Raw genomic sequence first — 285,063 nt, forward strand, 5'->3', positions numbered from 1 at the left:
ATGTGAGGGAGAAGAGGCTCCTGGCTGATTGCGGTCCATAGGGTGGTCGACTTATGGACCGCAGGTTCGATTTCTGCCTTGTGCCGAAGTGTCCTTGGGCAAGACACTGAACCCCACGTTGGAGCCGCCACCAGTGTGTGAATGGGTTTGTGACTGTAAAAGCGATTTGGGCCGTTGATGAAGGTAGAAAGCACTTGACAAGTACACGCCATTTACCATTATTATCAGAACACATTAATCCAGAAAGCATTGCTGTACATTGCAGATCCATTGATTGTCATCAGAAAAACACTTTCACCTCATTTCGGTAAACATTATTTCCCATCACTTGTTGATTATCAAAAATATGGTGCTCATTGGTTGTCATCAAAAAAAGCATTGATTATTTCACAACCTTCAAGTTCACACATCCACATGTTTGACATTTATTCAAGCTCTTTAATTCCTTTTCTCTTCATAAAGTTACTTTATACATGTTCTTGAATTAATGGATGTTCTTGAACCTGTTGCTTAACATGTTCCAGAGTTGATCATATTAGGGTTGGATGTGACATCCCTGAAGTCGTCACGAGGCTGAAGTTGGCTTCTTGTTCACAGCTTCGGCAGTCCACTAAAGGAACATTCCACTGCATTTTTACACCACCTAGGACCGAGTCCTGTTCAAAAACCACAGGATTTGGATTGCTCAAACCTGGATTGAATTATGGTTTGGATAGTAAATAATAAATTAAACACTGTGTCATTAAGTCTTCCCACTTTCTTATTGCTCCAGCAAACTGACAGGTGAGATCCTCTAGGGGGCGCTGTACCCACAATCTACCTCGATCACTTGAATGACTGCGTGCGTTCGTGGAGGTGTGGGGTCAGGGGCGTGCTCGGTGGTGCTGATGTCTTCTTTAGTTACATTTCACAGTCCCGGGATTTTGGAAGCATGTGAAGCGCTCTGCAGATCATGAATGATCCGGTCTCAGCCTGATGCCGTGGACGCTCAGAGAGGGGATCTGCTTCTTCATTTCCAGAGCTGGCAGTGGCATCTGCACGTCCCCCCCAGTGTCTGTGCTGTGTGTGCGCACGAGGGTCCTTGGACTGCTTGTGTGCGCGCGTGCGTGGGAGGCGGAGTGAGCGTCGGTCCCCTGGCTGTGATCGGGGATGGAAGCTGAGAAGGTGGATGCAGAGGAAACTCGCTCTCACCATCCACGGAGATAAGGACCCAGATATCCTGTGGGGAGTTCTTCCTGCCTGCACACAATCCCTGCTATGATCTGCGTCGTGTCCGTGGGCACCACCCCTTCAAGCGTGCCCATCTTTCCGTGAGCTGTCAGTCATTTCGCGCCGGGCTTTCTCCATGTGAGCGCATGGCGCGCCGAGCAGGGCGGATCTGCGCACGGGGTGAAAACGCGCCGGTTGATATGGATGAAAGGTCAAACATCATCACGGAATTTCAATCACTCTGATAAGGTAGGAATCAAAATTGGTCGGTGCAGTGTGGGGGTGTGGGGTGAAGAGCCCGTGGTTTGCGCCGCCGCGTTAAGAGGCCCTCCTTTATCTATACGCGTAAATCCGTTCACAGGGCTCTAACTCCCGCCTTGCGCTTCTCCTCCCCGACAGCGACCGTGTCCCCGTAGTTTTCTGACCACAGCTGGGCGGGAAAGATGATGTGCGAGGTGATGCCGACCATCAGCGAGGGGGACTCGGCTGGCCCCCCGAGAGGCGCCGCCGGCGTCCCGAACGGCGCAGACCAGGAGGCCAACTTTGAGCAGCTGATGGTCAACATGCTGGACGAGAGAGACAAGCTGCTGGAATCCCTCAGGGAGACTCAGGAGACCCTCATCCAGTCTCAAACCAAACTACAGGGGGCGCTGCACGAGAGGGACGCGCTCCAACGCCAGATCAATGCCGCGCTGCCTCAGGTGAGCAAGAAACACCTGGAAGGTGTGAATCTGTGGGTTTGAGGGGTATTTGGCTCATGCCTCATCCAGGATTCTTCTGGACATCTTTACTTATGCTCTTAAAACATTTGGGTTATTTTCTCAACCCAATTAATGGGTTATTCATATTGGGATATTTTGGGGTTACTTTTTACTATTTTGGGTGTTACAGGAGTTTCATTTTAACCTAGTTGATGTTTTTTTTCCTTCTTGAAATAAGTTAGTCTATTTTAATCCCCGAGTTTGGTTAAAAAAATCAACCAAACATGGGTTATTTTTAACTATGACGTTTTTAGTGTGTTCTATTTGGGTTATATTTCTCTGAGTGGTTTTAGTCTCAGAACATGTTCTTTACAATTTCAAAGTCAATGGAATATGTACAACTTTTATTTTAGACTTTCATCAAGAGGGTAAATTTGTTGATTAGATGATGACAGAGATTTTTTCAGTTGCCATGCTGGGCTGGGGACAAAAGGCAGCAAACAGGAAGGTTTTGTTCACTAAAAGGTTGTGGATGCTGAGCTGGTGAGATTCCTGCAGAGGTCAGTCAGCCTGTAACTGCTTCAAATCCCCTCCCTGACCTGTCATTTGTAAATGCACTGACGCTGATATAGATTATCATATCCTATTGTCCTCTTTGCATGTGCACATTGATCAAAGAAAGTTGAATAAGCATTCGTGGAGCTTCTGAGGTGCATGGTAGTGATTTCTGGGCACCTAAAGCCCTCTGAGCCTCTGCTTTGGGTGATGTCACAGAGAAGAAGATGGAGCAGAGGCAGAGAACCACACTGACGATGACAGACCGGCCACAGCCTCTTGTGAAGAAAACATGGCTGCTTGTTAGTGTGCATTGCCCTGGGCTGCATGCTTTCACACAGTCTTTATCTGTTTGTGTGTCACTGAGGGAGGGATGTGAGTGAGAAGCAGCCGTCATGCTTGTCTTTTAAATCCAGCATGCTGGCTTTCATTTGGGCAATAGTGCAAGTGTAACTTGTGCTCTCCAAGAACTCAGGAACACCGGAGCTCACCTGCCCCTATGTGAACCACACACACGCGCACACACACACACACACACACACACACACACACACACACACACACTGCATACCAGTATTCATATGTACAGACTGTGATGCAATTGTCAGTCGATGAAGCTGTGCAGAAAGTGAGGAAACTCAGCTGAGGAATGAAGATTGTCTTTCCTGAGTGCCTTAAGTGCAGGGATCATTTGGTCATAATCAGATGGAGTTGGAGAAAAACAACAAATCATAGCTGATGCTCTAGTTTGAGTGCTAGGAATTTATTTAAGTTGTGTGTGTGTGGTGGTTTTTGATTCTCGTGACCCTGCAATTCTGTATTTGTCAGTGGTAATTAGGCAGGCTGCTTTTAACATGGCTGGTGTACTGATTGCCTGAAGTCAGAACATTATCACAGCTTTTTTTCTGTTTACTCTACTCGCCTCTGCTGTGTAGCCCTCCAGTCAGCACTGTTTACACATGTGCAGTTCCCTTTGAACCGACTCGTGCATTTATTTCAGTGTGGCACTTTGGCTGAATGTAAGGATTTTCTCTTTCCTTTTTGCCAATCTGACCATTGTACTCTCATCTAATCTATGTGCAACGTTTGTGTGTGTTTTTGTCTTCTGTGGGTTGTGTTACTTCATCAGAGCAGTCTGACCCAGAACTGTCAGATCTACATGTCTCCTACAAAAATGCACACACACACGTACAAACAAACAGCAGAAGCTCTTTTTATTTCAACTCAGCTTCAATTCCAAGAGTATATCCTCATAAAAATCGCACTCGTGTCTGTAGACGCTCTGCTCAAGTTGATGTTTATCACAATGTAATGATAAAATCTGTCAAAAAATTATTTTATCTAACCATGTTGCAGACACACACACACAATCACTGGATATGTTCATTAGCTGCAGAGAAAAGAGCTTCAGATTAACATGTCAGCCCATTACAGTGCATAATGCCTTTAATTCCCCCCTCAGAGATGGGCTTGCCATAGACAAATTAGGTTTTACGCACACACGCCTCCATACACTTGGATGTCGGGATTGCGAATGCACATGCGCACACCATAGCATGCTGTTCCATATCTGTGTGAAGAAAGCTGTTCTGACACTGTCAAAGGAAATGTGTTGTGGAGCCGGCCTGTGCACATATGTGAGCGCCCTGAAAAGAAGTTGGAGGAACAGCGTTCAAACAAAGCAGGTCACTGCTCTTCACTTGTCCCTGTTTCTCCATGGAAAACAACCTCTTTTTGTGGGTTTACTGGAATAAACCTTGTTAAACTTTAGCCTTGTACGATTTGGAAGATCTCTTTTATTCATGATAATTAAGTTGTACCAATTGCTACAGATAGAGTTGGAAAAAGATCCACCATCCCTGAAAGTTGATATAGTTCCCAGGAGAGGGTATGGGTGGAAAATAATCTCAAAGACACGTGTGCTCTCCTAGAGGCACAAAGCTGCACGCGTTTATGGACCTGCAAAAGCGTCAGCAAAAAAATACCTGCTATAAGGAGTCAAGGGACAGACCGGAGGTATGTGTGAGGTCAGAAAATAACACAGCCACGCAGCCTGCTGCACATATGCATGCAGGTGTATGTCAGCAGGGTCAGACAGGGTGGAATATCTGAAACAGAGACATTTATTTTGGAAGGGCAGGAAGGTATGTGTGTGTTTTGTGTGTGTGACTTTATCTCTGCTTGTTTGTATGCTGGCAGAAAATAGCCAGTGTTGTGGCTGACTGGAACAGGTGTCCAAACACAACAGCATACAAAACATCCACCTCTCATCCAACCAGGAAAAAGCATGCATTTGTAATAACTGAGATGTATTCAGAGTGGGCATTTGTTTCGCTCAAAGTGAACCAAGAGTATGTTTCCTCCGATGATCCGGAACAAAATTTCAGTCTGAATACACCCAAGCACACAAGGTGGTCTCAGTTAGCTTCCCATTGGATTGAGCTTTGATCTAATTAAGTGGACTCAGTCCGGACCAAAGGACCTTTCTAGTCTAAATACACCCTTAAACAACACTTCAAAGTCTAAATTTCTGTTAGGAGAAACATTCCGTCAAAGTAATGCCACTTAAATGTAAGTAAAGCCTAGTCACCCAAAAAACTATAGTGAGAGTAAATATTAACAGTTTTCACAAATATTTGTTTTTATTGTTCTGAACTTTTGGAATCAGGCTAACATGAATCAGGAAAAAAATAGTCTGTTTTCTGGCAGCTTCAATAAAGTTTTTACAAACCAAATCAATTGAATATCCTCTTGTTTGTATATTTCAGAAAACAATAGTTACGGTTACATGTGCAAAATGTCTTTGATCGGATCAAAGATCGGATTAGAATTGAACTGTGTACATGGGCCCAGAAAAACTTTATCCGATTGTATCACACGTTTACATACGACACATTTTCGATGGGAAAAAAAAACATTTTGACATGCGCAGAACTATGTAGAATACCGGAAACGGGCGTAGAAGATGAAATAGCGAGTTCCGTTGTACACAAACATAGCTGCAGCATAGAGCATGATGATCTTCTAAACATGCTTTTATTATTGTTATGATTATTATTAAGTGACTGTTTGCTAATAATTTTCTAAATCCCTACGGCCAGTGCTTTATTCTTGACCACATGGACCCGGACGAAAGGTTAGGATTAGGCTAATATGTGCAAACAACAACATTTAGCTTTGGATCTACTTACCGTAAATTCCATGCGCACAATGCCGCAATGTGCATCATGGCTGCACGTAAATATGTGGGAATAACATCAGCTTTTATTTTGTCTGGACACGATTGGTAACATAAAGTCACATGATTGTTGGCACAGTTTCTCAGGACTGCACAGAGCGGCATTTCTGCATTCAAAAGCCGCTTCCACCAGCTCACTCACCGTCCCAAAAGACACAGTTCCCCTGGGAGGCACGGTTCCCCTGAGTCCAGCAGCTCACTCACGCAAACCAGCCTCCGGAGCACACACAAAGCCCCCTTCCCAAGCCCGCAAACACGAAGCTACGAGTCTGGCTTCACTGCTCAGAGACATGCTTCGTTCGCGGGAAGCAGCCTGTCGGACGTGTTTGCGCTCCAAAGTCTCCTCTGGAGCACCACACTCTTAACGGTTGACATAAAAGCCAGAGCATTAGTGACCCACAATCGAAATAAATTGTTTACATGCACCACAAGCGGATCAACAATCGATTTAACTCACCTATCTTTATCGGAATTCAATTTTGATCCAAATGAGTCTGATCGAGGCAGAGTATTCCCAACAGTGTATGTTTACATGATGCATTTTTATTCTGATCAGGTGTTTGTTACGAATGCCTTTGTCCATGTAACCTCCGCTAGTGACCTTTACAGTGAGATGTGGAGTTAAAAGTAGAATTGATGGAAACAATAAAAGGGAGTGGGCTGTTACTCCCATAAACCACCACGATTTTGTCTTGAATGACTGAAAGCACCAATGAACAATCTAGGAGCTGTAGTAAAGCCGGCCCTCCAGGATCCCTCATGTTCCCTTCCATTACACGTCTTTAGTTACACTTTAAGCATCATTGTAAACGCCTCATTCCAAGTACATTTTGTAGGGCTTCGCTTATTTCAGAGAACTTCAAAGAGAGCCATGACACCAGCGGGTGTGTGGTTTAAACTGACAGAACGTGGCTCATTTCTCCTGTTTCTGCAGACACAGAGAAGGAAGCCTCAGACTACTAATATTTACCCCCCTTTAGGGGGTTCTGCACTGCTTCACCTTTAGGGGATTTGACTATTTTTTAAACATTGTATGGAATTGTATGAAAACTAAAAGCTGTCTCTAACCATATTTTTTACAGTCTCCAAATAGATAAAATATTGAAGAAATAGATAGACAAGTGTTGGGTTATGCACAGAAATATGTAAATAGAAACATTATGCTTCAAGGCTGAATAATCATCGTAAAATCAGCGTAAACTTAATAAAACACACATTTTGGAATAAATAATTAACAGGTATTAATATTTGGGTCAGTTGATGTTGATTAAAGCATTTTATACAAGCAGAAAAGAGACTTTGATGGCTTTGAACTCTTTTATCAAAGTTTTACTTCAGTGAGTCGGTTTCCAATTTGAAGGTCTACTCAAAGTTTATTTTTTATGCTACAATTACTAAATGTTGTATATGGTGCACTGAAATGCATAGATGTTCTGCTGGACAATCAAATTTGATGATTTTTTTTTTCTAAACTTTAAAACTAAACTATGTATAGACTTAAACAAAACAAGTGTCAGGTTGGGAGGGCTGGGGATCATGAAGGACCCAAAATGCCAGACGGAAGGCACACAGTTCCAAAGCAAGGGGGTTTAATCTTAACAAAAAGCACTGCAGAGCAGGAACACAAAACTAAACTGACTGTGGGCATAGCATGAACACATGGGAAGAGAGTCAGGGAAGAGACGTTAATGGACCAGCACAAGAGGAAGGAAGAGAAGACTTAAATACAAACAGCGCTGACAAGACACAGGTGAACAAGATCAGGAGAGATTGGGACTAAGGAAGTAAAACTCAAAAGCATGACAAAACAGGAAACCTTTCAAAATAAAACAGGAAACAACTCAAACATGACAGAACAAGGTAGAAAGGAAAAACCAATACAAAGAAACCCAAACCATGACAACAAGGATAAGAACAGATTTTGAATGTAACATAGCTCAAACAAACCAAAGCTTAGAGTGATAAGAGGGGGACAAGACAAACAATCTGACATGGAACTTCTGAATCCACGAAGAAACCCTGACAGAGACTGACAGAAAAAATAAACTATTGGAAACTTAGCCTTAACCAGAAAGTCTATCAAAAGAAATAGAGTAAATTAATTTAAAGAAAGAAAGCTGAAAACTAACTAAAGTCAGTGAATGGAGGTCATTAAGGTTTGAATTTATGGGAAAGATGCCCCTCCGCAGCCTGCAGGAACCATTGGTTTTAGTGACAAGGCTTTCAGTTTCAGGCTCTCAAATCCAGTTTTTAATGAAAATAATTAAAATGTTGTCTCTTTGCAAAATCTATATACATGTCTTTGTGTAAAATAAAATGAAAATCTTTCATAGTTTCATATGTCCTGTTATATGTTGTGTAAAAATTATTAAGTTATTAAAAGACCTCTAGTATCTGTAACAAAGTTGAAAAATGTCTTCTAGACCTCAAGTAAGTATTTATAAAATTAAGACGCTTTAAGAAGTTTCTTAGCCATTGATTGGAAAAAACAACTAATAAGTCTTCTTGATGCTTATTGATGCTTATTTTCATGCTTTGCTGTTTAAAAACATAGGTTGAAAAAGTTGGACAACATTTTGTAAAAAGTGTGATGATAAATTTGGTTTTAATTATGTAACTGAAAGCCGTGTTTGTTTTTGGGGTTGTTTTTTTTTTATTGAAATATGGTAAAAAGTTGATAAAATATCTATTCTTTCCAGCCTACATTTGCAAACAGTATTACGCACACACTTTGTCTTTGTAAAAGTCATTAGATGAAGGAGACTTCTCGTCTTCAGTGCGTGCATTTTTAATGTCTGGGAACATGAATGCCCACAGCTAGGGGAGTTTATGCATGAACGGCTGAGACAGCTTGTGCTCCCTGATAGGACGATAATAAGGAATGGGGAGGGGGTCGGATGAAGGATGACTGAATCCTATTGGCCCGCTTCTGACGCCAAAATCTTATGCTGAGTGTTACGCAAGCACCAAATAGTGGAGTTTGAGTTGATGTGGAGGAAAATGGAGCATGAAGTGAGCAGCAGGATGTCACCAAAAGGCATTGTAAGAGAAAGGGAGTAATAGGAAGGACTGACGCTGAAACAGAGTGCAGAATTCTAACAGAGGCAGGCGAGGCAGATCATTCATGCTCTGATACTGCACCAACATCAACCCTGTCTCGCAGATGTGTGCAGGTTCTTAATTCATGGCACATTTTCCTTCATTTTGTTAATTTCTACTTAAAAATATTTTCTTTTCACAACGCTTTTTGCTCTTTTTTACCCTCGCAATAAGTTATTAAACGTAACATGTGGATCACCTAAATTCAAGGGTTGTACAGTTTTAGCAATGGTTTTCCATAACTTTTTCATAACCTTTCACAGAATTACCAAAACAAAATATAAACACATTCCACGCTTTTATAGTCGGTGCAGCTAAAGCAAACCAAGACACAAATTAATACACACAAGTTTGTCTGCCTCTGGTGCAAAATGTGCTTCGGGGTCTTTCACTAGCCACTGTTGATGTCCCTCTTTGAAAACCCATTCGTAGTTAAAGCTACATTTCGTAGCATTTCACGATAGCAAGCTGAAAGCGTCATGCGCTGAACTGACAACTACTCAAACTGCTTTAAGGCACCATAAACTCCCATCATCATTAGTGTGAGGTTGAACTTTGGCCACAATTAAAATTCAAACCTCATCTTAACCCTTGTGCTATCTTAGATGACCCCCCCCCCCCCCCCTTACATTGACGTGTTCTCCCTACCATGACAAAGGTGGATAAAGGTGGAAAGATTTCATGTAATCCATGGACACCAGTGAAGATCACAAATCATTGAAGAAAAAAGGTTCAGTTCACTGTCTAGTGGGTCTAGATGACCCAACTCCTTATGTAAAGTGCCTAGGATAGCACAAGGGTTGACCTATTATTTTTTTGTTTTTTGCAAAAAAATTGAAACTTCATAACTTTTCCAAAACTTCACAGAAGATTTTGTTTTTCACCAACATTTGGATTTTCAATTTCCAAAACATTTCCAGTTTTTTCATGACTGTACGAACCCTGTAAATTATTTTTTCCTCTCCGTAAATATTGAGAACTTAAGATGCCCTTGTGCAAAGTCGTTGGGAGCATGTGCCATAGATCACCAAGGTACAGCCTCAAGGCTTCAGTAGATGTTTCATGATCCCATCTGTGCCGTTGTCACCTCACTAAATTATATACTGAATTAAGTTTTCACATTCCCTCTGTTTATGCAACAAAAATTATTTCCAGAAAAGACAAATAATATGTACTTTTCAGTTCATTATTTAGGAAAACATTATTGAATTAATCTAATCTTAATTAAAGATGAATATAAAGGATTTATCCCTAAAAGGGACAGACTTTATTTCTTACTTTAATGGAGCTACTTTTGGTGCATGTCATTGTGGAAATGTTTGTTTTTTTAAGATCAAGTTAGAGTGTCTACTTGATCTTGTTCCAAGTGGAAACCATTAAAGACATTTGCCAAACTTCCCATGAATGACTATGCCAGCAGATGAGTAGATGAGTCACACCTACAAATATAAAAAGGAAGGGCGGATTAAAGAAATTGGATTAAAGAAATTGCATTCTGCATGAAGACAAAACAAATGCATGACACTTTTTCATTTGAATTATTTACGAGAAAGAATGAACAGCTTTATTGTTGTTGTACATCAATGCACAACCTTCTTGTGGGCTTCAATCTCTGTGGCAATTTAAAAACAAAGACAGAAATAAGTAAAATATATCCAGTGAGCGGCAGTTCTGTGGGCGGAAATGTAAAAATATTGCATCCAATAAAATGCATCCATTTTTGAACAACCTATAATTGATGGATGACACTAAAACTCTAACCGATCAAGTATGTCATCAGGAGCTCTTGATACTAACTCACATGAATGGTAGTGGAGGTGTCATGATTTGGCTTTTTTGCAACAACATTGACTGAAAACCTTCTCGTCAAAAGAACCCCCTCCATTTGTCATAAAAGTGTAATCTATCTAAAAAATTAACCAAAATTTTAGAATTAAAGCTATAATAATGTTGTTTCTTTTAATTTGGCTATGAACTAAATGTTTTCTTGGTGTTTATAACTAATTAGCCTAGCTCTATTTACTTTTGATTTCAAATGTTCTTCAGTCTGGAAGTTAACAGGGGTCAGAAGCTGCTGAGTGGCATTTTTCTACACATTTCAATTTATTTTACTTGTTTACTGTGCTGTAGATTGCCTTTTCTATTGGCATAACTAAAATCTGCTGCCTCTGCTCACACACAGTGTTTTTAAAGTTTTGCACATGACAATAAAGTTATCGTAATTTAAATAAATTGTGCTTTAAACTTTGGATTCCATTTTAAAGGTTTTTTAAAACATTTTTACAGTTTTTCAGCAAATATGTTTTTACATCCAAAAAAATAAATAAAAAAAGAGCAAAACTTATATTAAACATTTTTAGGGAGCAGCTGAGAAATGTCAGGGGGAGAAATAATAAAAAAAACTGTTTTTTAGGTTAAAACATCTGCATCTCGCTACCTTCCTGAAACCTTGTATTTTCTATACGATGAAATCATCTTTCAGTCTCTAGTGTGATGGCCTGTCTTGATTCATTTATTTATCTGAGTTGTGAGCAGGTCAGAGTGTCTCTTGCAGCACCCCTGAGCCATAATAGATTTTAAGTGTGCAAAGCTAGATCCCCCACGCTACTGCGCCACGTCACGACTTAAACTCTCCATCTCTCAGTAGTATCCATCCTTCGCTCTCTTCTTCCCATTGCTGCTGCCATCTGGCTCTCAGCACCAGGCACATTTAGCTCAGCTGGATGCCAATTTGTCCCCCTGGCTGCTTGGGAGAGAAAGGGAGAGTAAATGAAGGAAGAGTAAAGGTGAGAAAAGACATACACATATAGAGCAATAAAGGAAGATGTGGTAAAGGAAGACGGAATCCAGAAAACAAGCAAAATCAAGAATCCCTGACGATCTCTGGAAAGGATGTGCTTTAGGAATGGAAACATGAGAAGTGTGTGTGTTTTTTTGTTAGTTTTCACATAAGGGTGTGTGTGTGTGCACTTTCTCCCTGGTTTTATAACCGTATGACTCCAGTTACTGGACCACCAGAAGGAAAGTAAGAGTAATGATGGGGGGAGGCGGAAAAGCACAGAATGCGACAAAGGAGGTGGAGAAGTTTTTCACCCAGCAGCTGAGTCCACTATGGCCTTTTTCCTTGTCTTACCACCACAGCGTTGAAGCTCTTTCTACGTGTAACAAAAAAAAAGACATCAATACAATTGAATTTTTCTGGAGAATCTGTCCAGTTTTAAGGGACATATTTCTGCAGAAAACTCTAGGGAGCTGTTTTCAAGGTGAAGGCGGGGCCTAAACAGCTCACTATTCCCTCACTGGATCATTTAATCCCTTTGACAAAACAATCAAATAAACTCCAGCTGATATTTCCTCAAATAGGATAAAGATTCAGGAGCCATTACTTTTAACAAGCCTCTCATGCCTAATGTACATAAATAGGTACAGACACTCACTGGCCACTTTATTTGGTACACCTTGCTAGTATGGGGTTTGCCTTCAGAGCTGCCTTAATCCTTGGTAGCATAGATTCAACAAGGTACTGGAAACTTTATCTTGGAGAATTTGATCGATATCGACATGACAGCATCACACAGTTGCTGCCGATTTGTCCGCTGCACTTCCATGATGCCAATCTCTCGTTCCACCACATCCCAAAGGTGATCCATTGGGTCGAGGTCTGGTGATTATGCAGACCATTTGTGTCTAGTGAACTCATTATCATGTTCAAGAAACCAGTCTGAAAGAATTCCAGTTTTATGACATGGTGCCTTATCCTGCTGGAAGTCACCATCAGAAGATGGTACACTGTGGTCCTAAAGGGATAGACTAGTCAGCAACAATACACAGGTAGGCTGTGGCGTTGTAACCATGCTCAACTGATATTAAGGGGCCCAAAGTGTGCCAAGAAAGTATCCCCCACATCATTACACCATGAGCAGCAGCCTGAACCATTGATACAAGGCAGGATAGAGCCATGCTTTCATGTTGTTGACGCTAAATTCTGACCCTACCGTTGGAATGTTGCAGCAAAAGTGGAGAATCATCAGACCAGACAACGTTTTTCCAATCTTCTATTGTCCAGTTTGGTGATTCTGTATGAATTGTAGCCTTAGTTTCTTGTTCATAGCTGACAGGAGTGGTCCCAGGTGTAGTCTTCCACTTTTGTAGCCCATCTGCCGCAAGGTTGGACATGTTGTGTGTTCAGAGATGCTCTTCTGCAGACCTTGGTTGTAACCAGTGGGTATTTGAGTTACTGTTGACTTTCTGTCAACCCAAACTGTCTGGCCATTGTCCTCTGACCTCTGGCATCAACAAGGCATTTCTGCCCAAAGCACTGCTGCTCACTGGATGTTTTCTGTATTTCAAACCCTTTTCTGTAAACCCTACAGGTGATTGTGGTTGAAAAGTTCAGTAGATCAGCAGTTTTTGAAATCCTCAGACCAGCCCTTCTGGCACCAACAACCATGACACGTTCAAAGTCACTTCAATTACCTTTCTTTGCCATTCTGATGCTCCATTTGAACTGCAGCAGAACGTCTAGACCACATCTACATGACTGAATTGCTGCCATGTTGATTAGAAATTTATGTTAACAAGCCGTTAAGCAGTTGTGTATAATAAATTAGCCACTAAGTGAACATTGATCTGTAGGAATTATCTTGTCTAAAAGTGTATAGTAGATTATCAAGTTTAATCACTGAAAATGGTTGTAAGTTTAGAAAAAAATACACTCCACAAAAACAACACAACTTTTTAAGATCTGGATTACTCTGTAAGAACCTTAAGGGTAAAAAATTATATATTACAGGGAAAAAAAGCAAATTGTCACCTGTCTAAAATGACGACCCATTTTTGGATCTTAGCTAAATGGAAATTATTTATTTAACTGGTAAAAAATGGTCAAATATCAATTCACCCATTTTCGAACTGGCTGAATCATTTTTAGTGTCCATGCGGTTGCTAGACCAAACCCAGTTATTGTTGGGCAAAGGTGGGGTACACCCTGAACAGGTCCCTAGTTTATGGCAGGGCCACACACTCACATGAATAACGAGGGACAATTTTGAGATACTAGTTAACCTATAAAACATGTCTTTGAAATGTGGGAGGAAGCCGAACTGCCTGGAGAAAACCCACGCATGCACAGGCAGAACATGCAAACTCCACTAAGAAAGGTCCCAGCTGGGAGTTAAACCAGGGCCTTCTCGCTGTGAGGCGCTAACCATCAACACGCAGTGCAGCCCAAGATAGACAATAATGATGTAAAATTGTTTGAAATTAACGGCAACAACTGCCATATTTTTTTTATTAGAGCGTCTTTGCCTCTTTAAATTAAAAATATAATTACTGTATTTTTAAAAAAATTATAAAATTTGTCTTACGGCATTGAGGCGTAGTGGATGGAGGAAACCCACCATGTGGAAACCTTCAGGTGATGGCCTAATAATACGGAATAAGGCAACATAACTTAACAGTTCCTAGAAGAAGGAAAACTCTAATCTCAGGCAAATCCGTCAAGATAGTTGATAGCCGATAGTTGTGGTTTACATCAAGAAGAGCTTCCGGTCATAAAATTCTGCTTCAAATCATACATTATGGGTTATTAGTTTAATATGTCTTGCTTCGTTGTGAGACAAGCTCAGTTTTTAAGTCGTGCTTTCTGAATTGTGACTCAAACTGAAGGACTCACAGATGTCCAATGTCTCTTTCCAAAAAAAACACCTTTCCAAACACTTTCCATGTCTTATTTCCTTTGTCCTTAAAAGTAGGGTTGGCTTCCAAAGAATCTAAAGTATTGATTGTGTTGATAATGTCATTCCAAAATCATTTCTGACCTCCTTCTCCCAATAGTCTCACAGATAGCCCTAACAAACCAGCACACTAAGGCAGAGGAAGGATTAAAAAAAGTACATCTATTAAAACAATACATGATAAATCTCACTCATACCCTAAATTATATCACAACATTTTAAACATGAATAATGCGTGAATGTACACAAATTAAATACATTTAGTGAAACAGATGTTTTTTTGAAGTTATTTTTCACTAAATGAATGCAAACATAGAGCGGCCAAATGCATGATGATATCACAGACTAGCATTTATTGCAGTTTTATATTGTGGATTGTTAAAAGGAAATAAAAAGGGTAAACCCTTTGATCTATTGTGGAGCCTGCTGTAGAGCCCAGTTTTTCCCAGCAGCAGACTTAAGCGACTGCAAAGGCTTTAGTTTGGAGTTTGGAGTTCAGTCCCCAACTGGACCTGTAAAAAGGATTTAGAGAAATTCACAGTTCTTCTTTTTCTCCATGAAATGCCGCTTGTCAGAGTCTCGCAACAGATCACACACTTCCTGCTGCAAAGAACACACACAGCCATTAGCAGAGACATCCGAGAGAGCATGCTGCTGCAAGGGATATTTAGGATTTGGAAGAAGGACAGAAGGGTAGGTCAAATGTGTGCATGCAACTGAGGTTGTAGAACTCATTACATTGTTTTTTGGAAATGACCTATTGAATTACACACATTTAAATTACTCAATAGGGTTACAATATTGCATTTTTTTTTACATGATTATCATACTGAAATTAGAAAGTTGGAAGCAGTGTTTAATGGAGCTGTGTTTGAAGAAATACCAACAATGTGAAGTAATCTCACTAACAAAAAAACGACGCCCAAATCTGAATTCCTCCCCTACACTCACGACTTCTCCCTACCTCTTCATTTACTACCAATCATTTATGTCATCAATAGTCACCAGTCATCTACTTTAGCTCAAATAGGATTCTCTGCTGCGGCACAGCGCGATGCGGATCACCTGGGATAGCCAACTCAAAGTCCCTTCGGCTCCTCAAAAAACAGGTTCAGACACCACCACAGCTCCAAATGCCCCTACAATTGGAGCAATGGGGGGAGCCAGAGGGGCAGGGGTGAAATTCAGATTCAGCCAAACTCTTTGTTAGGAATTGGTTTATTTTTTTAAATTCATCCTTGAAAGACCCGATGATTTTTTTTAATCAATAGAGGATGTTCACATTTCCTTACTTAATATTTAACATTGTAATATTAAGCCACAATGTGAATTAAATGTTAAAGATCTGTCATTTTGTTGATTATATTAAAATCACAATAAAATCTGTTAGTATTTTCCATTAAGTTTCTCGTAATTGGGGCGAAACACCTGTAAAAGTTTCCTGCCTTAAGCTTCTTTGTTATAATTATCTCCATTAAAACATTTTATTCAGCTTCAGTGAAGGATGTTCTCAAAATGAATCCGTTAAAAAAAAATTTGGGGAGTTTTATATATGGAAATTTTGAGCAAAACATCTGATTTAAACTGAGAAATACAAGAAAAAGCTGTGACAAATTGGTTCAGCACATTTGTTCTTTATGGTAAAATAATGTGATTTTTTTTAAATGTGTTTGGTTTTGTTAAAAGTCATATGGGTAAATGTCTAGTAAAAAACAGTGTTTATATAATCTATTGTAATAAAAAAAAGTAATATTTCCTTATAATTTGATGCATAAGTAAAAAGAAAGTAATGCAGATACAAAATATTTACTACTGAAAAACATGTAATATTTACAGATTCCCACCAAAGAGAGCTAAATTAATAGCGTATACTAGTACTTATAGCTTTTCCACCTTCAATAACTCTCAAAGTGCCTCACATTTCCAATCACACAGGCACACATAATGACCACCAGGAGCAAAGTGAGGTTCCATGTGCAGAGACCAAACCTGTGACTTTACAGTCAGGAGTTGGCTGACAAAGAAACACCTCTTTGTTGCAGCAAAGAAACCTCTGACTGTTTTATTTTATGGCAGCCTTGAAACCTCCTGTTTTTTTGTCAAATGTGGAGGTTGCCGTTCTCCAGGTAATATGATTTTTTAATGCATTGTCTGACTTTTTTCCTGCTCAGCCAAACATGATCTGTGCTCCTGGATAACCTGCTTTCTCACATCAAGCTGCAATTCTTCATTTTATGTGCACAGTGCAGCAAAACGTGACTCTGAAATATTTATAGATTTATTTCTTAGTATGTGGCCACTCCTGGGATCCATAGGTTTGGAGCAGCAGTTGAAACTCAGTGCCTGTTTATTGACTTGCTTTAAAATCTCAAGTGAAAGGATTTTTTTTACAAAACAAAATGAACCTTCTGTTATGCTGTAATAAGTAAAATGTCCTAGAAAGCAAAAAGGATCATTGCAGACTTGTATAGTTCCTTGTACGTCTTGCGGCTTAGCTCTCAAAAGTCTCTTTCAGGAAAAGCTTTTGTGAGTTGTCCTCACCATCAGCACTTGCTGTACTTACCAGGGATGATGCATCAGACTCCAGCTCACCCACAGATGCACGAGTGCCTAAACTCATATGTGTGGCTGTGAATGACCTATTATGCATCCAGTTAATTATCGTATCTAAGCAGACACCAGTGTGCGCCCAATGCCAAGATGATGTCCACCCGCCTTATTCCACAGGATACATTCCAAGGCAGTGGGAGTTCCTCTGCTGATGGAACTCAAGAAATATCTTCCAGATCAAGCTCTGTCTGTGTAGAAATCAAGACCCATTTACTCAGCACCACCTACGGGATGCTTCTGTCCTCATCTAAAGTCTGTTACTTGTTGTTTACTTCCAGCTTCATTCACAGACATGTGGGTTGGAGCAGACACTCAAAAGGCGAGTAAAGACACACTAACGCACACTAACCTCAATTCTTCTAGTTTTGAAGTTTATCTTCAGCTTTTCTGAGAACGTGTGCCTTCACTTGAAGTTTGACTATACATTTGACCTAGAATGAAGCTTCCAACAGACTGATCCAGTCTCCCTCTTCAAAGGATCACACCTTCCCCCCCGTTTGCTTGTTCTCTGTCTCATTGTCTTCCTGTCTCTCACGCTCCTTTCTCCATGTTTTATCAGCTGTGATGGCTTTAAGAGTGGGTGCTGAGAGGTCTGTGAGATAATCCTTCATATCTATCACCTTCCTTGTTGCTCTTGCAGATTTGCTCAGCCTACATGTGACCTGAGTGTGGCTGTGAGGATGTGACTTTTGGCTCTCAGTTCTTCACATCTGCACAGCGTTTATCAATTTTTCCTATATGATTTTAGAGGTGGCACTCTGGATAAAAACATCCTTGTTGATGGTGCATAAACATAGCACATGGAGTGGATTAGGAATGCATATGTCTGTTGGATATTGCATGGAGCATGAAAGTGACCTAATTAGGTCTTTGCAGGATCACAGTAGCCAGAAAACATTAATTCATGAGGGCATGGCTGCGTATGTGTGTCTGTGAACACATGCTCAGCTGCACAAAGATTTGTGACATGAAATCAAAAAAGCAGAATGCAAATGCAGACTTTAGAGAGTCACAGATGCTGGATGATAATCTGGTTTTGAAAACTGAAGGTCAAAAAAATTATGCAAAAAGGTCAAATGTGACTCATTTCAGTAACATTCATTCTAAGGCAGAATACGAATTCTTCCCCTACCCCTACATTTAGCCCTTCAAATGGAGAGATATGGAAAAAAAGTGTCTTCGAATTTGGACGTTACTCCCACTCGATAACCTCATCAATAGTTGTCAGTCAGCTACATTAGAGCAGAGCTGCTGGCGCTCACAAATACATAAGAACATCAGTTTTATAACTTTAAAAAGTCATGCAAAAAAAATGTATTACTACTGTGCATCAGAGCACAGAGCCCTTAAAAATCTATTTCGCACAACCCTACCCCTCCAAATGCCCCTACAGTTGGAGGGGTAGGGAGTGAATTCGGTTTTGGCCTAAGTGTGTCAACTATTTGTGAAAGACTAGACACTAGAGTTAGTGATGAAACAGGTGAAGGCAGAAACAAGCAAGCCAAAGATCTACCGTACATTTTTGATAAATAAAACACGAAAGGATTAGAAATCCGTCGGGAAACGAGACAGTATGTGTTCTTCTTGTGTTTTTAGGTCTGTGCAGCACATTTAATTTCAATTCTAATAGCCTAAACAAGCCCATCCCCTCTTTTTAAATTATATGAATAGGGTATGTCCAAACACAAAAAAATGATCCTGGCATATCCATCAATAATGACGATCAGTATGCGTTCTGGTGCCGCATTAGAATAATGTGGGGGTGGGCTGCGGTCTGCCCTAGCCTAATATGAACATCATTCACACTTAGCTGCCTTCCACCACCTTATGCCTCACAACGTCTTTTATTGCCCTCAATTCCACACTTCAGTGGCCTTTTAATTTAGTCACGCTCGCTCGTTTTGTCTCCACTCTTCAACAATCCGGCAAGAATTAATGAAACGTTGGGAATGCCGAGGTTGGCGTTCAAGTTATCAAGGGTCGGCCGAAAAACTTGTTTGATGTCATTAGACTGCAATTGTGGCAGGAAATCATGGGAAATAGACTTGCAGCTGTGAGTTTAGTTAAAACTAGAACTGCATAACAATTTGCAAAACAGTTTTTAGTTTTTGTGATTTTTTTATTCCTTTTTGCATTTTTTAAGTAATTATTAGCACAAATTTAAAAAGTAAAGTAAGTAAATCTTATGCAACTCTGCATGATATTTTTGAGATCCATACACCAATTTGTGGATTTGTGGCTTTCCATCGCCGTTTCAGGAATGTCTAACAAACTTTTCACGCATGTACCACCGATGTATAACTTTTATATCGCGTATATCTTACTCCCCCTTAAGATCTAAAGACCAGTTGTTGCTTTCTGTTCCATTTGCCCGCACAGAGCTGGGGGAAAAAGCCTTTGTCCACTCTGCTCCTTTTGCTTGGAATATGCTGCAGAAAGACTGGAAAAAAACTGAACTGGTATCTTAAAATTAATTTTAAGAACAAGCTCAAAGCATCAGAGACTGAAACAATAATGTGCAACTGCTTTTTATGATGTATGTGGTTTTAATGATGTTTGTTTTTATGTATTTTTTGTATTGAAATGTGCTGCCTCTTGGCCAGGACTCCCTTGGAAAAGAGGTTTTTAATCTCAATGGGACTTTCCTGGTTAAATAAAGGTTAAATAAAAAAAAATCAAAAACACCGTGCGTGTCGCATTCAAATCACGTAATTGACACAAATTGCTAATGAATTACATATAAACTACGCAATAATAATGTACGGTTCATGTTCAACGTTGATTTACGTGTTCTTTGCGTGGTTTATTCGTACTCCTTCCGTGGTTTTAACGTGGTTCCTTCAGGATACATCTGTGAAAATTTCATGTAAAAAAAACATCTGTTCGCACTTTTTTCACATATATTCACGTATGATCAATTTTCAGCCGTCCAAAATGCGCAAAATGTATGTAGTGGCTGTGTGACATGGCCTTTAGGAGAGATTCAGTTTGATTGTCAATGTCTGAAGAAGCTAAATTTATGTGGAAATGTGCTCAACAGTAACAAAAATTTTAAGCTTTGCTTGAAGAAAGTGTCTGTTCATTTCCCCAAAGTCTCTGCAGATTGCAACAGACAGCTCCATCACTTTCACCTCTGCTGCCATCCTCTAACTTTTTCCTTTCCAACCTCTGCCTGTCCTCTTTTAGGCACATCCCTTTGCTACTCTGACCGTTTTTCTTCTTCCATCTGATGGTGTGCTTTTTCTCTTCAGGTCTCAATCTGTCAGGTCTCTCTTAGATCTCTCACCATCTCGTTCCAGTAAACAAACGATATTGTCCTCTCTCGTTTCCTTGTCCATCCTCTTAATCCGTCTTTCTTCTGCTGTCTTGCGTGAGCCGACTCAGGAAGGGAAAGGGGGGACCCCATAGGGAGCGCAAACGCAAGCAGACACGCACAGTTGCGCTTTCGCTTGCATTTACAGATCCATGCTTTAATTGGTCCAGATTGGCTGTGGTCTTGCTGCCAGGGCAATGGATGCAATGTAGCATGTGCCAGTTATACACGCAGCAGCACACACCACATGAAAAGACGTTTCTTTTTTACTGTAAAATTTCTTTAAAAATATTTTTAATTTATCTTTTAAATATCTATGCTCATCCATTTATTTAATTGATTATAATTCCATTTAAAAAACGTAAACATATTAAAAAACAAGGTTATCTGAGGACATAGTGTGACACTTTAATATTGATTGGGTGACAGACAACATTGATTTTTTTTTTTATCATTTGACATAACATGTATTGTATCAAACAGTTACCATGCAGCTTTAATGCACTTTCAATGCTCTTTTTTAACCCTTTCTTCTTTATCAAATTAATGTCACATTCTATTATCCTCCATAGCTGCTGCTATTCATCTGATGTCCATTAAATCAAATGGGCTGCATGTTTGGTTGAACACGCAGACAAAACAAATAGTAACAAAAAAAATAATTTATTTGTTGGAACCAAAAGAATATTTAAAATTGGCTCAGTATCTGTGCTGGAGGGAAAAGGTTTGAATCTCTTTATCAACTAGCAAAAAAGCTTTTTTGTCACCATCTTCATAGAAGTTTGGTATTCGAAGGTAATAGTTATTTACTCAAATCTTTAATTTTTCTAAAATCTAATCACAGGATTGCAGGCATTTTTTTGAAGCATTTAAAGCAGAGTGGAATGTAAAGTATTCTCCAGTCAAATTTTTATATCCTAAATTGTTAGAGTTGATCCAAAAAATGTATTTATTTAAATACATCTGTGGTCAGGATGGAAACTGCTTGATTTACTTTACCCCTTTTTTGTTTGGTTGCATATTTACTGACATTTAATTACAATGAATTGGCCCTAAATATATTGCATGTGTAAATTAAATAGACAGCTGATTAAATTTAGACTCACAGAAATTTTAACCAAATGGTAAATTTTATTATTGAAGAATCTTCTCTGCATGATAACTGGTTTCTGTTGTTTGCCAGGTCAGCACATTTGCACTATTGTCTTCAGCAACTTATTTTTATTCCTGCCTTTTTGGCAAAAATCACTTCTTCCTCCATTCCTTTTACAAATGACACTTGGTTCCTGCGGGACATTGCTGTTTGCACACGGACACATTTACACATACAGACATGCACTCGCATGGATTCCACACAACACAACTGCCTGGTGGGAATAGCCCACATATCTTGTTGGCTCCTGTTTAATGCTGACCCAACGGAATATGCTCATCCCTCTAGTGGTCTCCCCACCCTGACAACACACTGCCAACAGCTTCCACCTTGCATCTCTACGATCCAGTGATCCCCATTTTGCTGCCTGTTTGCTTCAGCCATCCCCTCTGGTGGTCTGCTGGTCCGCTGGTCCGCTGGCTGCATGTATACTTTGTTCGTGTTTGTGTTCACGTGCAGGCTCTGAGTTTTCTCTTTCCTCCTCACCTCTCAAAGCCCTGCAAATTCTGTCTCCATGGAAACCTGGGGGAGGGTTTGCCAGGGTGATGTTTGCTTCCTGACACCCTGTGTCCAAAGAGATACAAACTATTTGTGAGTCACTGTGTGCAATTGTATCATGCACATGCATGTCTGGTTTTGTTGGAAATTATGTTTAATATTGACCTGCTCTGCTGTCGAAATAAAGAAATGATGTTTTTTTTCTGCTGTCTTTGCTGAGTGGAAGAAAAAGAAACTTCCTGGTTGAATGTCAAAATGAAAGCAAACACACTACCCTTTTTTTTTTTTTAGACATAAGTATTTATTACATTAGTGAAAGGTTTTGCAGTTGAAACCGTGTGTGTTCTGTGTATTTTCTGTGACATGATTAATATATTTTATTTTATAGATGTTTAAAAAAATCCCTTTTTGTCCAAGTTTGTTGCAAAGTGTGTGTGTGTGGGGGGGGGGGGGGGGGGGGGGTTCTGTTTACTTGCAGGTAATAATTTACAAATGTTTCAGGGTTTGTAATTTGCAGAATATAGAAAACGTTGTTTACCTTTTGACATATTGCCTCAGGGGTCGCCACAGCCAATCAGCTGTCACTGGTTTGGGTATTACACCTTTCAGACACAACCCTGTATTTTTTATCCGGCTGGGGACAGGCCCAGGGAGACCCAGACCCAGGCCCCTTTGTGGCTACAGGTAGGCAGTAGGCCACAAGAACTTGTTAAAAAAGGCAATTTTCCATCTGCGTGGGCCTTTAAAGCAAAATTTCAGAAATTCAGTGTATACTTAAGAAACAATAATCATGTTTATTAGTCAAACCATTAAAAACAAAACATTGCTAAATCTCCAGTATGTAAGTTTTGATTAACATCCTTTTTCATATTCAAATGTGCAGTTTCGCCACTTTAAACTTTATTCTTTGTTGGGTTTCAAGTGTTTTTCAGGGTCAGGGTTACTCCTGAAGCAGCAAAGTAATTCACTCACGAATGATGTCTGAGAAGCTTCTGTTCAAAAAAAAATATTCAATTACAACCATTTCTTTTTTATTTATTTATTATATTGTAGAGGTGTGACTGGATTGCACCAGCCAGTTTCAACACGTTTGTTATACTCCTCTATTATAATGATGAGGAATTTTTAATTAATTTGCATCAAGACGTTTCGACAAAGAGAGCAATTTTTATAGCACATTTCATGTACAAAGATCATCCAAAGGCATTAAAAGACACAATCAAAAGACATATTAAGCGTGATCGGAGAGCAATGAACCAAAGAAAGAAAGGTTGTCCAAACGGGTTTGTTATTTGACGAACAGCTTCAGGTTTAGCATTTCTTCTATTCATAAAAAAACAAGGGTTTTTGCCAAGTACAACTGTGTCTGTCTGTGTGTCAGTTTGAGGTATTCTGGCAGCATGACATCATAGCTAAATAAAGTTTATTACAGCAGCATGGCATCTACAATATTTATAGGACCCCCCCCCCCCCCCCCCCCCCCCGGCCCTAGAACAGATGAGCTTGCTCACTCAGTTAGTCAGTGTGACTGCCCTAACTCACACAAACACACAAATCAGGAGAAAGGTGGCAGAGAAGTTACTCACACCGTCTGTGCCACACCCACTCACAGGAACATTTTCCCTGTTTGCCTCCAAGTGCCCTAAAACCATACATAGTGCATGTTTTTAGTTTTTACGTTGCGATAAAATGTCCTAAAAAAGGATGGCATTGAAATGGAGTGTAAGGAAAAGAAAGGATATGGGGGGGGATTGGGGGTGTGAGTAATAAGGGAAGGAAATGGAGAGTTTTGGGGGATTAAAAAGAGGGAAAAAAGCCAAAAACAGCAGACAGGGAAACTATTTCCTCACCACAGAAATGAAATCCGTCAGTCCAAATATAAATAAATCAACTTATAGGACAGTGTGACATAAAACAATGACGGAGAGGCTCTAGTGTGTGTTCATGTGGGGGAGAGCAAGGCTGGAAATCACCAGGAAGAAAAATCACATTTCATAAATAAATCATCCACGGTGTTGGGATAGATATGCACACACATATACACACACAATCTCTGTCCGAGCCATACTTTACACACATTTCTGTAATACTTCATACGACGGGCCAGATTAGAGGCGAATCACTTTTAAAAGAGTTGTGTGCTGTTGTCTGCTTCTTCTGTGTGTGTGTTTGTGTGTCAGGCAGTGTTGATGCTGCTATAAGCTGCTGGAAGCCTTATTTGCTGTCCAGAGCTCCGTGAAACCAGAACAAACAAACAACAGAAAAATGCAATTTAGCTGAGATGCAACTTTTTTTTTTAATTTATTATTATAATCCATAAGAGAAGTTGTCTCTAAAACAAACCGACAAATGAAAGGACAGGCTTATGATTTCATCAGTGCAGCATTGTGGTTTGTGTCGTTGTTGTAGACTGTGTGAACAGTGTGAGCTCCTTAACGTGAGGGCAGAAGGACAGAGAGATCTCCAGGCACATGTATGAAGTTTCATAACTACAAAAAAAACCCACTTTCAACAGAGTTTAGTCTGTAAGAGCATTTAAACACAACAAAGACAGGAGCTGATGGATTTTTTCCAATAACAATACCAAGTGCGTATATATGGATTAAAAAAACACACAACTGATATGAAACTTTAAACTCAGAGCATACTGACAGTGAGATTGGATCATCTCAGATTAAGTTATGGGTCGACAGATATTTTGGTGGGCTTTTAAAGCAGACAAACAAATAGTTCTGTAGATTTAACCGGGATGTTGTATTCAGAAACAAGAATAAATTCAGTCAAGATTAACAGTTGACATAGCTGCATCATATTAGTGATGATTAATTGATTAATTAATTAAAATAGCTATTTATTTAAAAAAATAATGTTTTGATTTTTTTTGGGTAACTGTGGGTATTATTGAAAAACAAAGGAATAATTATTCTGAATAAAAGCAGGAACTTTCAGTTCTTTCTGAAGGAAAACTGTAAATAAACAAACTAGGAATAGCGTCATAGATTAGAATATGCCAGTGGCATAAATCTGCGTACTGAAAAAAGCATATACCATCCAGATTTAGCTTAACCTCAATGTCTCACTCACTGCTTATAAGTACAGCAAAGATGTCTACATGCAAATAACATACCAGCATAATCTCGCATATAATAGAATGATTCCAAAGGAATAAATTCAGTTTTAACATACATTTGACTCGTTACCAAGTATAGTATAACAACATTTTTTTAAAGAATAAAAAACTATTTCTCCCTTTACTACAATAAACACAAATCTTGCAAAATGGCACACAAACGTGTGGAAAAGGCAAAAATAATTTAAACAAATAACAAATAGGAAGGGGGCTGCGTGGTCATCATGCTGTCAATTGCACTCTGTATTTATATTGACAATTTGCAAGTCCTAAAAGAAGTTCTATGGTTGTAAATCATCCAAAAAATGTTCTTTTGCACAATTATGTTCAAATCTTACATTATTTTTTACTTAATAATGTTTTTTTTTTTTTTATCTAGGGCGTCACAATAAATCGTACATTTATCGGTATCGCGATACCTGTGCAATAAGAAAATTGCAAAAGTCAGCAAAAATTGTAATAAATGGTAGCCTTGTCTTCTAAAACAATCTTATGGCAGCTTGAAGTATATAATGAATCAAATAAATCCCTTTGTGGATTTGACCAATCGGATGGACTCCTTTATATCATTGCCCAATAGGATGGAGCCCTTTTATGTTAGATGTTTGCGTCCTGTCTAGACTAGGTTCATTTGAAGCATAATTTAAGTTATGTTAACTCTTATTTAAATAAAACTGTTGCTGTGAAATGGAAATTATGTTTTTGGCTGTTTTGCTATTTGTTTACGTATCGCAAGTTATATCGTCGTGGCAACATTGATCATTAATATCGCAAATCGCAAGTTGTCCTCACATCGTGCAGCCCTAATTTTAACCTTTATTTTACGATAAAATCTCTTTTTCAAGAGAGACCTGGCCAAACAATAATAGAAACATTAAAAATAAAACAAATAATGACAAATAATTGTTGTTTTTTCATTGTTCTTCTTTGAAGAACTTCTTTATCATGTAACTTCAGGGCATCCGTTTCCATCAGGAGCAGGAACAGGGACAGAACAGCTGGGAGATGCCTGACTTTCAGTCACCTTGAAAGGTGCTTGTCATACTGCTGTCATGTTATCTGTTAGTTATTGTAAACTGTATGAAGATGCACACACACACATGCACACACAGTCCTTCTTGGTGGTGCAGAGTTACACCCTGCCTCTGCAGTTTGTGCTCTGTGAAGGGCAAGATCAGCTCTCCTGACCTCCATGGACAAGCTCACCAAGGCAGTTCATTACTCAAAATCATTTTTAGCTGCATGAAGGACTGGGAAGAGGTAGGATTATTGAAAAGGATGCTGGATGTGCTCTTGGAGCAGTTTATTTACTCCAAAAGTGAAGATTAATATTAATAGAGTTCTGTTTAATGCATCTACTGCTTTTCCCAATAACCCTGATACACTTTCATTGGGAAAAACAGAGCAGCTGGAACAGGCTAAGTGCGTTTGTGCACTCTCTGGAGTATTTGTGTTTTTGTCAGTGAATAAATCCATGTGTTTTCTTGCAGCACACACATATACAGCAAAAAAAGATTTAATCAGACTCAGATGGCTTTAAATAGAATGTAGTTTAGTTTGACTTAACTCAGTGAGATAAGATTTTGTTGATGTAAGTCTGAAACTTTGTCTCGTTTGCAGTGCAGATCTGACTTAGCGTTACACATAAGCATTTAAATGCAAATGCACTGTTGTGATTTTGTGCAGGGTTTGTGTACCCCCCCACCCTGATCTGGTCACGAGCTTAAAGCAGAAGGGAGGTGAAGCTGCGATGGAAAGAGCTAAGCCATGCATCCTGACTGAAGGATGAGGACAGCAGCAGAAACACAGAGCTGACACAGATGCTTTTCACAGACTCAGATGGGAAGTGGTGACAGGAAGAGCTGTAAAGAAAAAAAAACGAGTGTCAGAGCGATAAAATTAGGTGAAAAGGAATTTCTTCAGGAATCCACTTGAATCTTTGTATTTAATGCGATATTTTTATGTTTATTTTATTTGCAGTACAGCTTTACCACACTTTCCAATTGATGTTGATTTGTTGCAGTAATTACGATGGCTGTTTCCTCCCAAAATCCCAAACTACAAACTTCAACACTCCAAAAAAAAATTTAATAAAAAAAAAAAAATATGTATATATATAAAGCTCTTTTAGACCAGACCAGGTTTTACAACTCTAATTTTGTGGTTTCACATCAGCTTAAACAACATCTGGGTTCTGACTTCAGAATGGGACCATTCAAGAAAAAAGAAATCTACGCAGGCTGCCTTCACAAACTTCAAAATGAAACGTTTTGTTCTGTGTTTATTGGTTTTCACATTTCTTTTGTGGGACAAAAGATGTCAGAGGAGTTGATCCTGTAGTGAAAATATCTGAAAAACAAAGAGAACCAGCCATATGTTTGGTTACAGGGGGATTCTTTTCTCCAGCTTTTGTTTTGCCGTTTGAATTAATGTCTCATTCTTTGATTAAACTTTTTTTTTCATTTTGTGTTGACTTTCCATTAGACTTCACAGTTCCCATTTTTATATAAAAAACATTTAATTTAACCCTTGTCACCCAAAAAATAAAATAAAAAAAAGTAAAAGAGTTGGTTCATTTAAATGAATAATAACATGGAACAAAAGGAAATAATGAAATAAATGTATTAAAAAGAATAGACAGAAGTCTGAATGATGTTTTGCTGAAAGACCTGCAAAGTAAAATATCATTATTTCAGTGTACACAGAGCCTGTTTAAATAGAGTGGAAACAATTAAAGCTCTGTGAGAGCTGTTTGGTAACATGCATAAATAGTTACATTTTCTCAAATTAAAAAGGAAAACATTAGATTAGCCATATTTGATATAGCAAGCCTTGTATTTTTAAAAAATATGTTGCTTTATTATGTATATGTGTGTGCTGCAAGAAAACACATGGATTTATTCACTGACAAAAACACAAATACTCCAAAAATGTCATTTTTTGAACCATAGCTTGATTTTTTTTTTTTTGCCCCAAAACTTAAAAGTTGGAATAACTGAAGCATTCTTTATCCACTAAATATTTACAGTTACTTTCCCTGTACACAGAGCTATCAAGATTTAAATAAGCTAAGACCAGTTAAAGCTTTAAACTTCAGTCTTGGTAAATTCCAACTTCTTAAGGTTTTACAAGATTTTTTTTTAGGAAGTTTGAGAAAAACACACACGGGGCAGAACGGTTTGTTCAATCTTTGGATTTGGTGTTTGAAAATGATCTGGAAGAGTGTAACAGCTCAAGCTCTACTTGACTCTACCTAATGATCACTTCATTTTTTTAAGCAAATGTGACTTAAAGGTTTGTTTTTGTTTTTTATCAATGCATTTCATCATTTCTGTAATGAGTTTGATAAATCTGTGTGATTGTTTTGTGTTGTGTTGACTACAATTAATGCTTGAAATAATAAATAAATCAAATCAAATGTTCCAGACAGTATTGTAAGGGGTCTCTGAGGCAAGTTTCAGTCGAGATAGCAACACTTAAAAAGAATGAGGAAGAGCAAAAGACAGAAGAGGGTGAGATAAATAGGAAGGAGAGGTGAGGATGAGCAGGGAGGAGCTGGAGTGGATAGAGTGTGAAAGAGATGGAAGAAAAGAAATCAAGTGCAGCAGCAGGAAAGATGGTGTTGAAGAAGAAGAGAAATAAAGAAACGGTGGGGCTCCCAGATAAAAATACGACGAGGTTTTCCACTTCTTTGAATTCTGCAGATGCTCTTTTAAAAACGTCAAGTCTCCTGTGTTTTTGTCAGAAGTGCGAACGAGTGTGAATGCCCTCCGTTTGTGTCAAGCTGCCTGTTTCAGTGCTTCTGTCACTGGCTGTAAATCTCAGGTTCTGCTTTGTCAGGCTCCCACTGATGTCAAGGAGAAGTTTCACAGCAGATGAATTATTACCAGTGTTGTTGGCGCTGTTTTCCATCTTTGCTTTCATCTAGGTTATGAGACTAATTTTTAATTTTCATTCTGAAAAGCCCCCTGGTTTTCAGGTATCCACTTAAACCGCATGAGAGTTTATAAATGAGTTGGTTTGCTGCTACATATTATTACCAGTAGAGGACTCTGTCCCTCCATTCAGTCACTGGCGGTGACCAGAGTGAATGGTTAGCCAGTGAGTAGCTGCATGATGGAAGTCGCCACAACTGTGAAAGGGTTTCTTTCTATTTTTTCTTTTTCTTTTTTACGCCTGTAATGCTGTCCCACTCATTGAGGCTTCTGCTCCTACTTGCTCTCTGTGAATCGCTGTTTCCTTGGTAACCAGGTGCAGCCCACAAGTACTATAGCTGTGAAGACAGGAACCATTTTCTTGTCTTTTTCTAGACTGCTGCTCCACCACTCCCAGCGCTTAAATTATTGTTAGTTCGATCGTTTCCATAAGGGTAAGACGTAGCACCCAAGAAGAGGAGGGCAGTGAGCTGAGAGAAGGAATGAGGAATGACAGCATATATAGTCTGTCATCACCTTAAATTGAATTCATAAGAAAGAATATACATATATGAAACATAAAAGGAAAAATGAAACATCTTTGACAGATGAGTCACTGCATTCGTTGGCGGAAAAGCGTTTATAATCAGTTTTGGAGAAATACTTCAAGTGTTTGTTACCGAAGGTCTTTAGTTTCCTACCTTTTGTTTTGACCAATTTTAACAATTCCCAAATAGACATCATTCGATTTTAAAATAAATCTAAAAGCAACAAGAGCTGAACAAAAGAAAATAAAAGTATGCCATTTTTCACAAACTTAATACCATGATTTTGTTTTTCATAAAGTCAAAACGCACAATTTGTTTTGGATTTCAAGGTTATTTCAAATAATCAAAATAACAAACATGCTTTTGGACTTTGAGAAGGACTGTGGATTAGATGAGACATGTGACACCTGTTGTGTTTGATTACAGAAACCTCCTTACTGTGAAAATCAAACATGTCTGTCGTCTGTTTTTGTTTAAACATCTCTATAGTCAATCTAAAATATATATTCAGAATCCTGTAAAGGATAAAACAAAAACTTGTGGAACGATGAAACGATTGTAGGTGTGTAACATTTAATTGATTAATTGATTTATATTCCTACGATCCAACCAGATAGAATGGATGAATGAATGGATGAACTGTGGTCTACAAGACAAAAAAGTAACATAAGAAAAAAGGTGTTAAACCAAAGTCACTGTCAGGGGGACATTTCAAATGTACAACTATGAATATTAAACCTGTGGTTACAAAAAAAAGTCAAGTTTTATGTTTTTAGTGCACAAAAACACCAAAAGGTGTTTGAGACGGTAGTCATAGATTTGCACTTGGGTGTAATTCTAGCAAAAGAATAGGATGAAGGAGGCTAGGATGTATAAATAGAAAGAATAAGCGCACACAGTGTCAGGCTGGAGGAAAATGGGTCTCGAGTTTATGTTGAGTAAGCAGCGACCGGGGTTTTGGAGAACTCAATTTCATGCTAATTTTAAGCGCTGGAAACAAATGTGACTTTAGCACTCTCTGCCTTTTTGCTTGAAGTACTCTCTGTGCTTGTCTGTGCATTGGAATTATTACCTAAGGAGGATTTGTGAAGATGCAGAACATAATTTCCAAGATCCTGGTTTGGTAAAGAACTTAGTTTTGGCCAGTGTAAGTGCATGTGAACAGATAGTACCCTAAACCATAACCCCTTCACAGTTTTTTTTTCATAACTGTTGTCTTTATTTGGCCAATCTACATCCAAACCAGGACTTCTCCATCCCTGACATCCATCCTATCCTCCAGCTACATCCTCTGCTTAAAGGATGTGACACACTTTCATCATGAACCCTACATTCAAGATCCACCTGCAGAGTAAGACCCAATTTACCCGCTGCATGCATCAGGCAGAGAGTCCACACCCACTGAACATGTGGAGGTTTCCAGTGAAGGATTGTCCGCAGCTCAAACAGCTCACTCTGCGATCTCCACATGTCCTTGCCTGAGCATCGATTTTCAGTCAATGGCTCTTTTCTACGACTGACGCCTGGCCTTATCTCTACCTCATATTTCCTCCCCCTCTTCCCATTTCACACAATGCCTCAATCAGGCTGCTATGAATGATTCATGTTTTTCACTGGAGCACATTGCATCGTTCTTTAGAAATGTGTGCACCTACTCTCAATAAGGCGCCTTGCCAGTTGATGAGGTTAGGTGCATATATTTTTGACTCCCATTGTTTGCGAAAATAATGCAGATAGAGATCTGTTGTGTACTGAGAATGATCCTTTTCTGTCAGTGCTTTGCATGCTTGTTCCTTTTTTTAACACATGTTGTAGCAGACTTGACTGATGTGGAGAAAAAATCTATTTTGCGTTTTTTTTTTCCTATCAAATGAATCTCATCCCTCTCCGTCTTTTTTGTCTTGCTTTGGCAAAGAAAACTAGAAAATATGAATGGATGCTTTTCTGGCCCTCCAGCAGACACACAAGGAGGAAACCTGCTGAAATTTGACGTCGATATAGCGGCAAAACCAAAGGAAAGAGAACTCTGGGAGGCAGAGGGAGAAAGCTGATGTCTCAGCTGTGCTCTGTAATATTGCTGCATAATAATCAATGATAAGGTTATCAGAGTTTCAGAGCTCCAGACTGTGACTAAGCAGGGGCGTTTTGAAATGTGCAATCTCATTTTGTAGAGAGACTGAAACATCAAAGTTTTGCTTTTAAAGCTGAGTGGTGCAAACACATTAATGCATTCCTGAAAGAAACAGTCAGGAAAATACATGACTCATTTAAATCCTAAAAAACTTCTTATCCACATAACTCAATTATAGTATGTTTGTTGTTAATTTAAACTTTTAGTTTTGTATAATAATCTCCTATGAGCTTTTTTTAAAGGCATAAAACTGCTACACTTCGATCATGATAAAATATTCAAATTACTTATACTGTTATACCATGGAAGTTTTCCAAAGAGCATCATAAAGACTTTAGATCAGAAACCTGCTGCTTTCACCCACATGACTCCACAATCTTGGCAGCTGACATCGCATCATCTCCCTGGGGGAAGACCCTTTATACATGTTAGTTCTTCTGTGGGCTCACCCACATGTATGTCCACCTGAACACGTCTGAAGAAACACATGAAAAGTTTGTCACAGACCTTGCTAATGAACTGTTACCATGGTATTTTCAGCAGTGAGAGAGGTGGCGCCATGGCAACAGATTACTCTCAGCCTGCTTAGAGCTATCAGCCAGGAAAGGTGTTGAGGTGGCGTGTGCCACGGTTTCCTGTGGAGGATGGTTCATCAGAGGAAGATGGAGTTCACCTCTGTGGCCTTTGTGCTCTCTGTAGAGGTGAAGAGCTACAGGGACGTCATATTTGTAACTCTGCAGGGGTTCAGTCATGCTCCACTTCCTGACCTGCGTTCGTCTTTGCTTGGACTCCTTAATTATTCACTGTGATCTGAGTTAACTGTGTTTCCAGCTGTGTGAAGGAAAGCAAAATAACTCTTGTTTGTGTCATTTTTCTCTATTGGTTTGCGAGAATCCAAAAGCAAATGGCAGCAGGTTCTATTTCTGTTTGTTCCACCACAGACCACATTAGCTAAGAGTTCAGAGCTTCTCACAAGTTGCACGTCAAAACAACATTGTAAAAAGTAAAAACTTTAGATTTTTGTTCCTGTTTTATTTGTAATGGCTTGCACTCACAATGTGAAGGTTCAAATCTTAGATGTTTCCTCTCTGTATGGAGTTTGCATGTCCTTCTGGTGCATGTGTGGGTTTTCTCCTTTTCGAGTCTCCTCAGCTACTGTAGGGGAAAGGGTTGGGGTGACTCACCAGTCCATTCCATGGCAACACAGAAACACAGACGACCACACATACTTACATTCACATCGAAGAGACAATTTAAAGTAATCAATTCACCTATGAAGCCTGTTTTTGGAGTGAGGGGAGAAAACGGGGTGAATGGAAGGACCAGGTGGAGGAAATGTATGCATACAATCCCTCCAATTTAGACTAATTTAACAAATTTGGTTAGATGAACAAACTTACAAATGTATCTGTAGCTTTTATTTTAAGCAGTTATAATATTAAGTCTTCTCAATTAAGTGTGTCCCTGCATCACTCTTTCACATCAATTCATTAATTAATTAATCTCTCATTAATGAGAGATTTAACTAAAATCCCTGAAAGACAAGTGATTTATTTTTGCATGTTTCGCCTTTTTTTGCAAAGTCCCAATTTGTAAAAGCTCCTATTCCCAAACAAGTACCAAATGGTGCAGTTCCTTCAAATTCCACTAGAGGCAGGGTGCTACTGTCCACAGAGAGGTTTTCTTTATTTATTTATTTATCATGTCAATTCTAATCAAGAAATGTCTTTAATATGATATTTTTAATTCATAGAAGCATCATTTTCTTATTCAAGTATTCTGATAGGCAGGTAGTTGGGACGAGCAAACAATTATGGCGCCAGCGTGTGCGGCTCGCCTATGGTTCAGTCTGCTTAGTTTGTTTTTTGTGTTTATACTATTTTTTATTAGTTACCAGAATGTATCTGCTCTTCTGGTCTACGATCGCCAAGCACTCTTAAACATCGGACAATATTATGAGTTTATGTCAAAATGGACTTACAAGAACAACAAGACGTCAGAATCACCGCTATTGGACATACCGGCGTTCCTGCGCCGCACTCCGTTCAATCTTCAACGAAGGCAATGGTCAAGGAGACGAGGAAGGCGAAGTGGTGTTCTGGTGAAAATCAAGGCGCTCCGAAGAACGTCTAGAGGAAATATCCGACGGTGTGGACGTGACTGCAAAGTTTTGCGCTGGATCCTTCCCGTTTGGCCAGGGGCATCAGCTGACCAAGCGCACCTGCCGGTGGCGGCTCCACCTGTCCGCCGGTCTCGCCGTCAGGTCGTTGGCGTAGATTTCGGCATTCTTCGGCCGCTGAATCGGGCCTTGTCTTCAGCCACGGACGAGCTGATTGTCCGCTCAGCTCTCATAAACGCTAGATCCCTAGCCAACAAAACTTTTATCCTGAACGACTTTTTCACGTCCCGAGAGCTGGATTTTATGTTCTTGACAGAGACGTGGCTTCGGCCTGGTGAACTCACTCCTTTCTCTGAACTTTTGCCTCCGGATTGTGGATTCTTCAGCTCCCCGCGAACTAAAGGCAGAGGCGGAGGAGTCGCCGTCGTGTTCCAGTCCAGGTATTCTTGTCGGCAGCTCCCGTCTGACCGCTTCTCCGGGATCTCTAGCTTTGAGGTCCAGCTTGTGGAGATCAGATGTGGATCCCCGGTCCTTTGTGTGGTGGTCTACCGACCACCTAAATTTAACAGTGACTTCCTGCAGGACTTTGGAGATCTTTTGTCAGCTATTATTTTAGACTACGATCGTATTTTAATTCTTGGTGACTTTAACATTCATGTGTGTTGTGAGTCCAAGCCACTAACAAAAGATTTCATGGACTTGACCGGCTCTTTTAGTCTGAACCAGTTAGTGCAGTCTCCCACGCATGCAAAAGGACACACACTGGACTTGATTTTAACTCTTGGGTTATGTGCAGAGGTTAAAGAGGTTTGTGATGCCGGGATTTCTGATCATTTACCCGTTTTATTCGAGTTCGAACTTTTAAAGCCTGTACCCGGCTCGCGCCCTTCTGCGCGCCCACGTCGCCTGATCAATGCACAGACGGCGTCGCACTTTGTAGCTGGTCTTAATGAATGTACATTTCTTTTAGATACACAGCAGCATGGAAATGTTGATCAGCTCTTAAATGATTTTAACTCTGTGTGTGAGAATATTTTAGACACTATTGCCCCTTTTAAAACGAAGCGCTGTAATTCAGCATCAGAGCCGTGGCTCAATGAACACACCCGGACGCTCAGGCGCGCTCTCCGACAGGCTGAGAGGAGATGGAAGAAGGACAAGCTCCACATTTCTTTGGAGATTTTAAAAAACTGCTTATCTGAGTATCAGGCAGCTGTCAAAAGTGCCAAGGCACAGTTTATTTCTTCTTATGTGGCGGAGAATCTCAGTAAGCCCCAAATTCTTTTTAACTCTTTGAACTCTCTTTTAAATCCTCAAGATTCATCATCATCATCCTTGACTCCTTCTTCTGCACTCTGTGAACGATTCTTAAGATATTTTATTGATAAAGTAAGTGCTGCCAGGCTTTTATCTGTATCCTGTACCCCAGATCCTGTTATTGTATCTGCACTTTCTGCTGTTTTAGATCATTTTGAACCTGTGACTCTCTCAGAAACTTCTGAGATAGTTCAGCACCTGAGACCCTCTTATTGTCCAGGGGACAGTATTCCCCCCAGACTGCTGAAGGAAGTATTCAGTTCTATCGGTCCCTGGGTAGTCAGTTTTATTAATACTTCTCTTCTTTCAGGTTGCGTTCCAGCTGCCTTTAAACATGCTGTGGTGCAACCACTTCTTAAAAAGAGCAGCTTGGATCCTTCTGTTCTCTCAAACTTTAGGCCCATATCCAAGCTGCCTTTTCTGTCGAAAGTTTTAGAGAAAGCTGTTTACCTTCAGCTACAGGACCATCTAGAGCTCTATGGCATCTTAGACAAATTCCAGTCTGGTTTTAGAGCACGTCACAGTACGGAAACATCTCTACTCAGGGTATACAATGATTTGTTTTTAACTGTCGATTCTGGAGCTTCTGCTGTTTTAATCCTTCTTGACCTTACCGCTGCTTTTGATACGGTGAATCATGATATTTTACTCTCTCGATTAGAGCAATCTGTTGGTTTGAGAGGCACAGCGCTTCAGTGGTTTAAGTCCTATTTATCCAATAGGAGTTTTTCTGTCCAACTGGGACCATTCTCATCCACAATGGTCCCACTCGGACATGGGGTTCCTCAAGGCTCAATTTTAGGTCCTATTTTATTTTCTTTATACCTGCTTCCACTTGGCTCCATCTTTGAAAAACATAATGTCTCATATCACTGTTATGCAGATGACATCCAGATTTATCTACCCTTAAAATCTGGGGGAGTCCAGTGTGTAGAGAACTTACAAAGGTGTTTAGAGGAGGTTAAAGCCTGGATGAACCTAAACTTCCTCAACTTAAATGAAAGTAAAACCGAGGTCCTTCGGTTTGGGAAAACGGACCTCCTGACAGGATGCAGCAGTGCCATTGGGTCATTAGACTCTAACCAGTCTTTTATTAGGAATCTTGGGGTCATTTTAGATTGTCATTTTAAATTTGACAAACAAGTTAGTGCAGTGGTCCAGTCCAGCTTTTATCATCTGAGATTAATAAGTAAAGTGAAGCCATATCTCCCCCATGACACCCTGGAAAGGGTTGTTCATGCATTCATCTTTTCCAGACTGGACTATTGTAACTCCCTTTATTCCGGGATCGACCAGTCTCTCCTCCACCGTCTTCAGCTGGTCCAGAACTCCGCTGCCCGACTTCTAACGGGGACCAGACGGCGTGATCATATCACACCAATACTGCGCTCTCTGCACTGGCTGCCTGTTTCTTTTAGAATTGATTTTAAAATCTTACTCCTGGTTTTTAAATGTTTAAATGGTCTGGCACCTCCTTATCTTTCTGAGCTCCTGCAGAGCCATTGTCCTCGTAGAGCTCTGCGATCTGTAGACCAGATGCTCTTAGAGGTTCCAAGGACTCGACTGGTGACCAAGGGGGACAGAGCGTTTTCAGTGGTTGCTCCCAAACTCTGGAATCGTCTCCCCCTGTCTATGAGATCTGCCAGATCCTTAAACGATTTTAAATCTCTGCTAAAAACTCATCTTTTTACATTGGCTTTTAACACCAGAGAGAATGATAATTAGACAGTTTTTTTTTGTTTTGTTTTTTTGTGTGTTTTCTTTTATTGATGATTTTATTATCATTTTACTGTGTTTCTTTGAATTTTACCTATGGTTTTAGTGTAGTTATACGTGTGCAGCACTTTGGATGTCTGGAAGATGTGAAAGTGCTATACAAATAAAGATTTGATTGATTGATTGATTGATTGATAGGTTGTACGACAGGTAAACCCAGTACTGTAGACGTTCAAATCTTACTTTGCCTCGACCAACTTTTGAAGGTTGTTGAGCTGGATAGAGTAAACAATCACTTTGTTTTGGCCGTGCAGAATCCATTGGGTGACGTCAGAATATCTGATGAACTGATGTACGTGTTCTGCATGGCCGCATTACTTGGTAGCAATTTAGCAGAGAAAATTACCCCTTGTTCATTGTTGTATACTCGGTAAATGCAACATCTAGTTTTCAGTTCCAGCAGCGAGATTTCTTCAGTGGCTTTAATCTTTATTCATTTAAAGACAATACTGTAAACCCATGTCTACCCCTGGGAACATCGTGAATGACTGGAAGAAATGTATAATGCCATGTTTGCATTTTCAGCCTCTCCCCTCTCTGCTTGAGTCACATATTTTTCATCTCATTCCCTCCTCCCACCAGAGGACACCCGCAGAGACGCTGCTTGACCTCACTGTTCTCCTCCTCTGCCAGATATCTATTTATGCTTGTTCAGCCCTCAGATTTATCAATTTACTTACCTCTATTATGAAGGCTTTTTCTTTTAGATTATTGTGGAAAGGATATTGTAAGGCCTCAATCACAACTACTCTTATGGGTGGATATGGGCTGGTTGTAGGGGAAACCTGCACGGGGCACACTAGTGGTCTGCATAAAATATCAAGGACGTGGACTGCTCAGTGAGCCCGTAGAGCGAAAATATTCATAGACTCTTTTTATTAGGACATGCTGCAGGTGACAGGTCATAGTGAGGAAGTGGGTGAAATGCAGGCATTTCGAAAGAATTTTTTATTTTTGAAAAGAGTTTAGTAATTTAGGAAACCAGAGTGTAGTTTGTGATTTCTATCTCTCCCCCTGTGGTTACGTGTCTCTTCTCTTGAATGCATGAGAAGGGCACACATGCATTACCGGCACACCCCATGCGTTCGGGTTTTGCATGCGGTCAGTAAGGGGCCAGTACGCCCACCTTAAGCCTCAGTCACATGTACTGTGCTTTGGGTTTTTGGGTGATCCGGGCACTTTGAGGGTTGTAAGGAGGTGCGGTCTCATCTTAAAGGGAGAGCAGATGTGTCTTCCAGTTCTCTTAGGGTGGCTTGTGCAACCACCCTAAAGGATGTCATGAAAATGGAACGTACCATTGTCGTGCTTGTGGTAAGTGAAACGAAAAGTATTTGTAAGGATAATGTAAGTTACACGCACTTATTACATGGGGGTAATGCTGTCGTATGGTGTCTTTACACCATGCTTTAGCCATTTGTGAGGTGTGCAAACTGGTACAAATGCTCTACGCATGCAGGTAAGTGCCCGTAAGATGCTTGTAATGTGACCACACAAATTGCCCTCGATTGTCAAATTGTCGAATTTCTGACAGTCAGGCCGGGCACAAGGCAAGCCCAAGGAGTGCACACTTATAACAGCACTAATGGGTTTGGGGGAGGATTTAATTCAATTCAAGTCAATTTTATTTATATAGCCCAAATTCACAACAACAGTCATCTCGATGGGCTTCGTATCGGTAATTGAAAAAGTTACACATAAAATCAAAAGGATCATAAATACATAGAATTCAATAGGAAAATACTCAATTGAACTAACAAACTGACTATGCTAAACTGGACATCCCTGCCCTTAGACCCCCCTTTGCGGTAAGGAAGGTAACTCCTAAAAAAAAACGGATTCCGGAAAAAATTAAGAAACCTCAGGGGTGCCCACATGAAGGAGGGATCCTCCCCCAGGACGGACAGGCGATTTACCAGAACTCATAGAGAAGAATTATCTTATCTAACTCTACAACTACATATTTACAGTCAAGCAGACAAGCTTTATCCAGATGGAATTGGGGGGACAGTCGGGGTTAAGATATTTGTACGACACGCCTGCATTTCACAGACTTTATCCTTTCTTATCCTCATGTGTTGCTGAAGTGTTTACTACCTGACGCCTGCAACATGTCGTAGAAGAAGCTGTGCATGAACATGTTGAACATGATCCTTTTGAGTTCATGTTCATGTTTACTTCGAAGACAATCGAGACGACTGTTGTTGTGATTTTTTGGGCTATACAAATAAAAATAAATTGAATGTTTGCCTTACGGGCTCACCGGGTTGTCTGTGATGTTAACATTTCCTGTGGACCAGATTTGCCCATTTTTCACCTGCAGACAGCCCATATCCACCCATAAGGACAACTAACTTCTATAGTTTGGCAGAAGGGCACCGTAAGACAGCATCCAGCGTCCGCCATAAGTGCGTGTAACTTACATTATCCTTACAAACACTTTGCACCTGCGCTTTCCTTAAGATACAGCCGCATCTCTCTACAACCCTCCATGGGCTCCGGACAACCCAAAAACCAGAAAGCACTGTACGGGTGCATGTGACTAAGGCTTTACTTATGTCCTCCACTTGTGGAATTTTTTTAACTTAGATGAAATACATTTTTTTTACTGACGGGGAAGCAAATGAGAGCACGCTGGGGGATGCATTGTTTGCCCAGACAGGGAGAACAGTTTTCAAAAAGTTCTCTAAGAATTAAACAGAAAAACAGTTCGCTCACGGAGAACAAACTATAAGAGAATACAGGCAGCAGTACAAATAGATGTTTTCTCAGCAGTCTTGGTGTCACAGTCACACTGTGAGGTTGTAGATTATCCTAACTGCGCTGACAAAACAGCCATCAAGTGGGGACATGGAAAAGAAAAGTCTTATACATTCATCTCTCCAAAGTGTCCATAAATCCAGCTCAGAAATACATGATTACAGTGCAGAACTGTCACCTGCAGTGCCAGCTTGTTTTCTGAGCTGATAGTCACTTACAATTCTCAAATATCAGCTTTCAAGAACAGAAATAGGGAATTCTGAAACTCAATATATCACCTTTAAGTAGCGACCTGTCCACGGTGTACCCGGCTTCTCCTAACTCAGTGACAGTAATAGGCCCTGGCCACACTGCAACCCTCAACAAGATGAAGAGGAAATAGAAAATCAATAGATGAGCGTTCCCTTTAAGGTAGGGCAGGAATTGCTGGTCAATAGAACAGCCAGGAGGATATTCAATCTAGTCTTTCAGTTTTATTTTTAATATATATTCATTTACCGTGGCCATGTTTCACATCTAAACACTTACTAGCGATTAGAGTCAGGGAAGCCTTTGCAGATCAGTACAGAAACTCTGCTTTTAAAATCTAGTTGTTGTTTTTTTTCAAATAAAGTAAAATAAACATCAACACCCGTTTCTCTTTACCATCCACAAAAAAATCCAGAAACAAACAACTGCGACTTTTTACAACTGAGTTGCAGCATTTTAGTATTTATAAGAGATCGGAAATTTCAGAAATAACATCCCAGTTTTTTTTTCTCTGACTGTGGCAGCCCACAGAAATGAATATACGAACATTGACAGTCTGATAGGTTTCCTCAGTGATCACAACAATACCATAATCAGAGCAGTCATTCAAGCCTTCTTCAGTTAGTCTGCACCGACATTTAGATATGATCATGCATTTGAGAGAAGAGAAACGTAACCACAGGGGGAGAGTTAAAGCAGAAATAACAGATAACAAATCACAATAATGCATGTAACAGCATCTAAATAGCTCTCGAGCATATCAGCTGTCTGGATTTATCAAGGAAAACTCTTAATTCCAAGTCTTTAATCTTGTTAACCAAGCCAATTAACAAGGGAAAATTCCCAGATCTTTGGTTCTGGTCTTATGAACTATATATTTATAAAAATAGATTAAAAATGTGTGTCTGTTATCAGGAACAAATGGGCATTTTTGCCATGGATTTATAAACTTGCTTTTCCTCTGACACTTACTCTTCCACAGCTGCTAGATAACAAACAAGGAGTAGCTAAAAAGATTTTAAGATTATTTTATTAGTTTACAAATCGAGCGGCTAGGTGTCTCAGTTGGCTGAGTGCAGGAGTGGCACATGGAAGAACGGGGTTCGTTTCCCAGGGGGAACAATGAGCTGAATCCAGTGTGGGTCCTTAGGCAAGACCTTTCAAGCTACTGCCCACCTATGTAGCAACCATTGACACTATATGAGAACTGGACTGGGCGATCTCTCCCCCCTTGCATTCCAAACAGGAAGTGCCTGCTGCCTCCAAGAGGCCAAAATCCCAGACTTCTATAAATAAATAAACAGCTATTATTCAGTCATTGTATTTGTCAGTAAACCCATTCATTAACATGTTCTTGTTAAACATGTTTTTTTTCATCACAGTTTTTCTTTAGTGCAAGTTATTCAAGTTATATACTGACCAATCAAATGCCTCAGTAGTTTGGTCCTGGCCCCCACCTCAGTGTTTAACAGATTCCCAGAGGACGCTTTCAGTGGAAGGGATGTGGACTCCTGATTGGTGACAGTAGTTGCCATAGAAACGTGATTCAGAATCACTGTCATCTGACTTCAACAATGTCCGCATCAAAAAATGGCCACTGAATTAGGCAGCATTTTGCTGGAGCCGGAAGTTAAGCATTTTCTGTGGGTGACGTCATTCTCTTATAAAGTCAATAGTAACCACAAGGGGGCCCAGCCCTGTGCCGGCCCCCAGCCCGGACAAAATACAGGGTTGTGCCGGTGTGGGTACCGGATGTTCTCGGGTTGCCGGATGTTCTCGGGGTCCTTCGGGGTCCTTCAACCAATGGTGACGTCACACTATTTGATTGGCTGTAAGTTGCCACGACCAATGAGTTAACGTTGCTAAGTTTTTTTTAAAACTTTATTGACAATTGCGGTATCATACATTAACAATGACATTAACGTTAACAACGAACAATAACAATGTAATGAATATTGCTTCGAAGATCAGTCACCATTGCCAAACATAACATATTAACATAGAAAATAAAGAATAGAGGGGAAAAAAAGAAACAATGAACATAACACACAAATAAATAAAAACATAAGTAAAATAAAATAAAGGAACATAGAAAAAATCTAAATAGTCTAATACTAGTTAAGTTAGGCGTACTCGTGAAGTTTGAATTTCTGAACAAAACTAAGCAATTTCAAGCCATTCTTCTTTTCATATAATGAAGCGATTGAAAGTAAAAACAGAGCTCTTGAAATGTTATAAAAAGTGGTTTGGTCTTCAAAACTTGACCTCACCAAGATGGCGGTGCTCTTCTCCCATGAGGAACTACGTGATGTCTCCTCTAGTGATATAACTCATTGGAAGGACCCCGAAGGACCCCGAGAACATCCGGCAACCCGAGAACATCCGGTACCCACACCGGACAGGGGATCCTGTGGAAGCTGATTTGCTTTGGCTAAGGGGATGTGCAGAAAGGTAAACAACAACATTATTGGTTTACAAATGTCATATTGGAATTGGACCTTAATTTTTACCAGAAAGGCTTTTTGTTTATGACCCCTCAGGTCGTCAGGTTTTCCTCAGGATCAGGACAAATAACCCACAGCCAGGTCAGATTCTAGTGGAACAGCCTGCATGAAGATGTGAAGACTTCATCACATCTTTTTCACTTAGCTGTTAAGAAATTTTTACATTTCCTCAAGTTTTTATTTGAGTTTATGGACTGCTTTTCCCTGCTTGTAGAATGCTGTTGGGGGACTTTTCTTATGAATGCTATTTTTACCATTATTTTGATTGTGTATGCATTTATTTTGTGAAAAGCACAATGAGCTCGCGTTTGCTCGGATCTCAGCACACACAAAAGCCCAAACAGAAATGCTTTTATTTTAATCTTAACTGAGAAAAAAATTCAAAGCTGTGCAATATGCATATCGCAAAAGATGCCGAAAATCACAATAAATAGTTACTTTAAATGTGCTAAAATTATGGTAGCTTGAAGTATTTACAGAATCAAAAAAATCCCTTTATGCATTTGACCAATCTGATGGAGCCCTTTTATGTTAGATGTTGTTCTCCTATGAGGACGAGTGTCATTTAGGGTATAATTTAAGTTATTTTGACTCTTATTTAAATTAAACTACAGTGAACTAAAGATTATGTTTTGCTATTTGTTCATATATCGCAAGTTATATCGGCATCGCAAAATTGATCACTAATATCACATCTTGCGAGTTTTCCTTATATCATGCAACCCTATAATAAACTAACTCTTTAATGCCAAAAAGCTACAATGGAGTTGCTCCAGAGCCCCACGTTGAAGACCCCTGGCTCAGATCGTGGATATCCAAAAAGCTGCTCATCGTTTCTGAGGGTACTGATCATCGATATTCTCATCCTGTTTAAAGTCAAGATGGAAAACTTCTGATACAGCTCAAGTACCAACCTCTGTGCATAATGCAAAAACATGTGAATCCACACTCACAACAAGCCAGCCTCTTTTCAACTCTGCTTGTGTGAAAGAGAGGCACAATTTTTCTATTTCTTTTTGTTTTTATGTGACTGAATTCCAACCTTTTCTCCTCTCTCTCATAGACACTCATTCTCACACAGCATTTTTCCTTTTTTCATCCTTTAATCCCAAACTGCTTAAGGAGGGAAAGGAGAGAAAATCCCCTTACAATGTCGGGGCTCAGCAGTGTTTGGTAGCTGCTTCCTATCTCACTCTGGAGGCAGCAGCATTCCTGCAGATGCACCAGAACCTTCTCTGTGCTTTGTTTGGTTTACTCCCTGACAGATGTCAAGGTTATGTCAACGAGCCACGCTGAGTTTGACTCTTCAAAAGCCATCCTGAGATTTTTGCAGAGAGGCTGGCTTGCATAGTGCTCAGCGTGTCAAAAGAAAGGAAAAAGCAAAGGCTGGGGATGCTGTCAAAACCCTGGACAGTCTTCTTCTTCTTTCTCTTTCGGCTTTTCCCATCAGGGGTCGCCACAGCGAATCATCCTTTTCCACCTCATTCTATCATGAACATCTTCTATCCTAACATTAGCCAACTTCATGTCCTCTGTCAAGACATCCATGTATCTCCTCTTTGGCCGTCCTCTTGCCCTCCTGCCAGGCAGCTCCATCTCCAACATCCTTCTACCAATATATCCACTATCCCTCCTCTGAACATGTCCAAACCATCTTAGTCTGGCTTCTCTGACTTTGTCGCTAACACAGGCAACATGAGCCGTCCCTCTGATGTATTCGTTCCTTATCCTGTCTAACCTGGTCACTCCTAAGGACAACCTCAACATCTTCATCTCCGCTACCTCCATCTCAGCCTCTTGTCTCTGTCTCACTGCTACCGTCTCCAACCCATAGAGCAGAGCTGGTCTCACCACTGTCTTGTACACCTTTCCTTTGAGTCTTGCTGACACTCTTCTGTCACACAACACTCCTGACACTTTCCTCCAACCGCTCCAACCTGCCTGCACTCGCCTCTTCACCTCTTTTCCACACTCCCCATCACACTGAACTGTTGACCCCAAGTACTTAAACTCCTGCACCTTCTTCACCTCAGCCCCCTGTAACCTAACGCTTCTACCTTGATCCCTCTCATTCAGACACATGTATTCTGTCTTACTATGACTGACCTTCATGCCTCTTCTTTCCAGAGCAAACCTCCACCTCTCTAGCTGTTCCTCCACCTGCTCTCTACTCTCACTGCAGATTACAATGTCATCCGCAAACATCATTGTCCAGGGAGATTCCTGTCTTACCTCGTCTGTCAGCCTGTCCATCAGCATAGCAAACAAAAAAGGACTCAAAGCTGATCCTTGGTGTAGTCCCACCTCCACCTTGAACTCCTCTGTCTGACCTACAGCACATCTCACCACCGTCATACTTCTCTCATACATGTCCTGAACTACTCTGACATACTTCTCTGCCACTCCAGACGACCTCATACAGTACCACAGCTCCTCCCTCGGCACCCTGTCATACGCCTTCTCTAAATCTACGAACACACAATGCAGCTCCTTCTGACCTTCTCTGTACTTTTCCATCAACATTCTCAAAGCAAAAATGGCATCAGTGGTGCTCTTACGGGGCATGAAACCATACTGCTGCTCACAAATCTCCACCTCTTTCCTAAGCCTGGCTTCTACTACTCTTTCCCACAGCTTCATTGTGTGGCTCATCAACTTTATTCCTCTATAGTTGCTGCAGTTCTGCGTGTCACCCTTGTTCTTAAAGATCGGAACCAGAACGCTTCTCCTCCATTCCTCAGGCATCTTCTCACTCTCTAGAATCCTATTGAACAACCTCGTTAGAAATTCCACTGCTGTCTCTCCTAAGCACTTCCATACCTCCACAGGTACGTCATCAGGACCAACGGCCTTTCCGCTCTTCATCCTTTTCAGAGCCTTCCTAACCTCATCCTTTCCAATCTCTGCTACTTCCTGCTCCACATCAACCACATCTTCCTCCCTTCTTTCCCTGTCATTTTCCACGTTCATCAGCTCCTGAAAATACTCCTTCCATCTTTTTTGTATACTCTCCTGGGTTGTTAGCACCTTTCCGTCTCTGTCCTTAATCACCCTTATCTGTTGCACGTCCTTCCCATCTCTGTCTCTCTGTCTGGCTAGCCTGTACAAGTCCTTCTTTCCTTCCTTTGTGTCTAGCCTGTCATATAGCTCATCGTAAGCTTTCTGTTTGGCCTTTGCCACCTCTCTTTTCACTCTACGCTGCGCTTCCTTGTACTCCTGTCTACCTTCCTCAGTCCTTTCTACATCCCACTTCCTTTTAGCCAACCTCTTCCTCTGGACGCAGTCCTGTACTTCCTCATTCCACCACCAAGTGTCTTTACCGTCTTTCCTCTTTCCAGATGACACACCTAGCACCTTCCTACCTGTTTCCCTGATAATCTCTGCTGTAGTTTCCCAGTCATCTGGAAGCTCATCCTGACCACCCAGGACCTGTCTCAACTTCTGCCTAAATTCCTCACAAGTTTCTTCATTCTGTAGCTTCCACCACTTGGTCTTCTTTTCTGTTTTCCCTCTCTTCTTCTTCCTGGCCTCCAGAGTCATCTTACACACCACCATGCGGTGCTGTCTGGCTACACTCTCTCCTACCACCACTTTGCAGTCAATAACCTCTCTCAAATGACCTCGTCTACATAGGATGTAGTCCACCTGAGTACTCCTACCTCCACTTCTGTATGTCACTCTATGTTCCTCTCTCCCTGGACAGTCTTCTATGACACACTAAACAAAATCTTTTTTATTACTTTTCTGGACAGATGTTGATGCATTTTATTGAAGACATTACGTTTTTTGGTTTTAAGACAACTTGTTTCCTTACATCATGATTGTCTTTTATGTTGATGCAGAAAGAGATGAGGTGATAAAACAATGATGTAAATAAATGCAGGTTACATGTGTGCATTTCAGCCATTTCTGTAGGGGCGACAGTGGCTCAGGTGGTTGAGCGGGTCGTCCAATGATCGAAGGGTTGGCGGTTCGATCCCCGCTCCCACCAGCCAAAATGTCGTTGTGTCCTTGGGCAAGACACTTCACCCTCCTTGCCTCCAGTGTGGCCCCACTGGTGTGTGAATGCGCATGATTGATCCCGGTGATGGTCAGAGGGGCCGTAGGCGCGAAATGGCAGCCACGCCTCTGTCAGTCTGCCCCAGGGCAGCTGTGGCTACAACAGTAGCTTACCATCACCAAGTATGAATGAGGAGTGAATGAATAATGGACATAATGTAAGCGCTTTGGGTGTCTTGAAAAGCGCAGATAAATCCAATCCATTATTATTATTATTATAATCACCCTTCCCGTCATCTATCTATTACACTTGCTCTGGATTCACATGAATTGAATAAATAAGTACTCAAAAATGCAATTTTAAGCCTAATTTTCTTTATGTATCTCCCCCATCATCAAAAAAAGTACCACAAGAATAAAAACCAAATACATGATTTTGAGTGAGTCTTTAAATTTTTAACACCAAATCTTTTCAAGTGTTTTTGGGTGTAAGCCTTTTATACGCGTTTGAAGAAGAGCAGAATCCCAACTATTGGGTGTTATGTTGTCTTTGTGTGGCTCGTATGTTTGGGTGGATTCAAGATAATTACAGTTAGCATAAAATATTCAGTTCCTATATGAACTTATGATTAATAGAAGTTTAAAATGAATAAAAGCATCGAAGTATCTTATGGTAGCTTTTCAAAATAAAAAACCTTAAGCTCTTTTCCAACATAAAGTTGCAAAAATATAAGTTTACTTCTTAAAGAATGAAAATATATTGTTCCCCAGCACATGTATAATATTATTTGCTTGCTTTTTAAATGTTGGTGAGGAAGGCTGGTGTACAAGTCATTAGTTCTTGCCTGTAACATTTTTTCCACATTTTTAGAGGTAGGAGATATCATGTTTTAATATTGATGAGGTAATGTATATTTTTCCATTTCATCTTTTTCTTGATGGCCCTATGTCTAGAAGTTTTTAAATATTTAGAACAGGCAGGGGCATCACATCTGGCATGGCAAGACTTTTAAAATATTGGAAATGAGAATTTCTCACTGAAGACTCAAGTATTCTTTTCTTAGGATGATTGTTTCTTAGGCTCCAGTTTTGTTGCAGCTTAGAAAAGCTGACATTTTACTCTTTAGATTGGTCGGAAGGGGCTGAGTAAGACTTGCAGGGTGCTTCACAATTTTAAAATATTGCCTTGTGTCTAAGCAAATGTTTATCTTTAAGTGCTTCAAGATTTCTGCAAGACAAAAACAGAGCAAGCAGTTTTTAATGTTTTGGATTTTTTTTGTGACAAGAGTGCTGCAGGCAAAACCTCTGAGTACTAATCTCGAGCACTACTGAATATCAGTTTCAGAGTCTCACTTTGTGGACATTCAAGCTCTGCTAAGGAGGAGATTTTGTCTTTAAATGTCCAAAAAGCCTCCCTGCACACAAATAAATTCCCCAACAAAGTGATTCAGCTTTGCTTTGATGGACTAGTTTATTACAGAGTTGTCAGCTTCATAAACTGTAAGGAAACAAGCAAACAACTGATAAAAGCTTCCACTGCTCTATTCTTTCAACCTGTTAAAGTTAATGGGGCAACCTATTAACAATTCCCAAGGAGCATTAAATGTCTATCAATATGTGGTTTGTGAAGGTATGTAAAGGATACTGCCCTTCTAAGCAGCATACTAGAACTCTGTAGTTCTACAGTATTAAATGTTTTTATTTATTTATTTTGAACCGATAAAATTAAAAAATAAACTAAAAATAAAATAACAATCAATTATGGTCAAAAATGTTTTAAAAAAGAAAATGAAAAAAAAAAATCAATGAATCCATATGTCTAAAGGTCTGTTTAACACTCTGAAATGCACTGGTGAAATTAGCCTTTGTTTTTTGTTTTTTCTTACAGTATCTTACTAGATTGATTGATTTAAATGTTCTAAATTTCTCTCAGAGCTGTCAGACATTCATGCAGCTTCACTTCAAGGAATACTTACTCAACTTTTGTCTCCAAAAGTGACAGTAATGACTTGTAATAAGGTTTTCAACTTCCTTGCATAAGTCGCACATGGACATTTGTATGCTTAAAGAACAAAACGTTTCCCATATCAATTATTGAATCAACTTTAGGAAATCATCTTAAAGCAGTTCTCAGATTTGTTTCTATGACATAAAAATGTCACAAATGACACAGATAAGCAAAATACAAAAAAACAATAATCCACCATTCTGGGTGTGAACTGCATGCTACCTTTGGGTGAATCCAGGCCATCTTAAGCATTATTTTTTCCAGGAGCTGCAGTATTCATGCAATACCAGATCATTGTTATTTTAGCTGAAAATCAATGTCAATTTTTTTCTTACTAGTTGCAAAATGTTGCAGTTCAGGAAGAAACTGACTTATATTAAATGGTGTATACTTGTATAGTGCTTTTCTACTATATGTGCTTTTACAGTCACTGACCCATTCACCCAGTCACGCACACATTCACACACTAGTGGCCACTCTGCTGCCAAACACAGGTGCCTGCCTACCACCAGAGGCAAGGTGGGGTTCAGTGTCCAAGGCGGGAATTGAACCTGCAACCTTACGATCATGGGTTGACCGCCCTGCCGCTGCCCCACAGCCGCCCGTATTAACTCTTACATTTACCTTTTATTATTAAGTATCATTGCCTGATAAATTATGATAATTATTATTAAAATATACATTTTTGTTTTTAGAGATTTAAGAAATAATACCCTAAATCACGAAGTCTGTGCTTTTTTGTGGTTTTGTGTTGTAACGCTCAAAACCACTGCTTTTCATTTACAGACTAAAGAATTTTTCTAAAAAAATAAAAATAAGACAAGATATGATAGGAATCTCAATTCCTAAAATCAATTTATCCTGTGGCTGTGTTATGGTAGAATCCCTCCATGCCCAGGAGGAAAAGTTGGCATCGTTGGCATCGTCAGGTCCCCCCCCCAGTGGCACACATATAAATGCAGATCAAATTCTGCGGTGCAATTCTGGACCCCGCTAGGTTGTGGAGTGTGCTTCCTCCAAGATTGTCTTATCGCAGGTTCACAGGAAACACTTTATCTCTCACAGGTACAGACTCTCCAGACTTTGTCTTACTAGCCTAAACTGTCATTTATTTAAGTTTGGCCTGTTGTCAAAGGCAGATAAAACCCCTCAAACTCATCATGGAAGATGCTTTATTGCTCTCAGGCCACAAAATAAACTGACCACATCCTGGTGTAGCCAAAATGTTGATCCCTGAGCTTATTGACCTGTGTGTGGGTGTCTTTGTCTCTGTGTAGGAGTTTGCTACTCTGACAAAGGAACTAAACATATGCCGGGAGCAGCTGCTGGAAAAAGAGGAGGAGATATCTGAGCTGAAAGCTGAGAGGAATAACACCAGGGTATGTGTATGCATGCATCTATGCAAATGTGCAGCCACGCTGATGAAAAAATGCATCATGTTTGAATTGAATATCTGGTTTGGTGGTGCTTGTATGGCGCTGCAGCTGTTGCTGGAGCACCTGGAGTGTCTGGTGTCGCGTCACGAGCGCAGTTTGAGGATGACGGTGGTGAAACGACAGGCACCCCCACCATCTGGAGTCTCCAGCGAGGTGGAGGTCCTCAAAGCTCTGAAGTCACTGTTTGAACACCACAAGGCTCTGGATGAAAAGGTTAGCTTACGCTCCCCATGTCTCAAGTCGGCTCTCGCGAATAAATTGAGAGGAAACATCTGCCTCATTGGGGAGTTTCAATACGTTGCATTTCCATCATGTACACAATTCTGTGTCCATGTTTGTTCTCTAACGGCAAAGAACGGCTGTCCTCCTTCACTGTTTAATTGGGAACTAGTCAATTTTCTTGTTTGTTTTCTGGCTGATAGGTTGTTAATGAAGCTCATTACTCTCTTAGTGTCAGCGTAAAAGCTCTCCAAAGAGTTTTAAAAGTAAAGCGAATGGAGAAAGTGAGCAGAGGACTGTTTACAGAAAGACATTATTGTATTTATGCCTTTGAAAGGAAGCCAAATGAAGCGACAGATGCGTTGAAAACATGCAGAACATAGTTGTTATTCTCCCAGTGCTCTTGACAGCACATAGTGTCAAACGTCCCCCTTGTGTTTGTCAGGTTCGGGAAAGACTTCGGGTTGCTCTGGAGAGGGTGGCCACCCTAGAGGGACAGTTAGCAGCTGCCACACAAGAGGTGAGGTATTTGTCTGCATTTATATCTCTATATGGTAAATTCCACATCTGCTGGACTACCTGGAGTCTTTGGGTAATCTGCTGGATTCTTTAAAAGCAGATGTTCTCAACCTGTGTGTGCACCAATCATCATAAAAATGATGTCCAAATACACAATATTAAAAACAAAAATGCCAAGAAACAAATTAAAAAAAAACAAAATAAAACTTTGATGTGCTGCACACTCATTCATATCAATTTGTCATCTTTCATTCTCTTCCATTCGATCTAAATGTGTTTTTCACATTTAGCTTTATCTTGCAGGCTTGAAAGAGTCGTTGTTTTCATCTTCCTGACCTCTTTTCATAAATGATGAATGGCTACTTGGCTCTGAAACAATGATTGATGAATGCATGGTAGCCCTTTACTACTATTTTTATAAGATAACACTTTTTTATGAAAAAGACTAATAACAATTTACTGTACTATGTTTTGCCGCACAAAGTATCCTACATTTTCAAATTCCCGTGTAGTTTTGTCACCTCTGTAATTTAGCTTTAGTCATTTTCAAACCATAAAGTTAACCAAATTTAACTGGTTATAGTTTTTAGAAGACAAATCGCTCAATGAAGTGAGGTTTACAGTTTTTATCAGTGTGTTTTTTAGTTGTACTTTTGCAAAAATATAAAGTATTTAAAAATATACTGGTGAAAAAGGTTTTTTAAGCAAAAATAAAATAAAATGAATGTTTTTGTTGCCTAATATACATTTGCTTGAATTATACTTTGCAGTTGAGCATGGTGAGGCAAAGGAAGGAGGGTGACTCAGGGGATCGGACCGACGGATGTAAACCTACATGGAAGGTCTTTCCAGGGTTTTTTTTTTTTTTTGCCCTCTGTTTTATTTTATGTCACTAAATATCTTTTCTTGCCTTTTATTTCTTTATTGTCTTATGGATCCATCCCCTCACTGAAGGCAGTACAATGTAGTATGTAAAAAAAACGATAGAAAGGATAAATCTCTTTGTGACTTTAGGTTGAGCTAATTAAGGATGACTGACCATCAGTGATGATCTGAGATCATTATAAATAGAATTTGCATTTTCATATGTGCTTTTATGAGCACACCAAAGGAGAACATGGAGATTCAAATGAGGCGCTGCTAACTTTTACTGCCCACTCTGTCCCAGGTGGATTGTTTAATTAAAGCCCTTGAAATATGTGTACTTTGAACTGCAAGGAGCAAAGAAACATCAAAACAACAACAAGTCTAAAAGCACACACAGAGAGACACGTGTGTGCAGGAATCTTACCTCTATTCTTTAATCTAGGTCACTAAACAAGTCTAAATCAGCTTTCCAAAGGCTGATACCCTTTGCTTAAAGCAACCTTAACATGTCCAGATTCCCTCTTTGCAAAGAAGACCAGAGTGAAGTTCCTAATAATGTTTTTTAAATATTCTAAATTCAAGGTATGAGCATCAGTACAATTTGTACATGTGTGCATGGAGATGCATGGGAATGTTAAAGGTAAAATTGGCTGAACTGACTAAATGAAATCACACGTGGCTGGACATGAAGCAAGACAACAGATGTTTGCCTCAGCTCAGCTTTTAAACTCTGGAAGATTGGTCTGAGGAGCACAGGCTGAGCTTGTGACAAGAGTCCAAAACTGACCCTCTATTTTGGGATGTCAGCATCTCATGCAAGTGTTTTAAGACAGTCATTGTAGCTCAGGAAATGTTGGCAGTTTGAGTCGTGGCCACGACAGTCTAAATTTCATAGCTACCTCAGAGAAAACACTTAACCCAACCCAGTTTTTCCCTCTGTATAGCTACACATGTGTGAAAATGTATCTGTATGTGTAAGAAGACAGAAGAGTGTAAATGTGTCAGGCTAGATTCAGAAATAAAATCACTGTACCATCTTATCTCCATAGAGATTGCCCAATGGCTCCATAGATGCTCACGATGACGGAAGTCGGGTGTCTGAGCTTCAGGAACTGCTTGACCGGACCAATAAGGAGTTGGCGGAGAGTCGTAAGCAATCCGCCGCGCTCAACGCCCGCATGGCCGAGCTGGAGGTGGAGCTTGCCAATGCCCGTCGAGAGTTGAGTCGTAATGAGGAGCTGTCAATCAAGCAACAGAGGGAGCAACGAGAGGTGAGATCAGAACATGGGCAAATGAGAGTTCTGGTAACACTTTGGGAATGCAAAATACTTTCTAACTTGTGTCTCCAGAGGCTTGATTACAATTTTTCATTGTGTTGCCACATCTGTAGAGAGAAGATATGGAAGAAAGGATAACAACATTAGAAAAGCGCTACCTGGCTGCTCAGCGGGAAACCACACACATCCATGACCTCAACGACAAACTGGAGAATGAGCTGGCCACCAAGGACTCCCTGCACAGACAGGTAGCCCAGATCTGCACTCTCAAAGCTCTGGGTAGGAATGAGAAGCTCTTTTAGTGCCTCACCATATGAACATCAGTTATGATTTCAGCAATTTAAAGATATTCATATATTTTCTTCAGAAAAATAAACAAAAAGTCACCTTTATTATTCAAAAGAGGACAATTCCGAGATGGGAATATCTCTACTTTGTATAAGTTTTCTAAAATCGTATATTTTTTTATCATTAAATGGTGTGAATTTGAGGTTATGAACGTGGTAATCCCTTTCAAGATTTGACATCTGACAGTTTGCAAAAATACATTTAGAAGCAGACAAAGTGATAATCGTGTGAGCTGTAAAGACCTCCAGCTCAGCTTCATCTACAGTTCAGGTTCTGCATTTATCTCTGCAAGGAAAACGCCTGCACCATCCATCCTTTATGCTCCTTTTGACTTTACATCCTGCTACTCACAGACTCGACTTCAGTAAGAACACCTCTGTTGCGAAATAAACGGTGTCCTTCCTTTTCTGTGACTGTTTCCCATGTGTCAGAGTGAGGAAAAGGTGCGCCAGCTGCAGGAAATGCTGGAGTTGGCAGAGCAGAGGTTGGCTCAGACCATGAGGAAGGCTGAGACACTGCCAGAGGTGGAAGCTGAACTGGCACAGAGAGTTGCAGCCCTCTCCAAGGTAGCATGCAGAAGGGCTGCTGTTGACTTTTTGTTTATGTTTTTTAATAAGTACTAATCAGAATATGTCATAGTCCTAATTTTGTTGATTGAAGTTGGAATATGTTTCCCCCTGCAGGCTGAGGAGCGGCATGGCAACGTTGAGGAGAGGCTTAGACAGCTGGAGTCACAACTGGAAGAGAAGAACCAAGAGCTAGGAAGGGTGTGTGTGTTTTTGTGTGTGTGTGCACCAGCCCTGAAGGGTAAGACTGACCTCTCACAATGATGTGTCTGTGTGGTTGATGCTCCACATTAGCTGGACGTCTTGACTTTTTCCTCTGTAGTCCTTGATGCATACACATGTAGACAAAAAGAAAAGCCCACATTTAGGAGGAGTTTGTATTTTCCCAGTGCATTGTTGCATGAATTTGAACCATATCCTCAGATCGTGCAGGGTCACCCCCCAACCTCCCTCTGTATAAGACTGATTGGCTGCTATCTTTAGACTCTGAATAATTCACGCATGGCTAATTTCTCTCTCTGTTTCTCTCTCTGAGATCTTATGACTATATTTAGTCATGGAGAAGCTTTTGGAGGATGCACATGTGTTTGTGTGTCATTTGTTAATATGAGTTTACTCCTGCATAAATATTAAGTGCAGCATTTACAAAGGACGTGAAACCCCTTTTCCGTAATGACATAAATGATTTTAATTACTTTCATTCTCACTGTGAGAATCATTGTTGGCCAAAAAGACCTTCATATGGCAGCTGGTGATCCAGAGCCAAATGCAGGCTTTATCCTTTAATCCCTATTGAGATGCTTGATTAGTAGCATGAATACACCCACATGGAGTTAGTTACAAGTAGAAAATGTGATGAGGACATTGCCCTGATCTGTGTTTTTTTTTTTCTTTTTCTTTATGCACATCAGGCTCGACAGAGAGAGAAAATGAATGAAGAGCACAACAAGCGTTTATCCGACACCGTAGATCGGCTGCTAACCGAGTCCAACGAACGCCTGCAGCTTCATCTGAAAGAGCGCATGGCTGCCCTGGAAGACAAGGCAAGGCCTGTGCTCATTCTCACCTGAACTGTTCTTGCTCTTTGTTTTTGACTCACGAGCCAAAACGCACCTTAACCCACAAAAGTCCGTCATGACTCTTTCTTCTTTTCTGTTTAGAACGCCCTCATTCAGGATCTCGAAAACTGCCAAAAACAGCTTGAGGAGTTCCACCACACCAGGGTGTGTGAAGCTTTATTAAATTAATTCTACTTCTCATGTCACAAAATAATCAATGGAATAAAAGCACATTAATGTAAGCTACACCAGCGCTTCAGAGTCCACAAAACCTCTTAAATCTTTACTTTACTTTTCTATAAATCATTGGAGCTGATTTAAATAGTCTTGCAGATCTCCACTGAGCCTAAGATCAGAGCTTTCTGTTACGTGTGTCAGTGGGTGGACTCATGGATGGAGCAGAATTCCTGCCAAAGCTTTTCTTGATCCAAACGCTGAAAAGAAATCTTTCCAAAAGCTGCTAATTAGCTAGTAACTTGGAGTGGTAAAAATTACTTTAAGCCAGAAAGAGAAATACTTTTACTAATATATATATATTATGATGTAGCTGCTTGAATGTGTTTTGCAGTGTAAAAAACACTAAGTGATCAGAAAAGTAAAAAAGTTATAAATACAGTCTATTCAATTGTACCTCCACTGACCCTCTTTTCATTTGGAAACCAAGGAAACTGGTCTAAAAGATATTTTTACTTCTTTGGTGACAATTTTCATATTTATCTCAGCCAAGCAGATGCTATTAAACTCAAGTAGAAGTGTTTTTAAATATTTGTTTTTTGCACTGCTCTGTTTTCTCAAATGCCGAGAAAATTTGAAATATTCAAATATGTTTAAAAAAAAGATCAATTTTTATTTTACCTTTGGAGTTTTTTATTTAATAATTTAGCTGCTGGATATTTTTTGTGTCCATTTTCAAAACAAAAAGATAATGATCTAAAACAGTCCTTCACTCTTACATACAAAGCCTTTTTTTCCACATCCTGCAATGGAGATGCTGCGCAAAATATATGGTTGTACATTGTGAACTTGGAGTTTATAATAATTAATTAAACTTTATTAAAGGTAAAAAAATATATATACACACATATATATATATATATATATATATATATATATATATATATATATATATATATATATATATATATATATATATATATAGTTTAATTTTAGGTTTATCCCAATAACTAATATCATCTTCTTCCTCAGGAACGGCTGATTGGAGAGATTGACAAACTGAGAAATGAGATTGATCATTTGAAACGCCGCAGTGGGGCATTTGGAGATGGAAGTCATCCTCGGTACACACAAGCCTTTTTGAACTGCTGTTAGAATTCACACTGTACTGATGGGAAAATGCTTTATGCTCGCTTACGACAGATCTCATTTGGGGAGCTCCAGCGACCTCCGCTTCTCTGTAGTGGAGGGTCAGGATGGCCACTACAGCACAACTGTGATCAGGCGCGCACAAAAAGGCAGACTTTCAGCGCTAAGAGATGACCCAAACAAGGTAAGGACTTTATTTTAGACAAGCCCCAGAAATACTGCTATTTCTCCCAGGTACAGGTTGATCAAAAAGCTGCAATTTGACTTTAAAGATTAATACTTTTGGTCAATCGATTTAACAAATAAGACTCATATTTTCTTTGGAACCACTTTACATGGATTAAAATATTTCAAGCCTTTACTTCCTGTAATCTTAAAGATTAAGGTATATGTTTGGAAAACCCAAAGGTCTGTGTTTGTGAAAATTAGATTTCGGTTGTCTGATTTATTGTATCACATCCTACTCAGTTTATTAACTTAAAACATCTGCAATGGTTTCCTGAGTCTCTAAATTGCCCATCATGAAGACTACTGTTGGTTTGATATTTGTCTAGAAGACAGTCATCGACTCCCTTCACACAGAAGACACGCCTTAAAAGCAGGTTGTTCACAGAGTGCTGCATCCGAGCATATCACCAGAAAACTAAGAGGAAGGAAAGGTGAAAGTAAGGAAAGGTGTGGAAGGAGGAGGTGCACCAGCAACAAGGATGACCACAACCATGATAAGACTGTCAAGTTAAACCATACATATGGGGGTCTATAGATGTGCATATGAATGCAAATAATGTGTCAAACTCAGTTCTGAATGCTGTGAATATTTCTGAGTTGTGGTCTACTTATTGTGTTATTGTTATAATTACAAAAAACACAATAAAAATTCAAGTTTAAAGCTAAATCCATTCGGGAATTTAGAGGAAAATGTATAGAAGGGAGATGCTGCTGGAATCAGAGCATCAAGAGCCACACAGACAAATTCTAGACAATGTATATAAAAATGTTGCATTCTTATTCAGCCACTTCTGAACCAGGGATGTCAGAAGTTTCTTACCTGGACCAAGGCGATAAAGAATTGGACTTCTGCTCAAAGTCCTCTTTGAAGATGAAAGTAAAGTTTTCGTTTTATTTTGAAATTGAGATCCAAGAATCTGGAGAAAGAGTGGAGAGGCAGGGAATCCACACTGCTTGGAGGTCCGTCTAAAGAATTCTATAGTTGATGATGCTTTGGAATGCCATGTCATCAGCGAGTGTTGCTCACTGTGTTTTCTAAAGTCTATAGTTAATGCAACCATTTAGCAGGAAGAACTTATGTAGATGCTGATTTTATTTCCCAAATCAAAGCCCAAACAGCACTGAACGCTTGGAAAATAACATACAGGTAGTCATAGGACTACCTTACTTTTTTGTTTGGTCAGATATGATATTCTAATTTTCAAGATACATTTTTGGTGGTTTTCCTTATCTGTAGACTGCACTCATGAGGATTACATAAAAAAGGGTTGAATTATTAATATATTTTTTACCTATTTACCTATTTGTTTACCTATTTTATATAATAACTAACATGTTGTTGTAATGCTAAGCAATTGCAAAGGAAATCTTTTATTATAGCTTTGTTATGCTTGAATAATAAACATTAGTTTACTGCTCGCTAATTGTATTTAAAAATACACTTAGTAATGAACCAACTTTTTCCTAATATTATACATTTTTTAAATCCAGTTGTATTTATTCTCATCAGCACCTACAAAACAGCAAGAAATATCACATTCAAACTTTTGTAATCACATCCAGTTCTTCCCCTATCGGTGCCAAATCTAGGTCCATGTCTGCTTTTCCAGTAAGTGTCAGTGCTTGGCTGTGTGTGATGGTCTTCATTCTAACTTCCCATTCTCTACTAACCACTATGTCTTCCTGTCTTTTTCACCTGCTGCTGGACATGATGTGTGATGTAAGTTTCCTGTTCATCCATTTCTTCTTCTAACTGCCCAAACACAAGGGTCATTTTTTTTACATGTCCGCATTTATTGAGAATCAGTTCAAATGCATGTCCAGGTAGAGGATTAAAAAGTGTGTCTTTGTGCGTTTCTGTGTACACGTGTAGGTGTGTGCGATGTTTGAACAGGACTACCCATCTCTGCGTGGGAGCGTCAGCCACCTCCTCGGCAGTGATATGGAGGCGGAGTCCGACATGGACGACGATGTCAGCTCCGCCCTGCTCTCCCCCAGCGGTCAATCAGATGCTCAGACACTCGCCCTCATGCTGCAGGAGCAACTTGATGCTATCAATGAGGAGATAAGGTGCCACTAAACGTTACAAGCCTCCCATGAGGAAATTAGGTCAACAAGAAACAAGAAAGCATATAGGAGGAGAGCAATAATTCGACCAGGAGAAGTATGAGAACTGATATGCAGCAAGTAAAGGTGCAGTTGCTGTTTGTTGTTGAAGATATTCACCTACAAGTACCCTAACAGGATGTCACAAATCTGATAGATCACAGAGAGTTGATAAAAAATAGAGTTGCTAACCCAATGTAACACTTTCTGAAACACTAGTATTGTATTTATCTGAAAAATGCTTTTATAAAGAAGGGCACCAACTGTAAAGCATTTAGCTCATTAATGCCATTTTCAAAGAAGACCAAAGGGTGATTCTGTTCTGCAAAAGAGGAAGCCTAATAATAGGAACACCAATGTTTAGAAGAAAATCACTAGAAAGCAGTAAAATGATCTGTCCATTCAGCAAGAAGAAATCGTATACGCTACTAAGATATCAAAGTCTGGAAACAAGGAGTTCTGCACAAGCATTCAAAAAGGCAAAAAATAAGCTAAAAAGCTAAATGTTGGATAGAATTACTTCAAATTGAATGTCAGACAGCCCAGTAATAAGTGAATTTTGCTAGTTCTAAGAAAATGGTTTGTATTTTTTGAGTTTTTGTGAACCTCATTGTAGTTCATTTGGATTACAGTGACAAAAAACGAGTGTAATAAGTGGAAATGACTCATTTTAGAACAAAATGAGAATATCTGGACAGGTTGGGCCATCTTAATACTCCTCATAAACTACTACTTATTCTTAGAACATGAATCTAAATTTTTGGTTCCAAAATAATAACAATAAATGCCAGTCTATCTTTATTGAACTTTAAAATAGCATCCTTAAAACCAAACCAGAAAATACTTATTAGCTTCAGAAAATAAATAAAATTTCAGCACTTAAAAATGTAAATAAAATGAATTTAGGTGTAGGATTCTTAAATCAAGCAACTTTCGTTTTTTTAAGTCTGATATCAAGTTTTTTTTTACTGTCAAGAATATGGAGAAATATGGTTTTGACTCACTTTAAAAATTATTTCATTATTTCTAGATCTTAGTTTTTAATGAGACAAAAAATCTAAACTGATGATTTTGAGAAAGGCCTGGAAAGATGTAGAGCAAAGTTACAGTAAAACCACTTAAAACTTGATAAAAAAACAAGGTTTTAAATCTTTGCAATTATCAAGTAGTTTGCAGTGTACAAAAAGGTTTATAAAAATCCTTGCATTCAAGACCTTCTTTTCATAAAGTATAGATACCTAAATCTTCATCGGTGCAGGCTGCACCACCAACTGAAGTTGTGCTCTGATTGTGTCTGATGTGGATACGCAGGATGATCCAGGTGGAAAGAGAATCAGCAGACTTGCGATCTGGCGACATCGAGTCTCGTGTGAACAGTGGCAGCATGGATGGCCTCAACGTGACGCTACGACCTCGGGCCTTACCCACCTCCGCCACCGCCCAGTCCCTAGCATCTTCCTCTTCCCCACCTAACAGTGGACACTCCACCCCGAAACATCATGGACGCAACGCCAGTCACCATCTCGGCATCATGACACTGGTCAGAGAGCACTCACACTCACTCTGCCATGCACATGCAGCAGTATGCTGAACTTTTCTTGCACTGTTTTGTTCTGACAGCCTAGCGACTTGAGAAAACACAGAAGGAAAGTAGCGGTAAGGCTGCCACAACATCAAAATCAACTCAGCTTTCTTGGTTTTTGTGAGTTTTTCACAAACCAACCAAGGTGTTTTTGTTGCTCTTTCAGTCTCCGGTGGAGGTGGACAAAGCTACCATCAAGTGTGAGACATCACCTCCATCCTCCCCACGCAGTCTCAGGCTGGAAACCAATTTTGCTCAGTTTACAGGCAGTCTGGAGGATGGAAGAGGGTAAGCACATCCACGCAAACAGACACAAAGATTACATGACAAATACTGTAGCACCATCGATAGGACAAGGTTACACGCCTACAAGACATAATGGCAAAATTCTCTGTCTAGTCTATAAAGGAAATTCAAGGTTAACCTTATTGCATCTTAATAGAAATTTAAATAAAATACTTTTGAAATCAAAGATAATTTTATCAAGAAAGTTTTTCAATAGCAAAATAATCTATGTTTGAGAAAATATGTCTTGGTGACTAGAAACTTTATCTTAAAAGAAGAATTCTCTGTAAAAATAATTTTTCCTACCCAATTGGAATATTTTTTATTTAAATTAGCAATAAAAAAGCCAATGGGGAACGAATTTTTATCTTATTTCTAAAGGGTCTAATCTTGTAGGGCTCCATTAAACTCCTCAATTGATTAGATTAATACAAAAAATACATCACCTTCAACTGTTGATCCTATATCTATAGTTTTTTTATTTCCTTTGTACAAAATGTTTTTAAATCAGGGGCGGAGGTACCCCTTGGGGTGCAAGGGAGGCAGCTGCTCCCCTGCCCCCCCAGCAAAATTGTCAAAATCAGAATTAATATTGAAAAGATTAAGAAATCATCAATAAAAGATGCTTATGCATTGCAACATAACAAAAAGCCATATTTTTAAATTAAATACTAAAAATAATATTACGAAAAATATTAAGAATACATATTTTTGATTCTTTTGTTTGTAATGCCCTTGCACTATGGTATTTCTCTACTCTTCCAATGTCTTCTGCCCCCTCACACCCCCACATAAGATTTTCTAGTTCCGCCCCTGATTCAAATTGATTAATCACCCTATATTTTAGCCATCTTAACTCTAACCCATACTACAGATTATAGTAATAGACTCACTTATAGAGAGATTTACATTGAAACTTCAAGGTATTCATTTGGACTAGCGCTTTTGGATTTAATAGCCAATTTATTTTTGTTTTACACTTTAACATATTGTTAAATAATATTTAACTCCTCCTGTGTTCCGTTTGTGACAGCATGGACTCAGTAAACACATATTACTGCCCCTTCTGCCCTCCACTAAATGCTCATTTTTTTAGTGATCAACTCAGTTGCAATCACAGCAAGTTCCTATGGTTCTGAACTAGTCGCTGTCAATGGGTCTTGACTTTGACTTCTCCCTCTAAAGCTTGAGATTTTTCTTGGACTCCAGGTCAAATACCTAAAATCTGCCCAAAAAAAGCTTTAACTTATCTAGAGATGTTTGTTAATGAGCGCCTTCTCAGCCCCAATTTGCATTTTAGACAAAGAAAATTAACATTTGCTTTATCTTGTGGTAAAACATTTTTTATTTGGGAAAGGTTTGTCGGTTTTTTTTTTACCAGTTGTGCTGGCCTTTTGTTGATTTCAGAAAACAGAAGAAGGGAATCAAGTCGTCTATTGGTCGACTGTTTGGGAAGAAGGAAAAGGGCCGAATGGACCAGACTGTTGGTCGGGACGGCCAGTCTCTACCAGCTCTAGCAGGTTCTTTGTAGCTTAATGTCTTTTAAAGTTTCCTCATTATGAGATAAAGGACTAAGCACATTTTTTTGGATGTACTGCAGACTTTGAGATGGGCATCGGCGACACAATGACTCTGGGAAAATTGGGCACGCAGGCAGAGAGGGACCGGAGACTAAAAAAAAAGTAAACAAATATTTTTCTTTCCTATGGCTGTCAACAGAATTGTTTCTTCCTTTCTTGTTTTTTATTTCATTTTTGTTCTTTTAGGCATGAGCTTTTAGAAGATGCAAGAAAAAAGGGTCTTCCATTTGCTCACTGGGACGGCCCTACTGTGGTCTCATGGCTGGAGGTATTCCACTAATCTCCCAGACAGACAGTTATAAAAATCTACTGCTGTTTTGCTGTTTTCAGGACAGGCTGCTCTGTGTGATAACAAAAAGAAAAAGGAATGCGGTTGACCATATGGCCTGATCTGTGCTCAGCTCTGCCTCTGACATTGCATGTCTTGATGATTCTCACCAGTTGTGGGTGGGCATGCCAGCCTGGTATGTGGCAGCCTGTCGTGCCAACGTGAAAAGCGGGGCCATCATGTCAGCTCTTTCCGACACAGAGATCCAGAGGGAGATTGGCATCAGCAACCCGCTGCACCGACTGAAACTCCGTTTGGCCATCCAGGAGATGGTGTCCCTCACCAGCCCCTCTGCACCCCTCACCTCCAGAACGGTAAAAATAAATGTACTGATATCAAGGCAGGATGTGTGTTCCCACCAACTCTTTAAAAAAATGAATGTAACATATTTAGACTGATTTGTAGTTATTTGGACATAGGACTTTCACATTGCATGCTCAAATTTCTTTTTCTGCATCTATATTGCAGTTAAAGACCCACTCCAATGAAAATCTTGTTGTTTTTTTTAACATGTTTTTTTTAACATTCGCACGATGGAGGACATTTCTAATAATAATTAGGATTTAAAATGCATTTCTGAGTATTTATTCAAACTGGGACTAAAAACTGGATATCTCAGATATTGCTTGCTATTTGTGTTGCATCACTGAAGTTAACTTGGGCTTGTGAGTCCTGCCCACAACTCAGAGGCACATTTTCAATAAACTCCTGCTGCTCTGCAGAAACTATGTCCTAGAAATGGACACGTTTATTGATTTTGCCTAAAAACTGGATATTTATAATTAAAAGAGCACTGGGAATGATGTTACAAAAGTTGATCGGAGTGGGACTTTAAAGGTTGATATTGTGCAGACTTGTGTGTTTTTTTTTATTTGCCTCAAGTTGCTGTTGGAAAGTATGCACAAATGTAGCCAGAGACAGCTACAAGCTACCTGCCTGAAATACACTTCCTTCCTTGGCATCACTCAACACAATGCTTGTCTTTGTGTGCGTGTATGTATGTGTGTGTGGGAGGATATATGTGAAAATAAGAACACAAGTGTGTTCTTGAATGTTTTTTGTTTCCTCGTGTATGAACGTTTTTGTATGTTTGTGTGCTTTTGGGTGTGTTCTCGTCCTCTGAGCAGTCCTCCGGAAATGTGTGGGTGACTCATGAAGAGATGGAGAACCTGGCGTCCTCCACCAAAGCGGTCAGTACCATCTGGGTGCTTCCCTCTCTGTTAGCCCCATCCAGCACTTTCTCACCCTCACGCTGTCCCCACAGCAACACCGATACAGAGCAGAAGACCCCGCTCGGTAGCCACCGCATCACAGACTTAACGCTTTGTGCATCTGCTGCTATGTACATGTGGGATGTAACTGATGTAAACAGTGCTCACATGGTTCAGTACAGGTCAATGGAAGAGATGGAGTGTTTTTGAATTTGTGTCAGTGTTTGATTCGCCCCGACTCTCACATCCTTGTGTGTTGTTTTCTCCATGCTGCCACTCAGGAGAATGAGGAAGGCAGCTGGGCACAGGTGAGGCTGCTGATACTGAAAAACAGGAAGCATGTCACAATCAGCTTAAAAAACATCCAACTGGTTATTTTCCTTTCAATTGTTGGTAACATTTTTTTTGTTAATGCTGTAAAATGTATGCAGGGCAGCTAGGAAATATTCCTTGTTGCTCCCTCAGACCTGTCTGGTGTGACAGGCATATTCTTCATCGCTTTGCTAGCCCTGGCACAGATAAAGACAGAACTGAAACACCAGAGTAGCTGGGAAATGCCTCCTAAAATGTGTAATACCGTATTTTCCGGACTATAAGTCGCACTTTTTTTCATAGTTTGGCAAGGGGTGCGACTTATACTCCGCAGCGACTTATATTAGAAATAAATTGAAATAAATACATTGTTAACCCTCCTGTTATGTTCATTTGTGAGGAACAGAGATGATGTTCCTGGGTCAATTTGATGTATGAGGTATGTTAAGTGTTAAGAGGATGTTAAGTGACTCAGAGAATCAGCAAACTTTTTCTACAGTAAGATCTTGAAGGCTAAAAACATAATATTCTATTTTCCAATGATTTCATAGATTCAGAAATGCAATAAAAGTGAAAACTGTTTCTACAAATACAGGATGAAAACAGAGTATTAGTTAGCCAATGATGCTTCATGAAAGGAATAAATAAATAAGTTTGAGAAAAAATTACTGTGAAATTATTAGATAAACAGTCTGCTATGATTGTGTCATATAAGGTTGTGAAAGTTAAAATGCGACTTATAGTCCAGTGCGACTTATCTGTGTTTTTTTCTACTTTATAATACATTTTTGGGCTGGTGCGACTTGTACTCCGGTGCGACTTATAGTCCGGAAAATACGGTAATTTGCCCGCTAAAAATGGGAAACAGCTTTACAAGGCAGATTTCAAAAACCTCTTTCACATGGGAGTTCTTATTGAAAGAATGCAAGCTGTGCTGGCGGTCACCTCAAAACCACATTTGGAGTGAAGACAGTGAACAATGTAGTGCATGGAAAAGTTAGCAGTGATGCCAGAACGAGAACAAATGTCCTAACCTGAAAAAGACAGGCGCTTTTAACGGTCAAATAGGTTGGATTTTCTCTTTGAGAGGCTTTGGCATGACCACTCTTTTAAGCTATCCCTTTATACAGTCTCCTGGCAACCTTTTTTTTTTCCTGTATCTTCCAAATTGTTTTTATGACAAAGTTTTAAAAGTTTTTTGTGCTCAATAAAAGGTTTTTGTCAGTCTGCACAAAACACAGTGGCTTTACAATCAAGCCAAGGGGATCCACTGTTTGGAAGGGAATTTATTTTTAAATGTTGTGTTATTGATTATATGAAAATGATATGTTAGGCCTCAATGATAAATTTAATTGGTGTTATATTTTGATGTCTGTTTCCCTCATTATAACATGAGTCATTCTCCCTGCAGACCCTAGCATATGGAGATATGAATCATGAGTGGATTGGGAACGAATGGCTGCCCAGCCTCGGTCTGCCTCAGTATCGCTCCTACTTCATGGAGTGTTTGGTGGACGCACGGATGCTGGACCACCTGACCAAGAAGGACTTGAGGAGCCACCTTAAGATGGTGGATAGTTTTCACAGGTTTGAAGAAACGCTTTCCCTTCTTATATTCTATATTTATTATCTTTACTTCTTTGCAAATGGAAGTTATCTTAAAAATGTTGTATGTTTCTCATCTTCATTTAGCTTTTGCATGACACTCTGGGGCCTTTAGCAGAGAGAAAAGGATGTCTGCTTTCTAAATGTAACCACCTCTTTCAATTGGTCACATCAGACAGCATGTCTGAACAATAACACAGATGGTTGAGGAGCAGAAATGTCATGGCACAAAAATCAATTTAGAAAAAAGGTTTAAAATTTCAGAGAAGAAAAAAATTGAATTTTGAAAACTGGAATTTCCCATTAAAAGCTATAAAATAAAATAAAATAAAAAATAAATGTAGGAAATGGTTAAATTAGTTGTCCTTCTTAGAAAGTGCACTTTAAAATAATTTTTTAGATTTACAATATTAATAATTTAACAATAAATTTTGTCACATAAAAGACTCAGGTAACTTTGCGGCAATAAGATAAAGTCCAATTATTTTACCGAAATTGATACAATCTAGATATTTGTTATCCATTTGGCACTTAGAATTATAAATGAGCATGCTTTTTAACAGAGAAACTATTTTTTCTTACTGGCACTTTTTATTTTAAGCCAAGAAAAAAAATGTATTTTACATAATAGCCTAAAACATTAAAACCTGACATTTTGGGACATTTAGACTATTGTGTTCATTGTGGGTAAATAAAAGTGTTTCATTTTAATTTGTTCAGGTATTGTTTGCAGTACTTTGGAAAAAAAAAAGGCTTATCATGTGTTTAGTGTACTCACTGTGTGACTCGCTGTCACTGTGGTTCCAATTGTGGCCAATTGTAACTGTAGAAGCAAGCTTATTGTTTATGTTTCCATCACATGAACATAAAAGGGAAAAAGGAAAAAAAGTGACAAAAATTGGTAGAAATCAATTATTTATACCTTTTTAACAACATATTCTTTGCCTGTTTCTGCGGTTTTAAACCAATACTGCTGTCACTCTCAGTGCTAGGTAGAGTTTTTAATGTGTATCTGTATCTCTTACATCTCTAATCATAACATTTCAAAAGTTAATTTACAATAGAATTTTAGTAAATTGTACCTATTTACCAGTCAAATGTGTAATTAAAACTAATGTGAAGTATTTACATCTTTTCCAACTGATCTTTAAAAGTCTGTGTAAGTCGTGGTCCTGCATGGATGAGTGCTTTTTTTATTTTTTATTTATAAGTTTTACGCTTTACAGAACAAAACAGTACAACAAACATTACAATTTCAATTTTCTTAGAATTTCTTAATACACAAACATTGAAACTAAAGTTTTTTTTGTTTTTTTCTTTTAAATTATAAAATATAAGAACATTGAACTATTGGGAATGACCAGTGTTTATCCATTTGAATTTTTTTAGAAATAATATGTGGCCTATGTAAATTAGCATATTGTACCCACTTTTTCCAGCATTACATAAACCAGCTTTCTAATGTTAATTCCCACCATATTGTTAAAGTTGGTACATCATGGGAAAGCCAATTTTTGGATGAGTGCTTTTTAACCAATGTGCTCCTGTTTCTTCTGGCTAGGGCTAGTCTGCAGTACGGGATTATGTGCTTGAAGAGGCTGAATTATGACAGAAAAGACCTGGATCGCAGGAGAGACGACAGCCAGCATGACATGAAAGGTGCATTTTACAGACTCGCACACTGATCCATATCCAGACACCCTCTGACCGACGTTTACAAGCGAACACACTTCAGGCCAGAGTACCACCTAGTGGTTTCATGTGATACTGTCAATTTGTACTTAACACTTAAACAGCTGCTCATTCAACTGCTGGCATTTTTTCATATGATCTAAAGCCGCACTTGTGTGTGACGGGGTCCACGCACACGCGAGCACACACAGCCAATCCTTTCGGCCTTTTGACCTTGAGTTCAGCACATGAACTTGACTCAGCTGTTGTGTCATATCAGAGTTGTGTTCTGTTTACAGTCGCATCCAGACACACTCATACAGACACACACGCCGCCTGTTCCATCTTGGAAAGCTGGCTGACAGCTGTGCTTTAAACGAACAAAGGGGAGCGTGCCAGCGAGTTAACGGGACCACAAAGTTCTCTTTTTTCCTCAACCCTTCGTCACAGAACACTCCTACTTTAGAAAAAATGTTTCTGTAACTTCACTAAACTTAAACTGTGAGTTTCATTTCAGATGTTTTAGTGTGGACAAATGAGCAGGTGATCCACTGGGTCCAGTCCATTGGCCTGAGGGATTACAGCAGCAACCTGTTTGAGAGCGGCGTTCATGGCGCCCTCATTGCTTTGGATGAGACCTTTGACTACAGCAGCCTGGCGCTCATCTTGCAGATCCCTATGCAGAACACACAGGTGGATATAGTAGTTCACATGTGTTTACAATCATGATTAAAACATTGTATAAATCCCACTTATCCAGTCCTTCCTGTTTAAAAAAAAATAATAATAATTACCTGTATGGTAACTAATAAATGACACACTTTTTTTTTTCTTATTTATTTTGACAGTTTTTTTGTTTGACTGCCTCCTTGTTTGTATTTTCTCTGACCATTATTCCCTCTCTTTCTCTTCCGGTATCTGTTCCCAAATCAAATCTGGCTTTTTGTTTTACCTTCTAGTGACAATAGAGTAATTGTTGGTCACAAGTGTGTGTACTGAAATCTAACTGAAGTTTTGTGTGTGATTATACTTGGGGAACATTTTGTCCCATGTATTCTAGCAGCTTTTGCCTATAATGTCACAAGTTTCTGTCTCACAGTAGAGTTTCATTTTTCAGGCACGGCAGGTTTTGGAGCGAGAATTCAACAACATGTTAGCCCTGGGGACAGACCGTCGATCAGAAGAGGTGACCTCTGCGGTGTTGTTTTAAGACGCTCACGTCAAATGGAAAAAACCGTAACATTCAATTTTCAAGCCGATACATAAACATTGAAAAGCTCTAATGTACATTTGGCTCTCCCTGCAGGGTGGAGATGAAAAATCATTTAGACGCTCTCCATCCTGGCGTAAGAGGTTTAGAGCTCGCGAGGGAGGGGCGAGCCTGGGGATGATGGCAGGCTCCATGGAAACGCTACCCGCTGGCTTCCGCATGCCATCCATGTCCATGCCTCCTTCTATGAATTTGGCAGCCAAGAAGCAACTCCAACCTGAAGGTTTGTTATACTAACTTCTCCGCCGTAAGTCTTCTCTGTGTGTGGCTTTGTACTGGTCCATCATGACTAACTGCACTTCGTCTTCTCTGCATGGATTGCACTACAAACTGTTAAGCTCCTCCCCCAGTGCCCACAAGACTCGACCCCTCAGCTGTGAGGACCTATTCATGCTAACCACACTCTGCTTGCTAACAGGAGTGTAAATACTAACAGGTAAGTTAACAAAACTGCAGAAAACTTGGTATTAACTCAATTTTACCAGTTGTGTAGCAGAACAATTTGCTTTTCCAACGTGCTAAAAACAAAGTTACTGGATTTTTAGGGATTCTTCCCGTTTACTCATATCATGAGGGGTGTAACAATTCGTTTTAACTACCATTCAATTCATATCATAATTTGTTGTTGTAAATAGGATTCATAGTCATTATTGGTTCTCTTTGAACGATTCTATTCGCTGACCTAAAAGTGATCCAGATTCCTTCAACCAGTGTGACTCCGAGAGAATTACCTGGTACTGAACAGTGCAGGTTACGTTTTCCAGATTCCTTGTATTTCTTGCGAGATCATCAAGTGCAAATTAAATATTTGTACAAACAAACAAGTAAACAATAATGAATGTCAAATCCATTCACATTTTAGTTTCCTTAAGTTCAACCCACTGTTGTTTTTCCACATCCAAAGACTCCAAAGGGAACATTATTAGAACATTCTACTACACTGTATCAAGTCAAAGCAAATCAACCTTTATTTATATAGCACTTTTACAACACTTGTCACTCAAAGTGCTTTGAGTATGGTCAGATGTCTTTGCTAAATTCAAAGTGCTTCCACACATTGGACTGAGTAAATTTGATTCTGCCTTAAACAGATCTGTCTGGTTCAACCCTAGGAATAGAAATCAATTTACCCAGGTATTGCATTCATTGTTACACTTATACATGTCATAATATACCAAATGAACTTCAACAGTGTCAAGGGAAATTTAGAGGGACATAATCAAAGTGCACAAATGTTCTCCAATTATCACTTTCAAACCAAAGGAGGCTCTGTCTAAAGTAAAAATGCCCTCTTGGCATATTGGGGCTGGTCAACTACTGAGGAGATGTGAAGGCAAAACTTAAAACAGGCCCTTTAGAAAGACCACAAAAATTCTGCCCCCACTGTCAGACTTTCTTTAAACAAGCAAAACAAATCTGCCAATGGGATAAGAAAAATGGTCTTACCAAGAATTCTTACTTTAAGAATGAAATTCTAGTCACGAAGCCATGCTTTTTTTGAACTAAGATCATTTCTATTGAATAACTTTCTTGTGAAGCTTCATTTTCTTGTAAGACAAAAAAACAAGAAATATTTTTCTTGAACGAGGGTCTTTTTACTTTCTCAAGATTCAGTTTTTGCAGTGTAGAGATTCTGTCTTAACTCTGTTTATATTTCAACACAGCCTTCTTCTTATAGAAATAAATAAAGACATATTTAGAATCACCTTTATTTTTAATTAACGATTGCTAAAGTAGATTTTGAAATTATTCACAAGTAAATTTACCTGAAAGTCCCACTCCAATCATCTTAGAACCTATTTTTAAAGTATTCCATTCAAGTGCATGGCACACTTTAAATGAGTGGTTTTACAACATCTGGAAATGTGAAATCTAAAACAAAAATATGTATACAACAAATGATTCTTAACATCTACACCAACTTCTATATTAAATCATCACTAAATTGTGGAAAAATTCAGTTTTGCAAAGACTAAGTACTATAAACAGCAAGAGTTTGACCACAAATCTTTCAGATATTAAAAAGTTCCTGCTGTTTTCTGGTTTATAACTATTGTGTGGACAACAAATGCATATATAGTTGAACTATTTTCAAAGTTTCCCCGGTGGTCTTATAATTATGATTATGCCACTTTGAAAATAGTTTTCTAGAGACCATAGTTTCTACAGAGCGGCAGGAGTTCATTAAGAATTTGCCTCTGAGTTGTGGGCGGGACCCTTGGTGTGGAAGTAAACCTGCGCTGATATCCCATCATTAGTGGTGCAACAGAAATAGCAAGCAATATCGGAGCTATCCAGCTGAACAGTTTTCAGCCAGATTCTAGCTCGAACGTGGAAAACAAAGACGTACATGGATCTATATGTCTGCAGGTTGATGCATCAGATTGGAGCAGAGCAGGGAGACTTTGGCCCGCCCATTTCAGCTGCTGCGTCACAACAGAGAACTTTTCTAGACTGCAGTTTTTTTCTGCTTCTGATTCATCCCAATTTTAATAAAAAATACTGAAGAAATTCAGTTTTAATCTTAAATTCTTTCTATATATGTCCTCCATCTTGAGAAAAATGCTGCAGGAACATGTTAAAATAACCCAAATCATTGTTTTCATTGGAGAAGGTCTTTTAGATGAGATGCAACCATAAAGTCCTTGTTCGAAAACAAAGACTTTTAAGGCACTTTTTGTTGATCGTAACCCAGTTAGACATATTTTTAAATAAAAATATTCATTCGTCTTTTATTTTATTCAATGCTTGTTTTGTTTATAGTCAAGTTGCAATTAAAAGTTTCCTCTTTTCCTCCTTTCTTTCAGTGCATTCTCATTACCTGTACGGACATGAGCTTGCGGCCTTTTAAGGGTGAAATGCCAAAATCAGAGATGGAGACTTGGTGCCTCAGACGGAACCTTCACCTCTCTCTGTTGCTTAAATCTCACCCTCCACCCTCTGTGTTCCACTCGTCCTTCTGAAATGTGCAATACAAAGACCAACACTGGCCTTTGAACTGGTATGGGTGCTCAATGGCTGAGCTTGCTGCTGTAAAGGAGGCTCGTCCTTGCCTCGTCCAATTTCCCCCAGTGCTCCCAGTAGCCTTGTCATTGTGGTGTTGTGCTCCTGCTCCTCTGGTCTCAGCTGTGGGTTCTTGTCCTGGCTCCAGTGGTCTGAAAATGACCTTATCCAAAAAAAAAAAAAAAGGTTCTCTGTGTTAACTTTTGAATGGTAGTTAAAAGATTCTGAAAGATGGTGACCGGTCACGCGATGTGGACTTGAGAGTGATAAATACTTGTATAAATGGCAGATCCCACTGCACATTACCCCTCTACCGGTTATGCAAGGTATTACACTTATCATGTATCCACTCTGTAAATAAAATGGATGAATTATGTTTTTTATAAAAATCATATAAATATTATATATATACATATATATATATAAATATATTGGAAATATATATGGAAAATATTAGAATATTGCTGTATGACACCCAATGCCCTGTATTCAATAGTGACTGTTCTCTTTCTCTTTCTTTCTCTCTGTCGGACCTTGAAGTGTCTTTTACTGTATGCTGTAAGTGTGGGATATGTTGGTGTTGGAAGGCAGGAGGCTTCACTAAAGAAAGCAAGCATTTCTACTAGGACTCTTCCCAAAAGGTTCATGGGTCCAATTCTCTCTTTGCCTCCTCACTGGCTGTTTCCTACTCTTTCTTTGTTTTATTTCCTTTTTTGACATGATGTAGCTTTGACTTCTCCACCTCTCCTCTCCTCTCCGCCTCCGTCGCCTTCTGTCAACACTATGTAGCCTAGAGTAGAGAGACGAATTTAATGTGAAGAATGAGTGCGTGTGTTTGAGTCAATGAATGAGTCTTTGCTGCAGACTGTGTGTGTGTGTGTGTGTGTGCGTGCATGCATGCGTGTGTGTGTGTGTGTCTGGGAAAGGCCAACCCCAGCCATGTGACTGTGACTTTTCTCCGTGGATGGTAGTGTTAACATGGTAGCTCCTCCTTGTTTGTTGATTCCAAACATCTCTCAAGTCAAACTGTAAACTGCTGCTCGACAACAGCCAATGAAATCCAAACGATCGTCTGGCAAACTCGTCTGGTCTCACATGGGCATCACCCATTCAGTTGCCATGGAAACGTGCTGCAGCGCAGTCTCTTGGCTGACTTACTCCTCATCCGAAGAGAGCACAGTACATGAACAGTGGTTTGATAGACGGCTGTGCTTTTTATAAATCTATTTATTTTACAGTTTTTTTCCAAGGTGTGTAAAGGTGTAATGTGCTATGTGGCAGCTATGAGTACTGTGTCTTTATTCCAGGTGTGAAACAATGCTGACAAATCAAGATTTTATTATTTGGCTATCCAAAAAAAGTGTACTGTATTTATGATTCAATGTAAACATGAGTAAAGTTGTTTTTTAAAGATTTTGGAGGTTGGTTTTGTTATAAATTCAGACATCATCACCAGGCAAAGTATTGAAAAGGTTTTTTATAGCAAGAATTGAAAGGAAAATATCACTTTTGAAAACATCTACAAATGCACAACAATCTTAGTTATAAAAGTCAAAAATAAGTTAGCAAAAAAATAAAAAATAAAATTGCAAAACCACTCTGTAGAAAAAAAAGGGAACATATTTACATCACTGGCATTTATAACCTGTTTAAATTAAGCAGATCTTGGTCAAAACTGCCATGGTACATATTGGCCCCACAAACAATCTCATGTTTTGTTTAAACATTTAAAATTCACACAAAAAGAATGGAAAAATTTGGGAAAGGTTTTGAAAAGAGAAACATCTAATTTAAGTAAAGTGAAGAACCAAGCTTTGTCATATGAATCTTTGATTCTGGAAGCAAGCATACATGGTAATTAGGTGTTTTGGTTCATGCAATAACATCCTTGAGTCTGACAGGTGAGCTCCTGTTATCTACAGCTCTGAACTATGGGATAAGGCAGGCAATAAGGAAAAGAGGTCTCATTGTGTAAAGGAAGAATTGGTTTTGGCTTGAAGACCTAAGGAACAATAAAGTTTAATACAAACCAATGACAAATTTTTATAATTTTGCACAAGATAAAACACTCAAATCAGAATAAAAAAAGGAAACCTAGGTTTTTTGTTGCAATATTTGCCAAATGTTCATTTTTTGTTGTGTTTGTGAAGTTGAGCATCTGCTTGGATGGTTCTGCAGGTTACAGGCTCTATTTGGGAATGTCCACAGAAAAGGTCACAGGTCCGTCAGCCGCAGAGATGCCTTCCACAATAGAAGTCAAGGAGCGCATGTTCCTCTGCTCTGGAGAGTCACCAACACTCAGAAGATCTGCAGACAAGACCGGGTTCCACAGTCAAAACCAGTGAAGGTGTTCTAGTGACACCTCATGGGACCTTTGAAGAGTACTCACCCTCGCTGCTGTAGCTTTGCGGGCATTGGTCTGGAGTGCTGCTCCACTCGGGGCTGCTGCAGCAGGTGCTGCCTGAACTTGGTTCGCTTGACGATGACACCTGTTGCCATGGACACGCACAGACAGAAGTTGCTGTCAGTCACTGTTTTAATGCAGCACAAAACCTCGCAGATAAACACTGAAGTAGCCTCACACACTCAATCACTAATGCATCCTGTGGTTTATCAGAAGCAAATTAAAGTTTCCATCTTAAATTATGGTCATTAATAAGCTGTCGGTGTCACTGCAACTGTCACTTTTGGTTGATATAAATATTTTATAATTACATAATCCCAAATGGTTTAAAAAAGCACACATACATGTATATTCTTATTCTTGTTTTTTAAACATTTGGAATTTATATCTAAATAAAAATTCCGAAACATCCACAACCATCGGTTTTAGCAGGTCTTACAATGGGTTCGCTCATCAAGTTGCGCCCTGAAAAGGTTTTTTATCTGAAACCTAATTTTTCCATCTCTTGTAGCCAAGTTTGTAGCTTCTTGTCTTCCTTTTTCCAAATCAGTCAAAGGTTTCTGTTCTTGCTTTTCTTTGGCTGGTTTTGCTCTCTGTGACTTCTCCCCTCTCCTAAACCTGGTTCCATCCTACTTACTCTTGGCTGGGCCGGGCTGGGTCTGTAGTGCAGTCCCTGCTGCCCTGTCTCTGTGTCCTGCTGGTTGAGGGAGGACACCAGAGCCTGCAGCCTTTCAATGTACTGGATGGCGCTCCGCAAGATCTCCACCTTGGGCAACCTCTGGTTGGGGTTCATCAGGGTGCTCCTCTTCAGAGCGTCAAAGGCCTCATTCACTTTCTTTAGACGTCTCTTCTCCCTCAGCGTGGCTGCTCTTCGACGGTCCATGGTCACCGTCTTTCTTTTACACAGCTTACAGGCCCATGGCAAGCACTGCCCAGGGCAGTGAGACTCTGAGTGAGGTGACAGACTGGATGGAGATGATTTGTCCTCAGGTGCTGGCACTCCAACACCTCCAGGGAGGCCTCCGCACAAACCCATTATGGAGTTTCTGTCCTGGTACCCAGTTTGGTCGTATGCCCCGGGCAGGCGAGAGGGGAAGTAGCTGTCCCCTCCTTCATAGAAGCGCTGGTCAGGAAAGAAGTAAGGATTGGTCTCGAAAAGCTCCATGGTGGGCAACTGTGGTCTAAAAGTGAAGGAGCAAGGATCCCGCTTTCCCTTAGGAACCACGCTTGACTCGGTCTTCTTCTGTCCTGCTTCTGGAGCTTATGTTGGAGTGTCCAAGTGTATGCTTGTCTTCCTCCTGGCCTGAGTTTGTGATGAGTGGAAGACGTGTGGAGAACAACTGGTGTGGAGCAACTGTAGGCTGGCATTTAAACCCCTCTGCCTGTTGCAGGATCACAGGGTTAAATTTAGCACTTGCCTCCAGAAACCTGACACGACGTTTAGCTGTTGCTGCACATCTACACTTCATATCTCTGTTGGGCCTTGCTCTCTAGGGCTTTAAGACATGTTGGTGTGTTTGCATGTGTGTGCCCTTCTGCGGTTCCATGTTACCCATTTGAGTCTTGAGAGACCAGGATATGATCAAGTTGCTGTGGAACAGGAAATGATAACCTTAGATCAAATGTATTTGTCTTAATAAGATAATCCCAGACTAGATTCCCCCTTCCTGCCACTAAACACCTCATTCAGGAGGACACTCTGGGTGCAAAGGGGACACATGCAGGGACAGTATGTTGTGGCAAGACATTGAGAGTTTGTTTTTGTTTTGTGATGGCCACCAGAAACAATGTGGGAGAATTGACATAACTGTAAACTGACAGGCGACATTAAAGCAATTGATATGAAGCAGGCTTCTCTGTCTCTGTAGAAGACAAGTCTTTACAGGCAGCTCAGGAAGTTAAGATTGAAGCTAACGCAAGCTCACTCTGGAAAAGGATGGGACAGTATTGAGAGGACCAAGTAGGAAGGAAGGAACGTCCTAAATTATTCCAGACAGTTCTGGCGTTAGCTTGGCGGGCGGGTGTTAATCCTTCCAGGATGTCTCTAACCTCTAAGTTCGCAAGTTAATTTCGACCAACCTTTCCAAACATGGACACACAACCAAAAACATTTTTATTCAACAGAGAAGCAGCTACGGAATGGGTTGTTGCATCTTTGCATCACATTTTGTTTTTTTCCATAGGAATTATCACCTGGCATAGGTTTTGCCTATATTTTGTGTCCTTATAGTGTATTTGCTGCATTTTTATACTATTTATCTGTTATTATCTGCTGTTTTGTTATCTATCTATCTATCTATCTATCTATCTATCTATCTATCTATCTATCTATCTATCTATCTATCTATCTATCTATCTATCTATCTATCTATCTATCTATCTATCTATCTATCTATCTATCTATCTATCTATCTATCTATCTATCTATCTATCTATCTATCTATCTATCTATCTATCTATCTATCTATCTGTCTGTCTGTCCCACTGCCCATCTAGTCAATCCAGGGCTATCTGCCACATGTTTCTATGCTGCCTGATACAACGAATACGTCCAGGAAAAACAAGTCTGGACATGACAAACCTTAAAAAGCCCACTGCAGTCATGACAGAAATCCATTTAAGCGTGTCATCTCGAGGGACGTGGCGTCTCATTAAAGCGAAGTAGACGTTAATTTGTAATTTTCTCTCCTTTGTTGTTTACAGAAGTGAGTCGCTGTCGGTCTCAAAATAGAAGAAAAGTTTCAGTTCTGGACAGGCAGATGTCTACTTTTATGCTTGTCATCTAGTCTTGAGGTTTGGGCTCTGGTTAATGCAAAGTAGGATGCTGGCACAGGACTGCAGAGGGCTGTCAGGTTAGTCTCTGATGGATGGTCACTGATGGTGGAGGGAGTACAAAGAAGCCTGTGTTGGACTCAGGGGTGCAGCAGGGAGGGGGTCTGCAGTGTGTCAGAGTCACTCATAACCCTCTGTCATCTTAACCCATTGTCAGCAGAACTAAAAGTGTGCTTATGTGTGTGGCGTTTGTTTGAGAAACAAATCCCCTCTCAAGATTTTAAAGAGAGCACTTAAGACACGATAAATACAAATATTTTGGAGGAAGTTCAAACTGTTGTGAAATTTGAGTTTTACTCATATTTTAGGAAATCCAAAAAATAGTTTGCATTTGATCATCATTGTTTAAACTACCAGCATGTGATCACCTTCAAAATAAAATACCTTTGATTAAACAAGATCATTATAAAGTTGGAACAGTAATGCTTCATAATTTGGATTGGTCTCTTTGTGTGTGTCCTCACAGGGATTGCCCTCTCTGAGGCAACTCTTGCACTTCTCCTCAGTGACAAGCAGCAGCACATTGTGGGACAGCTGAGCTGGGGGGGGGGGTCCTTTTCACCTCAGGTTAGCCTCATGATCATTGCTGACCTGGAGAACTGTCATCTGAGAACAAACAGGAAATCTCCTATATGAAAGAGGAGAGTAAGATAACAAAAGTGTTGGTTAAAGGTGGATGAAGTGGAGCATCCGTCCAGTCAGCTCTAATATTAGACACCAGATCCAAGAACAGATGATTTAATCCTAAATCAACAAGAATTCTCTCTACGGTTTGTTTCTTAACATTTCAAAGGAGAACATCTTTTTCAAATGTTTTGGCATTTTTAACTTTACCCTTGTGCTATCCTAGGCACTTTAACATTGGGAGTTGGGTCATCTAGACCCACTAGACAGTGCTCTGAACCTTTTTTCTTCAATGATTTGTGATCTTCACTGGTGTCCATGGATTACATGAAATCTTTCCACCTTTATTCACCTTTGTCATGGCAGGGAGAACACGTCAATGTAAGGGTGGGGTCATCTAAGACAGCATAAGGGTTAACTGTGCTGCTCTGATAAGCAAGAATAATATCTCCTAGTATCTGACATTGATTAAGATCTTATCTGTACCTTACACGTATGTTCAGGATTGAATGACATGAATTTTGGGTGGAAAATCTCAGCTTTTAAGAGAAATTCTTCCACGGTAAGTCCTAAACCGCTCTGAAAATACACTGGATTCTCTTTACCTTAAGATCTAAGAATCCCAATGGAAAAGTCTTGAACCCAAATTTACAGATGCTTTTTGATTTACATTTGGGTTTTTGATCATTATGAAAATAATATGAGAAACTAATAAACCAGAAGAGATGTTAGGATCTACAAAGTGTAGCTGCCCTACAACAGACTTGTGACTTATCCAGCTTGTGCCCCGCCTTCACCCAATGGCAACTGGGATAGGCTCCAGCAACCCTGTGACCTTGAAAGGGATTGATTGGGTTCAGATGATCATATTGCACTTTATTTAGAAATCGGTGTAACACATTTAAATTGAAACAAATTGCTGTACAATACAGCTAAAAATAATAAAAATATAATAAATAAGTGAATAAAAAATAATGAATAAAACCTGAAGGTAAAAAAAAAACATTAACTCGATGAAACTTAAAATGTAAAATTACAGCAAAATCTCATGAGCGACCAATTTCTTGGCTATAAAAAATATGTCCTAAATCACGTTTTTAAAAACTTGATGGATGGATGGAAATTCTAAGCCATTACGTGTTGTAAAAGTAGACATGTCTGCATCAGAATGTATTCACAGCATGAACATTTTGCACATTCTTTAACCCTTTACCATTCAAACAAACAAAATTCACTAAAAATATATCATTGTTTAATGCTTATTGGGTGAGTAATAAAAACAATAAATGTTTTACAGGCACGTTTTCAGAAGGGTTCATTGGATGAGATAGACAGCAAAAATGTATGTCTGCATATAATGCATGCTTGCAAAGAAATACCTTTTTCATTTCATTTTTGCATTTCTTAGTATTTCTCCTTTTAAATTGTTATCAAACTGTCACAAAAACGCTCAGTTTTAATTCATTCCGTTTTCAAAGGTAGACCAAAGGGTGATTCTGTGCTGCAAAAAACGAATCCTAAAAATAGGAAAAGAACACTAATGTTTAGAAGAAAATCACTAGAAAGTTGTAAAATGATCTGTCCATGCAGCAAGTCATTTTTACTTAAAGGCCCCTTCTGATGTAAATCATGTTTTTTGAAATTTTGACATGTACACGTGGCATTTTTTCTATGAACAAATGTAATAAAAAATCATTTCATTTTTGCATTTTTAAATATTTCTCCTTTTAAATTGCTGTCAATCGAACTGTTGCAAAGACGCTCAGTTTGAATTAATACACTTTTGTGATGTCACAACAGCCCAAGAACGCATTGCGCAAGCTCCCTAATCTGCCCCGTCCAGCGTGCACAAGCTCAGGTGCGAGAGAAGTTAAGAGAAGATGGCACATTGCTGCGTTGCCTGGACCTATTTTTAAGTGCTTCCAAGGCTGGATTTTGTTGTTGGCCGCACGTATGTGAAATTAAACCTAAAGTTAAAGTCCCAAATGTGGTCTCCACACTTGTGTTCTCTCTCTGACTGAGTTCAAGGCTTGCTGTCCGCATTGACCAGCGAGGGGGAAAATAAAAACAAAAATAAAATCAGGGGACCTTTCGCTTCTTCCTGCGCCGCAGGTCCCTGAGGCCGCGTCTGTACCGTTAACATTCAAAATGGACGCCGTTGTCGCGCAAATCGCGTTTGGTGTGAACGTAGCTTAACCGAAACCCGTGATCCTAAACCTAACTCTGGGTCCGTGAAAAAGTTCAGCACTGCAAGCATCAAATCAGTTCGGAGCTTCAGCCAGTGCTGCTTGCTGGTGCAATGAAGCCTAAATCATTATGTAATTCGAAGCAGTTTTCATGGGCCAAAAAAGTTCTTTTTCAAGTGTAATGTTATCAAACAGCAGGGTCTGGTACACACATACGTTTTGTAGTTTAGGCAAATTGTTCAAAAAAGGTGGATTTACAACTAAAAATATGTAACTTTTCACTGTTTCTTTATCGCTAAAGATGAACTTTTGAAAATACAGACTGTCAGTCGGTGTCATTTATTGTGCCCCCCCCCCCCCCCCCCCCTTGTATAAACCCTCTATACCCATGCAAGACGCTACTTGCAGAAAGGGGGGATCAAGGGCGGGGCTAGTTAGCTCAGCACCAATGGCCACGCCCATGAAGAGGAGATTTTGGAGACAGATAAACATGAAATTAAGATATTTAGGTTGTGGGATATTGGTTAAAAACTTTATAACCATAACTAAAACACCACTGGGAATATTTTTTTTTTAATGTTTATTTGTGTAACTACTAAAGTAAAGCAGCAGAACGCGGTCACCATGGTTTATTCAAGATACTTTTTATCGTCTGTTGTCTCCGTAAATGCAAATGCACTGGTGCACCTTCTGATCCTTCCTGCTGATTACAGTGTTTTAATATATTGACTTTAGTCTGGAAACAATAAGTACAAACACAATGAAAGTTGAACCAGTTCCGTTTAAGAAGATAAAAAGGGGCAATCAGATCTCAGTGCCACACTTGTTTCTGTTGAGTAATGATCCTTACATAAGTCGCAGAGCTGAACCCTTTGACTGATCTCGAAAGGTGATGTGACACTGCTGTGGCCTGGATAATCGTCAGAAGAATACTCCCATTCATTCCCAGTCAGAATGAAGAGCCCCACCTGTGTTTTTGCAGGGCTCTGGAGGCCTGGAAAAAGCTTTCTAGTGAGGGGGTGAAACAGTAGTTCTGCAGCCCTGCCACGCTGCTGCTCACTGGGGCTTTTATCGCAGAGTAATCCTCTACAACAAACAGAATGGCCGGCATGTGCATATGCAGCTGTTGCAGTCTTAGTGCAAGTGGTGTCATGTTAAATCACAGGAATGGGCTGAGCCCCCGAGCTGTCCGCTGCCCTTCCCTTCACTGGCATCCTGCTCATGGCGAGGCCTCAGCGCTCACAAACACACACATGTACATACCAAGGCACATAACCCACTTCCCAATGGCATACTTGGCGACACAGACTACCTCTGTAAGTATTTACTGTAAATAACTTTGGATCCACAGCTACCAACAAATATTATTCACCAAAATGTAAAATCCAATGACGCAGAATATTCAAAGCGCCACTTGAGAACTGTTCAGCTGCCAGTTTTACACCAATTAATCATAAAAGTATCTGGCTGAGCCCTCGTGAAATCCATTCATTGAATTCAAAGACACTTTACACCATGACATTACCAAGTGTAAACCACTGCTGGCATTGTTTCTTCAGGAAATATGTTTCACCTGTCTGCACTCTAGACTTTAGGCCACTTATTATCTGCAGAAACTATGTTCAGCTCTTTTGTATCAAATCCTTAGTCTGATTTGCAGGTATTGGCAAAAATAATTTCTTCATCTCCCTTCAATCGTCTTCCTTTAATTCTTAAATTCAAACTTATTTTTATGAGTTCTTTCCTTCCCCTCTCTTTGTTTTCCCCAAGCTGAAATGACCTCCAATGTCAGCAGTGACAAATTTAGAGACCTGGTTTCTAGAGTGACCAAAGAGTCAGACAAAACAGAGGGGAATGTGGGGGTGCAATCCGCTCTGATGTGAGAGGACAGGTCCTGCCCATGCAGATACAGTTACAGATAGATGTAGAACCTGAAGAAAGCAAAGGAGGATAAACAAACATCCAGATTTTAAAAACAGAAAAAGACATGAGCTCCGGAAAAACACAAACATGATCTTATAGTAGGACAAAAAGTATTTTCCTGCAGGAAGTGCTGCAAGTTGGACACCAAAGAGGATGAAGGGAGAATGTGTTAAGTTATTCTGGGGGGCAGAGATGTCACCATGGAAAACATGCAGATCCCCTGCACCTCCCTTGGCTATTCCATTCTAGAGCTGCCAAGGTTGGTGCCATGTCACCAGAGGAGTCATGCCATCCTTCATGTTTATGCTGAGAGGCGTCAGACACCACAGACAAAGCAGTGAGTCGGTACGGAGGCTAATATTAAGCATCTTCTTCCAAATCCCCCTTATGTTATGTTTCCAAGGTATCACTGAAACACAAAAAGGTTCCATTCAAGTGCATTGTTTAAGTTAAATGAGAAATCAGGAAATGTGGCATCAAATCAAAAAATAAATATATATCAAAAGCATTCTTAACATCTAGAATCTCTCAGTTTGTAAGTGGTTCCTGCTGTGTTCTCATTAATAACTATTGTCTGGATAGTAGAAACATACCGGTATATAATATTTTAAAGTTCCACTCCGGTGTTCCAAGTGGTTTTTTAACTATGAATATGCAGTTTTTAGCCAAAAGTCAAAAAACGTGAAGTTTTCTAGGAAATAGTTTCTGTAGAGTAGTTCATTCGAAATCCGCCTCTGAGTTGTGGGTGTAAATGTTGCCACAAAGCAACCCCAACCCCCCCTTCCCATCCCTGTTGCTGAGAGCCCACTGTTTATTTTCTACATCACAACTTCCATTTTTTTGTTTAACAGCGTTTTAACGCCTGCTCCAGATAACGCTTTTATAAGTGAATACACAGAATTCTGAACTTAATTTTCTCACTATATGTCCTATTTGTCTTATTCACCATCAGAAAAAAGCCATAAAACCATGTTAAAAACACCGAAAACATAATTTTCATCAGTGGGTCTTTAAGAAATTTTTGTTCTACTTTGAGTTGCAAGACAAACAAATTCACATAAATTTCCAACCATGGTTTAATTGAAAATTGAACAACTCAACCAAAACAGCTTCAAATAAATCAAGTTATGTTTCATATTTTCTTTAAATGTGGACTCGCAGGTGAATTCCAGCAAAACAGTAGGCTAAAAAAAGCAGTCACCTGTACTTGGTTTTGTTTTAGAGGACGTTTCACTTCTTCTTTGAGGGGCTTTCTCTGTATTTGCGTCTTTTGGAAAAGAGGTGAAACTCTTCTAAAATAAAACTAGGTCCCATTGACTGCTTTTTAACCCAATTTTCTCCAGGATCTTCCTGAAAGCCTGAATAGAGGACAGCTCTACAAGGGGAATTCCACCAATAGGTAACATATCCTAATGAGGAATCAGAGTCTAAATAACACACCAGACTTAAATAGCTGAAGTATTAATAAACCAGGTAGTAGTGTTACAATTGCAAACACAGTAGAGGGCAGCTTGTCTGCCCTACTTCTCAAGAACAGGACAAAAATAAGCAGAGTACAAGCCGGCAAGCCGAGGAACAGTGAGTAAGCAGAGGACGGTCTGGGGTCTGCTGCTCAGTCAAGGAGAAGACACGCGACAGCTGGCCTGTCATACAATGACTTATTCTCCTGTCGATGTGGGCCGGCACGCAAACAGCTTCCACTTTAACACGGGAGAGCATGCAGGACTGACCCCCTTAACCCTTGTGCCATCTTAGATGACCCCACCCTCACATTGACGTGTTCTCCCTACCATGACAAAGGTGGATAAAGGTGGAAAGATTTCATCTAATCCATGGACACCAGTGAAAATCACAAATCATTGAAGAAAAAAGGTTCAGCGCACTGTCTAGTGGGTCTAGATGACCCAACTCCCAAAGTTAAAGTGCCTAGGATAGAACGAGGGTTAAAGAAGCACTGCTTTCAACAGTTTTATAGGTTAAAATTTTTATTTGCAACAATTAAACATAACGATCATCCATATTTGAGAATAGTGTCACTAACATCTGTAACTGCTGCAATCCTTTAAGGCCAGGTGCATCTTCAGCTTCTCTTTTGATGCCACAAATTTGCAATGAAGAAAACTTTGATTTTTTGCAATTTTTACACTGCCAACGTAGCTCATAAACATGTGCTGTGTGCTGCAGGTACCACGAGAGCCATGCTGCAAGTACAGGTTAGAGGTTATCGCCGACTTTCTACTGAATCAAAGGTGAATCTTCCGTCCACCTGCTGGCAAAAACATAAAATGCTCGAATGAACCGGATTAGAAAAAGGTATTAGGCCTCTCTTGAAATGAACAAGAGCTGCATGCATTGCATTACCGAGCATCTGATGGGGAGAAATGATTTTAAACATAAAAGGAATTAACTGCAGAACACTCCATAACAAATAAAATAGCTGATCACAAAGCATTACAACCTCAAGGGGAAAAAAAGCACCAAAAAAAATTCTATTGACACATTTAAGGTCAAAGTCATGGCAGTGGAAACATTTAACTCAAAGTCCTCAATAAGTACTTTGCTGTCCTTTAAATTTGAGGTACTGTACATTAAGCATCAAGCCCATTTCCTGTCCATTTCTCAGGCAATAGAATAGTACAAATGAGTACAAATGCAACTTTTTCTGCTTCAAAGTTGCCCATTAAAATTAAAGGTTAACCATAAATAAATACTTGTTCAGAATGGGCCCTAAAGCATTCTGAAATTTTACATAAATGTACAATTTTAACTTACTTCAGGCATAACAACCATTAGAATACAAGCAATATAGAACATAGACATCACCCCAACTTTAAAAGAAAACTTAAATGCTAGCTTTTCATTCTCTGGCAGGTTAAGCTTGCTATTATTCTCTTTAAGAGGGCTAGAATTTAAGCAAATGTCACAATAAACACACATAGGTAGGATAGAATTAAGATTAAATCTGTTATTTAGGGCAAAAAAATAAAAATATATACATATTTTGCACCCCCTTTAGTCTTTATAGGTCAAAACTCCCAAACATCAGGAAAAAAAAAAAAAAAAAAGACTGTGAAATGGCACAAAGTAAGACACCACACCTGGACTGCTATAAAACTTTGATCAAATAGGACAAATAAAAGAAACTGCCTTGGAACAGAATAATAAAAACTAAAACCAACTTAAAATGGTGCGTGAGAACTGGTGGAACAGAGAAGGGGAAACACAACCTTCATGTCATTTGAATCAAATATATTTCCCCATGTGAATTAAATAAATAAATACTACAAACATTTCCCTTATTTACACGTGGCAGCAAAGCAAACCTTGGGTTTGGTTCATGTCCTTTCAAAAACACTCCAAAATGTCCCCCAGAACAAGCTTAACAAGTGCTGGATTTTGTTCATGTTTGTTGTATTTGTGTGTTTGAGTGCACCTTGAGCCTTCATATGTTACATATACACAGCTTTATTTAAGAACTTGTAGACTCTATTTTATCAGTTTGTGTACTTTTTAAAGGATAAATATCTTAATAACTTTTTGAATTATCTTTCCACATCCTGGACATGGAGCCTGGAACTTGTGAAGCCTCCGTGCACACGGAAAACAGGTCAGCAAGTGGGCGGTGCCTCCGTGAATAATATTCCCGTTCCGCGGTCGGACTCGACACAGCTTGCAGGGCTCCAAGAGCGCCTCTGGTCGAACGTCTTCAAACTCCATACCTAGACTTTCCTGACTTTCCCCTTCTGAGAGCTGCTCCTCCTTGTGAGAGCCCAAAGAATGTGGTCCTTTGCCTTTGTTTATGCCCATGGGGGGCAATGGTCGGTCAGCTTTAGAGTGGGAGGGCAAGATGACTGGGTCGGACACGGTCCTGGTGCAGTCTGGAACGTCGATGCCTGCGTCGCTGTCATCGTCATCTTGGGCGGCGAGAGAACTGCACGCCGGGATGTCAGGGACAGACAGGGAATGTGCGAGGCGAGGGACATCTTTAAACCAGTTTTTCCGCAGAGCCCAGCAGCGGACGCAGTATCTCTGAAGAGGTGTGTTGTACTTTTTGCACTCTGTACACTGCCACGCATCCTAAGGGACAAAGCAGGTGAAAAGTCAGGTGTGGCGTCTTTTAAGTGTTCATGGAGAATCTCTAAAATCCTAAAAACACAGACCTGTGTGGAGAGCTCCGTGTCCGTGTCATCGCTCAGACACTGCAAGTCTTCGTCCTGCTCCTCCTGCATCTAAAACACAAGGTACAATACTTTACAAATGGATTGTTGTAGTTCCCTAAGACCCACTCCAACAAAATCCTGTTTTAAAAAAGTTCTTGTAGAATATTTCTCAAAATGGAAGACATATGTAAAAGAAATTAAGATTCAGGCTACATTTGAATATTTCTTTATTTAAATCCTGATTGATCAGGAGCAGCTGAAAACGGGCAGTTTGAAAAAGCTTGAGTTTGTGACGCAAAAGAGATAAATTGATCAGATGTAAATAGATCAACACAAATGGATCCATGCACATCTTCCTTTTCCTCGTCTGATCTGCCATCTGGCTTAATACTCTACGGCTGGATAGATCAAACATTGCTCCCCGATTTTGTTTGTTTCTACACTAATGTGACGGTTTGTGAGGTGCTATAAGCTAGCAGGAGAGAGTGTCAACAAAGGGCTGATGGGAAATTAGCAGGAGGCCATCTTTCGCCCCAACAGTCCCGACCACAACTGCAATGAGTTCCAACCGCATAATCATAACTAAAAGACCACTGGGAATGCTTCTAAAATAGAAAGAAATATAGTTGGAGTGTGGCTTTAAATGGTCCAACTCATACCCAGACAAAAGTTTGATCCTGTTATTCACTGCTAATTCATCTTCTACCTTGTAAATACTTTAAAAACAGCAAAGCAAAAGAAAGAAAAAAAACGAGAAAAAAAAAGTTAAAATATTTTATTACTGAAGCTTTTTGCACAAACATGATGTCATTTATTTCACTGTCCATATCATCATCCCCATATCTGCAGGTGCAAAGACACACCTGACATTCAAGAGAAGCAAACATCTTTCATCAGTTCCTACCTCTCGGTCAGCCGTTTCCTCCTTTGTTCCTCCACAGTCTTCCTCAAAGGAACCTTCTCCTTCTCCACCGCTCCCTTCTTCCACGACAGCTTCTTTCATCTCCACACTCACTTGTTCACTCCCGCCTTCCGTTAGGAACCAGAGGTCTTCGGTCGTGTCGGACACAATGGCTGTGTCCTCCTCCTGTAACAGGAACAGCTGACACAATCACACACACACACATTTGTTCAAATGCTTCAACCAGTCGATGAAACCAAATTTTAAAAGAATCTGACAAGAGATGCTTTGTGGTGAGAGGCAGACTTTTTAAAAAAAACATCTGATAAAGAAATCCAACTTCATTTTTAGTTTTTAAATGAGCAGTAGTTGGTTTGTGACAACTTTTGTTTTATCTATGAACATTTGCATTCTTTAGAGAGGTCTAGAAACTTAAAAAAACAAAAACCTAATTGTTGAAGTTATTCCTGTCATTGTCAGACTGGCAGCCGGATCGCCGAAGACGGAAATGCTGCTACACAGATCTGAGAAACTCTAAACCATCATATGAATATGTGTTTCCAGTTGTGTCCAGACAAAGTAAAGGCTGATGGAATTCCCACATGTTTACATCCAAGATGCTCATTGCGGCATCGCCCGCATAGAATTTTAAGTACCTCCACGGCTAATGTTCTTAGCATGTATTATTAGCCTAATGATAATCCTTCTTCGCGGTCCTTGCAGCCAAGAAAAAAAGCACTGACCAAACAGATTTAAAAAATTATGAGCGAGCAGGCCCTTAATAATAATCATAACAGTAATAAAAGCCCATTTAGAAGATGCGTAATGGTCCAAACGGCAAATGTTTAGCATGGCAAAAAAGAAACAAGCAAAGCTCGTTTCCCCCCTCCCCTTTTTGTTATGTTTCTTTTGTGTGACTGCGGTTGTCATGGAGGCAACGCTGCGACGGAAGGAGGCGTTGCCTTGGGCGCTAATAATAATAATAAATTTTATTTAGAATGCGCTTTACATTTTAGATAAAATCTCAACGCGCTCCAGGATGAGGCAGGCGCACGAGAGGGGGTGCGCGTGAGAGGAAAAAGGAGGGCTGCTTATGGCAGCTTATGTGCTCACTCTGAGTTTTGAATGAGGAAGTGTTAGCAGACATTGTGCTGTACTAACAGTTCGATCCAAGCAAAGAAAAAAACGGCTTCTAGCCTGTTCCATAGCAACGGTGTCCCGCTTGATTAGTTACCGTTTGCGTCCCGACCGAGACCGGACCGGAAATAACAGCGGTTTCCGACTAGGTCTGAAGCCTGAGGCTGAAAGGTAAAACGCTTATGGGGCTCCAGCTGTCCTCGAACAGCAAAGTCAGCGCACAAAATCACCTTAATAAGTCATGTGACCTCAGTTGGTGGTGTCCTGAGTTGACGTCACTGACATACGACTCGCATTTCCTGGGGAATATCCGATTTGTCTGCTTACATGGCACACGGAAATGCACGTATCCGATTCGTATCCGATTTATTTCCAAATATGAATGACGCCCGATTACGATCTGAGAAAATCGGAATCCATGCGTTTTTTCATGCTTACACGTTCACCAGTCATATCCGATCTGTGCCATATGAAATGAAAAAAAAAAAAAAAAAAACAGAATTGGGTCACTTGAAGCATGCAGTGTAAAGGGGGCCTTAGTGAAATGCTGCGTTCATGTGGTGTTGGAATGATGGGAAAATGCCCGCCCGACTCAGAAAACACATGAATGTCAGAAAAACCTTCAAATATTCCAACATCACATAGATGCAGAGTAAAAACTAGCTTAAAAAATGTCAATTGATTCGCAGTGCACCATCATCTTTGTGGAGACGCTAGAATAAAAGGGAAAATAAAACATTAATAGGGATTATCAATATAAATCACTCTAGTTTGGCAGCCCAAATATGATAATTAGATGGGTCGCATATGGCCCCCGGGCAATGGTTTGCCCACCCCTGACTTAGACTACAAAGAGTAATTTAATTTATAAATAAAAACGTTAAGGTCTTCAAAGCTATGTTTAAACCCTCCGTCTCACCTGGTTTGTGTGGATATCAGTGGAACCATTGCTCCTGCGGCTGTAGTTGTTGCGGAGATTACCCAGAAACCACCAGGGAAGGCCGGAAAGATCCCAATCGTCCAGAGTAACATCCAGTTTGGGCCGTTTGCAGGCTGAGCGTGGCAGGCCTTCAAGAGATTCTGGGGAGGTTTTCAAGAGTTAATGTCCGTCTCTCCAGCAGGTCTACAACGGTATAAAAAAGTGGTGTGTTAAAGACGGCTTGCCATCATCAGGCTCGCGGGGTCGTCTCTGGCAGGGTGTCAGCAGGAGAGGCACATCACTGCTGGCCATCGCTCCTGTTGGGATCACACCTCCTCCGCAAACCTACAAAAAGAGTAGATAGGAAAGTGAGTGCACAGAGCGGCGACTGGGCACTTGGAGGACTCGCAGCTCCTTCTCATTGTGGCCTCATTGTGTGTGTGTGTTTGTGTGTGTGTGTGTGGGGGGGGGGGGTTCAGGGTCAAAAAGAACAAGAAAATTAGGCATTCACCCGTGAACAGTTTTAGATACAATTCTCTACTGAATCTGGGAGCATCAGAAAAATTAAAAGAGAGAAACATTCAGTCAGAGAGAAAGAAACTACCGTAATTAACATAAATTAAATGCATTTAAAGAGTTCAGAACATCTCTGTTTGCCTTATGTTTAAACATGGCAATTAAAATGATACTGGTTTTACAGACGTCTACGCGTTTAATTTTAAATGAAGAAAAAAAAAAGGAATATTCTCAAGAGACCAAAAAAAATCTCTTTCACAGATATGCTAATATAATGTGCAATCACACCATAATCCACTCCCTGACTGGTTCAGACGACACGTGTCATCAGCAGAATCCTGCTAGAACTTCTAAAAAGTTGTACATTTTTGTTGTTATTGTATTTGGAAAAAGACATCAAATCTAAAAGCCTTTATTAGATCCAAATGGAAATGTGCCAACATCCTACTTTGGATTTACAGCTGGAAATTAAAAAATATAGTATTTTTACTAGAAATGAGAAAATGATACAGCATACAGGAAGGGGTGATTTCTTTTTTAATTAGATGCAACAGGAAATAGAATAAAAGAGTAAATAGGAACCCGGGGATGGGTGAAGAGGTAATGAGGCCTGTGGCTGATCGGGAACTGAGATCCTCCAGTTTGGAGCAGAGAAGAGAACTCTGACACAGACAGAGACAGTGACTCTGCCCACCCCATCCACTGGGTGGAGCTGGTGGCTCACAAAAAAGTGCTGGAAATGCCACCAGACCAAACCAATGTTGGGGTTGTACAGAGACGGTGCCACTCTGTACAAATAAACACTTACGAAGAGAGCAGACCTCATTCGGATTCTCCTCAGTACACACAAGCTGGCAGAAGCAGACATTATAAAATCTAAACTAGCTGGTGCTGCAGCCATTAAGCCTGCAAACCCCTCAAGCTTTGTTCACCCCGCCCTCTGAAACGCACGTTCATTCAAACCGCCACTTTCAATGAATAGTCTTTGAGAAAGCACGCTTAAGAGCGTCGGCATAAAAATAAACCCTTGTGTTTAAGTCTACCAACGCAAGTTTTTGTGACCAATTACCAAATGCGTGGCCATTGAACACCCATTGCAAGTAGGTTGAATTTTGACTATCCAGGTACTCAGATTTGGTAGTGACGTATGGATGGCGTCGCTATTTTAATTCACCTTAGTGCCAACCGTTTGAAAATTGATCATAAAGGAGAAAATAATAAACGCAATTTGTGCCCGTCCAGAATTCTATGGCACCAAGTCTTTCTTTTATCGGAACAGAGCTGTAAAAGAGAAAAAGCCTGGAGCAAGATTCACCAGATTTGAACATCTCTGACATTTCACACCAAGCCTCTTCAAACAGTAACTAACGGACACACACTAGTAAACAGTCAATAAACCGTAAAAGAAGAAGAAGCTCCTCCCTGCTGGTCCAGTGTAAACACCATGGGCTAAACGCGCATTCAGGAACCTGCGTTTATCGCGTTCTTGAACGTACGTCAGATGCACAGAGTGAACGTAGCTCCATAGGTTGTGTGTAGTGAGGTGAAAGCTGAAGGTCTCCGTTTCTTCTGAGCACCATGTTTCGGCTTTACCTGACCACGATCCTCCACTCCGCCCTCTATACATTCTCGGCCCACAGAAAGATTCTCTGCAGCGTCTGTATTTCAGATAAAACACAGTAACAGACAAAGGACACCCCACCCCTTTAATTATAGCATCACACCACTCTCCAAGAAGCTCTCGTTAGCCGGTTTGAAGATCAGGCTGGAAAAATTCCAGGGGGTTTTCTGTAAAAATACTTTCACTTTGAATTTGTTACAAAGAAAAAGAAAAAAGGAAGAAAAAAAAAGGCAATACAAATAAGGAAATTGGTCATGTCAGTCCTGCAACTCTTGATTTTAATTGGACATTCCCTTACTGCTTGATGATTAGAATATTTCTGGGGGGAAAAAAAAAACATTTCAAATACTAATTAGAAAATATAGGAATGACTTACCACTGCAATCAAGCACAACCAAGTTCTTCTTCAGCATTTCATACACTGGGCTGTGAACAAAAAAAACCTTCAATTTAACTACTTTATCCAAAACAAAGAAGGGTTTTAAATATTTTTAGGAATGGAACTGTTTCAAATGCAAATAAATACCTTGGATTTTTAACAGAGAAGCTGTCAACTTCCAGCAGTTCTCCCAGAGGGTCATCTTGGCAGTGGACAATGTGCTGCCTCTGTTTGTCATATAGCTGCTTTCCCATGATGTACTGACCCAGGTAGTGCATCACCTTAGCGAATAAAAGGGTAGAATGTAGTTTAACCTAAACAACTGAACCCACTTATAGTACCAGGTACTTCTGTTGTGATTCCATTTCGGCCATTTTCTACACACATAAAATAGCTTCAGAAACATTAAAGCCTCTGTTAGGCTTAATACATGTAATGTTAATACATTTATAGTACAAGCAATAAGCTTAATTGTATAGTAAAGTCTTACAAGTAGGTTTAGCAAGAAACAATACCCTTGCATAAAATGCATTCCACTTTTTAAGTATACTAACAGCTGATTGTGTTTTGTGTCTATGACCGGCCCCTCACCTCCTTAAGTGTGAAGACATCTTCTTGAGCTCCAGCGACTCGCAGAATCTGGAGGAGAGGAGGTTTTGGTTGAACCTGAAGAGGAGACAATCCTTCTGATTAGAAATAAAACTATATTTGACTTTTAAAAAATGATGACGAAAATCTCCTAAACCGCATACCTGATTCCCATCTCCAGGTAGTGTTCTGCATGAAGAGCTTGAAGCTGAAGGCTGGGATGAGGAGGCGTTCATAGCAAAGATGACCTAAATCTAAAACAAGAACAAAAAAAATTTAAATATGTGCAACAATTGAAGAACGACTATAAAACATGCACTTGTGAATACCAGCAGAAAATTTAATAGGAAATGCAGCCTTAGGCTTAGCTGAAAAGGTAAGCCTCAGCAAAATCATTTTTTTGTTTTTTATTAAGAGCAGCCAAAGCTGCCAGACGGTAAAGTTACCCAAATAGATCACAAAACAGTTGATGAAAAACTGAACGTAAACGGTGCTTAACTGCTTTAACTAATTTAGATTACTTAAAAAAAATGTCATTTTGGTTGATAATTAAATAATGAGAAAAAAAATTAAAAAGGCATCAATTACAAAGTTAACGTTCAAGCTTTTTGCCTATAAAAGATAACATTATGCCATGAATTTGCAATGCTAAAGAGATTCTTTAAAAAAATGGTGTTTATTACTAAAACTATGAATAAACTTATCATCTTATGTCGCCATAAAAAAAGAAATAAAAGTACAATTACATGTTTAAAATAGTTTTAATAAATATCGTAAGCAATATTGGAAACCCCTGAAGAATTACCAGGCAAGCGCGTGTGTTGTTACCTGCAGCACGACCGCTTATCCCTTAGAGACCAGCAGCTAGCGCTGAAAAGCTAGCTAATACCGGAGTCGCTGTTTCTGATCTCAAAATGGAGAATAGCTGCACAAACGTTAAATTTACTGCTTACAGACAGTTATACTAGTGGTTTTTAAATTATCAACAGGTGCCACGTCGATTATCGTCATCAGAAACCGTGTAGACAAGTGTAACGACATTGCTAGCCTGCTATTGGTAGCCAAAAAAGTAAGCGGCTAGTTAATGACTAAAAATGCATTAACCAACTTATCTCACCGTAAGTGCTGGTATTCCTTCATATATTTTACATTGTCCCGCCCACATAGTTGCCAAAAAATGAAGTCGCATAGAACTATATATACAGCTAAACATGTCTTTGACATCAGCTAACGCTGAGGAACAAGTCGCTGAACTTCAAATTCAAATGGCCGCAGCCTCACAACTTCCGGAGACCGGGAATTTAAGTAGCGCCCTCTGTTGTTTAATATAGGCACTGCATGCTGGAGTTATTTTTGTCTTGTTTGAGATCCTGAATTCAAGAAAAACATATCTTATTGTGGATGTCTATTGAGCACATTTCTAAATAAATACATTAAAATTATATTTTGTGCCTTTCAGCATTAAAATAATTAATATAGTGCTATTTGACCGCCTTGCAACCAGAATTTAAATAACTTTGAAGAGGATGGATGAAGAAAATGTCAAATATACCACTATTTTTACATTTTATTTGTATGTTTTATTTGTATGTTTCTCTTAATTTCATCATTTATACTACTTTTAAATATAAATATAACCGTACCTTAATTTCACATAGCAGTTATAATATGACTTAAATGTTTTTTGTTTGTATTGTTTTTGCTCTGAATAATTGATTTGACTTTTATTTGCCTTGGTACTACAGTATTATCTTTACATTTGGTGAAATAGTGTAACCTAGTGGACAATGTTGTCTCCCTTTTATAAACCGAAATTCTTCCTCATAAATAAACTTATCTTTACAAGTAATTAAACTTTTACAGATTTACGAAAAATGAGCCAGTACAGGTTAGATAAAAACATTGAATTTCATCCATATTTACATTTGATATAGTTTTTGTCAGTGTTATAGGGAAGCTGGAAACGATCCATGTGGAATCCAACCCACCCTTCCTAAACAGGTTGTACATTTTCCACAGGATCAGTTTCAGAGACGCATACAATCACACACTGTTCATCCCATTTCCACCCAATGCTTGTTTTCCCAGAGGGAATGCTACCGTTACGAAGGTGGGCGTTGAGGATGTGAAACAAATTTATAGGGGCTGCAGGGGTAACAAACCTTCAGCTCTGTGCATGGTGAGAATTCTTCAGGAAGCCATGGCTACAAAACTGCTGACTACAATGCTGCTGGTTGCCGACATCTGTGATGGAGGTAAAAGTGTCTGTAGTGAGACAGAATGATGTATCATCAGGTAAGGTCACACTAAGGTTATTCTGTTATTTGGATTGCCTTTTGGACTGGTAGCACTGATAGGAAAATCGTCAGCCCATAATTTCCTGCTGAAGATTCGCCAAAGACGTGGATTTGAGTGTTCTCCTGGAGGCTGCAGCACAGAAGCCAGCGAAGCCGGAGAGGTGACCGAAGTGAAGGAAGGAAATGTAAGTGATGTATTGGTTGTGCTTTATGTATATGTCATTAAAATCATGTGTGGCTATAGCTGAAACTTTTACTTGCCATTGTACATCATTGTCTTTGCTAAACATCACGTGTCATGTATTTTTGGTGAGGTTAGGTAGAGAGTGCATTTGTTAACTGCATAACTGCATTTGGCCCAACTAGGTCACCAATTTATGTTATGCCTTACTTTAATTACATATTATGCACCATAGGAAAACAAATCTTTACATAAAAGCATGAAAAAATCTGCATGAATATCAGTAAAAGTGTGCAAGTTTCAGTAAAAAATGGGCCTCACCTGTTTGGCCAGTAGGGGTTTGTGCAAAGAGTGAGATGAAACAAAACATTGTAAACAGAGACTCCGTCCAGAGAGTGAACTCAAGGGCAGAGAGGCGCCTGATGACTGTACAAAGAGAGGCACCTCTGTCTTCAATGGGGATAAGGTGTAACTTAGTCAAGCATGTCAGTGGGGCATTTGCCAGTGATCCTACACACCAGGCCTGCAAAGCCATTAACGCCGACTTTATCTTACTTCATGTGCCTGCTCCACATATCGCATGGCCAACAGAGAAAGCTTGATTACCCATTTATCCAAACATGTTACCACATATATAAGTAAGTGCTTTGTTGTTTATTTCAAGTCTGTTCATAAGTCACTGAAATAAAACTTTCTGTGCGTTAACAGGAGGAGAGTCAGAGCATGCTGCACAATGGAGCTGCTGCCACCAAAGAAACAATCACTGTAACTTCTAACTCTATTTTTTTAACCTTTAAAATATGGATAAACATTTGTGTTTAAAATAAAACTAAAACCTCTGCATTGATTTAAAAAAAAACTTCCCCCCCAGAAACCAACTGAAGCTGCAAAGGAAGCTGAGGTTTTTGAAGGATCTGGAACGGAGCCAAAACGCAAACCACCTCAGTTGAGAAACAGCAAATAGACAAACCACAACCTTGCAAATTATTGCAGCTAGCATGTACTCTTGATAAATCAAAGTAGATCTTTCAACAAGTAAAAAAAAATTGTATGTATATATATATATATATATATATATATATATATATATATATATATATATATGTATGAAATGATCAATGTATGAAATGTTATTTTGAAGCAAAAACATTAAGAAACCTGATTGCAAGAATTAGTGTGTGCAATGAGAGCTGGAGATGTCTGCATTTAGTCTGAAAATATAACGCCTTTTTTCAGAATACCTGAAAATAGACTATTATTTTTTCTAACTAAAATAGATTTTAGTTTTTTAAATTTTTTTCTTAATCTAGAGAGACATGATCCATGTCCATTGTTATTGTGTGTACCTGAAACTGATTCAAACACAAGTTATCTCGAACTTCTTTTATTCAAACTTGTGATGTTTTTTCTTAATATCTGTTATTCAATTCACAAGTGATCCATTTAGTTTCTGCGTCTGTCTTCTTTAATGACTATTCTATTTCTCTGAGCATTTTATAAAATAAAATTGCTTTGTGAACAACTACAGGCAGCTAAAGGAATTTTTGTGTGTTTTCCTGTCACATGCTGATCATGAGCTTGTCGTTGCTTTCTCCACACATTACACTCTATGATAACAAACAGGAACACAGAGATTTAATTTTTTATTGAGTATTGAGATTTTGTCTAAACAAGGATACTGGACCTTTTGAGTTCTTGAAATCTGATCTTGGGGTGAGGGGGGAGGGTGTTCCGTACTTCAAAATGTAATTTTTAAGACTGTCTATACTACACTGAATTAAATGTTTTATTTTTATTATTTTTAAATCCAGTAAACAATTACTACTTTACATCTGTTAGGGGTAGAAAGAAGAATGGTTGATCAAATAATTATATTTCTCTGCAAAAGTGTCTGTTTGAACAAGCCCAATAACGTTTTTATGTTATGAATTATTTTTTATCTTTACCACATCTCAGTTTTTGTAACCATACAACCATTTGAAACGGAGTTTCTTGAAATTAGTCAATCTTGAACAATAATTCTCACTGTTTGGTATTTCCCGTTTCCGACGACCCTGAAGGCAGCATTTCAAACGACAGCACTAGCTGTTACGGCGGAGAAATAACTATCGAGAAACAGCGGCGGTGTCGTTAAAACACAATAATCTTCATCATGTAAGTCTATAAACCTGTTTTCGTAGCTTTTGAAATATTTTCAACCTAATGTGTGTCGTGTTACCGTTTATGAAACGCCGAAAAGAGAACGCCCTAAACTTTGCTCCTAGCATGCAACAAGTGCTAAATAGGTTAGCTCGTTTTTTCTCTTCTGAAAGTAATGAAAGCTAAGCTAGCGTTAGCAGTCGCGCGCTGTTGCTACTTAAAAGTCAATTTTTGGGAAAACTTTCATCGTTTTTTTAGGTGGTTAAGAACTTATTAAACTTCTTTTATTCAAACTTGTGATGTTTTTTCTTAATATCTGTTATTCAATTCACAAGTGATCCATTTAGTTTCTGCGTCTGTCTTCTTTAATGACTATTCTATTTCTCTGAGCATTTTATAAAATAAAATTGCTTTGTGAACAACTACAGGCAGCTAAAGGAATTTTTGTGTGTTTTCCTGTCACATGCTGATCATGAGCTTGTCGTTGCTTTCTCCACACATTACACTCTATGATAACAAACAGGAACACAGAGATTTAATTTTTTATTGAGTATTGAGATTTTGTCTAAACAAGGATACTGGACCTTTTGAGTTCTTGAAATCTGATCTTGGGGTGAGGGGGGAGGGTGTTCCGTACTTCAAAATGTAATTTTTAAGACTGTCTATACTACACTGAATTAAATGTTTTATTTTTATTATTTTTAAATCCAGTAAACAATTACTACTTTACATCTGTTAGGGGTAGAAAGAAGAATGGTTGATCAAATAATTATATTTCTCTGCAAAAGTGTCTGTTTGAACAAGCCCAATAACGTTTTTATGTTATGAATTATTTTTTATCTTTACCACATCTCAGTTTTTGTAACCATACAACCATTTGAAACGGAGTTTCTTGAAATTAGTCAATCTTGAACAATAATTCTCACTGTTTGGTATTTCCCGTTTCCGACGACCCTGAAGGCAGCATTTCAAACGACAGCACTAGCTGTTACGGCGGAGAAATAACTATCGAGAAACAGCGGCGGTGTCGTTAAAACACAATAATCTTCATCATGTAAGTCTATAAACCTGTTTTCGTAGCTTTTGAAATATTTTCAACCTAATGTGTGTCGTGTTACCGTTTATGAAACGCCGAAAAGAGAACGCCCTAAACTTTGCTCCTAGCATGCAACAAGTGCTAAATAGGTTAGCTCGTTTTTTCTCTTCTGAAGGTAATGAAAGCTAAGCTAGCGTTAGCAGTCGCGCGCTGTTGCTACTTAAAAGTCAATTTTTGGGAAAACTTTCATCGTTTTTTTTAGGTGGTTAAGAACTTATTTAAAATTTCAAAATATATAATGAAGGACTATCTGTTAAGTACGGTCAAGTTTATGTTTCTGTTGAACCGGTCTGTCTGTCTGAAGTCGGCCTCGCTTCTTCTAGTTAGCTGCCCATATTATATAGTTTAACAACGCAATATCAATATCACATACATTCATAATATGCGGATTACTGCTAGTTTGGAGTGACAACAACACAATATCTTGCTCTCTTTGTTTGTTTGTTTGGTTTTTTAATGTACCATTTTTTATTTTTAATAATATAACATCACCGATGTCTACTATAAAAAGCATAAATATAGGAGCATAATAATTAGGATAAGGTTTGATGAAAGTCAGACTTGTTTGACATATTCATGAACAGAGTTGGGGAACGGTGACTGACATTCAAATTTAATTTAATTTCAGCAGTAGAAATTCTCTGGAAGGAGATTTAACTAAAATACAACTTTTTTTGTAAGTTAATATTAACTTTGGATGATGACCTCAATAATTATTATTATTATTATTTTTTCTATAAAAGATGAAACGGAGCGTTTTTTAAACTGTTGCTTGTTTAGAAAAAACAAATATGAGGGACATATTATTTAAATAATTGTTCGTTTATCTGTTTATTTAACAGGGATATTGTGCATTAAAAAACATCATAAAGCTATTATTCATCAGTAGTCCTTGGACTGGTACCAACCTTGTCTTCCTTAAAACTATGTGAAATTTCCAGCAAAAATACAACATGAACAAAAAGTAGAATTATAGTATATAACAAGCTTGCAAAAGAGTAAAAATGCAATATAAATAAATAAAAAAGAGCAGTATAAACAATATGTAAAAACTAAATACAAATATAATAGAACAGTAGGAATTGATAAACATCTTAAGTGGTAACAATACAATGATAATTTAAAACCAGGAGAGACAATCACAAGCACTATACAATCATAAAAACATTGTTTCTAACTTGTTGACATTTATGATGGCATGGTTTGATTGAAGAAGGTAAACAGGCATTATTTGTGGGAGCGTCTTGAACCAGTTCTTAAGATGTTTTTGAAACAAATTTTGTGACGACAGTTTGATTGAGTTCTATTCCTCTTGTGTCTTTTCCTTTATTTTTGTGTTTACATTTTATTTGTTTGACGACTGTATCTTTTAGATAAACCAGTATATTTTGTCATGAAATAATCCCATATCATTATCAAATCTTGTCTGGTTTTAAGAGCTCTCCCGTGTTTGTGGAGCTTTTTTGTTACTTAAAAGAATAATACCCTTTACACTGATTATTGTTTGTATCTGAACAACCAAGTATTAAAAAGAATATCCTCCCAAAAGATCTCTTTGCTTGTGGAGGTGTTTGCTTTACACTAAACGTTCTTTAAAATGCTGTATTTCTACAAATCACTTAACCAATGTAAATATTTTAAGTACAATTAAACTGTAAAAACCTAATCTTTCACTAAATTATTTCCTGAAGAGATAGTTCTTGCAGCAATGCTCAATTCATGACTGATGTGCTGGTTTCTTAAACACTCATGACCTCAGATTAAAATTCTCCAAACATTGAAACTCTATTTCTCCTATCTGATAATTTCAGAGGAACCCTTAAAGCAACAGTTTCAAGTTATTTCTCTTCTGTTTAAAAAAAAAAGTGGTTCAACAGTGGGCCACATCAAGAAATAATTTTTAAAAGCTGTTATCAGTAAAACAACCAAAATGTTTGACAAAAAAGTCTTGTTCCTGGAAAAGGATGAGTTCAGACGTTTTTGTAGTTTCAAGAAAAACTTTAGTTTTTTCTTTAAATTGCACAGATTTGCTTTTTTTTTAGATTCATTAGTGGATTTTTAGAAAAAAGCTTCAGACAGACATTGATTTTCATTTTATATCCTTTTATGTAGAAGTAGTTTGTGCTGTAACTTGAGATTTTTACGAATGATTTTTACTAATGATTTGTTTACACTTAAGTGTGAGGAAACTAGCTTTTTCTTCCAAGTGCTGAACCACACACTCGTAGCATTCATTCATTTGCTAACATTATATTTTTGTTGTTAAATTACACAATATTACTCAATAATAATAATGTTGTTGTTTTTTTTACAGTTTTTAATTCTATTTATCTTTAAATTACATTTATTTTAGTTAAAAAGTGTCTCACTTTTTCCCCCTTTTCTTAAAATTCAAATATCACAGGAGGACTCTTGACACATTCCTATTGTTGCTGCAGAGGCAACAAACTGTCAGTGGGCACTGATATGCTCACATGGGCTGCAAAGAAAAAGTCATGACTTAGCTGAGGCAGGATTTCTGGTGGGAAACTGGAACTACTGATTCAAACGGTTAACAAAGGTTACAGGAGAGCAAAACCGAAGTGGTGGCATGAGTTGAAACACCCTGCACTGCTGCTGTGACAATAGACGCATGCCGTCTCCAAGGTCTGCTGTTGACTTGAGTACACTCTCTGCATAAAACCTAGAATGGCTACAAAAAAATGTTGAAAACATACCAGGGCTCCAGACTGCGACCATTTGCTCGCATTTTGCGACCAAAATTTGAGACTGTGCGACTGAATTTTACATCCAGTCGCACATGCGCGACCAGTAAATTTGCCTCCCCCACCCTCCGTATTTTTTTATTCATTAAACGTGGAAGCGGCCCGTCAATGATCAATGAAATGAGCAATGAAATCATCAATGAGACACGAGCCAACACGCACGCAGACAGACACACACACACTCGTGAGACTGGAGCACACGCGAGCGCACACTCGCATGTCATTGAGTGATGCCTGAGGCGGCCAATGCGTGTGAGAAGAATAGGGAAAGTCACTGCAAGTGGCTAAAATATGTGGAGGGGCGGGGCCTAGAGATAATCGAGTGCGCGTTAACGTCTGTGGGAAGGAAACGGAGACAAATCATCACAACCTGATATGTGCGTCTGAGCTATGAACAGCTAGCGAACTATTGATTCGTTCTTTCGACCTGCGGCTAGTATACCAGTGCCAGAGTGTACAGCAGGGGTCTCAAACTCGCGAAGCAAACCACGGCTCTCATGCACGGCTGTAACGACAGCACACCGCTCCCGCGGGAGATGGCGAAGCTGCAACAGGAAGTTGGAGTTGTCCTTAACATTCAATTTAATAATTATGCCTCTCCCCCTAAGTACGATCTGTGATATTACATCTTTTATAATTATTTCAATGTTTTGTGATGTATGTAGCCTTTTTTTAATCAGTTGGTATTTTAAATTATTTTAATTGATCAGTGAACTACAAAAACCCATCAGGACGCATGTCCCATAATGCATTGTTTTGTAGTCTGTAGGGCAGCTTTCAGTCAGTTCAGTACTAAATTTCCAGCTGTGTTTGGTCAGGTTGGGGTCTTGCTTCCGCCCCTTTCTGGTGATATTTTGGTTTTGATTGACAGGTGATGTTAGAGCAAAAACAAAAATATGTCTCACACCAGGTGATCTGTGCAGCGTTACGTCCATCTGGGTGATCTCAAATTATTGTGCATCTTGGCTGCACCTATTTGGTTTCGCCAACATGAATTTCCATCCCCTAATGTTTACATACATTTAAGTATTGTTCTTAACTGTGAAATGACCGAAAGGTTATTACGGTAATCACTTGTTACTAAAAACTTTTTTTATTCTAAATTTATGGTATATTGTTTACTATTTTTTTTTGTCATGACAGCGATGCTGCTGTCAGTTTACCTTCTTGTTGCATCTTCAAAAGTGCAGAATAAAATCTGACACTGAATTTGAAAAAGCAGATTGTAATTTTTGCATCTATAATTAAAGTATTTATTTACTTTATTTATTTTATTTAGTGTATTTATAATACAGTGGAAATTAGAAGATCTGGTTTGCATGTTGATTTACGGTATGCGCCCCTAAATTTTCAGGTTGTGCCCCTAAAATTTTCATTCAGGGGCCACAGTGCTCCTAGTGAAAAAAGTTAGTCTGGAGCCCTGCATACTGTGGATCTATTCTGACACTGCTGTTGGGCTTCTATGATTTGACTTTTATCACATCGTATAACAAAAAGATTGCAAAATGACGACGATTGGTTTGAAGTCTTTAGTTTTCCTTAATATTGTTGCCTGATTTATATTAGTTGTTTCATTTAGGTGGCACAGTCATGACAAGCAACGTAATGGGATTTAATAAGATGTTTTAATAGATTTATTTCTCGAGCATATAACATCATATTAAGCAAAAGAAACCATATGTTTTGTTTAAAGTTGTGTTTTTTACTTCATTGTAAAGTTAATTTTTTTTTCTTCACAAGCAAATGACCAGAAAATGAATATTCAGTAGATTAGGTAGCATCTGCAGAAAAGGGAATTTTAGATTTACAGCAATCTAATTTTCGAACCATGAATTGATGTTCAGCCATAAGGTGGAGAAGCAGAAAAGAGGCTTTAGGTGTGTTCATGCTTTGTTTACATTGGTGTTCTTGGTAAATGCGTGTAGCCATCTTTGCTAGTCGTCCACACTTACTGACTGTCAAGCCTGAGAGTTTACCTCAAATGATTGACAGACAGTTGGTTGCTCAACCTGCTGAGCTTTCTATTGAATTCCTTTGGAAAAAGTCACTTATGACAACTATATCTCTAAACAAACTTGGAGACAGAAAATTAACTTGCAATTATTCAAAATTATCTCTGCAGCTGTTATCCTTTTTTCCAAGCAAGGTCCAAAATTATAAGTATTTTTGGAAATTATCTGTTCATTTTTATATATTTTAAATCAAATCAAATCAAACTTTATTTATAAAATAGCGCTTCTCATGCACTTTGTGCAGCTCGAAGCGCTTTAACACTAAAAACAGTAAACACACAACATTACAATAAAAACCCCAACCCACCCTTCACCCTTCCCACTCCCCTCCATTAAACCACATGACCCATGGCTCCCACGTACAATGAAATATGACTATGTAACTGTAAAAGAATAAATAAATAAATAAATAAACAAGTATGGCTTAGCTCTGCTGTGAGGAAACAGTATCTGGGAATCCTTTCATACCAGGAGCCAGCCCGGCCACCGGAACATCGCTACAGTGCCCACCCAGACCGGGACAACACCGGGGTCCCCCTCACAGCCAAAAGCTGTAAAATTAGACCCCAGCCGCCCCAGCAAGGGCAACAACTGCAGCAACAACCACTGACCAAGCCGGCAATCCCTGGAGGAAAAGATCCCCTCAAGAAACACTGGCGCTAAAATCATAAGATGCTAAAATTAAAAACATAAAAAAGAAAAAAGAAAAAAACATAAAATTGAAAATAAGATGCATAAAATTAAAATAAATACATAAATAAAATAGCCTATACTAAAACTAATAGAATAAATTAGCAGTTAAAATCAACTAAAAGCTAAATTAAAAAGGTGGGTCTTGAGCCTCTTCTTAAAAACCTCTACTGTCTCTGCGGCCCTGAGGCTCTCCGGAAGGCCGTTCCACAGGCGAGGACCGTGATGGCAGAACGAAGCCTCACCATAAGTTTTGGTCCTCACCTTGGGAACAACTAAGAGGCCAGTACCGGAAGACCTCAAGGTCCGCGAGGGCTCATATTTTAAAAGAATATCATTTAAATAAGAAGGCCCAAGACCATAAAAACATTTATAAACCATTAAAAGAATTTTAAAATCAATCCTGAAACGCACAGGGAGCCAATGCAGCGATTTTAAAACCGGTGTAATGTGTTCCCGCCCTCTGGTTCTCGTCAGAACTCGTGCCGCTGAGTTCTGTAGAAGTTGTAAGTTTGAAAGAGACTTTTTGGGTAAACCAGAGAGCAGGGCATTACAGTAATCTAAACGATTGAAAATAAAAGCATGCATTAGTACCTCTGTGCTGGCAAGAGAGAGGAACGGGCGGACTCTGGCAATGTTTTTGAGATGATAAAATCCTGTCTTAACGACATTTTTAATGTGTGGGATAAAATTTAGCTCAGAGTCAAAAAGTACGCCCAGGTTTCTCACACATTGAGAAGGTTTAAAATTATGAAGATGTGGTAAAATCATCTCTCTCTTGTCTTCAGAACCGATGATTAAAACTTCAGTTTTGTCCTGGTTGAGCTTTAAGAAATTTTCTGCCATCCACAACTTTATATCTAAAATGCAGTTTAAAAGAGTGTTGACAGGTTCCAGGTCATCAGGAGACACGGCGATGTAAAGCTGTGTATCATCAGCATAGCTGTGAAAGTCAACGCCGTGTCTCCTGATGACCTCCCCAAGAGGCAACATATACAAATTAAAAAGTATTGGCCCTAAAATTGACCCTTGGGGAACCCCACAGCTTATTTCGTGGATTCCTGAAGAGCACATATCCATACTTACATAAAAGTGTCGATCTGTCAGGTAAGAGTAAAACCACTTAAGAACATTTCCAGAAAGGCCCACTAGACTACTAAGTCTGTCTAATAAAATCTGGTGATCTACTGTATCAAAAGCGGCACTAAGATCCAGTAGCACCAGAACAGAAAGTTTCTGTGAATCGTAGTTTAATCTAAGATCATTAACGATCTTTAAAAGAGCCGTCTCTGTACTGTGGCTTTTCCTAAAACCAGACTGATATTTTTCTAAAATTTTTTGGGCATTTAAAAACTCATGCAGTTGAGTAGCGACACTTTTTTCTATTATTTTACTTAAAAATGGTAAGTTGGATACGGGTCTATAGTTATCCAGATTTTTTGGATCTAATTGACTCTTCTTCAGAAGGGGCCTCACCACCGCCGTCTTACAGGCAGAGGGGAAGACCCCCGTCTGAAGAGAGCAATTTACTATATTTAAAAGCTCTGACTCAAAGAATCCATAAAATGTTTTAAAAAGTGAAGTGGGAATGGGATCTAAAAGGCAGGTTGTAGTGTTTACTTGGGATACAACTCGACCAAGCATCTCTGCATCAACCAGGACAAAACTCCCCAGTGTTTCTTCTGGTAAAGACAATGCTGGAGGTCTGTTAAGATCAGTGTTTTGCATGGATGAAATGTTTGATCTTATGGCATTGATTTTACCCATGAAGTGGTCTGCGAAGTCCTCACATGCAGCATTAGATGATGGCATGGAGGACTTGTTGAAGTCTTTGTTTATTAAAATATCAATGGTTTTAAAAAGAAATCTGGGGTTGTTTTTATTATTTTATTATTATTTTAGGTTGATGTACCTGAACAACCTGTTTCGTGGAAACACTGTAAAAGGACCTTCTGTTTTCCACATGACACACTGTCATGCCCACATCGATTTGTGTGAATGTGTGGCAGTATTATTGCAGGACATCTGGGGAAAATTCCCCTTTAGTTACATAAAGCGATATGAAATTGAACTTGAGTGTGAACTTGCCTTTCATTGTTCTCCACCCTTTTGTTTATGTATTGACAAATTTATTGCAGATTGTAGCTCACATACGTTTAGTATAAAAAGTCTCGAATGTAGTTTCTAAAACTGAAAAAGTGTCTATAATTATAGAAGTAATGAAGGAAATGTGTTTTAATAAAGTCTTAAAGATAATGGACTTGCTTTTTAGGGAACTAAGAGATCTTCTCAAAGCCCTCAAAGTAGAAAAAGGCCTTTGACATTCAAGATGTGGATTGAATATTTTCTAAATTGATGATGTGAAACCAATTTCTGTCTAAAAGAAAAAAATCTTAAAATAAAAAATATCATATAAATGTTTGTTGAATCAGGTCAACCCTTGGTCCAGAAGGCTCCGGGGCAGCCTCGAGCAACAAGCGTCTGCAGCAGACGCAGGCTCAGGTGGATGAGGTAGGACGAGTTTTTGTCTTTTCCATGGAGATGGGCAATACATCAACCTCGTGTGTGTATGTTTGTGTGCCTAGAAAAAAAATTTGCACACAGTTTTCATCCATCCAATTTATAAACCTGCCTAATCCTGTTTGGAGTCAGTGGGTTGTAAGAGCCTATCCAGTAACTGTTGAACAAAGGCGGGGTACATCCTTGACAGTTCTCTAATTCAACAGGGCTACACAACCATACACAAGCTGGGATTTGAACCTCCTCCCCATGAGTGCTAACCACTAAACTGTATGAAGCCCTCATGCTATTTCCAATAAGTATAATACCTCTACCTACTATGATAGATGTTTTCTGCATACTTCTTCCCATGGATCTCAGTTTATATGCCAGGAGGGTTTTAATTAAAACTTTGCAGTTGTTTCAGATATGTAAACGACCTGGCACTCTTTAGTGCTTCGCATGGGCCCTTTAAGATTTACCAAGCCTTCAAAAACCTTAACTTGAGTTTGCAGCGTAGTGTCAACTAGCTGCCAGATATTTATGTAATCACCACCTTCATGGTTATGTAAGGCCTGCATGCATGCGTCTCCTGTTCTCTGCTGCAGTGGGCTGGGGCAGTTGGCTTTGTAAATCAATGAAACATATAGGTCATATTCATATAGAACACAGTAAGGACATGAATGTTTGTCAGATTATTTTTTATTATTAATATAAGGTCAGTTTTTTTTTTAAATTAGAAATTGATTACTAGTGTTTTGTCTCCATCTTATTCTAACCTAACTTGTAAACACGTTGTGACTCTGCCATCGTAATACGAATGTTTTGCTTTTCCTGTTGTATCATCAGGTTAGAAAGTTAGAATCAAACAAACAAAAATCTTTTTTTCGTTCAAAATCTTTTGTAGTTGACAATTCAAATACATTTTTTCTTGCATAACATCCAAAGTAAAAGCACATCAAACTGTTCTTTTTTGCTTTTTATTTGTTGTCTGTTCTTCATAGGTGGTGGATATCATGCGTGTTAATGTGGACAAAGTGCTGGAACGTGATCAGAAACTGTCGGAACTGGATGACCGAGCAGATGCACTGCAAGCTGGAGCTTCCCAGTTTGAGACCAGTGCTGCTAAGCTAAAGAGGAAATACTGGTGGAAGAACTGCAAGGTAACTCTCAGTTTTGCCCCAAACTGTACTTCACAGATTCAACAAACCACCAGTTGTTGATTTTTTTTTTTTTTTTTTTTTTTTTATCGAAGCAGCAATAATAATACAGATTAACCGAATTTGTTTGACAAATGATCTGTTTGCCTAAATGTGTTTAATTTTTGTGGCGCTCGATTCTCTGCCTGCAGATGTGGGCCATCCTGATAGCTGTCATAGTCATCATCATCGTCATCATCATTAGTGAGTATCAAGACATCGGGAAAAAAAAAGTCAGAATTGTTAGTATTTTTATGTCAGCTGATTTAAAGAATCTGTCAAATCAGCATATTTTTAGGTTGTACTCGATCCTTTTTTACAACTTAACAACTATGTTTGAATACAAAAAATAATTTGTACTGACTTTTTGTGACAATCTTTCTTTTACAAGCCATAATATTCAATGTTTTAAATATTTATAATTCTTTGTTGCTCTAAATGGCTATAATTTTAGAAGGACATGCCCAGTAAATGCATTGTCTTAACTTTTCTATCCTTTTCTTTGTAGTTTGGTCTAGCACGTAAAACAGCCAGCGGATGAGACGTGGAGGCCATGATGAAGAGCAGAGAAATGGGGCAGTGTGTGAACATCATGCCACATAAATCACAAAGAATATCTCACATTGGTGGCTGCTGACCTCCACACGAATTATCTGCAGGGGTCTTCATTCCTTGTCCTGCTTTGTTTTGAATTTATGTACGTGTATTAAGGTTGTGCCAGAGTTGAGGTTTGCCAAAGTTCCACACCTTTAAAAGAATGCACCATGGATGACATCAGAACATTTTAAAATAAAAAAAAAACTATACCACATTCCAAAACAAACTGCCAGAAAAGTTACAAAAAATTTGTTAAGAAGTAAAACTCTTCTAAAGTCTATAAGAAATAAAAACCCTTACTCTATGGCAAGCATGCACACACATAGATTTGAACTTCAAGACTGGTATGAAGGTTATTGTTGTAAATTTAACTCGGTATATATTTACATTTTCACATTTTATTAATAGCATTGTATAACATTTGGAAGGCTAAAAAAGTAACATGCCTACAAAGATGTTCTGGTAGGGTTTAGAGCTAATTTTCTTACCAGTTTAAAGACGTTTAACGGCAGGGCTTCCCTTTTATTTTCTAGATATCGCCATCTTTGGCAATGGTTACAGTTCAGAAGTGAATAGCTAAATCTAATGCGTCGCTTCATTTTTCCACACAGTTCATTTCTTTGTAAGAAAATTCTTTTAAAAAAGAAATTTAACCTTAAATCTTCTTCAATAGGATGCTAACTAACCTTGTGGTCACTCCTGTCTTTCTTCAGCTTATTTTGGACACCACTCCCTTTGCTGTGCAGCTGGTTTGAACTTGTTTTTTAACGAGTGCCTGCATGCCGAGACCAAACAGCCCGACTCGGGCAGCCTCAAAATAACAACAGTCCACATAACGTATTATCCATTTTCTAGATTGTATCCAACACTTTTTTGTGTGTGAAATATCGAGGCATAACAGTATTAGAATGTAGCTTTTAAAATAATATTCTTTTTCTCAATGAAGAAGAACTGCCAAAAATACAGCCATATTCCAACTGCTGCCATTTAAAAAACAACAGTGCCTTTCTAAATGTGCTTAAGCCTTGCATTCATTAACTCAAGTGAACCTGGTTTTTGGAAAAAATATTTGTAATATTACATTTTGTTATTAAATTGCTTTCATTTTTCAATAACTCAATGAATATGACACCTATTTTATTTCTTGGTGGGGACTTTGATGTTGCTACTAATATGTATTTTCTTTATATATAAATATTATCTTTACCAAGGACATTATAAATTAAATAAAAAATGAAACCTGCATAAAAAGTTCATAACGAATGTACTAAATTCAAAGTTACTGAGGTGTAGCAAAAGTAAATTAAAAGTAAAAATATAAAGGCAAACCCAGACTTAAACCATGAACCTGGACTTGCACGATGCAGCTCAGTTCAGGGCGACTCGGTGCTGTAATGCTTTTTTAGAGGACGGTCTGTAAGACAAATAGACCAACTGGGCAGGTGGGCTTACAAATATTGGAAACGCCTCATTGGCACTGCACTTATGAGAAGCCTTCGGTTCAGCGTTCATACAGACTTAATGGGCAACTATACATTTTTCAAAGATTTGTAACACTGTCTCGTGTTGATGGTGCGTTGAGAACAACAAGAACATCCATATTTTAAAATACTAAAAAAAAAAAGGTTTTCAAGGTCTGATTTAACTCAGACCAGTCTGAAAGTCTTCCCAACAGAGATAATTACTGATACCGTGCCTTTTTGACATTCTACCCCTGTTCAGGTATTCATTCTTACACCAACACTGGATTTGTGGTTTTGTTCATTTTGAAATGTTAATGTTTTGATGCATATTTTTAGAGCATCTAGTTTTTTCATCTTCAGTTTGATTTGCTCTTTCTTTTTCCTTGTTTCTATCAAATATAGATAAACTGCTGCCTTAAATAAAACCTTTAGACCAATGAAATGCTTATTTCATTTCATTTCTTATATGCCTTTTTTTAACCACTTACATGCTTTCCTATTTTTAATCTGCTGTTTCCCTCTTACAATTAATTTACATTTAACTCATGAGCTTCGCCAATGTATACTCTACTGGGAATATGTTTGGAAAAAAAGTGCAATTTTCTTCTGTGGCCTAAATTATCCGTTTGAATAAAAACTAATAAAGTCATTTCTAAATTATTTTCATGTTATTTCTCTTTGGGAGATGGAAATTCTTAATCTTTTCTAATATATATATATTTTTCCCTCCTTTTTTGTTTGGAGTCTAACAATAAAGAAATGTCTCCTCACTTCCAGAAGATGGCTAAAGTTTGATTTTGGTCCCTGCAGAGAAGATAACTCTTACAAACTCATTTTTTTTTAGTTATGAAATGCAACACAACTTAATTTAAATCTTTTTCTGTGTGCAATGTCAGGAATCTTCCATTTTATTTTGTTTTTTATATTTAAATCTTTTAATCGATCGATCCTTTATTAGAGTCAAAGCAGCGGCTCCGTTCATAATTATGCATTTGCAGGGGCGTGGATGTAGACTCATAGGGGTTGGTGCCTGCGCAGTTGACATGTTTTCACCCTGTTGTGTAACATGGGGATCCACGTGAACCGCCAACAACTATGGGGATAAGCACGCCCACTACAACTGTCTCCATCCAATCAGGCGCCAGATGTAAGTTTGGCCTGCCCAATTAGCGTAGACTGGGCGGAGTTAACGCGATGCCAAACTCACGTTGCACGAATGTGTCAAGCGATTCGGAATGGATGACGTTTTCTCTGGGGAAACTTAAAAGCATTTAATGTTTTGATTCTATCCGGGACGTCGTTTTGTGGAATTGTTGTATTTTGAAGCTCAGATCGAATTGGACCGAAAAAGGTAAATATATTAACCCCAGAAACTATATTTTCAAGTGTCTCTTGCTAACTCCACGAGCTAGCTGACACCTAACCCCGTGTTGTTAGCGAGGTGGCATTGACTATAATAAACAAAACAAGTTCAAGCTTGCTGTTTTAAACTTTACCGCTAACCCAGTCTTGCTATTATAATGTACACAGTAAATCAATTCTGAACAAGTGTCGTTGGTTGGTGATGTTAATATATATTATTAGCTTAGTAACATTATGTCTGCCGAAACAAGTAAACGGCGGCTAAACCAGTCAAGCTAGCAGAAATAGCAGAACATAACCAAAGCTGGAAATGTTCCAGAGTTTGTGTCCCACTGTACTTTTGCATCATCTTGTATCAACCTAGGCTAACTAAATACAATTTGTAAATAATATTTTATTAATTTATGTACGGAGGGAAGGGAGGGGGCGTGTCTTTTTTTCCTCCTTGCAGATTAATGTTGCATTGACGTGCGATTCTTTTTGTAAACAAAATCAGGTTTTTGCCTCGATGATTATTAGTACGTGTTGTGTCGCACGCTCAGGGCCAAGTGTTTTGTGTTTAAAGGGGGTTAGTGGGTTCATAGTGGGAGGGATTTGTGCCCCGTCAAATGCGTGTCAGAGTTGTTTTCAGCCGTTACCGGTTGTAGGCTGCTGAGAGTGGATTTTTTTTCCTCCTCTTTTCGATTACATCATATAAACTGGGCATCGGTGTCTGTATGTTTTTTATGCTGACCTCCATTGAACATCTGGTGTCTAGTCTGCTTTTGCACATTGTTCTATGTAGGCTATTTTTTTAAATAGTTATAATTGAAGGGTTGCTATAAATAAATTAACTTACTTTAATTTAAACAACTAAAAGAAGATCTGATGTTATCAAGATCAAGCTGATTCTACTTAAAACAGGTGAAATATGTTTTTTTTTTAAGTTAGTCATTTGATAGCTTATTTGAAAGATTACTATTATGCCACTCTAATGAAGATTGTGGCATTTTTCCCATGACGAAGGACATAAATAAATAAAATTAAGCTTAAAGTTTTATTTCTGAGGATTTCTTTATTCAAATCGTTGTGATTTAGGAGCACCTGAAAATATGCGGTTGGAAAAAGCCTGTAGCTGTGATGTAGGTGCTAGGGGCTGTAAGCTAGTGGGAGAGAGTGTAAACAAAGGGATGATGGGAAATGAGGGAAGACATACTCCACTCCTGCTGCTCTGCTGAAAACTCCGTCTAAAAAAACGACACGTTTTTATTTCGTTTTGCCTACAAATGGCACAATCACATTTAAAAGACCACTGCGAACACTTCTACCATAGATCAAAAGTTGATGGTAATGGGACTTTAAAGTTTGAATACTGCAGGAGTAAATTCTGCAAATACTGTTCTGGCATTGTTACACATGTCTGATGGCTGTTTATTTCAGTTTGGGGAAAAAGCTATAAAGTCTTTTAATTCTGTTTATTGACTTCCTCTACTAAATTATGTAGTAGCTTGTAGCAGATGCTGTGTAAGTTTTTTTTTGCTGTTCTTTTTTTTATATTACATTCTATTTTCTTATTCTATTTCTTTTAAAGCTTGCAGCATACAGTTTTGCATTGACTTGTTATAAAAATGCATATATGTACCTCTAAAAGGAACATATGACGGCAGGAAGAGCTCAATCTCTTGAGAATGGTGAAGAAAAACTGCCTGTTTTTGTACTGCATAAATAAATATCAGAGGACCAAAAGTACTTTTTGTGGGTTTTTGTGTCAACACAAGCCAAATATTTTGTCTAAGTGCACATCGTCACACTCTGACTTAAGATTATGTAATGCTGGAGTGACAACATGATAAATACTTTGAGTTATGTTCATTGGTTTCACTATCTGTCCTGTCGATGTGACAGTTGTCAGAGCTTTGAATTTTTCCTGTTCACATTAGCATTATTGCTTGATGGTTTATTACGCTCCAGATGAAAACACTTAAACTGGTCTTGAGAAAAAACAGGACTTTGGGTGTATTTTGTTTTTGCCAGGTCTATTGTAATCACGTGATGAAACACACGAGGACAGCCATGGGTTTCCACTCCCACTTTGTAGTCGTGGGTGGATCTAGACACTCCCTAACTTAGTCATTTACTTTTAAAGAAATACCATTCGCACTGCAGCAGACGGTAGTATAAAAGAAATGCTAAGAAAGAGGTTGATAGGCGAGAAAAAAGTGTTAAATAGCAAAAATAAATATTCATGTTTGTTCAAATAAAATAAAAAATCAACAGAAATGTAATAAATCCCCTTGTGTTTGTTTGTCCAGCTCTTAAAGCAACTTGAGAAATGATATCTATATTACCGTACATCAAGCTTTAGCAGAGAAGTGTCTTGAAATTACTTCAGAAAGAAGTGACTGTTACAATGTGGTGCAAGACAATGTGATGACAGTAGTTTTTAAAATGTTAAGCAGCCAGTTTTTGTAGTACCAACTTTAATTTTAGGACCTTCTTTTTTAAAACTATTTATATTTAAAAAAAAAAAAAAACAACCTATGACAAATTTAAAGGGCCTATACCATACTATTTTTAAGCCTTTTTTAGTAAAACGCATCCATGTATATGATAATATATTACACAAATAAAACACATTTGGAATAGAATTAATCGTTACGCTCTTATTGAGAACCAAACCTTTTTTTTTTTTAACATGCATGAACAATACCTTTACTGCCACACGTATAATGATTTTTATTGCAATGTGTCCTTTTTATTCATGTTTTCAAAAAACACGAGTATTTTAATGCAGCTCAAACTTCCTTAAATTAATTTCAACCCTAAACCTAAAAAGGTATGCGTCCATCCATACCTGCTTCACCTTATGTAAAGTCACATGGTTGCTGGACCCGAGGTTTGGCTTCATTCTGAACAGGTTGCCAGTGCAGCATAGAGCCACATGCAGAGACAGACAACCACCGGACACACACTAGCTCCAACAGCACAATGTTTCAAAGCTATGGAACATGACTTTTGGGCTGCAGGTGGAAGCTGGAGAACCTGAAAAACCACAGTTTAGACTCAGCTGGGTTTAAAACCGTACTTACTAGCTTTGAGGAGACACCGCAAATCATCTTTCCACATGCAGCCAGCCGTTACATTTCTAAGAAAAAAATGAATGAATTGCTTTTTGATCTCAGTTATGTTATAAATTAATGAATTCTTCAAAACGATTTCAATTCAAATCCTTATCATTTCTTTCGTTTGACAGTGCATCCAGGATTTATCACCAACTGACTGAAGACACCACATGGAACTTATTCCACTCTCTGAACACATGAAGACCCCCGAGTGCAACTCTATCTGGACAAAATACCATTAATGTGCGATCAAAGTGCGGTGATGCCAGGGGGTGACAGTGGTCTGGATGGAGAGAAGTCTGCTTTTCTGTCAACCACATCAGAGGGTTTAGGGGAGGAGAATGAAGCATCAGTGGACCAGGATGGGCGGGCTCATCCTGAGCACCTCAGGGGAGAGGAGAGTGGAGCCTCGGGAGGAGAACTGGGGCAGGAAGACGAGGAGATGACGAGTGGTTCTCATGATCTATCCTCTTCTGCCAATCACAGCCCTGGAAGTGCTGCAGGATCCACTGTGGCTTCTTCAAAGAGGTACCGCTATGCTTTCATATTACTGTTAAGAATTAATGAGGTCAATATTTGAAAGACAGACATTTGTGTTGTACTGACCAGCACTAAGGTTCCCTTAAATTTGGGCTTCTGTGAATATCCTAGAATATTTTTAAAATTATTTTAAGATCTTAACATTTTTAATGCTTTCTTACATAGACGTGAAATGACCTTTTGATGATAACTACTAAGTATTCTCTTTAAATACACCCTGCCACATTAACAGCTGTAGTTCTGTGTTGTACAATTATTTTAAGGGTAATTACTTTATACTTCTTTGTTTATTATTTTTACATTTTGTCACATTTTAATGCCAAAGTACTACCTGATGAGGTGTTTTTTATGTAAAAGAGAAAAGCAGAAAAGCGTGTTTATCAAAGGTAAACATAGCAGGCAGATGTATTGCTTTAATAATGAAATAGATATTAGACATTACGAAACTTCTTTTTATTACTTTAGTGATAAATTGGCAAATCCCGTGCCTAAGCTCCACACACTGGTTACCCCCCCCCCCCAAAAAAAAAAAAACTTTAACAAAAAAAAAGAGAAAATAAAAAAATTCCCCCAAGCTTCTGAGTTACCAACAAGTTTTGGTACAATGATGAATAGCAACTATGATGCATCAGTAAATAAAATATATTTGAGTGTAGGAAAAAAATCTATTCTATAAAATATCGCAAGATTTTATTTGGAAATACTGGTGTTGATTTCAAATGCTGCTAAAACCATTTTAAGCAAAAATTTAGCTCAGCAACTTACTTCTGTGTTTCACGTAAACCCCCAACTAATAGTTGATGGAGATGATGGAGATTGTTTACTGGTTTTTCTGTTATTTAATCCAGAAGTCCTGCTAAATTCCTAAAGTACATCTAGGCAGTGTTAGAAATAAATCGCACTTTATTTCCGTAACCATACCAAAAGAACTTTACCGGTAGAAGCACACTGAAGTTTTATTTTTTTTATATATTCTAAAACATATTTTGATGTGGAAACGTTTAGTGTTGAAAATATGTTTCATTGTTTATCTAAAAAAGAATTTTTCTTTGGTAAAAGTATATGAGATATACTTGCAGTGCATAATGTTCTGATAGTTAAATAAAATGTATTTGGTTGATGTGAAAGGTGTATTAGTATTAACACATATTTTTTTTAAGTCTTGGGATGTAATGCAGTCCATATCTTATTGCCAATGCACAGCCCATACAATTGCTAAAAATCTCCCTTGAATTTTTAAGTCTTGTTCCTTGTACTTCTATTTTTATTTTTTTCACAGTGAGCATGCAGATGGAGACAAAGGGCAAGCCCACCGAGAGGTGATGGTGACGGTGGCTGAGATGAAGAAGAGGCTTCCGGTGGACAAACGCAGCCGCATCAAAGTCAGCACTGTGGAAGCCTTGCATTATGCACTCAACTGTGTCAAGCAAGTACAAGGTGATTTTTGCTGATTAGATCTCTAAGATAACTTTTATGAGTCCTTATTGAATTATCTTGGTTGCTAAGATGTTTTTTTTTTTTTCTACTTGTAGCTAACAGTGAATACTACAAACTACTCATGCGAAATGGACAGGATGACCAGAAGGATGCCACACTCTGCACTCTGGAAGAGCTGGAAAGAGTCACCTCTGAGCACACCCTCAAAAACACGGTATGCACAAACGCACACAAAAAATAACAACATGTAGACGCAAAGCTCTCAAGATCTGATTCCTGCTCTCCTTCTTTGTACTTTAAAAGCTAATTTCCCCTCTGACCTTGTGTTGTTACCCTGTCAACAGTGTTTCACAACGTTTGTCGCCCCGGCAGGCGTGTGGGTTTACAGCTTTGTGCGCTCATCCATTCCTCTTCTCTTGTTTCTGCGCAGGATTCCTTCATCGTGGTGTTCTCGCTGTCCAGTGGCCACGTGCTTTATGCATCAGAGCAGGCTCCCAGCATCCTGTGCTGCAAGAGGAAGTTTCTGGAATCTGCCAAGTTTGTGGAGCTGCTCTTCCACCAGGATGTGAATGTTTTCTACTCGCACACGGCGCAGCCACATTTGCCCCCATGGAGCAACTCACACACTGGTATGCCTTTTAAGGGAGTTTAGTTTTTACAGATTTTCTTTTTCTGACTTTTTTGTTAGAATGTTTTGTAGGGATGGGTACCGAGCCCCGGTATTGAACGAGCCCCGGGGCAACATTCTTCAAGACCGCAGTATCGTTAAGATCTGACCTCAACGGTTCGGCTATCGGTACTGGAGAAGTCGCTTTTTTTGTGTGTCCCATAAGATATAAACGTTATCTGGCATATTTAACTCACCAAGTCAGTCAGTTGTCTGTTAATTAATGATGATATTAATTTTGCTATTCTCGCTGAATAGAGGTCTATCTGGCTATTTGTGTGCACAGGGGGGCGGGGCTGTTGTTCAGACAGTATGCGGCGCGCGCACACAGGAACCCTACCAAAGCTATACTTTGGCGGAAAAGCTAAACGGTGCAAAATGCGGCTCTTTCTTCCCCGTGCTGCGGCTCTCTCTGGTTAAGTAAAATAACTATCATGTTCTCAGATTGGCAGGAGGAAGAGAGCAGCGTGAGCACGTGGAGGGGGCGTGTCTGCAGCTGTGAACGCCGACCAGTCTGTCATGGGATGGAAAGTTTTTCTAGAAAGACAGTCAGTGTCGATCTCGTAGGGGACACATGAGCACCCTAAAAAAAACTTTTATCCCCTATAATAAAACCACCGATTTCTGCGTAAAATTATTTAAATTTGCATCAGGGTGCCCTTACTATGCCAGTCACCTTGCTGCTATAATGACCGTATGTTGCTCTGTGTGTGTAGAACACGCTGGAGGGGGGGGGTTGCACATGGGGGAAAACAACGAACAGGTAGAGAGGCGGGGGCGGGGCTTAGACTCACCGCTTATGATTCCAAACTCTCAACAAACTAACAGCTGCTTCCTAATAAAAAAAACAGTTGTCATCCATAAAATTAATGCAATTTATTGAATTTACTGGATTTAAAGAAGAAAAAAGATATAGACAGGAGTCTGCATCAAAGTGAATATGTTTCCATCATCTCATTCATCTTAACTCTGGGTGTTTGACAGACGGAAAAGTCCTTTCAAGGTTGTGGAAAATGGACAAAAGATCAAAGGAAACATCACCCTCATAAAGAATAAAAATAACAAGATTAAATAAATAAATAAATATCCTGACAGCATTTGGAATCAATCCAAGTATGGCCAAATGAACTATCGTGATATATCGGCAAAAACATTTTTTCTAACACATCTAGTGTTGCCGCTCCCCGGGCTTTCCTCTCAGTGGGAAACGGATCCAAATGGCTCTTTGAGAGGTGCAGGTTAGCGACCCCTGGTCTAGCACATCCATGTGCATTCCAGGTTTGTATTGTAACATTATCATGTATAAAGTAAAATGTTTTGTTAAAAAAAATAATGTTTTATAAGAAAGAAATAAAACACTTTGTTATTATTTGGTATTTATTTATTTTTCGTCTTCAAAAAGTATCAATAAGAGTATCGTTAAAATACCGGATCGATAAGCAGTATCATTAAGAGTAGTAGTACCGTTAAAACCTTAACGATACCCATCCCTAATGTTTGGTGAGTCAATAAGTCGTTCCGCTGACAAAGAAATGCTCCAGTGGGCTGAATTTGACCAAAACGTTTGACCATTTGCAGTTTATATCTTTCTTTTCTCCACACTTCTTTTCAAGTAATGTTTAGTTTAAGGGGAAAGTGAGCTTTAGATGTCAAAGCCTTTTCTCAGTGAAACTGTGAAATAACAATTTTATTCATCAAAGTAGTGTTTTATTACACAATCTTAGCAAAAGAACAAAGAGTGACACAAAAATCTCTGCTCTTTCCTCTTTAGCTGGAGTTCTGTTTGACTGTGCTCAAGTCAAGTCCTTCTTTTGCAGAATAAGGTCAGTTTTTATATTTTATACTAACATTCAGATATTATCTCCAATGTTTCATCTTTAATTTAAGTTAATTTAGTTTAATTTTTACTAAAAAAGAAATTGATTTTTTGTGTTTAGCTGCTCCTTATTTAGTCCTTTTTTATTTAATATCAGTTATGTTGTTTGAAAATATATATTTTTACGTTTTTGTTTTTCATCTACCATGCAGAACTTGACATTTAGAAGGGTTTACAGATTTTACAGAACCTAATCAGAGATTAGTCATTTTTTTAAACATTTTATTGATTTGTCACCTCTTTCCCTGTTAAAACAACATGAAAATGCTTTAGAGGCGGGAAGGACCGTGAGGGCGAGATGCGTTACAATCCGTTTCGGGTCACACCTTACCAGCTGAAGGTGCAGGGAGCAGCAAACGGCGGGGAAGACGAGGAGCCATGTTGCTTGGCGCTAGCTGAGCGCATCATCTCTGGATATGAAGGTATGATCCTCCTGAACCCAGCTATTTTTATTTTAATATCAACGTGTGTGCTCTTTGACTGAAAACGAGGTTTACCTCTGCTGTGTACTTTTATGCTCTGGTCTCCTGAATCCTTTCTTTATTGCAGCGCCTCGAATCCCAATGGACAAACGCATTTTCACTACAACACACTCCCCTGGCTGCGTATTCTTGGAAGTGGATGAAAGGTCAGTATGAGTGCAAACAGGAGGACAGTGACTGTTTTCTTTGGACTTTGATTAAGCGTTACATCTGCTGAACAAGCTGACGTGACGGCCGTCCACAGGGCTGTGCCGCTGCTTGGGTACCTTCCTCAGGATCTGATTGGCACATCTTTGCTGACTTCCATCCACCCAGAGGACCGTCCCCTCATGCTGTCCATGCACAGGAAAGGTGAGTGAGCGGGGAGGAACGTCTTTAAATCTCGCTCCTCTTTCAAAAAGAACAGTCTGCAGATGAAAGAACAATGAGTATTGAGCTAATGTGGCTCACCAGCTAAATTAGTTGAACAAAAACGCCAGCCTTTTTTTTTCTTCTTTTTTTTTTGCTGCATGACAAAAAGTTGTCCAGTTTTAGGCTGACTAAAGCTTTCGCTGTGGCCCTGTATTTATACCTTTCCTCCCTCTTTGTCCTACACAGTTCTAAAGTATGCTGGCCAGCATCCCTTTGAGCACTCCCCGGTCCGGATGCGTTGTCAGAATGGAGACTACATCACCTTGGACACTAGCTGGTCCAGTTTTATTAACCCATGGAGCCGCAAGGTTGCCTTTATTATCGGACGCCACAAAGTCCGGACGTAAGTATTAAAAGATTTGTGTTTTGGGGGGAGAAAAGCACTTTTGTCTTAGTGGTCCTAAAAGTGTAACATATTTTTTGCAGGAGTCCTGTGAACGAGGATGTTTTTGCTGCTCAGACAAAGAATGAAGTTCCAGTTTCTCATGAAGAGATAAAAGACCTTCAAGCAAAGATCTACAAGCTTTTCCTTCAGGTAGCCCCTCAGTTTGGTGTCATTATCAATGCGTTTTGCATCAGAAATGTTTTATTAATGTATTTTCAAAACATTCGACACCTTGGGATGGTCTAAATCAGGAATGTCCAAAGTCCAGCCATGGGGGCCAAATTTGGCCCCCGTTCAAATTTCCACCGGCCCCCCAGCACTGTGTAAGAGCTACGACTTCTTGATTGGCTAAATTACATCTTTTAGCCATTGTAAGCTTGTGGCAACAAACTGTGAATACTTGACCTTACGAGCCAAAACGAGAAGAATAGATTAATTTGTTCTCTGATCAAAATAAGATAACAATTTGAGTTATTTTCCTGTTCACATAAATTACATTTTGAAGTTTACAGTCAGTATTTTATAGCGAAAAGTACAGTGAGTGAAATTTCATTTCAACCCAGATTTAATGTTTTTTTTTTCTGTTCTATGTGAAGAGCTGATAAGTATGTCATTGCAAAAATAATAATAATAATAATTAAATTGTTCATTTGGATTTAATATAAGTACAAGAGTTCAATGAATGCTGGCCGAATGGTTGGCCCTCACACATTTTCACCACACCAAATCTGGCCCTTTTTGCGAAAGGTTTGGACACCCCTGGTCTAAATTCTTCAAAGTTGTTGACTCTTGTGGATGTTTTACCTCTTTTCATGTATTTTTTTATGTTTTCCAGCTTCACTTGTTTGTGTCTCTCCTCCACAGCCGGTTCACAACAATGGCTCCAGCGGTTATGGTAGTTTGGGCAGTAACGGTTCTCATGAGCACTACATCAGCGTTGCTTCCTCAAGCGACAGCAACGGCAACCTTTGGGAGGACTCGCACCAGCAGCCGGTGAGACACCAGTCGGCTGCATTCAGTGGCTCAAACGCTGAAGCGAATATGCTGATGAGTGGTGTTTTTATTTTTTATGATTACAGATGACCTTGCTGCAAATCTGTGCCGATGTAAACCGAGTCAAAAGTTGGGGCCAGCATGCCTACAGGGATTCCTGTCAGAAAGTGGCTCATCGTGGCAAACTTGCCACAGGTACAGGAGTTCTCAGTATATGTGTTCCCCCAAAATTAATTGAATAATGACTAAACTTGCTTTTTGTTTCTCCAGCCGCACAGCCTCCCTCAGCCTCTAACCCTAAGGGCAGAAATAACGGCGAGAGCAGGAAGCCAACCCACATTCCCTCTTATCAGCAAATCAACTGCGTGGACAACATCTTTAGGTTTGTGTTGGCACCATTTTTGAAACATCCCATTTTTTGTGACTATAAATCTGCATTATTTTACTTTGGGGTCTTTGGATGATTCAGATATTTGGAGGGCTGTACAACTTCAGTCCTAAAGCGGAAGAGTGACTCTCATTCCTTGGCCACCTCCTCTTCCTCATCATCTACCTCAGAAGATGACAAGCCCCTGGGAGGCACTGACAAATCTCAGTCCAGCTCCCACGGTAAGAAAGCGTTCGCCTCAGAGCTTCCCTGAAACGTAACTTTGACCTCCCTTAACTCTGTTTCACCTCACTTTCCAGTGGTTGTGTTGGACAGTGAGGTGTCAGTGGGCCCTGCAACTGCAGCTGTTGTCGGGGCACCTCTGACAGACATCACCATGTCCACTAAGGCGATGAGTGATGTCTCAGTCACTAGCCAATGTTCATACAGCAGCACCATCGTCCATGTGCCTCAGCCTGAGTCAGGTATTTGATTATACTTGCCTCAGCGTACCTGATCATGGGAGCTGCTCAGATATACCTTATTTACCTATACTGTTGCTGATATGTTTAAAATGTGTACCTCTGGTAAGTTGCATCATTAAAGTGAACTTTATCTCAGTTTATAAAATGTTTATTTAGCAGATCTTTAATCACACTCGCTCTGCAGTTTTTAAGACTGACTTTTTTCTCTTTATGAAGCAATTCTTTGCCCTGTTTCCTCACAGAAGCCACAGCACTGGAAGATGCTCCAATGGGCAGCGAGCCTGCTGATGCTGCCGCAACCCCTGTCCGTCCGGCACCGAGCCCCGCCGCTGAGGAGCGGAGGTTTTTAGGGCTCACCAAAGAGGTCCTGTCTGCTCACACTCAGAAGGAGGAGCAAGATTATGTGGACCGGTTCCGCCATCGCATCCTTCAGAGTCCTTACAGCGCGTACCTGCAGGGGGACAACAGTTCAATGGCTCAGTCCCACCAGCCAGGTGAGTGCATATTCCTCCCAATAAAATCCGCCGACTGCAGTTAAAGGAAATGACAGCATCTTTAAATGCGATTAAATCTATGTTTTGTCCCATTGCAGAAGGATATCTGCGTCCACTCAGTGCTGGAGGTTGGAATCGTTCTCTAAGAGGAAAGCCCAGACACAAGCGACCCAAAGCCCAGGGTTCTTCAGGAAGCCCTGCTTCCCATGCTTCTCCGCCTCGTCGTGCTCCCGACTCTTCCTGGCCCTCGTCCGAGTCCACACAGCCCCAGATGGGTGTGGCCAACAGCCAAACATCCCCACCCCAGTTGCCATACCTTTCTGAGGAGCTGCACAGATCACAGCAGCCGCCAGGAGCGACTCCTGTCATGTCTGCTGGCCAGTTCAGCTACAACTATAACATCATGCAGTCTGCTCAGAGCCAAGCAGGTATCCAACCCGTCCAGATGGTGCCTCTTCAGAACCTGCAGAATGTTCAGAACTTTGACAACCTGCAGTCAGCCCAAAACTTTAATCCGTACATGGCTCCTGTCATGGCAGTCATTCTGCCCAACTATCCAACCATCACTCCAGGTTTCCCCCCAATGTACCTGCCTGCCAATCCCACTGCAATACCCCAAGCATCTGTGGGCATGGCAGGCTTTGTTCCTGGCGGTGCTCCTTTATCTTTTACTACAAGTTTCCAGCCTCAGCCTTGCCCCAATGCACAGACCTCCCCCAGATCTTTTATTTGCTCACCGAGAGCTTGCTCCTCCGCTGGAGAAGAGGAGGAGGCAGCTGGGCATCCGGCTTTATTCTCCAGCTCTCGCTCAAGCTCCCCTTTACAGCTTAACCTGCTGCAGGAGGAGCTTCCCAAACAAAGTGAGGGCCAGAGCAGCACTGGACTCAACCACTCTGAAAGCCTCCATGAAAATCCCAATGAGGTGAGACTAATGCTGCCTTCCAGCCGTCCCCTTTATGACTTCAAACAACACTGTCCTCTTAATGTGAATTTGAGGTTTGTTCACTAATGTCTTGGACAGGCTGATGCTCCCAGTGAGTCTGGAAACCAGGATTCCCAGTCAACATCCAGTGAGTTGCTTGACCTCCTGCTTCAGGAGGATGCCAGGTCAGGAACTGGTTCCAATGCCTCTGGCTCTGGTTCAGGGGAGTCTGGTGGATCACTGGGATCTGGATCAGGCTCCAATGGAACCTCCACCTCACACACTGGTACTTACAGACTTACTCATCTTGTGTGTGTGTGGGGCACACACACACACACCCACCCACACACACTATGGTTTATGAAACCCTGAACACAATGGGAATTACATTTTATTTTTTTAAATGCTGTAACTTTCAAATATTGCTTTACACTGGAAGTATTTAAATATTGATATCAAACCATACTTTCAAAATAATAATTAAATCAAATCAAACTTTATTTATATAGCACCTTTCCTATAAAAGCATAACAGAAAGTGCTTTACATTAAAACAAAACAAAAAAACCCCACAAAAACAAGCATGAAATTTTCACACCTCCCACCCCCTAGCTGATGGGGATAGACAATGAGAAACAGGCTGAGCATGAAAACAAAATGTTTGTTATTTTAAATGCTAATAATATTGGAACCTCCCTCTCTGCCAATAACCGCATGGCCAGCTTTAATGCAGCATCACCAGCCTCACCACAGCGAAGTGGTGATGCTGGTCCCCTGCAGCGGCTGAACAGCCGCCGACCCAGAGGGAGAGGATCCAACTGAGGAAGCACCGGAAACAAAAATAAAAATAAAAAGTAAACATACTGATAAAAGCAACAAACCATAAAACATTGAAATAAGGTAGATTAAAATAAATCAGTAATAATCTTGTGTACATTCATAAAACAAGATAAAATAGATAAATAAATAATAAAAGTAGTAAGAATTATCTAAAAGCCAGGTTAAAAAGATGGGTCTTGGGGGGAAAAAAAGCAACTATGCTCTCTGCAACCCTGAGGTCCTCTGGCAGACTGTTCCATAAACGAGGGCCATAGTGCTGAAAAGATGCCTCTCCGTAGGTTTTGGTTTTTACAGCTGGAATGGTTAGAAGACCGGAGGATCTCAGGGTCAGCGAGGGTTCATGTTTGACTTAAATTAAGGCAGGGGTGTTGCAGCTCAACACAATAGAAGAAGGTGACGCCGACTTGTCATTGACTTACAGGCAGCACCAACAGCAGCAAGTACTTTGCCAGCAACGATTCATCAGAGACGTCACGGAAAGCTCGCAAGAGCCAGGAAACGCCGCCAGAGCACCAACACAGCTTCGACACCCCAGTGGAGAACCCCCTGTGGAGCATGATCCAAAACACACCGGAGCGAGTCATGATGACGTACCAGATACGCAGCAGGTACACACTTGCAGCATTCATTCATATATAAATAGTTTTTTTTTTTTTTTTGCTACTCAGAGGTTAATAATTCACAGTATTTGGTAGAATCCTTACTGTCTACTAAAGGGGGTGAATAAATATACAAAGAAAACAGACATCTTTAAGACAGACAACTTAAGTTAAGTTATATTTTTTCCTTAGAATCTTAACTTTTGTTTTTTTTCAGATTAAAACCAGGTGTATTATGGAACATGTCCAAACATTTGCGAAAAAAATAGTCGGGTAAAAAAAAAAAGTACATTTTCAGCATGTAAACACTCGTAAGTGTTTGTAGGTTTTGTCAACAATATTAAGTAAACTCCTAATATTCTAAGATAGATAGATAGATGACTTTATTAATCCCACAATGGGGAAATTTCATTTATCTGTGGCAGCAACACGACATTCAGAAATAATCTATATAATATAACATCAATAAAGGACATCACAAATGACCTTTATATTAAATAATTAAAAATATTACTAAAATTATTATGAAAAATTATTATCAAAAATGAGATTCTTATTAAATAAAGAAATAAATATTAAATATTAAATAAATACAGCTGCAAAAGTGTAAAAAACATGCGGTCTGCAAAACTGTAAAAAAAAACATTACAATTTTTTTTTCCAAAATACAGAAATAACTAGTGAAGTTCACACCAAAAACAAAAACAAACAACTGTTCAGGAATAAAAAACAATTTAAAACTGAAAAACAACAACTACAACAAAAGAAAATAAATAAGTGGAGTTTTTGTGACTTGTAAAGAAGCTCCTTTGGCTTTTTCCACAGGGATCAGAGTCTGGTTTTAGCAGAAGACAAAGAAAAGCTTCGAGTGCTTCAGCCTCTCCAGCCCTGGTTTAGTCAGGAGCAGAAAGAGGAGCTGGCAGACGTCCATCCATGGATGCAGCGTCACACCATTCCTCAGGAAATAGACATGCAGGTACCAGGAAAGAACAGTCAAATGGATTTTTGTGGTCACATGATCACAGGATCAACCTTTTCCTTCTGGGTCTTCTAGGGTTGTGTGGACTGCAGCTCAGGTGCAGGTTTGGACCACTCCCCACACCCGCCTGACCCAGACAGTTCCTCACCTGTGGAAAGCTCTGAGCAAGATTCCATCCGACCCGTGGATGGGAGCTAAGAACTCAGGACCTTAACAAAGCTCACAGTGGAACAGCCTTTCAACCTCTTTCCTGAAGAGTCCGGTGGAGTCGATCCCTGCACTTTACACAAACATTTCACCCGTTTTGTAAAGGAAACAGAGTCTGGGCCGGCCTAAGGAAGCAGAGAAATGTGCATGTTTCCGGCGTTTTCTCTTAGCCCAGTGTGGCTGTCTTTACTTATTATACCTCTTGATAATGAAGCCACTGAAGGCGTTTCTGTCATTTATATTTATGATTCTAGATCCTTTGGCACGATGAGCCAGCTTTTAATTTTTTTTAAATCTGAAGTATCCCTCAGTTGCTGCCCTTTAACGTGAGCACTGTGTAGTCACCTGTACTGTGAGGGCAGTACTGTTCTAACTGGCTGAGAGGACAAAGTGGCCCAGTTGAGCTCCAGAACACTTGCAGGACTCATCTGTACTAATGTGGAGCACAGGTTGCACAGTATTTCTACAGTATCCACTTCTTCGACAACAACAGTAGTAACCTGCCATGACTGGCATAAGATGGACTTACTGGTGTCAGACGGGACATTAAGGACAAAGACATTTGCTGCTTTGTTGCTTTTTATGCTCAGATTTAGGTCGTTTTTGGAGTGTACCACTCTAATGTTCCTTAACTTGGATTCCTCTTGTGCATAGCTTTCTTCTAAGTATTTTTTTTTTCTCAGAAGTTGATCATTTCCAAATCCAACCCTCTGTGCAGAACCTTCTTTCAGCATCCAGAATCCTGCTTGGCTTTCAAATTTTCAGTAGCTGTGAACACACAACTCCTCTTAGACCCTTTAGCTCTGTGGCCGGTTGTATATATGTACTGATTTGAAAGACCATCTCCTGGATTCCCGGTCCTGTTTAGTCCTCTGTATGTTTTACTCCGACAAACGTGGGATTATCCGGCTTCTGTGGAGTCTGGTTGGGGATTAAATTAGGTGCATTCAAAGGGGAAACGAGTAATTAATGCAGGGCAGAACACAAAAGTGACCCCTGTGTGTGATCACGTGACTGCCACTCTTCTTTGTACTGGAGTCAGACTGCAGGTTAGTGTGTGAGTGAATGAGTGTTCTTCCTTCCTTCAATACACGGATGGAACAGTGGAAGACCGACCAACTTTTCTATCATTTTAGAGTGGCAGTATATTAATGTACTGTGTATTTTGTAGAAAACCTACACAAAGTTCACAAATTGTACAAAAAGCCATTTGTTTTGAATTCAGGGAATGTTTGTGACAATGAAATGAATAAAAAGATGGACTTAAGATGTCAGAGTGGATGGTGTTTGTTGACCAGAAGTTTGGAGAAACACAAAGGGAATCTGTTGTATGTATATTTATACAATATGTGAGGGAAAAACATGAAAATATACATGAAAAAATAATTCAATGCGTTGGTTACAAAAAGTAAAGCAACAGTACATGTGTTTTTTTAGAAGAACAAAGAATAAATGATTTATTCAACATCAGGAAATCCTGTCTCTCACACAAGGGGGCACTCATGAACCAAAAAAATAACCCTTCCAAATAAATCATGCTGTAAATCAAAGTGCAGACTTATCGTAGCGAGACACAAAACGTGACAAGCTGTGGAGCAAGACGAGATTTTTTCATGGTGTTGAACGGTGGTCACATCCGACAATTTGTAGGAAAAGCTGGAACAAAAAAAAACCATCTAGATTCTTCTGTGCAAAAAGAAACTAGGTAAGGTTGTGTTTTTCCACAATAAAAGACCAGTAGCATAAACTTATGGTCACACAGCAGCAGTAGCCATTTAAATGAATGTAAGCTCAACTAAGGTGGAATCTAAATTGTAAACAATTAAAATAAAATAAAAGCTCTTAAGCCTGGAGAACTCATCCTCAGGCTTTTAAATTTAACTAAACAAATGTGGTTTTTATTTGTTCATTTTTGGGATTAACAGCAGCTAAACATTTTATTTTAGAAAAAAGCAATTTAAGGACTTTTTGCTTTCCCAGATCATGAAATGTATACATTCAGGTGCAAAACTGGCATTTAATGTTGATGTTATTCCATTGATGGTCATTGTCTGACTTTTTTTCGCTGTGGTTTTATTGGAAAGCAAAATAATTGTATTGAATGATGCTTAAAAGTTTAGAGTTTCATTATTAATCAGTATGTTTATTTAAACTCTTTTTTTTTTGTGAAGCTGGAAACTGAGACTTAAATAAGTTTTGAATTCCACCTCTGACCGGAACAGTGTATGTCTGTGATTTGGACCCATTTTTATTTTTTAAAACTCTCTTATCAAATGTTCAAAGAACTGACCAGATATCAACATCATTTTAACACTAAATGGTTGAAATGATTTCCAAAGAAGGTCAGTATGGCCCAACATGCATTCAATTCAAAAGTGCTGTTTTTTATTGTAATAAAATATTTTGAGTGAATATAATTTTGTTTTCTAGTGGGCAGGACCAACAATCATTCTCTGATCTGGACCAATGACCATAACCCTCCTTCTTCTACTTTCATTCGTCTTTTCTGAAGGATGGAAACTCCACCTCATTCAAACAAGAACCTTTGTGATGATCCTGCGAAGAAGCCCAACTTTATCTCAGCCAAAATTGTAATTGACACCAAATATTTTCTAAATCAGAGTTCATTTTAGTGCACATAGTTCTCTGTCGTTAAGCAGTCAGGGCTTGAATCACACTGCACAGCTGCCCCCATCCGGGATTCCATTCAAAATCAAGAGTTAAAACAAAGTCTGACCACAAAACCTTCAGGCTTCTTCCTGTATTTCGTAGCACTTCCCTGCTTAAAGGACTAAGGGCTGGGGATGGAGTGCAGCCTTTGGACCAGCCGGTGGCCCAGATAGCCCTTCAGTCTGTTTTTCACTTTGAGAACTTCAGCATCTCTGCAAGAAACAAAGATATAGACCAAGACTGAGGCTAAGGAGGAACATGTGGGATTGATTCCCGATCAACAGGTTTTCAGAGGTGTCCATACCTTCGTCAAGATCAATGACTTTAGGCGGAGAGTTCGCTCTGACCTTTTCCTTTAGCAGATTGTTTTTGTAGTCTAAACACAAGAAAAAGAGTTTAAATGTCTGCTCAGTTGAAAGACAAACCATTGCTGCGGCTGCAGCAAAAGTGAGAAATGCCCCTTCAAGCCCCCTTATAGATGCCTGAAATTCCCAGAGGACCGCTGAAAGGGTTGACCGCTGAAACTCACCAAACCTTCTCTCCTCCTGAGTGCAGACGTTCACCTCAGTGACGTCCATCTCACACCCGTCTGAGCTGCTGTGACTTGGGTTTCAACGGCAAGGTGTTACTTGACTTCAAGGGTAACACAGTGATTTTATGTGTTTGATGCCAACACTCACCCCATTGATGACAGCGGATGTAAATCTGAAAAACAAACAATATTGGATGAAAAAAATAAACCTTTGACAAATATTTACAAGTCTGAGAAATGACGTCAAACCTTTAGCTCTAAGTCGTCGCATAATGAAGATGATGATGAGTATGATGAATGCCAGCAGGAGAAGGGAGGTGAGCATGTAGGCCAGTGGTAGGACAGACTGGTGTCTTTGGTCAGGTAAGATGACATTGATGACCTGAGGTGACTCTGCTTTAGTTGAGTCTGAGCGTTAAAAAGAACAGATTCAGTCATTTCTGCTCTTTGCTGCTTTCTTCTGGGATTTCATTGTTTGTAAAAGTGATAAATAAAACTTTATGACCAAAAAAACAACAACACGCTAATTGTATGAGCCAAAGGTTGTGTCACACAGCCACACTACGTACATTTTGCGCTTTTTCCATGCATGAAAGTTCAGATAAACACAATTCATGTGTTTCTTGCGTTCGTCATTCATCGATGTCCGTCGATGGTTGCGGCCGACGCCTCTGTACGTGAATTCGGTTGTGAGCTGTTCAGAATTTTTGGTGGGTTGAAAATTACGCAGTTTACGCATATTTTACATAGTTAATACGTTTATACACAAATATTACGTCGATCTTATGCAACTGTGCGTGATTTTTGTAAGATGTCTACGACAATTTATTATTTTTTCTGCAACCGTTCCATGTATGTCTAACAGATTTTTCCACGCATGTACCATTAGATCGTGTATTCGGCGCTTATATCACATTGTATTGCGTAAATGACGCACAAATGGCTAATGAATTGCAAAAAGCAGCGCACGGTTCATGTTCTACGTTGATTAACGTGTTCCTTGCGTGGTTTTGACGTGGCTGTTTCGTGATACATCTGTGAAAATTTCACGTAAAGACCACAACTTTTCCCACTTTTTCCACATATAAGCGAAATGCACATAGTGGCTGTGTGATGCGGCCTTTAAACATTTTGAAACATCGCGAATGGAGCGAAAAATCTGAATGAATGCCAGTCAGGTTTTTTCTGCTGAGTAAGGTTTTTGCAGCAGCAGGTCACCTGTCTCACTGCTTTCCTGCTTCTTTGCACACATGTGTAACTTTTGCTGCGTTCATGTGTAATCAGAGCCCTTTGAAGACCTCTCTTTTCTCACATGTGCGTGAGACTGAATTTGGAATTGGATTATGACAAAACAAAAATTGAAACAAAAGAAGACAAACAGAAATATCTACTGATATAATCAAACTTAGGATAATTAGTCATTAATTAAATGGAAAATACATACGCATTATTAAATCATATTTACTCCTAATCATAAATACTCATATTAGCACTTATACATACAGTACAAGACACACTGAAACCATTAAGTCTGTCATAAGGACTTGAATTAATTGCTTGAAAAGAAGTGGGAGGAAGTGAATTTTTACAAAATGCAGAGGGATTAGCTCGCCTGTGCTGCTGTGGATGAGATGTGTGGGCACTGAAAGGCAAAGACAGAGGATAGCCTGGTTTTGTTTAAGCTTTATTTAAAAAAAAAAAAAAAAAGAAGTCCAAGTCAAGAAGCAACTGCAGGCCTCAGACTCCACATACTTGAGCCAAAACTGGATCCAGACTGGTGTCTGCCTTGCTTGGATTTACTTTTCTTGGCAGAAAAACAGAAAGGAAAGAGTGAAAAAGGAGTGAAGCAAGGACAGAGCGGGAATGGAATGGAGGAGAGGAGCCAAGGGAGAGGAAGAGGAGGTTGAGAATCTTCTCGAGGGGCCTATCTCTTCACCTCAGCAGCCAAAATACAAACTTCCTGTGCATACAAGCTCCATCTTAGCAACCTACAGGAAAACACTCCAAAACATTGGACAAGCCATTTGTAACATCTGCTGGAAACATTTCTGCCTGTGCTCATGCATGCTCTCTCCCACAATTACCCCCAACGACCCTAGAAGTGTTTATACAAGCCCTTTCTTCTCTATCATCAAAGTACTTTCATTTTTTTATTTATTTTGATATACATTTGTCAAAAACTATGCTTTTTGTGTCTTTTTAGCACTGTTTTTGTCCATAAAGAAGGCAAAAGTCTTACATTGTTCTGACATCAGAGTGTTGAAAAAGTAAAAGTGAAGGGACTGTAGCTGTGCATGGGGAATTAATGGAGGAAGGGAAGATAAAGGTGGAGTTAAAGAAGCAAGAAACTCCAGCAGACACATAAGCCAAGACCAACAGAGCAGAAGTCAGATGAGGAAAGTGAAAAGATTGATTAAAAAAATGACCTAGTAAGGGAAAACTGCTGCAGTGCAAACATTTTTGCTGATAAATAAGCATTATTTTAATCATGTGTGGTTCTACTGCTGCAGACAACTCAGAGAGTGGAGGATTACTGGTGTGGGTAGAGCTGGGCTTCACTCAAATGTCAAATGTCCCGGAGATTCCACTGAGATGAGCTCAGTCTTCTTTCCACTTTTGTTCTTGCACACACAAACTTGTGCAGTCGTAATCTCTCTCAGTTATCCTAGTTTGACTCTGGGTATGTGCACCAAGAAATTCTTCCTCATTTTAAATACTAATGTAGGGAGAATGCAGCATACTTCCCACACCCATCATGGCTGCACCATCTCTGAATGTGAGTCCTGATTTTTGTTCAAAAAGCTGCAAAAGCCGGTGGAGCTGGGTAAAAAGTGTGTGCTTGTCAGCGTTTTTGGTTTCAGGGGACTGGCGTCAGACCGGCTGACGGTGCAAGTAACACCCCCTTCCTTAATCTAGCAGAAACTTTCATAAAGAAGTGGGATTTTCCCCCTCTGCTGGTGCTGATCTTTGGTAAATCTAGGAGACATGGTCAGGATAAGTCAGGATAAAACAAGAGGGGATTCAAAAAACAGATGTTCTTTTTTTCTCTCCTTACTGCACACATGAGAACTCAAATCCAGAGATGTGTTCTGCTAATACACACATAGCTGGAAATGAAGGTTTGTTACCTTTCTCTTCGGCAGGCAGGGCTTTGGCGGACTCTTTAGACTCGGTTAACGGTTGAACTTTGACCTGGAACTCCCGTCTCTCATGAAGACCACAGTAATGATGGTGAAGGTGGCAGGAATACATCCCCTGGTCTGTGGGCTAAAAAACATTTGGATCCTTTAACACTGCCACTTGGTTTGTCGCCGAAACTGAATTTGATTATTGAATGCAAAACCAGCACTTCTAAAATAACAACTAGACATCTGTTATCTGCTTTAGAGGATGTTTTTTTCTGCAAAAAGGGCAAAAACTATAAAAACACTCGGAGCTGTAAGAGTTGAGTAATCTGTAGCACCCAAACTTTTGTGCAAAAGTCTGACAAACCTTAAAAAAAATAACACATTTTTCTGAAAGGGTCATGACAGAGAAAGAATTTAAAACATGCATTTGAAAAACTAAAAAGATGAGCAGTATTTGTTGAAAAAGCATTTTATCTTTTGTAACCATCTTTTTTGAAACCATGCCGTATTTTTCTTTCATTCTGCCCATTCTGGCTGCATGGAGGCACAGTGGTTAGCCCTCTTGCCTCCCAGCATCCCAGCAAGAAGGCCCCAGTTTCAAGTCCCCGCTGGGGGGCCTGAAACAGAACAATGGGGGATCTTTCTGTGTGGAGTTTGCATGTTGTGTTGAATGTGCGTTGGTTTTCTCCAGGGACTCCATCTTCCTCCCACCATCCAAAAGGGTATTTGTCCCTGGTGTGTATGGGTGTGTGATTGTGGCCCTGCAACAGACTGGCAACCTGTCCACGGTGTCCCCCCACGAGTGGCCAGGATGGCAGGGATGGCAGCCCCGTGACCCCGAAAGGGACGAACTGGTTTAGAAGATCAATGAAGGAATTCTGTCTGTTCTTTATAGCTCTCAGATTTTGTTGTTTTGGATTTGATGTTTGACTTCCTGTGTAAATCGGAGATCACTTCCTGTCTGCCTTTAGCTCCTTTGCTCTCCATTGGACCTTTTGATTAGTTTCTCTGAGTGGGATTCTCGCTTCAGCTTGGTGTGTTTTGGGGAATTCCTCCACTTTAAGCATTGTAAATTTAATTGGTTTTTATCCATCCAATATGTATTTGGAGCCTCTGGAGTTTTGCATTTAGGCCATTTACATTATCTTCCTTTTTATTTGAACAAGAATTATTATTTACTGAGGTTTCAGCAGAAAAGATTCGGTTTCTCTGACAAAATCCAAACAAGGATCACTGCGTGTGCATTTTGTAACTAAAATAGTCCCAGTGGTAGGATTCTGTATTTGAACTAACCTCTCTGTTTGTACATTCTGTTAAAAAACTGTGGAAGCTGTCAAGTTTTGTGTCTTTTTTAGCTTTTGGTAACAACAGGGAACATGTGAATTTTATTTTCCAGGAATGTGGCCGCACACAAGCCTGAGGGTGTTTTACCGGGCATGTATAAATACTGTTCTCCAGAGCATCCTAACCTGACACCTGACTCCCATCTGCTTTGTTCGTCTTCTCCCACAGCCTCAGACGTACACACCTGAACATCTCTTATTGTGAGGGAGAAGTCTCCCACTGCAAAGGCTTGATTGCTGATGTTCATCTTCCTCTGTAGGAACAGAGGTCCGTAGCTTCGCTGCTCTCCAGAGGCGTACAGGTCGACCAGTCGATCTGCGTGGTCCTGTCCGACTCCTGGGGACTGGCGGTCCCAGTGGACCACCTAGAGAAATTCTCAATGGAAAACTGAATGCAGCACATCTCCACATGAATCTGATCTACAGTCAGGACCATAAATATTTGGACACATTCTTTCTAATTTTGTTCCTGTACATTACCACAGCAAATTTTAAATAAAACAACTCAGATGCCATTGAAGTGCAGACTTTCAACTTTTATTTCATGGGTTGAACAAAATGATTGCATAAAAATGTGAGAAACTAAAGCATTTTTTAAACACAATCCCTTCATTTCATTGGCTCGATAGAAATTGGACAAATGAAATAACTGAAAACAAAATGGTCATTACTAATATTTGGATGAAAAGCCTTTGTTGGCAACGACAGCCTGAAGTCTTGAACTCATGGACATCACCAGATGCTGGGTTTTCTCCTTCTGAATGCTCTGCCAGGCCTTTACTGCAGCGGCTTTCAGTTGCTGTTTGTTTGTGGGCCTGTCTGTCTGAAGTTTAGTCTTCAACAAGTGAAATGCTGCTCAGTTGGGTTAAGATCAGGTGACTGACTTGGCCATTCAAGAATATTCCACTTCTTTGCTTTAATAAACTCCTGAGTTGCTTTGGCTGTATGTTTTGGGTCGTTGTCCAACTGTTTTATGAAACGCCACCCAATCAGTTTGGCTGCATTCCCCTGGATCTGCGCAGACAGTATGTCTCTGAACACCTCAGAATTCATTGGGCTGCTTCTGTCCTGTGTCACGTCATCAATAAACACTAGTGTCCCAGTGCCACTAGCAGCCATGCACGCCCAGACCATCATACTGCCTCCACCGTGTTTTACTGATGATGTAGTGTGCTTTGGATCATGAGCTTCTCCACGCCTTCTTCATACTTTTTTCTTGCCATCATTCTTGTAGAGGTTGATTTTGGTTTCATATGTCCAAAGAATGTTTTTTCCAGAACTGTGCTGGCTTTTTTAGATAATTTTTAGCAAAGTCCAATCTAGCCTTCCTATTCTTGAGGCTTATGAGTGCCTTGCATCTTGCAGTGTACACTCTGTATCTACTCCCATGCCGTCTTCTTTTTATGGTAGACTTGGATTTTGTTATGCCTATCTCCTGGAGAGTGTTGTTCACTTGGTTGGCTGTTGTGAATAGGTTCCTCTTCCCCATGGAAATGATTGTGCGATCATCCACTGTTGTCTTCCGTGGACAGCCAGGTCTTTTTGCGTTGCTGAGCTCACCAGTGCTTTCTTTCTTTCTCAGGATGTACCACACTGTTGATTTAGCCACTCCTAATACTGTGGCAATTTCTGGCATGTTTTCTTCTGTTTTCTCAGCTTAATGATGGCTCCTTTCACCTGCATGAGCTCCTTTGACCGCATGTTGTCTGTTCACAGCAAATCTTCTAAATGCAAGCACGAGTCCTCTAATAAACTCCAGGCCTTTTATCTGCTTCACTCATAATGACATAAGGGAATTGCCCACACCTGCCCATTCAATAGCATAGAAGTCAATTGTCCAATTACTTATGAGCCCATGAAATGAAGGGATCGTGTTTAAAAAATGCTTTAGTTTTTCACATTTTTATGCAATCTTTTCGTTCAACCCATGGAATAAAAGGTGAAAGTCTGCACTTCAATGGCATCTGAGTTATTTTATTTGAAATTTAATGTGGTAATGTACAAAAACAAAATTAGAAAGAATGTGTCTCTGTCCAAATATTTGTGGTCCTGACTGTATATCTACTAAAACTTACCTGTTGGTCTTCTTCATTGCTTGAGTCTATCCAGACAGTCCGTCTGTTGATGCAGGGCAACACCACGGTGCTCCCGAGCAACACCACGTACACGACCTTCTGCCCGTCCCAGAAGCGCTGCTCTTTACGACCTTTGGGAGAGAGCAAGATCTGAGGCAGATGTCACTGAAAACATGTCCTGAGTGCTCAGCAGTCCATGAGTACCGTCTCAGAGATACATACGGGATTTAGTGACATTGAGCTGGATTCTGACTGTCTCTTGCAGGTGGCAGTAAATGTGGTGGAGGTTACAAGAGTATAAGCCTCTGTCATTCAGGGTAACATCTGTCATTGAATAAAAGACAGAAAAATACATTTAGCACGATGGATAAAGCCATGATCACATACGGGATTAACTCTATCCATTCATCCATCCACAAGCTGCTATTGCATCCATCCATTGACTAATCCTGCTATTTCATCCATCCATTTTCTTTACCCGATATATCCCTTTTGGGATCACATATGGACCACAACAAGATGTTTTTAGCTCTTTTTTTTACTTTTTTAAACAAAAAATATTCAAATATTAACAAGAACCTATTTTAGACAAAATAACGTAATGATATTTCTTTTGTAACATCTCTTAGAGAAAAAATACTTCCTGGCAGCGTTCTGTTGACCATACTCCATGCTTCTTTTCTAATCTTTGTTCAGCATAAACTAAAACAAAATGAATTTGCTAAAATGGAATTGTGAACCGTTTCTTTAATAGACAATTTTAGGAATCACAATAACAGAGCGTTTTGTTGGGGGACAAAACAGTCCCTTTCACACACATGATGGTGGAAAAGGGGTTCAACCTTTGATGACCAATGAGAAGTTTCCATCCTTGAAGGCTGTCGGGTTGAGGGAGACCCTGCCCAGGTTGTAAGAGTTGTACATCCTCTGATCACCTGCGGAAAACATATCCACCACCCTCTCCATGGCATAGTCCGGATAATCTCGATACATGTCCCAGTGCACCACCCTCTGTCTGTCCCTCACCCTGTCCCTGGTCCAAACCATGCGCCCGCTGACACACTGCAGCACCATGGTGGAGCCAGCGTGGACCGCCATATTGTAGCCAGCCACCACCACACTGCTGCTGCTGCTGTCAGACTGACATGAGGCTGAAGGACAGAGAGCTTTCAGTTCATGGTAAGCCCAGAAGAAACAAATCCAAACATACGTAAGACAAAACAGCAGATACATACCTGCAGAGAAGAAAAAGGCTGCAAAAACTGAAATAAAAAACAGTGGAAGAACTCCATAAATTGTTCCCCCTCAACAGATATCTTACAGTTGCTGTAACATTTTAAAAAGATTTACACTCAAATAAATAACATAAGAAAAACTTGTGTTTTTCTGTCTTTCTCCAGTTCTCTGAACACATGTGGGATATGTTATCTTAATCCAAAACAGTCCGTTTAAACTATGTTTGTGGGACAATGGATTGAAGGAATCCAGAACCAGCTGGACATTTTAAGCTTAGATTTGGGATAAATCTTTTCTCCTTTACTCTAATTCAAATAGCTTCAAAATGTTCAATTATTTAAAAAGAATCTGAGAGAAAACAGCAGTGGGTAATTCTCATTTACCCGCCTTGAAGTTTCTTGTTTGCATGCAGAAGAAAACTTTCAATATTTCCACAAAAGCATAATAGCACTGCTAAATCTCTGCTCACTTACTGTGGACCAGGAGGAGAAACTGCACAACGATTTCCTTGTTTTTCATCTTCTTGCTTGCAGCTTTAGGCAGTTGGAAGTTTTCTCTTGTTATTCATAGATAATGTGTCCTATTTCATAGCAGCAAATGCAGAAGCAACAGTTCTTTTGATCATATTTTTAAATAATCTCACAAACGTGTCTACAACGAGACAGAACAGAATCCAATTGGAAAATGAAATCTGCAGCTGCTGTTACTCCTCCTCCTCCTCCATAAAAACAAAATAAAAAAAATCCTCAATCCCAGCCACAACTTCTAAAGGAATATGCCCTAAAAGTTACTGTTTCTTCTCTTTTTTTTCTTCTTTTTATTTGTAAATATGTATTTCACTTTTCAAACAAAAGTCTTATGTATTTTTTATTCAATATTTTGGTTAAACAGTGTTGTATCATGGAACAAGGAAAAATTAATCATAATAAAATGTCAATTATTTCACACTCATATGTGTGGATTTGTTTTTCTTTTGTTTATATCAGCAAAAATTAATAGGGATTTATAAACAATTTTACTAAACTGTGTTGTTAATAACGAATACTGGATGTAGTCTCTGGCATTTATACTCACAAAATCAGCTCTGCTGCGACCCCAAGTGTTCAATGCTATCAATAACAAGCAAATAAGACAGGTTTGATTTGATTAGAATAGAATAGAATAGAATAGAATAGAATAGAATAGAATAGAATAGAATAGAACAGAATAGAACAGAATAGAATAGAATAGAATAGAATAGAATAGGTTTTTAATAATCCCTAAGCAAATTTAAAAATGGCCTTCTGCTCACACTCATAAAACACACACACACATTAATCTAGCCACAGGGGTTGCAAGCCAGTTGCCTCTGTGCCGGTCCCAAGCCCGGATAAATAGAGAGGGTTGCGTCAGGAAGGGCATCCGGCGTAAAAATTGCCAAAATAACCATGCGAATCATCCACAACACTTTAGACATACCGGATCGGTCGAGGCCCGGGTTAACAACGACCGCCACCGATGCTGTTAACCTACAGGGTGTCGGTGGAAATTTGACTACTGTTGGTCGAAGAAAGAGGGGAGGCAGAAGGGTCCGTGGCCAGAGAGAGAAGGGAAAAGGCAGGAACATAGGTTTGAGAATAGGGACTCTTAACATTGGTACAATGACAGGGAAAGGCAGAGAGCTGGCAGACATGATGGAGAGAAGGAAGGTAGATGTACTGTGTGTGCAGGAGACAAGGTGGAAGGGCAGCAAGGCACGTAGTATTGGAGGAGGATACAAACTGTTCTATCATGGTGTTGATAGGAAGAGAAACGGGGTAGGAGTGATTCTGAAGGGGGAGTTTGTAAACAGTGTTCTAGAGGTGAAAAGAGTCTCAGACAGGATGATGAGCCTAAAGTTAGAAGTTGAAGGGGTGATGGTGAATGTAGTCAGTGGGTATGCGCCACAGGTTGGCTGTGAGTTAGAAGTGAAGGAGAGATTCTGGAGTGAGTTGGATGAGGTCATAGAGAGTTTCCCCAGAGGAGAGAGAGTTGTTATTGGAGCAGACTTTAATGGGCATGTTGGTGAGGGCAATAGAGGTGATGAGGAGGTGATGGGCAGGTTTGGTGTGAAGGAAAGGAATCTGGAGGGACAGATGGTGGTGGACTTTGCGAAGAGGATGGAAATGGCTGTAGTCAACACTTACTTCCAGAAGAGAGAGGAACATAGAGTGACATACAGAAGTGGAGGTAGGAGTACCCAGGTGGACTACATCCTATGTAGACGAGGTCATTTGAGAGAGGTTATTGACTGCAAAGTGGTGGTAGGAGAGAGTGTAGCCAGACAGCACCGCATGGTGGTGTGTAAGATGACTCTGGAGGGCAGGAAGAAGAAGAGAGGGAAAACAGAAAAGAAGACCAAGTGGTGGAAGCTACAGAATGAAGAAACTTGTGAGGAATTTAGGCAGAAGTTGAGACAGGTCCTGGGTGGTCAGGATGAGCTTCCAGATGACTGGGAAACTACAGCAGAGATTATCAGGGAAACAGGTAGGAAGGTGCTAGGTGTGTCATCTGGAAAGAGGAAAGACGGTAAAGAGACTTGGTGGTGGAATGAGGAAGTACAGGAATGCGTCCAGAGGAAGAGGTTGGCTAAAAGGAAGTGGGATGTAGAAAGGACTGAGGAAGGTAGACAGGAGTACAAGGAAGCGCAGCGTAGAGTGAAGAGAGAGGTGGCAAAGGCCAAACAGAAAGCTTATGATGAGCTATATGACAGGTTAGACACAAAGGAAGGAGAGAAGGACTTGTACAGGCTAGCCAGACAGAGAGACAGAGATGGGAAGGACGTGCAACAGATAAGGGTGATTAAGGACAGAGATGGAAAGGTGCTAACAACCCAGGAGAGTGTACAGAAAAGATGGAAGGAGTATTTTGAGGAGCTGATGAACGTGGAAAATGACAGGGAAAGAAGGGAGGAAGATGTGGTTGTTGTGGAGCAGGAAGTAGCAGAGATTGGAAAGGAGGAGGTTAGGAAGGCTCTGAAAAGGATGAAGAGCGGAAAGGCCGTTGGTCCTGATGACGTACCTGTGGAGGTATGGAAGTGCCTAGGAGAGACAGCAGTGGAATTTCTAACAAGGTTGTTCAATAGGATTTTAGAGAGTGAGAAGATGCCTGAGGAATGGAGGAGAAGCGTTCTGGTCCCGATCTTTAAGAACAAGGGTGACACGCAGAACTGCAGCAACTATAGAGGAATAAAGTTGATGAGCCACACAATGAAGCTGTGGGAAAGAGTAGTGGAAGCCAGGCTTAGGAAGAAGGTGGAGATCTGTGAGCAGCAGTATGGTTTCATGCCCCGTAAGAGCACCACTGATGCCATTTTTGCTTTGAGAATGTTGATGGAAAAGTACAGAGAAGGTCAGAAGGAGCTGCATTGTGTGTTCGTAGATTTAGAGAAGGCGTATGACAGGGTGCCGAGGGAGGAGCTGTGGTACTGTATGAGGTCGTCTGGAGTGGCAGAGAAGTATGTCAGAGTAGTTCAGGACATGTATGAGAGAAGTATGACGGTGGTGAGATATGCTGTAGGTCAGACAGAGGAGTTCAAGGTGGAGGTGGGACTACACCAAGGATCAGCTTTGAGTCCTTTTTTGTTTGCTATGCTGATGGACAGGCTGACAGACGAGGTAAGACAGGAATCTCCCTGGACAATGATGTTTGCGGATGACATTGTAATTTGCAGTGAGAGTAGAGAGCAGGTGGAGGAACAGCTAGAGAGGTGGAGGTTTGCTCTGGAAAGAAGAGGCATGAAGGTCAGTCGTAGTAAGACAGAATACATGTGTCTGAACGAGAGGGATCAAGGTAGAAGCGTTAGGTTACAGGGGGCTGAGGTGAAGAAGGTGCAGGAGTTTAAGTACTTGGGGTCAACAGTTCAGTGTGATGGGGATTGTGGAAAAGAGGTGAAGAGGCGAGTGCAGGCAGGTTGGAGCGGGTGGAGGAAAGTGTCAGGAGTGTTGTGTGACAGAAGAGTGTCAGCAAGACTCAAAGGAAAGGTGTACAAGACAGTGGTGAGACCAGCTCTGCTCTATGGGTTAGAGACGGTAGCAGTGAGACAGAGACAAGAGGCTGAGATGGAGGTAGCGGAGATGAAGATGTTGAGGTTCTCCTTAGGAGTGACCAGGTTAGACAGGATAAGGAACGAGTACATCAGAGGGACGGCTCATGTTGCCTGTGTTAGCGACAAAGTCAGAGAAGCCAGACTGAGATGGTTTGGACATGTTCAGAGGAGGGATAGTGGATATATTGGTAGAAGGATGTTGGAGATGGAGCTGCCTGGCAGGAGGGCAAGAGGACGGCCAAAGAGGAGATACATGGATGTCTTAACAGAGGACATGAAGTTGGCTAATGTTAGGGTAGAAGATGTCCATGATAGAGTGAGGTGGAAAAGGATGATTCGCTGTGGCGACCCCTGATGGGAAAAGCCGAAAGAGAAAGAAGAAGACACATTAAAAAAATGGTAAAAAATAGCAATAGACCAAAAAGATCTATAGATAACAAATAAATAGATTAGTAATTTAAAATCAGTGGGTAAAAAAATGAAACAAAAAATAAACACAAATAAAAATTACAAGAAATAACTTTTAAGATGCACTGCCATTGCTTTGATGCCAGGTCAGTTTAAATATTTAGATTAAAAAGAAATCTAAATCTATAAGTTCTAAATCTAAGAAAATATAATGTTTTTTTTATAGAAATAAAGTCAGCATATCTTTTGACCATTTACCCCCAGAAGCCAAAATAATTCTCTCTAATGACAGCAGCTTACTTAAAGTTCTGTTAACATATTTTGTATTGTGATTAAAAGTGTTTTGGTTAAATTGTATTCGAGTTATTTAAAAGTTAAGACCGGAACCTTTGTATTGCAACTGTTGCAAAGCGGAACAGTTTTGGCGTTACACACCAGCCTCTTCCTCTGAAAGAAGCGAACTCATTCAAGGATTAGTGGTTAAAGGTAAATATGTCTTTTTTTAACCTCAAGATTTTTTTTATTTTAGCTCAGTTTTAAATAATTCATATTTTAAACGTAGTAAAGTTGTTTTTTGCTTAATTATTCAAACATAAACAGCACGGTTTGTCTTTTTAGCAGCTGCGCTTGCTTGTTAGTTAGCATGCTTCCTCGGTGTGTTGTAAGCTAACTATGCTAACTAATCGGCCGGTAGGGGAAAAGTAGTTCAAATACAGAAAGGTGTTGATTAGACGGAAATAAAAGTGTTTTTTAAGTTTTGTCCCAGATTAACACCTCTTCTCTACCTGCAGGTCCCGGGCTGAAGATGTTTTTAACCAGATCGGAATATGACAGGTTGGTTATGCATAAACTGCTTTGTCATTTATTTGTTTAGCGCTCCTCAGCGGAATGGTCAAACGAGGGAAATGTTTTTAATATTTCTAACAGTGTTATTTCAGAAAATTCCATGAATTTTACGTTACATCAAAGGTGTTCTTTTTTTTTGGTTCTGTTTTTCCACTAAGTGGTTTTGCTAACACGCAGCTTTTGACTCTGCAGAAAATTTGGCTAAACTTTCACTTTCGATTTTGCAACTTTTCCACTAGGTATAAACAGACGTTAAGTTACCTGTTAGTTTATTAGGTGACGGGTTTAACTCAAAAAATGTGTTTTTTTTAAATATATATTTCTCTCCTGCAGAGGTGTGAACACATTCTCCCCAGAGGGAAGATTGTTCCAGGTTGAATATGCCATCGAGGCAATAAAGGTGAGCATCTTGTTGGTCATCCAAGTAGTTTTTCTAAATTAAACATTGTTGTTTACATGAAAGCTCGTCGGTTTTTTACTATTCCGTGTGTGGCCTGGCTTTTGCAGTTGGGCTCCACAGCCATCGGCATCCAGACATCAGAGGGAGTTTGTCTGGCTGTGGAAAAAAGGATCACTTCCCCCCTGATGGAACCCAACAGCATTGAAAAAATTGTGGAGATTGACACTCACATCGGTGAGTGTGTGGGAACACAAGCACAGTCACAACAATGTGCTTCTAAAATTCTACATCTATGGACACAGTCAAAAAGATTGTGGGCATACATTAAAATGACAATTTTGTTAAATCAGTTGTAAAGAACTGATAAAAGTCTCTATAACCGCTCCTATAGTATTTAATTTTTAAAGACAAAGTCCCACAATTTTGCAAGTCATGTTTTTAGCAAGAATTATGGTGTTTACTCAATCATTATGCACCATATTGCCATACACTTTGATTTGATTTTAAGCTGTAAATCACAGTAGTCCTTTAAATATTAGTTTACTATAAAAATTAGATATGTGATGTTTTTATGATATAGATAAAACTGTTTCTAAGTAAAGGGAATGTAAAATCTACTAAATAAAACCTAGTTTTATTGTTAGATATCAAACTATCACGAAGTTCCTCAAAGAAAGAAAATAAATAGTTTTACCAAGCCAAGCTTTGTACAGCTATGCAAATACTTTTAACTTTGTTAAATATTGCATTTATTAGTGAAGTTAAGATGAAGGTTTTGGTCATTTATGCCTGGAGCATTTCAATTACATTAAGTTTGGTAACATTAAGTTATTGTCTGAGCTGAGTGATGCTGTTCTGCTTTGACGTTTCTTAGTTTATTTCCTTTGATTATTTAAATATTAGTCTGTGTGATGGTGCTGTTTTTTGTGATTTAATAAGTCTTGTATTCGAATTTCAGGTTGTGCTATGAGCGGCTTGATAGCTGACGCTAAGACTCTTATTGACAAAGCGAGAGTGGAAACGCAGGTTTGACACGGCTGAATATTAGCAGCATGTCAAGATTGAAATTTGTGTGCTCTAAAGCTTCACGTTTCCTTCTGTAGAACCACTGGTTCACATACAATGAGACAATGACGGTAGAGAGCGTGACTCAGGCTGTGTCCAACTTGGCCCTGCAGTTTGGAGAAGAGGACGCAGACCCTGGTGCAATGGTGGGTCAGGGGGTTATTGAGTTTGTCTCCATGCTTTATCAGAATGGCTCCCAGCTTAACCCTTTGTTTTTCTCTTATGTTTATTGCCAGAGTCGGCCCTTTGGTGTAGCGCTACTGTTCGGAGGAGTTGATGAAAAAGGACCGCAACTGTAAGATCTAAACATTTGATAAAATCCAAATAGATGTTGATATTTACTCCTAGATTTGCCTCACAAAGAGCTTGAACCAGGTGTGTGTTTGCAGCTACCACATGGACCCTTCAGGAACCTTTGTGCAGTGTGATGCTCGGGCAATTGGCTCAGCGTCAGAAGGAGCACAGAGTTCTCTTCAAGAAGTTTACCACAAGGTATTGAAAACTGCATGTAATTAACCTTCTGTTTTATCCCCCAGAACTCCACTAGACCGTTTTCCTTGGAGTCTTTGAAAATGAAATACTCAGTGAAGAACTTTTTTTTTTTTTACATCTGGAAAAAATGTTATTTACTATGACCTAATTTGTATAATCTGCTGAATCTATTTTGTGACTGTATCCCTAAAGATTAGGGTTAGAAAAATGCCTTTTTTTGTTGGAAGCTTTGAAAATGTCCCCTGAGCCTGCAGAAGCCTGAGATCCTATAGAATCCAGTCTGAAGATTTTCATTAGAAAAGTAACCATGAACGTTTTGAACTCGGGCTGGAGGAATATCTAGCATCAGTGACTATGGATGCTCAGGCTGAGGGAATCCGTTTCAATTAAATCAGCTGCCTCAGGATTATTTTATCAAATGCAGGATCTTCTTGGACTGCACTCACTGTGGTGGTGTTGCCAATTTTCAGGTTCTATCTCTGCAACGTGAAAGCTCATTGCAAACAGCAGATGGGAATCACTATTTTTCTTTTTCCCTCCTAAAACAGTCCATGACATTAAAAGAGGCCATCAAGTCGTCTCTCACCATCCTCAAGCAGGTGATGGAGGAGAAGCTTAATGCCACCAACATTGAGGTGTGTTACAGATTTGGATGCTGAAGTGTCTGTTTAATTCTAAAAGATGAATTTGAAATCTTAAGTGGGAAGTTTTGAGTTCAGATCCCTGATTTTCATGTTGTTTCTTTCTGTCTTTCAAAGCTGGCAACAGTAGAACCTGGTAAGACCTTTCACATGTACTCCAAAGAGGAGCTGGAGGATGTGATCAAGGACATCTAAGCTGGAAAAAAGATCAGCTGATGAGGACATGAAAGTGTACCAGACCTAACCACCCAAACACAACTTTCCAACCACAACCTGCTGCATTCAGAATATTTTTAATGTTTCTATTTGAAATGTGGTAATTTACTTCTTGTCTCTCAGTTTCTGTGCATTTCTGTACAGGAGTCTTACCAGCGCTTAGAAACAGAGTGGTGAGAAAAAGGAAGGGGCGAGGTTTTTTGTTTTGTTACGAATCAATACTACAATAAAAATGTTGTATTCAGAATTTCATTGACTCTTGATTTTGTTTCCCTTTTTGTGTCTTAACTTCCTTGGGTGGAATAAATGGTAGAAATTTGCTTAAATCAGATGCAAGTGAGGTTTAGAAACTTTGTTATGAAGTCTTTTCTCCACTGTAAAAATTTCTACTGTTGGTTGCTTCTTTAATTTATAAGTCTTTTTGTTAAATCTATCAAAACATTCAGCTCCTGAAGTGGATGGGAGGTTGTTTTTTTGGTTTTGCTCTTTTTTTTTAGGGCTTTGAAATGATAAACGGTCTATTACTTGGTTAAAGTTTGGCTGCTGAAAAGATTTAAACCCATGAACATTTACTAAACTTTAAAAGCGGAGAACTTGGATTTTAACATTTCAGTGGACACAGCGTGTGTTGTTTTTCAAATATAATTTTAGATCTTTATTTACAAAGTTTGCTTGTTTCATAACTGTTTAAACAACACAAAACATTTCAAACACATTTTTCCAGTTCATGTTTTAACATCAGCCTTCTTTACTTATGCATTGTGTTCAGCTTTTTAAGGTAGTTTTACTATTTTAAAGCTTTCTTTAGTCATAAACTTTAGCATTTCTTTTTATTGGAACATTTCTCCAGGAGAATGCAATTTTTTAGATTTTAGAATCTGCAGGATTATGAGTTAAAAAAACTGAGTTTATTGTGGAGACTACAATTAGAAATTAGTGTCCTTGCTATTTTAATTTAAAGTGGGTTAAACCAACCCTTTTAAAAATAATTTCTCCAGTGGTAAACAAACGATTTTATAACGCTATTTAGCCGTCAAAAAAAAGTTACGTGACACTTTCTTGAGCGTTGTCATCAAATTCGCGCTCCTGCCACTAGGGGTCACTGTAACAGCGTGAGAATGTGAAGCTCAGTTGAAGAAGAGTCATGTGGTCCAATCCGATTGCGAGTATGCCTGGTCCCGACCAATCCCGTGCCGCGGTCGATGGGATGTTTTCGAGGATGCTTTTGGAGATGAGGGGGGCATGTGGAGTCAAGTGGTGGGACAGTAGCCTCGCGCTCAGTGTCCAAAGTTTCGAAGCCCTCCGGCGGTCATGATTTGGGTGCTTTGCATTTTGTCGCTGGGGTTCATCTGGCCTGCAGCGGGCAGACATGCTCGGAACGCGGAGCACTTGTCCGGTTTGAAAAGGTTTCAGCGGGACTTTGGTGGTGATGACGATGATCGGTCTGCTGTAGAGAGCTCGGTTCTGCTGTCGCAAAGCAGTGCGGGACCGAACGATCAGACGTGCACGCCTCTGCTGGGAGTCGAGGCAGCGCTGCTGAACCACACCAGCACCGTAAGTGACTCACTGTAGACCGACGGGAGCGTTTTCTCTCCAGAGCGAGTCAGGAAGATCAAACTGTTGATAATTTAGTGGTTTTTTTGTGTGTGTGTGTGTGTGTGTTTTAAACTTTAAGTCTACACATGTCCACGCGTTTTTCCATCAAATTCAACTTTTCATTTCAATCTATCCATTTGAAATGCATTATATGAACCTATATGAGAGAAAAAATACACTTTTTAAAAGCTAATCCTTAAAAAAATTCATGGAAAACCTAAAAAGTAGTAAAATCATATTCGAAGAATTCACTTTCTGTGACTGTGAAGCCATTGAACTCTTACTTTGAAAAACCAATTAGCTTAATGATCAACCAGTGTGGTGTTCGCCCTTTAATAACATTTTATTTATTGGTTTTAATAAGGACAACTAAAACTTTTCCTTTTTGGCAAAATTACCTAAAGATAACTTTCATTCCATGAAACCAAAGTACCTCAATAAACTTCAGCATTTACAAGAGTAGATTTTGCACAAAGTTGCAAATAGTAGAGTGCTGGTGTAAAAGTTACGGTAATTAAAAATAATCATCTATTTTTAATCAATCTGTTGTATTTTCTCACGGTTATTTGGTTCCTGGCTCCACATGTTTTGTTGTTTAATTGGTCTGGATGCATGTGGGTCATCAGTCCATGTTACATCCGTTACGCCTGCTTACCCAAGGCCACGCTCGGATGAAGCTGACTGGAGGATTTAACCACCGCCAGTAATCAATGGAGATTTTTAACCTTTACAATCACAAATTAGACTTTTTTTTTCTCTCATATTGAAAATATATAGATAGATCTATCTGTATATATATAGATAGATATTTCTGCCCTTTTGTCCTGATTATGAAACTAAATTCTGTTGTTCTCACACCAGTAGTAGAAATTAAGAGACAAATTTGGAAAGTGCAAAGAGATTTTCAAGAATCAAATGTTTGTGTGAAAGTTTCATCCTTCCTGCGGTTCAACACCTTTAGCAGGAGAGGGGTTTGGGGTCTCTCCAGACGCCACTGCTCCTCCTCTTCCCCTCCTTTCGGGGCTCCTTTGAGACCCTCACAAGCACTGCTTATGTTTATCTTCCTGGCTTCGTCTGGATTCGCTGTTATCAAACTGGCAGAGCAAGATCAGACCAAACAGATCTGGGATCTGGGTCTGTGTAAATGGGCAGATCACTTCTCCGGTTGCAGTTCTAGCCCTGCTAGTCTGCTCAACACAGTCCAACTTTGTCCATTATGGTCAGTTTGTTTTTATGTTAATAATTTGCTGACCAAGACGCTTCAGAAACTTGTTTGTTGACCTCTATTTTCCCTTCATCCCTTTCTGACTTCAAAGAACCCTAAAAAAAGAAAAGAACGCTGCAGCTTTTCGCTTTTCTTGGTGGCGTTCCACACGAGGAGGGAAAGTACAGGTTTGTTGATGTTCAGGGAGAGATATGCACAGAAAGCAACAAACTAAGATCGGGTTGTTGGAAGAGACTCTTACGCTCTCGCTTTACTCTAACTGGGTGAAACAAAAAAAAACGTCTAATCTCGTACAGCAGCAAAAAAAAAAAAAAAAACATGTACAGCAGAAAGTGAAAACTGCACGGATTACAACTTTTTACTTCTGTCGCTGTCAACTGAGCGTCACAGTAATGTCATTTTGGGGTTCCGACACTATAAAACCCCTTAATCTGACCTAAAAAGTTGATGCAATTTCTAATTTGAAAATAAATTACCACATTAGAATTGATTCAAGGTAAAGTTGGGTTAAGCTATGATGACTTGTTTTTAAAAGAAATACAACAAAAAAGGAAAGAAATCTGCATAAAGGAGCCCCGCTGTAAAACTTTATACATTTTGGGATCTCGTTTGCTAATTGTGTTAAGTTCCCTCTACTGTCCCCACAAAGTATTTTAGCAAGCAGGGGCTTGCAGACGGGGATCTGCTTGGCTGGGATGTGAGCCGCTGGCTGTTGTGAATGCTGCCGTTTAAAAAGGCTGTTTTTATGACATTATGTCTTAAAAAGTAAAGGAAAGTAGCCACAGATCATCCCTAAAAGTTGTCGAGGGTTCATTGGTGCTTGAATAGCATGGACGTTTAGGGCGCACAAGTCCAAGTTCTTGTCAGGAGCCGTTGAGTTTGAAGTCCTCTGTGTGTAAACACGGTCGAAGCTGAACGCCAGAGGGAAAAAGGAGCTCTTTGTGTTGGCATCTGACCACTCAGAGTCAGCGCGCTCCCACATCCTAACTGTGTGAGTCTGCAGGGGTGCATGTTTGTTCGTGCAGAGTCTGCTGGTGGTGAGCTGCAGAGCGGGAATAAAGGAGCCCTTCTGGGGGGGGCTCTGGCCTCTAAAGCCGAACATGTGACACAGCATGAGGTCATGTCTGGACTGCGAGTCCTGAGTCAGGCATTTTTACATTGTTACCATCATTTTGTCTCTTATTTGTGGCCACTGCCGCGTTTGCAGGGAAACTTGTATTTAGTGACTCGGCTGTCCTGCTGCTTGGACTGTGGCCCTTCACGCCAGCGGCGGCGTTTCACACAGCCAGATGTGGAGAAGTGCGTCAATGCAACACAGCTGAACCTGTTATCCTGCTGCACGTCGTGAGTGCTAACATGTGGGGCCTGTTTCACTAATAATGTTTAGGCTACAAAAAACCTGCAATTTGCGGGGAGGATGCACTCTTCATGTGCATGCATTTAAAAAAAAAGAAAAGAAAGGAAAAACTGACACTGCCTGTGGAATGTCATGACTTTGCTTTATTTTACTCCTGAGCTGTGAGCTGGAAGACCTTGCTACGAATCAAAGATGTTTTGAATGTCTCCAGTCAGCTGTGCTCCTCAGTAGTTTTTATGCTTACACAGCTGATAACACCACGTCTTCTCCCTAAAATCCTACAAAAAACCCTCTTTTTCTTGCCATCTTGTCTTTTTGTTTTTATTTTTATTTTTATTTTTGTAGAAGTCAAAAATCTGGGCATGAGCAAAACCTCAAAATAGCCAAAAGCAAGAAACACACAAATTTACTCCATGTGGTAAAACATAAATATACATGAAGGCTCCGTGCAACTGTGGCCGTAATGTGTCCATTTTCCTAAATGGCATCGGATGAGCAGAAGGTCCTCCATGAAAAACAGGAAAGCAGTCCCGCTTACTTTCAGGTAGACTTCTGCCAATCAGACACACAGGAGCAGTTGACTTTTGCAAAGTCTGACCTCCATTTTCACCTTTGGTTGATCTCACTTCAGACGTGGACGCGGTTCAGCTCCAGCGGTGCAGCAAAAACGGCCGTTTAGCTGAGTTTTGGCGCCCCAGCCCTCGCTTCTGCCTCAGGGTGGGACGCTTCTGAAGCGCTGCACAACCTAAAAGGTGTGACCAAACCCAGAGTGGCTAGAAAAAGTTTTTTGGGAACTTAACAGTGTTTGTGCTGGCTCGATTGAGTTCAGGACGTTTGGCACAACTACACCTCCAACAGGGATGTGCTTCATTCTGTATGCAGCAATACAAAGTCTTCACTGACTTTTACCCTAATGGGAGGGTGGGTTGATGGGAAGTTTTTTTCTTTTCTTTGTAACTGTTCTTACCAGGACTGCATGCTGGTTAGCGTCCTTGCCTTACAGCAAGAAGGCCCCGCTTAAAATCCTGAAACCGAATCACCAATTGGGGCCTATCTGTTTTCCTCCCACTGTCCAAAACATGCTTCATAGGTGAATTGGTTACTCTAAGTTGTCCTTAGGTGTGAATGCGAGTGTGTCTGGGTGTGTGATTGTGGTGTCCCACTGGCGTCCTGTCCAGGGTGTGGCCAGGAAAGGCTCTGGCAGCCCTGCGACCCCCGAAAGGGAGAAAAACGGGTTTAGAAGATGAATGAGTGAATGTTCTGACCCACAGAAGCCATGTTGGTTCAAATCCCACTCCAATCAGCTTTTGATCTGCTTTCAAAGAGTTCCCAGTGTTTTCATTGTTATTATGCCGTTTTCAGTCTAAATCTAAAAACCGGTTTAGTTTTCTAGGACATAGTTTCTGATCATTGAGCTCATTGTGAACCGTTGCCATGGAGTAAGCCCATCCCCACTTCCCGTCACCAATCAGTTTACACTCTCTCCCACTAAATCACAGCCCTTCATTATCACTGCAACACTGGAGCTATTCAGATATACAAATGGGAGGCAGATGCCAGACATGGAAAGCAATGACGTACATGGATCTAGTTGTCTGCAAGTTTGTCTGATGCATCAGAATGGAGCGGCGCATGGAGCAGCACATTTTTTTGTGTGTCTGCTCCTGATTCATAAAGATTTTAACCATTTTAAGCGTAAGTGTATTTATAAATGTCCATGAAAATGCCACAAGAACACGTGGAAAACCCCATTTTTATTGGAGTGGGTCTTTAAAAGATAATCAGGACCTAGAAAAGCTCCACTAAACCGTCGAACAGTACAGAACAGGATTTTTTATTTTGCTCAACAGATTGGACAGAAGGCTAGAAACAGAACAAGTCCTATAGGGGTTAAAAAGACTCCAGATGGATGGCGGGAGAGCGTGGTGAGGTGACTGATGCCGAGGAGACGGAAACTCTTGTTCACCGGGCTGGACAGCCAGGAGCAGGCAACTTCCCAGCGGGCTTGTTTACAAGGAGTTTCCAGCGGGAAAGCGACAGGCCTTTTCTGTTCTCCGCAGAGCTGGGCTCACCTTGTAAACACCTCCGCTCCTCTGGCTGAAGACGAGAAGGCAGAGTCCTTCCTGTGGGTCCGGACGGTGAGGCCTGTGGCTGTCAGAGCACACCATGCCACACTGAACTGATGGGAATGCTGGTTGTGGTGAACACATCCACATAATTTGCACATTTTGAACTCACGTGAACAGTAATGTGACCTTTTTGTCCATGTTTTGAGTAGAAAACAGGCTTCTGTAGCTTTTTTCTGACTTTGGTTTTGTGATTTAGGCAGGAATGTAGGTCACACATGCAGAGTGCATCCAAATGGCTGAGAAACCTTGGTCAGTGTGGACGTTCTGTTCTCTCTCTTGTTGTATCCGAAGCACAGGAACCCCCCCCCCCCCCCCCCCCTGCTCTCCTGCACTGTTCTTAAGTGTTTGTGTGTGAAGGTCTGCCTGCTTTCTTCTGTTTCAGTTCATGTTCAAAGTGCGGACAGCGGGGTCGCTGTCGCTGGCCTGGGTGGGAGATGGAACAGGGGTACGTTGGTTTATTTGCTTTGCAGTGGGAGAAAAGGGATGCTCTTCCAGACTTGAGATGCCCTTCTCTTGCAGGTTCTGCTGGTGCTGACGACTTTTCACGCGCCGTTCCTGCTGATGCGCTTTGGCCAGTCGAACCTCTACAGGAGGTGAGGAATGCGTGCCTGTGAAGCGCAGAGACATTTGACAGTGGAGGGTTTTGAGTGATTAAGTGCCAGCCTGTCTGTGTGTCAGTGAAGACTACGGGAAAACCTTCCGAGATGTGACTGACCGGATCAACCACACCTTCATTCAGTCAGAGTTTGGCATCTCCGTCAGTCCGGATCACTCTGGGAAGGTGAGCTTTTTTCAGGACAGTCACTGAATGTAGGCAAAGAAAAAGAAAAAATGTAATAGCTGCCTACTTTTAGATCTATTTGTAATGGCATTTCAATTAATTTCCTTTTCAAAACCAGGATTCTGGAGTTTTATTTCTGGTTATAAGTGAGAAAATCTGAACTGGAACTAGCAGAATTTTGTTTAATAAGATTACTGATAATAAGTAGTAATGTCCTGGCCTTTTAAGACAAAATTAAATCTGAAAATTAGCTTTAAGCACTCAAGTCATTTGCTCTGATAATTGGAAATATTATGTCTTAAAATAAGTGAGGGATGCTTAAAAAAGAGTTCTATATCTTTTACAGTAGGTTTTATACACTTTATCCCCTAAAATATCCTACTTTTGATGCTACTACAGTTCAATTAGTTTTTAACTATAATCATAAGACTAGAGTTACACATTTTAACATAAATTTGTCTTATAAATGATATGTATACTGCAAAAAAAGGTAGTTTGAAAATGGGAGAACAATAATCTTTTGAAGAAAAATCATTAGAAAAAGAAGTAAAACTATCTTTCCATGCAGCAAGTCGTTTTTACTTAACAAGATATCCAAATCTAAAAACAAGGAGTTCCACAAAAGCATTCAATAAGGACAAAAATAAGCTAAAAATGTAAAATACAACCCAGTAATAAGTGTGTTTTTGCTATTTCTAAGCAAATAGTTTGTATTTTTTTATTTATTTTTATGTTCCTAATTGTAGTTCAATTTAAAGTCGGTGACAGAAAACTAGAGTGATAAGTGGAAATGACTCATTTTAGAACAAAACAAGAACAAAATGAGAATAATACCTGAGTAAAAGTTGGCCAATCTTAATAAATCCTCATAAATTTAAAACTAGCACTTTCTCTTGGAACATAAATCTAATTCCTTCTTTTCAAAATAATGTTGATGAATGCCACCCTAACTTGTCAACACTTATTGAATAAAAAAAAACATCCTTAAAAGTGAAACCAAAAATCAACGTGTTTTTGAGTCTTAAAAATAAATTTTTTCTGTTGTCAAGATCATTGAGCAAAAGTATTTTGACTCATTTGAAAAACAATGTCCGTATAATTAGATCCTAGCTCTTAATCAGACAAAAAAGATCTTGAATGCTGATTTTAAGAAGCGCTTGGAAAGTGTAGAGCAAATAAACGTTAAAATAATTTAGTTTGCTGTGTTTTGGAGTCAAATGAAACTTTCTAGTTTTCCCCAAATCTGTTCCTTGAAATAAGACCATCACAAATAAAACGTCGGCTAAAAATAGAATTTGAAGTAATAGAATAATATAGCAATAGTAATAGAAATAGTAAAAATAGTAATAGAACACCAATAGAATATGAAGTAAAGAAAATGCGGTTTCATTAGAGATATTACCTAATATAAGATTTATTTAGCATCAAATTAATCAAGATATTCAAGATTTGTTGATTTAAAGTTACTAGTAAGTTAGTTTAGTTATATATCAAGAGTAAAAGGATTAAAAAAAAAACTGCTTACGAGCAACATATTTGTTCTGACCGATGATGTCACGACGTTCTGCTTTCAGGTGCTCCTGACCGGTGACGTGTCTGGGTTTGGACGCTTTCGGCTCTTTCGCTCTCGGGACTTCGGCCTGTCCTTTGCGCAGAGCGATCTACCGTTTGAGCCTCTGATTCAAATGCTCTTCAACCCCGAGGACTCCAACACCCTCCTGACGCTCAGTATCAGGGTCAGCAGAGCTCCACCAAACGCTCCAGAACAAGAAAAAATGGGCTTTATTTGCCAAGTGGACGCTAAAATAAACACCCAATTCTTTCATTGACTGAGTATTTTTCCTCTAGCTGGACCTTTGGCTGTCAGAAGACTTTGGCGCCACCTGGAGAAAAATCCACGACAGTGTTTGTTTGGTCAGATGGTGAGAATTTCTCGGCACATTGTTAATGCGATTTTTATAGTAATAATAAGGTGTATCTCTGTTAAACTAAAAACAAACATCACGTTGGGTATGTTTTGTGGTGAAAATGTTCTAAAATTTCATGATAATTTTCTTGGTAAATCTAAAATCCCACTTGGATTTTGGGAATTAAAATGTTGACACTTTTTAAGTTTCGTTTGGAACTTCAGTTTTTGGCTTTCGTGGTGGCCTGGACCCTTTTGCATGGAGAAGTTTAAACAGCTTTGTATCTCTGTCAGTCAGAGAACACTCCAGAACATTTCCCTTTCTTCTTGCATTCTTTTACCAATCCGATCTGCCAAACTGTGAGATGCCGTCCTGCAGGATCTCTGCTGTCAGGGAAGCATTTCAAAAGCACGTTTAGTCAAGTAGGAAGATTTTTGAGCAAAACAGTGGAAACCAGGACGCCCCTCCTTTGAGAAAACCGCCTCAGATCTGAGTCTCATCACAAAGATGAGGAATTTGTTTTGTGTGCTGCTAAAACGAGCAGATTAAATCTTTTTCAGGTGCTGAATCAGATTCAGCAGCTGTTGAAGGATGCCAGAGGTTCAGATAAAGCTCGCTGGAGAACGCGTGAACTTCATTCTTCGTCTTGATTGCATACGTTTGATTTTAGGAAAACCCATATTACAGTAGGAAAAGTTTATCAGAAGTTGCCCACAATGTGTGTTTCAATTGTGAGGTTTATTTGAATAAGGACCAAAAACTTGTAGCTACGTTTCTGCTCCAAGACAAATGTGTGTTTTTCCAGCTGATTTTTCTCAGCGCCGTTCACAGCCCTCAGGAGACTGCCTCGTCTGCGTCGTAGGCCTCAGCAGCCTGAAAAGCACGGCAGCGCGCCGCCGTCAGGGCGATGGTTGCCGTCAGATTCAATCACAAGTCAGTCACGGCGTCTTATCCAGCTGATCTGCGCAGCTTGAAAACCGCCGTCCCGTCTGGCTGCTAACAAAACCTCAGCAGGCTTGGAGCACAGCCGGCGGGGGGGTTAATATGCACTCTGGTCTCTCACACACACACACCACTTTGATGGAACCAAAACCATAATATGTGATGTCTGCTAATTAAAGTTGAACTCAAACAACTTTTAGATGCAGTAAAAATGGAAAAAGTCTTGTCCTTTTAATTCCTGTCTTGATCTTTTTTTTCTCAACCCTCAGGAGCTCAAGGAACACCATCTACTTCACCACCAGCAACAACGTCTCCTGCAGTAAGTGAGGAGGAGATCTGCATCGCTTTTCAGATTCAGAGTACAAGTTGTTTTTCCCGTCAGGTGAAAAGGGAATGCTAGAGTTAAAGAAAACCCTCAACTACGGCAGAAGTTTCCAAACCATCGCAACCAGAGTTTACTCCTTTGCTTTGGGAGGAAAGTTTGTCTTCGCCTCCATCATGACAGGAACGGTATGTGCTGCTTGTGTCGGTCGGTGTGTTACAGCTTCCTGTTAGGACTGTGAGGAAGAAAAAAAACAGTATCAGGATGGCTCAGCCATCAATCATTGCACAGATGTTTTATTTTTTATTTATACCAATTTTAGGTCCCAAAAGAAATGAGTATTTTACATTTTTTAGACATATTTTCATCTTAACTTGGCAGCAGAACATCATAAATTTCCTCTTGCTGCCTCCCTTCTTTGTATTTTAAACCTTTAAAGACTGGGGTTGGTTGCTTTAGTAAAAAAAAAGAAAAAGACTGCCATAAATGAGGAATCTGTAACTGAATATCTTCTTGAGAGCATACTTGACATTTCAATGTGTTGATGGTTGCATTTTGATGGGAATGCAGCTGGCATTGATGGGACACAGATGGCTCACATCTCGGCCAATAGGAGAGGCTCTTTCCCGTCTGCTGTTGTAAAAGAAAAGCTTTTGCTCTGGAAGAGGGGAGGTTGCCTTCCTCCTACTGTTTGCTAAGAAACAGATAATCACAAGGTTCTCCAACTTTTAATCACTTTGTGCTCATCTAAAGTGACCCCCCTCCTCAGGTGTTAAAGACCCACTCCAATGGAAACGGTGTTTTGGGTGTTTTTAACATTTTTCTGATAATGGACATGTATTAAGAAAATTAAGGCTTAAAATTTGCATTTCTGAGTATTTCTTTATTCAAATCATTGAGAATCATCAAAGGGCTGTAAGCTAGTGGGAGAGCATGTAAACAGAGCTCTCGGTAGCGGGGAGAGGAATGGGAGGGGCAGAATTGCTCCGTGCCACCAAGTCAGAGGGGAATTTCTAATGACCTCCTTCGGTTTTGTAGAAATTCTGGCTAGAAAATGTCCGAGGGTTTTTGGTTTCGGCTAAAAACTGCCTGATCATCAAGAAAGGATCACCGGGAATGCTTTTACAGTAGATCAAGGATGATTGGAGCGGGACTTAAAAAGGGGTCTGCTTTGGATTCTTACAAATAGGATTTAATAAATTAATCCGAATATTTGTAAAATGTAAAAGGTTTCATGAACTTTTCATCTCTCCCTGTTGCGACTGTGATAAATGAAATCTTTTACTTCCATTTGACAAAAAAAGAGGCATCAGAATGAGTCGTTCATCAACCATTGGACAGATTTTAACTTAATTAAATATTCAAACAGACTTTTATTTCATGTATTGCCTCATTAATTATTGTGGTTCCAACACCATATAATTTAATGCTTCAAATAAGAAATAATAATAATTAATAAAAAATATTTATAATAATTATTATTATTATTATTAATATAATGTGATGCTTTTGTTTTGGTTAGGGTTTTTAAACAAGGCTTGCCATGCTATGATGTTTTTATGTCTGTGGAGCAAATAGAATTATTGATATGCTGCAAAAATATAATGAATGAATTTCTGTGTGATTTAGGGCACAGAGCGCACAATCCATGTGTCTGTGGATGGAGGAGGGCACTGGAACATGGCTCAGCTTCCGACTGCAACCAACCAGCAGTTTTATTCTTTTCTTGCTGCCAATCAGGACATGATATTCATGCATGTGGACGACCCTGGAGGTTAGAGCACCAGCAACAACAACAACAAAGATGCAGCGTTCGAAGCGCAACAGCATGACTACAGTGCAGTTTTGCTGTGATTCCTTTTTTGGTTTTGCTCTAAATTTTAGAGACATTTCAAGAGGGAAGTTGGGGTTGTAGAATTGATCTACATGTATGACCCAAGAAGACCCCTATTAGAGCTCCCAGCTTACTGCATTCTGCAGTATTTGAATTAAATGTAAAGTTTATTCAGCAAATGAGGCTAAACCAAACATGGGGATGCATTTTGTCAATGACAAGGGCTCACAACGAGAAGAAGAATATTTATTATTACAGACTCAAAGTCCATTTGCCACAATACATACAAAACACATAAAAGACTTAAGGAGAAAAAAAACATTCATGATAGTACAAATATAATACGGTGATAAGTATCATAAACTTAAAAATAGACTAAAACTATTGCTGACTAAGAAACTTAGAAGTTTAAAAAAGGCGACCGTACCAAAACCTCCAAATAGGGGATTGGTATCTAAAAGTGCTGTACCTTACATTGGTCAAAGTTATTTGAAGACGATAAATAAAACCATAGATAAAATGTCTCAACAAAGCTTGGAGAGTATTAACTAGTATTGCGCTGCACCACCGTGGCAGTTGGGATCAAATCTTTTAGGCGTCAGTATAGGCTACCTGCAGCCTCCTCCTGCTGGATGCCCTGTAGTTGGTCCACAGGTGGGCAGTATACAATGGAGTGCAGTAAGTTTTGAATAGACTCATTTTAAGCATGTCTGCTTGAGCATATAAAACACACAGTTGTCTGTAGATATCATCATCGGTAAATTTATCATTGATGATATGTCTAAGATATTTCACTTTGTGACATACATTAAGACCAGAATCAGAGAGTTTAAAAGCAGGAAAATTCAATGTAAAATCATCCTTTGCATGACAAATATCCTTTTTAAAACCAAACCATCATCTGACAGTTCTGTTTTGCTTTAGATTTACAGGAGATTAGAGGTAGCACTAGAATTTAGATTACAGAGAGTCAACAGAAGCCAAAGAATTATCCAATTAACCAAAGCTGTGAAAATGTGTGTGTGCTCTGTTGAACAGACACTGGGATAGGAACTATCTACGTGTCGGACGACAGAGGAATTGTCTTCTCCAAGTCTCTGGAGCGCCACCTCTACACAACCACAGGAAGTGACACCGACTTCACCACCATCTCCTCGCTCAGGGGTGTCTACCTGACCAGCATCCTCACAGAGGGTGAGCCTCCCACTAGCTTTCATTCCTTCACACATCCAACCCAACTTTTCCAGGTGCAACAGAAATGGCGAGCAGTATTGTCAGCTCAGACGAGGAAAACATGAATCTGTTTGTCTACAAGTGGGTGCATCAGAATGGAGCACAGCAGGGAGCCTGCGGCCAGCCCAGCGTATTTTCTACGTCACAAATAAGATCTTTTTCAAACTGCATTTTTCGTCTGCTCCTGATTCACAACGATTTGAATAAAGAAACACTTAGAAATGCAATTTTAAGCTTAATTATTTTTTTAAATATTTTTCCTCCATCATCAGAAACATGCCAAAGGAACATATGCGTTTTCATTGAAGTGGGTCTTTAAAACTATCGGTTTTTCAGTGCAAAGTCAACAATCGACTGTTTCTGGAACTCTTCAGAATGGTCTTTACAGACTCTGTTGTGCTCTCGGTGCAGATGGTGTGGTGGAGACGGTAATCACGTATGACCAGGGGGCAAAGTGGCAGACCCTGCGCAGACCTGAGAACAGTCAGTGTGGCTCTGACACTTCAACCAACAGAGCCAACACAGTGAGACATCTTTTCCCCTCAAACATGCTCTCCTCTTGTTGGTTGTATCCGAATCCCATTCCTACTCACTACATAGTGCACTCTATAGTGCGTTTGCCATTTTGTAGTGATGTCCGAATCTACAATTCCAAAATCGAGTGCCCTAGAAATGTCCCAGAAGTCTCTTCGAAAAACCAGTGTTCATCGATGCTCAATAAATTGGCGACTGTAGACCACAATGCATTGCTTCTGAACAATTTATGCCAAAAAAATGTATTTAAATGTATTTTTTTCTATAAACCTTGAGCATTTTTATCTTCCGAAGACAGTGGACTCATAAATAATCCTTGCAAAATGCTCATATCAATGAGATTTTAACTTTGTGAAATCGATGATGTCATATCCACTGTTAAAAAAAAAAAGAATAAATTTTAAAAAGTAGTGAGCATGGTGTCCGAATTGCTTTTAAAATTCAGGGCACTACATAGTGCCGCACTATATCGTTTTTTTTGGTAGTTAGGGGTTAGGGTGGGAATTCGGACACGGCCACAGTCTTGTTTGCTCAGTTTGATCTCATCCATTCATGCCACTGCTTTTCTCGTTACAGTGCAGACTTCATATCCACGCCTCTTACAGCACCACCATGAAGATGAACGTCCCCATGCTGCCTCTGTCCCAGCCCAATGCCGTGGGCCTCATCCTAGCCCACGGTAACCAAAGCAACAAAACCATACAGAGATCTCTGACCGCAGATGCTCTCCAAATTTTTCCTGAACCACACTCCCCTCCTGTCTCTAGGCAGCCTCGGAGACGCAGAGTCCACTCTCTTCCCTGACGTGTATGTGTCCGACGATGGGGGCTACACGTGGATGCTGGCTCTCAAGGGCCCCCATCACTATGCCATACTGGACTCTGGAGGCCTGCTGGTAGCAGTGGAACACACCAACGCCCTAGTCAACCAAATAAAGTATTAACTTGTCCTGTATTTTTTGACTTTTTTGTATTGTTGTGAAGTTCTCATGTTCTCATGCATATGTGCAGATTCTCCACAGATGAAGGCCAGTGCTGGCACACGTACAACTTCACCAACGACCCGTTACACTTCAGCGGCATGGACAGCGAGCCCGGCTCTCGCTCCATGAACGTCAGCCTGTGGGGCTACAGGAATGACTTCAGTAAATGGGTGGTGGTCACCATAGACTTCAAAAAGCTTCTCACCAGGGACTGTGAGTACACGAGGAAAGTGATGAGCGCACGTTTTGATAGTTGCATAGGAGTCCTGACCGGTGTGGCTCTGCAGGTGATGACGGGGACTACGTGGAGTGGCTGGCTCATTCTGCAGACCGAAGCGGATCGAGCGATGGCTGTGTGCTGGGATATAAGGAGACCCTCCTGCGTTTGAGGAAAGACTCCGTCTGCTGGAATGGGAGAGACTTTGTGGTCAGAAGGAAGCCGTCCCCCTGTCTGTGTACAGAGGTGGATTATCACTGGTAGGCCCTCTTGTTTGGACTTTCTCCTTTTATGCAGCAGAAACTTTTCACATTAGATGAAAAGTTTACTTCATTTTGTTCTCGGGTCTCTTTGGAGGAACACGTATGTATATTTAGCACGCTTATGCTACATCTACAAATACAGCTGCCGCTGAGCGATGGGAATGCATCGGCAGAAGCTTCAAGATTTTATGCCGCAACCCTATTTTTTTTTTTCTTTGTAAATCGTTGGCGTGCTCACAAAAGTAAACGGCGGCAGTCAGGCGGAGATGACGTCATTACGAAATCGGCTAATGGCAGCCGGATTGTCAGCCGGCAGCAGTTCTGATTGGACGATGTGTAAATATGTCTAGATGGCAGCCGTCCACATCAAACGCCACCGGTCGCCATCTGCCCAGTTGTCAGGGGGTATATAAAAAGTGGGCCATTCTGCACCAACGCTCATTCGGATCTCAGATTTTGAGCAAACAATATAGCCTTACCAATTTACACATTTTTAGACAACATGCCTCTCAGGAAACCCAGCGAGGGCAACGCCCCAGCGCCCAAAACCAAGGTCCAAGCGGTCCACCCACAGCAAGAGTCCTCATTGGATGAAGAGTCTCCCCATTTTTTTGCAGGACCCACGGTGCCTGGGATCGCCCCCCTGGCTAATGTCAACAGCCCTTGTCCGGTGCACCCGCTGCTACCGTATGATTTCTAACAATTAGATGGTGGCAGTGGGACGGCAGCACGTTTGGAGAGTGGCAGTCTGAAATCAACTGATCTGTAGACGTTTTTGGGGACCCTGAAGACTCTCCTGTCCGTCACTCTGCTGCCTTCCTGCCACCCGCTTGTCACTGGACTGCCACCGCACGACCTCAATATGTGCCCAGGCGGCGACTGGCTGATGTCAAACAATTGTCCGTCTGTAAAAATGTAAAACTTTTTCTTAAAACCTCCATGGCCACCGCGCCGTGTAAAAATGCGACTTCCACCTCCCAAATACAAATGCTGGAGGACAGCCACAAGCTGAGTTTACTGAAAAACTGGCATTTTGGAATATGTGACCGTAGTCTTGAATTGTAATGTAGACTTTTTGTTCATTGCTTTTAAATCAAATGCATTAGAAGGATTAAATATGAAATAATAGGAATAATTGCAACATTTGATTTAAATCTCTTTAGTACAACCCCAGCTTCTTTTTTTTAACAGATAGTTTTCATTATATTAAACAATGATTATCCAAAAACCTATATTCTGTATAATAATTTTTAATTTATACTGCACAAATCACACTAATCAAGATTTAGCAGTTTAAAGGTTTATAACAAAGAACAAAATATTGTGAAAAAAACAGGCAAAGCTCCACTTATGTTTCAAGGATTTATTCCAAGGGTTGTCACAATTAGGTGTGGTTACTCTTGTTTGTTTTAGTGCTTTTGAAACTTTTGAAACTTTACATTTTGAATGAAAACTACATTAATGGGGGTGTTTGTGTCATTTCTGCTACATTGTAAACAGACGATGTGATATGCAAATGCATCTGTGTTACAGTAAGATCACAAACTTACTGTACGCCCACCGCTCCATTTGGTTTGGTAATGATGCTATGAAATTTGTCGGAGGGATAATTTTTATTTTCATTTTCTGATGGCTCCAATAGATCGACGGACATAAAGTGATTTCTGTCACATTATAACTGAAATCAATTTTTCTTTAGGGAAAAAAAGGCTTTATTATTATTTCATGAATAAATAGAACTGTGATCTGTAAATCTGTGTGGAACTGGTGTGGTTTTGTGTTACAGCGACTTTGGGTTTTACCGACCGGAGAACAGCAGCGAGTGTGTGATGCAGGAAGAGGTGAAGGGCCGCGCTCTGGAGTTCTGTTTAAATGACACCGCTGAACAGCTGCAGACCAGTGGGTAAGGGCGATTGCCGTTTCCGTGAAGAAACCGAGACCTAAAGCAGGTTTCAGCAGTTGACGGTCTCTGTTTTTAGGTACAGGAAAATTCCAGGTAACCAGTGTGAAGGAGGCTTTCAGCCCACCAGGAAGGAGACTGACCTCGGAAAGATTTGCACTAGTGATGCTCTACATCCAAACTTTCTGGTCAGTGGTGCTTTAATAACCAACCAGCCAGTTTTTACATGACCAAAAACGATTTGAGTGAATCCATTCCTGAATGAATTCAGCTCTGTTTTCATCCCTTATGACCCAATAACTAGTAATGCATCCGCCATGTTTACCATTATTTAATGTCCATACAATTAAGGATGTTCCTCCCAGCAGACCGACAACAGTTCACTGAACGCCGTTGCCATTGCGATGGTCGTCATAGCGATACTCCTGACGAGTGCTCTGGCTGGAGTTTGGCTGGTAAAGAAATACGTTTGTGGAGGCCGGTCAGTGAATTGTTTGGGTTTTTTTCGTTTTTACCTCAGAACTCGCATTTTGAGTTTTTCTGTCGATCTTCAGTGAGTTCTATGTGTCAACTGTTCGTCATCCTCAGGTTCCTCGTGCACAGATACTCTGTAATGCGAGAAAGCGTGGAAGCAAACAAAATTGAAGGAGTTGATGATGTGGACACCCAGTACATGGAAACTGCAAAGGCTCAGTTCAACGAAGACTCAGATCAGGTTGGTGGTGTAACGTTAACAGTTGTTTTGGCTCTATTGGAAAAGAAAGATATAACTTTGGATTTGTTTCCCCCCTCAGGACCTGTTAGATTAGGATTTTTACCAGCTTTCCTGATGACTGAGCATTCCTGTTGCTCCCACATGCTGACTAACATCCGTGTACCTGCCCTGACGTGGTGGAAGGACTCTTCTTGTTTTAGGTTTTACAAACAGGCTATTTTAAAAGGGTGGGGGCAAATTTAGCACAACAGGGCTGACTTGAGAACTCATGTTTGTTTTGGCCACAGAAAGTTCTGGAAACAACATTAAGGGTGGAAGAGAATTTTATTTCCCTTGTTGGCTTGCAGAAAAAAGATGCACTGCTCACTATGCAAACAATGAATGGAACATGTGGGGCTAAAAGACGGGTATATTACAGAACACAATTTGAATTTTTAGTTTTTCCCATATATAAATAGTTGTGTTTTTGTGCATTGTGGGCCATTAAGATCAATCCCACCATTCACTAAAAGAGGAATCAAAAAATTGCTCTTTGTTTCCAGGCCTATTATAAGCTCATCTTTGGGGTTTCTTTATGACGTATATCCTAAATAAATTTAGAACAATTGTTTGTTTTTTTGTTTTGTTTTTTAATCCAGAAGTTAGCATGTTGCATTAGCAAAAACTCAAATAGCCCAAAAATATTATTTTATTTCTAAAACACATTTAAAAGAATTTTAACAAACATAAAATGACAATCAAATAAGGCATGAGTGCCAAAACATCTCATCATTTATCAGCCTTTATTAAGACTGAAATGTTTGTTCGTTTTTTTCAAAAATCTGCATTTATTAAAAAACAGACAATATACATCCTCAAATCTCATACAGATCTTTTATTTTTATCATGCGCCAACAAGCAATTTTTTTATTTAAAGAAAACACACATTTTCCCATATTTCTTTTTACAACATTCTAAGTTAAAACCACTTTTTTCGTGAGTAAACAAAGGTAAACTTTAGCTTATAATTGTTAAGGAAATTGCATAGAACTAATACTACAAAAAAAGATTCATTGAAATTGCAATTATGACTTAATTGGCTGAGATTTATTAAACTTTTGTTAAATGGTACATTTATTTGTAATACATACATAATACAAGTTATACAAGGTATTTTTGTTTTTATTGTGGCCAGATTGTGAAACCATTTAAGGGGAAACACAGACGGATCTGAACATGTGCCGTTCGGGACGTTTCTGGTCAGAATATGTGAATATGACTGATGGAAAGTACGGCCAAGATCAAGAGCAAAGCTTGTTAGGTTTTGGTTTTTATAGTACATGAAACTGGTTGCAAACTACATTAGCAGCCAGTTTCCTCTGCTCTCCTGCATGTGCGGCGAAAAGGAAAGACTTGAATTGTTGCCAAAGCACTTTTGCCCCTGGATTTCTGAAAAGGGGAAACCTGACTTTAGCCCTGCATTTTACCAGTACGTATATGAAGATGATGCAAACACAAGCCTGTACTTGAACTGTTTGTTACTTTTATTAACATAAGGTACCATGTTTTTAATGTTTTTGTTTTGGGTTTTTTTTTCCTGGCATGTCCTTTATCTGTGGACAAAGATATTATATATTTTCTCAATGATCATAATCATTAAAGTAATAACTGTGAAAAGAACAAGGCAATTATTTCTGTAAACAGACTCATACTGGTTATGGTATGGTTTCTCTATGATGTATAATCTCTTGGCAGTTCCAGTATTACAGTAACAGATTAGCAGATCTGGCTACGTCTGGTTTATAATTATATTTTATTAGATTAAAAAGATTTTGCATGTTTTTTCCTTTTGCCGACATTTCAGCTTCTAGCAGTGCAAGATCTGGATTTTTGCCAACATTCAGGTTTTGTTTTCTCCCATCAGCAGAAGCAGTATTCCAGTAGATAAGCTATTATCAACATACGACAGGCTTCATGTTGAGGCATTTTCTCAATTAAGGGACATTTCTCAGTCAACAAAACTCATAAAACAAAGGCTTTCTCATTTAAACAATGGTCAGAATAAGCAAGCCAGTTATTTACTGGATTCAACTACTTGTTTTTGCACTGTTTCTCCAGATCTGTGAACTTATTGGTTTTCTGGTACAAAAACTCTTTGTAAAGTTTTAATAAAGTTTGCATTGTTCTCTTTTTTGGTCTTGTTTTGTTGATTCTAGATAATCAGAGTTATTGGGCTTTAAACAAACATGCTGCTTGTTTCGTTCTTTCTTAGCACACAGCACACCCAGATATAAACATTGGTATATGAAACAGCAGTTGAACAGACAACAACTAATCATAGATACAATAAATTACATATCTGAAAACAAAATGGAGGAAAAAGGTGACTGTTTTCTTTAAGTTTTATTCTTGGACTACCATATTCACTCTTAATTATGATAGAGACATTTACAAAGTTATACTAGAACAAAAAAAAACTTCTCAAAAGTGAAATAAAGAAAAGCAAACTGCATTGGTGTTAATAAAACAGGATTACCTTTGACAAATGAGATAAATGTGCCTTAAAAATTAAATTACTTTACGTATCTTCAATCCTGTAATTTTTAGTTTGTTAAAAAAACATTAAAATACAATAAAAAACGTTATAGAAAATGTACTTATGTTTGCAGCAGCCTATTTTTATTAAAAAAAATTTAACTGCAAAACATATCTTTAGCTCAGTTGGAGTGGGAATTATAAACATGCTTCTTCCCATTTCTTTTCAAGCAATAAATCAAACTCTACTTGACTTTAGTTTATAATCCTATGTAATGAATCTAATGTGAATCTGTTGTGTACTGCAGGCATCATTGCAAAAATATCTAATTATGATCATGTTTAATTACAGTTTTTTTCTTCTTAAATTTATGCAAATTTTTCCTTATTTTTATTCAATGCATTTCATTATTTCTGTAATGAGCTTGATTTATCTGTAGAATTTTCTGTTGTATTGTCCACAATCAATTCTTCAAATAAACCAATAAATCAAAATCAACCAACACTGAGAAACGTAAAATATTTAAACCTACTTAAAATGAATTTAAAAATAACTGAGTCTGTAAATAACGAAATTGCAGATAAAACTAATGATAAAATTAAAGAAACCTCAATTAATTTAGTTCTTAGTGTGGCAACTTCCAGTGGATGCAGCTGAAGGGACTTTTTAAAAAAGGGAATCGTCCACCTTAGGGTAATTTTGTAAACTTTAAATAATTCCTTTTATAGTTTTTTTTTCCCACTTTCTAATTTCAGTTTAAAAAAAATCTGAAGTGCTCCTCAGAACATAAGCATGTGGGCTGTGCGGCACACTCCACACACTAGAGGGCGCTGTAGTTTCCTCCAGGTCTCGTAGAGTTCTTCTCTTAGCAAGGTGGGTAACAGTTGCCTAGTGACGCCAAACTATTGAGTTCCACTGATTTCCTGCTAACAGAAAATCTGACATTAAGCTAACGCGAAGTTTTTCGAAGATTTTCTCTGTTTTGTTTTTTTATTCTTTTCTACGTTTAGTTGATCAATGTGACGCATCTTATTCGCCGTTTGTGAGAAGGAAGAGAGGCCGCAGAGGGTCGGGATGTTTAGCGACAAACGATGAACAGCTATATTTTCATCAGGGTCGTTGGGAAAGGAAGCTATGGAGAGGTGAACTTGGTGAAGCACAAAACTGACCGAAAACAGGTAATGAACGGAGTTTGGACTCTAATAACTAAGGAAAGTTTTGGATTTTCCTTAGTTATTAGATTTTATTATTGGATTTTAAAGAAATCAAAATGAACGCAAAAGTAAGCGAGAAGTTAGCAAAGATCTGCGAAAACAACGGATTTATTATCAAAGTGTTGTAAATAATGCTGGCGAACAAGTTAATTTAGAGTTTTACTCTAGCATAAGCTTTTTTTTAATAGTTGATCAAAAAAGGAGACCCGTTATTATGGTGGTGCGATTTGATTGGTCACATTTTCCAAAATAACAGCTTTAAAAATAAAATCATTTGAAAGATTTGGAGTGGTCTCTCCCAAATTCCCGACCTGTTTGTCAGATTAAAATGACATAAAAAGGATGAGGTTTAAAGTAGAAGACCTTCAAGTGTGGCTGAAATGACAAAAAAAAAAAATCAAATTTGAGATTTGATTTGCTCCATGGACATGCGCAGTACGACAAAAAGTAAAAGGCTTTGTGCAATTGTTCAAAATGTAAACACTGTAGGGATAGATATGAAGGAGATGAGGACTAGATGAACGATAAAGGTATAAAATTACTAATAGAGCTGTCCTATCTACAGACAAACATATGGAATATAAAATATGAGATCAAATAGAAGGTGCTGCAAAAACGGAATCTTAAAAAGTGAAAAGACATTTGTTTCAAGAAAAGTTTTCTTATTTTCTGTCTGCACAAAAAATAATCTTATTAAGAAAGTTGTTCAATACATTTTTTCTAACAAAAAATCATCAGTGGAACGCCTGCAGAAGTTACAAGTTGCTTTGAATGAACCTGAAGATAATATAAAAAAAAGATGACTCCACTGAAACAGCCCTTCTCAGAGTCACTAATGACATCCTGATGCAGAGTGATGCAGGAAAATGCTCTGTGCTACTGGACCTAACCGCAGCCTTTGACACTGTTGACCATTACGTCCTCTTGGACAGAACTCTGCTGCAAGGCTTTTAACATATTCTTCCAAGTTTTCGCACGTCAGCCTGTTATTAATCCATCTGCACTGGCTTCCCATCTGTTTCCGAGTGTATTTTAAAATCCTGGTTTTGACATACGCAGCTCTTAATAACCAAGCACCGGTCTATATAAAAGACCATGTGCAGCTGTACACTCCCAGGAAGTCCCTGAGGTCATGTGATCAGGGTCTGCTGGTTGTTAAGAGAACCCGGTTAAAAACTAAGGGTGACAGAGCCTTTGTAGCAGTGGCTCCATCCCTCTGGAACTCCCTTCCTCTCAGCTCCAGATCTGCAGACTCGGTGTTTACTTCTAAAAGGTAGCTAAAAATTCTATAAATCGTAAAAAAAATGTAAAGTCTGTGTTTTAATATGAAGCACTTTGTGATTTTTATCTTCAAAGGTACTATACAAATAAAGTTTATTATATTCTTTTTGTTGTGAATTTGAGTTATCATCCCAGATGTGTGACTTGTAAGACTTACTGACAGTTATTGCAAAGGTTGGATTGTGGTTGTTGCTGCTAAGAGCGGCCCAACCAGTCATTACACTCCAAAAACAGGCCCCTTGGAAAAAAGTCAACAATTCTTACTCCATTGACAGATTTTCTTTAAATAAGCAAAGAAGCAAACAAAATCAGCCAATAGGTTAAGAAAAATGGTCTTGCTTTCTTTTTTAAAGAAAATAATTCTAGTCACAAAAACTTAAACTAAGATTATTTTCCATCCATCCTTCTTCCTCCGCTCATCTGGGACTGGGTCACGGGGGCAGCAGTATGAGCAAAGATGCCCAGATTTTCCCCGACCCGGCCACTTCCTCCAGCTCCTCTGGGGGGACCACGAGGCGTTCCCAGGCCAGCCGAGAGACGTAGTCTCTCCAGCGTGTCCTGGGTCTTCCCCGGTGCCTCCGTCCAGTGGGACATGCCCGGAAAACCTCCCCAGGGAGGTGTCCAGGAGGCATTCGGACTAGATGCCGGATTCACCTCAACTGACTCCCCTAGATGTAGAGGAGAATCGGTTCTACTCCTAGCTCCCCGCGAGTGACAGAGCTTCTCACCAAAACCACATTGCACCAGCCCCTTTGAGGCCTCCCACGGGTTGTTTTTGTCCTTGTTTTTTCCTCTCATAAGGGGGCTTCTGTACTTTTGTCTGACCCGTCACCCAGGACCTGTCTATCATGGCTTAAGCCCCCGACAGCTTAGCTCCTGGGATCACTCGAGCTCTCAAACTCCTCCACCGCCTAAAAGTGGCGGTTCACGGAGACTATTTTGATATTGAAACTTTCTTAGAATGATTATCTTTCTTGCAAGAAAGAAAATAAGACAACATCTCTTGAAACAAAGGTCATTTTGCATTGTAGGCTAAGATGAGAGTCACTTTTCACACAAGGTTGTGCATATGTTTGGATTCCCCTCCTTAATAATTAAAAAAGTCATTTAAAAACTACAAAGTTATGTTTGCATGTGTTATCCTTGGCTGATATTTGAATTTTGTTGCATTAAGTGTGACAAATTTGCAAAGTGGGAAATAAATGACGTTTCAGCAGGATGAACGTGGCATTTCAAGTTGTTATATCACGCTAACATTGCTAGGAGTTTTGACTCCTGGATCTTCTTCTCCTCCAGTATGTTATAAAGAAGCTGAATTTAAGCACTTCTTCTAAGAGGGAGCGGCGCTCTGCAGAGCAGGAGGCACAGCTTCTGTCACAGCTGCGACACCCAAACATTGTGACCTATAGGGAGTCCTGGGAGGGAGACGATCGTCAGCTGTACATTGTGATGGGTTTCTGTGAAGGAGGTGACCTTTACCACAGGCTCAAACAACGAAAAGGAGAGCTTCTGCCAGAGAGGCAGGTTGTTGAGTGGTTTGTCCAGATAGCAATGGCCCTTCAGGTACACTTTATTTTTATTCTGAGCACCAGTACAATTAGAAATTCAGGGAAATGGTCAGTAAAGTCACTAAAGTGTGATTTTTGTTTTTCAGTATCTGCATGAGAGGAATATTCTTCACCGGGACCTTAAAACTCAGAATATTTTCCTGACAAAAACCAACATCATCAAAGTTGGAGACCTTGGCATCGCCAGAGTGTTGGAAAATCAGAATGACATGGCCAGCACACTCATTGGGACCCCATACTACATGAGTCCTGAGCTCTTCTCAAATAAACCCTATAACCACAAGGTAGCTCCACTTCTTGACATCAACAATCCTTCTTATATGCACAGAAAAGTCTGATCATCATGACATTTCTTGAATTATCAGATTATTGACTGATCATGTAAGAGCATAATCTGATGTTCTCTGTTCAACGGGGACTATAGTCCCATAAAAAACATCAAATCTAAAAAGAACATTTTATTTTTGTGTATATTTTTTGTACATGCCTGTTTTATTTAATTTTTAATGACTCTGCTAAAGAAAATCCGCAAACAATGTAGGATTTTAGATAAAGTGTTTTTTGTATAAATTTCCTAATTTGACTTTTGTCAGTTTCACATTCCTTTGTTGACAGAATGTTGTTGTTTCTGTCTTCAGTCAGACGTTTGGGCCCTGGGTTGCTGTGTTTATGAGATGTCCACGCTGAAACACGCCTTCAATGCCAAGGATATGAACTCACTGGTGTATCGGATTGTGGAGGGAAAGGTTGGTTTCAAATGGAAGCGTGTCAGATATTGGCTGAACTTTAGGACACTTTCTGTTGATGATAGACTGACTTATTTCATGTCTGATGTAAACTGACATGTTTAATAGACTTTGTTTATTCTGTTAGATTTTTCGTCTGTTTGTTACTGTGCCAGAGACTTCATTCTATTTAAATAGAAGTGTTTGTTTTATTGGACCGCCAATAACATTTTTCTAACTTTACATAGAAACCTAAATTGTACATTTCATTCTTTCTGCTGTTTTCTTTTCTGTTTTTTTTTATTAGCTTCCACAGATGCCGAGTCGGTATGATCCCCAGCTTGGAGATTTGATCAAAAGCATGCTGTCAAAGAAACCCGAGGAACGGCCTGATGTCAAACTCATCCTGCGGCAGCCCTACATAAAACGACAAATTGCAATGTTTCTGGAAGCCACCAAAGAGTAGGTTTGAGCGAATCATAAACCACTTTTAGTTTAGTCATTTTTACGTTTAGACATTTGTGTTGTTTTCTGTAAATTCTTTTTTTTTTTTTCATAGGAAAACTGCAAAGTCAAGGAAAAAAGGTGTAGGTGACGTTGCAGATTCCACATCTAACACTGGGACCCCGTGTGAGGCAAAACCTGAGAGGCTTTCTGCAAGTCCAGAACCTCGAGACCGGACCAAGGGGGTGAGTTGGGGGGGTTATCAATTGGTGTGATTTGCTGAATTATATGTTTAGAGAATAATGAAATAGTCTATTTTATTCTCACTTGATTTTAATTCAGAGGTTCATTTAAAAGCTTTTGATGTTTAGAAAATCACATTTGTCCTCTTTTAATAAAAGGCTGCAACATATTTAATCTCAATTGTACTTTTGCTTTTTGATCATTTGCAGATATAAAAATAACTGTCAAAAACAAAAAAGCACAACATATGGTTTGTGGATTCATGCTCCCTAAATGCAAAAAAAGAGGCTTGTAAAAATCTGAAGTTGTTTCAATGAGAAAAACCCTTTATTTAATGTCTTCTTCTCTTTAGAAGGAAGAAAAATCACAAAAACAGAAAATACAGGGTGATGGAGCGGATATCCTCCCACCTAGGACACCTCCCCCACCCAAGCCCTCCTCACCTGACGCTCTCAAAGCCAGTATGGTTTCTATGGCAACAGTCAGCAACATTAGCGTGGATGTCCCACTGCAGCCGGACGACGGTGCAACGAGGAGACAGGTGTCCCAGTCTGTAATGTCACACCCCCCGCCATCCAATGAGGGGGACATGGTGCACAAAGATGGCAAGCGGAGAGGGAAACTGGATCCCAAACCCCCCCCTGCTCCAGCGAAGCCCCACCTGAAAGCTGCGTTAGGTGCTCACAGCAGAACAGCAGCCTCCGCTGGACTGGAAGATAATCAGCCGCAGTTCAAGCTTTACGATAACGACACTTTTTCCGTCTTTGGGGAGAAGCAGAGGTCAGGAATGGATCATAAAGACGACACCATGGAGTTACTCAAAGAAGCTGACATGCATAGGCCAAAACTAGAAAATGTTGTGAACATGGACAACAGAAATGACACCTTTACCCTAATCAAGCAGTCTTCAGTACCCTCCACAGATGTCCAGGTAAGGTTTTTTTTGGGGAAAGAAGGACTGTTTATTTTTTCCCTTCATTAGTTTTTAATCTGAGATTCTTTTTTTCTTCACAGGACAAACTAGAAGCCACAGAAAAGCTCTTGGTGCTTGCAGGACTGGTGAGCGGAGCAGTTTTCCTGCTCCTTAATACACTTTTGTAATCCAACTAACAAACTTGCCGTTTTGCACATTAAGAAATGACTTATCTCTGTGTAGGACTGTGATCAGGAAGACTCTCCATCTGCAGCCTCTAAGACAAGTAAAGACACTTCCTGTCCAAACTCCTCATGCCGCTCAGAACCTTCTCCGTCACATCAGCAGAGTCCGAGGCATAAAAGTCCGACACGAGAGCACCAGAACAAGGTAAGCCTTTATGTACCACATGTAGTGTTTAGTCTGTTCACTAAATATTTAATGAGGTTTTTTGTGAACTTATCAGAGCTGTTGTTAAAAACCAGAAAGCTTCAGAAGACCATTCTGATCCTGAATGAGTAAATGAATAAGCTTTCATCAAATGTGACAGTACTTTGGCAGGAGGATAAGTTAGCACTCCATTTGATGAAATCCGGTTTGAATCTTTTTTGTTTGATAGTTCAAAGTGATTACAGCAAGGCCTCTACCACAACCTCCTGTTGAGAGTGTGACAGTGGAGAGAAAGAGGCGGAGCAAAAAGAGCAATGACATCACGAGCGCTGATGCGACCGCAGCCTCCACGCTGGTCACCTCCTCGAACGATGGATTCGTACCTCCACCACAGGTGAAGCCTTTGCCATGTTTCTACTTTCTAAGAATGTGTTTGCTGACATTCATGCATTAGAAATAGTAGGAGCTCCACTAAAAAATAAAAACAGATTTTTCTACAATTTTACTCCTGTTGAAACAGAAATGTTATAAACTATAGAAGAAAGAGATCCAAGTCACAAGATGGTTCCAAAGAAATTGTCTTACTAAGAGTTGTTAAACTGATATTTAGCATTAAACTTGAAAGAATTGGGCAACAATTGAATTTATTGAATCTTTACATCTTAAAATTCTTTCTTCCTCTGGGATTAAACTTTTTCTTTTGAATAAATTTGTTCTAACTGCTTTTAACCCAGAATTCTATATCTCTTCAAACTTATCGCTCATTCTCAACTAGACTGTATACGATTGACTAAATTTAAATATACAATTATTCAAATTTTGCTCACATGAGAAGGTGTGTGCTTTTGTTTTTTGTTGTTTTTGTTGCCTCATCCCATTCAGTTTCATCATTGTAACTGAGAGTAACTTCCTTTTCAGGATCGCCTGCTATCGGCCCGAGAGAGAAGAAGACTGAGGCAATCACAGGAAAGCTATTCAGGTACCACCTCTAAATGAATCCTCCATCTTAAAAAAAAATAAGTATAGCAATAGATGTAAAACATGTCAACAGCAAGCAATAATCCCACACATTTGGGTTTTCCTAGCATTTTTTTGTTACTGTTAATTTTACACTGCAACAGATCTTAATGATAATGTTTTTCTATGTTTTGTTTTTATCCAGATGTCGGCGCTTTTCGAAGAGCATCCTATGATGTCACTTCTACTAAACCAGAGCCCTGCAAAGTCGCAGTAACTCGATCGGCTTCCTACTCGATCACAGAGACAAACAATAAGGTAAAATAAATAAAAAAGACCATTTAGAGACACTTCATTAGCACGACTTTTGTTGGAGTGGCAGACAACATTATTATCGGAAATTGAAACTTGTTCCTCTCAGATGTTCTGTTCTTAGATTTTGGTGTGTTGCTTTGCTGCAGAATAAACTGGAGCAGAAGTCAGATGAAGATGAATGCAGCTCATCTACAAGTTCCACTGAGCGCTCAGAAGGAGACTGCAGGGAAAGGTGAGGAAATATGTCAAAAGACCATCAAGAGTTGGGGATCTTAGTATTTTTGCCTCATTATATTTCAACTTAAATACTCTTTTGAGTTGGAAACCATTTGCATACTGCTGCTATTTTTTTTTTATTTTTATAAACGTATGGTCCATGATAGGAAAACTGAATCAAGTGACATGCAAGATTTAGTCCAAATGATGACTCAGACATTGAGAATGGGCCTTAAAGATGGCGGCCATGAGGTGGACAAAGGTGCATTTGACTCCACAACGCTGCCAGAGTTCAAACTGAACAGGAAGTACAGGGACACTCTTGTACTTCACGGGAAAGCTCGAGGGGAAGCTGAGGACTTGCCACTCAGTAAAATACCGAAAGGTCAGTCAGATATGTCTAGTTTTTCATCACACTATTATCATCATTCAGGTAGAGTAAAGTTTTTGGTGTTGAGCGTGTTTGTCTCTGAAAGGTTCCACATCTGGTCCAGCCAAGATAAGAAGAGCTATAGAGCAGCTGAGAACAGATGTGGTAAAAGGTCTGGGTGTTAAACTGCTGGACCAAGTGCTTGAAATCCTGGAGGAAGAAGAAGATGAAACCAAAAGAGAGGTATACTGAATAATTGGGATATTTTCCCTTACCCTTCCTTCCCTTAGGTTGCTTTGTTTCCATAATGATCTTGGTTGACATTTCTTTCAGCTGTGCCTCCGTGACCACATGGGAGACGAAAAGTACCAAGCGTACGCAGTGATGGTGAGGCAGCTGAAGTTTTTTGAAGATATGGCCTTTAAGGCTTAAACAACCATGGGAGAGCACTCTGATTCTGTTTGGGAAGACTTGCATTTGGACCATCCCAATCAATGGTCATTGCTGAGAGAGAGAGCCTGTTTTTTGTGTCAATTAGTGCAGCAAAATGGAAATGGACAAAAACCTGTTTACTGCCAAAAGATACATTGTTTGTGACACTAAATTTCAAAGGTTTCTGGCATTAAATTGTATCCATGAGAAGAAGCAGGTATGTGTAATTATGTAAATGACAGAACTGCCCCCTTTTGTAATGTGAATGCACAATGTGTCATACCCAACTTGGCTTCATGTGTAATGTTTAGTCTTTAAAATTCCTTTTGAACTTACTGTAGTGAAGCATCAAATATTCTGAATTTTTTCTATTTTACAGTACTAGTTCACTATTTTCTATTTCAAAGCTGATTCAAAGTAGATGTTTCTCACAATTTAAAATGAATTCCAATATGTACAAAATGTTTTTTAACGATTGATTTCCTAAACATTTGAGAGAATAAAATATTTTAATATTGAAAATGATGTTTAAATCTTCCTTTCTGAATGACATTTGAGCACTTTTATGTTCTGCGGAAGAAATACAAATCAAATATTCAACTCAGAAAATTGAAATTCATTTGATGTTTTAATTAAAGAAAAGAGTTTGGACGTGACCGGTGAACAAATCAAAGCTTTCTTTCCACAATTTTGTAATGCAGAAAACATGTCTACGTAACAGCATATGCAAAAAGTGATCCAAACGTGGTAGCTGTTCATCTACTTGTGCTTTTTCTTCTTCTGGATGTTTTCTGGAGGCTTTTGGTTGGACTCTGCACTGGTTTCAGGCACAACTGGTTGCCAGGGCAGCGGATTCTTCCTGTACATGGGCCATGGAGGCAGAGTCAACTGAAGAGAAAAAAAAAACAAAATAAAGCATCTGTTGTTCTTTTCATCTGTCATAGAAAATGTCAAATCTCAAGAGAATCCAGACTTTGGCCGTACAGATTCAAACAAAAAACTTGTGCAGAAAATATGGGATACTTAAAAATTAAATGTCTCACCAAGCAGGACACAGCAAAGCCACCTAAAACGATGTACACTGTCCACCCGAACTGCTCAACGATCAGACCGTACACAAATCCAATCACCTGTAAAGAGAGGACACGGTGTAAGTGGAACACACTGCAGACAAAAAGCAAAATCGATTTTATTAAGATGTTTGTGCAGATGAGTTACCGCTGAGATGAGAATAATCCCTTGGAAGATTTGTTCTGCAAGCTTCTGGCCTTTATAATCCTTGAACACATGGATATCAAAAGGAAGTAATTGATTATATCAGCTCCACTAATTGTGCAAAAATAGAGTTTTTTCCCAAATGTATTCTATAGTTTTCCACAAATTCAAGACAACTTCAGTCCGGAGAAACTTAAAAGTAAATTCAAAGACGTGCTACGTTTAAGTTACTTCCAATTATTACAATTTGATAACTATTTTAGCCATCAAAATCTTTAATAAGTTGTACATTAAAGCAATTTTATACAAACATAATGAGTGCGTCGACACAAATGTAACGGTAGTCGGTCAATTGCAGTGAAACGGATGCTTGACGTGTTAGCTAGTTCTGAAGAAAAACGTGCATCTAGTGGCTGCTAATGGTCAACCTCCGAAGAAATAATACCACTTTTCTTACCATATGCGTAGGAATGGACTTAAATATGGACAGCATGTTTTCTACTTAAGTAAACGGTATAAGTCAAAGATGTTAGCTTTACTTGGGTAGCAGTTTAACTTCCGGTTTCGAAAACATACGTCTTATTTTAAAGGACCCCTGGCCCGCCACTTCCGGTGATCTTTATCATTGCTCCTCTTTGTTTGATGTCTTGTTTTGTTTTTTGTACCAGCACATTTATTTACTGGATATCCATCCACCTTATTTTGTAATCCTGTAAAATGACTGTACTTTTCAGTGACAAAAATAGTTGTTTTAAATTGTATTTACGTGATCACTTAATGATTTATTCACAAGTATTCCAGTCAGATTTCCATAAAGTTCAAAAGACATTTGATTTTTTTACTGGAGGTTTAGTGATTAAAAATATTTTGAAAAAAATTCAGTGTTATTTCAGTTCAAATATATATTACATGTTTACTTTATTATATATATAATTTCTTTTCACTTTGTGAACGATTACAACAAAAATAAGTCTTAGGTGTTAAAAAACTGCCTGTTAGAAACACCAGTTTCTGTTTGGTAATAATAATATGTTTAGTTTTGTATAATAAACTAAAACATAAAAAACTTGTCTTAAAAATAAATTCCCTTTAAAACCTGAAAAAGGAAGATTTACAATTTATTTTTAATCAGGCGCTCCCTGAACACCCCCACTCTGCCGATGGGAAAAACTTGATGTTGAGTTGGCAGATTGGCTTTAACGAGATTAAGCTCCACAAACGGATTGCTTTTATAGTTAAATGAAGTTGGAAGAATTTACTATTTAAGTGCGGAGATTTTTTATCAAAAGCAACCGGTTAGCGTTTTATGGACTCGCTACGGACCACTGAAGCCGTTAAGAATCCTATCTCTTACTATCGGCACTTATTTGTAAGCGAAATTTATCATGACACTAAGAAAAGGTAAGATTCCTTTATTGTTTCTGATTTAAATTTACAAATATTTTTACCATATACCTCTACAAATGCATGGTAGTAAGTGTAAACACTGTTTACATCCCAGTACTTCAGGTAATCAGCGTTTATTTTACAGTATATTTGTATTTGTTTTACTCTTTTTTTTTTTTTACTGTTTTACAATTTTTTTTATCATATTGATGAAAAAAATAATAAACACGGCAAAGGCATAAGGTCTCGGAGTTTTCATTGTATCATATAGATCTGATCATTATTTGTCAAAATAACAGAACTGCCATTGTCACATTAAGAATAGTAGGCTATTATGTTTACATGTTTACTTTATTTGATCACTCCAGTAATGTGTTGGTATAAAGAACATGTCTGACCAACAATAACTTTCCACCATTGTGTTAGTGAATGTGGTCATCCTGCTGCTGGTTGGTGTGGCCTTCCTGATCATAGTTCAACGGAACCTCCTCAAACTCAGTGACCTTTTGCACAAAGAAAGTCCAGGTATGTCTGAGCATGTAAACACTTAAAAAAATGTGTTTTATCCGGTTAAGCTGTAGAATTGGTAAATATCAGATTGAAACTACCCTGATGCATTTACAGAAAGGCTATTGATGCTGGGGTCCCTCAAGGCTCTGTAGTGGCCCCTGATTATTTTAATGAAAAGTCCTCAAAACAGTATTTTAAATAAAAGTATTTTATGGAATGCGCATCTGCAGATTCTGGGGTGATTCTTCCGTTTGAGGGCGAGCTGTCGCCCGACCCAGAGCCCAGGCGGAAAGGAGAGGAGATCCCCGTTCTGTTAACCGCTGCTGAGGACAGACTTGGAGCTGTGGTTGCTGCCATCAACAGTGTCTACCACAACACCAAGGCCAATGTTGTCTTCACTGTTGTGGCCCTCAATGGCACAGTTGACCATTTAAAGTAATTCCCAAACTCACTAAAACAAGATTTGATTTAATAATTGATTTCCAGTTACCCGACATATTTTTGATGTTTTATCAACAGAGAGTGGCTGAGTAAGACGAAGCTGAAAAAGGTCAAAATTAAGATCCTTGTTTTTGAGCCTACACTCTTCAGTAGTACGATTTCAAAAGACCTTCAGACTCTGGGGACTTTAAACCTGGTAAAACATCCACATAGAGCAGTTCTTAACTATTATTCTCTTATTCTGTACATTGACTTGATGGTTTATTTCTCAGTTGACCTTTGCCAGGTTTTACCTGCCTGTGTACATACCTGAGGCAGAGAAAGCCATCTATCTGGATGATGATATTATTGTGCAAGGTAATAAAAACCCTCAACGTCTGAGGATTATGTTGGCTTTTTAAAATATACTTCATCCACTAACCAACAAGACAAAGAGTGTCTGGATCTAAATAAATGTTTTTTGTTTGTTTGTTTTTTGTCTGGTTGGTTAATTTTCAGGAGACATTAAAGAACTTTATGACGCCAACTTGAAACCCGGACATGCAGCTTCCTTTTCTGATGACTGTGACTCTGGATCTGCTAAAGGGATCATTCGAGGGGCGGGAAACCAGGTGGGCAACTCCCACAAGACTTTGCTTCAGGTTTCATCAAAGAAAATAAGCAGAAACATCTAATTTATAGACTGTTTTTTTTTAGAACAACTATATAGGTTTTTTGGACTTTAAAAAGGATTCCATAAAAAAGCTGGGGATGAAGGCCAACACGTGCTCCTTCAACCCAGGAGTCATCATCGCTAACCTGACGGAGTGGAAGAACCAAAACATCAGCCAGCAGCTGGAGCACTGGATGGAGCTAAACACTCGGTAAACCACTCGTGTTGAAACAATTGATGGGGAGAAAATCACTGTAAAAACAAGCATTCAAGTCTATTCTTTGATCAATTTCATTCAACTTCGTTTTTTTCCAGAGAGGAGTTATACAGTAAAACTCTTGCTGGAAGCATCACCACCCCTCCGCTGCTTCTAGTTTTTTACAAACGCCACTCCTCCATCGATCCTTTGTGGCATGTGCGACACTTGGGTGAGTTTGTCCTGTTCTAGCATGAATCCAGAACAAATATCTGAAGGAAATCCTGATTTAATAGCTAAAAATGACTTTTTTTCCTCAGGGACTACAGGAGCGGGAAACCGGTACTCCCCTCAGTTTGTGCGAGCTGCCAAACTGCTGCACTGGAATGGACATTATAAGCCTTGGGGAAGGTTGTCTTCTTTTACGGACGTGTGGGACAAGTGGTTCATTCCAGACCCCACAGGGAAGTTCCAACCAGTGCGAAGACACACAGACTGAAAGGAGGACGTCCGTCTCAGTCCGGTCCCAAAAGGAGTCCAGCATGACTGCTTGCATCTCAGGGACAAAGACCGCTCTGCAAGGCTTTTTAACCAAAATGAGCGTTTCTCTTAACCTCGCCTTACATTCCTGAGAAACATTTCTGCTTCAGTCCTCAGTGCTGCTTTATACTAAAGTTCAGCTTTGATTTTCTCCACAGACTGCCTAAAGAAACACCAAGAGCCTTTAAATGATGGGCAGAGTAGAGGGTTGTACTAAACGAAACCATCATCAGGGATGCAACAGTAGCTTTAGTTCATCTGTCCTCTTATAGTTGCTTACATCAGTCGGCTAATTTGCTCCATAACTTCAAGTACCTGTACGGGTTTTAGAGTACACGCAACCCACTAACCAAACTTCAACAGCAACCGTTTGCACAAGATGTCACACTAAGGATTTTGTACATTTTGAGAAAATCAGCGACCTGTGTATAAATGTCTTTTGTACAATAAATGTTTTGCAAACGAACCGATGAAACACTTTTTGTTAAATCCTCTTAAAGATTTTTCTAAAACAAATGAAAAAACAAGGTGGTTTTGTCACTTCAGATTTACTACATATATATTCAAATTATTTACAGTACTTTGTAAAAGAAAAGACTATAAAGCAGCTCACTTTTTCATCTGGGAGATGTAATACGACATACACAGTGGCTGAACAATCCATTTTCTTCTGAGAAGCGCATAAAAGAACAAGATAATAATTGAACTTGACATATTTGAGTGACTTGTTTGCTTCTGGTCTTCAGTTCAATAGTAGAAAGTTCATCCTGATGGTGACTTGATCCACATCTGATGTAAACGTCCGTCAAGCTTTCTGGGCTCAGGCGCTGGATGAAAGTGAAGCTTAAATTTACTTAAAATGGACGTTAAAGTCGTAGGCATCATCTGCACTCGTTGCAGTCAGGTTCACCTCCAGGGCCGATGACTCAAACTGCACCATAAGCTTTTCTGTAAAGAGAAGACAAACCGAGTCAAACAGTCCCTGTGCTCAAAGTTCTCAGAAATAAGTAAAATAATAATAATTACTGTTCTGTGATGTTTTCTCAGTTTTCTCCTCAGCATCATTTGAGTCCACAGGAGTTTGTTCAGCCTGAAAAAAGGGAACATTTTGAAACTTAATTTCACTCCACTCTGCAGTACGATAGAAAAAAAAAACTACACAGCATGATCAGAGTTGGATTAGAAGTCTTCATAAAAACTTCAAGATTTGCGATTTTGTCCTCATTTCAAGAAAAGACTGTCTGTTTGCAGACCCTCCATCAGGTGTTACCTCCTTGTTCTGCTCCTCGCCTGTGTTTGCAGCATCCGGTTGCTCTTCAGAAACACTCAGAAGACCAGAGGTCGGGCCTTTAGAGACGAAGCTTATACTGCTTGCAGGGTTTGGAAATTTAACACCTAGAGAGGAGAAATGTTTCTATTGATTCATTACTACAGTGGGGTCTGTAAGCATCACTGCTGTCCTCTTTATGGTCATAAACGGGGTACCGTACCGTTCAGAGTCTCCTCATTTCCTGCTTTCAATCTCTTCAGATTCCAGCCATTCTGCATTTCAGCGACCACCGAATCCATCAGATACGCAGGGAGGATGTGCGTCCCAGGAACCTTACAGTGATAGCTCAGCTTTGCCCTGAGGAAATTCCCAAACCAGATTGATAGAAAAAATAAAGTAAGCAGCTGCCATATGACACGTTTGCAGTAAGATTAGGAAATATTTGGATCAGAGTTGGATTAGAAGTCTTCATAAAAAAATCCAGACTTGCATTTTGTCCTCATTTCCACAGTGCTCGGTCTTCCTCACTGCTTAAATCCAAACTTACCCAGTCCAATCAGACAGAAAGGTGGTGGCTGCCTGCTGTGTGTCAGGAACTCCTCCCTTCTGCAGGTAACCACGCTTTTTGGCCAGCATGGTCAAAAACTCCAGAGAATTTCTATAATCTGGGACATTATACTGCAGCATCACCTGGACAGTAAAATGAAATGTTGTGAGCACGATGCAGGAGTTGCTTGGATGGTGGAAAACGTTGCCTACCTGTGTCTTATCACACTGCTTGAGCAGAGTCTGCGCAGCCTCCAGAACGCTGTCCTGACCCTCCTCCACCTGCAGGCTCCTTAAGGCCATGGAGGCCGGCGGGTTTGTCGGGGACGCCACTATTCCCGGGCTGTCTATGAGCTTCACATTCTTAGAGATGTGCACCTCTTGCATTGACCTGGTATGAGGCACAAATCCGACATTGGTAGAGGTGTCCAAAATTCGGAAGACATTTGAAATGTTACGTACTTTGTGATGCCCCTCTTGACGCCAGCGTTGCATGCCAGGATCCCCTTCATGCTGTTGATGAGGCTGCTTTTGCCCACATTTGGAAAACCTGGTGGGGAAAAGAGTTTGTTAAGAAAGGTAAAGACGTAAAAAACACAGTAAGAGGCAGAAACGAGGCGGCTATTTTGTCAAAATAAATATTTTTTTTAAATTCCTTACCAACAATGCCGACTTTAAGTTTGGCCTCGCTCTGCGTTTTGGAAGCAAAGCTCATCAGCAAATCAGAGAGGCAGGAGCTTCCAAAGCAGGCGACTCCTCTGGATTTATCCAGGATGTCATTAGAGGCCACTATTCTGCTCTTTTTGGCTTGCTGATAAGAAAATTCATTTAAAGCAGTTTTAAAACCCAACAAAATATATGATTAAAGACTTGTTTTTGTTTCACAAACACACATATCAGTTTTAAATTCCTTAGAATGACAACATTGTGTGTCTATGTGTTAATATTGGAGGTAAAAAACCAGTGACAACAGCACAGCAAGCTGTTGAACCTTCTCAGACCTCCGCATTTTAACTAACAACAAATGTTTCTTGGTCTGACACAAGATAAAAACTATAATAAAGAATAAATTAAAAAGTGTAAAAAGAAAATTGAATTCCTTGTTTGTTTATAAATCAACCATAACACTTACCACCCTTCAGGCAAACAGCATTTTAGTGTTTCATTTATGTTTTTTTTCCCATTGAAACCCTTACCAGAGTTTTGTCCTGAATTAGCGTTGACGCTTTGAAAGCCACCACAGGAAATTCCTTCTGTAAAAACCCAATCCACTTCTCCAAGTTTTCTTTAGGCACCAGATCTGCAACAAAACACAAACTACAAAATTCAAAACTCCTAAGTACTGGTTCAAACTGGCGTTCATTTTTTGCTTGTTTACCTATCTTGTTGAGAAGTAAAAGTATCTTCTTGTTGCCCTCCCTTTGCAGCACAGCCTCCTCTAACTGAGGACATCTGGAACCCTGAGGGTCCCGAGCATCCAGAACTTCTACGATGACATCTGATGCATCGATAACCTGGGAAAGGTTCACGGTGAATGAGTCAAGCTGAATCTGAAGCAGAGGATCCTTTGAACCCAGTAGTTTTACCTTGTTCAGCTCAGCACAAAGGAATTGTTTCGAACTCCTGTTTACAGCAGCCTGTTTTCTTGCAAGTGCATCCTAAACACATGAACATATGAAGGTAAGCAGGGATGTAATACCTGTGGAAACATAGATGGACACCGCCTGATCGTACCTTGCGAGTCTTCTTGGCTTGGGGTCCAGTCTCATTACTTGCCGCCTCCTCTTTCTTCCTTTTCTTTGCTCGCTCTTCCTTATTTGCTTGACGTTGTCTTTCCTTTTCTTCTTCAATCTAGGTATAAAAAACATTTACAAATTAAAACTTCAAATAAAAGCCTTGGCTAAATGACTCCATGGAAGTGGTAGGACCAACCCTGACAGGTAAGGAACCAGCTCACCTGTAGCTTCCTCTGCTCTGCCTCCCTTAAGACCTCTTCCTTGAATGGAGCACTGCTGGGAACTCCTAAATCCTTTTTCACTCGTTTACTCACTCCTTTCTTCTTTGCCTCCTTTCTAAGCTTCCGGTGGTGCTCCCGGACCTACACACCACACAGTAAAACAAGTTAAACGTCCACAAATTCCCATTTAAACAGCGATCTTCTTCTTTTTTTAAACAAAAGGTACTTTACTCACTTTTCTCTGTATTTTGTAACGTTTGGAGCAAGAGAGCCGCTTACTTGCTTTCTTTAACTCTGAAGAAAAAGACAGGTCCGGCGAAAAAGGTAAGAATTTTTGTTACATATAACTTAACGTCAATCTTTTCGTTAGATTAACACACTGTCAAATAACTTTAAAATAGAATCGTAATTTCTACGTTATTATATTTCGGGGGGAAAACACTTACTCGGTCGTTTCATCGTGGAAAGACAACCTGCAAACTCAGTTGTGAAGCAGCTGCTTGCACGTGGAAACGGGCGGACGTTCGATCTTGCGTCATTTCCGCTCTTGCAGGACAGTATTGTGCCATCTGCTGACTAGGAGGCCCACTGCGCCTCTCTATCTCTCTGTCTCTCTCTGTCTCTCTCTCTCTCTCTCTCTCTCTCTCTCTCTCTCTCTCTCTCTCTCTCTCTCTCTCTCTCTCTCTCTCAAAGTCAAAGTCAGCTTTATTGTCAAATATGCTGCATACAGAAGACATACAGCACAGATGATACTTTCCTCTCGTCCCACAGTGCAAGCAGGTTATTAAATCATAAAATAAAATAGATAAAATAACAGCAATAATAAGAAGAATAACAGCAATCTAAACAGTGCAAAAGAGCAATGAGATGGTTAAAGTGGCAGTTTAAAGTGACAACAGTGCGGAGAACAGTAAGTAGATGATGGTCGGTGATGGCAGTCTTTGGTGAAGATGATATTCTGAACAGGTGTGAAAGTTTTTATTCTTTTCATTGTTTTCTTTTTTTCCTTGGTAAGATGACTTACTAACTAGCTAGTATTGATTATCTTTCAGATCTTCAGATAGCCTTGGGCCAGTTGTTCAAAGGTAAGCTGATCGGATTTTGGTGATCGGATTGGATCAAATCTTGAAAATGGGTTGTTCAAAAGGGAAAGAAGGAATCTGAAATCAGATTAGATCACAGAATCCGATCCTAGTTCTAATCTGGATCAAACCTTCAGTTTGTGTTGGTCAAAACTTGTCAGTAGGATTTGGATAACTTTGATCCAAAAAAGCTGGATTATCCTGATCACAACAGGGGGTAGGATTTAAAGGTGGATTCCAGAAGGGAAATGTAGAAAACTTTAAAATTGGTCAAATAATACATTTGTTTCATTTAGTGTTTATACTTTTATTTATATTTTGCACTTGACTTGTGTAACCGTTGTAACAGTGATGAAGTAGATACAGTAGACATAGGCTACCAGTTAAGCTATTCAGTAAAGTAAAAACAACCAAAGCAGAACTGCAGATCCGCCTCCTAAAAGCAGAGCTTGGAAATGCTGGTCTCTCCTCCTCAGATAAAAAAACTCCCTGAACATTCTTTGTTTTGTTAACTATTGGAGATTTAGCCATTTTATTTAAGACGTTTTCAAAATATCCACAATGTATTTGTAAATGTATATTTGTTTTTTTATTTTTTGTGACTCAGATGAGGGGTCATAAAAGAAATTATGAATGGAAGTGGATGTTTGTTATTTTGTGTTTTGTCTCAGAATAACAAACTCTTACAGTGACCCCATGTTGGCTCTTCTACCTGTTCTTTACATAGCTGGTAGCCCGTGTCGTGATATGTTGTCCCATTTAGAGCACAGGTAATCTGGATTTGGTAATCTTGAAAACTGTGTATCTGGATCAGGGTGATCCAGTCCAATGTTGCTTTGAAAAACTGGCATAAAAGTAAGACGGATTACCTGATCCTGCAAAGGAAAATATGTGATTTCCACATCTGGATCATTTTGATCCAGATTAAACTTTTTGAACAACTGGCCCCTTAATTTCGAAGGCCATGAACACACAAAGGACCAGAGAGAGTTTGCCTTCACTGCACCTCTGTGGACATAAAGTGAACAGGTCTTAGGGATTCGCTGTCTTCCCCTGCCACATCCACACACATTGCAAAGGTGTGCAGTGGTCCACATACTTAAAACACTTCAGCCTTTCATTCTATGAGGTATCTGATGTACAAATTTTGAGCTTGTATGTGCTATCTTCATTGTTGTGAAAGATAGCCCAATGAATGGTTCGGTGTCTTGCCCAAGAACACTTCAACACATGAGAAGAGCACGGCAATGCGCCTCGGGTTCGTATGGGGACCCGAACCTGCAATCTTCTGATCAGAGGTCGACTGGCTGGACCATTTGGAGCTCATCTTCAACACCGTCAGGGCATCAGGTAGAACATGCACAATAATAATTGTCATAACGTTTTTTGTTTTTTTTAATCTGTTGTCCCTGAACTGGTGGCAAATTTATCCCCCTCAAAACAGTTAAATCAATAATAAAAGTACAATCTAAACATAAAGAGCAGAAGAAATATGTTATAATGGGAGTGACTGTGAGGGTTTATGTTCCTTTTTATAGGAGGCTGGAGTAACAATCCCACTGCAGGGCAGTTCCAGGGCCTTTTCTGCCGTTCGTTGTGGTGTCTCATAAAGTGGGCCAGGAAACATGGCAGCTCATGCTGAGACTGTCTCCCTGTCAGCTGCAGATATGCACTTCGCTTTGATGCCACGGGAAGATCTATGGAGACCAAATAGAACCTCTAGATTTGTGTGTGCCTAATTCTTTAACATGTCTGCCCGTTTGTGTGTAACTTTGGGTTTGTGTGTGCTTGATTTGTAACTCAAACAGTACGTTTTGTTCGTAACTTTGTACACTTGCACTTGTGTATTCACCTCTACACTCAAATATCTAAAAAGTGTGAGTACAAAAATACAAAATGATAACCATCTTAAAAACTAACTTCAAGTTCAAAACGGCTCCTACGCATTCAAATCTTTAAATAGTACGCACTGATTGCCTGATACACACAGACAAAACCACATTTACGCACAGATCTGTATGTAAATGTTATAAATGATGACTTACTACGTCAACAAAATGACTTGACTGTTAAACTCAAAGTGCTGTAAATGTTCACATTTTCCAAACTTCTGATTTTATTCTCAGTTTACAGGAGTGTTGGTTGTTCATAAAATATTGTTAACTGGAATATCTTTTGTCATGGTTAAAATCAAAAATATTCAACTTTAACTCGGTTAAAAACGGTTAAACGGTTCTTCCTACCATCCATGTATTTTTTAAACCAGCTCAACTCTCTCATGTCGCAGGGTTGCTGGAGCCTATCCTAGCCACTGTTGGGCGACAACCTGGAAGGTTTGCAAGTCCATCGTAAGGCCAGCAGTGGTTCCATCCATCAATAAAGAGCAACATATGAAATACGGTGATACGGCTTTATATTGTGTGAAGATAGCTCGTATTTTTGAAGTAACACTAAAATCATCTGCATAATGAAGACTGAAGTAGTGAACGTCCTCTTCTTCCTTTGAATTATTAGCTTTGATCCAACCTGCATGTGCAAGAGCAAAAAAATAAATAAATCAACAAAACAGGCATCTGGATCAGACTTTAGGAATAAAAATATTTACAGATTTTTCTTTTTAAATTAGTAGTAAAGAGAGTAAGACTCAGATTTATATTAAATAACCAACTTAAACATTAAATACATTCATAATCCCCCAGCATTTTGGAGTGACATGCGCATTTAAGTCTCTAAACCATAAGTGTGTCGTTAAAAAGTAATTTTCATAACAAAACCAGACTGGAATGTTTATAATGCTTTACATTTACTCGTTCTGAATAAAATATGCTTGCAGGAACATTATTGGTCCAGAAAATACACGATTTACACAGAATCACACGGGAAAACAGGTCAAAGATAAAACTTTCAAACTGCAAATCACACATGACAACCATTTCCTTTATTTTTTTTCCTTAGAGAATTCACTATCAAAACCATAAGTCAACGTCGTCATTCAAAAAAGCAGTTTTCACAGATTACCCTACAGGTGGCAGCATCAGGCTTTTTAATGACTGATCCTTTCCTAGAACTGGGATTTTATGTAAAGTTGCAGCAAATCCCACTGGCAGTTCCTCCTTTCAACAGAGTGTCCAGCTTCACAATTCTGAAACCGAGAAAAGCTCTCTTTTGTAAACTTTCACAAGCATGCTGGAAATTTTCCCCGGATCATTTAATGTTTGTGGGCATTGAGATTTACAGAGCGTCTCTGAGGTTTTTCTGAAGAGGGAATTTTTAAATGTTTTATTGCAGTCTTGGAAGCAAAAGTTGGGGTGGATGTTCCATGATGGAAACCAGTTTGTTAGTGATTCTCTCTGACTTTCAGTTTTGGTCTATTGGAAGTTCACAAATCATTCACACCTTTCTTGAGACTGCTGACATTTGTTTGAGCTCTTCTTGAAGATAGATTGGCAGAGCATGTTCTACACAGTGCTGCATGAAAAAGTAAGTTGCTAAGAACATACTGTATAATAGTTGACCTGTTTACCCTGTAAAGTCTTCCAAAGAAAATTGATTAGGTCATGTTTCTTTTAATGTTTACTTGTACAAATCCAAGATGACATCTTATGCACATGCAATGCACATTGAATCAGTTGATTTGTTTGGTAAAACTATAACTATGCCCCCTTTTTTTGTTATTTTAGGACCACACAGTGTTCTTATTGAGCAGCTGACATCTACAGCCAAATTAAAATAAATTTCATTTTGGCGTACAGTGACCTTTTTCCCGTTTGTATCAAGAGCTTCTTTGACAGCACGTTTTCAGGAGCAGCTTTCACATGCAAATGGAATATTCAACTCCAGACCTTTTACCTGCTTAATTTAAGAAGAAATAATGAGGTAAGACCCTACACCTGTTCATCAAACAACGACTCTGTTGGTTGTCCAATTAGACCTTAGCATCTGAAGAGGAGGCTTCTACATATCAAAGATCTTTGATTTTTCAAACATTAACTTAAAGGTTACTATCCATTTCAATTCCAAATCCATCAGAGTACTGTTATATATTTAGTTTAAAAGCTAAACAAAAAAGAATTTAGTGAAATTTAAAGAGGTCTGGATATTTACTTACATTTTCAAAATTATATGAAAAGTAGAACTTGAGAGTGTGGTGAATGTACTTGCTATGTTGCATTTAAGCACCTAAATTAAAATAGGATACCTCACCGTCTCGACCCACTTACTAATAGACACACTCCACCACCTATGTCAAGTTTTCTTACCATCATATTAATACCTAATTCATACTTTTGCCACAAATTTATGCAGAAATTCAGGAGTAGTAAGACTGACAATTCTTTTATTACATCTTGCAAGTATCTCTGCATTTGACAATTCCAGATGCCTGGAGGGCTTTTATTGTAAAAGGCAAGAAAGATTTAATGTAGACACTCAAAAATAGGAAAATTAAAAGCAGAATGACTTAAAAATAAATGCTGTTACTGATAGATGTAATATTAATAATGTGTCAGTTTCCAAACAAACATCTAAGGTTAGCCTGGAAATATGGCATCTGCATGTGCTTTCATTGTTGTCTATCTAGAAAAGGAGGTATTGTTGAGATCTTTGACATCATTCTGGCTATAAAATAATTAGGACAGTTTCATGCAACCAGGACTGAAATGAGCCAAAGGCTGGCATAATTTGGAAAAAACGATATTTTTGTAAAATTTGTTTTACCTGCTAATGGTCTTCATTTGATAAAGTTTATTTGTCCTCAAAAATGGGCTAATTTTAATGACTGATTACATCATCTATGCCCAGTTATATAATTTATTGAAAATATAGTTTTGTGAATATAAAGGTTATAATAAAATCAGGAGGCTAAGTCGATAAGATTGCAAAAAAATGCTCATTTTGTGATTGTATGATAAACATTCCCTCTTTTTTTTTTGCTTTTAACACATAAACTTTAAACACAGCAAAAACAGAATTTTAGGAAAGAAAAAAGACCTTTCAAGAAAAAAAATGTAATATGTGCTGTCTTGCAAAATGAACGGTTTATTCAGAAAGTCTGTCAGTAGCAAAATAATTGGATTTAATTTGATCAGTTAGAAAATAACTTGGACCAAATATTATTTTTTCGCTTACAAATTCAAAATAGTGTATTCCTGGAAAAAAAGGCCACACCTGAGAGAGAGAGCCGTTTCACCTGGGCGCCGGAGCGCGGGCGCTGATTGGTCCGTTTGGCGTCCTGCCCTGAGGTGACGTCAAGGGGAGCGCCGCTGGTGGAGATTCGCGGAGAAAGCTCGGAGCAGCGGACACAGACGGGACCGGACAAGTCGGTGACAGCTCGCGCGCAGGTAGGGGGGGCAGCGTTTGTTCAGGGGTGACAAACTTCCGCGGTACACCGCGTCAGACCGAGAAGCGTTTTATTTTTGTTGTCGAGAGTTTTGGCAGGCTGGCTGGCTTAGCTTTGCGTACGCGCTGCAGCGTTTCTGCTTTTCGTTACTACTTTGTGTTCAGAGGCGACCTGAAACGGGAGTTTTTTAGGCTTTAAACGGCGGAGGACGCGCGCGCTTGGAGCTGCAGTGCTCTGGTGTTTGGTCCTTTTATATTCCCATGGAAGACCTGGATGTAACTGCAGCTGCAGATTGACATGGAACAACATGCATGGCATTGATTGACATGATAGCTTTCTCTTCTCCTCTCACAGTATTATGAGTCCCACATGAAATCGTTTGGTGTAAACTGGATTTAAAGCCCCTTAATCCGCTTTGTGGTCCCGAAAATGTCATTTTCTCTAAACTTGTCATTTTTAAACTTCACTTCTCCATCCCTCTTTTCAAGTTCCTCACCTCTCTAGCACACACCTGGGATCTTGGAGAAAGTCCACTCACCTGTCAGTAAAGCTGCTGTTGGTGAGAGTTTTTTTTTTTTTTTTTTTGTTCTCCATCCACAGCAGCTGACCAATCAGACGGCTCCGTCTCATCTTTGATATTCAGCTTTTGAAACCTGCTTTCTGAATGAAAGGATGGTGGGAGAAACGTCAGCTCATAGAAAAATGACTCACCTTTTTGTGCCGTTCGCTTGTCTTTAGCCCGCAGGAGACGGTGCTCACCCACTGCTGAGGCCTTGAGTTCAGCAGTTTGACTTAATGACTCATCCTGCTGTGTAAAATCTTTGAATGGACCCCTGTGTGTGGTTCGCTTTTACCTTATCAAGCATTTTGTTCATTTCATCCTGTTGTGTGTGCTTATCTCACTATCTGTACTGGTCTGTAAATATCTGGGAAGCACCGGGTTTCTACTGATACCATCCAACAAAACACAAATTGGACCTAATTCTGAAGAAAGATCTATTGATTAAAGACCCACTTCAATGAAAACGGAGATTTTACCTTGTTTTTGTAGCAGTTTTTCCCCTTATACAGTAAAAGAAAAGTCAGCTCAGCAGTCACATAGAAACCACAATCGGTGGGCCCGAAGCTCCCTGCTCCCCTCCATTCTGATGCATCCACTTGCAGATTAATAGATTCATTAACGTCTTTATTTCCCTCATTCCAGCTGGCATCTGGATCAAAACTAAGGCTGGATAGCTCCAAATCTGCTATTGTTAGGTTGGAGATATGAGGGGCCGTAAGCCAGCAGGAGAGCGTATAAACAAAAAGATGAGGGGAAATAAGTGCAGACCCACAACTCAGAGGCGAACAACTGCTGAACTCCAGCCGTTCTGCAGAAACTATGTTCTTGATTTAGTCTAAAAACGACATAATCATGAATGAAGATCACTGGGAACGCTTTTAGGATAAATCGAGAGACGATTGGAGTGGGACTTTAACGAAACCCTTAAACATATTTTATATTACTATAGCATGGCTGATTACACACCAATTGACCAGTTTGCAGAGTCAATACAAACTGATAAGTGAGTTTTTTAAAGCTATTTTTAAAAGTTGAAATTAAAGCCCAAAAACTTAGTAAAGACAGAACTGAATGGATGGAAACTTTCATACCTTTCAGCATTAAAGTTTCCCCTTTAAACAAACCCTAAGCAGCTGCAGCAATTTCTGATGAATCAGTGTTTGCAAGCAAAAATAAGCACAAACAAAGAAAACTCTTCATTATTACAGGATATTTTGGCCCGTGTTTTCCAGCACATTAGTCTTTTTCAACTTGTAAATGCGCATACTCCAATGTTGCAGACTGTTTAAACATTAAGCTGTGTGTTTTAGCAAATAAATTAGTTTTTAGCTTTCTAAATGCACATTTGTAGGAAAGCAGTCCTCTTGTGTTTGAGTAATCTTTACCGCCAGCCACAGTTTGGAGCTGTGCCATAGACTTCCTGTTGAGAAAAGATGCCAAAATAAGGAAGTAAAGCCAAACTTCTTTTTGCTTTTTTCCTTTTTTTTTTTTTAAATGTTTGAAGCTTTTTCCTCTAAGCCAAGCCAAACAATTATCATAAAAAGAAGTTGGCTTGCTCAAATGCGTCCTGCCAGTTAACTCTTCTGTATATTTAATGGTATTTGTATGCCGCTGCGGTAAATGCTGCACTAAAACTTGTTACCAAGTGTCCGTTTGTCACATTTAATTGTCGTCACGTGTGCATGTGTGTTTTTTCTGTATTCTGCTCATCAAAGGAATGGGAAACCAGTGAGTACAGTGACTCTCTCTGTAAATATTCCCGGGCGAATGCTGCATGTCACCTTCTTCTCAGGGAACGCGGTCATGATGTCGTGCATCCTACCGTCTCAGGCTTCTGCAGTCCCGTTGCTTCTTTGGGTTTGAGCGCCCACTGGCTCAAATCACGTCACCAGCCGGTGCAGAGGAGGAGCTCCTTTGGCCATCTCCATTCTCCTGCATGTGCTTTTATGAAATCCCCGTACAGTCCCACATGTTCTCGCTGTGGCCTCCTCCTGTCCATGTGAAACATCAACCTCATCCTGCTGTTTATAGCATTAGTCTGTTTGGAAAACAGCCCTCATTGCTCGTGTTTGACTTGAAAACTCCTGCAGCTTGTGTTGTTTGACGGAAAGCACCTGTGTGTGTGTGTGTGTTGTGGGTCTTTCTGATGAAAGGCTGATGTAAACACATAGACGTTTGATGCACTTGTGTCTTCTTAAATCCTTTCGATGCATGAGTGATCAGAAAACTCCATAACAGAAAAGTGAGATGCTACATTTCAGTGCTTCTCCGGCTTCAGTTGGTGCTGTTCCCTTTAGCGGTCATCGCGTGCATCAACACAATGATCAGCTGTCAAAGAAGGTGAACCTGAAGCTCCACTGGTAGTTTAATCAATCTTTAACAATTGACTTAGGTGTTTTAAAGCATTTCAGCTACAGCTTTAGCAAATATTTTAGCTTCAAATTAATATTATTCCATTATTTTCAGCATGATATCATTAACCTTTTTAATTTGACCCCCATGTTCTGTAAAACTGTTTAATTTGAAGGGTTTAAAAATGAAATATTGCCAATCTCTCCCTGAAGAATTTCTGCACAACCTCTTCATCAACCTCCAGAGGGTGTGGGCTTTTTGCATCCGTTTTCTAGTAATACCAGGGCAGCTGAGGCTGCTTTTTGGCGCAGTTTCTACTAAATTTAACAAGTAGCTGTCTGTAGTATTGTGAGGGGAGGGACGGGGGACTGTTTTCCTTTTTTTTAAATTTTTTATTAAGTCTCATGGGGCGGGTGGAGGCTTTTACTGTTCAAAAGGATTCTTTAACTACAGATGATCTAAATGGTGACCGGACCTCATCACACGATAAAGGCTTCGGTTTTCTGCAGTCTCAACTGCAACACGTTTCAGCACTTCCTTTACAGACATTTAACAGAACTTCCTCTTGTGGCTTCCTATAGCAAATAACGCAATGTCTAAATTAACATCACTTCCTTTATCGTCAGTTTTTACTTTATATTATGATTTACAGCAATCAAGAGAGCAGGTTTGTACCAAGTTTAGTTCCCAATCCTTCTATATTGTTCCCTAAATTGAACAAAAAAAATCCTTATGTAAACGATTTATTAAAGCGTATTTGTTTTTTAAAAGCGGTTAAATAAGAATTTATGCTGCAGATTTAGTTGTTTTCACCTGCTATCAATGTGAAATACTGTTGCCACCTGCCATTAGACACTAAATCAACTTTGACACTTGGATACCACAGCAGTTTCTTTGTGTTTCCATGGCACCGTATATGAAGGCAGGTTCTGGCTTTAGTCAAGGTAGCAACTGGGCTCTGTGTTTGTGTTTGCAGGAAACCAGAAATGCTTTGGAGAAAAGAATCCTTCTCTTTCTTCTGGCTTCAGTTGCATGTTGTGTAGCCTAAAAGTGTTTTTCTTTACTTTCAAATATACTCTTGATCCTGTCTGTGGCAAAGCTACCAGCTGGTTCTGGCATTTAAAAAAAAAATGCAACATATTGGTCCGTCATCAAACCTTCAGAAAAACAGCCCTCAACTCATTTTAGAATTGTATTCTACATTCTCGTCCTTATAATAGATGAGCTGTGAAACTGTGAGAAAGCAAGAAGGGAGAAGGAGGGAGGAAGTTATGCTAATATGAACAGGGCTATTTTGGTCTGGGACTTGGATCACAATAACTGTGACAGTGCAGCCCCTTGTGATCGCAGCTTCACTTCAATTTGTGACAAAGACAAACATCTACATGTGAAACTCCCGCAAAAAGAAGTGATATCAGGAAATACTGGCTTTTTTGAAGTCTTCAAGTCTAGTTTGGGCTATAGCATGCTCATCCTTGCAGAATGCATGCATGCATTCTGCAAGATGATATTCTTTTGCAGCCAAAAGGCCTTCTGCAATAGAAAAGTTTATGTCTAATCTGGCTCCAAAAACATTAAATGTAACAAAGAGTTAATGCTCTTCTGATGCTGCTTGTCATCAAATAATTTACATACCCAAATTTATTGACTCAACATATTTATATTTATTGTATTGCTTCTCACCCCATAGATAAACTCTGTGTCACAAATTTTATGAAAATAATGGTAATAATGAATTCTCTTTAATGCCAATTGTTGATTTGTTTGCAAAATTTATTCAACGATATGTGTGAAGTATCATCGAGGAGGCCTGAGTTACATTACAATCTGTGCGTTTGAGACATTTCCAGGTGTTGTAGCTTAGTCTTGCAACTATAAATTGGTCAATAATTACATTTTAAATTCATAATTAATACATATTTTGTACAATAAAATGAATTTTCTCCTGTGCTTTGGCATCACAAATTGTAAAAGCACGCATCACTCATGGTAAATGGTAAACGAGGTATACTTTTCTAGTGTTTTCTACCTTCCTCAAAGGCCCAAGGCGCTTTACAGCCTCATACTCGCAGTCACCCATTCACACACACATTCACACGCTCATCACAGTCATGGTCTCCAGTTTACACCCAAGCAAATTCAATCCCCGAAGATTCATCTGAGAATTTTTTAATATGATAACTCGGTCCCCTGAAATGCACCAAAAACATGTTTGGTTAGGTTAACTTATATTTAACAGCTGACTAATTGCAATGAAATGATCAAAGTTTCCTTAAAATTTGATAAAAGTTACATCTGTGTTGAAGCAAATGTCCGTTAAAAAAAGTGAGCTTCAGTGAAGTCCTGTGTCTCCTTCTGCTTTCCTACCAGTTACAAATGTTTCCCTCTTATTGTTCCTCACCAGTATTGTTTCTGACCGCAACAACAAGAACATGCCACTGGGCGAGGACAGCCATTCCTGGAAAAAGAGGACCACGGACGTCAAGGAGCAGTATGACTTCAAAGAAATTCTGGGAACGTAAGTGTGCAGCAGCAAACCCTGCCACCGCGAGGGTTGCAGGGAAATTATTAAAATGCAGATGTTTGTAATTAATGTTTTTTGCAAATGCAAATCTGTTTGCATGAGGTGAGGTCTGCAAAAGACAGGAGAGGTTTGCATGTATTTCTTTATCTGCGGCTAATGCTGTGGCATTGATTGAAGTGGTGTGGGTGTAGGTGCGTCATTTTCATCCGTGCTTTGGTTGCTTTTATCAAGCATGTTTTGATGTTTTAGGGCACATGTGTCAAACTCAAGGCCCGCGGGCCAAATGTGGCCCACCGTGTCATTTTCTGTGGCCCGCGAGAGCATAAAAGTTTTTAATTTCTTAGAATAGAAAATAAAAATTGGTGTGTATTTATTCACATCTAGGGGGAATCAGACTTGAAATATTGGATTGGGCAACTATACATTAGGACTGAAACACTGTCAATATAACCTAACCTGACAGAATCAAATTTAAAAGCATTTATGCTACAGTAACAAAGCAAAAACATATGTTTTCTATGCAACTGCAATTGTCACTTTAAAAAGTTATAGTAAATAAATATTGAGTTATTTAACATTAAGGAGTAGTTCCATGTATTTCTCATTACATTTAGTTCCATGTATAAGTTATATTTGGCCCTTTGAGGACAGCCACTATGCTGATGTGGCCCTCGGTGAAAATGAGTTTGACACCCCTGTTTTAGGGAGTCTGGCAAAGTATTGTGGCTCTTGATTGAGTTTTGTGTCTGTTTGAGCTGTGAGCAAACCTGGTTTTGCGATGGATGGAGAATTTGCATTTTGGGTTACATTAGAGATTTTTGCAGAGTTTTATGAGTACTTTTAGCCTTTGATTTGATCATTTTCTTTCCTTTGAAATAGGATATTTAAAAAAAAATTAGGCACATCCATTCCCAGTAATAATTACACTTTGAATCTATCAAGCTTTAAAGATTTGATATTGTTGGTAAAGCGTCATTAGAAACATTTGTTTTGGTCTGGATCTGTGGTATTAAGGAGCAAAACATGGGAAATGCACCTTAAACTATTTGCTGGAGCCCTTTAACTTTGCCCATCGACAGATGAAAAAAGTATTTGTTCATTTCAGTGTTCCTTTCATAAATGTCATGCTAAATTTGGTGAGAGTTTGTCCTTCCAGTTCTCCTTTTTTAGTCAGTTTCTTACTAATAAGCTTAGCTTTTGCTGTGTAAGGCACCAGCTGCACTCCTGTCTTAAATTTAGTTTAAATAAAAGTTTTTGTGTTGGTACATAGGCAGGCATTCCATTTATGCATGGACAATTTGTTAAGTTTAATTTAGTAAAAAACACAATTTGCATGCAACTCTGTCACCTGTCAAGACTCAGCTAAGGGCTTTCGTTGCGGTTTCTTAATGATGCTGCTTTCTATACAAAATTGTCACAACAATTTTCGGCTCTTTTATGTCAATTCTTTTCTAATGTACTGTACTTACTTATTTTATAGTGAAAGCTCCTGACATATTACACAAAAAACACAAAACAAACAACTCTCAAAGACCCACTCTGATCTTCTTTTGGTCTAATTTCAAAGCGTTCCATTACGATTATGATGTTTTTATCAAAAAAACAAAAAACCTGTGTCTTTTTCTTGGACATAGTTTCTGCAGAGCAGCAGGAGTTAATTAGAATTCACCTCTAAGTTGTTGGCAGGACTGGTGACACGGAGCGATCCCACCCCCATTCCTGTCACCCATAAGCTCTCTGTTGTTTACACCCTGTCCTGCTAAATTAGAGCCCTTCGCACCCCCAACCTAACAAAATGACGAGCAGTATTGTACAGTCCAGAGCCAGATTCCAGCTCGGATGGGGAAAACAAAGGCGTACATGAACGCATTCGTCTACAAGTACATCAACATGGAGCAGAACAGGGCGCTTGTGGACAGCCCACTTTATTTTCTTCTTAACAAAAACACTCTATTTTTTGTTTTAACTGCATTTATTTGCCTGCTCCTGATTTGCAGCGATTTGAATAAAATCATATTCAGGAATGCAATTTTAAGCTGAATTTTCTTCGTATGTGTGAGGAAAAATGGTGCAAGACTGTTAAAAACACCAAAAACACCTTATTTATCAGAGTGGATTTTATAAATCCCTCTGTCCTAATTGTTGGTCTTTATTTCTGTGTCAGTAAACAGGATATTCATTCCAAAAAAGGCATTTCCCTTGGAGGAATATTTTATTAATCCCCATAGCAGTTAGTCCAGGATCCAGTAATTTTATCAAAGTGAAACCAGGAACTTGATTCATGAAAATAAGTCACGCCTCTTCTTAAGGAACTATTTTATTAAAACCAATTGGAAAAACAATTTTTATTTTATTTTAAACTTGTTGAGAACAAACAGTTTGTGGAAACAAAATGAAGTTCTGGAAAGAAAATCTGCAAAGAATTAACGATTTGGTTTAAAAAAAATGTAAAGGTTAAACTGGCAGGAAGTTTCCTGCTAGGTCGTTGTGATGGGCTCATGCAGGAAAAAAAGCCTTTCTGCTCCTTCGGCGCTCTCATTCATTCGTGCAGCTCTCCACCTGCCCCTGGATCGGGGCCGAGATCACCAGCAGACATCGCTCAGCTGTGTGCCACATTCATTTGCCATTGCTGGATTGTTGTCTTGGTAACAACAGAAGACACTTTCCATAATGGACTCAAATAGTCACTATGGAAACAAAGTTTGATTTGCTATTTTGCTATTAATAATCCAGCACAGAGTACAAACGTGTGCAACGTGCAGGGGAAAGATGGGCTCCTTTTTCTTCACACGGAAGAGCTGACACTCACACACGTGCACACCTCTCTGTGACTGTTTTTGGATCACAAAGACGATGTGGGAATAGATGAGCTGAACACAAATGCATATAGAAATAAAAACGACATCAAAACTGCCTCGTACATTTAACTTTTCCACAAATGTCACCTAAAAATGTGTTTTAAATTATAAAAATGTGGCTATTCACATATATGAGAAAGATGGATGCTGCAAAGCTGACCTCCATCAGTTTTTATGCTCGCTAATCCCCAGCCGCAACCATATGTCCTGTAATCAAAACAGATAGGGATTAACAATAAACAAACAAGCAATAGCTCTTTCCCCCCGATCAACTCAAACCCTCGTTAGTCTTCCCTCTTTCAAAGCAAATTTCCTACATTGAAACTGTGCCAGCGTCCCCACCTGCATTTTTTTTCCCGGCTTCTTTGACGTTTGAAACGCCCTCCCGTTCTGGCTGCTATATCTCATCTCCTGCTCCCCCTATCCTGCTTGGGTTCCCCGCCGTGTTCTCTTCCCAGTGTTTCCTGCTGCCCTTTGACTTTTAGCTAAAAGACACAATTGCTCCCCACACCTCGACATGGAACGCTCACTGTAATCGCTGAGACACCCCAGGGTTTTATTGCTGTGAATACTCAAAACGGCTCATTTCGTTTAGACACTCAAGAGAACCTCCCACTTCATCTCTATAATCATCAACTAGGCATTTAGGATTAGCAATGTGGGTAAACTAAGTTAGCCAGAGGCAATAAGAAGATGCCGGTAATCATCATTTGGTTGAAAAAAAGGAAATCTACCAAAGGCTTAAGTGTTTAAAAGGCCTATATCATGCCTCTCCTAAGCCTTTTAAAGTAAACTAGATCCATATATATGATGATACATTACTTTTGGCACACTGGTGGGTGTGTGCGTTAGCCCGGGGGCGGAGCTGGCAAAGCAGACTCCTCCTGGAAGGGGCTGTTCCTCACTTTGTGACGTCACAATGTGAGGATCCACTTGTTGAAGTAATCAAAATACCGCTTTGGGGTAGTTTTTGAAGAGGAATTAACATATATAATACACTTAAAAGCTCAAAAATTTGATTTTGCATGATATAGGCCAGGGGTCGGGAACCTATGGCTCGCGAGCCATATATGGCTCTTTTGATGGTCACATGTGGCTCGCAGACAAATCTTCAATTTTTTTTTATTCATCAGACCAGTCCTTCTCGGGCGCGATGCGATGCCAGAGGCGCGCAGTAGTAGCGGTGCTTGGAGAGAAGGATCTGCGCCAGCATTATCACTTTACTATTATCTATTATTTCACAGAGTTTGTACCACCCGGAAACCTGTGAATTGCCGTGCCTAAAACTGTGCGCTCCCGTCTCTGAGAAAGAGCGCGCAGTAGCGGGGACGGGATGTGTGAGGAAGAAAGCAGAGGGTGAGGGTGGGGTTGTGGGCACGGCCAGTAGGTGAATCGCGCAGGGATTGTAAAAACATAAAACCCGCTGCCCGTCACTCACTGCAGCGTGTGAGTGTGTGTTTGGCTCCCCGTCTGCATGTGAGCAGTCTGTCTCACATCTAAAGAACATTCAGACCAACGATCACGTTTAAAGTCTCAACGCCTGCGTGAAGCAGAAACTCACCACTTATCAACCAGACTAGACCATCAGCAAAAACTACCACGAGAAATACTCATCATTTATCAGCAACAGCATAACGATATTATTAAAAAGAATCCACAGACTTATTGTACTTTAGAAGTGTTGAAATTACATCAAATGCACACATTCACTTGTATATTTAGTTTTAAACATATTGTCGCGGCTTGAGTTTAACTGGGTGGCTGTTGGGCCGTGTTATAAGTTCTGGAGTTCAATGAACGCATCATGCAGTGATCTGATTGGCCCCCAGTTCTGTCGCTCAGCCTATTGTTAGGTAGTTTGGACCAATGGGGTTCAGCTATGGGCCGAATAAGGAAAATGGGAGGGCTGGAGCGGGAGCAGGGGAATATAAAATTGGGAGAAGCGCTCTCGTCTCGGCGGGAGAGATCCAGGAGTTGCTGAATTAATTTACGGCATTTGTTACAGCCAGCATTAACCAGAATAAAGAACCTTAAAAGAGGTTAAGTCTCAGTGTGGGAAAAGGACACCACATTATTGTATGTATGAAATTACATTTCAAAATATGTGGCGTTTATGGCTCTCTTGGCCAAAAAGGTTCCCGACCCCTGATATAGGCCCTTTAAAGACAAGCAGAGACTCTTCAGTTGAATATGTCAAAGCTTGTGTGGTCTTTTACTGTAGCTTGGCTAAAATCATGAAAGGTTTTTCCCACACTCTGTTGCAGGCTGTGAAGTTTGATGACAAATTGCTTTAATGAGCCATGTTGACTTTAGTGACATTTAAATGGCTGCGCATGTTCTCATGCCGCGAGCAGAACGGGAAAATTCTTGGCATTTTCCTCTTGGAGAACATGGCAAAAAAACACAGAAGAGATGAAACAACAAGGGACGGGGCATGGGAGGAAGAGGAGGCTGGGGAGCGTAATCATCTAAAATCGTTAGTGCTGATGGAGCGGCCAGCTTGTGTCTGTCAAAGGGTGACCCATTGGCCCCTCCCCTCACCGGGTGCATTGATTTGAAAAGAGTAGTGTTTGTGTTGATCTGAATTAAATAAAAAAAGCCTGCACAAAAAGGTTTTTGGGTTGTTCTATCTGCTGTAGCTGCTTTTTACAGGCAAATGGCATGTTAGTGTGGTCTTCTTTCTGCCTGGTCTGTTGTGGCCAACAGCTTTTTAACCATAAACACCTGTAAAAAACAAAACAAAAAAAAAACCCAAACATGTGACATGTTTTTTTTTATTTTTTACGTCAAATAGTTTTCCTGCTAAAATTCATCATGGACATATTTGTCCATTTTCGGTAAATAAAAAGGATAAAGATGAGCCAAGGAAACGAAATTTCCCCTTTTTGGAGATGGAATAATAATTTATCAGGTGTTACCGTGTTGCACACCCGGAATAATCAAAAATGGTTGACCCAGAACCACAGATTGAGGCTAGAAAAAATGGGAACCTTTTGCTCCATTTGTTCCCTCGCGTTTGTGCCTCCAGGCTACAGGCCTTAATGCTGTCTGCGGGCAGACTTTCATTCTCAGATACTTTTTTCTCTCTTGTTTGGACTCTACTGGTGCTGGGAAATGTGCTCATAAATGACTGTAACTAGACCGCAGGGTCAAATGATGCCAGTTTTAAACTGAATATTTTCTTTTCTATTTATCTTCTACAATATATCTACAATCAGCATGCATGGCACATTATTAATGTAAAACGAGGATATTACACAGTGAAGTCTTTAAACTACACAGTGGTGGAACCAGCATCCAGTGGTTTTGCATGAGGTACTTTGGTTGTTTGAGTTTACATTGGAACAGTTTGTACTAAACTACAGATCCAAGTGTCCAAACTGTGAGAAATTGAATCTATTTTTAGTGGGGTCAGATGGAGGCCACCCAAATACAGCCTCAATATCAGGAATTTTTAGATAAAGGGTTTTTTTGTAAGTTAGGCAATGGTGTTTACCAGTAATTTGAACGAAGAGAAATCTAACTCTAATCTGTATCGTCAGTTCTCCCACTTTTACACATATAATGTTCCCCACGTTGACTGTATCTGACAACTGGAGCAAGTGAGTGTGATGCCACCCATAGCTTACGTCCGGCTCCAAGGAAATGAAGTCAATTTCCTTTTTTTCACTTTTTTGCGATTAAAGATGCCGCTGTTGGAGCCAGATGTCATCAGTAAGCAGCGCTTGGTCCGAGTTGGTCTCACCAATCAGGAGTGAGCTTGTTGGAAGGCCACACCAGTTGAACACAGACTCTGGAGAATCTGTCAATCAAATGTGCTGAATGTCTTTCAATGAGGCATCTGATTGGTCAGTTTTTTAACTAGAACAACTTGCACTAAAGAAGAAATATGAAAAAAATAGGAAGAGAACATGTTATAAAAAAAAAAGCAAAAATAGTTATCCCGACAAAAGAATGACTGAGTTGTTTAATTCTCTATAGAAGTCAATGGGGTCTTGGAGCCAGCGAGTACTTCCTGTTTGGAATGCCAGGGGAGTGGGGTCACTCAGTCAACGGTTACGCATTTTTCCCATGTGGTTTTAGGAAATCTTGAAAGAAAAAAAAGCTATAATCTGATTTATTGTGTGGACGGAAGTGGATTCTGTCCCTTGTTTTAAAAATAATCTTAAAACTCCTGATATCTCAATTTGTAAAACTTTCTTGGCCTCTGATTAGTTTATTTCTGGTCAAGCACAAAGACAAGACCCAGTTAAAGCTGTTCCTTCTTTATTCAGTATTTTCACCTTGGTCGTCACCTTAAAGCAAAGCTTTTGTTTCAAGACCTCATAAAACAATCAAGGTTGTGTTATTCCCCGTGTTATTAAGCAGTTTTATCTTTCCCAGCCCTTAACTGACCTTCAGATTATTCTTTTTCTGCTCTTAAAAACATTGTGGATTGCTTTGCGGCTCCAACTGGATCCTGAAAATCCAGCCCTGCTTATGGAGGCTCCTCCGCCCTTCAGTCCTGCCCTGACCTAATTCAAACAGAAGTCTGCATCTCAGCATAGCTCAGCTCAGCATGGCATGGCTTGCAGTTCTTGTAATGCTCAGTCTCATACACAGGCCTGAGTAGCCAGCCTTATTAGGACATTGCGTGCACTTGCGTTTATTTTATACGGTTTAACCCATCCCTAACCTTTAACCACTACTAGAGCCAAATCTAAACCTGAACTAACTTGTGTACACACCCAGACACCACCCTCCAGAGTCCTTTTAGGTTTGCACAAAACTTATAACTGGATATTTAAGATGAGGGGGGAATCGACCACACACATGCACACATATATGCTCATCGTCTGGCCCACTTATGTATCTCCCATCTGCTCACAGTGAAACATCTCCCTATCGGTTTTGAGTACACGCTCTGGTGTGTCATCTACATCCTCCCACAGTTTTTCTCTGTTGTCGTTGTCACTTATTGACCAAGTTCCCCACTTTTCAAGCTGTTCACATGTCTGCAAAATCCTTAAAAGAAACAGGATTCCTCAAAGCTTTTTTTTCATATTTGCAATAAATCGTTATAAATAATATTTGAGTGAAATATAAAATACCTGTCATGCATGTAGTGATGAATAAATGTTGTACCGCAGACACTTGGAGGAAAGACGGTCTTTTCATGTTTCAGGGCCAGGATCACAGTTGGGTTTCTGTCAGTTCTGATTGGACCAGATGGTCCTTCCTTATGTCTCTCTCTGACCTTTCCACAGTTTTCCTTTTGTTATGTGTTTGCATGTTTTTACGGAACTTTTATCACCAAAAGGAAAAAGGCATCGTAATCTCAAAAACATCAAATTATATAAGAAAACAGTTGGATTAAAAAAAAACAAAAAACGGTATGTCATCTTTCAATGTGTTTTATGGAATTTAAAGCTACAAAGACTAAAATTTAAAGAACTGATGCTTATTAAAGGTTGCACTTTGCAAATATTTGATTATGGAGAGTGACATAAAGGTGTCTGTTAGCAGAAGGTGCATGATGTGAGTTTGTACAAATACTTTAACTGCTAAAACACTTGTTTCTTTTTTCGCGTGCAGCTGCACTTAAACGTATTTGCTGAGCAGGTTTTCAGTGGGTCTCTGAGAACACACCTCACTGTTTGGATAGTGTAGAGTGTTGTTATTGAGGATGAAAATGTTAAAGCTTTGCTGTGTGTGTGGATGTGGATGTGGATGTGGGTGTGTGCATGCGTGTCCTCATCCTGCATGGGTCCCATGGTGGCTAGAAGAATGTCCTGTTTGGATCTCAAGCAACTCTGCAAACATTGCCGTTTACTTTATAATCCAGCTGAAGCCTTTGCTAGGATTAAGCTTTCAATAAAGGCACAACACGAACCTGCAGCAAGATCACGGGGACTATTTGCTCACTAAAGACAGTTTGTGTAGGAACCCTCCTGCATACATTGCAAACAGAGGTAGCCTAAAAATAGGGAAGGAAAACTAATATTAAGGAGAAATTCACTAGATAGTTGTAAATTTATTTATTCATGCAGCAAGTAATTTTTTACTTAAGATGTCAAAATATAGAAGCAAGGAGTTCAACACAAGCAAATAAGTTAAAATAAAGCCAACCCTTAGATCGTTTTATATTCTTCAAATTAAATGTTAAAAGGCCCAACAATAAGTATTTTTTTGTTAGTTCTAAGCAAATGGTTTGTATTTTTGAGTTTTATGTACATAATTGTTATTTTTTATTTTGAGTGCAGTGACAAAAAACTTGTGTAATACGTGAACATAACTCATTTAAAACAAACTGAGAACAAAATTAGAGCAGAATGAAGAATATCGTCTTAGTACAAGTTGGTCTAAAACTAGAACTTATCCTTGGAGCATAAATCTACATTTTTGGTTTTGGCGCGGCCGTGATGCAGATCGGAAGATTGGAGGTTCGATTCCCTCCTTGCCTGCCCACTTGTTGAAGTGTCCCTGGGCAAGACACTGAACCCCACCTTGCCTCTGGTGGAAGGTTGGCACCAGTGTTTCGGCAGCGGAGCCACCATCATCGGTGTGTGAATGGGACTTTGACGGTGAAGCGCTTCTTGCCTTCAAGGAAGGTAGAAAAGCACTATACAAGTGTGCAGCATTTACCATTTCAACTGACGACAGTGAATGCCTGTCTAATTATCAACATTGAACTTTGGAATAAAATCCTTGTTACACATCCTTGTAGTATGTGGGACAAAATGTTAAAGAAAAACATAGGAGGTTCCAAAATATGACTGAAAAATAGGAATTTGAGAACAAAAAATTCAAAAGTCAAGATACTAGAAACTTGGTCTTTGGTCCATCCATTCCTGGGTCACGTGAGACTTCCCTGGGGAAGGCACTGACTCCTTGAAATCACTGTAAATAGTTTTGCTTGGGTGAAAATCACCCGGCGATAGTGTTCTAGGGTTAAGAAGACTCACTGTTTTCCACTGAACGGATTTTGAGAAAAGCAAAAGAAACAACTGGTAACCTTGTAAAATATTTCAGGTCCAAAACAAGGTTTCAAATCTTTGCAAGTGTCACTTTTCACTTTTCTCTGCTTTTTGGAACTGCTGTGACAATTGAATTTCCCCAATGTGGGATCAATAAAGAATATCTTATCTTATCTTATCTTATCTTATCTTATCTTATCAAATAGTTTGCTGTGTTAAATTCACGTGTCGTCATGTCTCTATGTTTTCAGGGTTCCTTTGAGCTGTTGGCGTGACGATTTTTGTCCAAAACCTAATGAACAGAGTGGTCTGTGTAACATCTGTCACACTGCAGCAGGCCTCTGAAGATTATCGTGTTGCTCACTCCGAAAGTATGCCGTTGTACATTCATGCAGCTCAGTCTATAGGAGTGTGAACGCGCTGCCACCGCCGATAAGACCCCAGCCGTCTGCAGGCTCTTTATCGGCCACATTTTTAACCCTCACTTAATTCTGCATCCCGGTATTTTTAGCAAAAACAAAAATTGTTTTGTATCATTTGATCTGGATCTTCACGTGGGTTTAAGAGTAGGAAGGCAATAGATGCTTACGCAGGCTGTTTTACTGACTCATTTTATTTATAGCTGATATGACAAATGTCAATATTTAGGACAACATTGAGCTTAAGTTAAAATATAACATCATAGTGAATAAAAACGTTGAATAAGATCCTCATTTGTACGTTTTGTATTTTTTTTTTTTGCTCCTGAATTCTTTAAGAATGTTGTTAGTTTTGGCCTGAAACACTAATATCTGATCACCATAGATTATTAAAAAGGTCATGTAAATTAGTATAGAGTTGCTATACATACAAAAATTTGATGGGAATAATTTATTTGCAATGTTTTGAGAGAGAGCCTTTTTTAGCGTCTTTGTTTTTGACTCCCTTTGATAATTCCCCTTAAACGACCCACGGTGCTCAGTTTAAATAAGTTAAATATAATAATTAAAGTACAAAACTACACAAACTCTTCTATGTAAACAGCAGGAGCTTTCTTTTCTGGCCTGCAAAGTGTTTTTAAACAGGCGAAACCATCAGAGAGGATAAGTTTAGACAGAACCACAACATGTTTGGCCACATTCCTTTGGAACAGTTGATCCCAGAGCAGAGACCGGATCTGGAGATTACCAAATAGGTGCACAGCAGCCACCATGAAGGTCGGTGGAGGCTTCACCCTGGACAGAGTTGTTTTTTAGGAGGAGGGCAGCGACTGCAGGCCATGACCTGTTTGGTCCGGACTCAACTCGCCCCTGCATGGTCCGGCACATGCCGTGTGGTGATGCTCTGTGGGATGGCAGAAGCCGGCCACCGCTGCTCCGTGCGCGTCAAGTTGAACGACGGTTTTGATGACGCCTGCAGCTGAAAATGTAGCCGTAAAGACCTGTTGCGGTAAAGTTTATCCAGTAAACCTCCAACGTAAAACCTTCAAACCTTCTATTACTGCTCTGTTTGTGTAAAACTCTGAATTTATGCTATTTTCTTCCACCATTTGTATCCGATTAGACACTTTTAAATGAGATCCTAAAAATACGTTTTACTACATTTCTTCCGAACCAAGCTGAGAAATTCTAAGTCAGAAAATAATTTATTCCCTCGTTAAAAATAGTGTACCAATTATGCAGTTCTTAGGCTGATAGCATAGAAAAGATAATCCCATTGTTGAAAAGTGACTAGCAATAGCAGCTATCCTCAATGTTTGTGCGAACAGTACACACTTCTGTCGGTCTGTCCGAGAATGCATGCAGAACATCAGCTGAAGAATTTGGAGTCCTGCCAAAGCAAACGGTCTGACTTAGGCAGTTTCATTTGTCTCTACATTCCTAAATGCTGTACAGTATGATCATATCATAACTAATTCCTATTTCACAATGTGTTTTCTGTGTTAAGAGGTTTATATCTAAGACTAACCATAATGTTTAAGGGACCACTTCAATTAAAATAAGGTTTTTGACATGTTCTTGTAGCATTTTTCTCATGATGGAGGACATACTAAACAGAAGTTTAGTATTTATTTTTTCAAATTGTTTTGACTCGGGAGCAGACAAAAAATGCATCTTGAAACAGCTTGTAGAGGTTGCATTGAAAACTACAAGCTTCCTGCTCTTCTCCATTCTGATGCATCCACTTGCAGATAAATAGATCCGTGTACGTCTTGTTTTCTTCGTCTGAGCTGGGATCTGGCTCAAGACCCCAACGGCTGGATAGCTCCAATATTGCTCGCCATTTTTTGTTGCACCGCTAATGTTGGGTTCGGGTTATGAGGGGCTGCAAGTTAGAGAGCGGGAGAGAGTGTAAACAGATGGATGATGGGAAATGAGCGCAGGCTTACTACCTTGCTAACAGTCCTGCCTACAACTTAGTGGCAAATTTCTACTGCTCTGAAGAAGCTATGTCCTAGAAAATGACAAGGTTTTTAAAATTTTGCCTAATAATGATATATTCGAACGAAGACCACTGGGGGAAAAAAAAGATTGGATCAGCAGTTTTAAGGGGTTTTACTTTGAAGGATATTTTTGGGGATTTTATGCTGGATTTTATGATGTAAAATCACCAACATGAATACTGTCTGGTTCCTGCGACCACTCAAGGTCATCGAGCAGAAATCAGCTTGCAGAAAGCATGTCTGGCGAATTTTTGTAAAAGCATTCCAAGCTTCTTCTGAGGAACAAAAGAGGAAACCTGTGACCATGTTATTGATGTGTTTGTGAGAAGGTTCATCAAATAACTGCGGCATTTAGATTTTTTTGTTTACATCTTTATGAATGATACATCACATTCATTTATCTGGATCTACATGGATTTTCTAGCTGTTTAATTTACCGTGTTTTGACATAATTCCCAAAGAGCCTATATCAGGCTTTTTTAAAACCTTTCAGAGTAAACTGTATCCATATAAATATATATCATTGTATATTACCTTTGGCACGCTAAAGAATGTTTTAAAAAAAATGAACGATAAGTTTGTTTTTGCAGCTCCCTTTTCTACCCAATAGTAAGACGACTCGATATCTGAGGCTCCGCCTTTCACTCCTTGTAGGTGCCGCGCAATTCATGACATCAACCTAGAGCGTAGTAAAGCTTAATCAAGCTTTATAATTCTAAAAAGATGGTGCAGAACAGTTAAAAATTCCCTTTTGTCTTTTTGTTGTAAATTTGTCAGACAAACAAACCTCGGTCTGTGAATTTATGCAAAATGTCAACCAAATGCTCTGGATGCCTCTGCAGAATTCCTAACAGTGACAGCCGCCCCCGCCATGCAGGATTCCAGCCACAGCTAATTGTCTTTCCTCACAAGTTAGACTTTCCACCCAGTTGTGGCCATTTAGAGCTCACTCTTTTTTTTCCCTCCTGGACTTTCACCCAGAGGAGGGAAGTTAGTTTTTTATTTTGATGATCAAAGTTGAGCTTCGTGAAAGCTGTAAAAAGCTCTTCTGATTTTTTTCTGCTCTGCCTGATCGGCCTTTAACTTGACATGTTGACTTATTCTTTACATTTGATCAGCCAAAAAGGAAGCACACTCAAAAGAACCACATTCATTATGATCCATTAAAACTTTAGGTATGTATTCCTAAAAGGCTAATCTGACTTGAAAAACTTGTCAGAGCATAACCGCAAATGCATGCATTAGTTCAGATTTAGAAAACTATAAAACAAAGTTTAAATTCTATTTTATTTTAGATTCTGGATTTATTGGGGTTGGCATTTTCCTCTGGCAATGATGATGACATGGCACTGTGCAGGTTCTGTCTTATAAAAGATTGATAAGATATCAGAACAGGCAGCTCTCGGTTTCCTTTAACCCGCACATTTACTTATCAGTTGCATCAGGGAGACTCATGCATGACTTCATTTTTTACTCTTGACATGAGGGGGGGGGGGTCTCTTCCATTAACAGAATAACACCAGGGACATGCCAACATTTCAATGTACATGTCAACATTCTCAAAATACAGTTTTTATTTATGATACTTATGACAGAATCTAGAAAATATATAGATATTTTTTACTATCTTTAGAGGCTGAAAGTCAAGTTTTAGAGCACCTGTTGACATGTGACGTCCTTCATATCTTTATTGCACCCCTCTCCTCCAACAGGGCTTTCAATCGTTACATCAACAAAGTTGGATTTCTCTGAAATAGACGACTGCGGCGTGCTCCAAGCTTCTAATGCAGCTTAAGAATAATAAAAGGCTCTTAGCTTGCTTTATCCCAACGCTCAGCATCCTTTCCATGCAATCTCTCAACGCTGTTGTACTACTTGTCCTACCTAAGTCATACTCTGCTGACAAATGGCTGTATCCCAAGATCTAAAACGTTATAGTAAATATTTAAATAAGATCAAATGTTATGTAACTTGTCAAGGAATTTATAAAGAGTTTCTGCCTCAATAGTTGAAGTAGGTCATGGGAAAATGCTAAAATTAGGCTGCGGCTACTGTGCTCTCTTCATCTGCGTGTTTTAGTTTTTGCTTCTTGGCAAAAGCGGTTAAGCGAGATAACAGTGCAAATTGTTTAATACACCAAGCTGGATTTAATAGCCTTTCAAACTGTAACATAATGTAGCGTGAAAACATACAGCCCAGATGGCTAAACACTTGCTCAGATAATTTCTTCAAAGATTTATCTGTATGGAAGTGTTGGAGTACGGTAATAATGTGAAGATTTGTTTCCCTCTTACGTCCTTATGCTGGGATGGAAAAAAAAAACATTATTTTGCATTTTTGTCAAACTGTTTTCAATCATTAAAATGAATGTTGCAGTGAATAAAAAAAAATGAAGCCTCAACGGACAGCTCATCCGTGCTCCAGTTGCTGACAGTCTACCTCGCCTTTGCTCCTGCTCCTACACCTGGCTGTGGATCCTGTCTCCGGCTCGACTCGCGCCTTTGACTGTCCCCCCAACCACAGCTGGATGAAGCTCGTCTGCTGGACTTTATATATGTAGTTGTAGATTTAGATAAGTTAATTCTTCTCTAAGAATTCTGGTAAATCGCCTGTCCGTCCTGGGGGAGGATCCCTCCTTCATGTGGGCACCCCTGAGGTTTCTTCTTTTTTTCCAGAATCCGTTTTTTAAGGAGTTTTTCCTTACCGCGAAGGGGGGTCTAAGGGCAGGGATGCCAGTATAGCTTAGTCAGTTTGTTAGTTCATTTTAGTATTTTCCTATTGAACTCTTTGTATTCGTGATCCTTTTGAGTTCATGTTTTACTTTGAAGCCCATCGAGACGACTGTTGTTGTGATTTTGGGCTATACAAATAAAATTGAATTGAATTGAATTTTATTTTGGGGGACAAAACTTGCCTGTCCCTTTTGTTAAACAGCTGCTACACTGTAAATTCAAAAGTAACTGCGTCACCCTTACCGTAACAGTTGGGTGTTGATGACATACGCAAGTTTTTGTTGGCTTTGCTTTTGTGTCTGTGAGAAAAATGTGGCTGCCTAACTCAACTGTGCTCTTGTTAACATGTTCTTGTGGCATTTTTCTGATGGAGGACATATATTAAAACAATCTAGCTCAAAATTGCATTTCTGACTATTTCTTTACTCAAACTGTTGTGAATCAGGAGCAGACGAAAAAAAATGCAGTTGGAAAAGGAGCATTTTTGTGGTGTCGAAAAAATGCTGGGCCGGCCGGAATCTCCCTGTTCCGCTCCGTTTTGATGCATCCACTGGTAGACGACACGATCAATGTACGTCTTCCTCGTCTGAACTAGCATACGGCTCAAATCTGTACGGCTGGATGGCTCCAATAATGCTCGCCTTTTTGGTAGCTCTGTCATGTTAGGTTGGAAAATGTGAGGGGCTGTCAACTAGAGGAGAGTGTAAACAGAGAGCTCTCAGACACAACTCCGAGGTGAATTTCTAATGAACTCCTTCCGCTCTGCAGAAACTGTACTAGGAAATGATACAGGTTTTTTGATTTTGGCTAAAAAGCATAGTCATAATTAAAACAAAAAAAACCCCACTGGGAATGCTTTAAAAATGGATCAAAAGAGAGAAAGGATCTGGAATCACCCAAGCAGTTCATGGTTTGGGTTTGAATCCTAACAAGTCATGAGAGGACCAAAGTCAAAAACAACAGTCTGACATCTGCATCTGTTGATTTACTTTTCATCTATTTTACCATCATTTAGATCTTCTTTGTGCACAGATGAGAACAATTTGTTTTTACTTGGTTTGCTGCCTGTAAAAGAGCAGACCTGAATCTCTGATGATTAATGACTGAACTCTGGGAGTCTGACACATGTGTGTTTTGTGTTTCAGGGGAGCTTTCTCTGAAGTGGTATTGGCGGAGGAAAAGAGGACCCACAAACTGGTGGCCATTAAGTGCATTCCAAAAAAAGCGTTAGAGGGCAAAGAAAACAGCATTGAAAACGAGATAGCAGTCCTGCACAAGTAAGTGGGCTTTTGCTTTCTAAAAATGCATTAATAGAACCAACGTTTTTTTTCTTTTAGATTGTTTTAATGTCTTGACTTATCAATGAGCGTGTCTAAAATAATCCTTTTTTTTCTTACCAAGGTTTATGGAAATTGCTTTCACTTTTTAATGTGATAAAACATAACAGCAAGTGTGGAAGCACTTTGGTATTCATTAAAAAAAAAAACTGCATTAAGCAAAGTGCGAAGAAGCTGTGTTTCAATTGGAACCACATTGAATATATCGTAAAACCTCTAAAAGCCCATTACCTTTAAATATTCAACCACATTTAAAAAAAAAGTGTGGTTGTACCACTTGAAACTCATCACAAAAAAAACAAAAAATAACATTTGTTCATCCGATAGGTGTTGATTTAGGTTTATGGGCAGCGTTAAGAGATAAAGACACACTTTTGCTTTTTTGCATGGACGTGCTGTGAAGTTGATTAAAGTCTCTTAGTCTCATGCAATAAAGCTGGAATATTTACCAGCAGTGTCTGTCCTGCTTAATTTGGAAAATCTGTAAATTGTGTTATAAATGGTTTTCACTGGAATTGCTCTTCACAGAAAAGCTTTTTGATAACTGTTTACACACTGCATTAACCTGATTAACGGCTTTGTTTTATGTTGTGTTTTTCTTTTTACAGTGCTGTGAGCTAGATTCATTACACACAAAAGAAAAGTTCTTCTTTGTATTTAGGGCACAACTGTGGTAACTGGAGCTGCCTGATATTTGTGGTTCAACAAAGCCCTGGAAAGGTTTTTTTTAATACAAATACAGTGGTGGCAAAAAAGTATTTTTTAACAGATTCTGCAAGATGTTCCTCTTACAAAAAGAAAATGCAAGGTCTGTGATGATCACCATTGATACAATTCAAACGTGAGACAGAATGTAAAATAGAAAACCAGGAATTCAGGAATCCTAAAACCAGGAATTGTATACATTTTGAGGAATTCATAATGATGCAGGAAATAGATATTTGATCAATAACAAAAGTTCATTTGAACTCTTTGTAATGTAATTGTGGTTAGCAATGACAAAGGTTTCCTCTAGGTCTTCACCAGGTTTGCAGTCACTGTAGCTGCTATTTTGGCCCATTCTTCCAAGCAGATCTTCTCAAGAGCTGTGCCGTTTTGGTTTTGCTGCTGGGCAACACGGACTTTAAACTTCCTCCAAAGATTCTCTAATTGATTGAGGTGCACAGACTGCCTAGACCATTCCAGAACCTTAAAATCCTTTGTACGAACTCGCTCCTTCTTTGCAGGAGCCAATTTTCATTCTCAATGTTCTTACCATTGGAAGGAGGTTTTTACCTTAAATCTCAACATATGTCGGCCTATTGATCTTTTGCTTAATACACATCAGTCATCCTGTCCCCCAAACCATGATGATTCTACCCCCATGCTTCACAGTGGGTAAGGTGTTCTTGGGATGAAACTTGATATTTTTTGAGGTAGCATTTTAAAGGTCTCATTCTCCCAATCCCCCACTAGATCATCCCGATGGTCTCTGGAGAACTTGCTCTGGATGGAGGGAGATCATGCATTTCTTCCATTTTATTTTGACAATTCCTCCAACAGTTGATCTCTTCTCATCAAACTGCTTGTTTAGTGTAGATTGTTTTATTCTAGTCTTGTTCAGGTGAACAATCTTGACCCTGGTGTCCTTAGACAGCTCTTTGGTCATGGGGGAGAGGTTGAAGTCTGACCGTTTCAGGATCTGAACGGGTGTCTTTTGAACAGATAACATGTTCAAAGGAGTGATAGAAATACGAGAAACAAGTGGAGAATAGAAGGACTTCTTAAAGAAGAAGTAGCGTCAGAACTCTTGTTTGTAGAAGCCAAATTCTTAATTTTTGCACTGTGTAAAAAAAAAAAGTAAAAATCGTGCAATGTGATTTCCTGGATTATTTTTCTTACATTCTGTGTGTAACTGTTGAAGTGTATGAACATTACTCCATTTTTTTAAGTGGGGCAGAATTGGTGACCAATTCTTTTTTGCCCCACTTTACATAATACACGTCCATTGCTGTTTGGAAAATATATTTCCTTACATTGTGCTTGGCATCTTTCCCAAAAGTACAAAAAAAAAGACCGTAAACTAACCTTTGTTTGCATAAAAATGAACATACAGTTTTCAGATTTTACAACACCTGAGAGGAAAAAAAAAATCAAAATATTTCTGTGCTTAAATCCTCCTTATCTACTTCATCTAAAAGTTTCTTCTATTCCTTAAAGATTTTGGGTTTTTTTGTGTGTTATTGAGAGAATTCTGTAATTGTGGGGTGTTTCCAGTGTACCCTCGCCTAGATCAGAGAAATTACAGGTCAAAGTAAAAACGGCTGATTTACATCAGGGCCAAGTTATTTTTAGAGCTCCTGTTGCCAAGGTTACAGGAGACATACAACATACAGCTTGGATCCCTCCTGAAGGGAGGACAGTGCAATTGGGGGGGTGACTCAGCTATCAGTTGAGTTACAGTTGTGACAAATTTTCTAAACAGAGATTCAGCGGGCTTCAGTTTCATGATTTGTTCTGTGGGAAGTTTGTTTAGGATCATTCAACGGTTTCATTATTCTTTCTTAACACCTCATGTTTTTGTTCCTCACAGTCCATAAGAATGGATGAAGGTTTCAAAACGTCGCCTTTTATCTGGTTTCTCTGTTAGCTCTAGAGGACAGTTTTCTTCTGGGCTTTTAGAGACCCACTCTGATAATCTTTCGATCTATTTTGAAAGCGTTCCTAGTGGCCTTTCAGTTGTAATAATGAAATTTTTACCCGAAATAATACAATAAAATTAAGAAAAACTCTTGTTTTGGCAGGAGTTCATTAGAAAATGTGGGTGGGATCGTTGGTGGGGAGTAAGCCAGCACTCATTTCCCATCATTCCTTTGTTGTACAGTTTTGAGCCAGTTGGCAATTCAGAAGAGGAAAACTGAGACGGATCTAGTCGTCTGCAATTGGATGCATCGGAATGGAGCGGAGCAAAATGGCAAATGGCGTATACTTGTATAGTGCTTTTCTACCTACAAGGACAAAGCACTTTTACAGTCACAGACCCATTCACCCAGTCTCACACACATTCACACAGTCATTCACACACTGCAGGAAGCTTGTGAGCTCCTGATTGTGGTTTGTTCATTACAACTATAAGCTTTTTCAAACAGCTTTTTGTCTGCTCCTGATTCACACTTATTTGAAGAAAGAAAGACTTATATTATTAATATTTCTTTGTATATGTCCTCCATCATTTGAAAAATGCTACAAGAACAAACGTAAAACGTATTTTCATCGGAGTGGCTCTTTAAAGTCAATTTTACAATTTTTGTTTTGCCTGTTTATTTTGCATAGCAGCAATAAATAACAAAAACTTACAAATAAAATAAAATAAAGGAATTAAAATACATCAGCCAAATGTGACTCTGTGGACTTTCCAGGATTAGGATTCTGAGTCAGCACATAACAATTGGCCCTAAAAAGAAATATTTACATTTATTTTAAACTTCTTTAAAAAACTTCTTTCCAAAGAGATTTTGATGGGCTACTCCTTGTCTGCTAAATAATTACACAAGTTCATTTTTTATTAAGATAAATTTTTGTCATTACCTTAAATATCTACTTCAATAAAGAACAATGTTGGAAAAACAGAAAGTGTGTGTTGGGCCATTGACATTGGATTTTCTTGATGCAGTTGCATCTTCAATCTCACTTTTTGCAGGTTTTTTCGATTCATAGAACTGATTAGTGAATCGGGAGTTCCTAGAGACAGCTCGGGTGGTTCAATGGCGTTTCCATGTGTAAGGAAGACAGCCAGCTTGCACGGTGGTTACACCTTCAACTCGACGGCCCTATTTTTGTAGATGCCAGTCTGTAGGAGACATCCTCCTGCAGACTGATGGGCTGTCCAACTGTCTGCCTGGGTTCAATTCCACTCGCAACTTTATGAGTACAGCAGTGAGTGTTGTAGTTGCACTCCATGTATCGTTTAGGCATGATTTAGGAGGTCTTTTGATTATAAAATGGTAACTTAAGGGTTTAAATATAACCCGTTATCACATTAGCCTCACTAGTTACCAGGTTTACGTTCAGGGGTTTCTCCTTTTTCATTTTTTAACCCTTAATATAAAAAACTTTTTTCAAAATTACATTTACTGTGCTCTCTTTATCTTGCTTTTATTTGATACTTTGGGATGATCTGAAACATTTTGGTGTTAAAAGTAAAGACAAAGTCAGGACAGTGCGTGTGATAAATCCACATATGTAGGAAGGCTGCACGATATGAGCAAAAGACGCGATATTAGTGATCAATATTGCGATAAAGATATAACTTAAGGTACATGAACAAATAGCAGAACAACCAAAAACATAATTTCCATTTTACTGCAACAGTTTAATTTAAATTAGGGTCAACGTAACTTAAATTATACTCCTATTGACCCTTGTTTACATAGGAGGCAAACATCTAACACAAAAAAAGCTCCAAAATCAATAAAAGCTCCATCCAGTTGGTCAAATGCATAAATGGATTTATTTGTTTCATTAAATACTTCAAGCTGCCATAAGAATGTTTTAGCACATTTAAGGTAACCCTGTATTGCGATTTTCGCCGTCTAATGCAACATTTATATTGCACAGCTAGATATCGCGATTACAATAAATTTGCGATTTGTTGTGCAAGCATAATATGTAGATTTGAATGTATAGATTTATTCACGTTTGATTCATATGGAGTCACGGAGCCGGTTTAGCTCGTGCTGGTTCGCGGCGCCTTCCGTCCGTGAAACCAGGGTTCGACTCCGGGCTGCTCCCTGTTCCCTTCTCTACCCCTGTGCCGGTTCCAAGCCCGGTTTGAGAAGGTTGCGTCAGGAAGGGCATCCGGCGTAAAACATTGCCAAGTTTACCATGCGACTTGTTCGCTGTGGCGACCCCTGATTGGAGCAGCCGAAAGAAGAAGATTCATATGGAGTCACACGTGTCTGCTCACTTTGTCGTTTTAATCCCCACTCATCCTTCGTGTGGTCTGCCTTCCCTCTGAGCTAAGCAGATGAATGAAGATGTCCATGCATTGTTACAGTCTGGATAAGAGTCCTCGCTGTAATCCAGCATGAGCTCAGGATGACCCATAAAGAGGTATCTACGGAACATTGCAGGCATTGTACTCGCGCTTCTAAAATAATTCCTTCCAACACACAATAACATCCAGCATCAAGGTGAATATCGACCTGCACCCTGCCAGAGAATGTGAGAAATGGAAATGTGGCTAGATTTTAATTTAAATGTTTTGAATCAACATTTTATCTAGTACGGAGTCCCTAAAGGCACATCAAAGTGAAAAAAATAATAAAGTACTGGCTGTTCCTTATGGGGCTCTATAGAATAGAAATACATTTTGATGCATTTTTCTTTTATTTAGAGCATCTATGAGAACCGTTGACCAGCACAACACACCAGATACACAAATTTAAAACTGAAAACATGTTTTTAAAAGAGATCATTGTAATTAATGAAGTTTTACGCACCACAAGAACAGATATTAATTTTGTACCTTCATTACAAATCATTGTTACGATTGTAAGATTATGATTGTAAGATATTTATTTTTTTACTTATTTGTTTATTTTTCTCTATCTTGTCATACTATACGTGTTGTATGTCTGAGTTTTATGTACTTCAGAGCAGGAACCAGCTGAAAAACAGTTTTTAAACTGAGTCAAACCCGACTGTTTTCAAAAAAAAATCTTCTTTCTGTTTAATAAATCAAATTAAATCAACAACAGACTTGAACCACGAACAACAACATTTACCTCATGTCCCTGAGATGTCAACATCCGTGACTTCTGCTCCTGCTCTGAAGCTTAATTTAATGGCTTGAAATGGAAAATATTAGCCTGCATATGAACAAGTTCTCTTAATTTTCAAAGAACTTCACATAACAAATGACTAAACCTCTTTTTTTGTGTTTTTTTTCGTCTTCCCACAGGATTAAACACCCCAACATCGTTTCTCTGGAGGACATATTTGAGAGTAAATCCCACCTCTACCTCATCATGCAACTGTGAGTGTTCACACATGTGTGGGATTTTGTGTTTGTGTGCAGGACGCCTGCATGTGCCATCTTCTACTTGTTTTTTTTGTCACACCACACGCCTGAAGCGCGCTCTGTAACACGCAGTGGCAAACTGTACGAAGGCTACCGGTGAGCAGCAGTGGGGCGTATGCCTTCATACCAGCAGCCTGTCGGCATCCCGCCCACCTCAGCTGCTAAAATGTCACAGTGAGGTACAACAGGAAGGACCGATCAGTATCGGGAGCACTGTTGACTGTGAGACGCCTCATAGAATCAAATATTTATCTGTTCATCACGGCTGAGCAGAAAAAGAGAACGGCTGCAGACGAAGAGGAAGATGTGTATTTTTTAAAGAAAATTTTAATCTACAGTTTGGACTAAATGTTTCAAAAATTGTTGCCACCTTATAAATTTTGCACCTCTTCTTTTAATAAATTCCTGCAATGAAGGCAGCTTCAAAATATTAACCACAGAGTTTTAATTACCGTATTTTCCGGACTATAAGTCGCACTTTTTTTCATAGTTTGGCAAGGGGTGCGACTTATACTCCGCAGCGACTTATATTAGAAATAAATTGAAATAAATACATTGTTAACCCTCCTGTTATGTTCATTTGTGAGGAACAGAGATGATGTTCCTGGGTCAATTTGATGTATGAGGTATGTTAAGTGTTAAGAGTATGTTAAGTGACTCAGAGAATCAGCAAACCTTTTTTTACAGTAATATCTTGAAGGCTAACAATATAATATTCTATTTTCCAATGATTTCATAGATTCAGAAATGCAATAAAAGTGAAAACTGTTTCTACAAATACAGGATGAAAACAGAGTATTAGTTGGCCAATGATGCTTCATGAAAGGCATAAATAAATAAGTTTGAGAAAAAATTACTGTGAAATTATTAGATAAACAGTCTGCAATGATTGTGTCATATAAGGTTGTGAAAGTTAAAATGCGACTTATAGTCCAGTGCGACTTATCTGTGTTTTTTTCTACTTTATAATGCATTTTTGGGCTGGTGCGACTTATACTCCGGTGCGACTTATAGTCCGGAAAATACGGTACTTAAAATGCTTTTTAGTTACTTTGCTGTTTTCAAAGGATGACTTCGTTGCACGGTGAAGCTCCACATTCTGCAGAATCTTATGCATACATGAAACAGACTTGATAGATATCATCTTGAGAAAAGAGTCCATTCAGCCCAGTCATTAGGACAAATAATGTTGGTTCAGTCCTTACTAGGCTTGTTTGGTTTGTTTTCCTGGCAGTCCAGGCTCTTCCCACACTCAAACATGACATGCACGTTTGAATTAATGATAATTCCAAGTCATCTGCAGGGATGAGACTTCCAGCTGTTTCTTGGCTGTCCAGGGTTTTCACTGCTTTCCTGCAAACTGACCGCTGTTGTCTCCACTTCTGGGAGAAAGCAGACGAGATCCAGCTTTACATCAGTTTATTTTCTGAAGGCCGTGTGACACAGCAGCTATATACATTCTGCACGTTTTGCACGGATGAAAACTGGTCATGTGTGAATATACGTGGAAAAGGGGAGAAAGGTTGTGGTCTTTACGTGACATTTTCCCAGATGTATCATGAAATCATGTTAAAACCACGGGAGAAGTATGAATAAACCACGCAAAGAACACGTAAATCAACGTGGGCTGTTTATATGCAACCCATTGGTGATTCATGCGTTAATTACATAGTTTTAACGTGACATGTGGGCCGTATACACAATATACAAGATATACCTCGGTGGTACATGCGTGAAAAGTCTGTCAGACATCTGTGCAACGGTCATGGAAAGACACAAATTTGCACATGCATCTTGCAAAAATCATGCACAATTGTGTACGATTAATAATTAATAATTGCGCATAAACTATGCAGAAACTGCGTAATTCTCAACCGACCAAGATGTTTGAACAGTTCAAAATCGAATTCACGTAAAGAGCCGTCGGCCGAAACCCTCAACTGACATCTGCGCACATCGACGAATGACGAACGCAGGAAACCCTTATGAATCACGCATGTAGCACGAAATACCGAAATTTCAGACGTAAAAAATGTGCAAAAAGTGCATAATGGCTGTGTGCCTTTAAAGACCCACTCATATTTGATTTTATTTTTATTTTATTTGAAATGGTTTATTTCAAGCAATCAAATAGGAATAATATACAACAGTACAATCATCAGTTATACATTCAAACAATGACGAATCAAACTTAGGATAATTAGACATATTAATAAATATTAAATATTAAATAAATTAATGTAAATAATCCCACCCCAGTTTTACTGTAACCATTTTATTACATGATTTATTATTATCCGGTTCATAATTTTAATCAGACAGAATTAAGAATCTTGAAGTATCAATAAAGCACATGACAAAGATGAATTACTTAAATTATTATGTAAAAAATAACTATTTTAGAAATTAACATGGCAAATGCAGATCATTTATCCAAAATATGGAGATTATGTTACTTATAAAAGTCGTTTATATGATTACAAAATTAATGCTATATCGGTAAAATAGACATAACACTGTTTCAAAAACCATCATAGCAATAACTGCTCAAGTTTCAACAGTTAAAATATGTGCAAAGTTATGTTACATTTGGAACAATCAATCAATTTTTGGAGCAAGTGAAGTAATATCGTTAAAAATCAATCAATTTAACCATTTTCAATAATTGATTAAGCATTTTTTTTTATTAGTGTGTCTATATATATATATATATATATATATATATATATATATATATATATATATAATTAAAATTATAATAAGGTAATGCTGTGAAATAAAATAAAAAAGGGTCCATAATCTGTCGAATGACCAAGGTTGGTATTCCTTCTTCTGCTGATTAACAGCCGTTTAAACAGTGTTTAGTTCTCTTCAATGTTATGTCTGCAGATATCAGATTAAGGTCTGTATTCTTCTTCAGCTGATATCAGTGGCAATTTTTAACAAATATAAAGAAAATTGAGCTTAAAATTGTATATCTGAGTATTCGTTTATTTAAACCGTTGTGAGCAGGAGCAAACAAAAAAAATATGCAGTTTGAAAAAGAGCTGAGTTATGACAAAGAAAATATGCTGGACGAGCCACAACAGTTAGGAAAAAGTGGTGGCGGGGTTGATAAACATCAACGTTCCTGCCCACAATTTAGAGGCGAATTTCTGCTGAACTCCTGCCGCTCTGCAGAAACGATGCCCCAGAAAACGCTGCAGGAGTAGGATTTTGGCAAAAAAAATGACATAATTGTAATTAAAAAGACCTCTAGGAACACTTTTACATTAGATCAATAGAACTTTTTTTTTTTGAGAGCATCAAAAATGAAACTGACCATCATATTTTCTTTAGAGGATTGTTTTTAGCTCTGCAGCTAGAGTGGGACTGGGTGTGGACTCTTTGGTGTCACTTATGTCTCTTTGCTGATTCAAAAGAACCCATCGTGGATAGGTCTACGTACATTTAAAACTAAAGCCAGAGTCACTGCTTCTTTGCAGAGCTTTGAGTTTGTGGAAAACTAAATTAAATAAGAAGTCAAGGTGGGGGAAGCTGTCATCGCAGAACATCCTGCTGTCTGTGCTGCTTTGTCACCCCACTGACTCAGCAGCACATCAGGTCATAGACAAACACCACACAGTGCAAAAATTGCCTGTTCACTTCTCTATTTAGTAAGAATAAACAACAATAGAACAGTGGAACTCTAAAGGATCTTTATTGTTGACATTTTTATAATGAAATGTGGATTTATACCTAAACTTTTCATTTGTACCCTTTTCTCTGCAACATTTAACAAACAATGCAATAATGCCTCTGGCTGCAGTCTTTGCAGAGCTCCAGGCTCCATCTAGTGGCTAAAATGAAGAAGACACAGTAAAAAAAAATCTTTTATCTGGTTTTCCTACACTTTTTTCAACTAAACAAGTCAGAATTTCTTTTAATGGGGTACTTCCTTTGCTACATTTGTAAAATGTGTTTGTAAAAAACAAACAAAATAAAACAGGTAGGTCATTGCGTCTGTTGTAACCGTTCCCTAACTTTGTTCAGGTATTCAAATGTTTCCTTTTTTGAATTTCCTCATAGGCGTTTTGTACTTTCTGACTTCCTTAACGTCTTTCCTGACATTTCCCTGTTTTTAGTTGTAGATCACAAACACCGCTTTTGTTATGATGTTGTTACTTTGTAAAGTTTCACTGGGGGAATCTCTTCATGCAGAGTGTCTGGAGGGGAACTCTTTGACCGGATCATTGAGAAGGGCTTCTACACAGAGAAGGATGCTAGTAAGCTGATTCAGCAGATTCTGGATGCTGTCAAATACCTCCATGACATGGGCATCGTGCACCGGGACCTCAAGGTCAGAGAAAGCTTTCACCGCGCTTATTCCAAAACACACTGTGAATTTTTTTACTTTTTTACTTTTCTTCTTTTGATTCTTTAAAGTTGAAATGGTAAATATTTTTATTAATTTTTTTATATTAAAATTCACATTAATTTAAGTATTTTTTTAAATTACATATTTATTTATCCTGTTTCTAACTTATAAATAAAGTTTATTTATTTTCCTTTTTATTTTAGCCGTTGAGGGTAAACAAAAGTTTCCTTTTATCCCGTCTATAATCCCAGCTTCATAATCCTTTTAGTACCAGCAGTCAGTGTGCTTGTACTGTTGAAGGAGATGTGTTTAAGGGAGGCTAAGCTGACTCTCTCCTCCTATTTGTTTGTTTGTTTATTTCACAGCCAGAAAACCTGCTTTATTACAGCATGGATGAAGACTCCAAAATCATGATCAGTGACTTTGGTCTGTCTAAAATCGAAGGTTCAGGCAGTGTGATGTCCACAGCCTGTGGAACGCCTGGATATGTCGGTACAGTATTCATTTCCTGCCTTGAAGAAGAAAATCTCTGTCCTGTTTGATCAGAAGAAGGGCCAGTTTATACTTCGAGGACATTTGTAATGTAATCGGATTGCTGGGAAATGTGACACCCACTCATGGCTTCATCCAAGACGGGAATTTTCCGCCCGTAGTGCAGTCGTGTGCAAATCACGTCATTTCAAGTGATTTGAGTACACGAAAAATGTCTTTTTAACACTAATGAGGAAAACTTCCTAGAGGAAGTTAGAGAGCCGACAACTACATAGAAAATAGAGCATGTTCCTGGAAACACATATCTTATATCTCATATCTTGCAGGACTAAAGATTGCAATTCACCCCATTTTTTAAATGTAATTCCTAATTTTTATTTGTTTGGCCTTCTTCTGTTTAGTGGACGAACACACCGCTTCCTCCTCTGCTTTTCACGTGCCTGTGCACTTGCAGACGCAACCAATATATGAGCAAGATGTCCTTCATCTTAAAAATAAACGCTGTAAAAACAATTGTGTCGCTGGAAAAGCATAAACACCACTCGGAAGTTCAGCGCAGGGATCGCGGACAGTTGCACGCAAAACCAGCCTAGATTTGGATGAACTAGAACCGCGCGTTTGTGGATATGATCGATGCAATGGCCGATCGCTGTGAAGCATAAACTGGCCATAACGTAGTTCTCAAGCATACAAGATGTGGAGTTTCCAATTATTTTCTAAAATAAATGTTTTCTTGTTTATTTTTAAGCTCCTGAGGTTTTGGCTCAGAAACCGTACAGTAAAGCAGTGGACTGCTGGTCCATTGGTGTCATATCATATATTCTGTAAGTCTACTTTTCCCCTTTTTAGAGGTATTTTAATCAATAAATCCCTTTTTAAGAACTGTTAGGACTGAATATTGTAACACAGTTGTGATTTTAGATTTTAATATTCACTTGATTGTAAACTGACTTTTTAGGCGTCCACATTAAAGTGATTGTCATTTCATTTAGTTTCTGTCTTGCTTTTTGCTATTTTAGAGATACATTCAGCAGTTTCTTTCTTTCAGCTTATGTGGATATCCTCCTTTCTACGATGAAAATGATGCCAAACTGTTCGAGCAGATCCTGAAAGCAGAATACGAGTTTGATTCTCCATATTGGGACGATATCTCGGATTCAGGTGGGGTACATTTGTTTACTGAAAAGATGCTGAAGCTAACTTGTTGCTCTCATTATTGCACCTTTCAACTGAGAAAAATCCACATTTCCCTCTATGCTGGAAGAGCAGCCAGCATTCTTTTTTGTTTGGAAGTTTTGTTTTCTTTCATAATCATTTTTGAGGAATTTATGTGATTTTCATCCAGTTGTTTGTAAATAGTTTTAGTTTATTTTTGTTTTTTACAGCTAAAGACTTCATAGTGCATCTCATGGAGAAAGACTCAAACACGCGCTACACCTGTGACCAGGCTCTGCTGCACCCCTGGTAAGGCCCAACTGATGATGCAACATTCCACTTTTGTTTGAGGAATGTAGATCAAACCACTGGATCAGGGTTGTTTCTTCCTGTCTCATATGCATAAGCATAAACATGAAATGTTTTTTATTTTTTTATTACACATGCTCACACACAATCTCTCCCTTTTTGTGTCAGGATTGCTGGAGATACTGCCCTGGATAAGAACATTCATGAATCTGTCAGTGCTCAGATCAAGAAAAATTTTGCAAAAAGCAAGTGGAAGGTTAGTCCACTCCTTTCTGAATGACCAACGCGCTGATATTGTAGATTTATTTAGATCAGGTCAAATGTTGTCTGTCTGCTCCTAACCGGATTTCTACACCTTTTTTATTTTAAAAAAAGTTCCCCAAATGTCAACGCTTGGCACTTCAAAAAATCTAAAGTTTCTCATCTGGGCCTAATTTTTTATTAAAGTTCATGTCCAGACATTTATTTATTTTGTTATTTATTGGTTATACATGCTCGCCAACAGGCCGAAACCCATCCATAGGCAAATTTACAGATTATAATAACTAAAATCACAAAATTTTCATAAAAAGTATACCAAATAAATATAATTACACAGTAAAATATAGATGTATTTATGTCAAATTTTCACATCCCTTTTATATATGTTAAGTCATGTGAAGGACTTATATAACACCAGTTTCTTTGCAGCAAGCGTTCAATGCCACTGCGGTGATTCGCCATATGAGACGTCTCCAGCTGAGCACTGGCGGCGAAGCGCCCAACCCTTCCCTGCCTGGTGAATACCCACCACACTTATTGATGGCAGAGGAGGGTGCAGGTAGCAGTCGCCGTGTTTCTGTACCACCAAATAGATGATGTGAGGCTAATACATTTCTTTTTTCCCCTTCCCCTCAGAGGCTTGCTGTGAAGGCGGGTGTTCCCAGAATGTCGAAGGTGCCGCAGACCCGATGTCCAACTGCACCTACCGCTGCCACCCGGCCAGCAGTGTCTGATCTGAGGCCCAGTATGCGTACCCGTCTTTCAATCCTGAGTAACTGTCAAATTTTATCCCCCTCGGTTAAACCAGAGGCACCATCTCCTCCCCAACCTTATCTGGCTAGGAGTACAGCGCAATTCCAACCCGTCGCCTGCAGGGGGTGCAAGCACGTCGAGCCTGGGAGGGAAGAAGCTATGAAAAGGGTTGAATTGGTGGTGGAGGGAAACTTGAAGAGTTTAACGATGATGCATCATCAAAGATCGTTTTTGTGATGAGTTGATGAAGATGCTAATGAAAGGGGAGGGCTGCTTCCCCCACATCTGTACCGGGGGGGTTGCAAAAGGAGGGTGGAGCTTGATGGACCTTGCTTTTTTTGTTTTCTTTTGTTAATGCAGTCTGTTTTTTGTTTTTGTTTTTTTTACTTTCGGTTATTTTTTTGGCCTCCTACTTTTGAGACTGTGAGGTGTAAATCTGGAACTTGTGTCTGCATGACAATGAGAGTATTTCCCACTGGAGGTTTTGTCCTTGAACGCACCGTCTCTGAGATGAGCTGCAGCGGTGGACCGCGTTTGTTAGGTTTCAGCTGGTGAGGGGAAGGGTCACGTCTTCTAAATATAAAGTTCTACATTCAAGTCTTTAAGTGGATCACTTTTGACAATCAGTGGCAAAATAGTTCATCAATTTTAAGACTCTTGTTTGTTCCATGTAGCCTCTCTTGTGTTGTTTTAGTGTTTCATGTAGAAAAAAGCTTCTTCTTTCCATTTTTCTAAAAATCCTGAACTTGTTGAACTAGAGATTTATATTTGTCTAAGGTGCCTTTTGGATATACAGTATGATGGTTATTTTTGGTGACTGGTAGACTCTTAAAAAAGTGTTTTGACCACTTTATTTTATATTTATTAATCTATAAGTCATTCTATATTAGTTCACAATTGGATACATGTGAAGAACACATGAATATGGGTTTTTTTTACCACCAAAAAAGGATAAAACCATGTATGATATTATGAGTCAAACATTTGAAATGGGTAAATTATCTATCATTTTTAAAGAGTGTTTAAAAACAAGCATTTATTTCCCTGAAGTCTTTGCTGACATACTTTACTAAAATCTAAATGAGGGCAGTCCTTTAAAACATTTTCTTCACTTGTAGCCTTCAATTACAAAAATGATGATTAGTGTCACACTTTATGTTCATTCACACCCATTTCTATATTTGCTTTATTTATATTTTCCTTACCACGGCTTTCATACCTTTTAAATCAACTTTATGCAAATGGAAGTGAACAAATCTGTGCTTCATGGTCTGTCATCATAGCAGGCTTGGTAGACTTCCTGCTCTCAAACAAGATCTACTTATGCTCTAATGGATCATTCGTTTCTCTCTCGAAAAACAAATGTGTTTAGTTCAGGCTGTTCATGTGTTTTAACTTGGTTACTTACACAGCCTGATGGTGTTATGGGTACAATGAGTCCATTTGTTGTAAAAGAAGGTCGTTATTTTACTAAAATGTTACCCTTTAACAGATTTAAAGCCTTTGGAGGAAGAGGTTTTTCAGAACCACTGAACGTGGACTGAAAGCTCAGTTCCTTTAGCAAAATTGATTGTGCTCCTTTAAAATGTATTTTAAGTTTCACAGGGCAGGTTCATTTGGTGGTTAATAAACTGTATAGAGTGATGTTGCTTTCTAATTACAGGTGGCATTGTTTTTTTTTTATCTTTTAAAAATGATATTTTTATGAACTTTAGGCCGATAAATTACCCTTAAAACATAAAATAACAGTAAGGCTGTAAGGCAGACATTTTTAAATCCATCACAAGATTTAATGGAATATCTCATTTGAGGAGCCTTTCACCTAATTTAATTTTTTAAATCAAAACTTTACATTTTTTTGATCCAACAGAGCAGTATGTCTACTTCCTGAGTAATTTCATTTTAATTTCCTCATAGATGAAAGTTACTTTAAAGACAAATTTTGTCTTTAAAGTGCCTAAATCATGTTTTTCTTAAGCTTTTCAGAGTAAACTATATCCATATAGATTCAAAGATTTTTATTGGCACTGTTTCCCTGCAACAAAATTTTGGTGGCACTTATTCAAAAAAGATAAGGATGAAATTATATTAAACACTAAAAAAAGATGTTTTTTTTCATGCAATATTAGTTATTTTCACAGCTCATTGCCATACCCGGAAGTAAGACAACTCGATCTCTGAGGCTCCGCCCTTCTCTCCTTGTGGGTGCCGCCCATTTTATGACATCCACCTAGAGCCAGCCTCAACAGCGTGTCTCCGTTTTGCCCAAGAAAGCAACAACATCCGAACTGTTGCAAAGATGGTTGTGCATACTCTGCAGCGTGGACTCTTCCTGGAAGGGGCGGTTCCTCACTTTGTGATGTCACAATGTGAGAAGCCACTTGTTTTTGAGAGCGCAGGGTTTTAGAGGGATACTCAGAAATGTGTGAACGGATCAAAATTCTGCTTTGGGGTTGTTTTCTTTTGGGAATAATAAACATTATAATACACTAAAAACTCAAAGTTGATTTTGTATGATATAAGCCTTTGAAAAACTGGCTTCTTCAGAATTATAAATCATTTCAGAGTAAGAAGAGTGACTTTGTCCTTTAGGGTGCTTCACAAATGGGTGCTTTCCTGGCCTACCATCAGTTTAGCATTTCGACTTTTGCATACATTTTCCTTAATAGATGTTACCCTGCCTCCTCCTACAGCAAAAAGAAACATTAATTTTGAAAGGTTTGCATTTGTAATTTGGTTGGTTTGACCTGCTTCTAGAGAATGATCTGTATAAATGAACATTTGTACCATAAATATGCCTTTTAACAATGTTTGGGCCTATAGAACTGTATCCACTGTAAACAAAGACGTTAATGCACCATGAACTCATGAAAAGTGGCTGTTGCTTAGTGTGAAAGTCAGTGACTTGGAAAATGTTTTGCTTGCTTGCTTGCTTGAAGCACATTTGTCAGTGACTCATACATTAAATGGATCTCTATGCATTAAGCACTGACTGTTGTCGTTTGTAAATTGTGATGCAAACTGCCAGCCTGAGGAACGCGGTGGGAGTTTTCTCTGTCAAAGTTTGCAGCAGTTGACCTCATAAAATAGTTTTGTGGCTCGGGAGGTTTGTTTGTCCCGAATGCAGTGCGTCCTGTTCTGCTGCACGAGGCCTCTCTCAGCTACTCCAAGGAATGCTGGGTAATCAAGCTTGCGGTTTTGCTACTGGAGGAAAGCAGAGCTCCAGAGTGAGTCTGGTGGTCGGCCTCGAACAGGAGACGGCGGACAGTAAAAAATGCAGTGAGGTAGCCAGAGACGAGAGGGTTGGCTGAAAATAATGGAAGGAAATTTGCATTGATCACAAGGTAGAAAGGGCTGAAAGAAGCGAAATGGGTTTGGGTATAAAAGTGGAACTTTTTAGAAGGAAATGTGGATAAGATGGCAACTGATTCAGGTGCCTTTTTCTGAAAGAAATGCCATAAAATAAAGTGCAAAACTTCTCTATTCCCTTCACTAAAACCAGTCATTCTTTTTTCACTTTACTCCAAACAAAACTCAGCTGAGGTCATTGCTGTCCAGGATCAGGCGTCTCCATCAGCCCCACTTTCCTTCTTTGAAGAATCTGTGGTCATTGAGGCCAAAACAGGCAAGTTCTGACTTTGTTGGTGTTTTTCAGACCCATTTCATAAGAGGCAGTCCACCTAAACCCAGACCCTTTTAACAGTTGTCATGACGACAGGTTTGGTATGAATTTACCCACGAACCCAATGTGTCCAAACATCTTTGTGGTCTTCAAACTGACATTCATCTTAATTTACCTTCACTCCATCCCACTTCGATCATCGTTTGATCTGTTGTAAGCATTCGCAGTAGTCTTTTATTTAGAATCATGCCGTTTCAGGGCAGAACCCAAAAACCTGTTCTTTTCTAGGGCATAGGTCTGTTAGAACAGAGTGCCGGCAAATAAGCAAAACAGCATTTTTCTTGAAAAGTTACACAAAAATGGGAATTGAATCTAACAGTCGGTCAGAACGGCATACAGTGAGCTGTGTTTTGCTTTCTGCATTTTCTCTTCTGTTTTTTTGACTTAGCTGGTAACGGCTGTTGGCTAAATCTTTCATCCTTGTTCGAAGGAGAACTTGAGGTTCTCAGAAATGACAGCAATCGAGGTTAAATCTTTCCGTTTCTCTGCTAAAATCTGCATTTTTGGACATCAGCTGTCCAACAATGCGATGTTTGGACATCGCGTGTTTTCTGAGACGTGAAAAAAAAAGATTTTGTTGTTTTATTCCGAGAAGCAGATTTGCAAGACTTCTGCTAAATTAATAAGGAACATGGTTTTTGTAAACTGTCTTTGCTGTTTACATTCACAAGGAGCCTCTTTGGTTTTCAAACACTCAGTCCTGTTGGGTTGCCCTCTAAGAGTTCTCAAAGAAAGGCCCGAGATGGGAGAAAAAGAAACAATTTTTAATGACAAATTTCAGCTCCATCTCAGTCTACAAGTTCTGTCTTGTCATTGTTGCTGACTAAAGAGCAAGTTGACTTAATCTGAACCAGCTTTGGGCCTGAAGGTCCAGGCCAGGAGATCGCTCCACATGCGTCATGCTCTTGACAGAGGTAAGTGACACTTCCTCTCTTTTAGTAACTCATTCTTGCAGAAGTGAATGAGGACCTTTCATCAAAGACTTTTTGCTCCATGTAAAGCTGAAAAAACAGAATTCTTGAGCACAGAAGAATCTTGACAAAACTGTGGACGTCCTGAAGACGGAGTATCTTTTGAAAAGATGCAGGCTCTCACAGTCATGCAGGACTGCAAACCACAGTTGGTAATGGCAAACAGGATGGAGAGTTGGATGAAAAATGAATGATGAGTGTGGCTGAACAAGGAGAACCACTAGTCTCCCCCCTCAAGCTTTTGGGAAAATATTAAGCCTTCAATTATAGGGTCAGGCTTGCAGGACGTGCATGCCGCTTGTATTAGTAATGTAGCTGGTAATTGCTCCTCGCACTGCGATGAGAGGAGGTAAAAACGAAAGGGGAGAAAAGTGGGAGGAGGTGCAGGATCAACTGAGGAGAACAAGACCAAATGTTTTCCCACAGATCTGCAGATGTGTCACAGAGTTTGTGGAAACAAAGCAGACATGAAGAAGGATGCAGAAGGGAGTCTGGTTTCCCTCAGATCACGGAGGAGGTCAGCGTTGTTGATGGACACAGAAAGAGGTCAAATGTATGCCCACATATGGGCCTGCAAATGAAGCTAAACTTGTCTTTAGGTCTTAACATTTAAACGTCCTTGATTCCTTTATTGAAGCAGATCTGTTGCTTTTCTGTCATTTTTTTCCTCCCCAAAAAAATCTTGATTTGGACAGATGTTTATTTGTATATGTCAGAGTCCTTCAATTCACAGAGTTCCTGCATGTCGAAAAAAAAAAACAAATGACGAAGGTTGTGAATGTAAAAGTATTTTATTTTCATCATATCTGGGTGGGTTAAAGTCCCACTCCAGTCATCCTTTGAGTTATTTTAAAAGTGTTCCCAGTGGGCTTTTATTTATGCAGTTTTTAGTCAAAATTGACTAAAAACTGCATAACCATTGGCGTGGAGGAACCCCGTCCCTTCCCCTCTTTATTGCTGAGGGCAAGGGGCTTGTGGCCTGCCCAGCGTATTTTCTACACCACAAATATGCTTTTTTTTAATACTTTTTTTTTGTCAGCTCTTGATTCCCTACAACTTTTTTAAAGAAATACTCAGAAATGCAATTTTAATCTTAATTTCTTTATACATGTCCTCCATCATGAGAAAAAAGCCACAAGTACATGTTAAAAAACACAATTTTCCTCATTCTTAAACCATGTTCAACCAGTTCTTTTTACATACCCTTTACAATATGTCCAAAATTTACTTCTTATCTATTAGGTCATGCAGAGATTGAAAATGGTCAACTTTTTATGTGTCTACTTGATGGTGTGTAGAAAATGTCCTAAAAAATACATTAAAGAAAAAAACAATGTTTTCCCTTGTTATAAGGGAAAAACATCTTCAATGGAACTAGCACAAGTTGTCTTAGTAAAATTTCTTAAATTAATTGTGATGTCCTACCTAGGACGAAACGAAAATCTTAAAACTAGCTATATAAACTCAAAATTCAGTTAGGTGCATTGCTCTGATAATACTTATACATTTTTCCCTAAAATATATACTGTTTTAAATGCTACAGTAATCCAACTATCCTAGAATCATCTATAAGTGAGGGTAGAATGACACATTTTTAAATGAATTTTGTTTGTCTTTTAATATATCCAGGCAAGACAGATGAAGACAAAATTCTTATTCATAACTGCGGCCTGGCAAAAGCTAAGACTTTTTTGAGAAAGACAAAAAAAAAGGAGTTACAGGAGACAGAAAAATATCAGGATAAAATGGCAATAACACAGACAATCATTAAACTGAATCAAATCATTAGAATCCTAAAAGCAGCAACATTTTTATTTGAAATGATTGTTAAGATTCCTTTTAAAAACTGTGTTTGAAATAAAAGTGTCCAGTCTAACGGTTTTTGTGGTGCTGCAGACTGAAAGGATAAGTAACCCAAGTAAGGAGTTGGATTTTGGGACTGCTAACAGAATCCGTTTTGCAGAGCGGGTGCATGGGGGATGAATATATTGCATAAAATAAGATGCTTTCAAGATCAACTTACTCAACAAGATATTTAGGCTTGAATAACAACACTCCTTACATTTTATGGAAAAGTTACAAATAAATAAATGTTGTTTTAAATCAAGTTATTATTATTATTAAATTAGAAGTGAAAAACTTTGTTAAATTTTTTTGTTTTTCAGTTTATTGTTTTTGCAACTAAAGACATTTGACCTTTGTTTTGACTCGGGTCCATTAATTGTTTCTTTTAGGGAAAATAAGCTTCATGTTTGTCCTCTTGGCTGCATTGGATGGACAGTTTTACACTCAACTGACAAAGCATTTTTATCCAAACACTAACAAACATGAACAAGCTGAAAAACCAAACTTGAGCTCATGCCAAATGTTTAGAGCTTCTGCCTGGTCTATTAGCTGGACTATGCCTTGAAATTTCCTTTTCAGCCTTTTTTCTCTAGAGTTTTGCAGCAACAGCCAAGTTCCCACAACAACCAACAGCAGTCCGCTCTTCTCAGAAAACCTGACGGTTTTGCAGAACAAAGCCTAAATTCTGAGCAGTTATCTAAGATCCTGAAAGAGGAAAAAGTATAGCAGCACAAATCCAAACATCCCTGATGTCACAGAATCATGGATGTTTTGACAACAAGCATGTTAGCTTAAGCTCTCGTGCTGTATGTTCACAAAGGAAGAATAGAGGGTGAAAGATGGCAGCATAAGATGAGAAACCATTTGGAATGAGAAATGAGAGAAGGAGAAAAAAGGTGGTTTAAAATAGAGATAAATGCAAAACTAAATTTGGAAAAATTGCATCTTTCCATGTTTTGTAGTCTACATAAAGAGTGAAAAATGGTTCCAAGAGTGGACAAAAAATGAAAACATGACCGGAAAGACTAAAGACTTACTTTGGGATTGGAAAATTGGGTTGGCAGTGGAAGCTGCAAAACCTTTTATTGAGATTTTAAACCAAAGCAAATGCAAACAACAGTGACTCAAACTGAAACAGAGAGCTGGTCAACTGTGAAGGGATGAAGAGGAAACATTTCCACTGAGATCGAAGCCGTGTTCGCCGAGATGCCGGTAATGTACCGCCAGATTTTCAGACATGAGTAAAGAAGCAGAGTGAAAGGGAGAGCAATAGTTTGAACATTCCTGAAATCAAAATACATTCTCTGTGTTTTTATTCCTTGAAAAAAAGGGATTTCCAAAACATAAAAAATGTCAGGAGACAAATCCATACATTGATGCCAGGATGGAATCTCTGAGGAAACGAGGTTTCAGCTTCAGTCTGCTTCTGTGTTTCAGGACATGCCACGCATTCTCAGTTAGTGATGGATGCTGTTTGCAGACAAGAAAATAAAGTTCACACGTGCTCAAAGCTCAGCCAAAATAATTGTTGGCCTCACAGGAATGCAATGACAGCAGAATCCCAAACATGCTGTAGTCAGAGATGAACAATAAAAGTCCCATCTATGAAAAGGACAGATTTAAAACATCTAACTCGACTTGAGTCAGGCTTAATTATATTTCATTTAAATATATGTTTGACTCGGATAAACTGCGGGCACAACAAATTAAACTGATAGGAACAAATGTCCTCAATTTGTGTTACAGTTTCATGGAATAATGAAAGATGCAGTTCAAAATGTTCTTGATTTAAAGTGAAATGCACCCAATTGTCGAAAAAAATAGATCATTTTGCACAAAACCCCTGTACAATAAAGCTTGTGGTTCCACTTTACTAAACAACTATTCTAAAAAGTTGAAATAAAAAGCAACAAAAAAAGGATTTCATTGCAAGTGTGACACAAGATTGCTTTTCTTCGAATAGCTGCTTTAGTGACACAAGTAAATTATACAGCAACAAAACAGCCAACGTGGGCTCAGAATATCAGGAGCCTCTGGTGGATTTTTCTCCCATGATGCAATGACAGTTAAAGTACGGGGGCAGAGCGTGACCTTTACATTGTGGTGGGGCAAAAAGACATAAACACGCATAAAATAAAGGCCCAGCCATAGAAACTAACAGCATCTGACAACACAACACACAGCAAGATAAACAAAGGGGGTCCACAGATAGCTAGTTCCCCTGGAAGGGACCACCTCCGTGCAGAAACACCGTTTGACATCTGTTTTGCAGATTTTCTGTGCACGGCGGGTTTATGTTGAGAAAGACGTGTGTGTATATCATTTTTGGTCCGGCTCCATGACATCCCTGACAGTTGGCTGCAGGCGAAGCTGCCCGATGCGAAGGTTTCACTGGGAGAAGAAAAGAGCCAACAAAAAGAACGAGAGGTGCTGAACTGCGTTTGCTTCCATGTGTTCCTCGACATCAACACATGAGCTGCAGACCTTGTAAAAGTCGCGTTCCCCTTTATTGGAAAGGAACCTTGGGAAAGAGTTGTTCCTGTTGAAATTGTTTAAAGTGCTTCATTCCTCTTTCTCCTGCCTGTCACTCTTTCTTTTTTTGGCGAAACAGCACCATATGGAACACATTTTGTCCATCACCCTCTAAAGGACTTTGGAAATCTCATCTGCCAAAACGGATTTACTTCTGAAACAGTTTTGTTTTCTTTCTGAAAGAACTCAACAGCTAAACTGAGCTGCAGCTCTGGAGGTCAGCGTTGGGCTAGAAGTATTTTTAGGATTGATGTTGCTCCTGACATGTAGCCGGTTTCTTCTGAAACCTCTGATTTATCAGCAGTGGATCACACTCAGCAGAGCATGTGTGCCAAGAAATATGTATCACGTCTGACTCGAATCAAGTGGCCAAAAAACATTACAATTGAGGTGTAAAACCTTGACTGGAGTTCATCAAACGTTTGCATCATCGCTCTTTCATTGGTCATTAAATTCTGCCAATGAACTGGAACTGATTCTGAAGACATTTCTATGAAAACATCAGTGCTGCAGATGTTGGAGCATGAACTCTCCTGGCCTGTTGATGGCAGGAGTCTCAGGAAACAAAGCTGATTCAAATCCTCACATAAAACTATTTTATAAACTGGTTTGAACACAGAAAAGCTTAAAAAATAACCTTGCAATGATCAATCTGAAACACTCCAAATATTACAGATCACAGCTGCTTCCCTTTAGTCAGTAGTGTAGATGTTCTGTTAGATTTATGAGGCAATAACGTCATCATCTGATGTCCAACAGGAAGCAGCTTTTTAGATTTATAACAAATATACTATGAAGGCATGAAATCATTAGTAATGATTACAGACATCTGGATGTAAAAATGACTTTATTCATGACGCAATTATCGCAGAGCTGATAGATGATCAATGATTTGTTCAGTATGACAACAAATCAATAAACAAAAGCAATGTATGATATATGTCATCTACAAAATTAGCCAGTTTTCTATCTTGACAGCTTAGCAAGATGCTCAGCACCTTGTGTTCAATCGAATAATCAACATACAATGAAAATTTAAAGAGGTACACATCACAAAAAATGATATTTTAACAGGGAAAAAAATTAAACTGAAGGATAAAAATATGATAAAAGAAAGTTTAAGTAAAAATTTGTGACTTTTTTTTAGTGTTCCTAATGTAAAAATCTATTAAAAAGGACAAATTAAAAAGATTATCGCAGCAACTTATAACAGTTTGTGCATGAAAAAGACCTGGAAGTACTCTTTCGACGATTAATCAGTCCATTTTACAAAGCCTTCTTCTTTTTAACACCTTTATGTCTAAACAGGCTGTGCTGTCACTTGAAGAACAACGTATGTTGTGTGTAACCCTTGTGCTTTCCTAGGTATTTTAATGTTGGGAGTTGGGTCATCTAGACCCACTAGACAGTGCGCTGAACCTTTTTTCTTCAATGATTTGTGAACTTCACTGGTGTCCATAGATTACATGAAATCTTTCCACCTTTATCCACCTTTGTCATGATAGGGAGAACACATCAATGCAAGGGTGGAGTCATCTAAGATAGCACAAGGTTTAAAGCTGTATGCAAATGCAATGTTAACATCTTCTCTCACACTTCCATGTCAGCTTGTAAAGTTGAGATAGAAACAAACTCAGGGGTATGTAAAAGTTCCACCAGAGAATATCCTCTGAATCAGCATGTTAGGGCCGCGGCCACATTCACTTTGCTTATTTCTGTGTCAGAGTGGGACCTCTGTGTGTATTTTTTTGTGGATCTTTGTGTCTCTGTTGATCGTTCTGACGTCTTTAGCTCAGCACTCCTCTCCCCTTTTCCTTTAACCTTTAAACCTTAAAAAAGTGAAACAGTCTGGCACTTCAAGCTCTCCATCAAAAACCATTTAGACTTTGCTACTCTAGATTCTTGTGTTCAAAGATTTTAAAAGTTGTGTTGCTAAAGACATTTGATGTGGTTTGCATTCATTGAAGAAAGTTCGGTTTGTGAGAGTTGAAAAGAGGACACGTTACTCCAAAATGATATCAAAATAAAAGTTAATTAGGAGAATTTTATTTTAAAGCCATGTCACACAGCCACTACACACATTTTGAGCATTTTGGTTTATTAAGAATGATGCAGATCATGCGTATTTTACGCAGTTTATGCGCAATTATTACAAATATCTTACGCAATTGTGCGTGAATGTGGCTGTCCATGAACGTTCCATGCATGTCTAACAGACTTTTCACGCATGTCCCACCGATGTATAACTTTTATATTGCATATAAGGCGCACATCAGGTTAAAATTACTTACTTGATGCACAAATCACTAATGAATTAAACAGTGCAATAATCACGCACGGTTCATGTTCTGCTTTGAGAGGTTTATAATTTATACGTCTTTCGTGATTTTAATGTGGTTCATTCATTGGTGAAGATTTCACATAAAGACCGCAACTTTTCTCACTTTTTTCACATATATTCAGGTATGTCCAATTTTTATCCATGCAATATGCACAAAATGCATGTAGTGGTTGTCACATAGAGTCGAGAGGGTCATACACATTTGATGAATGGTGTCCAGCACTCAAAGAGAAAAGACCAAGTTTTCCAAACTTTTTTTTTAAATATAGAAAACATTGAAATTGTGGTTAAATCTTCTGTTTTGATCATTTTTGTTGAATTTTGCTCCCTTATTTCTGCTATAACAGAGAGGAAAACCTTAGGTTTTTAGCTTGAGGACCTTCTTCAGAGGAGTTTTCTTTTGTTCTCGGGTGGTGTCCTGATCAGGGTGGCTGTGTGGGCTCCTTGGCTCGTAGAGCTGCTTTAGGCTCGCAGTCTGATGCTCCTTGCCTGTGTCTCGTTGGGCCTGGCGCAGCAGACGTTTCAGAGTCTTCACCTTCTCCCTCAGATGCCCGTTGGCTTTCTCCAAGGTACGCACTTTCTGGGACAGAGTCCTCACCCGCTCCTCTTCCTCAAACAGAGCCTTCTGCACTGTGGAGCACAGCAGCTGCAGCGAAGAAAAACAACACAATTCCAGATTTTACAATAAAACTATTTACAACAACAGAGAAGAATTAAGAGTGGCTGAATGTTCTAAACTGATTTAAAGATATATTCAGAACAGTAATAAAAGCACATTTAGAAGATCATCTCGTATATTACAGAGCTGCTGCATAAATGTATATGGCAGCTCACTTTGTTTACAGCGGGACTCATTTCCTCATTACACTACTGCATATGCCCAAATGATTCATTCCGACCGAAAGTGTGACCATGTGAACGTTTGTTCTAATTTCTGATCCCATGTACACGGTTGAATTTTAATCCGACCATTGATCCGATCAAGATATTTTGTGCATGTAACCGCAGAGAATTTAGAGCAAACAACATTCAAACCTGAAACAGTGTTGAGGCATGAAGCCCTTTTGCTTTGTTGTATTAGAATAACATGTTGCTTCAAGTTTTTCTTTACATACAAAAAAAAACTAATAGAGGATTAAAAATGTAAACATTTTACTTTGTTTTGATTAAGGCTCTTACTTTATCAACAAATGCTGCTAAACCAATACGATGAGATTTTTGGGAATAAAGTAATAAACCCTTCACCCCTCAGGGCTAAATGCTCAAAAAGCTAAAATCCAAATGTAAGGCTTTAGCCTGCGATGTTCCAAATAAAACACTGATGTGACATCTAATGTATTTATTTATGATGGAGGGTCTGAACAATCTGGCCTTTTTGATACTGGAGTCCTTTGGATAAGTGGAAAAGGAGAAGGCAGCAGGCAAAGAACCAATGTCAACAGCTGGGAAGTCATCCAGGATTTTCTACTGTGTCTACAAATCAGACGTTAAACCATTTTATTTTAAAAAAATAAATAGAAAAACAAGAATGAAATGTTTCAGATTTAACAGGGATGTTGGAGGATTTCCACAAAGGTCTTGGACAATCAAACAGCGTTGTTGTATCCGAGACTAACGTGAAGGAAAATGGAAGAAGAGACGACTTGTTTTGAAGTAATGCTGTAAGATAAAACCAAACACTAGAGAATTAGTGACAGATAAGCAAAAGGCCCGAACCTTTCCTGGGTGAAATGAAATAAGCTCCAGATGTGCATGACTGTTTGCCTTTGTGCTTCAGCTTGGATTTCCTCAGCAGCCTCTACCGCTTCCACATGGACCAGCGGGGAAACTCATGTAAATTCTCTGCCATCAGATAACAACCACTGTGGGTTTGGAGGAAATGTTAAAAATGTGTGTGCCAACCCACATCACTGGTACCATATTACTTATTGTAACATTAGCTGTGGAGTCTTGCCATGTGCGCACAGTTAAAAGCCTGCAGGACTTCTGTGGAAGTTTAAGACTTTAGGGGGAAAGATTGAAGTTTAAGAACTGAACAAAGAAAAGAGTTTTGTCAAGCTTAAAAATGTAATAAGCAACATAAATGTGCTATACATGACTTTGACATGAAACACACAAAAGACCGGCCGTCAGAGGTATGCCAAGATGGCCACAGCGGCTGCAACAAGACGCAACAAAAAATTTGTCAACATTTCTAAGCTGCATTTTTTAAATGTTTGAGGAGCCTGATGCACAACACATGTTCAAATCATGGCTGCAGGACTGTGGAAGCAGTTTTTTTAATTCACTCATTTAATAAAATTGTTTTTATTTTGTTTAGCCTTCGATGTACAGAGCTTTGTTCAGTTTTAATTGTGTTAAAGCACTTCCTAGATAAAGTTGATTATGATGATTTTAAAATATGAAAAAAAAATCATCTGCAATTTAAAAAGCTCTGTGAATAAAAAGAAACACAAATTGCGTGATGTACAAAAGTAAAAATGATCACATTCTTTACTTTCTGCACACAGAGTAATTGTGACTCTTATTTTGAAGCTTTAAAAATGGTGCACAGGAAGAATTTAACGTGTGAAAATAAAAATACAATTAGGTCAATTGTAGGTAACAAAGATGCAGATAAAACAAAAATCAGTTTAATCTGTTTTCTCCAGATTAGCAGCTACCCCGATGCTTCATTAGATTATGCAGTTTATGTTGGAGATCATCAGGATGCAGACACACATGTACAGAGTAGACATATTTTTTTGGGTAAATGTATGATTGACGGTTGTGGAAAAAAACTGGTGAACATTCAGGCTGAAAAAGGGGATTTGGTTCAGCTTCCAAATGACATTTAACCCCTTCAAATTAGTTTTGAAATGCCTTGAGGATAAGAAGCAAAGGTGTTGGAATGGTCTTGATGCAGCCATGACCTCAGGTCGCCTCACTGCAAAAGAAAACTGTTCCTGCTGCATCCGATTTCATTGAGTTCCAACCCCCCACCAACAGTAAATGCTTCATTTCCCAGAATGCTGTTCTGCTGCAGAGACCCTGATTGTCAGGTAAATGCCCTTATCTGTGGAATCCGATCACCCAGGTTTTAACAAGCCCCAGTGCGGCTCCACAACCAGCAGTGGGACACATGATGCATATTTATGGAAGCACCTGCAGCAGTGAGGCATTCTTGAAGTGCCAACTCTCATCCCACATAAAAAACTAAAACTTTAAAACGTTAAGAGGAAGAGTACATTTGTGCAGAGCCTGATTTGGGTTTAACACCTTGTGACGTGAAGGTTATCATAGATTTAGGGTGTATTCTTCAGACACATTTGGGCCGAATCTGAACTCTTCCCCTTACCCCCACATTTAGCTCTCCAAACGCAGAGACAGAGAAAAATAGTGTCTTCAAATTTGGACCTCTCAATGACGTCAGGAGTCATCGGTGAGCTATGTTGGCGCGTAGCTGCCAGTGCACGGAAAATACATAACAACATTAGTTTTATAACTTTAAAAAGCTAAAACAAAACAAAAAGTCACTACTTACATTTAAATGTAAACTTCTGTGCTTCAGAACAGACCCACGTCAAGAAATGTGTTTCTCTTTGGCTGTCCAGCGTGACGCGGATCACCCTCCTGGCGGAGGGATACCCAGCCCCAACTCAAAACGGCTATCCCCTTAACCCTTGTGCTATCTTAGATGACCCCACCCTTACTTTGACGTGTTATTCCTACCATGACAAAGGTGGATAAAGGTGGAAAGATTTCATGTAATCCATGGACACCAGTGAGGATCACAAATCATTGAAGAAAAAAGCTTCAGAGCACTGTCTAGTGGGTCTAGATGACCCAACTCCCAACGTTAAAGTGCCTAGGATAGCACAAGGGTTAAAAAAACAAGCTCGAACACCACTACAGCTCCAAATGCCCTTCGTGTTAAAAGAATCCAGAAAGGTAGGGGACGTATTCGGATTTTCCCTTTGTTCGCTTGAAGTTAACCAGAGTTGGTTTCCCCCCATAATCTATTGAATTCTATTTATTTATGATAATTTATGTTTAAATTTTTCAATTACTGATAAGAAGCCCATCGAGACGACTGTTGTTGTGAATTTGGGCTTCTTCCTCTTTCGGCTTTTCCCATCAGGGGTCGCCACAGCGAACAAGTCGCATGGTAAACTTGGCAATGTTTTACGCCGGATGCCCTTCCTGACGCAACCTTCTCAAACCGGGCTTGGAACCGGCACAGAGGTAGAGAAGGGAACAGGGAGCAGCCCGGAGTCGAACCCTGGTTGCACGGACGGAAGGCGCCGCAAACCAGCACGAGCTAAACCAGCTCCCATCGTTGTTGTGAATTTGGGCTATACAAATAAAATTGAACTGAATAATCCAGAATAAATTGTCAGTCTGAATACACCCAAGCGGACCCTGGTCTGGGACCAGGAACCGTTCTCTGACCCATCTTTCGACGTGGTTTTGTTTAGTTTTCAATTGAACCTCGCTCTGAGTTTCCTCAGTCTCAATAGGCTAAGTGCTCTGAGTGAACCACAACTGGACCAAAACGCCCACTGTAGCAGGGCATTATGGGATGTAAACAGATTAGGAATGTAGCAACCATGACAATAAGGCACAGAAACTCATTGAAATGTGGTTGGATGAACGCAGGCTCACTAGAGCAACTTTTAACGTGATGCACATTGATTCTCGCACTGTTTTTCCAACAATATGTTATAAACACATATCAGCGTACTTTCATAGCCACTGTCCCCTCAGTAACCGCCCTGCAGCATGCAAAGTAGCAAATAATGACGCCTGATGTGTTAAAACACAAGTTCAAAATTGGTCAGTGAAATATAAAGTTTGAATAAGTGAACTATCCCGACAAGGATTGCAAAGCGCAGGACTTCCATTATTCTTTCTCTCGCTGCTTTGGCCCCACCCTCGTAAATCCTGGCCAGCGACTGAAGAGATCCTTAGTCACGTGGTTCGGAACATTCGGCTTCAAGGCAGTCTCAATACAGACAAAATTCAAGGTTCAGGACTCGGTCCGGACCAACGGACTTTTCCAGGCTAACCCTAAATGACCAGCCATCCAGTAGATGAAAGATCATCCAAGAATCATTTAGAATCCTGTGGGAAAACTGCATCCTTACAAACAGAGTCACTTTCACAAGCAAATGTTGCGAGCAATTAATGTCTGCAGTGTTTCACTTAATCATGTATTTAAAGTGGAGAACAAAGACGTAACAATACTAACGGTGCTTATTTACTCAAAGTAGATCTCTATCTTCTTGGTTGTTTCAAATTTAGATGAAATGCTTTGTTTGATGTTGAAAGAATTGGTTGCAAATCTAGAAACTTTAAATATCACCCGTAGAAGTGGCTGCAACCAAATTATGGTTTACAATCAAGTGTTTTGCATTTTGAGACCAGCTCTGCGTTTGTAGATCTCGACCTACCCGGCTGTCCTCCTGGGCCTCCCACTCTGGGGTAAAACTGTGGACTTGAGTTCCCGGAGTGCAGTTAGAAAACTGGAAGAGGCTGGCAAACATGCGGTGGTTCTCTGCCGTATCGGGGAAAATGGCATCCTGGAAGTTCACTCCATGAGGAATCATGTTGTAGTTTTCATCCATCCTGTGAGACAGAAAGTGATTTTGTTGATACAGACTCACAAGCCAAATCAGGAGTCTGAAGGATAAAATTAATAACTATTCTACCCAGAAACACACAAAGAAAGATATGTTTGACACATTGCATCACATGGTTTTTAAATGCACATAATTTTGTCTTAATTATCCTACATTTTCTCAGCCATCTTGAAAAGATTTGTTTTAAATACTGCAGTGAATACACATTTATTCCCAGAAATAATTTCTTAAACAGCATATTTGTTTATGCTGTTGATGACTCTGACTCTGTCTTCCAGATTGGTTAAAATCTTTTAATGTCTTGTAATAATGATCCATTTGTCTCAAACTGTGGAACCTGATGGTGATCCTTGGAACAGTTTTCTCCATTCTGGCTTGGTGACCTACATGATTGAGCGGAGGAACTATTTTGGTCAGGGGAGATGTTTTGGATCAGAAACCAAACTTTTTTTGTGTGACTGCCATGAGAAATGTTCTGTTTTAAACAGTTAATGGAGCTTTTGGGAGTCGATGTTGCTGAGCAGCCACAAAAACACTGTTTTGAAAAGCTGACACATCTGTTTTATCTTTAGGAATCCCACATGAGATGCCTGTAAAACCTGCAACATGTGGGAGTCTTTTCTCACTTATTCAAATTAGAGGATGCTCTGCTGTTGTTGGGTCAAATTCAAGAGGAAAAAATGGCAGTTCCAGCTTAGAGTCCCACTCTGATCCTTTTCTGGTCTATTTATAAAGCGTTCCCAGTGGTCTCTTAATTGTAATGTTGCCATTTTTGACCTAAATTTTAAAAAATCTGTGTCGTTTTCTAGGACATAGTTTCTGCAGAACGGCAGGGGTTCATTGGAAATTCACCTCTGGAAATTCACCTCTCCGTCCCCCTTCCCCTCACCATTTATAAAAAAAGGTTCCTATACTCTCTCCCGCTATCTTACAGCACCTCAGACACCCAAACTAACATTACTGATAAAAACAAAAATAGTGAGAAATATGGGAGCAATTCCAGCTGTAGTTTTGATCCAGATTAAAGCTCAGACGAGGAAAACAAAGACGTTCAAGGATCTATATGTCTGCAAGTGGATGCATAAGAATGGAGAATCACAACTATTTGAATACAGAAATACTAAGAAATGCAATTTCAAGCCTAATTTTCTTTATGTGTGTCCTCTGTCATCAGAAAAATGCCACATGAACATGTTAAAAAACACCATTTTCATTAGAGTGAACCTTTAGAGAAAGGATATGAGAACTCTATAGATAGATCTGAAAACTAATACACGTTTTCTTGAAGGAAGTTTGCTAAAAAGTAACATGAAAAAAGATGTAAACAGAGAAATTTGCCAAATGAAAAAAAACTGCAAAGAAGACTAACTGCAATAAGCTGTCAATAAATAATTTTACATTTTAAAGACTACAAATAAATTTAAGCTCAAGCTTAAAATGAGGCTTCCGTCATAAACAACAGCTATCCAGGTGTGAAGCCACACCTTATCAGTTTATTTTATGAATGACCTGATGATCAAATTTGCCGTCACCTGAGAAAGAAGTAGTAGTTGTTGTTGCTGGTGACGCTGTAGGAGACGCACGGCAGGTATCCCAGGCCGCTGACATTGAACCTGGAGCCGGCGGGGACCTCCAGCATGCTGCCCCACGCCTGGTCGCACAGGAGCTCGATCTCGGCGGAGAAGAGCAGGTCGGTGTCGTGCTGCCACGGCAGGTAGTTGTAAACGCTGTAAGACTCTTTGTGCAGAGCCAGCACTTTGGCAAAAACGATGATCTCCGCCAGCTCCGCGCGGCACGCTTCCGTCTGGGGTCTCCAGTCGTGGGGGAGCTGACACCCCCAGCTGTCCCCGGGGGAGACGGAGCTGACAAGAAACACCAAAATGATCCACATGATGATGGGACGGAGGGGACACGTCCTGCGTCAAAACGCACGCTTGGTGGTGGTGATGGATGAAAACAAAAAAAAGATGTAGAATTGAAAAATAAAAAAGGACAGCAAACCCGCCACACCTACGTTCCCTTTTACAGCATTTGTTCTCCAAGTGGACCTTTTTTTGTTGGATGGTTCCACAGAACAAAGCACCCACGGGCAGCGCGTCCCGCAGTCCTGCTGCTTTTTCAGTAGCCACTAGTGTAGTGGATCGAGCAGAATCCCCTGAAAAAAAAGAAAAAATCAAAATAATATCTAAATTAAAGCAGTTTCCTTTGCATGAATATTGTTGTTTTATTGCGTTATTTAAGTAAACAAAAACAACAGTCAGTTAGTCCTCTAACTTTACAAAGACATCACTGGCGCCATCTAGTGTTCAGCTTCAGCTTAACGACAGTGACCTGTTCAAACGTTTCGACTCGGTTGTTCAAAGATGCTGGAGTCAGAACCTGTCATTTTGACAACACTGACGCTTTCACTGACATAAAAACTTGCTTTTGGACATCAGATGATCCATCTTGATTAAAGGACTTGCTTTTGTGTGACTGACTTTCCATTTTGAGAGAGTGACTCACTCTTGCAAGTTTGCACTGTTGTGAGAAAGGCCTTAGCAGTGCTGCAAACTTTAATACTGTCGTGTAAAAAACATCGAAGTGACAGAGAAAAACTGTATCAGCATTTGTGTGCACACATTAGTTTTTTGTGGTTACAAATTCATTTGTGGCCACAGAATACTACAAGTTGGCGTTTGGTGTGCAAAAATTAGTTGGCTATTTTGTTGCGGGTGTTAAAGATACTAAAGTATTGATTTGTTTGGCCACAAAATACTTATTGTGTGCATAGGATGCGAGTAAACTGTGGCCACAGAAGGCTAATTTCTGTAGATAAAATTCAAATAAAATGCTAGTATTTTGCTATGAAACAGAAAACTAATTTGTGTGCACAAAATACTAATTTGTAGCCACAAATTCTTTATTTGAGGGAATATTTTAATTTATTTACTATTTTTAATGTCATATGGCTCAGTAACATAAAAAACATTTGAGAAAGGATAAGAATAAAAGGAAATAAAGCAATATGTGCAAATATGATTAAAGTCTCACTCCAATCATCTGTTGAAAAAGCGTTTCCAGTGGTCTTTTCTAATGATACATATATGCCCTCCATTATCAGAAAAATGCCGCAAGAGCATGTTAAAAAAACATGATTTTCATTGGAATGGGTCTTTAAAGCACTGAAAATACCCCAACAGAATATGGGAGTTTGAACGCTTTGCAAAGTGAAAGTTTAAGTTTTAAATAAATTAGACCTTTTAAACTCTATTATGATATATGTAGGTGTTAAATTAGTTTAAACATGATCAACACTTTGGTGGGGCGCACCTTCAGCGGCTGAGGAGGAAACAAATCCAGGTCACGTGACAAGGTCTCGTACCTTTTTTTTTTTTTTTTTGGTCCATTTTGGATGAAAACAAGAGCTCGTGCAGCCCTCAAAAGATGACTAAATTACAGTTTCTTAACGTCTTCTTGACTGAACGTCTCATGCTGGCTGCACAGGAGATTTATAAGTCTGTGGAGGACACGATTCTGGAGTATCAGGAGGAGATAGCGATCCGGGAGCGGGAGAACGACCATCTCAGACGGAGGCTGCGAGACGCTGGCATTGAGATATGGCCAGGTTAGCTAACGGTGCCGCTCGGCTCCTGTGCAGGAGTTGCATTAAAAGTTTATTCGATGACGTCGCCGGCTTGCACGTCAACAGTGACTCGTTAATCATCATTAGGAGCAGAGGGCGGTCCCGCCGAATCAACTGTCAGGCTCGTGAGCCGAACTGCGCTGCTGCGGAGCGGCTAGCATGATGCTAGTATGTAGCATGATGCTAGCATGTAGCATCTACCTTTGTTCGTTAGCCCGGCAGCTTGCTAACCTGAAAATATACCATTTCTGCAGAGGCGATCCGCTTTTCCCGGATAAAATTCACATTTGCGTGCATGCTAAAGCTTACACTTTACATTTTTAAGGATTTATTGTTGCAGAACTCATGCTAGCATAAACTGCTACCAGAAATTAATCATGTTTTCCACCAGCTCTTTAAAGCCTGTAAGTTTGGAGAAAAGGGATTAGCTTTGTAAATGGGTTCATTATTTTAGTTAAGATCCAGTTACAGCTCCTTCAGTTGTTTGGAAAAGCCTGAAAAGGATCCCGAACTGTTACTATAGATGTTACTATTGGGGCAGTAATATACCATCGCAAGGAAGGGGCCCTTTAAACTGATGTTTATTACTTCTACACCCATGAGGGAAGCAGGGTCAAAGGTTATTTCACGTATTACAATTACAATTTAAAAGAAAAAAAAATTGAACAGAACAACTTTAAATATATTGATACATATTAACATGTATCTATGTTGTTGTCAAGTCTTATGATTCTATGATTTTTGTTCATTTGGAAATTGGAAGTGGTTTATTTCAAGCAATCAAAACAAAATACAATAAGAAAGCCTAACAACATGCATATCCATACACATTCAAGTAGTAGTATCTTTTTCATCCAATTTTTTGGTATATTATTTGAATTATTCAAATACCCATTCAGATTTTGTTGTAATTGTGAAGGAATAAAAGAGGCAAATCATTCTGTTTTTTTTCTTATTCCCTTTTTGTATAAGTTGTTTTATTTAAATGTTACATATTATTATCTTTTTTTCTCAATAGTGTTTTGAATAAACAAATGAGGTAAACAAACAAAATGACACTAAAAGAGGTGACCGGTAATGTAAACTTAACTCTAAATATTTTGCATTTTTTAATATTATGTCAAGGTAATACAAAAATGGTACAACTAGTAAATATAAATACAATATAAATACATTTACAAAAACAATGTTAATTTCGGGATCTAGAGAGTACGCATTAGCTTTTATTCATTTATTTATTATAAAAAAATAAGATGCTGATGGAAAAAAACATAAATGTTCATAGTTCACCTAGGTACGTTAGTTTTTATTTTTGACAACTTTTATTTTTATTTACTCTGGATATTTACAACTGTTTTATCATTTAACCCTTGTGCCATCTTAGATGACCCACCCTCACATTGACGTGTTATCCCTACCATGACAAAGGTGGAAAGATTTCATGTAATCCATGGACACCAGTGAAGATCACAAATCATTGAAGAAAAAAGGTTCAGAGCACTGTCTAGTGGGTCTAGATGACCCAACTCCCAACGTTAAAGTGCCTAGGATAGCACAAGGGTTACGATGATTGAAGTTTTCATTCATCATTGTGCTTTGATAACAGAATATAAATGATCAGCTGTAGTCTTGAAGAGCTAAAAAATGGGTTTTTGTCACTTCAGATTTTCTTAGTTTGTTAAATCAACATTATCCCACTATTAATGTTAATGATAGCATTTCCACATTTTTTCATTCAGGTTGTTTCATTCAGAATTCTTCAAGTTCAGCTGAATCTTGAACTCTTTGTGGATTTTCCTTAGCTAGTTTCCTGAGGATCTTTTTTTTTTTTTTGTATCACCACCAGATCTCCTGTTTTCACGGTTCTCTCTGCTGCTTTAAAGGTGAAGTTAATCACCAAATTACTCACACTCATGGCAAATTTAGACTTAACGTCATTTTTATTCAACTGGCAAGTTTCTCCATGATTGTTAATGGCAAAGGCGTCTCTGGGAACGTCATAAGACAAAGTCCTACAGACATAATTTTCAAACCAAACCTCAACTTTTGTAAAATTCTGCACAAAAAATGACCCATTTAAACAGAGGGTATAAATAATTTTGGGCTAGACTATGAAAGAGAATATTTTAGTTTAGTTTTCAGAGATTTCATAGAAGAGAAGCAGTGCACTGTTGGACAGTTTTAGAGACACATTTTGTCCATTGAGAATGACCCACAAACAACATTAGACAAATGTAAGATATTTCGTTAAAGCTTACCTTAGTTAGTTAACGTTTTCTGTTATTCCCATTGGGGTTTGAACTTGGATTGATCATGATAGTATCTTTCTAAGAAAAGATTTGTAATAAAAGTTGCCGTTTGAGCTGCATCCTGATCATATGCTGGCGTTGATGGTCTTCCTGCTTCTGTCTTCCCAGACCGGCCGTCCATGTCGCTGTTAGAAGAGGAAGACGGTGAGCATCCACGTCGCGAGTGGAGTCCCAGCATGGGCCACGAAGAGCGCATCCCTCTGCAGATCAAGGACAAGAGGGATCTGCGCGGCAACCAGGGCAACGATCAGCTTCGGAACCACGGCTCCTGCAGCACGCCTGATAATATGTTCACTCCAGCACGCGTCGCTAATGACTACCCCCGGGAGGGGCCCCACGCGTCCAGCCTTCCTCAGAACCAAGGAGTAGAGAACAGAGAAAGAGATGCTGGATCCAGAGGCCCTTCGAGGCACGTGAAGGCGGAGAGCGGATGCGGCCACAGAGGCTCCAGTTCCTCCAGCGGTGGCGCTCAGCCCCTCGCACCTGTCAATCCAAACTGCTCGAACGAGAACAACATTGACATCATCGGGGTGGAGAACGGAGGACAGATGGTTGGTGCTAAAGGGGCTGTTAATGGAGCTAGCAGAGGACAAGCCCCTCTCATGCGTAGCCAAGGGGCCAATGCTGTGGACTGCCCCCATCAGAAATCCCCCCTGCAGGGTCACATGTCATCTTTCTGTTGTAAAGTGTGCGGTGAGGCATTCAGCCACGTCGGGCATTTGCACGTGCACGTGCAGGTGCACACTCGGGAAAAGCCCTACCGCTGCGGCGTTTGCGGGAAATGCTGCAGCTCCTCCGGCAGGCTGCAGGAGCACCAGCGGAGCCACACCGGAGAAAAACCTTTCCGCTGTCAGATTTGTGGAAAAGGCTTCACTCAGATGGCTCACTTGAAGGTCCACATGAGGATCCACACCGGCGAGAAGCCCTACAGCTGTCCCGTGTGCGGCAAGTGCTTCAGCCGCTCCGACAAAATCAAACGGCATCTTCAGACCCACAGTCGAGAGGGAACTTATTTCTCAGGACAATGACGAGACTTTCCTTCCTGTTCAGATAAAGGAATTCTGCAAATGACGGGAACTTTTTTGACAATTTCAGTGCTTCAATAGAATTTGTTATAGCCACTTTAGTACGTCACTTTTGTATGGAGTGTTAAATCCCTGACACAGGGCTTTATTAATGTAGCTGTTTCTGCGGTCTTCCACACTCGCCTTGAAACAAATGTGAGGACGTTCAGCACATCACACTGTCAGGTTTTAGGCTCATTTTCTCAATTCGGTAGCATTGTTTTAACAAAACACACTGTCTGCATTTGATAAAAAAACAAAAAACCTTGGTAGCGGTTGGGCTGGGCGATAAATCAGTTTTATTGATACATTTAAATTTGCTGTTTAAGAAGAGTTTTTTTGTGTGGAAAATCTGGATTTTGTTTTCCTCTCTGCTCTTTAAGCATGTTGTTGTTGGCAGTAAGGTCAGTCCAGCGGTTCTATGGAACTGGTTCTGTTTAGTGACTTCAGACGTGGACCATCAAACAGAACGCTGCAAAATCAGTTTGAAGGTTGTTGGAAGCAAAAGAGGGTTTTGATTTAACACCTGAAGCAGAAGCACAATGTCGAATGCGATAAGCGTTTCTCTCTACGCGACGCTCAAGCGAACAGCAGCTCACAAACGCCTGCAGCGCTGTTTCACCGGCACTTTTACGGCCTGTATGGAGTCAAACTTTGAATTTGGGTCTTAACTCCCAAAGGAGATGTTAAAATATAAGTTTTTGTTAAATATATTTTTGTTAAAGAAAGTTAAGAGAGAAAGAAAAAAAAAATTTGGTGTGAAAAAAATCAGATTTTCTTTTTTTTTTTTTGTCCATCTCGCCCAGCTCTAAGTTAAATTTCAAGAACTGATTCAGTTTTAGCCCGAAACCTTCAGAATGAATCTGAACGCTGCATTACGAAGTGAGACGTTGGTCTAAACGAAGAACAAATGTTCTGATGTCCACCTGGATCTTAATGAAGCTCAAAACCTCGTGCATTGTCTAAGGAAATATACGTGTTTGTGTACATCCTGACATTTAGATGCTTCTTATTACGATTAAAGCTGTGAAACTAACACAAACACACCAAATGATGCCTGGAGAACTGTTCTGATTCAGGTTCACTCTAACCAGATGACTTCTTATTCAGTATTAAGGACAAACAGTTTTATATAAACATTTGGATGTAAATTCAAAATAAATCTTTTGATCAGAAAACCATAAAATAACTCAAGAAAACAGAAATACAGGTTCTCTGCTGCAGGTCCACAGACCTGTTTATGAGAAAACCAAACTTATTGAAGTTAATTACTCTTTTAGTTTGTTTCAAACATTGGACCCCACCAATAGGGCCATGTCACCCTTGTGCTATCCTAGGCACTTTAACGCTGGGAGTGAGTAAGGGTGGGGTCATTTAAGATAGCACAAGGGTTACATGTACTTTGGTATGATAAGTTATGAAACATTAACCATTGTGCTATCTTATGACCCCACCCTGCCATTGATGTGTTCTCCCTACCATGACAAAGGTGGATAAAAGTGGAAAGATTTCATGTAATCCATGGACACCAGTGAAGATCACAAATCATTGAGGAAAAAAGCTTCAGAGCACTGTCTAGTGGGTCTAGATGACCCAACTCCCAATGGTAAAGTGCCTAGGATAGCACAAGGGTTAAGGAAAAAAGGTACTTTTTATTCGGATCAACAGACTCGTTTCTGCTGGCATCCATGTTTGTTTCTGCAGCGTTCATTTAAAAAGTAAATCAGTATTATTGATTTATTATTTTAAACGTTCAGTGAAAATACTCTTGTTGGAGGAACAGTACTTGGAAAAAGCAAAGGTTGATCAAGACCAAACAGAAAGCTGGACTTTGTCGCAAAGCCACCGCCACGCCACATCATCAGTGTTTGTTGTTATGCACAAATTCCACGGGAGACTTTTTGAAGGTCTTTGTGAAATATTTTGGATGCTGCTGTTTGTCCTCCTGACCCACTTTTTGTTCAGAACCTCATGCACTAAAAAGGGCCGAACAGTATTAACTACACCATTCTGTGTTTTTGCTTGTACGTATTTGTGTCTTTGATAAAAAAAACACATTGACTGAGGAAAACACGTGCTCTTCATGATCCTGTAACAGAACCTGGTTTCTCCACTCAGGATGAAGGCTGCGTTCAGAAACATGTTTGGATTTCAGAAACACTTCAACTCTGGGTTTGTGGCTTTTCAAACGAGTCCGTTTAGTGTAGAACTAAGTGTGATAGTAACATTTAGTTCACACAAACTGACTGAACCATGATGTGCGTTGTATCCGTCACAGTCGGTTCTCTGCAAGTTTTCAGCATCCTGACCAAAGCGGACACCTTCACGTCTTTCCATCACTCGTGTTTTACTGTACAGCCTAACATCCTGACGTATTCAAATGTATTTTTAATAAAGTAGCAATTGAGCATATTAATGTCTCTCTTTGTCAGTGTGCAGCATTTATAACAGAGATCAAATACAGAATAATTCACGGTCATTTATTTTAGTTTACCTTCTTTTCTGCACGATGCAAAACCGCTGCAGGACTTTTACAATAAAGTGCAGTAACACATATATACCACTTGGTGGGGCTCTTTCCATTTCCCTGTTTTCTTTCTGACAACCAAACATGCAAATGAGCTTGAGCTAAAACCATTTTCTGAATCATCCTTGTGTTTTTTGTTTCACAAAAGCATAACCCTTGGGCTATCTTAGATGACCCCACTCTTACATGACAAAGGTGGATAAAGGTGGAAAGATTTCATGTAATCCATGGACACCAGTGAAGTTCACAAATCATTGAAGAAAAAAGGTTCAACACACTGTCTAGTGGGTCTAGATGACCCAACTCCCAATGTTAAAGTGCCTAGGATAGCACAAGGGTTAAAATAAACAGCATTCACGGAACTAAATATATACGTGCAACTTAATGAAAGTTTAAGGATTGAATCCACTAATTCTGCAATGTGTAAAGGGGTGTCAATTAATATAAATAAGAATATGTATCACTATATATAACATTTTTAAAGTAAGTCAAGAAATAGAAGGTAAGTGCACCCTTACAGCTCCTAAAGAAATGAAAAGTACAAATGTGCTGTTATTTAACCCTAATAATTATCTAAGATAGCACAAGGGTTATCCACCTTTGCCATGGTAGGGAGAACACGTCAATGTAAGGGTGGGGTCATCTAAGATAGCACAATGGTTATAATGATAAATGGCCTAAACTTGCTTTATGGTCCAAAGTGCTTTACAGTTTGTCCCATTAATCCATGCACACACATATTCACACAATGATGGCGGTTCTGCTGTCTTCCAACCTCAACCACCAGAAGCAATATGGAATTCTGTTTTTTGCCAAAGGACACTTCGACACATGGCAGGAACCAAACCGAGGATCGTCAGAGGTCAACCGCTCCACCTCTGCACCATATCTGCGCTATCTTTTATAAAACCCTTATGCTATCTTAGATGACCCCACCCTTACATTGACGTGTTCTCCCTACCATGACAAAGGTGGATAAAGGTGGAAAGATTTCATGTAATCCATGGACACCAGTGAAGATCACAAATCATTGAAGAAAAAAGGTTCAACACACTGTCTAGTGGGTCTAGATGACCCAACTCCCAACGTTAAAGTGCCTAGGATAGCACAAGGGTTACAGACCCACTCCAATAAAAATTCAGTTTTTACCGTGTTCCTGTGGTATTTTTGTCATTATGGAGGACATATATGAAAACCCTTCTAAGAATTTATTCAAGTTTTTTTGTGAATTAGTGGCAGACAAAAAAAATCTTATTTAATAAATGTGTGCTTGTCACATACAAACTAAAATCAACAAGTTCCCTGCTCCTCTGCTTTAATCTGATGCATCCACTTTCAAACAAATCCATCTTTGTTTTCCTCGTCTGAGCTGGCATCTGGTTCAAAACTGTACGGCTGGAAAACTCCAATATTGCTCGCTATTTTTGTTGCACTGCTAATGTTGTTTGGGGGTGTGAGGGGCTGTAAGCTAGCGGGACAGTGTGCTGCTCCCTGTCTGCTTTATCCCTCGCTCATAACCCCCAGTGTAATCATGATGTGCATTGATCAGATATCTTCCGCTTATCTTAGTGTCAAAATTTCACTCTTGGATGTAACATTTGTCTTTACAGCAGATCTAGCATAAATGTTATGAAGCTTAAAATCATAACCAACTCAAATTAGCAGCTTGGCACTTGTATCCGCTTACTTTCTTCCCCTCTCCTTTTTTTTTCTTTTTTACACTTTCCCCCTCTCTCTTCCCTCTGTAAGAAAAGAAAATATATATTAAAAACATAGTGTGATAAATATATATATTTATAATTTAAAAAAAACAAAAAACAAACAAAAGGGATTTATACAAATATACACCTTGGCCATCAGAAAATACATAACCCCTCATTGGAATCTGTCCATAAGGCCTTCAGCTCTTATCTGTTTGCTTGGTTGTTTGACAGGACAAGTTGGAGAGAAAAAAGAAAAGGAAAGTATTTTGGGAAATGAGGGCACGTTTACTCCACGCCAACAGTCCCGCCCACAGCTCAGAGATGAATTTCTGACGAACTACTGCCACACTGTGAGAAACTATGTCCAAGAAAGGAAAACAGGTTTTTGGAATTTGCCTAAAGACACCTCGGGGAACGATTTCAAAATAGAATTCAAAATAGAATTCAAAAAATGACTGAACAATTTCTTGTTTGATTTGGTTAGAATCCAGTTTGAGTTTCTGATGATGAAGAGCTGACGGCCCGCTGCTTTGCCTTTACATACAGTGTCTAACTGCTCTGATTAGAAATCAGGATTTGGCAGACTTTTAACAGTCTTGCCTTGGCGTGAATTTTCACTCCTTGACAGTAAACTTTTGGCAAACATCTAACTGTGGAATCTGACAGCAGAATGTTTACAAAAAGGTTGATGATAGCTGTGATCTTTTCACTCATCTTACTGCTCTAATAAACTACCCAAGAGCTGCTTCTGTGCTGGTGCTCACACTATTTAACCCAATGATCTGCTGCACCTTTCTGCAATGTACAATGTTTTTCCCTTTGAAGTTTTATAATGGGACTTCAATCCGGGCCTTTTTTTGAGCATTAGGATGACAAATGTTAAATGATATCTTACACTTGGACTCTGATCAGGCACAAAATCTTAGAGGAAGCTGTCCCTGGATGGTGATGGTGGGCAGAAAAAAGGTGCAGCATGAGGTGGAGGAGGGCGTGCATAAAAGTCTGCAAAAAGTGAGGTTAAGATTAAACGGAAACATATTTTTACCAGCAGACAAAAGCAAGAGAAACCCCTTTTGGACCACAGAAGAGAGCTGGATAAAGAATAAATGTGTGAAAATGGGGGCAGCATAAGGCGCTACAAACAGGAAAACAACTCATTTGAGTTTAAGGAGGAGTTCAGTGACCTGCCATACAATATTACTTGTCTGTTCAAAACACTTTTGAAAGTTATTACTCACTTTAAAACTTTAAAAAACAATTTTATTTAGATATTTTATACATTTATTTTTCAAATTTGCACTTTGAAATCACTTCACACTGTTTGAAAATGTCTTCAAAAGAAACAAAAAGTAAATTACATGAACAGGGAGAACTGGGTTAAATATTTGTGGGGCTTTTTAGCTGTCCTACCATCTTTTGATGCACCTTCAGGATTTCTGTGACAGTGCAGAGATGCAGAGAAAGCACATTTTATTACTTTTGTGTGCAAAATGTCCCTGGAGGTTAAACCCTCTAATGATGACATCATAGTCCATCAGTGCGTTACAGCAGGGTTCATCAATATTCTATGAAGTAATCACAGCTTCAGGGTCAGGCATCTGCATGAACAGATGGATGAGATTCTTCTGCAGAGAACGGTCCTTGTAATGCAAAGATCAAGAGAAAATTTGATGCATTTTATTACTCAAACATCTTCATGCGACTCCAGAACTGCAGAGTAATTATGTTGGGCAATCAAGCACACCAGATCATTTGCAATAACAGATTATCTTCTCATTGAAGGAGCCAGACAAGAAGGAATTTAAAACCTCAATCTAAAATATTCCCCATCAAAAAGTATCTGCAAAAGCAGAACCTGCTTTGTGATGTTCCTCACAATCTTAGACAACACTAACACACACACACACACACAAAATCAAACTTCACAAAACATTTCACCAATATTGCTTTAAAGAGTGTTTTTTTCCCCCTTCTTTCTTGTATCTTTATCAATGGAAATTTCTTATCCTTCCAGGTTACAGTGATCCTAAAATGTACTCACTTATTTCTTCTTTCTTTGACAGGTTCTTTCTCGTTTGAACAACTTCTCTTGATGTTTTATTAGTAGATGTAAAAAAGGAAACTCCCTGAAAAGAACTTAAAGCAGATTGTTCCTAAAAAAAAAGGTCACATTCAAGTTCAAGCAGCTGGAGAGCACCAGAAATTTCATTGTAACACGCCTTTTGTGTACAATGATATTAACCCTTGTGCTATCTTAGATGACCCCCCCTTACATTGACGTGTTCTCCCTACCATGACAAAGGTGGATAAAGGTGGAAAGATTTCATGTAATCCATGGACACCAGTGAAGATCACAAATCATTGAAGAAAAAAGGTTCAGAGCACTGTCTAGTGGGTCTAGATGACCCAACTCCCAATGTTAAAGTGCCTAGGATAGCACAAGGGTTAAAGGATTCCGATTCACATTCTTTTGCTGGGTACTGTTGTGTTGGCCCCACTTGGGTCTTAGGGGCCCTAAAATTAAAAAGGAAAAAGACTAACTCAAACAGATAAAACATTGAGGTAAAATAGTAATGAGCTAATAAAACAATTCGCATAACCAAACTTTAGAGGAAGGGTTAGCTAAGGACACATTTATTTAAATAAAGACCTTTTTTGGATTGGACAGTAAAGCCTTGTTTCCACTGAGCGGTGCGGTCCAGTCTGGTTTGAACGGTCCAGGCAATTCTGGTGAGCCCTTACCGGTCTTTTCCATTTTTCTATAGACCTACAGCCAACGCGGGCCCAAAAATGGTACGGTTCGGTCCGGCTTAACCTTGGAGAACACAAGAACAATTTTTATCAGAGCTTTTAAAGTTGATTTGACCACTTTTCTCTGTTCACTTTGGGTAGAAGCAATTAAAAGCGGCAAATAATTGTAAAATAAAAACAAAAACAGAAAGTAAATAATAATTATAAATAATAATAATAATTTTAAAAACAGCTGCCAAATTTGAGGGTTCTTCGAGATTAATGCGTTGATTTTTAAAAGGAAACGCTCAAAATACTGGACTGGACCATACCGTTCCATTCTTTACTGTACCGTATACGCTCAGTGGAAACGTGGCTTAAACCTAAACAGATTTTCTTTTTAACTCTTGTTCTCCCACCTGCTACCACTTTTATTTTGAAATGCAACAAAAACAATAAAATTATTAACTCAGTGTGGGAAATTCACGCCTTTGTGGATTAGATTCAAGATTCAAATAAAAATAGGGGGATTGTAGTCTTTTTGCCTCAAAGAAAACAACAAATTGATCTGCCACAAGAAACCTAAAGTGGAAAAGACAAACACTTGGTGAGTTGGACACTTCAGAAATCAGGACAATCTTACTGAGAAGTTAGAAGAATATTTATTGAGCTGCACCAACACATTGACTAGTAGTGGAAATATAGGCTGGATATTAAGAGTCAAGTGCTGCTTTTCTGATTGAAAAAAATACTCAAGAAAAAGGACAAAGAAATTACTATTTTAAAGTGTAAATGTTTCAGCAGGAAGTTGATTGGTTTTCATTGATACAGAGAAATGGCTGAAGTAAAGAAAAGGATTTTGAAACAAAAGGAGAAAAGCTCTTGTTTTTTCGTGCCGTCCTGCATTCTTTTTCCTCAGATTCCTGGGAAGTAAGTGCCTTGCAGAAAATGCGGGTTGGAAAAATGTCTGAGGCTTTGTGATCCAACACTTTCAGGAATTAAACCACAAGCTTTGGAAGAACTCAGAACCAAAACTTATGTTTCACCATGACTGGATCTTTAGTGGTTTAAGGAGGCAATAAAAAGTCAAAGTTGTTGTTGGTTCAGCCCTCTAGTAAACTGATCCAGTCAGAAAAATAGTCAATAATAAAAACAGTAACAAACATATCCTCTTACAGCTCTTACCCGTGTATTGATAGAGTATGAGATGTTTATAAACCCTACATTTGATCCTTAAAAAAACTCAGAAGGATCATCCTTTACATTTTTGTCTTTACTTTTGAGCTCGCTTTTGGTTCACATCATACTTTCTTGTTTTTTTCCAGACAAAGATGCAAAGAAAGTTTTATTTTACATTTGGATTTTCCTTCAAAAAGTCCATTGCTGAACTTCAGAGAAGATTTAGTGCACTTTAAAACAAGGAAGCAGGAAGACATTTTTTAAATCAGCTGGATCGTATTGGCAGTTATCGCTGAAGAAGATGAATATGTGCAGAGTTAAAGAAAAAGCTGATGAGTCACAATGAAGTTATGGGAAATAGTAGTAGAGTGAGCCAGGCTGAGGTGAAGCAACAGCAGGGTTTCAGAAACAGAAAACCACAGATGCAATGTTTGCTTTTAGGAAGCTTCTGGAGAAGATCAGAGAAGGTCAGAAGGAGCTGCCTGTTTTTGATGTTTTGAACATGTTCTAGTAGCATTTTTCTGATGATGGGGGACATTTATAGATAAAATTAAGCCTAAAATTGCATTTCTGAGTCATTTTTTATTGAAATTGTTAGAAATCAGTAGCAGACAAAAAATAAGGCTGAATGAGAAAGATTGTATTTGTGACAGAAAATATGCTGGGTGGGGCACAAGATCCCTGCTCCGCCCTGCAACAGGGAGGGGAAGGGGGGGTGGGGTTGCTCCATGCCAACAGTCCCACCCACAACTCAGCATGCAAATTTCTATTGAACTCCTGATGCTCTGCAGAAACTATGTCCTAGAAAAATGACACAGGATTTTGGGATTTAGTCAAAACACGTCATAATTCTAATTACAAGAACGCTTGTACGACGGATCAAAAAGGCTTGGAGTGGGATTTTAAGAATTTAAATGTTTTTGTGCTCTTGTTTGCTTTACAGCACCTTTGCGTTGTTCTTTTTTTCACGAGAGTCCACCATAGAAAATGACTTTCTTTCAGCTCCAACCATTGGATTTTTACGCATTACGGACACTGACACACAATATCTGTCAATCAAGTACTTCAAACATTCGACAGGGGGCCACGTGCTTTTACTGAGGCATCTGATTGGCCAGTTTATAACTTCAAGAACTTTCACTACAGAAATAATATAATAAAAAAGGATTAGCAAGAGCATGTTTAAAAAGGTAACGGAAAAAGAATGGTTATTCTGACAAATAAAATGGATAAGCAACAGCTGTTTATTTCTCTACAGAAGTCTATGGGATTTTGGCTAATTGGAGCTAGCAAGCACTTCCCGTTTGGGACGCCAAATGGGGGAGGAGTCAATCAGTCCAGGTTTCATATACAGTCAATGCTAAGGGGTGAAATGACAGTGAATAACAGTGCCAGCTGATGACACTATTTGACTCTGAAGGAGGTGGAGCAGGCAGGGGTGCCAAGCAGGTGACACCACCTGTATGTTAGACATGAATGGTGTACTCTATTCTATTCTATTCTATTGTATTATATTCCACCAAAGACTTTCTTTTTGGTGTCCATTCTGAGCGTTTTAATTTCACTGCAGGACAGTCACATACGGTGAGATTTGTTTCATAGGAATGCTTGCTGATCCAGAAACATGAACTCTTTCTGCTGTTATGTAATCATACTACAAACATGCAGCTTTTTTTTCTTTCCAAGATTCTTTTTTACGGTCTTTCTGCTTCACTGGACAGTTTTAAGTGGGGAGCAGCAGGAATAGTGTGAGGGAGGCATGAGGATTTTACAGCCGACACACATGAGGGAGATAAGAGGACATTGATTTACAGCATCATTTTTCCTTTTTAAACCTTGACAGGATTTTTGTCCTGAAATTATTGAAATAAATTTTCTTGTTTTCCCCTTTGGAAGTTATCTTATTTAGCCTAATCTAAGTGTTTTCTCATTGAAAGGTGTGTTCACAAGCATTAAAGTTGTCGCTATATCTAGAAAAACACAGTCGGAGGATCAATTTCCTGAGACTGGGAAGCTGAAGAGTGAAGGAAAGGCGCAAGAGACAGAAAGAAAAGGACTTGTGGTTCAGTGGGCAGTGGGTTTACTGGGCCTCATTAGAGAGGAGGCCTCATAATGATGGATAGTCACTAACAATTCTGCCTCAACCCCAGAGGGCCGACAGGCTTTCATGAGCACACAAGGATGAGGAGTGCCTCAATCAGGTTCCTGGGGTTCCTTTGTGGTCCCCCTTCAATAAATTATTCATTTCCATTGGCAAGTTACCATAAAAATCAATAACTTTAATTATCAACCCAGTCACTGAAGTGGCTTAGTCACCAGACCTGCACTGGACCAAAATCTTTCTGCAGAAAACTGAGTCATAATGAACAATAGAAGATGCATCCTGTCACTGAAACACACAAACAAAATTAAAAAAGAAACTGAGAACATTGTTTAATTTCAAACAAAGTCAGTGGATATTTAGCTATAAAATGAAGGTGACAGTTTGTTCTGACATGTTTCTGTGAAAGAAAACAAAAGTCTTTCATCTCCTCCAGCCAAACGAGAGTAGAAGCTGCTTCAAAAGCTTTTTTTTTTACTTCTGCCATCTTTTAGAATGACTCTCCTCCTCATCTCTTTGTGTCCCACAGTACTGATACTGTTTTATTATCCGTTTGATATTTTTCTGTGATTCAGAACAGTGAAGCCATCCTTTCATAATGACAGACAGATGCATCCTAATTTAAGAAAAACTGAGTCACATTTCAGGTGTTACCTTTGTTCTATCCTAGGCACTTTAACATTGGGAGTTGGGTCATCTAGACCCACTAGACAGTGCGCTGAACCTTTTTTCTTCAATGATTTGTGATCTTCACTGGTGTCCATGGATTACATGAAATCTTTGCACCTTTATCCAGCTTTGTCATGGTAGGGAGATCATATCATTGTAAGGGTGGGGTCATCTAAGACAGCACAAGGGTTAAGAAGTAATGATTCCAGAGAGAACACATTTGATGCACACTTACTCGCCACTTCATCAGGCACAGCTGTCCACATGCTTCTTAACACAAATTTCTAATTAGCCATTCACATGGTAGCAACTTCATGCATTTAGGCATGTAGTCATGGTTGAGACAGAGCATCAGAATGAAGAAGAAAGGGAATTGAAGTGACTTTGAACGTGTCATATTTGTTGGTGCCAGATGGGGCTCGAGTTTTTCAGAAACTGCTGATCTGCTGGAATTTTCACCACAACCATATGGGTTTACAGAAAATGGTTAAAAAAAAACAACGAAAAAGAAAATATCTACTGAGTTGCAGTTCTTTGGGTGGAAATGCCTTGTTGATGCCAGAGGTCAGAGGAGAATGGCCAGACAGGTTCCAGCTGATAGAAAGACAGCAGTAACTCAAAGAATCAGTGGTTACAACCGAGTCCTGCAGAAGAACATCTCTGAACACACAACACGTCCAGCCTTAAGGCAGATGGGCTACAAAAGTAGAAGACTACACCTGGGACCACTCCTGCCAGCTAAGAACAGGAAATTAAGGCTACAATTCATACAGAATCACCAAACTGGACAATAGAACATTGGAAAAACGTTATCTGGTCTGATGATTCTCCACTTTTGCTGCAACATTCCAACGGTAGTGTCAGAATTTGGCGTCATCAACATGAAAGCATGGATCCATCCTGCCTTGCATCAGTGGTTCAGGCTGGTGGTGTTATGGTGTGGGGGATATTTTCTTTGCACACTTTGGACCCCTTCATACAAACTTGGTTCCAAGTTTGTTCCAACACCACAGCCCACCTGAGTATTGTTGCTGACCATGTTCATGCCTTCATGAACACAGTGTAACATCTTCTGATGGCTATTTCCAGCAGGATAAGGCGCCGTATCATAAAGCTGGGATCATCTCAGACTGGTAATGAGTTCACTGGACACAAGCGGCCTCCACAGTCACCAGATCTCAATCCAATAGAACACCTTAGGGATGTGGTGGAACGGGGGATTAGCATCATGGATCTGTAGCCGATAAATCTGCAGCAACTGCGTGATGCTGTCATGTCAATATGGATCAAATTCTCTGAGAAATGTTTCCAGAACCTTGTTGAATCTATGCCACCAGGGATTAAGGCAGTTCTGAAGGCAAAAAGGGGTCCAACCCTTGGCAAAATGTACCTACTAAAGTGGCCAGTAAATGCATGCCTTAATTATCTGTGTGATACTTTCAGTCATTAGTCTGAACACATTTCTTCCTAAATACAAGAGAAAAAGAAATTTTCCAGTTGAAAAGTTTTAAGTCCACCAAAACTACAACTCCCAGAGCCCCACCCATTCACATCAGGTACCATTAAAAAACCCAAATGCCCTCTGTAGACTGATCTATGTTTTGACCAACACAGATCAGAACATCTAGATGTTTTGGTTATTTCTGATAACCGTTCGCTGCTTTTATTCATTTGCTTCTAACATACATCGTCTCAAAGTTGACTTCAAAAGGCTTTAATGTGAAGAAGTACTTAAACACCCATGGTGCTTTCACCGTCGTCCATGTATTTTGGTAATTGTTTTGTTTTCATCAGTGAAACAATCTCTTTGAAATACTTTTCATTAAAAATACGTTTTTTTTTTTTTTTTGCCCTACTCGCCAATTTTAACTGCACCCCCCTTAGTACACACACCCCTCCCCCTTCAATATATACATTCAAACATAAACACACACACATGCACACAAACACCCTCTCAAACACCCATACACGCACACACATTTTACAAGGAAGGTGGGACCTGGGTCCATCTGTCCCCTACCCCGTCCCTGGTGGGGGGTGTGGGCCCCTTGGCGATGGCGGCCGTGTCCCTTGGGTGCCGGCTCCCTGGGCCCGGCGGTGCTCTCTCCGCACGGTGGGGGGGTTCATATTACACCTGAGCCGGGGGTGTTCGTGTCCCTGGGGGGTGGGTCCTGGTCCTTGCCCCTGGGCGCTGGGCCCCGCCAAACTTCCAACATGGCCGAGCCTGGTCGGGCCATATTTATAACATCCCTTATGGGCCGCCCTTTTTTCCCCGGGGTTCCCCCCTCCTGGGCGGGGGCGGCGGGCCCCTGCCTTGCTCCTACCTGGACCAACCGTGGGCCGGGTGGGTGGCTGCCTGGAGTGCGGAGCGGGTCTCCCTTGGGGGGTCCTGGCTCGTACCTGGGGTCGGGGCGGGGGGATGCCCGGAACTCCTGGGTGGTGGTGGGGTGCTCGTCTGGGGCTGTGGGCGTCCCTCTCCGGTGGGGCCCTGCGTTGGGCTCTTCCGGCGCGGCGGGGGGCTGCTTTCCTGGCTGGGCTGGGGCGGCGCTCTCTTTCCCTCTGCGCCTCCCTGCTCTCTGGCTCTGGGGGCCTCGCGGCGGTCCTGCTGGCCCTGGCCTGGGTGGCGGTCTTGGTCGCCCGGGGGGCGGTTGTTCCCTGCCTGTTCCCGTGTGGCGCTGGGGGAATTCCGGCTGCCGCTGCTGCTGCGGCGGGGGTATGGGTGTGGGGGTGGCTGGGCGCTCCTCCTCCTTCTTTTCACATTCCACCATCCATTTTAGAAGAACATAAACACTCACCTGAGCACAGGTGTTAGCTCACCTTTGCACTAATAGTTTGCATGATTGAATGAATGAAAGATTTCACACTAGTTGGTTTAAAGGCATAAGTATGCGTTCGTGAACACTATCTGTTTTGTGTGCATGTTGACATGTGGACATTTCTGCGGCTAGCAGGTGTGTTGATAATATTTGAGTGTGTGTGAACAGGCCCCGCCCTTTTTGTACTACATTTGAACCGTACCGTAACGATAAACAACCAGTAAACCTGCCTGCTCTATGCTGCTTCATGGTCTTACCCCCCTTCCCCTCCTATTATCACCCTCCTACCCCCCCCTCTCTCTAACGTCCCTCTCTCTTGTTCCCCTCTTTCCTTTTCCGTCCGGTCCAACACCAAAGATTTTCAAACATGATTGAAATTAATAAAGTTTGGCCTCAATTACAAAAGGGGTTTATTCAGACATACCTTTGGTTTGTCTGAAGATGAATAACCCCTCTTGTTAGAATAAAATATGTCCAACACAAGAGGCCCTCAGCTCTCATCTGTTTGCCTAGCTGTTGGACAGGACAAGTTGAAAAAAAAAAAAAAAAAAAAAAAAAAAAAAAAAAAAAATACGTTTTTTTTGGGGTGGTGTTATTGATGCACGGCTCCATGTCTGTGTGAGTGCTCCCACACATGCTGTCTCTATAAGTTTTCTAGGTCAGTGGTTTACTCGCTGCTTAAAATGTGGGATTTTCTTTCACTTTTTCTCCATCTAACCTTGAAGATGAGACGAAATGATCTTGTTCTGGGAAAATCCGATTGTTTGTTTTTCCCTTGTGAGATTTTTAGATTTTAAATGGCCTTGCAATCTCCACTGCAATAATAAACTTTTATAAATATGTTTCTAAATTGATTCCTAATGCCATCAGTGATGTTTTGGTAATGTACTAAGAATACTTTTTCCATGACTGCAAGTCAGACAGTCTGATTTGTGGTTGTTTCTTAACACACAATGTGTTGTAAGATACTGAATTATAGTAAAATGAAACAAGCTTATTGAATATTACAGAACTGTTTTGTTAATTACACAAAAGGAATGAGTGAAAAAATAAATAAAACAGACGTGTAAATGAACTCCATCAGCATTTGATGACCTGAGGAAATGAAAGACGATTCCTCTTTGCCTAAATAGTTCGTATTGGTTCCCCAAATACTTCAAAACTCATTTTGTCTGTCCTTTAAGATGTGCACAGTATTTTATCAAGCCCCTCAATCCATCTTCCAACTCCATACCTGCCGGTGTTTTTCAAAGTCAGGACAATCAATATTTTAGATTTTATTTCTTTCTATAAATATTAAATAAACTGATCTAAAAAAAAATCTCTTTAAATGCAACAGTGGCCTCGTAGAAGAATAAAAAAGTGTTTTTCTGTGTTTTGCTGATCGAATAATAGTCAAATAAAATAAAATAAAATTAAAATAAATACATAAAAATAAAAAATAAAATTACATTGAAAAAAATTACAATAATCTCCTGGTATTATTAATTTTAAACTTCTGGCTTGATTAACTTGATGTGAAACACTTTATCAGTGACTTGCATGGTTGAGGGAAAAATAAATTATGAAAAAAATGTAAAATACAATAAATTCAGTCCTTCATCTTCTTCCGTATATTCCCTTACGGGGTCACGGGGTTGCCGGATACCCTCCTTTGAAAAGAGCGGGAAAGACTAAAAAGAAAAGCATCACTTTTAATGCCTCCAAAAGTATTTTCAATTGTTAGTCACAAGTCTATTTAAAGAAGGTGAGTGTTAGAAAAAAACTGAATCTGACGTGTAACCTCACCATCACCAAACAGCATCAGTGTTTTTCAGTCTGTGGTCTGACAGATTAGTCGGTTAGAAGACTTACTGGAACTTTGTGGGATGTTGGTGAAACCCCTGATAAACCAACAGAACATTACAGCAGAACAGCTTTTACATAGTTTTCAAGGAAGGAAACTTTAATTACAAAGAGAGTACTTTTTAACACAAGCTGTTTTCTTTTTTTCATCCCAACAAGTTAGAACGGGAATCCACTAGGCACGGAGACATCTATTAGATATTTAATTCATGGCTATTTCAGTGTTTACAGCTATAGATTTGCATAATGCATCTGTTAGACATAGAGGTCAATTGCACATTGCTGGTTGGATCTCTAGCAGACGACTTTCCCACAGCTAACTGCATTGCGATCCCATCCTGCCTTTGGTGTTGTAAAGAAGACACTATTTTTCTCATGGAGAGTTAGGGTTAATTAAACAGACTAATTACATAACATAAGGAATACATTTGAAAGTATAATAATGGTGGTTTTGTGTGTGCTTTAGAGGCAACCTTTCAAATTATTTTAGGACGTAAAGAGGCATAGAAGATAGTTCCATTATATGTACATAGCAAAAGGTGCTGCTCATTGTTTCTGTTCCTGTATTGTTTTTTTGGGGGATTCTTTTGTGTTTAAAATATTGGGTTTGAATTTATAAGAGTGTTTAAAAATGAAGATGTGCTGCTCTGATTCTTCTGAATGAAAATACTGTTTAAACTGGAAGTTGCATATTGATGGGTTGTTGTTTGGATGCAAGTTTCTGAGACTGTTAAACCCTGGCAGATTTCTGTGGAAATGTTTGGTACATTTTTGGAACGCAGAATTTTGTGATTACTAGTTGTAAGTGAACAAAATCACAAATGAAACTAATTGTACATTTGCAGGCTGTACGGTTGCGCAGTGGTTAGCGCTCTCGCCTCACAATTAATAGACAACTTTAAATAGAAAACTATTAGCTGACAAACACTGTTGTTCAAAGTACAAAATACACTGCAAGTTCTGACGGGTCCTTTTAATTTAATTCAGGGAAGACAAAATGTCAAAGTGATCGAAAGCAAACATGCTTGCTTGAAGACGGTGAGAGTTGCAGACTTGGTCCTCGGAGATGAGCGGTCACCTCTTCATGTTTCAGCATCAGTGGTCAGGTGGTTGCAGCAAATGTGGAGATTAGAAAAGAAAAAGATGCTCTAGAGTCAAATGTAAAGAGCCAAAAGAGAAGAAATGTCTGTGCAGTGTTTTGGAATATTGTTTGTCTTTGTTTGGTTCTTTGGATGATTGTGGTCATGCTTGTTAGTTCTTTTCAGTTTTTCATTTAGTTGTTTTTTCAGGTTTCAGTTTCCAATCATAAAAGCTGCTTCAGTTTCATATGGAGTTAATTCAGTCTCAGTAATCAGAAATGCACACAACCTGTTTCACAAATACACACGCTCTGATTCACAAATCCCCTATTCTGTTGTTTTCTTGTGTTTTGGTTTAAGAAATAACATTTTCTTAAACCAAAACACAAGAAAATGTCTAAGTATTTTTGAATTATTTATACATTTTTAATTAATTGGTTTGTTATTTTGCAGCCAATCAAAAAAAGGATCAATTGCACTAAATTTGCAGGGATCTGCAGGTTTTCTGAAAAGAAAAGTGCATCATAACACAATCAAACTGCACTCACACTACAACGAAGCCTCTCAGCAGTGAGACCGTTTCATTCCTTTCAATAGTCTGCCTGCTTATTGTCCCATTAGAAACTTTTGTCTGACCTGCAATCTTCCCCCTACACGCCGTCTGTAACCCTGCAGTGTTGTGGTTTGTTGCTGATTTTCTTTTTTTTTTGAGTTAAAGTGACTTACCTGCGGAGACAAGGACACAGAAGCAATTTTGAGAAGCTTATTGCAACTGCTATATAACCCTAATGCGTGAAATGCTGCAAATGTCCTTTCAGGCCCCCCTCCGTAGCTATATCACACCAAAATAAAGCAGACACAGAGCTCTCTAATGGCTTGACACAGCATAACAATCATGACACTAAGAACAAAATGACATTCACAGTAGAAAGCCTCTGGTTAATGGAGGATAATCAAGGCATCTGGGGAAACAAAGAAGCACCTGTCTGCGTAGAAAAAGTTCGGCTTAGTGACAAATTTATTCTGTAATTCACAGCCAAGTTATTTTGTTTCTCATGAAGCAAAGTTATGCTAAGTTGAGATTTAAAAATGGAAGCAATTTTTGAGTCATGTTAATGACATGTTAACATGTCATTTAACACGTTAAGCAAGAGTGCTGTGACATTTCTTCATGGCAAAGAAAGTGTATCACCAGGAAAACTGCCATGAACAACTGTATTTTGGCCATCAAAATGAGTTTTTCATGCACAGTTTAAAAGTAGCACGTTATTTACGCTATTTTGTGTTGTCTCAAGATGGGCGTAGAAAGCAGTAGTGTTTTAATGCATCCAAAATGTGCAGTGGTATCAAACCCATTTTCACCGAAGGCCACATCAGCATAGCGGCTGTCCTCAAACTTACTTATAAATGTAACTAAATGTAATGAAAAATAAATGTAACCACTTCTTAATGTTAAGTAACTCATTATTTATTTATTTTAACTTTTTAAAGTGACAATTACAGTTGCATAGAAACATATGTTTGCTTGTTACTCTAGCATAAATCCTTTTAAATTTGATTCTGTCAGGTCAGATTATATGGACAGTGCTTAAGTCCTAATGTAAAGTTGCCCAATCCATTATTTCAAGTCCGATTCCCCCTAGATATGAATAAACACACACCAATTTTTAATTTTTTATTTTAAGAAATGAAAAACTTTTATGCTCTTGCGGGCCACATAAAATGACACGGTGGGCCACATTTGGCCCGCGGGTCTTGGGTTTGACACTAGAGTGTTCTAGTGCATTTAAAACTGCACGTCCAAAACTCTCCACAGTCACCCACTGGGACAGATGTTGCCTTTAAATCTTATGTCATGTGGGTCACTTATATGAAGACAATATGGTCTTCATGGAAAGATCTGGATGGAATTGGCCTAATCTCTTCTTGTCTGAATTTATTTATGGAACTCTCAATTTTAGATTTTGAAATTCACAATAATAATAAAAATAAGTACATTATGTTGTGCCTTAAAACAACATTGGTAATGGCTTCATAAATGTAAAATGACTTTAACGTGATATTTAAAGTATTTTCACAAAAAAAAGCTTTTACACAGATGCAATGTGTTTCCATATTTGTGGAGACTCAAAACACAACACGGGGTACGGAACTCGATCCGGACCAAATTAAGCAGACTCGATCCAGACCAAAGGACCTCTCCAGTCTCAAAAACCCTCAGTCCCCGAATTACTAAGTAAATCTGCAGTAAATTCATGGAAAGTTTGTGTGTTTACATGTAAGAAGTAGGTAAATATGAAGAAGTTGTGATTGAAATATCATGAAAAACCTTACTAGTGTCTTGCATTAAATGCAAGAGAAACATCACAGGTACCTCGTGGTACAAACATCTTCAGTTCTGCAATATTTTGTCAGAACCTTTAGGTCTAGAAGATGGAAGCCAGACCCTCATTTCTGATTCCACTGTTCACAGGTGTTGACTCAGAATCAGAAAAGATGGTAGAAGAAATAAATCTGTTCCTGTAAAACAAAAGGAGTCTGAAGGGCAAAGAGTAATTAAATTGATTACAGGATAGATAGTTTAAGAAAACAGGCACGTTTCATTTACTGCAAATCTAACTTTCATTTATGTATAATGAAGATCTTGCTGATGGATTCATTCCTTACTAAACTGAAGAGAGTTGGAAGCTCAGTAAAACAAAATAAGATGGGAATATTTCTGCTAAATAACAGGAAAGTTATGCTAACAAATGTCCTGAAGTCCTGTTCCACATTACTGGCTGTCTCATTGATTGTGCAGCACACAGACATGTTGTAGAGCAACAAAGCTTTTTGCATGTGAGCAACACTTCACGTTTACATTCTCCGTGTCTTTCAGTAATTACACCAGAACGCGGCTAATGCTCCGTATGAAGCCGACCTTCTGGAAAAGGACAACGAAACGAGTAACGATGGCAGTTACTAAAATGCATCAATGAAGCGAGTCTTTCCCTTGGAGGAGGAAACAGGAAGACTTTTGAAGCTCCTGCTGGAATTTTCTGTTAGAAAATAGATGTAGAATCTGATCTACGTCTTTATATTGCTAGTTTTTGTCAAATTTGGAAAACAGTGAGCTGAAGAGATAAAATTATCCATTCAGATATACATTTTTAACAAATCAAGTCTAAATATTTATTTATTATTTAAAACTTTTATTTTATTATTACTTTATCATTCGCTAATATATTTATTATTTATTTATGCAATTTTATTTATTAAGGAAAGTGTCTTACCAATGCGGTTTTTGCCAGAAGTAAACAATTTTTATCCCAATACAAAAGACTTCATTTAGGCCATGTCACACAGCCAACATGTACATTTTTGCAAATTCCGCGGGGGAAAATTGGTCATATATGAAAATACATGGTAAAAAAAGTGAGAAAAGTTGTGGTCTTTAAGATTATTGCGCTCTTTATATGTAATTCATTAGTGATTTGTGCGTCAATTATGAAATTTTAACGTAATACGTGCGCTGTATACATGATAAAAAAGTTATACATCTATAGTACATGCCTGAAAAGTCTGTTAGACATACGTGGAATGGTCATAGAAAGCCACAGGATGCACCTCGCAAAAGTCATGCTCAATTGCGTAAGATTTACGTAATAAAACTTAAATTACGTAAAATATGAGTAAACTGTGGAATCTATTGGAATCTAAACTGAAACCCTTAACGAATGATGAATTGAAGGAACACTCACGAATTACGCATGTATTACAAAGACCGCAATTTCCTACGTGGACAATGTGCCAAACATAAGTAGTGGCTGTGTGACATGGCCTTCAAATCGAAATGGACACCAAACAGGAATGCCTTATGTGGTAGAGTGTCCGCCCTGAGGCTGGAAGGTCGTGAGTTCAAATCCAGACTGAGTCAAACCAAAGACTAACAACTGGACCCAATGCCTCCCTTCTTACAACTCAGCATTTAAAGGATTGGATTGGGGGGGTTAAACCATCAAATGGTTCCTGAGCGCGGCTGTGTCTGCAGTCACTGCTCCCCCAGGGGATGGGTCAAATGCGGAGAACAAATTTCACACACCAAGATCCTTGACAGCTAATGGGACTTCAACTTTATGATGAATTAGAGACACCCCAAATGTGAAAACTTCACAACAAATGGAAAAAAATGAATTCATTCAGTAAGTTGACCAGGAACGCACTGGACATCCATGACAGAAAATGCATGGTGTCTTGTCAATACAGTGGACTTATGATGCTGGATGCAGAAATTGAAGTGTTCAAAGGTCAAATTTTCCCCTGGTAGATATTTTTAAAGACTACAAAATAAAAGTGAGCGAATCAGTCAGGCTGCCTTCATTCACCACACTAAAAACCAGACATTTGCTCCTCCAACCACTCCAATTATCTTTTGATCTACTGTATTTTCTAAGCATTTACAGTGGTCTTTTAATTATGACTATGCAGCTTTTAGCCAATTAAAAAAAAGCTGTGTTGTTTTCTAGGACTTATGTAATGCAGAGCGGCAGGAGTTCATAAGAAATTCGTCTCAGAGTATTTGGTCTTTTGGCTTGGGGCTACTCCACCCAATGCTACTGTGTTTTTTTTTTAAGTCAAGCACTTCCTCAACTGTTCTTATGTTTAAAACAAAATTTTTAATTATTTTGCTTTTCAGTTTTTTTCCAATTTATTTTTTATTTTTTTAATGTATTTTTCTTTTCTTTTTATTATTATTATTTTTTAAACGTTTCTCCATTTGCAAAAAGGCAGAGCTCACCCCCTACCTAACCTGTGAGTTCAGAACGAGCATTGTCCACAAAGGCAACTCACAGTCCTTTCCCCACAGCCTGGAGCTGCCCCAAAACACGTGCATGAGCTTTTTCATTGGCGTCTGCAGCAGACGGGCGTGCTGGAGCTGCACGTCTGCCACAAACTAATAACATTTCCCCCCAGACAGAAGCTACCTTCAGGGTTCACAAACGTTTGCTTTTGCCGTTGAGAAACAGATTAGAAACCAAGTGCTTGTTTTCTGTCAGTCTAAACGTATAAAATAATGATCTTAGCTTGGAAAATGTTTTGTTGAAAATGATAAAAAAAAGAACACAAACTGATAGGCAGAGTTCAGTAAACATTTCATAAAAGAATGTTTTACTTGATGGTCTAAAAAAGATCTAAAAAAAAGTGTTTAGCAAACTGTAAGAAGATTTTAAAACTAACTCAGTATTTTCACACCCAACTGTTTGCGGTGAAGCTTGTTTTTCACATTGCACTCTGCGGAAGTTACTGCGTCACACCTGATGACTATTTTGGTCGATCAAACCAAACCAACCCCTGAGGCAAGGCAGTTTTTTTTGTATTTACAGCAAAATAACCCTGTAAAATCACAAATAAAAATTAAACCTTTTATACGGAAGCAGAAGAGATGCTGAGTATCAAACAGTCTTTAGAGTCCTTGGTGTTCAAACTCATTATCTCCAAGTCTTCAAGTGTTTTAGTGTTCACCTCCTGAACAATGTTTAGTTGTAATTTTTCACTTTTAATGACCAAAGGACTTTGACCATAAATAGGCATGTCTCGTGGGTAGTAATGTGCTAAAGAAATTTAAATGGAATGAAAAAAATTATGTACTTTTTATTAGTTGTAAATTAATTATTTGCAATTTCTTTGTTTTTTTAATGACTGAATGATGCTCTCTTTATTTATTAATTGTAAATAAATTCACAATAGATTCTTGTTTTCAGTGCATGAGTGATGCACTGACCAAAAAGCACTTTTTACATTTTGTTGTTCCAGCAATAACGACAAATAAAGTATTTGTTTGCTTCAAATGTTTTACCAACTTTGCAGGTAACCTCAGATGACACGAGCAGACTCAAACGTGACCAAAGCAGTGCAGGAAACTGAATCATTCACACATTTAGGCAGCTGAAAGTGGGACTCAAACCAGGTGAGAAAAGGCAGGCCGGTGCAACTTAACAGTGAGCGTTAACCTCACAGAGACACAGGAAGCAGCTTGACCAACCCCTGATATGTGCATTATCCTCTGAAACACAAACTCTGTGCAGCAATTCATCACACAATGCAAGAGTTTGTCAACAGGTTTTCCCAATTTAGACACTTGTTGTGGCAACCGGATATTAGCGAAGAGGAAAACGGATGGATTGGGCAGCAAATTGTACTGCTGGGAAAAAGGCTCTCACATTGCACATGGGAGATGCATACATATAAGATGTATAAAAAGTGTCTGTCTTAATCTAAGGGAAAAAACAAACCTTGTCAAATGTGAAAGCTCGCTGTTCTCCAGGGTTTATTAAATGCCACAAGCCAACACTAAACAAATGGCTTACAACTGAGTACGAGCTGCCGCCACTAATTGATCAAAATCCAGTCTCAAAGAAAAATATCTGCTAAGCTTTACAGCTCAAATGCTTTTTTTTATTTGCAAGATTTAAAGACTTATTCAGTTGAAAGGTGGGGATCATAGTGTGAGGCAAGGAGATTAAAAATTAAATAAAAATGGCCCACAGGCGCTACCCCGCCCCCATTAGCTGAGTGGCTGCTTCATGCCCCTCACTCACCCCTTCTGTCTTTGCCACCCTGGTCCGGGCTGCAGGCGCCGCAGTTCCATTAGATAAACACTTTTCTCGATATTTCAGCTTTTTGGTTTTATCTCCATAGCAACCATTGTATTATTTGGATGCCCGGAAGGGGGAGGGGGGGGCAGGTTTGAGCAATTTTTAGAAGAATCTGCAAATTCCAAAAAGAAAACTTTTGGATTTCCTTGGCAACAGAGGTTTTTTTAGTTAACTCTGTTCGCATTCCTGATATATTTATATTGTATTCATATTGTATGGTACATTGTTTTGTTCAGCTTGAGTTAGGGATTCATGCATTATTAACTTCCGCCCGAAAACCTGTAAGCAATAGGGGATCTCCATTTTTGCAAACTCGCCACACTAACAAGATTCCAAAAATGCAAAGTTTGAATTAAACACTTTTTCTTATAGCTTCCCAATGCTGCTCTAGGAGTTAGGAGCCAATAGATCAAAATTCCTAGGAGTTCAAATTCATAAAAGGTAGCAAAGGTGATTTTTTTTTTTTCAAAATGGTGGCCTCTTCCTGAGGTCAAAGGTCAAGAAACTTCAGTTGTGGTTGTAGACTTACATGTGTGAAATTTCATGAAGATTACCGGAACAAAAGTTTTCTTTTTCTATATTGTGGCAAAGTGTGAAAATCATCCATTTTTACACTTAACTCATAACACACAAGCCGTAGGTCCTGTGGCCAACTCGTAATTTATTTTAAAACTTCTTTTCGATATCCATGACGTATGTTTTGCTTTCGTTGGTGAATTTTTAAATATTTCTGGGCCCCATACGAACCATTTGCGAAATGTTCACATTGTGAAAACGATCTGGTCCGTGTTCTTCCAGGACTCCTGCCGGACAGAATAACAAACATTATTTTATCTCAGAACATCGGGCTCGAAGTGACAACGGGTGTTTGCTTGTTTATAGGCGGTGACAAACACAATAACCCATTTCCATTTTTTCACACCCTGTCAGTTTTTTTCACTTCTCCTGCTCTCCCCACCATCTCCCAGCCTGTCCGGTTCTGTCGTAATAAAGATGGGAAAAAGCAGAGGTTTCCGCGATGGGCGCACAAACCCAAATGCTAAAATTTGCCTAGAACTACTTTTAGCCAGCGCTGGTAGATACATTTTTATGCAAACCACCAAACACCTTCTGTTGCTGTTTTCACTAACATGATGAGCAATTTTCTGTGGGGGTGAGGTTGCGTACTTTCCACCATCAACCCTGATAAGCTTGGGGCTATTTTACTATTTCCTAGAAATTTCAGAAAAGCATCCCATCAGAAACGTGCAGAACGTGCTTTTCCTGCAGGGCTGTGAGTCCAGCGAGACTACAGCAGGGCGTTAACGTCAACAGATTTAGAAAAATATGCAAATGACCACAGCATAACCTTAAAAAGATGGTGGGGAAAATATACCTCTCCAAACAGGACACACTACTCCCAGGATTCAATGAAAAACATCTGCTGAAATCTTCCTGGCGACCAGGGACTCATCAAGGTTCACCTTGGCCCGATCCATCCATCATGTTGATCAACCTCCCAGGGATGGAGAAGGGAGATATTTGTAAAAAAAACAAAAAAAAAGATGTAAATGATTTTGATTCTTATTGATTTTGTGGCATTTCTTCCCACATCTTTCACAACTTTTAATCAAAAAAACTGTCAGCTACACGATTTATGCACTTATCCTTGTAAAGATTCAAGGTTTTCAGGATTTTTTGTTCTTCATCATTTCTGCAGAGTGAGGTAATTTCACATTGTCAGCCTATTTATTTATGCATTTATTTAAGTTAAAACAGTGCATATTCATCAAAGTTTTAGCATAACAAAAACATAAATATGTCAGAATTAGATCATGTGTTAAATTACTGTTCTCCAAAGGCAGGTAAAAGGGAAAGACATACACAAATTCAACATAATGAGCAATTTTGACAACGGTAAAAAAGGAAAACACCTAGCATAAACAGAATATTACTGCACAAAGAGGACATGAACAGAAAAACACATATAAGAAAAAGGATAAACAAATACTCCGCAGTTTAATGGACCTGAGGGATAGTTTTAAGTGTGAGTACAGATCTGGTTTGTTTTTAACCACCGAACTGTTTTGAACCTTACATAGTTTTCACAGTTTTTGATGTGAACAGGCAGTGTATTCCAAAACTTGGTGCCCCTGATGGACACCACCATTTCACTGGATTATGTCCTGCGTCTCCTCTGGTTAGCGCTCTGGTGTGAATCTCTAGATTTTTTTCTTATAAAATTCTTCAAAGGTGGTGGAGGAAGCCCATTTAAAACTTTGAAATTTAGACAGGCAGTAGAAAATAACTTGTAATTTTCAAAATCTAATTATAGTAATTGGCACATTGGCACCGCAGCAAATTCCTAGTCTGTGAAACTGTTTTGTTCACTGACAATGGCAATAAAAATCCCTTGAATCCTTGTTGAGCATGAAGCAACAGTGATACTGCAAAGGCTTCTTATCAAGGGTTTCCAATGCTTTTTTAAAGAAGGCTTGAAGTGGCTTTAAAGTTAATGTGTTGGTTTGGGACCAAGTAGAGAGACAAAGGGATAATAAGTGTGCATTATCAGAAATTAACGCACGTCGTGGAAACCTGAAGCGGTTGTTTCTGTGAAGTGCGTTCATTTCTGATGATGCACACTTCGAAGGCCATTAACCCGCTTATACCATGGTCACTTACGAAACACATAAATATTCAAGATGGGTCACGATGGGTTAAATAAAGCATCAGCGGTAGGGCGATTGACCCCTGATCGTAAGATTGCAGGTTCGATTCCCGGCTTGCACACCCATGTGTCGAAGTGTCCTTGGGCAAGACCCACCAGTGTGTGAATGGGTTTGTGACTTTAAAGCACTTTGGGCCTTCAAGGAAGGTAGAAAAACGCTAGACAAGTATCCGCCATTTGTTTTTGTCCAGATGATGAAGCAAAAATTTGTTTTAAAGAAGCCAGCGGAGTGATATAGAACATTTAAGCTATGTGACCGGAACTTCTTTTTTAGGTGTGCATCATCACTGTTATCACTGGACCATGGTATAAATGACTGAAAACCATTCAGTGTAAATATACCTTTGCTGAATCAGTAGTTAAATAAGATGTTATGTATTTAAAATTTGATACATTCAATATAATAACTCAAGAAACGATTTTGGTCTTTAAAGGTTAGATTAAGATCACAAAGAAATCAAAAAAACTTGAACTTTTCAATCACCTGTATTGGCTCTCCATTGATCATGACAGCTGGCTTGTTACTGCTTCACAAGAGAAAAACATGCAGTTTTTTGGTTTGAGAAAAAGGTACGAGTCCATCCTTATTTGACATTTTTTACCTGTGCCATTAAAAAAGAAAACCAAATCACGACCCAGCATAATTTTAATCATGTAAAAGTGTTTGGTCCTCCCCCGTCCTTCTGCAGCAAAGGTATTTTCCAGCCAACAGCAAGTCCAGAGACTCACAAATTAGCGAGCAGAGGCAGCAGTGCCAGACTGGGCGGTTTCCCGCTTAATAGGGCGGTTTGTATTCTGACATATTCTGACTTAAACATTGCTTTAAGTAAACTCAGTTCGGGAGTTTTTATTTAGATGTGCGGTCTGGGGAGAGGCAGGGGACAGACAGTGCTTCACCTGTCGTCTTCCTTACCTGCTTTTGAATGATGTAAAGCCTACTGATAATAAGACAAATGTGTCCACTAACCGGTTCCATATATGCAAATGATAGGTTTTGTGTATTTTCTGTTGAATTTCAGCGAGAGGCTGCGAGCTCTGCCGCACGTGAGATTATGCAATCCTGAGGGGAGTCGGCCTGATTGTTCCTTTAGTTTACTCAGCCTGTGCTAAAAATGGAAAGTTTATTATTATTATAATAAACATTCTATACATTTTTATTTCATGTTGTGCCTTTCTATATGTTAGGCCGTGTATTTCACTTCAGGTCGGACGTGAAGCTGCACTGAAAAGACAGAATAAGGCAAGAAAACAACTAAGCTATTTGTTATAATACTATAAATAATAAATTTGTTTTAGGAATGTATATATACGTTTTTGGGAGGATTATTAATTTTGGTGTTGTGCAAAATGTCCTTCTAATTCACAACTTGAAGAACAAAAAGTGATTTTTGGATTCATCTCAGGCTACTGGCTTTAGTTCTAAATGTTTTATTTAATAATTTTCAATTTTCTTTTCACAAAAACAGATTAAAAATAAATTAAATTCTTGGAAGAGGAACTAGACAGGGTTGCCCACTCTCCCCCTCTCTTTTTGCAATATTTATCGAGCCTCTAGCTGCAGCAATAAGACAGAATGAGAGTATTAAAGGAATTAAAACCAAACACAGCCATCATAAAATTAGTCTCTATGCAGATGACATATTACTGTTTTTAAGTAATATACATTCTGTAAATGAAATGGCAACAATCATTAATGAATTCTCTTCTATATCAGACTATTCCATTAATTGGAATAAATCTGTTTTATTACCACTGAACAGTAATGCGGAGCAAGGACTCACAATACCAGTTAAATCAGGCAATAAAAAATATCTAGGTATTTATTTTTCCCCCAAAATATCAGAACTGGTGCAGCTAAACTACACCCCATTACTGAAAAACATACAGGACGATCTAACACGCTGGACCAACCTGCCTTTGTCCCTTATGGGCAAGGTAGCCACGGTTAAAATGAAAATCTTACCCAAAGTTAATTATCTCTTCTCAATGATTCCCACACAACCGCCATTAAAATGGTTCAAAACATTAGACTCATCCATATCAAGCTTTCTATGGAACAATAAACCTGCAAGAATTAGTCTAAAAACTTTAAAATCTGCAAAAAGCTGTGGAGGATTAGAATTACCTAACTTCCACAATTACTTTCTTGCAAATGGATTACAATACATCTTAAAATGGTTAAAAAATAATCCAGAAACCAACTCATGGTTAGACTTGGAACAGGCGTTATGTTGGAAGATCAACCTGTCAGATCTTCCATTTATTAGTCAAATAGTTAAAAAACAGGATTGTTTCAAAAGTATTAATATAAATGCCACTTTAACAGCCTGGTGGGAATTTCTCAAAATATCAAAATCATCAATTCAACCGTGCAAAATGACACCCATCTGGAACAACCCAGACATCCTCATAAACAAAAAAATTATCCACTTCCCAGCTTGGCAAGCAGGGGGCATAAAACAACTAGAGCACATAATTATTGATAGAAGATTCATAACTCCCCAGGAACTTCAAGACAAACATGGAATATATAACTTCTTGGAATATCAGCAACTTAAATCAATTATTACTAAAAAGTTTAAATACAGAGACAACGATTTAAAGCTACCAGATGTAGTTACCACTCTGATCAATTTCTCAATGAATAAAACTCTCTCCAAAATATACAAACTTTTATGTAATTTAGATAACAATATTTCACTTCCGACAACAAAATGGGATGCGGATTTGAGCATCAGCACAGATGAAAGTTTTTGGTCAGAACTTTGTCTAAACACCTTTAAAATGACCAAAAATCCAAATCTGCAGCTAATCCATTTCAAAACTCTTCACAGAATTTACTACACTGGACAAAGGATGTTCAAGATGGGTCTCAGTAACTCAGACATTTGCCAGCACTGTGACAGTAATCTACCCGACAATTACATGCATGCACTATGGTTCTGCACGCCTGTCCAGGCTCTCTGGCAGCAGGTATGTGCCGATCTATCAGTCTGGCTTAAGGTTTCAATCACAGCTTCACCGTCACTTTGTGTGCTTGGTGACATGAGTGCCATCGATGTAGAAGGAGGATTAGGCTCTATCATTTTCATAACTCTTTGCATTGCTAAAAAAAACTATTTTAATAAATTGGAAAAGCAAAAAATATATAAATATAAGTCAACACAGAAATCTGCTGCTTGATCATATCAGCTTGGAAAAAATGTCAGCCCAAAGTTCAAGTAACTTTGAAAGAATTCGGTCTCTCTGGTCTCCCATAGCTAACTCCGTGACTTAGGGGGTGGGGGGGGCATGGTCGTCGCTGCTCCTTGCCCTTCTGCCGTGGGCCGGGGTGGGGGTCGGGGCCTCCGGTGCCTGGCCGGGGGTGGTGGGGGCTCCGTTGGTCGGGGGGTCGGGTCCGGCGCCTGGGTGGGGCGGCCTGGGGCGCTGCGTGGTCCTCTGGGCTTGGGTGTGGGGGTGCGTGGTGGGGGGGTGGGGTGGTGGTCTGGCTTGGCTTGGGGGGGTGGTCCCTTTGCCTGTGCTGGGGGGGGTTGGCGGGGGGCGCTGCTCGGGGGGGGGGCCCAGCGGCGCTGGATGGGCTTCCCGTCTACACCTGGGGCTGGGATCGGCCCTTCCCTGGCTCTGGGGCGGGACGGGACAACCCTCTTGGGGCCCCCGGCTGCTCTGGGTGTCATCCGCTTTGGCTGCGGGGTCTGGGGGTGGGGTGGGGTGGGGGTCTTGTCGGCCCTGTCCTGTGGGGGGGCATTCTGGGGGAGGGGGGGGGCACTATTGGTACGGGGCAGGGGGGGTTGACGGGTCGGGGTCTCCGCTGAGGCCATCGGCGGTTTCCCCGGCCGGTTGGCTGCCTCGGTCCCGTCGAGGCCTGACCAGAGCTCTTCTAGGGCCGGCGTTTGGGGGTGGGGGCCTGGGCTTGCTCCGGGGGGGGGCGGCGCTTTCTGGCTCCCCTCTCTCTGTGTGGGGGTGGTGGTGCTGGGCCTGGGGTGTCTGCGCCTCCGGGGGTGGGGCCCCGGGGCTGGGTGGGCCCCCCTTGCTGGGGGGGGGGGTGGGGGACGGCTGTTTGACCACCGGGGGACAGTCTATCATCTGTCCCCAACTTACCCCCTTCCTCATATAACCTCATAATAGGGTGAGGGGGTGGGGGGCTTAGCCTGCGATGAGCCTTGGGGGGGGGGTTTACTAGGCAGTGGCCCCCCTCCTGTGGTTGCCGTATGGAGTGGGCCCCCCCTCTTTCGGTTTTATTTGCACCTTAGACATGTAGGGCCCTTGGTAGGGGGGGTGCTTGGACATCACTGCCAGCAAGCAGCGGATGTCCTCCTAGCACCCTACCCGCCAATTCTAACCGCACCTTAGACATTTAGGGCCCCTTGGTGGGGTTCCCCCCTTCTGGGCGGGGGCGGCGGGCCCCTGCCTCGCTCCTCCCTGGACCAACCGTGGGCCGGGCGGATGGCTGCCTGGAGTGCGGAGTGGGTCTCCCTTGGAGGGTCCTGGCTCGTACCTGGGGTTGGGGCGGGGGGATGCCCGGAACTCCTGGGTGGTGGTGGGGTGCTCGTCTGGGGCTGTGGGCGTCCTTCTCCGGTGGGGCCCTGCGTTGGGTTCTCCCGGCGCGGCGGGGGGGCTGCTCTCCTAGTTGGGCTGGGGCGGCGCCCTCTTTCCCTCCGTGCCTCCCTGCTCTCTGGCTCTGGGGGCCTTGCGGCGGCCCTGCTGGCCCTGGCCTGGGTGGCGGGCTTGGTCGCCCGGGCGGCGGTTGTTCCCTGCCGGTTCCCGTGTGGCGTTGGGGGGATTCCGGCTGCCGTTGCTGGTGCGGTGGGGGTCTTGGGGTGGGGATGGCTGGGCACTCTCCCTCCTTCTTTTCACGTTCCACCATCCATTTTAGAAGAACATAAACACTCACCTGAGCACAGGTGTTAGCTCAACAGACTGAATGACTGAAATATTTCACACTAGTTGGTTTTAAGGCATAAGTATGCGTGTGAACACTATCTGTTTTGTGTACATGTCGACAGGTGGACATTTTTGCAACTAACAGGTGTGTTTATAACATTTGAGTGTGTGTGTGTGGACAGGCTCCGCCCTTTTTTTTTTGTTTTTTTTTACATTTGAACCTTACCATAATGATTAACAACCAGTAAACTTGTTGCTTTATGCTGCTTCATGGTCTTATCCCCCTTCCCCTCCTATTATCACCCCCTACCCCCCCTCTCTCTAACGTCCCTCTCTCTTCTTCCCCTCTTTCCTTTTCCGTCCGGTCCAACACCAAAGATTTTCAGACATGTTTGAAATTAATAAAGTTTGGCCTCAATTACAAAAGGGGTTTATTCAGACATACCTTTGGTTTGTCTGAAGATTAATAACCCCTCTTGTTAAAGTAAAATATGTCCAACCCAAGAGGCCCTCAGCTCTCATCTGTCTGCCTAGCTGTTGGACAGGACAAGTTGAAAAAAATAAAAAATAAAAAAATAAAATAAATAAATAAATAAATTAAATTCTTGTCTATTTGATGTCACCTAAATTCATAAATAAAAAGTACAAATACAACAACATTTTCCATTTTAGTTCATGATAGGCTAAGAAGTTAAACTAGAACTCCAATAGTGTTCAAATATTTAGTTTTTTTCACTTTCCTCTTTTTAAATTGTTCTTAACGTTTAAGCAAATCATCAGTGGTTGTTAGTGAAGTTTAATAGGAGTCCATTATTTCGTGTTTTTCTCTGACTGCAAAAATAGTGGATGTACTGTGATATCACTAGAAATGTGTTAAAGTTAGACTTTCAATCAAATCAGGAAGTAATAATTATCAGTGATAATTAATCGCTGATCAATATTTTGGGTGTTTTTTTGCTGTGTGTGGTGGTCTTTAGATGACTTTTAGGCTGGAAATTAAAATGATTCAAAGCTATTTTTAAAAAGTGATAAAAAAAGCATAGGGGCTGTAAAAAGCAAGACATTTGCAAGACATTTGCACCTTGTCCACCATTTTCAATAGAGGATAATGCATAGAGGATAATGCCTTAAAGGGAGATAAGGGAAAGGATTTTTGATAAGTTTTGAGTTGAATGTGTTTTGTATGAAACTGGATCTCAGAGTCAAAGTCTGAGTCACATTTCCGCATCTCAAACTTTTGTGACTAAGCAGAGACCATGACACAAATGACAGAGGTCAATAATAAACAGGTTCTTCCCTATGACACTAATGCAGTACTCTAAAGTGTTTCCACGTAAATGTTCTTGCAGAGTTCACATAGCTGGAAAGCTTTCAGTCATAACTACAAAACCACGCTTGATTACAAATCACCATGCCATAGAGGTAATGGTTTGTTCCATTTCTGAGTATAAACCATTGAGTTTATCTGAGAACTGAAGCGAGTGAGTGTGATGTCTCCCACAGAAAAATCTCCAATAAAATGAAGACAATTCAGTCGCTATTTTTTTTTGATTTTTTGGAGCCAGACGATGTCAATAAGGAGTTATTGGACCTAGTCAGTTTAAGTCAACATTTCTATGGAAACCCCTCTTGCCAATCATGCGTGGGCTTGTTGGAATACCACACCCCTACTACTGGAGAGTGGGCTCAGGAGAATCTGTCAATCAAATGTTTTGACGTTGGGCTTGGGGGGCCAGCAGGCTCCACTTACTCTAATGAGGCATCTAATTTGTCAGATTATACCTTGAATAACTTGCACTACAGAAAATAAATGTAATTAAAAAAATAAAAGATTAGCAAGACCATGTTAAAAAAAAAGGTATCAGAGGGGGAATGCATATTCTGACAAATATAATGACTAAGTAATAGCTGTTTAATACAGTCAATAGTATAGAGTTATTTTAGATACACACACTAAACTGTAAAACACCCAATCACAAGATATCTGGAATTGGAAGGGGCAGGGCATCATCTTAAATGACTTTATTCAGAAACAAGGACTGCAAACTTAAGTAATTTCACTTAATGCAACAAATATGAAGCATATAAATGTTAATTTCTTTATTTACTATAGAAGTATAATGAAAAAATAATGTTATAATTTTCATAACTTACCTGTGAAATGAAGTTTAGGAGAGAAATAGTGAGGCAGACTTCCTCACACATCACTGATCCCTAAGCATTTGTTCTTCCTCTCTAATCAGACTTTGTCTGGTCCCATCCCATCCCAATCATGCTCAAGTTGTCAAGTTTAAACACAGCTCAGATTCCACACATCTCACCTCCATCTCTACCTGCTCACATGTTGCATCCATGGCTCTATCTGATCCTCAAATCTTCACCATGAGGAATCGCTCAAATCTCTCAAATCTTTTTCTGTGCTCGTTTCGTACACATGTTCATTTGCAATGAGCCGCCCCTGATTGACATGTCATGGGCTCTTCTCTTTTCCAGAGCGCATCTCAAAAGCTGCACTCTTGCCATTCCATTTAATGTACTTATTCTGGTTGTAGTTTTCTGTCATTTTTCCTTTTTCTGTTAATGCCTCTGCGGCACTTTGACACATCTACGTTAAAGGTGCTGTGCTAATAAGATAAGCTTGTGTTGAAGTCTTTTTTATAACTAGTGCTAAGACTTTCAACAAATAAAGGTTGGCAGCAAAATGATTTGAAAAAGAATAATTCATCCCTAATCTATAAAAGTCTCATGTTCTTCAGTCATCTCATCAAAAATCACAATCCTTCATCAACTCTATATAAACAGTCAGCCTGCTGTTTCTGTCCTCACTCACTGAGTGTCTTTTTCTCTGTGATCCCACTACAACAACCTGCCACCCCACCCTTTAAAATTCCATCAGTGTTGCTGCAACAGTCAAGGTCGAGTTTCAGTTTGAGTCGAGAAGGGCCACCAAAGTGGGAGAATAAAGACCAACAGATTACTTTGAGACACAGATGATAGAATTCCTGTTAAGGTTGGAGGAGTTAATTTTTATTTTTTATTCATTTGCGCAGCTTTGCTGTAAAGTTAAACTCATCAGTAAGGTAAATAAGAAATCACTGTTTCTCCTCATGTCTTTGGCCTCTAGAGAATATTTCAGAGCGGGCCTGTGTCTTTGCTTAAATGCGTCTCTCCTGATTTCCGTGAAATGAGGGTTGAATCTTTCTATAATTGTGTACTACATGCCTCAGCTGGTCTCTGATGGATTGTGTCTCTGTGATGTCATATACTAAAAGCAAATTGAAAAGAAAAACTTCTCCAAACATAGAACTGTTTGTCCCAGTTGGTATTTTCCCCAGTTTCCTGGCAAAAAACATCCACTAATGAATGAAAAATTAAACCCTAATCTCTTCAAAGTATTTTTATTCTGCCACAAGAGAAAAGGAAGTGTTCCTTTCTAACTGCCCCTTAAAATGCTGTTTAATTTAGTTCACAGGCAGGTGTTTGAATCCATTTGCAGGTTCGTCCAGAGGCATTCAGTAAGGTGTCTAAGATATTTGCAAAATATTGTAATCTATTATTTTATTAGCTGAATAAGACACACGTTTATTCTATAAAATGTTTGAGCACATTATTTCAATAAGGAGAGATCTTAGGAATGAGAATAATAAAGATTTGTTTGTGATACAAAAATGAGCATGAAATAGTCCTTAGTATTTTAGCGGTTTAGGCTCTGGGCCGATGACTATTTTATTCTAGTGGGATAAGCTTGAACCATAGATGGATAAACCACAGGGGCCTATGCGCTGGTGGTGGTTAAGGCCAGTTCACGACTTAATATCTGTCCAGGTGGACAATAGGGTGTCCACGAACATAAAAGCAGAAATATGACTGTGATTGGCTGATGAAAGAAGGCGGAGAATTTAGCTATTGGTGAGGGTTTGTTTGATGAGTGGTGTGTAGAATGAGTGACACAAGAACCCGTACTTACCTGGAAGTGAGGCAGATCTTCCTTATTAAAGCTGCAACAAAGCTCACTTTAAAAACAGACGTTTGGTAAATGTGCTCTTTTGATCAAATCCAACATGTGGCAACTGTGTTTTTTTTTGTAATATTTTATCTACACAACATACAAACAAAGTATTATGTCTGTAAACTTTTGAAGAAATTGTTCTTATAAGTGCGATTTTACTGCAATGAAGAACTCAATGCACCATGACACTAAAACTTTTAATCTGCTTCCTTCACATCTCCTTTTGGAGGTATTTTTCACTGTTAAAACACTGGATCAATTAACAAACAGCTCTGTAATTTTTTACATTTTAAAATATTAGTTTTTATCAAATTCAGTTTTTGAGTTCAGCAAACCATCAACCCAAAATTTTAATTTTATGGAAACTAATAATTTTAAACATAACAAATTACAGAGCTTTTGTATTAATTGATCCAATTTTCCCTATGTTCTGGCTGCCAAATTCTCATAATAAATGATGTAAACAAAAACATTTAATTCTGTTACAAGCTTTGATGAGCTTGTAACAGTTGATTGGATGTTTAAACTGTTCCTAAGTCCTTTTTCAGTTTTTCTTTCAATTGTTTTTTTACTCTTTCTTGGGTCCTTATTTTGATGGATGCTCCTGCCTTGACCTTGTCATGTGAAGCTGCGTTTGTTAATCCCAGCTGCAGCCTAGTGAACATGTGCTGTAAGATCTGAATTTTACCAAATGTCCTAAATTATATAGATTGTTTTTAGACTTAAATTTGAAATCCGTTATAGCAAACTAATTACCAAATCATGATGGAGGCTGGGAGAAAAGCATGAATTCCGTGTTTCTGGAGCAGTGATCAAGAATGTTGAAAATGTTCTTCAGAAGGTTATTTGTGGCTGTGGGTGAAAGACTGTCGACACAGGAAGCAGCAGTGTCAGTGAGGAATTTAAAGGAAGGAAAATGCAAAAAGTTATTTGCATTAACCGGTACTTTGTTTTCCTGTGCTTGAGTAGTATAATGGTTCTTCTTTAAATCTGATCACAAGGATTCACCTAAAATTCTTATAATCTGTTGTTTTTGAGTTAGGGTTAGAAAGCAATTTGCCTGTCGAGGGATCAATTACAGTTCTGTCTCCTTTTGAAAAATCCCATGGATATTCAAGCTTTGTGGTACAAATGGATGCAGATAAATAAATGGCGGGGGTTGATGTTTTCAAGTTTTATAGGAAACTGAATGGGAAGTCTTCAGCAGAAAAAGGGAAGATGTTTCAACCACAAAAAGAAAAGACCATCTGTGAGCTAAATGCATTGACTCTTGTGGTCATCAGCTGTGATGAAGATTAAAATTGAGCAAATGTTCCTTTGCAGTCGTCTGGCTCCGGCTCCAAGACTGGGAGTGGAGAGTTGATCTGATTAAAAGAAAAGGGTACAGACATCGCCTTTGAGCTGTGTCATACATGTGCAGTTCTGTTGGTATTTGTGAAAAAGTAGAAAGATGAATAGATGATCAGATTAACCAACGCCTTCCATCAGCTGGATCCTAGATTAAAGTCTCTCATAGTATAAACTAAAGTCAATGCAAAAATCAAGAAAAAATCAATGTTAACCCCATAATGGCTTATTTAATCTGCTAGTGTATGAAAAAACAGTCTTCAATGTTTTTCTGTACAAGGTGATGCAAAATTAGGTGGAGTCTTTCAATTACCATTATGCATTTTTAGCCAAAAAAAACGTGTATGTTTCTATAGGACATAGTTTCAGGAGTTCATTAGAAATTTACCTCTAAGTTGTGAGTGGGACCATTGTTGCTGAGCAACCCCGCCCCCCTTTCTGTCACCCATAACTGAGAGGTCTCTGTTCACATTCTCTACTGATAGCTTACAGCCCCTCACTCCTCCAATCTAACATTGCCAGTGCAACAAAAATGGCGAGTAGTATTGGAGCTATCCAGCCGTACAGTTCTGAACCAGATTGCAGCACAGACCAGGAAAACAAAGACTTACACAGATCTATTTCTCTGTAGATTGATGGATCGGAATGGAGCAGAGCAGAGAGCTTTAGGCCCGCCGACTGTAGCTTCTTCATCACAATAATTTAAATAAAGAAATACTCAGAAAACAATTTTAGGGTTAATTTTATTAACATTGCGCCCTCTATCATCAGAAAAATGCCACAAGAACAAAATTGATTGATTTTCAATTACATTACTTCACTTGCTACAAAAATTGAGTCATGATTTTTCCTAATGTAACATACTTTTGCACATATTAAACTTTTGATACTTGATCAATTTTTGCTATGAAGATTTTTTGAAAGTTATGTCTATTTTACTTGTATAGTATTTTAAAAAAAACATTTTTTAATCAATAAATCAAATCAAATCTTTATTGCTTTGACTACAATGCTTGAAATAAATTAATAAATCAAAATAAATCAAATCAAATATACATGATTTTTATAAGTAACATAATCTGCATATATTTTGGATAACTGATGTTGATTTCTAAAATAGTTTTTTCTTACATAATAATGTAAGTAATTCATATTTGTCATGTGCTTTATTGATACCAAAGGATTGTTAATTCTTTCTGATAAAAGCTAGGAACCAGATAATGAAAAATCATGTAATAAAATGGTTACGGTAGAACAGGGGTGGGATTATATAAATTTGCTTCCTTCCCCTCCCTTTCAAGCAATATTTAAT

General features: G+C 39.4%; 16 protein-coding genes and 2 non-coding genes across 37 annotated transcripts; 10 read left to right on the top strand and 8 right to left on the bottom strand.

Moving 5' to 3' along the window:
* The first annotated feature begins 833 nt into the window (after positions 1-833).
* On the top strand, positions 834-72,771 carry ppfia4 (PTPRF interacting protein alpha 4). 3 transcript variants are annotated; one of them, XM_023955235.2, is made up of 31 exons: positions 834-1,458; positions 1,609-1,910; positions 49,841-49,942; positions 50,048-50,212; positions 50,664-50,738; positions 51,508-51,579; positions 52,654-52,875; positions 52,995-53,129; positions 53,661-53,795; positions 53,913-53,996; positions 54,707-54,838; positions 54,956-55,018; positions 56,060-56,151; positions 56,231-56,360; positions 58,299-58,474; positions 59,822-60,050; positions 60,131-60,166; positions 60,259-60,380; positions 61,785-61,897; positions 61,978-62,059; positions 62,144-62,225; positions 62,399-62,599; positions 63,413-63,475; positions 63,778-63,804; positions 65,220-65,395; positions 66,975-67,072; positions 67,602-67,777; positions 68,202-68,270; positions 68,391-68,577; positions 68,693-68,790; positions 71,162-72,771. In XM_023955235.2, the coding sequence occupies exons 2-30, from the start codon at positions 1,653-1,655 to the stop codon at positions 68,749-68,751; spliced, it is 3,561 nt and encodes a 1,186-aa protein (XP_023811003.1). In that variant the 5' UTR covers positions 834-1,458; positions 1,609-1,652; the 3' UTR covers positions 68,752-68,790; positions 71,162-72,771. The 3 variants fall into 3 exon arrangements, with proteins under 3 accessions (XP_023811003.1, XP_023811002.1, XP_078803844.1); XM_023955234.2 differs by having other exon boundaries at positions 836-1,458; positions 58,278-58,474; XM_078947718.1 differs by lacking the exon at positions 63,778-63,804 and having other exon boundaries at positions 836-1,458; positions 58,278-58,474.
* A 48-nt stretch (positions 72,772-72,819) lies between these two features.
* myog (myogenin) lies at positions 72,820-75,235 on the bottom strand. 2 transcript variants are annotated; one of them, XM_004069151.5, is made up of 3 exons: positions 74,399-75,235; positions 73,747-73,846; positions 72,820-73,664 (listed from the first exon to the last, which is right to left on the bottom strand). In XM_004069151.5, exons 1-3 carry the CDS (start codon positions 74,924-74,926, stop codon positions 73,546-73,548), a joined length of 747 nt encoding a protein of 248 aa, XP_004069199.1. In that variant the 5' UTR covers positions 74,927-75,235; the 3' UTR covers positions 72,820-73,545. The 2 variants fall into 2 exon arrangements, 1 of the variants encoding a protein (XP_004069199.1); XR_013656093.1 differs by lacking the exon at positions 72,820-73,664 and having other exon boundaries at positions 74,201-75,183.
* Positions 75,236-83,293: 8,058 nt separating this feature from the next.
* mdm4 (MDM4 regulator of p53) lies at positions 83,294-92,845 on the bottom strand. 4 transcript variants are annotated; one of them, XM_078947719.1, is made up of 11 exons: positions 92,376-92,845; positions 91,712-91,801; positions 91,551-91,625; positions 91,107-91,240; positions 90,957-91,006; positions 90,553-90,617; positions 88,689-88,788; positions 88,444-88,604; positions 86,391-86,573; positions 85,487-85,555; positions 83,294-85,403 (listed from the first exon to the last, which is right to left on the bottom strand). In XM_078947719.1, the coding sequence occupies exons 2-11, from the start codon at positions 91,781-91,783 to the stop codon at positions 84,837-84,839; spliced, it is 1,476 nt and encodes a 491-aa protein (XP_078803845.1). In that variant the 5' UTR covers positions 91,784-91,801; positions 92,376-92,845; the 3' UTR covers positions 83,294-84,836. The 4 variants fall into 4 exon arrangements, with proteins under 4 accessions (XP_078803845.1, XP_004069200.1, XP_020559184.1 ...); XM_004069152.5 differs by having other exon boundaries at positions 92,665-92,844; XM_020703525.3 differs by having other exon boundaries at positions 86,391-86,588; positions 92,665-92,844.
* A 634-nt stretch (positions 92,846-93,479) lies between these two features.
* On the top strand, positions 93,480-95,548 carry LOC144992215 (uncharacterized). The gene is made up of 4 exons (XM_078947720.1): positions 93,480-93,802; positions 93,896-94,029; positions 94,734-94,790; positions 94,897-95,548. The coding sequence occupies exons 1-4, from the start codon at positions 93,724-93,726 to the stop codon at positions 94,987-94,989; spliced, it is 363 nt and encodes a 120-aa protein (XP_078803846.1). The 5' UTR covers positions 93,480-93,723; the 3' UTR covers positions 94,990-95,548.
* A 1,518-nt stretch (positions 95,549-97,066) lies between these two features.
* On the top strand, positions 97,067-109,145 carry vamp3 (vesicle-associated membrane protein 3 (cellubrevin)). The gene is made up of 5 exons (XM_020703529.3): positions 97,067-97,218; positions 105,160-105,238; positions 106,231-106,389; positions 106,578-106,629; positions 106,934-109,145. Coding segments are annotated over exons 1-5 (309 nt in total). The 5' UTR covers positions 97,067-97,216; the 3' UTR covers positions 106,951-109,145.
* A 346-nt stretch (positions 109,146-109,491) lies between these two features.
* Positions 109,492-125,898, top strand: per3 (period circadian clock 3). The gene is made up of 22 exons (XM_004069155.5): positions 109,492-109,836; positions 113,080-113,476; positions 114,768-114,925; positions 115,021-115,139; positions 115,356-115,554; positions 117,364-117,415; positions 117,742-117,890; positions 118,018-118,096; positions 118,195-118,301; positions 118,548-118,704; positions 118,788-118,896; positions 119,611-119,739; positions 119,826-119,934; positions 120,010-120,121; positions 120,209-120,348; positions 120,427-120,591; positions 120,834-121,085; positions 121,184-122,007; positions 122,107-122,293; positions 123,268-123,454; positions 124,271-124,421; positions 124,500-125,898. The coding sequence occupies exons 2-22, from the start codon at positions 113,190-113,192 to the stop codon at positions 124,620-124,622; spliced, it is 3,795 nt and encodes a 1,264-aa protein (XP_004069203.1). The 5' UTR covers positions 109,492-109,836; positions 113,080-113,189; the 3' UTR covers positions 124,623-125,898.
* A 55-nt stretch (positions 125,899-125,953) lies between these two features.
* LOC101169283 (matrix remodeling-associated protein 8) lies at positions 125,954-136,308 on the bottom strand. The gene is made up of 12 exons (XM_011475532.4): positions 136,089-136,308; positions 135,615-135,641; positions 135,222-135,530; positions 134,602-134,703; positions 134,380-134,510; positions 132,490-132,669; positions 130,962-131,100; positions 128,083-128,241; positions 127,982-128,006; positions 127,831-127,904; positions 127,606-127,677; positions 125,954-127,513 (listed from the first exon to the last, which is right to left on the bottom strand). Exons 1-12 carry the CDS (start codon positions 136,132-136,134, stop codon positions 127,491-127,493), a joined length of 1,287 nt encoding a protein of 428 aa, XP_011473834.1. The 5' UTR covers positions 136,135-136,308; the 3' UTR covers positions 125,954-127,490.
* Positions 136,309-140,445: 4,137 nt separating this feature from the next.
* Positions 140,446-143,996, top strand: psma5 (proteasome 20S subunit alpha 5). Its single transcript, XM_004069156.5, has 10 exons — positions 140,446-140,575; positions 140,881-140,923; positions 141,269-141,335; positions 141,443-141,569; positions 142,294-142,361; positions 142,439-142,546; positions 142,637-142,695; positions 142,790-142,892; positions 143,441-143,527; positions 143,651-143,996. The coding sequence occupies exons 2-10, from the start codon at positions 140,895-140,897 to the stop codon at positions 143,726-143,728; spliced, it is 726 nt and encodes a 241-aa protein (XP_004069204.1). The 5' UTR covers positions 140,446-140,575; positions 140,881-140,894; the 3' UTR covers positions 143,729-143,996.
* A 960-nt stretch (positions 143,997-144,956) lies between these two features.
* Positions 144,957-163,856, top strand: LOC101169531 (sortilin). Of its 2 annotated transcripts, none has more exons than XM_011475533.4 (20): positions 144,957-145,303; positions 150,439-150,501; positions 150,576-150,649; positions 150,735-150,837; positions 152,412-152,573; positions 152,686-152,759; positions 153,956-154,005; positions 154,069-154,196; positions 155,638-155,782; positions 156,881-157,036; positions 157,487-157,599; positions 158,186-158,288; positions 158,377-158,545; positions 158,620-158,804; positions 158,879-159,068; positions 160,858-160,974; positions 161,051-161,159; positions 161,337-161,452; positions 161,560-161,686; positions 161,766-163,856. In XM_011475533.4, the coding sequence occupies exons 1-20, from the start codon at positions 145,061-145,063 to the stop codon at positions 161,778-161,780; spliced, it is 2,442 nt and encodes an 813-aa protein (XP_011473835.1). In that variant the 5' UTR covers positions 144,957-145,060; the 3' UTR covers positions 161,781-163,856. The 2 variants fall into 2 exon arrangements, with proteins under 2 accessions (XP_011473835.1, XP_004069319.1); XM_004069271.5 differs by having other exon boundaries at positions 161,340-161,452.
* Positions 163,857-165,046: 1,190 nt separating this feature from the next.
* nek4 (NIMA-related kinase 4) lies at positions 165,047-173,791 on the top strand. 2 transcript variants are annotated; one of them, XM_004069272.5, is made up of 16 exons: positions 165,047-165,379; positions 167,993-168,259; positions 168,351-168,548; positions 168,903-169,010; positions 169,297-169,451; positions 169,549-169,678; positions 170,029-170,607; positions 170,691-170,735; positions 170,833-170,979; positions 171,209-171,373; positions 171,898-171,958; positions 172,142-172,254; positions 172,398-172,483; positions 172,635-172,852; positions 172,944-173,080; positions 173,171-173,791. In XM_004069272.5, the coding sequence occupies exons 1-16, from the start codon at positions 165,293-165,295 to the stop codon at positions 173,267-173,269; spliced, it is 2,595 nt and encodes an 864-aa protein (XP_004069320.1). In that variant the 5' UTR covers positions 165,047-165,292; the 3' UTR covers positions 173,270-173,791. The 2 variants fall into 2 exon arrangements, with proteins under 2 accessions (XP_004069320.1, XP_020559190.1); XM_020703531.3 differs by having other exon boundaries at positions 170,032-170,607.
* An 87-nt stretch (positions 173,792-173,878) lies between these two features.
* Positions 173,879-175,097, bottom strand: spcs1 (signal peptidase complex subunit 1). The gene is made up of 4 exons (XM_004069157.5): positions 174,942-175,097; positions 174,488-174,547; positions 174,313-174,399; positions 173,879-174,157 (listed from the first exon to the last, which is right to left on the bottom strand). Exons 1-4 carry the CDS (start codon positions 174,975-174,977, stop codon positions 174,029-174,031), a joined length of 312 nt encoding a protein of 103 aa, XP_004069205.1. The 5' UTR covers positions 174,978-175,097; the 3' UTR covers positions 173,879-174,028.
* A 504-nt stretch (positions 175,098-175,601) lies between these two features.
* Positions 175,602-178,675, top strand: glt8d1 (glycosyltransferase 8 domain containing 1). The gene is made up of 9 exons (XM_004069158.5): positions 175,602-175,885; positions 176,297-176,395; positions 176,611-176,815; positions 176,900-177,017; positions 177,094-177,178; positions 177,320-177,432; positions 177,518-177,684; positions 177,789-177,901; positions 177,990-178,675. The coding sequence occupies exons 1-9, from the start codon at positions 175,870-175,872 to the stop codon at positions 178,166-178,168; spliced, it is 1,095 nt and encodes a 364-aa protein (XP_004069206.1). The 5' UTR covers positions 175,602-175,869; the 3' UTR covers positions 178,169-178,675.
* A 66-nt stretch (positions 178,676-178,741) lies between these two features.
* Positions 178,742-182,577, bottom strand: gnl3 (G protein nucleolar 3). Its single transcript, XM_004069159.5, has 15 exons — positions 182,429-182,577; positions 182,218-182,276; positions 181,983-182,123; positions 181,760-181,876; positions 181,612-181,683; positions 181,404-181,539; positions 181,222-181,325; positions 180,686-180,836; positions 180,488-180,575; positions 180,239-180,416; positions 180,027-180,169; positions 179,700-179,836; positions 179,480-179,604; positions 179,236-179,299; positions 178,742-179,157 (listed from the first exon to the last, which is right to left on the bottom strand). Exons 1-15 carry the CDS (start codon positions 182,439-182,441, stop codon positions 179,060-179,062), a joined length of 1,626 nt encoding a protein of 541 aa, XP_004069207.1. The 5' UTR covers positions 182,442-182,577; the 3' UTR covers positions 178,742-179,059.
* On the bottom strand, positions 179,914-179,987 carry LOC111947490 (small nucleolar RNA SNORD19). Its single transcript, XR_002873345.1, has one exon. It is a non-coding gene; the product is annotated as a small nucleolar RNA SNORD19 (small nucleolar RNA).
* LOC111947486 (small nucleolar RNA SNORA47) lies at positions 180,908-181,031 on the bottom strand. Its single transcript, XR_002873341.1, has one exon. It is a non-coding gene; the product is annotated as a small nucleolar RNA SNORA47 (small nucleolar RNA).
* Positions 182,578-188,266: 5,689 nt separating the features above from the next.
* Positions 188,267-226,518, top strand: camk1b (calcium/calmodulin-dependent protein kinase Ib). 9 transcript variants are annotated; one of them, XM_020703535.3, is made up of 14 exons: positions 188,344-188,403; positions 188,891-188,961; positions 190,680-190,692; positions 193,721-193,834; positions 209,954-210,085; positions 216,087-216,161; positions 220,407-220,545; positions 220,929-221,055; positions 221,804-221,879; positions 222,104-222,216; positions 222,441-222,519; positions 222,688-222,775; positions 223,210-223,339; positions 223,417-226,518. In XM_020703535.3, exons 3-14 carry the CDS (start codon positions 190,682-190,684, stop codon positions 223,512-223,514), a joined length of 1,182 nt encoding a protein of 393 aa, XP_020559194.1. In that variant the 5' UTR covers positions 188,344-188,403; positions 188,891-188,961; positions 190,680-190,681; the 3' UTR covers positions 223,515-226,518. The 9 variants fall into 9 exon arrangements, with proteins under 9 accessions (XP_011473839.1, XP_078803848.1, XP_020559195.1 ...); XM_020703536.3 differs by lacking the exon at positions 188,891-188,961 and having other exon boundaries at positions 188,280-188,403; XM_078947721.1 differs by lacking the exon at positions 188,891-188,961 and having other exon boundaries at positions 188,280-188,403; positions 223,210-223,297.
* Positions 226,519-234,576: 8,058 nt separating this feature from the next.
* On the bottom strand, positions 234,577-242,682 carry ccdc3b (coiled-coil domain containing 3b). Its single transcript, XM_004069160.5, has 3 exons — positions 242,058-242,682; positions 240,337-240,511; positions 234,577-235,550 (listed from the first exon to the last, which is right to left on the bottom strand). Exons 1-3 carry the CDS (start codon positions 242,414-242,416, stop codon positions 235,263-235,265), a joined length of 822 nt encoding a protein of 273 aa, XP_004069208.1. The 5' UTR covers positions 242,417-242,682; the 3' UTR covers positions 234,577-235,262.
* Positions 242,683-243,882: 1,200 nt separating this feature from the next.
* Positions 243,883-249,935, top strand: LOC101170266 (uncharacterized). 4 transcript variants are annotated; one of them, XM_011475539.4, is made up of 3 exons: positions 243,890-244,132; positions 245,997-246,033; positions 246,568-249,935. In XM_011475539.4, exon 3 carries the CDS (start codon positions 246,579-246,581, stop codon positions 247,485-247,487), a length of 909 nt encoding a protein of 302 aa, XP_011473841.1. In that variant the 5' UTR covers positions 243,890-244,132; positions 245,997-246,033; positions 246,568-246,578; the 3' UTR covers positions 247,488-249,935. The 4 variants fall into 4 exon arrangements, with proteins under 4 accessions (XP_004069322.1, XP_011473841.1, XP_020559198.1 ...); XM_078947725.1 differs by lacking the exon at positions 243,890-244,132 and adding an exon at positions 244,161-244,318; XM_004069274.5 differs by lacking the exon at positions 245,997-246,033 and having other exon boundaries at positions 243,883-244,132.
* Positions 249,936-285,063: the final 35,128 nt, after the last annotated feature.

This window comes from Oryzias latipes, chromosome 5, assembly GCF_053564925.1.
Source record: "Oryzias latipes strain Hd-rR chromosome 5, Olatipes_Hd-rR_3.1".
Classification (NCBI taxonomy): domain Eukaryota; kingdom Metazoa; phylum Chordata; class Actinopteri; order Beloniformes; family Adrianichthyidae; genus Oryzias; species Oryzias latipes.

Excerpts from the sequence above, each read along its gene's own strand:
- camk1b (XM_020703533.1), top strand. Across the intron at positions 221,880-222,103 it reads GGTGTCATATCATATATTCT|CTTATGTGGATATCCTCCTT; the intron begins GTAAGTCTACTT and ends TCTTTCTTTCAG. Across the intron at positions 223,340-223,416 it reads GATGGCAGAGGAGGGTGCAG|AGGCTTGCTGTGAAGGCGGG; the intron begins GTAGCAGTCGCC and ends CCTTCCCCTCAG.
- LOC101169531 (XM_011475533.4), top strand. The coding sequence starts at position 145,061 with ATGATTTGGGTGCTTTGCATTTTGTCGCTGGGGTTCATCTGGCCTGCA. Across the intron at positions 157,600-158,185 it reads CAACCAACAGAGCCAACACA|TGCAGACTTCATATCCACGC; the intron begins GTGAGACATCTT and ends TTCTCGTTACAG. Across the intron at positions 160,975-161,050 it reads GAACAGCTGCAGACCAGTGG|GTACAGGAAAATTCCAGGTA; the intron begins GTAAGGGCGATT and ends CTCTGTTTTTAG.
- mdm4 (XM_020703525.3), bottom strand. The coding sequence starts at position 91,783 with ATGAACGCCTCCTCATCCCAGCCTTCAGCTTCAAGCTCTTCATGCAGA. Across the intron at positions 91,626-91,711 it reads TACCTGGAGATGGGAATCAG|GTTCAACCAAAACCTCCTCT; the intron begins GTATGCGGTTTA and ends TCTCCTCTTCAG. Across the intron at positions 88,789-90,552 it reads GAGTGGAGGATCGTGGTCAG|GTTTGCGGAGGAGGTGTGAT; the intron begins GTAAAGCCGAAA and ends CTCTTTTTGTAG.
- ccdc3b (XM_004069160.5), bottom strand. The coding sequence starts at position 242,416 with ATGTGGATCATTTTGGTGTTTCTTGTCAGCTCCGTCTCCCCCGGGGAC. Across the intron at positions 240,512-242,057 it reads AACTACTACTTCTTTCTCAG|GATGGATGAAAACTACAACA; the intron begins GTGACGGCAAAT and ends TCTGTCTCACAG. Across the intron at positions 235,551-240,336 it reads AGGCCCAGGAGGACAGCCGG|CTGCTGTGCTCCACAGTGCA; the intron begins GTAGGTCGAGAT and ends TCTTCGCTGCAG.
- spcs1 (XM_004069157.5), bottom strand. The coding sequence starts at position 174,977 with ATGCTGTCCATATTTAAGTCCATTCCTACGCATATG. Across the intron at positions 174,400-174,487 it reads GGATTATTCTCATCTCAGCG|GTGATTGGATTTGTGTACGG; the intron begins GTAACTCATCTG and ends CTCTCTTTACAG. Across the intron at positions 174,158-174,312 it reads GCTTTGCTGTGTCCTGCTTG|TTGACTCTGCCTCCATGGCC; the intron begins GTGAGACATTTA and ends TTTTCTCTTCAG.
- per3 (XM_004069155.5), top strand. The coding sequence starts at position 113,190 with ATGTGCGATCAAAGTGCGGTGATGCCAGGGGGTGACAGTGGTCTGGAT. Across the intron at positions 118,097-118,194 it reads TTCTTGGAAGTGGATGAAAG|GGCTGTGCCGCTGCTTGGGT; the intron begins GTCAGTATGAGT and ends GGCCGTCCACAG. Across the intron at positions 118,302-118,547 it reads GCTGTCCATGCACAGGAAAG|TTCTAAAGTATGCTGGCCAG; the intron begins GTGAGTGAGCGG and ends TGTCCTACACAG.
- LOC101170266 (XM_004069274.5), top strand. The coding sequence starts at position 243,952 with ATGACTAAATTACAGTTTCTTAACGTCTTCTTGACTGAACGTCTCATG. Across the intron at positions 244,133-246,567 it reads TGGCATTGAGATATGGCCAG|ACCGGCCGTCCATGTCGCTG; the intron begins GTTAGCTAACGG and ends CTGTCTTCCCAG.
- gnl3 (XM_004069159.5), bottom strand. Across the intron at positions 181,877-181,982 it reads CAGAGCAGAGGAAGCTACAG|ATTGAAGAAGAAAAGGAAAG; the intron begins GTGAGCTGGTTC and ends TTTTATACCTAG. Across the intron at positions 180,837-181,221 it reads TAATTCAGGACAAAACTCTG|CAAGCCAAAAAGAGCAGAAT; the intron begins GTAAGGGTTTCA and ends TTTTCTTATCAG.
- psma5 (XM_004069156.5), top strand. The coding sequence starts at position 140,895 with ATGTTTTTAACCAGATCGGAATATGACAG. Across the intron at positions 140,924-141,268 it reads ACCAGATCGGAATATGACAG|AGGTGTGAACACATTCTCCC; the intron begins GTTGGTTATGCA and ends TCTCTCCTGCAG. Across the intron at positions 142,362-142,438 it reads AAGCGAGAGTGGAAACGCAG|AACCACTGGTTCACATACAA; the intron begins GTTTGACACGGC and ends TTCCTTCTGTAG.
- glt8d1 (XM_004069158.5), top strand. Across the intron at positions 177,018-177,093 it reads CTCTGGGGACTTTAAACCTG|TTGACCTTTGCCAGGTTTTA; the intron begins GTAAAACATCCA and ends TTTATTTCTCAG. Across the intron at positions 177,685-177,788 it reads TGGATGGAGCTAAACACTCG|AGAGGAGTTATACAGTAAAA; the intron begins GTAAACCACTCG and ends GTTTTTTTCCAG.
- ppfia4 (XM_023955234.2), top strand. The coding sequence starts at position 1,653 with ATGATGTGCGAGGTGATGCCGACCATCAGCGAGGGGGACTCGGCTGGC. Across the intron at positions 51,580-52,653 it reads GATGTAAACCTACATGGAAG|AGATTGCCCAATGGCTCCAT; the intron begins GTCTTTCCAGGG and ends TTATCTCCATAG. Across the intron at positions 60,381-61,784 it reads AGTCTGGAGGATGGAAGAGG|AAAACAGAAGAAGGGAATCA; the intron begins GTAAGCACATCC and ends TGTTGATTTCAG.
- myog (XM_004069151.5), bottom strand. The coding sequence starts at position 74,926 with ATGGAGCTTTTCGAGACCAATCCTTACTTCTTTCCTGACCAGCGCTTC. Across the intron at positions 73,847-74,398 it reads CCAGCCCGGCCCAGCCAAGA|GTGTCATCGTCAAGCGAACC; the intron begins GTAAGTAGGATG and ends CCATGGCAACAG. Across the intron at positions 73,665-73,746 it reads GCAAAGCTACAGCAGCGAGG|ATCTTCTGAGTGTTGGTGAC; the intron begins GTGAGTACTCTT and ends TCTTGTCTGCAG.
- LOC101169283 (XM_011475532.4), bottom strand. The coding sequence starts at position 136,134 with ATGAAAAACAAGGAAATCGTTGTGCAGTTTCTCCTCCTGGTCCACA. Across the intron at positions 135,531-135,614 it reads AGCCTTTTTCTTCTCTGCAG|CCTCATGTCAGTCTGACAGC; the intron begins GTATGTATCTGC and ends TCTGTCCTTCAG. Across the intron at positions 127,678-127,830 it reads TCAGGAGGAGAGAAGGTTTG|ACTACAAAAACAATCTGCTA; the intron begins GTGAGTTTCAGC and ends TCTTGTGTTTAG.
- nek4 (XM_004069272.5), top strand. The coding sequence starts at position 165,293 with ATGAACAGCTATATTTTCATCAGGGTCGTTGGGAAAGGAAGCTATGGA. Across the intron at positions 171,374-171,897 it reads GATTCGTACCTCCACCACAG|GATCGCCTGCTATCGGCCCG; the intron begins GTGAAGCCTTTG and ends CTTCCTTTTCAG. Across the intron at positions 172,484-172,634 it reads GAAGGAGACTGCAGGGAAAG|GAAAACTGAATCAAGTGACA; the intron begins GTGAGGAAATAT and ends GGTCCATGATAG.
- vamp3 (XM_020703529.3), top strand. Across the intron at positions 105,239-106,230 it reads CGCAGGCTCAGGTGGATGAG|GTGGTGGATATCATGCGTGT; the intron begins GTAGGACGAGTT and ends TGTTCTTCATAG. Across the intron at positions 106,390-106,577 it reads ACTGGTGGAAGAACTGCAAG|ATGTGGGCCATCCTGATAGC; the intron begins GTAACTCTCAGT and ends CTCTGCCTGCAG.
- LOC144992215 (XM_078947720.1), top strand. The coding sequence starts at position 93,724 with ATGGTGAGAATTCTTCAGGAAGCCATGGCTACAAAACTGCTGACTACA. Across the intron at positions 93,803-93,895 it reads TGCCGACATCTGTGATGGAG|CACTGATAGGAAAATCGTCA; the intron begins GTAAAAGTGTCT and ends TTGGACTGGTAG. Across the intron at positions 94,030-94,733 it reads CCGAAGTGAAGGAAGGAAAT|GAGGAGAGTCAGAGCATGCT; the intron begins GTAAGTGATGTA and ends GTGCGTTAACAG.